This window comes from Paroedura picta, chromosome 7, assembly GCF_049243985.1.
Source record: "Paroedura picta isolate Pp20150507F chromosome 7, Ppicta_v3.0, whole genome shotgun sequence".
NCBI lineage: Eukaryota > Metazoa > Chordata > Lepidosauria > Squamata > Gekkonidae > Paroedura > Paroedura picta.
Window position 1 is genome coordinate 92777640 of NC_135375.1, and position 243410 is coordinate 93021049.

General features: G+C 43.3%; 4 protein-coding genes and 1 long non-coding RNA gene across 12 annotated transcripts; 4 read left to right on the forward strand and 1 right to left on the reverse strand.

The window, feature by feature from the left end:
* Positions 1-36695: 36695 nt before the first annotated feature.
* LOC143841291 (uncharacterized) lies at positions 36696-225261 on the reverse strand. Of its 4 annotated transcripts, none has more exons than XM_077345413.1 (8): positions 225230-225261; positions 213267-213396; positions 201303-201418; positions 189591-189696; positions 178578-178721; positions 176842-176972; positions 175864-176034; positions 172662-172923 (listed from the first exon to the last, which is right to left on the reverse strand). In XM_077345413.1, the coding sequence occupies exons 2-8, from the start codon at positions 213373-213375 to the stop codon at positions 172798-172800; spliced, it is 903 nt and encodes a 300-aa protein (XP_077201528.1). In that variant the 5' UTR covers positions 213376-213396; positions 225230-225261; the 3' UTR covers positions 172662-172797. The 4 variants fall into 4 exon arrangements, with proteins under 4 accessions (XP_077201531.1, XP_077201528.1, XP_077201529.1 ...); XM_077345414.1 differs by lacking the exon at positions 225230-225261 and adding an exon at positions 216695-216766; XM_077345416.1 differs by lacking the exons at positions 172662-172923; positions 175864-176034; positions 176842-176972; positions 178578-178721 and adding exons at positions 36696-37020; positions 38373-38602; positions 40028-40095.
* LOC143841858 (uncharacterized) lies at positions 68885-73502 on the forward strand. Its single transcript, XR_013232903.1, has 3 exons — positions 68885-68977; positions 72303-72739; positions 73345-73502. It is a non-coding gene; the product is annotated as an uncharacterized LOC143841858 (long non-coding RNA).
* AMTN (amelotin) lies at positions 80466-99201 on the forward strand. Of its 2 annotated transcripts, XM_077345411.1 has the most exons (11): positions 80466-80591; positions 80692-80761; positions 86803-86847; positions 88171-88227; positions 88795-88881; positions 90507-90590; positions 91842-91898; positions 93967-94068; positions 95164-95199; positions 97111-97137; positions 98518-99201. In XM_077345411.1, the coding sequence occupies exons 2-11, from the start codon at positions 80708-80710 to the stop codon at positions 99016-99018; spliced, it is 1050 nt and encodes a 349-aa protein (XP_077201526.1). In that variant the 5' UTR covers positions 80466-80591; positions 80692-80707; the 3' UTR covers positions 99019-99201. The 2 variants fall into 2 exon arrangements, with proteins under 2 accessions (XP_077201526.1, XP_077201527.1); XM_077345412.1 differs by lacking the exons at positions 80466-80591; positions 80692-80761; positions 86803-86847 and adding an exon at positions 87699-87865.
* AMBN (ameloblastin) lies at positions 105805-135798 on the forward strand. 4 transcript variants are annotated; one of them, XM_077345408.1, is made up of 10 exons: positions 105806-106017; positions 114856-114997; positions 118286-118400; positions 123734-123853; positions 125723-125965; positions 126809-126847; positions 128284-128343; positions 129630-129674; positions 131722-131766; positions 134820-135798. In XM_077345408.1, the coding sequence occupies exons 3-10, from the start codon at positions 118347-118349 to the stop codon at positions 135291-135293; spliced, it is 1080 nt and encodes a 359-aa protein (XP_077201523.1). In that variant the 5' UTR covers positions 105806-106017; positions 114856-114997; positions 118286-118346; the 3' UTR covers positions 135294-135798. The 4 variants fall into 4 exon arrangements, with proteins under 4 accessions (XP_077201522.1, XP_077201523.1, XP_077201524.1 ...); XM_077345409.1 differs by lacking the exon at positions 105806-106017 and adding an exon at positions 106808-106832; XM_077345407.1 differs by lacking the exon at positions 114856-114997 and having other exon boundaries at positions 105805-106017.
* Positions 152233-167635, forward strand: ENAM (enamelin). The gene is made up of 9 exons (XM_077345417.1): positions 152233-152327; positions 156008-156074; positions 156165-156209; positions 157026-157067; positions 159624-159965; positions 160795-160836; positions 162750-162800; positions 163234-163281; positions 163888-167635. The coding sequence occupies exons 2-9, from the start codon at positions 156021-156023 to the stop codon at positions 166567-166569; spliced, it is 3306 nt and encodes a 1101-aa protein (XP_077201532.1). The 5' UTR covers positions 152233-152327; positions 156008-156020; the 3' UTR covers positions 166570-167635.
* Positions 225262-243410: the final 18149 nt, after the last annotated feature.

Sequence of the window (243410 nt, forward strand, 5' to 3'; positions counted from 1 at the left end):
CCTTCTCGCTCTTACCATCATCACTGCTCGCTCTTACCATCATCACCACATATGGGGATGGACATCTATGGGAGAAATGAAACTACAAGATGGTTTACAACTCTGGGTTGGAAAATACATGGAGATTTGGGGGTTATGCCTAGAGAGGTTGGCAATGGGAAGGAGCTCAGTAGGAATGTAATATCACTCTAGAACTTCTGTTTTGGTATACCATAGAGTCCACATTCTGAAGCTACCATGTTCTCCAGAGCAGTGGTCCCCAACCCCCGGTCCGCAGATCAGTTGGTACCAGTCCGCAACTCTTCCTCATCCTCCTTCCTGGCTGCTGCCTCAGGGGCTGCCCTGCCACTCTGGTGCCAGCTCACCTCTGGTGCTTTCCAGCAGCCGCTATGGCTGAGGCTCCCCCTTGGCATGGCACTGCGCAGCTGCTGCTGGCAGTGCCCCACAGCGGGTGGTGGGAAAGCAAGTGGAGCAGGGACTCAGGTGGTGGCGACATCTTTCGGCAAAAAGACTACCCCCCATCCGGGCCTCAGTAAAATTGTCAAGCGTTGACCGGTCCCCGGTGATAAAAAGGTTGGGGACCACTGCTCCAGAGGAGCTGAACTCTGTAGTCTGAAGGTAAGTTGTTATTCCAGGAGAACTTCCCCCTCCGCTTTGAGGACTGTAACCAAACAGAGTCCGATCTAGCCACTTCAAAATATTGGTCTTCAGCAAAAAAAAAAAAAAAAGCATTCAACGCATCTGAAGATAGTATATGAATGCAACAATGAAACCTAAGAAGGTCCATCACACCGAAATATAGACAAAGTAATGGAAGGTTCATCAGGAGCTCGGACTATAAAGTTAGTGAAGGAGAATTAAATGAATAAAGTTTTTCAGTTAGGTTATCCTCCCAAACTATCTGGCACTCGGCTGTCAGTTTGCCATAGCCTGTCTCCACACCGCAACCCTGGTATTTCTTGGAGGTCTTCCATCCAAGAACTGCCAGAGCTCACCTTGCTTAGCTTCACGATCTGATGAGATCAGGCTAATCTACGCTCGCCAAAAACACACTCTGCCTGAAAACTCTCTAAAGGTAAAGGTAAAGGTATCCCCTGTGCAAGCACCGAGTCATGTCTGACCCTTGGGGTGACACCCTCCAGCGTTTTCATGGCTGACTCAATACGGGGTGGTTTGCCAGTGCCTTCCCCAGTCATTACCGTTTGCCCCCCAGCAAGCTGGGTTCTCATTTTACCGACCTCGGAAGGATGGAAGGCTGAGTCAACCTTGAGCCGGCTGCTGGGATTGAACTCCCAACCTCATGGGCAGAGCTTTCAGACTGCATGTCTGCTGCCTTACCACTCTGCACCACAAGAGGCTCTTGTGAAAACTCTCTACACAAGTATAAATTTATCAGCCTGTTCCCACGCAATGATTTACCTTTTAAAAAATGTTTGTTTATTGATCAGGCATGAAAAATTAGCCAGATATTCCTCAGCAATGTTCTACTAGTTGTTAAGAATTTGACAAGAGTGCATAAAGGAGAACAGCTGTCAATCATTTTGACTGTCGCTATCAGATAATTTATTTTAGGTTTCATACATCCCATTTCATAGACTGACAGTTGATACCATTCTGTTGCAATATATGGTACAGCCACATTTCCAGATATACTTTCTGCTTTAACTCTTCTAGTTTATTTATCTATTAAGAAGATTTAGATATGCCACTTTTCTTCCTAGAGCAGCTTACAGCATCGGTCTCCCTCCATCATGTTATTCTCAACACAACGACCTTGGGAGGGGGGATCTGAATCATGGTTTCTCAGATCTTGGTCCAATGCCCTAGTCCAGGGGTAGTCAAACTGTGGCCCCCCCAGATGTCCATGGACTACAATTCCCTTGAGCCCCTGCCAGCATTCTCTGGTCCATGGACATCTGGAGGGCCGCAGTTTGACTACCCCTGCTCTAGTCGAACCACCTTGAAAAGAGGGCTTTTCATTCTTTTCAAGGATTTTCTTGAGCATTCCACAGCCGGAACTGGCCATGTTACCGTCAGACCTGCCTTGTCTGTGTACCAGGGTTTCAAAACATGTATCGATGCTCAAGGGTGAAAGCGGTTGAATTTGTTGTGACTGCCTGATTGCTGTATCAGCGTCTGCTGTGCATTCCAGGGTGAAGTGAGTTAACAGAAGTCAAGAAAAACTAGTCTTTGGATAATAAGGTCAGCCTTGTGAAATTCTGGGTTAGTTCCTAAATAATATATGAGTCCCCCTTTCAGCATTTTGTCACAAAACCAGACACACAGACTGGCATATTTTAGTTGAAATATTAACGATGGAGGGATGCCAGCTTTCTGATAGGACCTGGAGACCCTCTGGAATTACAGCTAATTTCCCAGCTGCAGAGATTGACCTCCCCCCCATGAGCAAATGTATGCTTTGGAGGGTGGATTCTATGGGGGGACCAGGCTCCATCTCCAAATCTCCAGGAGTTTCCCAGTCCAAATTTCCAGGAGTTTTCCTACTCCCCATACCCTGCTGGTGTTTAGGGTGGACTTGGTAACCCTAGAAAGATGCCAGTAATAAACAGATCGTCTCAAAACCTACAATTCTCATGCTCTATGGGAGCGTGTGCTGTGACCCAAAAGTGAATGCTGTGGCTTCTACAGCTCTATAGCTGCCCTCACATAGTTTCAAAAGCAGTAAATTTTGCCCTGGGTCTGACCTTTCCACATGCTTTGAGCCTCTACTGGGGATACCTGTGAGGGGGAATTCAGAGAGGTATTAGGAGTATTACCACTCACATGACAAGATCCCATTGGAAAGTGTCGCTTGTATAAGGCACTGTAAGCTTGTAAGGACAATTCCTTTGAGGGGTGCTGAGAACTTGAAGTACTCGGGTGAATGGCAGTTGAAGAAAATTGACCGTTGAAGAGAGCCATGCATGTTTTTCCTCAAGGAGTCGAGGCTATCAGTGGAAGACAGAGTTCCATAGAAAATGAGAATGGCAGGCGGCAGACAAGCGGCCATGTTTTGGAATGGGCCTTTTGTTCTGTTTTTGGCTGCTGTGAGGAAAACTTGCCTCTCAGACACTATAAAGAGGGCATACTTTGCCAAGCACCTAGACCAGCCTTTCTCAATTTTTTTACCATTGAGAAACCCCTGAAAGATTCTTCAGGCTCCAAGAAACCCCAGAAGTGGCACAATCATGCAGAATATGGCTGGGAAGCAGAGCTGTTCACATACCCACCCAGGGCCCCTCCCCTTCCTACGCCCTCCAGGCCATTTTGGGAGAGGGTGGGCAGGTTGACATGACCATATATAGACATGTCACCTAATAAATTTTTAACAAATTTAAAACATATATACAATTAATTAACTCCCACCCATTTGGGAAACCCTTCCAGGGCCATCAAGAACCCCCAGGGGTTCATAAAACCCTGGTTGAGAAAGTCTGGTTTATACCTTCCTTGACAATATGCTGGGGATCCATGGCCTGCAAATTACTTATTCTCTCACTTCCTCTCACTCTGCTCTCAAGAGGAATATTGTGTATTGGGCAACTTATTAAAATTGTTCCAGATAGCATGTATAACTTCTGGGAAGGAGAGAGATAATTATGGCCAGGTCAGATAGGAGAACTGATTTGCTGCTGATTATAGTGCTTTCCATTGGCAGTTCAAATCACACAATGATAAAGGTTTACTTAATTGGCTATTATAGAATCATAGAATCATGGAGTTGGAAGGGGCCATACAGGCCATCTAGTCCAATCCCCTGCTCAACGCAGGATCAGCCCAAAGCATCCTAAAGCATCCAAGAAAAGTGTGTATCCAACCTTTGTTTGAAGACTGCCAGTGAGGGGGAGCTCACCACCTCCTTATGCAGCCTATTCCACTGCTGAACTACTCTGACTGTGAAAAATGTTTTCCTGATATCTAGCCTATATCGTTGTACTTGTAGTTTAAACCCATTACTGCGCGTCCTTTCCTCTGCAGCCAACGGAAACAGCATCCTGCCCTCCTCTAAGTGACAACCTTTCAAATACTTAAAGAGAGCTATCATGTCCTCTCTCAACCTCCTTTTCTCCAGGCCGAACATTCCCAAATCCCTCAACCTATCTTCATAGGGCTTGGTCCCTTGGCCCCAGATCATCCTTGTCGCTCTCCTCTGTACCCTTTCAATTTTATCCACGTCCTTTTTAAAGTGAGGCCTCCAGAACTGCACACAGTACTCCAGGTGTGGTCTGACCAGTGCCGTATACAATGGGACTATGACATCTTGTGATTTTGATGTGATGCCCCTGTTGATACAGCCCAAAATGGCATTCGCCTTTTTTACTGCTGCATCACACTGCCTGCTCATGTTTAGTTTACAATCCACAAGTACCCCAAGGTCTCATTCACACACAGTGTTACCTAGAAGCGTATCCCCCATCCAGTAGGCATGCTTTTCATATTCCCTCCCTTGGATTTATTGCTAAGAGTGTTGTATTCCAAACTCACATTCCTATATCTAGAGGGAGGGGAGGTGGGGGGGGGGGTCTCTGCTGGTTCTTTAAATAAAACTTGTGTTTGCAGTTCTGGTTTTGAAAAGGGCATCCACAACTGACTACTAAACCAGTCCTTTGAAGGCAGAAAGGGTGATACTTATCAACTGCTGTAGATGTATATTGAAGAGCTAAAGGAAATATTTCCCTTTGCTCTCTATGGAAGCCCTCAGGCCCAGGCCGGCATTTGTGAGACGTCTCACAGGGTTCAAGAAAGACATCTTTAAATAGCATCTGGTGAAACGGGGCAGACTTGGGCCATGGAGATAATCATGATGGAGCAATATCGGCCTACAGAGAACAAGACAACAATAAAAACTCTGAGGTCAAGAATCTTTTCCTGTATCTGGAAGCAAGACAACAAAGCCAAAGAGCGTAGAATAGATAGCAAGAAAAGGACTGCCTGGCAGAACTTTTGCAATCTGGTTTCCAAAAAGTTCGCTATTCCCATGGAACTCTGATTTCCAGGGTCGTTGCAGTTGTGCCATTTGAGATCTCATTCAGATCCTGGGTAAGGCCTGGCGATCTCCTGAAATTCCCACTGATCTATAGACTACAAAGATTAATTAGGAGGAAATGGCTGCTTTGGAGAGTAGAATGTATTGAATCACATAGCCAAGGAGCTGCCTCCTTCCCTCACCAAATCCTGCCTTTCTTTTGAAATGCCACAAATTTCCACAATAGGAGTTGGCAGCCCTAACTGGGTGACAGTAAAGAGTGGGCCTCCTTGAATTTTGGCCAGGGCTCCAGAATCATTAAGGATGCCCTGACAAATATAAACCATACTGCTGAAAATGTACAGCAGAATATATGAATGACTGTTGTGCCCACCCCCCGTGTAGCACTGCAAAGGAACATGGGTCTACCTGTTAAAATACAATAAACCTTTATTGGCATACAGGTCTACCCGTTTATGACTGAACATTGTTTCATTGACAGCCTTTTGTTATTATTATTATTTCGATTTATTTTGAATTGCTCTTCTAAAGTTGCTTTTGGAGTGGGGCTACCAGGAGCTCTCAGCTTTGCCATCAATTAAAAGCTTCCTTCCTTCCTTCCTCCTTCCTTCCTTCTTAGCTAAATACAGTATATTACAAGAAGGTCAGAGACTGCCCAAACTCTTGTGGTCTGAACAGGGAATTTAGAAGTATTGGTTATTATGTGTCGCATTTCTCTACCAGAAGGAGTCTTTTAGCTGGAAAAAAGTGAATTTGCAAGCCTGATCCATTAAAATTTTAGTAACTAAAATGTCTAGGAGGGGCTCATTTCTCTCCGGGGGGTGGTGGCTTGATCTGTTCCTCTCTAGCCTATTTATACCATGGACATTCAAATAAAACATGCTTCACAGTTTCTATGATCCCTAAGCCACAACCGCACTACCACAATATGTATCTTAAAATGGTGCCCTTAACATGCAGCTTTTAGAGACTGCAGACAGAGCACACTTAATGTTGCAAGCATAATGGTTTGCCTGTACAGCCTGACAGATGTTAGAAGAATAAGAAGAGTTGCCGCTTTTATGCTGCTTTTATCTACCTGAAGGAGTCTCAAAGCAGCTTCTATTCGCCTTCCCTTTCCTCTCCCCACAACAGACACCCTGTGAGGTAGGTGAGGCTGAGAGAACCCTGATATTGCTACTTGGTCAGAACAGCTTTATCCGTGCTGCGGGAAACCCAAGGTCATCCAGCTGGTTGCATGTGGAGGAGTGGGGAATCAAACCCAGCTCACCAGATTAGAAGCCACCACTCCTAACCACTACACCAAAGTGGCTGTAGATATCTATTTTCATGATCCACTGCAAAGCAGCTGCAAGGGATCTACATGTTTAAATTCAAGGGTGGTGGTGGTGGTGGGGAATGCTAGCAAACAGCATGGTTAAAAAAAAGTGTTAATTAACATCAGGCAGAGGCAGAGGAGGCAAAAGGGGGGGGCACGGAGGAAGTCCCCCCCTCTTGGAAGTGTTCCAATTCAGCAAATATTGGAGTGACCTCAGAATTTTTAAATTTATTTTTTGCTTTACGGTCTCATAAGTCTGCTGAGAGAAAGACATCTGAAAATGGATCAAGATAAAAGAAAATCCAATATAAAGTTATCTTCACCACACTTTAATACTTTCACATGAAGGAATGTAATCATGTTGTTGGGGCAATGCCTAGCAACACGGGGAGCATGAACTTGGCAAATCCCCACTCCCTGAAGGCCATCCATAAAACGATGGAGCAGGAACTGGATTGTACCAAGAAGGGTTCTCTCCCTTTATCTAGCTCATTCCGACGCAGTAAAAGTGTCTCTTGAGGAATCTCTGAAATATCAGAGCTACAATTCAGGCTTTCAATTCTACCTTTTATTGAGCTCCAAGGAGAAATTGATTTCACAGAGATTCCACCTGCAAATGTTCACTAATTTTATTGAAAACCTTTGGAACGTCCTTGAAAGCGAGAAGCCTCCAGCCAAAGAGCTGTGCTTAGTATTCCAAGGAGATTGCAGTGAATTCAATAACGCAGTTAGGAGGTCAACTCCTCACCGTGTTTCTAAGTTTCTAAATATTGACAGGGCCCTGTGTCTCCCAAGACTATTGCATTCAAGGACAATTGCATTCAAATGATCCTAACTGTGATCCGTACTCCCTCCATTGCAAGTCTGCATTTCATGGTAGTCTTTTGGGAACCCTAGGATAAAATTGGTACCCTTGGGGAGATCTATAATGTGCAGATGTGCAATTGAAGTTTTAATAAGCAATATCTGGCCCACTGATTCATGTAACCATAACATCAAGGGGAAACGGCAGCACTCCCTGCATCTTCGTAGACCATCTGGAAACTGAAGTTTGAACGCTGCAGCACACTTCTTATCAGAGCCACAACGGAATAAAGCTATTACACCACTATGGTAGATCGCCCTTCATTGGCTGCTTATTAGTGCCAAAGTGTTGGTATTCATGGTGTTGTTGTGAAAGGGTTACATGGTTGCAGTGTTATGTGGTGTGAGGACCCACATACCAGCATTTACACTTGGTGATGCTAATATTTGTAGACCTCTGGATACCATAGAAACATTTGAAGATTTACCATTGGATTAAGGTCATATGCTTCTGATATATGATAAGAATGCATTTAAATTATTATTATTAAAGGTTTAAAAGTGTCTTACATCACTGACGAAGATACTGAAAACAAAACAAAACAAAAACCTAGGAGTTTGTTTTGATGTTTTGGAAGTTTGAGGAATTGTTTATAGTGAAATAAACTGTTATTTGCCATCACCAGCTTGAAAATAATTTCATTTGCTTGTATTACGGCCGACAAGTCTTTTGAGATGAAAAAGAAGAACAGGTTTTACATCCTGCTTTTCTCCACCCCATGGAGTCTCCAAGTGGCTTACAAATCACACAGAACTGAAGCTCATACTCCTATTGATGGCAGCAGTTTTTCAAATAATAAAAAAACAGGTTCCATTCCTTGCCACATCAGGAAGGGACCAGAGATGTGATGGTGAGTGATGGGCACGGGTCGGGGGAGCTCAAACCTTTTCTTTCCATGGTTCACCTCCTCACTGTCTCCCCATTTCGCACGTGTTGGATAATGCATGTTGAATGCACTTTAGAAGTAGATTTGCCTGTTTCACACAGGGAAGTCAAACTGCAAAAACACATTGAGTGTGCATTATCCAAAGTGTGTGGAATGGGCAATGTCTCTTTCCACCCTTCCGAGATTCCATATCCCTGTCTGGAGGAGGCGGGTAGTGCTGGCAGCAAAGCGATTTATGTTCCCATCGCCAGAATGCTCCCTTGGTGCTTCCCACCACTTCCTGCTTATATTTGACCGGGACAGACCCAAGTCTAAACTGACACATCTGCAGCAGGGCCCTCATAAAAACAGGGTGCATGAGGCAGAAAGAAAACAGACTGAGGAATGCACTGTAGCCAACTTGGGATAGATAAGGACAAGCCTCCCTCTCCTACACTGGGAATTGAAATAATCGCTAAAGCAGGCAGGCAGGCAGGCAGGCGGGACGAACTCCCTTCTTTATGAGACAGAAAAATTTCCCTTCCAAGGCCTCAGCTTCCCTCCTCACCATCCAGAATCATCCTGAGGTGAATCCATGTCCAAGTGAATGCTGGCGAGGCTCAGCTTAACACAAATCAAGTTTACAAGCTTAAGCCACTCAAACATAGGTAAAAGACATTAAACAAATAAACCTCATTGCTACTGTTTGGCCTCTTCATAAACATTAAAAAGGCAAAAATAATGAGCCCTGGGAAAAACAGTCATGTCACAATGGCAATTGAAGGCCAAGAGATCGAATGCCTTCAAGAATCCATTCTTGGATCACAAATGCATAAGAGTGGCGATTGCAGTATGGAGATAAAATGAAAAAAATTGTTCTGGGTCTCTCAGCAAGGATAAGTTTGAACCTGGCATGAAAAACCAAGGACATAAACCAGACTACCAAATGTAGATTAGTTTGATCTGCCATATTTCCAGTGGCCACTTACGGCTCTGAAAGTTGGACGATGAAAAAATTGGACAAGAGGAGAATGGGCTAGTTTGAACTCTGGTGCTGGAGAAGGCTTCTGAGGGTTCCATGGACAGCAAAAGTCACAAGCGAGGAAATACTAGAATGCATAAAGACTGATATATCACTGGAAGGCAAAAAATCACAAAACTCCAGTTCCTTTACTTGGGCCGCATCATGGGATCCAACTCCATGGAGAGAGCAATTATACTAGGATTGGTCAGTGATAACAGGAGGCCAGGCTGGCAAAGAACATGGTGGTTAGAGATAATCAAAATGGACACTGTCCAGAGCATCAGTCAACTAAAAGAAGTGGTGCAAGATCAAAAAATGAGGAGACAGCTGAGCAATAGGATTGCCAAGAGTCAGACACGACTAAATGGCTGATATCATCATCATCATCATCATCATCATCATCATCACTGTTTTAAAAATCTGCCTATTTGAGATTTTACTATCTCCACACATCCCAGAATGGCTTCCTTTAGTTGTGTACCTTACCCAACTTGCAAAAACATGTGTGAGAGGCATAGCATGGCGCAAGCCAGGACGGAGAAATAAAATTAGCACTCTAGGGGTGTTAAAAGCCATCTTTTCTAACATACAGTACCTCATTCAGCTACTCATCAGCCTACTGAAACCAGATAATGAATTTTTGTTTCAGCTGTGAAGGAAAGGAGACAATAGGGAGGGCAGAACCATCTCCTAAGGTCAAATCTCTGGGAATGAAAACGTCCAGAATCTGAACAAGACTTACAAGACTTATAACCAGAGTTCAGCCTTCTGATCAAAAAGGACTTAGACTATCAAGTTCTCTATAGCAGTGGTCCCCAACCGTTTTATCACCGGGGACCGGTCAACACTTGACAATTTTACTGAGGCCAGTTTTGCTGAGGAACATCACCACTGCCATCTGAGCCAACCTCCTTGGACAGTCTGAGTCTCAAGCAATGTGAGGGATCTGCTGTGGGCAGGAGGGTGTTTCCACCCCCTCCAGTTGACTGTTCTCCCTGTCCCAGGATGGGCAGATCATGGTGGGTCACTGAGGCCAGTAGCTGGGACAGCTGGCTGCAGGGTGGCAGGGACTCTCAGTGGGCCTTCCACACAAAGGGCCTTGGGCAGCTGCTAAGACTAGCCCTGGAAAACAGGGAGTGTTGAATGATACACATGCAAAGTTGCTGGCTTGGCCTCCGAATCCTGGGGACCAGTTCCCCCTGCAGGGCAAAAAGCATGGTCATGTGTCTTGATTAATGTCAATGTCACCTTAATGGGTGGTGAGTGTCAGGAAGTGCTTTGCTCCAGGACCCATCAGAGTCTAGAAGAGTCAAGCTTCTTGCCTGATGGGAGGGAAGGTGTGGGAAGAAGCTCCATTTGAGATGCTGCAAAGAACAGACAGAGAAACATGGCATGTGAGCTGGCTAAAACACATGGGGAGTTTAGCATCTCTCTTTCCAGGGATCTTGTCTGGGATAGTGGGTTTGCTGCCCATAGGTGTCCTTTCATATCTCTACTTCTGTTCTGCCCGTATATTTGTAAATTAAGGAAATAGTACAAAAACACTGTAAGGCAGTCACCCAAATCCTCTCCACTCCAAAAGGAACCAATTCTTGGATACTGTAGTTCTGCATGTCCGAGGATCTGGGAGGGACAGGGTTAAGAGAAGACCACCCAATATTGAGCCTCCCATGAAAACGCTGGAGGGCGTCACCCCAAGGGTCAGACATGACTCGGTGCTTGCACAGGGGATACCTTTACCTTTACCCTTTTACATCTGGCAGATGGCCCCACCATCTCATGGGCTAGAGGTTGACTCCACCTTTCTCGCTGTGTTCTGCAATGGCAAAGCATAGAGTCCCTCTTGGTTCTTCCGTGTGCTGCCCTGTGTTTCCAGCCACAAACCACGGCAAACATGAGTGGCACAACAACCACCACAGCAGAAGGAATTTGCCCGCTGGTAACCTTTTCTGCCCGGAGAACATGAGATGGGTGAATCAAAGGAACAATCAGAACATCTGAAGGGGGAGACTGAAAGACCACAATAGGTCCTTGGAGGTTTTTGTTATTGCTTTCCAACAAAATCCTTATTGTCTTTCACAGATGATCCTCTCTGGTTGCGCAGCTTGGCTTTCCTGATGCTGCATAACTTCCAACATTTCTAAGATGAAAACACGGGTAACTTTAAGACCCCTGTTCTCACACCAGGAATCGTTCCTTCCACCCCCGTCCGCACCCCATTACACATAACTGAAGGCATTTGCTGACTCTTCCATATGTTGTATTTATTGGCTTGGCACTATGCTGTCTACTCTGCATTGGTGTGTGATGTGAACAGACCATAATTGTTTTTTGTAAAAAAAAAATTAAGAACACTTAATAGAAAATGTAATTTAACAGCAGATCTGGTTATAATTATTATACAATACAAACACATCTGGGGGGGAAAAACACATTGGGTAGTAAGTTAGGGGCGATGAAGTCCACCAGAAGAACCCCACTAGATCAGACCACTGTTCCATCGAGTCCAACAGCCTGTCTCCTATCATGGTCAACCAAATGCCATCAAAGTCCCAAAGGCTAGAGACTCCCCCTGCATGGTTTTCCACCAACTATGTGTATACACTGTCTCTCGCCATGTCCCTCATAGGACATTATGATCTAGTGAGAAAAATCTGCTCAGGGTCCCCAGCCCAAGGAAATTAAACTGGCCTCAGCCAGAGACTGGGTTATCTCAGTTCCGTCCGCAGCCTGGTGGAACACTCTGTCGAATGAGATCAGAGCCCTACGGGACTTCTGACAGTTCTGCAGGGCTTGTAAGACAGCTGTTCCGCCAGGCCTATGGCTGAGGTGAGAAGGACTATCAGACACCACTGGCCTCTCTGTCCGACTCTGCCAGGCTGAAAGCTTTACTGAAGCCTTCTATATCCCCTTGCCCATGTGAGAAAACACTACAGGCAGTTTTCATGTTTTAACATTTAAGATTTACCTTGGCATTTTAATGTTTTAAAGTTCGTATGTTGAATGTAGTTCGGTTAACTTAAAGTTTCTTGTATATTGGAATTTTTTCTGCATTTTGTAATTCTGTAATCTGCCCTGAGTTTCCAAAGACAGGGCGGAATAGAAATCTCAAAAGAATAATAATAATAATAATTTATTATTATTTATTATATTTGTTACTTGCCTCGACTCTACAGACTCAGGGCGAGTTACATCAAACAGAATAACACAATCAAATAGAAAAATACAAAAATACACTCGAAAATTAATAGTTAAAATCGTAGCAGCCAAACCATTCTGCCCTTTGACGCCTCTTTCTAATCTTTCAGTGACAGAAGGGGGAGAGGGAAGGAAGACTTTAATAGCTCCAGATGGATAAATGGGCCATTTTGACAGGAAGACCGATTTTATTCAGGCCTGATGGAACAGCTCTGTTTTACAAGCCCTGTGGAACTATCCAAGGTCCGTCAGAGCTCTGATCTCATTCGGGAGCTCGTTCCACCAGGTCGGAGCCAGGGCAGAAAAGGCCCTGGCTCTGGTTGAGGCCAGTTTAATTTCTGTTAGGCCAGGGACCTAACAGAATTCTGCTGGCTTGATCTTAATGTCCTTTGGGGTTATACGGGAAGAGTCACTCCCATAGGTATGATGGTTCCAGATTTTTTAGGGCATTAAAGGTTTTACCTGAACCCCTGAATTTGATTTGGTTTCCAATCTGGAGCCACTGCAGTTGAGAGACCTCACATCATATACGGGCCGCCCTTCACAACATCCCTGTAAAGACTCATGTAGAGTTTGAGTCAACCTGGAAGACAACCTGGCCTTCTGACTCAGATTTAGACCCTGAATCCCCTACCGTAGACCCTGCCGAGTGTTGCCTGTCAAAGTCTTGCAACCACTGAGAGACTTACTCAGCTGCCTGAACTACCTCAGCCCCGGTGGAGTACTTGCTGCCATAACATTTAAGTACTCTGTCATGAAGAAGAAGAGTTGGTTTTTAGACCCCACTTTTTACTTCCCAAAGGACTCTCAAAGAGACTTGCAATCTCTTTCCTGTCCTCCCCCCTTGACAACCTGTGAGGGAGGTGGGGTTGAGAGAGTGCTGACAGAACTGCTCTGCAAGAACACCTCTGAGAGAACTGGCGACTGACCCAAGGTCACCCAGCTGGCTGCATGTGGAGGAGTGGGGACTTGAACCTGGCTCTCCAGATTAGAGGCTGCCACTCTAAACCACTACATGAAGCTGGCTCATGTTTTTTCCTCAACTGAAGAGTCCAAAACCCCTTATCATTCCCACAAAGGGAAGGTCTTTCTAGCCCCTTGATCATATTGATTTTCCTTTTGAGAACCTTTTAATGCTCTTATTAACATGGGGTTTGAGGGGGGGGGGATGAACTGAGCTTCACTTTTAATTTGGTTACAATGCAGAGAGAAGCACCTCTACCATATTCCATTTTGGACATTGTTTGCTGCTCCCCAAAGGTTTCCACATACACTTCCTTTCTGACAATGGACCCCCCCCAATTGCTCATTAATTTTACTCCTTTCATTGCTAACCAGGAACAACCAGAGCAGAAGCACGGAAGGGAAGACGTCCATTTGCCTTTTGCCGTTTGTTATGTGCATTCGCACCGAGATGAATATCTTTCCCCTGAAGATAGGGAAGGAGACAGGAAAGCTACAGCATAACAAAATCTTTCAAGAACCCACATGTCCTCAGATGCAACCCCTCCCCCCCCCAAGGGATAGTGTTTTATCAAGGGCAGATATCAGAGAAAGAGATCGTCCCCAAAGTCCCGGGGCTGCTGTGTTGCACAGTGTCTTTTCTCTCTTTTGGAAATGCATTTTGTTACGCAACGTATTTCTTCAGCCTATACATCTCCTCCACTTCTTCCTTGGTGACATTTAGCCCCCCTATCCTTTGGCTGCAACTTCCCCGGCATGGGAGCTCTCCCATATGTCTCAGCTCCCGCCAGCGATGGAGGCTAAGGTCGTGACGGAACAATCTGCCGGGAGGGAGGAACAGTGCGGAGCAGGGCACAGAACGAAAGGCTTCTGCCGAATCACGTTTCGTCTCCCGCTGCCAATTCCGCTGGCAGTAAGGAAGCCGTTTGCTTAATAACCGCAGATCCGTGCTGGTTTTTAGTTCTGAGAACAGACTGAATCTGGACGCACACCTTAAGAGACATAATGAAATCACTGAGCGATTAGAGTGTAGGACACTCGGCTGGGTTATTTAATTTGAATTTATTTTGCTAATTAATTTATTTAGAACATTTGTACTCCACCTTTCCACCCCTTTAGAATCCTCACGTGAACAGCTGAAGTGGCCTTGTGCTGAATCAGGCCCTGGGCTGAGCAAAGGCAGTATTGTCTACTCAGAGTAGATTCATGGAGTTGGAAGTCATCTTCAGGACCATCTAGTCCAACCCCCTGCACAATGTAGGAAACTCACAAATACCTGTGCCCAACCACAATGATCCCAGTTCCATGGCCAGATGATGCCTCTCCCCCCAAAAAACAGAATCCCTGGCCTGGATGAAATTTGCCTGCTGACTCCAAAGTGGATCTCAGCATTTCCCTAGCATGCAAGAAAGGGCCACGAGAGCCAAGAACTGACACAGCCCTTCCTGCACACTCAGAATCTGATTTCCCCTTGCACTACAACAACAACAGCGACAAAATGGGAGAGAAACAAACAAAAAACCTCTGTCATGCCAGCAGAAAAAGGTGCAAGAAAACACATTGCTATTGCTATTGCTATTGCTATTGCTATTGCTATTGCTATTGCTATTGCTATTGCTATTGCTATTGCTATTGCTATTGCTATTGCTATTGCTATTGCTATTGCTATTGCTATTGCTATTGCTATTGCATGAGAGGGAAGGTGGCTTAAAACAGGCAAAAAGAAAAAAAACTGCCTTGCCAGCAGCAAAAGGTGCAAGGAAACAGGATCCCCCCTTTACAGGGATCCCATCTAGTGATCTGTACCCCTTCTAAGCCTTTGGATGCAGTTTTCCGAGATCTTAGGTGGAAGTCTATCATACCAGCTCCTACTAGATCACTTTTTACCTGGAGATGCCAGGGATTGAACCTGGGACCTTCTGCATGTCAAGCTGATATTCTGCCACTGAGCCATATCAAGGTGGTGAACAGTTAAAAACATTTAAACAAAAAAAACCAACCCCAACAAAACAATTAAAAATTTAAATAGGAAGAGGGATCAATAAGGTGAATAAACTACAGAGTGGCGAGACCCAAAGACACACGTGGGCGCCAACCTCTAGCCTATATGGTCCCTCCGGCCTCTAGTGGCATAAGTCAACTGTCAGCCCCTGCCTGGGCCTCTGGCTGTGTGGCTTCACACCTCCAAGGCCCCTTATGGGAGCCCTCACAATGGGGGGGGGGAGGCAGGCGCACAGGCATGACCTCCCCCCAAAAGATCTGTTCCAATGCCCAAACTTCATTGGTCTTAAAGGTGCCACTGGCCTCCCACTTTGTGCTGCTGCTTCAGACCAACATGGCCACCCACCTGAATCTGTTTTTAAAAGGGTCAAAAGGCAGTATTGAGCCTGGCCATCAGGTTTGCTGGGAAATGAGCCTTGGTCTCCGAGGACAATCTACACCCACTCAGATGGAATGGGAGAAGGGCAAGAAGCCAGCGCTAGATTTCCTCACAGTAACAAGAATTCTCGTCCAATTTCAAAACTGGCTGGGATGTCTCGCATGTCCATTAAGGGCCAGTTTGATCCACTGCCTACTCACTGAGTTCTTCCCTCCGTATTCTGGTAAAAAGTGTCACTTATGACCTCCCTTGCAAAACAATCTATTTGTTGATTTTGACGACAAAATGGCTGACATCGTCATTCCATGTCAGAAAGAGGCTGTGGGAAGAGAAAGGTGCCTGTAGGTGCGACAGTCATTTGGGCCTAGTCCAGGAAGATGAAATCGATAATACTTCAACTGAGCACTTTTAAATTATACCATCAGTGTCAGGACACTCTTACAGCATGTGCCCTAAACTGAATCCAGGCCATCTGGACAAAGCTTTTTCCTTTTCTTTTTTTATTACTACTTGCCAGGCACTACAAAAATAGTGGGGAGGTCTTTGGTCTTTGAACACAGGCTTGGTAGATAGAGTTGCTGACCTCCAGGTAGGGCGTAAATATTCCCTGGAATCCCCAGATGACAGAGATCAGTTCCCCTGAAGAAAATGGCTGCTTTGGGGGCAGGTTCTATCACATTACAACCCAGTGTTATCCTACTGCTTCCTCCCCAGGCTCCACCCCCCAAAACTCCAGGTATTTCCCAACCCAGAACTGGCAATCCTCCTGGTAGACCAAGGCCTTAGGCCTCCCTAGGGATTGGGGGTTGGGGAGGTGCTGGGGCCCAGTGGTAGAGCACCTGAGTTGCATACAGAAGGTCCTAGGTGTAATCCCCTCGCCGCTCCACTTAATCAAACCATGTAGAAGGTGATGGGAAAGAGGTGCTTCCAGCCTAGTTTGGTTGACTTTAAAGGAATAAACAGCTTTAAAAGGGGGTTAGATAAGTTCTAAGAGGATAGGTCTATCTGTGGCTAATAGCCATAGTGAATGTGGGGAACCTCCATGTTCAGAGGCACTAAGCCTCTGGATCCCAGAGCTAGCAGGCAACATAACAAGAAGGCCTTGGCCTCTGTGCCTTGTTGTTGGCTGTCTGGAGGAACTGGTTGACCAGTGTGTGGAACAGGATGTTGGACTAGATGGACCATTTTTCTGATCTAGCGTCCTTACCTCTGTTTGAGCCTTTGAATTGCATTTTAATTTATACTGCCTATTCCTGCAGACTGGAGCAGTAGTGCAGCAAAGGGGAGGGGGGAAGCAGAACTCAGTCGGTCTGGGTGAGAAATTCCATGCACAAAATACCAGCTGTACTGTTAGGGTGGACAATTGTGCAGTGACCTGCTAAACAGCTGTGAGCAGCGACAAACAGATGAAACATCCATTGAAAACCTGGCTCCCGGTTCACGACCGATAAACAGGGTGGGAGCCAAACCAGGAGTTGTTTGAGCATCATCAAACAGAATTTCATGTTATTATAAACAGTGTGAACTGACTAGGGAGAAAGGGTCTTGTTCTCTCGAATCTTCTGGGCCGTCCTATTGAACTGATCCACATCAGCTTCAAGACAAACAAAAGGAGATGTATCTTCATTCAGCATGTAGTTGACCCATGGGAGCTGCTATTGATAGATGGTGTGGTGGCTGGTAATGCCGACAGATTTTAAAATACAGGATGCTTCAACACATCAGTGACAAGTAGGTATGGCAAGGAATGTGAAAACAGGAGCTAATGGGAAACCTCCCACGACTGAAGTCAGTGTGCCAGTGACGACCCATTACGATAATGTTTCCTTTGCAGGCAACTCACAGCTTTATACAACATGCTAAATGCAATATAAATAACTGCCACCCAAACATCCCCAAACACAATAAAATCATATATTCACCAAATAAAGGCATACTGAGTGACTTTACAGCTGCAGGGGATCTGATTTTTATTACCAGACTCATTTTTTGCTGGGGTCAGCTGTGGCTGATTCTAGAAAATCAGTAAAAAACTGACTGATCCTAATTGACAGATCCGCCTTTGAATTTTGTTTGTGGAATTATAGTAGGCAAGAGTAATAATAAGTAATAATAAATCAGATCTGGAGAGAGGCCATCAGCATTGTGGAAGAGTGCCCCCTGGAGGAGAAAAGCAACAATCACTTTTTTTTTTAAAGCTGCTTTTCCCTGAAACTCCAGTGTGCTGGTGAACGAGAAATGATCCTCAGGTTATTTTCATATGTTACAGGGATTGGTGCAAACTCATTTGGGACCTGCTTGGAACCAGGCACATCAGAATAGAGAGTTTGCTGCTGTTGGCTGCAAATGGCCGTTCTGGATGCTGAAAGCAACATCTGAGGATAAATTACAGAGGGGCAGAACATGGCTGCAAACCCTAACATGTGTCTGCCAGCTAATCTGAATGCCTGTGCAGAGGAGGACCAGAGAAGAAAATGGGGATTTAAAAAAACCACAAACCCTCCAGTCTGCTAATTCCATCCTGAAGAAAGTTTGAGCAGTGGCACCTTTAAGATCAACAGGCACACTTTTTTTTTTTCATATACTGTGATATCTGAGGAAGTGTGCATGCATGCAAAAGCTGATCTCTTTGTTGGTCTTAAAAGGTGCCTCTGGACTGCTGTTTCAGGCCAACTTTGTCCTGCTGTTTCAGGCCAACATGGTGAGCCACCTGAATTGCATTCCATCCTGACATCCTGACTTAGCTTTACTAGGCAGACTTGGACGTTTGCCTTGGACCGTATCATCCTGCCCTGTTATTGGCAAATATCCTGGTAGACATACAGAGATTCCTCAGATTTTTAGAGTCCCACTGCACAAAATATTTATGCCCTCTAACTTGAGGGTATCCCCCATGTCTGCTGCCCTTTCCTCCCCTTCCCAGCCCACTGCACTACTGAGGATCCAGCTCCAAAAGTGCATACCTCCTCATTTCACTGGGGAATCTTTAAAGCACAACACTGTGCTCCTTGCAGGGAACCGTTTTGGAAAAGCATGCCTGGAATGAGAAGGGGAGGAATTCTAGGCACTCTGTCTCCTACAGCAGTGGCAGAGGCTGCTGTTTCTCCCTCCCTAAATCCATCCCCCTGAGGTCATCTCTTCACCTGATCCCCTCCTGTTTGTAGAATGGCTGTGCATCTCAAGTAGGCAATGAATCCACCCTGCACCAGCCCTTTCTTGATCATGTTTCCCCCCTCTTTGCTCTTCTTTGAAGAGCGGTGGGAAAAGAGATGCCAACTTTTCCTTCCCCAGTTTCTGTCCCTGTGCCTTTAAGGGTAGCTGGAGTAAAAGACTTTAGCACAGGACAGTGTGTCTCTCCATGCAGCAAAAGGCACTCCTACTGATGCCTGCAGGTCAAGCCCCGCCCGCCCTTAGCCAGCAGTCCTGCTAAGGAAACAGGACTCCCAACAAGTAGTTGGGAGAGTTTGCATGGACCATCTTCATTGACAGAGCACAGACGTGGGGCTGCTATCTCTCCCCACACACGCAGTAGCTGCAGGACTCTTGCGCACCATCTACAGTGTTCTGGCATGTGCTAATGAGATAGGAATACACGTAAATCACTTGAGTATCTGGAATGAGGGTCACAACTATTGGGAAGGAACAAACTTTGCCCTGGACACCCCGTCCTCTAATCTCTGAAATTTGCTAGCTACCTGCTTGATGCTATCGACTGATTTAATTTATACTTCATTTTTCTTCTCAGTGGGGGCCCACTGCAGCTTAGAACTCAACTCTCCCCTCCTCCGTTTATCCTAATAGTAATCCTGAGAGTGACGGCCTTGGGAGCTTCCTAGATCACCTTGAGCCACTCTGGTGATTCAAACCTGGGTCTCCCAGATGCAACACACTTAGCTGCTTCATCGTGCAGACTCTCTCTTGTTGTGCATTCATAAGAGAAAGCACCTGGTGCACCAAGAAGCATTTTCTCTCTTTTCGTCTTCTAGGGTCAAAATGGGACTAATGGGGGCCCACCGACCCTTTAATACAGTTCCTCATGTTGTGGTGACCCCCAACCATAAATTATGCAAGTGTTCTTTCACAGAAATTAAACTGAAACTGACCAATGGCATGAAGATCCATTGTTCATGATTGCATATAAATTGTTTTTTTTCTGGGGTGTCTCAGTTCAGCTCTACCTCTTGTCCCACCATGCTGATCTTGCTCTTTTCCGCTGCTCCAGACAGAGGAACACTCTATCTCAATCTACCCTGCAAGGCTGTTGTGTAGATAGTGCTCCCCTGACCAAGCTGCTTGCCCTGCTGCAACCCTTGTGAAAGGGTCATATGACCCCCAGTTTGAGAACAACTGCTGTAGACTCATGGCGTACAGAAAACTGCAGGGAGCGGGGAACACCCTAGACTGGCTCAGCCCTATGCAAATATTTTTGGGACTGAAAGAAGTGTTAAAAAATGCAGGGAGTGTTTTTGGAAACTTGACTGAATTTGAGTTGGAAATTACCCAGAAAAAAACACATTTATTGGGACGCATTTATAAGCATTTGTCAAAGTTAGACACTGAAGCTGAGCAGGTTAAAATATGTTTGATAAAATGGATGCAGAATTCTGGTGAGAATATTTTGCTTGATGTATGAGATAAGTTATGGCATAAAAATCTAAAACTAATGAAATGTCGACTATTGAGGGAAAGCTGGTACAAAATGTTTTATAGGCAGTATTTAACCCCAAAAGGTATAAGCAGAATGTCTAGTCAATCTGATGGGAACTGTTGGAGATGTCATGACATTGTTGGTTTCTTTTTTCTTATGTGGTGGTCCTGCAAATGTATTAAAGCATTTTGGATAAAAATATATGGTATAATGCAGCATTTTAGGAATTGTTTCTATTAGATCCAAAACATTTGTTGTTAAGTATTTTTCACGCTAACCTACCTATGCATGCCAGAAAATTCTTTTTGGATGCAACTGCCACATCCAGACTTCTGGTTGCATCAAGATGGAAACAACCAGAACCACCCAACTTGGACTTATGGCTGGAAAAGATCAAAGACTTTGCCATAATGTTATTTATTTATTAATTATTGAATGACGAATCTAACCAACCTAATAAATAGAAGGTCACCAGAAGAATTTCATGATCACTGGGCCTTCTTCTTAGAATTTATGGATAAATTCTTTTCTTCTCTCTCTCTTTCTCTCCCCCCCCCTGTTTCTGTTGTATAAATAAATATTTTTTTACAAAAAGAAACCTGCAGGGAGGTGCAATGCTCCAAGCCCTTCCCCCAGATTCCTTCCATTATGCAGAACACCCTCCCCCAACCTGGAGCCTGTTCTACTCTTTCAAGTCAAATCTTCTGGGAGAATGCCGCTCCCTATATCACAATACAACAGCAGAGAAGGTCACGCATGTGGTTCAACTGAATCCCGTATACATGTCAAAGAGGGTGCAGAGGTCCTTCTTCACTGCTCTTTGTTGTGGCTGTGTGTGTTTGATATGTTATCTTGGGCTTGGCAGACGCCAAAACAACCCCCAAATGGCTCTGTTTATTTGCACATGACTAGAGTCCATGTGCTTTTCTTCTCCTTGGTTATGGATTCCCCCCATCAGGAGATGCACCATGTCTGTGAGCAGAGACTTGGGATAAGGGAGATGGTCTCTGCTGATATCCACACATTACCACCACCCACCGAAGCCAGCCGCGGGAGATGGATTAATTGCTTTATCCCTGCAGACAGATACGCAGCCGTTCAGAGCTGGGAGTGACAGATTGTTTCTGTATTGAAAAATATTTATTCAAGTGCTTTTCTCCTGACTAGCTCAAGACTCAGTGCAGGTGACAACGATATTCGAAGATACAATCCAACTCTGCAGGTTGGATCCTGCATTCTGTGGGCGCAAGGATTGTGGTGTCTCCTCTGCCCTCCGCTCCCTGCCCAAGTCGTTTCCAGTCCCAGAAAAGTATATTTCTCAGGGTGAAGAGACAGCTACATGGGTCAGAGCTGTGGCAGGAAGAAGGGAGGGGTCAAATTTTCCACTCCTTCCCTAGGGTTCTTTGCCTCATGCAGACTCCCCCTCCCCAAGCCTGGAGCCAAATTTCTCCTTTTTCTCTTCTGTGACAGGAGTTGCACATAATAACACTCTTAACAATAGAGAACAGGAAAATGACATATGAAAAGGTAATGTAGGCTAGTGACAAGGGAGGCCGTGGACCTGTGAGAGGTACATTTGCTCATTTGGTCACAAGCTTACCACACAGGGGTGGATCAAACTATTAATGTTCAGCCTCCCTGCGTGGATCTGTTTTCAGAGGACAGATTTTCAATCACCTTAAACATAGACATTTCCCTTCTATCTCACCAGTTTCCTTGAGAGGGACAAGTGTGCTAAATCCCTGCCACTAAAGTCACCAAGGAGCTCGCAGTGGTAGACCTGGCACATCTCTCCTCTGCTTATCCTCACCATAATCCTCCCAAGAGATGTTAGGTTAAGAGAGGGGGACTGGCCCAATAAAAGATATTAAGCGGATCGTGTTCTTTCCCGGACACACTAAAGTGTGATGGGATTTTAGAAGACAGTGTTGCCAATTCCTGCTTGGGAAAGACTTGAGATTTTGAGTGTGGCGCCTGAGAAAGGTGGGGAGGGAAAGGATGCCAGCACAATATACTGCCATAGAAACCACCCTTCAGAATTGTTGTTTTCTCTCTGTGGTTGGGACTCTGGGACATCTCCAAGCCACTCCTGGAGGTTGGCAACCCTGTCACAGAATGCAAATATCTTCCTTACCTACAACGTTGCTATGTATGTTCTGTATGTTCATGTGTTAAAATACTCTATTGTTAAGAGCGTTCTTTTGCTCAATTAAAAAAAATCATCCTTTTAAATTTGATCTTAGTGGATTGAGATTTCTTCAAGAAAAATTACGTTTGCATTTAACTTCTAGCTGTGCTACTCCATCAGAAGACTGCTAACTTTCAGTCAGCCCCCAGAAATCTCCCCCTATTACAATTCATCTCCAGATGACCAAGATCTCCTGCAGAAAATGTCTGCTTTAGAGGGTGGACCCTAAGGCATCATAGCCTTTTGAGGCCCCTCCCCTCTCTCCCGAGGCTCCACCTTCAAAATGTCAAAATATATTCCAAACCAGAGTTGGACACCCTGCCCATCAGTAGACATGGACAGTCATTCAACAGCTGGATTGTATTCATTCAGAAGGCAGGGAAGCGACAGTTTGAATGCGTCTCCCTTAGAAGCCATCATGGTACAGTGGTTAAGGGTACTGTACTCTAATCTGGAGAACCAGGTTTGATTCTCCACTCCTCCTCCACATGCAGCCCTGCTGGGGGACCTTGGGCCAGTCATGGTTCTCTAGGAGTGGTTCTCACAGAGCTCTCTCAGCCTCTCCTACCTCACAGGGTATCTGTTGTGGGGAGAGGGAGGGAAAGGTGTTTGGAAGCTGCTTTACAACTTCAGGTAACAAAAAGTTGGGTATAAAAAACCACCTCTTCTTCTGCAAAATAGGGGGAGAAGGCTGAACTAGAACTCAGTGGGACCAAAGGACATTTCAGTAGTGTTGGGTTCACCCATGAGTCATCCCCCCATATATTATATAATGAAGTTACATTAAGAAGAGGGACTGCTGTGAATCTCTATTCATTCCATTATCTAGAAATGGCATTTGTATTCAAAAGAGCCGATATGAAGGCCTGTGCCTGTGAAACGTCATTTGGAATCCTCCTGCAATTTCCAGCTCACTCGGTTGCAGGTGGTTCAGCTAATTTGATTTTTATCTTTGGCGCCCTGCACAATTTGTACCTTTGAGTTAAGCCACCCATCTAACAAGGCATCTGGAGAATTTCATCTCCCTTTCTCCGTGAAATCCTGTGCGGAGTGTCTGTAGTCTTAAAACCATTGAAATCAGTGGGCTGAGGCTAGAGGAACCTGGGACAGGATGGCACTCTGGAAAACCTCTGGAATTTTCTACAGCTGCTGGTCTAGGCATTGCTGTACCAGGCCCAAGATCATGATTCATTAAATACTTTTTTGGAGGAAGGGGTATTACCTCACATCTTCCCATTTCCCCCCAAAATTGAAGATTCTAGGGGAAGTCTTTTGTAATGTGAATGTCCATATGAACAGGCACCAAATTGGGAAAGGCCAATCGGGAAGGGCGGGATACTAAAATAAAGATGATGATGATAAAGTATACCAGTTGTTAAAGTTGTTTTTGTAATATTTGCATCTTTGCAAATGAATAAGTTGAAACAGGTAGGAGTAGGGGGTTGGACTAGATGGCCTGTATGGCCCCTTCCAGCTCTATGATTCTATGATTCTATGCAAGCATCTAGATTTTTGCGTCTTTAGTTGGGGGTGTGCACTGGAATAAGTATTGGGGGAATGAGTTGCTGGCCAAGATGTGAGCCCTTTTGGAGCTGTCAAAGTAGAACAGCACTCTTCTACCAGGCATATGGCTGAGGCCACAGCTAACACTTCTTGGCACCTGGATGGGCTCCCCTGCTGCCCCTTCTCTTTTTCGATCTAGGCACGTGTGAAATTCTGATCATCTCTCCGTAGGTCTTAGCAAGGAAGCAAATTATTGTTTCATCTTGTTTCAATTGATTTTTTTTCAATGTACCCGGTTTTATCTTATGCATGACGTTGCCACTGTTGTGAGGAATTGCCCTGAGACCTGTTGCTAGAGAGAGGCAGCCCAGAAATAAAAATATAATAATAATAGTTTTAATTGAATGTTGCGATTTAAAAAAGGGAAGGTGCGTCATTTAAGAATTCTTAGAAACGTTCCTGAGGGTTACCATGTTAGTCGGCAGTAGAACTGCAAGATATGTGTCTTGCTACTCCTTAGAAAAATTGTACTGTGAAGAGTCCTAGAGTTCCATTTCTCGATCAGACGTCTGCCAATTGTTTTCCATAAAAGGAAAATGATTTTCCTGAGCAGATGTTTGTTCTCAAAAGGGTGTCAAAAATATCAAGGAACCTAGTCCACCTTCCCTTCTATAAATGTTCCAAGTTTCAAATGAATGGCATGAAGAGATTTGACTTTACAGCCCCTTGAATAAGGTGTCCCCAGATGTTCTCTCTACAGAGAGAACGAAGGCATGGAAATGGCTGCTGGATTATTGCACACTCTTCAGGTAACAACACTGTGAAGAGGGCACTTTTCAGGGTGCAATAAGGCGTCATATCAAGAAAGAACTTGGATCCACAGATCATATCACCAGTGATGTCTTTCTCCCTGCATTTCATTCTTTTAAAAATTGCAGAAAACATTGAGCTCATAGACAACCATCATTTTGCAATCACAGAAACTGGTTACAGAAGAAGTCTGTGTCTTCCACAAAGCAAAACCAGAGTCTATTTTTCCACAAAGGTAATTATTTAGTACTCCGTTGCTTGCAAGTTGATCAGTAGATCAGATTTATATTTTCCCTCAACCATAAAGATTACTGTGCGGCTTTGGGCTGACAGTGCTAACTCTTATCTGAATGTGTCTGGAAGGGGGGAAAAGAATTAAAACTCTCCAGGCTAAGATAAGAATTCAAATGCTCTGGACATGAGAAAGTGTTAATTAAACTACTAATAAAATTCCAATCAGATAATAAGCATAAATTTGCATGTAGCTGGGACATAAAGTTGCATGTAGGTAGGAGTCATTTAATTCACTGCTTTCTGCTTCCTGCAAAAAGATGTGGAGAGCAGAAAGAAGGAATTTAAATGGCTCTGAGCCTGGGGCTGGTTGTACAAGAAAGCCCCTATAAACAGCTGAGCCACGGGAGGAGGCTGCCCCCCTGTGGCTCAGCTGCTTTGGGCACAAACCTCACAAAACTGGCTTGTTCATATGTGAGATGACTGGGTTCGTGGGGCTCACAGTTCATCTATGAACCATAAACTGAACTGCATTTTTGTGCTAGCAGCTGTCTGCTCAATTTTATTCAGGTCACTTCCATCTCACCCAGGGATTCTACTTGGGCATTTCTGATGGGGTTCTAATGGGGGCCCAATAGCCAAATTATGGGGAACTGCAGAGGTATCAGCACAGGATTCTTGCTGTTCCAGTCTGGAGCTGAGCCGATGTTGTTTGTTCAGTGCCCAGAATGTCCAGATGTTTCTGGGAGAAAGAGAAGCTGAAACACACTGGCCCAGCTGAAGGGTACTTTCACCTTCTCCACTGCAGCAAGAGAGACAATATCACTAAAATGGAGAAGGGGGAAATCTGGGTCCCTACTGGAGAAAAAAGTCCCTTCCTCTTCCCATGCCAGGCACTATATTACAGGCATGGTAGCACTATTTAGTCAATCTGTAAGCTGATTTCAAAATATTACATCTGAATGATAACATGAGACTCCAATAGCAAAGACTACGAGAAAAACAAAACTGAGAAGCCAGTCAGCAAGCAGATTCCAAAATATAACATCTGAGATTAACAACGAACATGCCTAGTTAAACAACAAACTCTGCCTTGAGCCTCAGTGATAAGAAGAGATGATTTTTTAATACCCTGCTTTTCACTACCCGAAGGAGTCCCAAAGTGGCTCATAAACACCTTTCCTTTCCTCTTACTACAACAGGAACTCTGTGAGGCAGGTGGAGCTGAGAGAACCGTGACTAGCCCAAGGTCATCCAAGTGGCTGCATGTGGAGGAGAGGAGCATCAAACCTGGTTCTCCAGATTAGAGCCCATCGCTCTTAACCACTACAAACAACAGGCATTATTGAAAGGTGGATAATCAATGATGCAAATGAATAAAATAATGCGGTGGGGCTGGGATTGAGAAACCATGATCCTGAATAGTGATCATTTTCCAAGATGGTCCATTCCACCACTGCTCTGCTCTCTCTACAAAAATGCCCTCTGAACAATTCTGTTTCCCATCAAATGACAGAAGGGGGGGGGGCTTCCTAATAGCCTCAGCCAAAATCCTACTGAAGTCTACTCTATAGTGCTTAGAAAATGAATGTGCTGCTGGGTCAGAACAAACTCAGTCATGGGGTGATCCAGGCAAGGAATGACTATGGGTGGTTTGCCATTGCCTTTCTCAGCACAGCAATCTCGGTCTCCCATGGTGGTCTCCCACCCATGTACTGATTGTCCTCAATCCTGCTTAGCTCCTGTGTCCTGACAACTCCTGGACAAACTGTGCTGTTTAAACAAGTGTTTGAAGCACATAGTATGAAAGCCAAGATTAAGAAGTCCAGTGATTCCTGCAAATGTTGAAATTGCAAGGCAAAGACAGTTGACTACATGCTTGGTACCTGCAGTAATCAGAAGTGGGATCAACATAACACAACTGCATAATTTCTCATTATTCTGATGAAATGCAACAGGACCTGCCATCCGCGGCCCATAATTGTATTTATATATTTATTACATTTATATCCCACCTTGTACTATGGGGCACAATCAAGCATTCCATGGAGGTCTCCAATCCAGAGAGGAATGCCAGTCCTCAGGTGGGACTTGGGGATCCCCCAGTTTTGGAGCTCATCTCCAGGCAACAGAGACCGGTTCCCTTGGAGAAAATGGCTGTTTTGGAGGGTGGACTCCTTAGCATTATGCTGCACTGAGGTCCCTCCCTGTCCCAAATCCCACCCACTGACTCCACCCACAAAGTCTCCAGGTATTTCCCAACCTAGAGCTGGCAACCAGTTTTTTGGATTCCCCAAGTTTTTTGGATCCCCCAAATCACGACTTAAAGATGGTCAAATCACGACCCAGCTACTGGACAAACTTGGGATGTTGGTGACATCATGTGGAGGGGGCTCTATATGCTGCCAACATGCAAAGGCTGTCCAGGAACATTTTCCTCATGCAGAAATGAGAATAGAATTAGAGATTGTGTCACAGTAACCAAAGATTGTATCATAAGGAGTCATTGCAGAAGACTGAGGGGATTTCTAATTCTGACTTTTGAAACTTTGGGTTTGACATTCTGACTGAAAATTCTGTCTTCAGAATTGGGTGTTATTGGATAGGTCCCTTGTCTCTTTATCATGCAATGGCCAAGGTCCAAAGAACCAGGATGTTAGTTGTGTGCTGTAATATATGCCTGTTGTTTTGCTTTAAATGCTTTGCTTGTAATGCCGTGTTTGAGAATGGATTGTTTTTAATTGTAAACCACCATGAGGTGGAGTTCAGAAAGACAGCATAAAATTTTTCTAAACATTTCCTTAAGGTTTGCTTCATTTAGAACAGCCATTCTCAACCTTTTTTGGGCCACAGGCATTTTAGGAATTTTTCTCAGGTTCCAGGGCCTCTTGTCAAACAAGGATAAAACACAACATGAACGGGTAGACAGAAAATAATTTATTACTGAACACCAAGAATACTTGAACATTCCAACATACTGAAAAAATAAGTTTTTAAAAAGTCTGTATGAAATTAAAGTTTAGAATATTCAACCAAGTAAAGCATGTGCATTAATTTTGTATTCTGAATGCATTAATTTAAGCATGCACAAAGCAATGCATTGCATAATTTCCTTTTATTTTCCTTGAATTTTCTAGTAACAAATGATGTCATACAGGACAAAAAAGGATATTTCATTGGTTCAGTTAACCAGGGAGGCTTTGGGCTCCTCTTCTCATATATTTTTAATTTGTGGTCCCTTTCAAATGTATGAGGGCCCCATAGCTGCTCTAGAACAACAGCTCTTGAAATTTAGGTGTGTTTTAGAGCAGAAATATTCATTATTTTAGCTTCAAAACCCCTGTGTTGTCATGTGGATACAAGGGCAGAAAATATTTGGAGGGGAGACTCAGAAGGCAAGAAGGTGGGTGTTTAACCCTTCAGTTTCTTCCAAATCCCACTTTGAGGCCATTTTCTCCTGTTGAGCTCATTTCGGGAGAGTCCGGATGAGGAAAACTTGGTTCTCAGATTCTGAGAGGGTACTTTGCCAAGGAGAATCAGCAGGTGACCCAACAAGTTGAGCTTCCTTTCAGCCCACTAAATCCCCTCTGCAAGCTTTCTTCTGACCACAACCAAGAGCCCAGTTTTTCAATGGTAATGTATCCTCTACTAAATTGTGTAATGCATCCCAGAAGTCATCTCGTCTAAGAGGGGGAAAAAGGCAATCAAAATTCCATTGAGTTGTTCTAAGCCCTCTGCATACATGGAAGCAGTTCTTTTGATCCCAGCCTCATTGTTTAAGTATGAAGTATTTGTCTAGTTTCCCCTGACATTCGGGAACTTGCGCTCCAAAGCTCAAGATATGAACCAAAACCTACGATAGCCTCTCCACACGCGACTCCTCTAGGCAGACACAACACTTTTTTGTTACCAAGAAGGCAAGGTTGTTATGAATCAGTACATTTCCAAGGCAGGTCACAGACCAGATGTCAGATAAGATGAGGAGGACTTCTGGCTGATGGATTGGAGCTCCTTCCAGCCTTTGTTTTGAATGGTCTCCCAATATGGTGCACAAGGTGGCAAAAATCTAAGACCAGTACAAATTTCCCTTCCCCCACTGCAAGTCACAATTGACTTACAGACACCCCTTAGGCCAGTTTTCACAGCAAGAGGCTTCAGAGGTGATTGTTTGGCTCTCCGTAGCAACCCTGGACTTCCCTGGGGGTTCCCCAACCAAGTACTAGCCAGGGCTGACCTTGCCTACCGGCTGAGTTCTGACAAAACCAGGCTAGCCTGGGCCATCCAGGCCACATGGGGAAGAGGGAGCTGAATTGTTAGAGCCACCCTAATCATTTTGCAGCAGGAGCATCCAACTTTAGTGGCATTAGATGTTATTGGCTTTAGAGGCTACACCGGGCTTTCTCAGTCAGGGTTTTATGAAACCCTGGGGTTTCTGGAAGGGGTGTGAGTTAATTTTTTAATACATTTTTTAAATCTGTTAAGCACTCATCAGTTGATATGACCATATATGGTCATGTTGACCCTACTCCCAAAATGGCCAATAAAGGACCTGGAGGGGGTGGGAAGTGGAGTGACCCTGAGTGGACACAGCTATGCTTCCCAACTATGCTTCCCAGCCATATTTGGCATGATTGCGCCACTTCTGGGGTTTCTCAAAGCCTGAAGAATGTTTCAGGGGTTTCTCAATGGTAAAAAAGTTGAGAGAGACAGAGACAGAGACAGAGACAAAGACAGAGACAGAGCATCCATCATTAACCTGCTAACGCTGTTTTCCTGTAGGATTGCCATCTGCTCTTTATTTCATGAGTAGTTCCTTATTTAGTGTTAAAATGCAGTGTTCCTTTGAAAGAGGAGATGTACCATGGCAGCAACAAGGACAGTCTGTTCTAGTGAAGACCTGGTAATGTTCTGGCAAACCCAAGACATCATTTTCTCACAGTCTCGCAGTAGCGTTCGTTCTTTTGGTGCTTTTCAGGTGACGGTCCTATTTCACAGCTCCCTGAATCGCGGCACATTTCGATTCAATGAGATGAGCTATTTTAGACTTAAGTTGCTGATTTCTTCCCCACTCTGTTTTTTGCTGGGACAGAGATTACTTTGAGATTGAAGCAGTCTCCTCTGCACTCCTGTGGGGAGGAAGGGAAGGTAATTGTAAGCTGCTTTGAGACTCCTTTGGGTAGAGAAAAAGTGGGGTATAAAAGTCCACTCTCCTTCTACCATTAACAGCAGCCAGGTCAATCTCTGCTCCACAAGTAGAAGTGAGGTATGTAGGCCATGGAGCATTGACTGGCATCTACAAATGCTGGTCTGAACTCCATCTTTGGCGCTAAAACTCTTATTTTGTTCTTCCTTCAGAAAATGCAAACGGCCGCCCCCTCCCACCCCCTGGAGCAGAACACTATTGCTGTGGCAGCTGATTTCCCCATGTGTGCCTGGCCTGAGGGAATCGATTCTGGGAACTTTGTCTTACACAACATCTAGTTCTGTCTTCTCCTGCTCCTTTCCTCCCTCAGCAGCAGCAGTTTATCTTAAAGCTGGGGAATGAAAGGTCCCAATTTTGCTCTTGGCCAGCAGCAAAGAGGCCATGGCTGGCTCTCTTCTCTTTGTGGGCAGAGTTTGAATATGCAAAGAGGAGCACTGCACCAGACTGTTTTAAGAATAAAATAATTTAATGATGAAGAGAAACAACTTTGTATAGAAAAGAGGAGAGAAAGAGTCCTGACTAATTGTCCTGTGGTCTTCATTCAGTCTGTCTGTTCTGGAGGCAAGCAGGGAGGAAGTGAGCTCAAAGGAGCAGGAAGAATCCAATGAGCCAATCAGGGACACTGGAGGAGAGAATTTGAAAAATATTGCAAAGGTCCTAATCTAACTATGCTAAATATACATCTCCTCTGATGCCCCCTGCAGGACATTCTTCACATGCACACTACAGATCTTGCGTTTTCTGACATTCTGCTTTTTAAAAAAGAGCTAAGAATATCCATGAGTCATACTTCTTGGTTCATATCTTATCATAGCTACAACCACTGCTCTAGAGGCCTACATTAAAACCCCACATTAGTAATTAAATCACAGAAATAAAACACAAGCAAAATGTTTAAAAAGGAAAACCCCCACAAACGGTTTTACGCAGAAACACAAAATGTCTTGTTTGTAAACACTGAAAAATGCAAGGAGTCATTTAGCTGGCAAGGAAGCATCTTTTCTGGAGAAAGGCCTGGGGGATCATCCTGTTTCACAAACAAGTCCACAAAAGTAGTAGCTCTCAAATCTTTCAGTTAACAGGCCTGCCTAAAGTGTAGGGATGCCAGCCTTCAAGTGGGGCCTGGTGATCCCCTGGAATTATGGCTCCTCTCCGGGCAACAGAGCTCAAGTGTGATTGAGTTGTGGGCTAAGAGCCAAAATGAATAAAGCATTCCCAGGGTCATCACTGATGGATAAAGTTTTGTTCACCACAGATAATCTGGAGAAAAATTTCCTTTTAAAGATAATTTCGATTTTAGGTACTGGAGTTACAACAAATCAATTGTATATCATTAGTGGGGAGGAGATAAGATTCCATGAGTTTTACTTTTAGGAACCTTCACTGCTGGTGGGCAATGAGGTTACACAAGGAGAAAGCTGGTTACCCTCTGGTAGATAGTGTCGGAGTACACAATATCTACTGTGCATAAATGCAGAAAGATGACCAGAAACCCCTGCAGGGGCAGTCAACAGGGCAGCCAGCTAGCCTGGCCAGGTTAGGGACCTCCCCCTATTTCAAATGTCTTATTGTCTCTGATTGACATTAATGTTTTTCCTGGTTCTTCTGAGGAGAGCAGTTCGTTCTCTTCCTCTCTCCCGCTTGTATAGACAGACACGCTTCTCACTCTTCTCTTTCCTATAAACTATGCTCTTTTTCTGCAATAAGTCTATGTTGTTCTTAAGCAGCCTGTGTTCAGCTTTTCTGCATATATAGACTCTGCCAACTGATAGTGGCTGGAAGATTGGCGTGGCGAAGGAACCAGTCCGGAAACTCCTCTTCCCCTTCTCCTGTGCCCCCAACTAGGCATCCAGGGCACCTTCATGCAGACTGAATCCAGATGGCTCATCTTCCTTTAATAAGATTTCTGGATCCATGTTTTTTCTTGCCCTGCGTTTATCAGGCTATTTTTCTTTATGACAGCTCTTTGGGGGAAATGAAATTACCACATTTATCACCCACGCTAGAGATTCCTGTAACCTGAGATGGTATGTGTATTTTCTGTCCATAAACATCTGGAAATGCTCAACTTCATGTGTTCCCAGAAAAAAAAATGCCCTGAGAACATCCTGAGATATGTGGTGAGATCTCAATCCTAGTATTTTAAAAAAAGAAAAGATATAGTCATCTTCCCAGTGGACTTAAAAAGGCATCTACAATGGTGGCTGTTCAAAGGACGTTTCTCAGTTCTGTGGAACTGGGAATGGCCACCAAACCCTTGAATGCTGGCGCTAAGAGGGAACATCAGGGGAAGGCCACTGTGTGAAGCAGGATGCTGGGATGGTCTTATCCACAAGGAGCTCAGACAATGTGCATTGGCTTCCCCTCCTCCATTTAAGTCTCACAACATAGCTGTGAACGAAACAGATTAGGTTGAATGAAAACGGCTGACCCAAGATCATCCAGTGAGCTTTGCGATTAGGTTTGCCATCTTCCCAATGGAGCTTCTTTCAGCCCCAGCTTCCATTGCCCACCAACAGTCTGAGAGTAGGTCTTCAAGACGCTCCGGATTTTGGGCAATACTCTATGATCGATTTCACTTCAAACTATAGAGTTCTGGCCGAAGAAACAGAGCAGACCCCCCCCCCCCACACACACACACTGACGACTCTGGCGTGTCAATGTAACTTCTGGCTGATGTCATGTTGTGTCAAAAATCAATGTTCTTCCATGTTGGGGTGAGTTTGGAGATGAGTTTGGTGGGAGAAGGTACATCTGGAGAGTGGGGTACTTCCACCCAGACTAGTAGACCTGGCAGCACTGTCTGAGAGGCAGTGTAAGGGGGGAAAATACCATCCTGTACACATCTTCCTAGTCCTCTGCATGGAATTGTATAGTGTTAATATGGCTTATAAAATCCACAGTGTCTCTTAAGTAAGAGCCAGTTGTCTGGACAAAGGGCTTAAGGAAAAGATCCAAATACTAAGCCAAAGGTTCCAAAACAGATCCACAACCTGAAACTATGGGTCTTTTCAACCATTGGTGGAAACCAAGAATTTATTCAAAAAAACTAGACTGACTGATTATACAGAGACTAGTGATGTGGACTGCATGACCAAAGGTCTTAAACCTAAATCTACCTTTAATTTACCCCCTAAAAATCTGAGGATATGAGTTCCCACGAATTAGTGCTAGAAGAATGGAAACAGAACAAATGTAAACACCAGTCTGGCATGATTTAAAGTAATTAGAAAAACAAAAATTAAAACAGCTGTCCCAAGGAAAGGATATTATTTTCAAATAATGGATAAGGGTGAAGTGATGGTAATTTGGGGCAGAGAGGATTACATTGCAGAGACTGAACCCATTCCGCACACATAGGATAATGCACTTTCAATGTGCTTTGGCAGCTGAACAGGAAAATCTACTTCTAAAGTGCACTGAAAGTGCATATTCATATGCGTGCGGAATAGGCCCTATAGACCAGTGGTCCCCAACCTTTCATGCACCATGCGCGGCCGAAATCGAAAGTTTGTAGAATGATAAACATGTCATAGCTTGTTTTCCTCTTGTCCCAACACCAGCAACAGTGGAGGAGAAAACACTTGGTGGCAAGACCTAATTGGACCTCTCTGGGGTGGGGCATGGAGACGTTGGCTCCTGAGGGAGCAAGCAGAAATATTAATGCCCTTGAAATGTCAGCTGGCAAGTTTTGTCAAACGAAAACTCCCAAGGTGCAACTAGACACAGACACTGGCAGGAAGCTGAGGTGGTTGACAGTGGATTCACACATATAGGGCACCATCCTAAGAACTCTTTCCTGGGATTAAGACTCGTTGAACAGAACGGGGCTTGCTTCCAAGCAGGCCTGCTAAGGTCACTCCCAAAATGCAGCAGCCCGTTTGATGTTCATGGGCAGACCATCAGGGAGAGGATCCGGCCCTGGGAGCCTGTTTGGCGGCAGCCTCAGCACAGCCAAGATAATAGTCAAGGTTTGTTTTTCATTCTGCGCCCCCAAAGAAACAGCATGACACGGCATAGTCTGTTCCAGCTGTGTTTTTTGGCAGATAGCAAGTACGACGTATCCCTTCAAAACGCCAAACGTATTCTTAAGAAATTAAACCAACATCAGGAGAAATTTGCTTTTATTCTTTGCTTAGTACTGCCAGTGACAAATAGGATGGCAATGAACAATTCCTGCCTGCCCACCCAAGACCTAGGCAGATTCTGCAATTACTTTGTTTATTCTGTTGTGGATCCTGCTGAATTTAGATCAATTTGAACTCACGTCTTCCTCCCCCACTTGAAACAGAAAGTGTTCTGCACTCGATTGTGGAAAGGGGGGGGGAGCCAAGCACAGCAGGAGCCTCTTTCTTTTCTTGAAGGGGGGTGAGAGGATTGGAGACGGCCGTCAACGTGTATGTTACTCCCATATGTGTTCTCACGCCTTATTTCACACGAGAAAAGGACTTTCCTACAGGGGTCGCCATAGGTTGCTGCTATTGAAACAATAAGATTGGATACTTTAAATCAGGGGTGGCCCAATGGTGGCTTTCCGGATGTCCGTGGATGACAATTCCCATGAGCCCCTGCTGGCATGCTGCCACTCATCACAGCACCAGATTGACAGGGATCAGTAAAATCAGAGTTGCCAATATTGGAGGGTCAGGGGGCGGAAGATCTCCTGCTGTTTCAATGGACCTCTAGGAGACAGACATCAGTTCCCCTGGAGAAAATGACCACTTGGGAAGGCAGGCTCTGTGGCATTATACTCCACTCAAACCCTGCCCACTTAGGCTCCACCCCCACCCCCCAATCCCCAGGGATTTCCCAACCCAGAACAGGCAGCCCTAGGTGAAAAGGCAGATGTGAAACAGTTCAGATCTTGGCCTTGGATCCCACCCTAGAATTTCCAGGGTGTATTCCTTGGGAACCCCCCAGGAGCAGCATTCCTCATTCTCACAAGGGTCCCAGATGGGAATCAGTCCCTAGGATTGGCTCAGCACCAAAACATGCCTTTTGTTTTCCTATGAAACGGCATGGGAGTCATTATCTCCACAAGGCATCTTGCAGAAAGTTCATTCCTCGAGTGGACTGTGGTGGTGTGGCAATCGGGCGAAGAAATATTTGTGGCGGCCTAATTTCCCCATTGGACTACAATCCCACGTCAACGGGCTGGCTTGAGGCTGCTGCAGCATTACACAACTCGGGTTGCTTGGAAGGAGACTGCAGGCCCTTTTCAATGTCGCTTGTACACATGGTGCCTCTGGGCCAAAGATTTGGAAAGCTCTCCCAGAGGACTCCCCCCCCTTCCCCAGTAGTACAGCATTAAGAGAAGGCGAGCTTGTATCTCGCCTGCCATCTACTGGCCATCAGGAGAACTACAACCATATCTGCATGGCTTGTTCTTTGCAAAGTGATCACTGAAAATGGTTCTTGTAATGCTGTGCCTCTATGCTGCTAAAGACTGTGGGAGGAGGTGTGTGCATGTCTATTCACCTTAAGGTTCCCAACCCCCAGGCGGCACCCAGAGATCTCCTGCTATTACTACTGACCTCTAGAAGGACCAAGATCCATTGCTTTGGAGAGACGGCCACTTTGGAGGGTGGGCGCTACAGTATTCTGTCCTGCTGCTCCCAAGGCTCCGCCCACTAACACTCCAGGTTCTTACCAACCGAGAGTTGGCGACACTAGTTTGCCTGGGCAAAGTATAAAAACTGGGAAAAAATTGGCCTCCTATGGCTTCCTCGTTGAAACAAAGTGTTAACTGTTTTTTCACTTTTTCTCCATGGTTCCCCCCCCCCTTCCATGGCTCTTGCCCCCCTGATTGTGCCAGGCCCTAGGCAAGACCTGGGGATCCCCTGAAATTATGGCCCATTCCAGACTAAAAAAATGAATGAATGAATGAATGAATGAATGAATGAATGAATGAATGAATGATCACTTCCCCAGAAGAAAATGGCTGTGACTCCATCACATTATACTCCCCTGCGGTCCCTTCCTGCTCCAAATCCCACCCTCTCCCAGCTTCACCCACAAGGTCTCCAGACATTTCCCAGTCCAGAACTTGCAATACTAGCCAGTTTGTTGTAGTGGTTAGGAGTGCGGACTTCTAATCTGGCATGCCGGGTTCGATTCTGCACTCCCCCACATGCAGCCAGCTGGGTGACCTTGGGCTCGCCACGACACTGATAAAATTGTTCTGACCGGGCAGTAATATCAGGGCTCTCTCAGCCTCACCCACCCCACAGGGTGTCTGTTGTGGGGAGAGGAAAGGGAAGGCAAATGTAAGCTGCTTTGAGCCTCCTTAGGGTAGGGAAAAGCGGCATATAAGAACCAACTTTTCTTCTTCTTCTAGGAAGGATACTTCTTTTGCCAGCCCCGTACAAATAGATATTTCCCTGCCTAGAGCTGGCAGCTTAAGTATCTGTGCACTGTGTTCTTGTGTGAAACAGGCAGATCCCACTTGGAAATGATTGCTGTAGTACACTAGGAGTACATTATCCAGCACGCATGAAAGGAGCTGTAAAAATGTGAAATTAACTTTATTAGCATTTTTAAAGGGTGGAGAAATTAGCACACTCCTCCGCTTCAGAAATAAACTCTAGGAACAAGTCCATATGCACACCTAGGGATGCACCAACAAGACCAACAAGCAATCTGCAGAAAGATTTGTGCTGGAAACATTTATTAAAATAAACAAATGACAAAACTGAAAATGAGGCCGGGGGGGGGGGGGGGATGAAAACTTGCCAGAAAATCAGAATCCAGTCAACAGGTATCAAGCATGAAGAGAAGCACATCTTTTTCCCAAAGAGCTTGGGCAGGCAACCTGTCGTGAAAGCCTTTCACCTGGGCCTGCAACACAAAGAATAGGTCAGTTCTGTGCCTCGTCAGGCTCCTTTATCACTCAATGGATGCTGCCCTTGCCAGGCACGTTAGAAATACAGTACCCTGTTTCACACAGGAAAATCCAGCTGCAAAAGCACACTGTGAGTGTGTTATCCCATGTGCACGGGATGAGAGAAGAAACAGCATGGCAATTGCATGGGCATTCTCAGAACGCTCTCTTTCCACTCCCCATCACAGCCACCCCATGGACACTTGTATGCCTTTGCCCTGTTGGGTCAGCCCAGGCATCTGCATGGAATTTAGGCTTTGTTTGTTGATTTATTGACCAACACTCCTGGACCAAGCTGGCTCGTGGCGGTTTACAATAAAATCTCCATAAATTAACGTTAAATACAGCTATAAAAGCCCTTGGCAGTGTTATCCTTCTTCGTCCCTCCCAACCCAACATTCTTGTGTGGGTTGAAAATGCCCACCGCCTACACTCCCTGTCCAGCTGGCCTGGGGGGGGGGAGGTGTATCTCCTGCCCTAGGTGTACCCGGCATCATGAGGAGGGACCCAGATCTTCCATGGCCTGGCATCAACCAAGTGCCTGGTGGAAGAGCTCCATCTTGCAGGCCTTGTGGAACTGCGCCAGCCCTGTCAGGGTCTTCAGATCTTCTGGGAGCTCATTCCACCAGGTCGGGGCCAGGACTGAGAAGGCCCTGGCCCTGGTCAAGGCCAGGTGTACCTCCTGTGGGCCAGGGACCACCATAAGATTCAAACTCCATTAATAGGGAGGCATTGAAGATCATCCCTCCGATAGGCATTGAAGATCACCTCTACATTCCTGGCCGTAGGTACAGCCTCAAGCTGTACCCCGTCCAGGACTGGGAGACATACTTCCTGATCCTGTCCTTTTCTGCCCAGCCACAGGGCCTCCATCTTAGAGGGGTTGAGTCTCAGGCGGCTCTGCTTGAACCACCCAAAAACCACTTCCAAACATCTGGCAGATGTTTCCAGGGGAGAGCCAGAAGGCCATCCATCAGCAGATAGAGCAGGATGTCATCCGCATATTGATGACAACCCAGCTGAAATCTCCAGGCACAACTGCCAGAGGGTTCAGGTAGATGAACCCCACAAGGGAGTGCATAGGGGCTCCCTCTCTCCATTGCCTCATTTCCCAGTTCCTTGCACTTTCCCTGCAGTCTCTCCTGTGTCTGAGCTGCGAATGAATCACAAGCAAGGGGTCACAATTTGAAGCTACAATAAATCCTTATGCCTTTTGGCACCTATCTCCAGTGGCTGGCCTGTCTAGATATAGTTGCAACAAATGATACCCTCCCCCATGGTATGTGGAGGTGTTTCCAGTGATGCTTACCAGAAGGCAGATCGACCCTATTCTGCAGCAGGGTTAGCTGGTGCCGGGGGTGGTGCTCCCGGGAATGGTGCTACTGGGAATGGGGCTCCCGGGAATGGTGCTCCAGGGTATGGTTGGAAAAAAGGTGGTTGGCCAGCAGGTGGATAGTATGAATATGGTGGACATGGTGGACATGGGGGACAGTAGCGACTGGGATACCTTCTTTCTTTGCTTTCACTACTGCTGCCAGCCTGGAGGGAGAGAGGAAGAACATCATGCATTAGAGCTTATTGTCGTGTTCCACAATCAATTTCAAAAACATTTCACCCTTTCTGCCATTGTGTTCAGGTTGTCCTCCACATGCAGCCACCTGGGTGACCTTGGGCCAGTCACAGTCCTGATGGTACTGTTCTCACACAGCAGTCCTGTCAGAGCTCTCTCAGCCTCACCTACCTGACAGGGTGTCTGTTGTGGGGAGAAGAAGGGTAGGCAATTGTAAGCTGCTTTGAGGCTCCTTCGGGTAGAGGAAAGCAGGGTACAAAACCCTGCTCTTCTTCTATGGAGCTGTGACACACCCTCCCAAACTTTTAATCTTCAGAGTAGTTTACTGTTTGCTTTACAGTCCCAAAGGTGGCCCACTAGCTGGGTTTTCAGCCCTGACCTGGAAAGCCCAATCTCAAAAATTCTCAGCAGCTAAGCAAAATCTACTAGATCAGATCCTTGTAACTCTACACAGAGCTACCCTTGAAGCTGCTCCAGAAACTAAAGCTGGTCCAGAATGTGGCTGTGTGAGTCCTTACAGGGACACCACAGAGTGCTCTCCCTGCTGCACTGGCTCCAGATATGAGACTGAATCACATTCAAGGTTCTGGGCATGACCCTGAAAACCCAAAATGGTCTGGGGCCATCATACCTGCAGGACCACCTCTCCTTGTACGCTCCCCAAAGGGCATTAAGATCAAGCCAGAAAAATTTGCTTAGGGTCCGTGGCCCCAAGGACATCAGACTGGCCTCAAGTAGAACCAGGGCCTTCTTGGACCTGGCCCCAGCCTGGTGGAAAGGGAGAGTGGGGCCTAGAATGGTTCTGTGGAGCTTGTAAAACAGAACTGCTCCAGCAGGCCATTGCTGAGTTGATCTGGCCTCCTTATCAAAGCCCCAACTGCATATCATTTGGGTCCAATAAGACTTCTCTGCCCCCTCCCTCCTTCCTTTTCACTGAAATTTAGAATATGCAGTTATGGATGGCACTGTTTCTCAATTATGTTTTAGACTCATTTATTGTATGCATTTATATAGTTTATTATTCTGCATGCTTTTATTGCGATGTACCCTGCTCTGAGTACAAAGAGACAGGGTAGGTAATAAATGCAATTAATACTACTAATACTAATACTAATACTAATACTAATACTAATACTAATACTAATACTAATACTAATACTAATACTAATACTAATACTAATACTAATACTAATACTAATACTAATACTAATACTAAATAAAGAGTCAGCCCTGGCTAGTATTTGGATGGGAGACCTCCAAGGAAGACCAGGGTCATGACATGGAGGCAGGCAATGGCAAATCACCTCTGAACACCTTTTGCCTTGAAGACCCCTAACTCAGCTGTGTCTTGACCACCACCACCTTAGAAATTAAATAGGATTCTTAAGGACTACCTCAAAAGGAACTGTGATGGCCAAAATGCAGGCAAGTACAAAGAGCGTCTTCATTCTTCTGGGTAAATCTGTAAAAAATGACAAGCATGAAAACATTCATGGAGTCCCAAATAAAAATGTTCATAAATGAAAAGTTATCCCTCTCCCAACCAACCCAGTGTGGAATAATCTATGATCAGACTGTATATTCAGAGGCTATAAATCATCACAATCAATCCATTTTATTTACAGTCATAGACCAACCAATAGAACACATAAAATTACAGATATAAAATCAATTATGAATGGATAAAAACAAAGAAATAAGAACAATTGTATATGGATCCAGTATAAAACTATTAGGGTGTAGGGTTGGTCCAGCTCTGCTTTATTTTTATAGCTACCCAAGCAAATTTAGCAATAATTTTTGTTAGGTCTTTATTTGTGTCTCGACAATATTAGCTTAAATCATCACAAAAAACAACTGAAGGAACAGTAAAACACAACCCACTAAAACACAGATCAGTATTCTATTTTACCTGCTTTTCCCACGATAAGAAGAACGTTTCTCTCTGGAGCCGATGCAGAAATCGGCGTTTGCATCAGTTATATATCTCCTGGAACCACCCAGGATTAGGCGGGGTGTCCCACAAATAATCTCCCTAGGATTACGACATTTTGCCTTAATCTTTTCTAAAGATAACTACAATAGCCTTTGATATCTTCAAATATTTCAGTCAATGTGATCATTGTTGTGTTGCCAGTACAACAGTGCACACAGGTGTGCTGGAGGCGCCTACAGGGTTCCCGCTCATCCAAGATAAGGACAAAGGGATGAATCTCTTTTGTCCAGAAGATATTTCCCATCACAGCAAAGCTCCTTGCCATCTTTGATTTTATTTGGTGGGAAATCAAGTAGCCGTCGCTTTGAGGCCATCCATTGACACCCACCTCTGTACCTGGTTGGGTCTGTGTTTGCCCAGTGTGTTGTGCTTCTCTCTGCAGCCTCCCGCCATGCCTGGGTGAGAAGAGGAAGGAGAGCTGCCAATATTAGGCGGGAGAAGAACCATGGCGATATGCTATATTAGAGCATTCTTTAATATGCTCCAACTCTCTCACACACAGAAACACAGAAATGTAGTAACGAAGAAGAGGGGCTGCTAGGAGACAATCGGCAGGGAACAGAGATTACACTGTGGGAGCAGGGGCCAGAACAGACGCTGCACGTTTGAGAGTGTTGGGTTGGGGAAACTTCTTATTTTGGATTGCCATTTGCTCATCCACCCACAGCTGACAGACTCCTACCCTTGACCTCATTCTTCCATCCTCAAGAAACGGATGAGTGGGAGAGAAGGAATGGCCAGAAAACAGCCTCTCGGGTACATCCGAGGAATTTCCCTAAGTCTCTTTGGAACGTATTCTCAATCTGAATTCTAGCATCTGGAAGCAAAATTAGTGGAAGGCCCTCAGCCTCAATGCCCTGTTGTAGGCCCTCTAGAGCAGGAATTCCCAGCCAGGGGTCTGTGGACACCAGGGGGTCCATGAGAACTCTGGAGGGGATCTGCTGCCTTTCCTCTTCTACCTTAATGGACTTGGCCACAAATTAGGAAATTGGCCACTTCCACATGGAGGGCTTGGTGGGTAGTCCATGGGTGTAAAAATCGGGGGGGGGGAGGTCACTTGTGGCATGGTTTGGGTTGGGGGGGGCTCCAGGCTGTCTTCTCAGCTCCTGCCCTTCTTTCCAGCCTATATGAGGCAGAACCACCATAGGAGTAGCAAAGGCAGGGAAGGGAAGGGAAGGAAGGCAAAGGATGGGGGTGATGATGTCACTTCTGGTGGCATGGCAGGGAGGTATGGCCAGTTGATGTCACTTCCCGAGGTCCTCAAAGTCTGAACACTTATTTCAGAGGCTCTTCCACAGTCAAAAGGTTGAAAAAGGCTGCTCTAGAGGAACTGGCTGGTCACTGTGTGAGACAAGACTAGATGGGCCACTGGTGTGATCCAGAAGGGCTCTCCTTATGTTCTTATGCATCCCACCATGTACTACAGCTGCCAGTCCCTCTTTCTCAGCCCAATCTACTTGACAATATTGCCCACTGTCCTGAGCGCCTTCAGCACTGTCACTGGACTTGCTCAGAGCCTTCCTTCTTTTCTCATTCCAGCCACAAATGCAGAGAAGTCGATGAGTGAGGAGGACACAGGGGCACTGAAGACTCCCATGCCATTCCACAGGAGAGCTAGGGTCACAGGGAAAGAAGGAACCAAAGAGCCACTGGGAGTGCTGATTCCTCATTTGACCCACCTGGCTTGACCGCATTTAGTTTCTTAGTAGAAACTAAATGTCCTTACGTTAGCCTTTTGCACTTGGGGTATGCATGCCAATGCTTATAAGCGAAAGTTACACAATCCAGAGGTCATTCTCTGAGTTAACTATCCAGCCTTGATGACAACTGTGAATTTCCTTATTCCTATAAACCAAGTACTATAATTTGCTCTGCTTAAAAGCCAGTTTTGAATCAATACAGTATTGAACTCTGTGGGTTTGTTACTCTGCCCTTTGTCGTCAAGCCCTGTGTTGGCTGTATTAGGAAAAGAACACAAGGAGTAAGAAGGATTGTTTTCACCACAAAGAATGAGAGAGACAGCCGCACCTTCTTTCTCACTTGTAGAAAGCATTTTTGGGTTGACTGGGGGGACACTGCTTGCAATTGGGACACTAATTGCAATTCAAACAGAGGGGAGAACTCCTATATTCACCTCAGCTGCAACTTCCAGGGCTGGATTCTATGAAGAAGAAGAAGAAGAAGAAGAAGAAGAAGAAGAAGAAGAAGAAGAAGAAGAAGAAGAAGAAGAAGAAGAAGAAGAAGAGTTGGTTCTTACATGCTGCTTTTCCCTACCCAAAGGAGGCTCAAAGTGGCTTACAGTCGCCTTCCCTTTCCTCTCCCCACAACACCCTGTGGGGTGGGTGAGGCTGAGAGAACCCCGATATCACTGCTCGGTCAGAACAGCTTTATCAGTGCCCAAGGTCACCCAGCTGGTTGCATGTGGGGGAGCGCAGAATCAAACCTGTCATGCCAGATTAGAAGTCCGCACTCCTAACCACTACACCAAACTATGCCATGGAGAGAAGTTTCCCTGCTAAGCCTTTTGCTTCAGCAACTGGAGAACAGCTGAGAAGAGACAGCTGAATTTTTTGTACCCTGCATTTGACCTGTACTCTTCCTGCATGGCTAAGTGACAGCCTTTCAAATACTAAAAGAGAGCAATCATGTCCCCTTTCAACCTCCTCTTCTCCTGAAGGAGTCTCAAAGCAATCTCAAAGCCTTCTCTTCCTCTCCCCACATGAGACACCCTGTGAGGCAGGTGGGGTTGAGAAAGCTCTGAGGAATCCAGCTGGCTGTGTGTGGAGGAGTGGGGAATTGAACCTGTATCTCCAGATTAGAGGCCACCACTCTTAACCACATTGGATGGAGGTCCCATTCACAGCGGGAAAGTGGCAACAGGATCAGAAGCACCTGCGCATGAACTTTGCAGTGCATTGTGTAACTATGTGGCAAATTACTTTGAAAGCTGAGGATTGTCATCTTCCTTCTGTATCCAGAGATAACAGGTTGGATTGTGTTAGTTGGCTGAGATTTAAAGCTTTTGTGGGTCCATGTGCACAATAAGTCAGTGACTCATCCAAAGGACTGTGTTTAAAATATCTTCTCTGGTACATGTGCCCCAGAAGCTTTCAAGAGAAGGGTGGGTCACCAATCATCTCTAGATTAAGCCACATCATCTTTGTGACTCTGAGTTGATGGTGGAATTACCTTTTGATCATGTCCCTACCACCTTCCCAGGCAGGGGAGGACAAAAGGTCTGCAAAGATGTGGAAATAGCAAGACAACGTAGGAAGATATGGGGTTGCGGTTAAGACAGTTGGCCTAGGATCTGGGAGGACTTTGGTTTGAATCACCACTAATGCTATAGAAGGTTCCTGGGTGACTTCGGGCCATCACATTATCTCAGCCTCACCTACCCCACAGGATTGTCATGAGGACAAAATGTCGTCACTGGCTGACCCTGCACTTTCTTTGTTTATTCCGTTGTGGATCCTGCTGAATTCAAATTGATTTGAACTTGGTTCTTCCTCTATCCCCCCCCCATTGAAACAGAGAGTGGATACACACTTTTCTTGGATGCTTTAGGATGCTTTGGTCTGATCCTGTGTTGAGCAGGGGGTTGGACTAGATGGCCTGCATGGACCCTTCCAACTCTATGATTATATGGTCCTAACATGAGGAAATTAGTATCCTATGCATTTACATATCTTTTATCATATGTGTAAGTGAATACAACATGAGAATGAGAAACAATTATGAGTTTATACAGTTATAATATATAACTTATAATAGAACTGGATGAAAACAATTTTTGAAAATGTTATCGGGTTTATAACAAACTATGAAAATATAAGTAAGTCACACTAGCAATCAAGTCAGGCTGCAAAACAATTCTTTCCTACTTTTTCACCTATGCATTTTAGCCATGCTCCTGAGCCAAACATAGGTGTTCTCAGGTGCATGAAAGCATAATATGAAGAGCCTTAGAAATTCCATTCATTTGTACTTTTATATCAAATTCATTCTTTCTGTATTTTTTAAATTAACATTTAACAGGATGGAGGAGTCTAGAGCATCAACAATTTCCCGTCACCATGGATTATTTTTCTTTACCAGATATTTCCTTTTTTGTTTTTGTTTTTTGCACTAAATTGACATTACTTAAATCAGGCTTTTTCAACCAGGGTTTTGTGAAACAATTGGTGATATCCCCAATTTGCTCTTCATACTGTGGCAAGCCACGAGGTATTGGGTGCAACAGGGGAGGACCTCTATTGTTTGTATAGTTATTTGTTTGCATTGGCCTCAACAAGAAGCCTGGCAGAAGAGCTCCGCCTTGCAGGCCCTACTGAGTTAGTTCCATTAGGGTTGTGATGTTCTCAGGAACCTCATTCCACCAGGCTAGGGCCAGGACTGAAAAGGCCCTGGCCCTGGTCGAGGCCAGTCTTTTGGGCCTGGGATTACCATGCAATTTATTTTATTTATTTATTTATAATTGGATTTATATACCGCCGTTCGCCAAAAGGTCTCACGGCGGTTCACAATAAGATATAAAATCAAAGTAAAATCACATAAAATCCCACAAATACCCCATTATTACAATAAAAGATAGCATTCTATTCTATAACTTTCCCCACTTTCCCCACTTGTTTACTGGTAATGTGGCTTAAACTAGAGACAATGAGTGCCATTCCCTTCTCCAGAAAGTTCTTGGACATAAGCATCAAAGTAAATATTAGGAATGTAGTCCATTTGGTGACTCACTGATTTACTGGGCAAAAACTTTTTAATTTCTGCAAAGTAATACAATTTAATACTTGACAGGGAAAGAAGATTATGACATTCAAGTTTAGGTCTTCTTTCTTTTAGCTGGTGATTGGTGGAACAGGTTGTCCTTTCAGCCAATACACTGCTGTAGCTTCTGCTGGATTTATTGCCTTGTTTATAATGTGTTTCCATTCTTGGCGATTGGTGGCAGTAGTTTTGGCCATGTGGATTGTCAGTTGCTGGTTTCAAAGGTCTTCCTCGATTGGTTTGAGCCATGTTTTCTTTGGCACCAGTCATTGGATCTTCCATTCCGTTGGTTGTTCTTGCCAGAGGAGTTTATGAGGCATCTGGTGGTGTTCATTTTGCAGCCATGGCCAAACCACTGCAGTCTGCACTTTTGGACTCATTCTTTAATTTGTGGCTGGTTGTCACATTTTGTCCGAATTGTGTTGTTTCGATTATGATCACATAGAGAGTCAGCCAGAATCTGCTGCAGGCATCACATTTGGTGGGTCTCGAGTTTGTTTATGTCAGGTTTTAGTAAAGTCCATGTTTCTGATCGATATAGCAGGATTAGTGTCTGGAAGAGACACACTTTGGTCTTGAGAGAGATGTTTGTCTTCTTCCAGAAGCACCATTTGAGTGTGGCAAATGCTTTGGTTGCTTGGCCAATCCTATTGTGGGCTTCAGTGGTAGATGCACCAGTGAGCCTAAGTATTTAAATTCTTTGACTTGCTCAATTTGGGCTCCATTGAGTTATACATTTGTTGGTGATCCATCAGTGGTTATGATTTTGGTTTTGTCCACATTTATTTTTAAGCCGTAAGATTGGGTGATGCAGGCAATGTCACAGAGGCTGTTAACAGCCTCTGCATTTGTATCGGCAAATATGACACTATCATCTTCAAACATTAGATCTGCCACAAAGTTGTCTTGGCCACAGTTTCAGGTCACAGAAATCATTTGCCAATATTTGTACTAGGCCTTGACAAATCCCAGCTGTCAGGTTGCCATGGCACCTAGAAACTTCATTGGGGTGCCTAGCACACTCAACAGTGATTTCATTGTTGTGTCTCTCAGCAATCCGCTATGGAAGTACAAACCTTATTTATCATTTCAGATAAGCGTACGATTTATTGATAAAATAAAAACACATGCACACAAAGTCCTTACTGCTTATTTATGTGTCCACACAACACTGTTCAGTTAATTAATTCATTTATCTGCAAAGGGTCCAATATTCAATTAAACTGTACATTTTAAAGCAATAATGAGACGATGACACATTGGGGAGAGGATTCTTGTTGAGACAACAACCCCCTTATTTATCTATATGCTATAACACTTTTGTCGGAATTTGAATAAAAGTACGAAAAACCGAGAAGAGTTCAGGATACTAGGTTTGTGGAAATGATAATAAGAAAACATGGTCATTAAGTGAAAATATCCCTGAAGGCTGAAAAATTGGTCTGACAACTATATATTTTTTTTGGCTGTTTGCAATTGCTAAAGAAATTGTTCAGGGTCTGAGTCCTGCTTGGGTTGCCATGTCGGGAAACCTCTAGAGATTTGGGAGCGGAACCTGGGGAAGACAGGTACTTTGGAGATTTGGATTGAGCAGCCATTATGTGAGTGGTGTAGTTGTTAGAGTATTGGTCCAAGATTGGGGGGGGACCAGAATTCTAGTCCTCACATAAGCATGAAGTCTATTATGTGACCTGTGGCTAGTCATACACACTTAGCCTAATCGACCTCATAAGGAAGTTGTGGGGACAAGGGACAGTGGATGTTTCCATCCACACATGGACACAAATTCATGAATGGCTATTGACCACTATGATTAGGGCTGTGTGTGCTTGGGAAGCCACAGGAGAAGGGCTTCTGGAGTTCTGGCCCTGCTGGTAGACCTCCTGATGGGCCCTGGCTGCAGTGTGACACAGAGCTTCTATTGTTCTAGCTTGGGTTCCAAATAAAACAAATACTTTCTCTATCTTTGATAGAAACGTCAGAAGCACTTGAGGTACCGTAAGTGACCACTGAACTTCAGCTTTCAGGCAGTGCCACCGTATTTTGACCTTGACTACTAATCCTTTGCAGTGAAAATTAGACTCTTATTTCCTTATTTTTTTGGTTGTCATCTTTTTAATGCAGGAAACACTTGACAGCATAGTACCAATCCAGTGATTCAGCTTTAGCTTCTAAAAAAATCAGATTAAGTTCTTGGGTACTAACAACATTGTATTTGTCATCAGTGGGATTTGGAATGTGGTGGGAAAGGACCGAACCAAGTATGTCTGCTTACTCAAAGAATGTAGAATTGACTAGGAAATAGTTGACATTTTCTAATATAGCTGGCTAGACCTTCATATGGAGTTGCCAACCTCCAGGTGGGACCTGAAGATCTTCCGCTATTACGGTTTACCCCCAGATGACCAAGAGAGAATGGTTGGTTTGCAGGGTGGGTTGGATGGCATTACACCTTGCTGTGGTTGCTTCACTCCACAAAGCCTGCCCTCCCTAGGCTCTACCTCCATTTTATTTTATTATTTATTATCATTTTTCTCCCCCAAATCTCTATGTATTTCCCAATCCAGAACTAGAAGCCCTAACCTCACAGAGGTCTGGGCTCTATCTAAGTTCTGAAACAAGATTTTTTCAGTGGTTGCACTTGGTCTATGGAATGTCCTTCCCCTAAAGTAGGCTTTCATAATCAGGGATTCATGAAATCCTGGGTTTTCTTTTATGGCTCTGGAAGGTTTTCCACAATGGGTGGGGGTTAATTAATTTTAATACATTTTTAAAAAATTGTTAAACATTTATTGGGTGATAACCACATGTAGTATAATCAATACATGACCCCCCCAATAGCCAATGATGGGCCTGGAGGGGGTGGGAAGGGGAGGAACCCTAAGTGGGCGTGTCCACAGCTATATTCCCCAACCATATTCTGCACAATCGCACCACTTCTGGGATTTCTCAAAGCCTGAAAAATATTACAGAGGTAAAAAAGTTGAGAAAGGCTGCCCTAGAGACTTGTCTGTAATCTCTGTTAGGCATCAGGCTAAAGCCTAGGCCATCCATTTCAGCTGAGCCAGAAGCAGAAAAGTAGCCAATACAATTGATGATGCTCTGGGATGTTCAGAATGGCTGATCACTGGTAGGCATCTTGCCACTTCCTTTTGTACCAGCTGAAGCTTCCAAGACATTTTGATGGGTAGCACCATGCAGAACACATTACAGCAGTCCAGCCCAGATCATCCTGGCTAGATCCACACAGTCCAAATAAAGGGATGGATTGTAAGCAAAATGTAACCGAAAGAAGGCAGGTATAACAATACCAACTTAATTATCAAGAATATCCCTCCGAGCTCTTAATGATCTGCCAAAGAATGTTTAGCCTCATTTCTGTCTAGTAGATCAACACCAGTCATACCCTTTGCCTTCCCAGCCAGCATGGCCTCTACCTGGGCTGAATCTGCACAGAGCTTTTATTCCAATTCCAGGTTGATTAAATCCCTGCTGTCTACATTGAAAGTGATTTTCATTTTGATTTGGGGCAATTTAAATTTTCCATCTGCAACCAATCTGATTGAGCCACGGTGACCCTATCTTTCCCCCATGATAACCAGGAGCGGAGAAAATTCGGTATAATTGATCGAGCTGCTTTGAGGGATCCCAGAATAAAAGTGCAGATCTGTGTTTTGCTGGAATAACATCCTCCCTGCTGAGGTAGAGAAGCAATCTGTCCCTGATTGGCTGTGTACCAGTTCTAAGACTTCCTAGTTCCTGGTTGCAAGATTTTTCTCCCAAGATTTATTTTTAAAGGTTTAAGGTGACTGTGCTCCAGAATCCCAGACTTCTCTCAGCAGAGATTTGCCTCATTCTGTGAGAGGCTGCTGCTGCTGGCTCGGCTCCCCCTGCCTGCCTGCCTGTCTGCCTGCCAGCCTGCCTGCCTACAAGCTCACTCCTTTAGGAAGGGAAAGAGGTGAGCAGCCTCATGCTCAATTGCAGAAGAGTTTCTGTTTCAAGTCGGAGGGGTGGGACAAAGCACAAAGACTCGATCTGAATTCAGCAGGATTAACAGCAGAAAAAAAAGTAAGTGCAGAATCAGCCCTGGTGTGGATTAAGCTTCAGTTTGCTAACCCTCAAGGGCCTAGTCTGCACATCTTTAAACAGCCCCGTGGCGCAGAGCGCCACGGACTGAATAAAGCAGTAAGGGCTGTGTGGGAGGAGTTAGGGTGGGCCCTGTCCCGGATAAAAACTCGGAGGGGCTAATCAGGAGCCGCAAAGCGGCTCCTGATTGGCCCCTCCGAGTGTCCATCCCGCCCCAAGCAGCCAATGGGGAGCCGCGCAAAGCGCGGCTCCCCATTGGCTGCTTCACCCGCCCAGGGAATATGGTGGAACGGCCTCGCCGCGTCGGAGACGCGGCGAGGACCCACCGCCGGCCGGGAGAAGGCTCCAGAGAGCCTCGGGTGGGGGGTGGGCCGGGAAGCCTTCTCTCGGCTGCTCCGCCAGCCGGGAGAAGGCTCCAGAGAGCCTCGGGTGGGGGGTGGGCCGGGAAGCCTTCTCTCGGCCGCTCCGCCCGCACCGCACCCAGCCCTCGCCACCCGTCCACTGCGCCATGGCTGCAGATGCCTTCCTCGCCTCCTTCTGGCCGCCGCTGCTGTGCCCCAGGTTAGTTACGCCGCGTTACACTCTCCGACGCCTACTGTGCCACCAGCACCCCCGTGCCTCTCTTCCGCCTGACTCCCCGCCCACACAGACCCCTTTCTCCATCGCCGTGCCCTTGCCTGAGCCCTCCTAGCGCCCATTTTATTACTCTTTAAAATGGGCTTAGAATCTAGTAAGAGATAATGCACTTTCAATGCACTTTAGAAGTAGATTTTCCTGTTCCGCACAGGAAAATCCAGCCGCGAAAGCACATTGAAAGTGCATTATCTATTGTATGCAGACTAGGAGTGGACCGCAGACTCAAGAAAATGGCCCAGGGCCATTCAGGGCCACTCAAGAAAATGGCCCAGGGCCTTCCAAGCTGCTTCTAGAGGCCTGGATAATGATGTAATAAAGTTGGGTGTTGTTTGCATATTGGTGCCAACCCACAGATTAAAGTGCATTGGGGATACAGTGGACCCATAGAACACCCCAGGCATCAGGACCTACCTAGCTGAGCCTGCCTCTTTGCTTCCTATGGGCAATTAAAGGGGAAAAACAACAGAGGGCTGTTCCTTTTATCCGAAATGATGACTGTAATCAACCCTTCCATCAGCAGAGGCTTCTGATGGTCACAGGTGTTTCTCACCTTTCCTCTGGGAAAGTTTGTGTCTGGGGTTGTGGGATAGGTGTGTCCTAGTAAACGTACAGTTATAATAGCCATAATTTGCAATGTCTCACCCATCTGCACAGTTCTGTTGAGGAAAGAAGGGAAGGGAGTATTTTCTCCCTCTTTTCCCTACACTATAGAGAAGAGACAGGCAAACATGCCCTTCTGCTTCTAAGGAAACCAGGGGTGGGAGGAAGATTCTGCTTCTAAACAAGCAAATGAACATAAAGGCTCATGGGTCAGGGGAATGTAATCCTGATCCACTCTTTGCTTGAAGACTTTCTCCTCACAGTCCGGTTCACCTTCAGTATCTCAGCTTGGCTGGAGTAGAATTTTGAGAGCTCCAGAGACCAGCAGGGTATGGTGGAGAAGCAACACCAAGAACATCTCACTCACATAACTCATAAATTTTGTTCCACTCCAAGACTGAGGAACATGGGAAAGAAACAAAAAAGCGCCTTCTTGTGCCAGTCAGAATTTCTCAGGCCTGCTTGTTGTAGAGCTGGGAATTTTAATTGCCTCCAGCCCTTAGAAATTTGGGACAAAGTCTCCCTACAGGAGGTTTATAGTGGGAACGGAGAGTATGCCTGCCCACACATGCTTTCTTTTCACAGCTTGGAAAAGAAGCTAGCTTCATTCTCCTCCATCTGAGACTGGACCCATTCTTGGCCTCTGCCACCTCACCACCACCACTGCTCTCACCACTAATATGTCCCTGAGGACATATTATCTCCCCCCATGGGACCACAAAGGAGGCAGAAACAGGTGAGGCAGAGGCCCCCTCCTCCTTCGTTACTTCTGACACATTCTTGTCTAGGGGCTTTTTAAAACAGTGAGCTTGGTTGATGGAGCTCTTTAAGGACATTCAGAGTGACACCTCTTTTCACTTTGGGTCCACTCTTCCCCCAGTCTCACTGCGACCACCACAGTTGTGCTCTCTTAGTGCCCCACAAATCCTGAGAATTATTCTTAGAGTTAGCTCAGGATGTCGGCATTAAGAGATATTATTGTGTATAGCTAGCAATACTTTGGCCACCTCATGAGAAGGAAGGACTCCCTGGAGAAGAGCCTATTGCTGGGAATGATTGAGGGCAAAAGAAGAAGGGGACGACAGAGAATGAGGTTGCTGGAGGGAGTCACTGAAGTAGTTGGTGCAAACTTAAATGGACTCTGGGGAATGGTAGACGACAGGAAGGCCCGGAGGATCATTGTCCATGGGGTCACGATGGGTTGGACACGCCTTTGCAACTAACAAAGCAATACACAGATTTTTTTTCTCCTCCTAGACCCTAGTCCAGAGGTCCCAACCTTTCTGAGGCAGTGGGCACTTTTGGAATATGACACAAAATGGCTGCCACAAAATGGCTGCCACAAAATGGCTGACGAATGAGGTGGAACTAACCACAAAATGGCTACCACAGCTTACTTTTGGTCACACAATGAAGATCCTTGTGCTGGGGTGGCCAATGCAGCTGAAGCAACATTTCTTTAACAAGCTACACAGCCAATCAAATCTCCAAAGACCAACCAGAAGCCTTGCTAGGCAAGGCCCCACCTGGGCTAGCCATTTTTCTAAAAACACTTGGCAGGTGCTAGAAATGGTAATAAAGGGTATCGTGGTGTTCTCAGGCACTGCATTAGAGAAGACCCTTGTCAAATATTCTAACCATTACACAACACTAGGATAACAAATCCAGTTCAATATATCAATATGACCAATGAAAGACTGCCTTCCAAATCTGATCAGGACAGCCTGACAACTCTCAAGGAAGAGAGACAGACCCATAAGATTCCTCCTGACCTCAAATGTGAGCTACAATGGATGAGAGGGTATGGAGGCTTTTGGGCTGTGTTTCAGTAAACAATGTTTAATCCCTTGCGGCAGAAACTAACACAAGGCTTGATACTGCGGGCCAGAGCCCCACAGACATAGCATCTAGAGACACAATGAATCAACACTGGCTTCTAAATATGTATCTGAGTATTTAGAGAGTAGAAATGGGGGAAACCAACACTTGTCATCAAGGAGATTTTGACCAGGGTGTGTGTAATTCTCAGCTATGTTTGCCACCTGAAGGAATGTACAGTGGATTGTGTAACATTTACCTCGGTTTGCACACCTGATCACAAGAGCTATGCACAACAAGTAAATTGTGAACTGTGCATGGACATATACATTGGGACTTTGCTCTGTACTAAACATGGAAGCCAAGTTCCATTCAGGCATTGCTAGAATTAGAAAGCCCTCTTTCTAGTCCTTTCTTCACTTAAAACAATGGGAAACACTTCCTGTATAATGTATATGAGTGCCATCAGTCACAACCAAATTATGGCAACCCCAGCAAGGGATTTTCAATGCCAGTGAGAAGTAGGGATGCCAAGCTCCAGGTGGGACCTGGGGAACCCCAGGAGTTGCAGCTCATCTCCAGACTGAAGAGATCACTTCCTTTGGAGAAAATGGCTGTTTTGGAGGGTGGACTCTGCGGCATTGTTCCCCGCTGAGGTTCCCATCCTCCCGAGTCACATCTCCAGGAGGATCCCAGCCTGGATCTAGCAAGTCTGCTCTCTCACCCTCTACCAGTGGGCACAGGGGACCTGGAAACCTTAGTGAGAAGCAAAGGTGGCTTGTGATTGCCTTCCTCTACAGAATCTGCGGGACCGCTTATCAATCTATGACCCCCACAGAGCTCTTTGCTCTGTGGGTATGGATCTGCTGGTTGTCCCGGGCCCCCAGGATATCCACCTGGCCCTGGCCCCAATCTGGTGGAATGAGCTCCCGGAAGAGCTAAGGGCACTGTCAAAATTGTCAGCTTTTTGCAGGACCTGTAAGACAGAGCTCTTCTGTCAGGCATATGGTTGAGGCCAGTACGGGGTTCTGGAGTTACAATAGGTGAATCCCTAATGTGTGTGTTAGGTCAGAGCCCGAACTCCCAGGGAAAGAGCTTTGACCCATGTGCTGAACGAGGGGTGGTGGTGTTTTTGGAATTCCTATTGTCTGCCATCTTGTTAATTGCTAATTGTATTAAGGGTTTTTTATGGGTTTAACTGTTGTTTTTATCATTTTATTGTAAACTGCTGTGAGTCAACTGAGAGCGGCGGTATAGAAATCCATCAATCAAGAACCTTCCTTGGTCAGATTTCTAATTTCAGACCTTTAATGACATAGCCATATTCACTGTCATATAAGTATATCATAAACAAGAATGTCCTCTCTCCTTAAAATAAAGCAGATATTTGAGGTAATAGTGATAGTACCCTAGTCATAAACCATAAATCAAACAGATTAGATTAAGATATAAATTAAATAAACATTTAAAACAATAGTTAAATTAATTACTAGTGGTTAGTTAAAAGGGAAAACATAATAGTTAAAATGGAAAGCATCCTAAGCGGGTCTGAGAAGGACATTATGCCTTACAGATCTGAGTTTACTCTCGAAGAACTGTGGCCAGAAATGGAGTCGACCAAAATTGGGTCAATCAGTTGGTGGTGGCTGTGTTGTTTTGTGAACCTTGCCTTCCAGTTTAAAGGACTTCAGCTCGATCCAAAACCACCATATGCTCAGGCTGTTTTGTTGAATTACACTGGTTGTCAACTGGTCCCAACCAATTCCTCCCTCTTCCTCTTTGCTTGGTCTGCTTTGAATACTTATTTGCAGACTAATTACCCAGCAGCTTCCTTTATTCCCACTGGAGATTTTAATGCCAGACTTGGAGCTCATAACAACTGTCTTGCTGCTCTCATGAAGAGGGTCAATGAGCAGCAAATCCCATTTCTTTCCTATTTTCTAGAACTTGGAAAGACCAAGTCATCTATCAAGCAAGATCTTTTCTCTAATGGAATTATGCTCTAGATTCAACTTCAGAGCCTTGCTGGTCTCTCATCCAAACACTGACCCATCTTAGCTTCCGAGAGCTCACAAGATTAGACTATACCATGCAGTCTTCCCTCTCTTCCTGTTCAGGGTTGGGGGAATTTTCCCTACTCATCAACTATAGGGTCATTCTGATATAATTGCAAATCCCTACAGGGTTATGTAACTCCCTCTGGCCCAATAGAAAAATAGACCCATTAATAACTGCATGCTACATGTTTAGCTGTTGTTTCTCATAAACATTTGAATACTAGGCAACTGGTGTTTCTGGAGAGAGACTGGCTTATGAGTGTTGTTCTACTGTAGAAAAAACAGAATAGTGGGCACAGGAAGGTACCCTATAGCAAGTCAGAGCATTGCCTCATTGCCTTCTTTTGTTCTGTAGGCAGCCTGAGGAAGAGCTCTGCAGAACTGCTAAACTAACTCTCTTAATTCATATCTTTATTGGAGTCTGGAATATGTGAAATGATAATTATTTCACATATTATTAGTGCCTTCCTTCCTCACTAAAGAACTGCAGTATTCTTACAAAAGAAAAAGGGGGCTTGCATTCCACATTCTACTGCTCCCCTTTGTCCTTAACAGCTAATTCTATGTATGTATAAAAGTGCCAACAAGTTCTTACAGAGCAAGAGAGAATCAATCTGGAATCCAAGCTATACGGCCAAGAACTAACAGGCACCTTGCTTCCACACAGCCTCTCCCTTGTTTGCTGCTTTTATACATCAGGCTAAGCACCTGCAGTCACTTTAGCCCTGCTCCTGCAAACACTCATCCTGTGCTGGAGTCTGTGCTGCCAATCTGGCATTGCATCTTTTCTCTTGCAGCTCCCTCCTTTCTTCTATGCTGTTCCCAAGGCTCTGGTGATGGGGGAGGTGAACTGACCACCAGCTGGTTCTCTGTTGCCCACTCAGGGCTGAGGGACCACTGTGCTGGTCCCTGGCTGTAGATCCATGACTGCCTCCTCCTGCAGTGTCTCTGTTACTGGCTGTGGGGTTGGGCCAGGTCTGCTGGCTGCCTCTACCTCAGAGGATTCCTCTGCATCACTGGGCTCTGCTGGAGCTGGCTGGCCCATGCCAATGCCACCTGGACTCTCCTAAAACATCTCCAGTTCCATGGAAGTGGAGAAAAGCCAGGGACGGCTCTTTGTAGCCAGAAAGAGTTGCTTTGAGGGGAAAGCAAGTAGGCACTGCACCAGGGATTCACTGGTCTAAACTCTTGAACAGTAAATTTCCTGTTGATTGAAAATGTAGAGCTACACTTCATGTCCATAAACAGATGAGTTACCAAATTGTGCTTTCCTCCAGTAGCAAAAGCAGCATGGCCACTGTCCGCTCCAGCAAAAAGCACACAGCAGATTTCTCAAGTAAGTACCCGATAAGCAGTTGTTTCAGGCTGGGACAGAAAGTGGACCACAAGAAGAAGAGTTGGTTCTTATATGCCGCTTTTTCTCTACCTGAAGGAGTCTCAAAGCAGTTTACAGTCGCCTTCCCTTTCCTCTCCCCACAACAGACACCCTGTGAGGTGGGTGAGGCTGAGACAGCCCTGATATCACTGCTCGGTCAGAACAGCTTTATCAGTGCTGTGGTGAGTCCAAGGTCACCCAGCTGGCTGCATGTGGGGGAGTGGGGAATTGAACCTGGCTCGCCAGATTAGGAGTCTGTACTCCTAACCACTACACCAAACTGAAACCAGAGGCATTCAGTGACGGCCACAATTAAATGTATGGTGAACACGCAGAAAGCCTTGGTGGGATGCTTCTCTATCTTGAGAAGACCCCCACCCCAAAGTACAGCTGACTGAGCGGGATGGAGGTTGAAATAAGAACACGTAACTGACCCAGAGAGCTGTGATCAGAATAATTCCTTGTATTTCCAATATGTATAATCTAATTCGTATTTTAGCAGTTTTATGGTCTAAGCTCTTTTAAATATAATTTTATATTATTATGAGCAAAGCTATGTTTTCAGCTGTATTATGTTTTGTACCTGATCGAGTGATTGCTAATTCTGACTTTGCTGGTCTCTGACCATAATAAAGTTCTGTCTGTCTGTCTAGCTGCACCGAGGAATATCTTTTAGAGCTAAGGAATCCCTTTTGGACCTGGAATCACCCCATGCCGGTTGGGTCAATCCCTGCTGTTGTTATTGGGCTATCGGCAGCACATAATTTGCCCTCACCTAGGCCCTTAAAAAATAAGCATGCGCTTAGAAGGGATTAGGGCAAAAATATGCTAATCCCAGGCAATTTCAGCGGCATGTTTGCCTAATCCCAGGAAGTTCTAGAGCATATATAGCTGCTGTTAATTTAACTCTCAGTATCCATTCAAGAGAACTGAAAACTGCACTGTGAAAAAGAAGGTAAGGGAGAATATGTACACACATGTGTATATCATTTCTGTTCCTGTACAAAGTCATCTGCTCTCTGGTTTTAATAACAAACTGAAGAATTGTGATGCCTCAAAGACTAACAAAATTCCATTCCAGCATAAGCTTTTGTGAACTTCTTCCAATGCAATTTATATTTTTGACTAATACTCATGAACAGGGGTGGTCTTTGAAATTGTTATTTATGGGCCCTTGTTCCCCTCCCCTGAGTTTAATTATAAGGTTTTCCTTTTCTCTTGTGTCAGTTCATGGTGTGGGTCATGCTTTCTCAACCGTTTTGTGAAACCCTGAGGTTTCTTGAAGGACCTGAATGGGTGGGAATTAATTGTTTTTTATGGATTTTTAAAAGTTGTTAAACATTTATTGGGTGATATGACCATATATGGTCATGTCAAAGCCCCCCAGTGGTCAATGAAGGGCCTGGTTAGGGGTGGGAAGGGGAGGGGCCCCAGGTGGGTGTGTACACAGCTATACTTTCCAAATATATTCTGTATGATCGTGCCACTTCTGGGGTTTCTCAAACCCTGAAGAATGTTTCAAGGGTTTCTCAATGCTAAAAAAAGTTGAGAAAGGCTGGTGTGGATAAACGTTTCTGGAAAACCTAGTTTTATTATTCTCTAATTAATGTGTCTGCATTAGGCTAATTTAGTCCAAGCAATTTTCTATTGCCATGTACTGATGAGCAAAAATGTTCCATTGTCCAAGCAGCGCTCTTTCTTAGCTATCTAGGATACTTTTCGCTGAAGATTCTGTCAAATGCTAAACCCAGAAACTTCTGTTTGCAACACAGCTTTCACACACACTAAATAATGCACTTCTAATCCATTTTAATGCACTTTGGAACTGGATTTTACTGCGTGAACTAGCAAAATCCGCTTGGATTGAAACTGTATTATTTAGGTTGTGTAAAAGCGCCCATCATATTTGCAGGCTACATATAATGGCAGACCATAAAATCCAAGATTCTTCCTGACCTCAAATGTGAGGTACTATGGATAAGAGGGTATAGTGAAGTCCCATCTTCCACCAGTATAAAGAATCAATGGAATTATATTAGGAATTTGTCTATTTGCCCCTGAACAGTTAGCATGCTCATACTGTTGAGTAAATGCATGCTGGTTCTGAATTATAAATTACACCCACCCACCCTCTGAGGGTGCAGCTAAAGGTAGGGAAAGATATTTGTCAGATATCACTAAACTCCTAAATCTGATTATAAACTGTGGCCCAAATGCTTTGGCATTAGGAAAAGTGTCACATATCCAAGCTGTCCTCTATTCCTTCCTATATATCTGCCTGAATATTGTTCCCATTTTTAAGTTGCTTCAGTCCATTACCCCTTGATCAGGTAAACAAGTGTCAAGTTTAACCAGGGCAAGGGTTTCAAAACATAAGGATGGATCCCTTCAAAAATGATGCGGACAAAACGAAGGAGGTTCAGAAGAGAGTGACGAGGATGATCCGGGACCTGGGGACCAAGCCATTTGAGGGAAGGCTGAGGGACTTGGGAACGTTCAGTCTGGAGAAGATGAAGTTGGGGACAGGAGTTGACATGATTACTCTCTCTTAAGATTTGAAAGACTGTCACTTAGAAGAGGGCAGCAAGCTGTTCCTGTTGGCAGCAAAGGACAGGACTTGCAATAACATGTTTAAAGACACCAGCTGGATAGTTTTTCTTTAGGGGGGGGGATTTACGGTAAAAGTAGTACAATAGCGAAACCAGCTGCTTAGGGAAGGGGTGAGCTCCCCCTCACTGGCAAACACTGGGTGGATAAACACTTGTGAGGGATTCTGTACTGATCAGGGGGTTGGATGAGATGGCCTTTATAGCCCAACTCTGTGATTCTATGATCCAGCCAGCTTTTTGTGGAAATGTCTTATTTCAACCCCCATCCCACATGGCTCTTCTACATGATCGCCAACATATCCTTTGAGCGCCCTTCTTCTCCAGCAGAAAAAGCTGCTTGGATCTAACCCAGTGTATGAATACACTGAACAATGCAGTTCCAATTTTGTTGGCAGAGGACGTTTGTGCATGTGTGTACATTTATATGCAAATTACAATACTTTGCTCAGTTTGGATAATGATAAAAAGCCACCCCATTGTGATAAGGATTGCTTTTGTTCACTGTTTTCAGAGGTTTTGCAAGCAGAATGAAGACTCTCCTTGTGCTTGCCTGCATTTTGGCCCTTGTCATTCCTTTCCAGGTAGGCACCTGAGACTTCTATTCTATGCCTTGACATTTATTATTATTATTATTATTATTATTATTATTATTATTATTATTATTATTATTATTATTATTATTATTATTATTATTATTATTATCTTTCGATTTATTGCCCGCCACTCCCTTACGGCTCGTGGCGGGTTTCCAAATGGTACAATAGTAACATGCATTCTTAGAATCCGTATCTTACTTTGCAGTCTTCAGAACACTTTGTTCACATTATCTCATTTGTCTTACAACAGCCATGTAGGGCAGATCAATATTAATGGTTCTATATTGAGAATGGACATTTAGGCAAAAAGAAAATTTTGAGTGCAAATTTTGAGTTTGAGTCCATGTCAAACTCCATGCCATTCATGGCAGACTTAAACCAGTGACTTTATAGTCATTCCTCCCCAGATTTGAGTGAAAGTCGAAGAACAATATAATTTTTGTAAACACAAACACGTACAGTCCCAAACTTCCATCGGATGCAGTTCAGTAAAGACATAATTAGGATCTAGAACAGCCTTTTTCAACCTTTTGACTGTTGAAATCCCTGAAATAATTTTTCAGATTTCGAAGAGCCTCGGCAGTGATGTCAGCTGGCCTCGCCCCTCTGCCATGCCCTGGAAGTGACATCACTACCCACACCTTAGCCCTCCTTTTGCTCCCTCTCTCCACCTTTACAACTACTATGGTGACTCTGCCTCATATAGGCCCAAAAGAAAAGGAGGAGACTACTCTAGACCATGCTACTTCAGAGCTCCCATGGACCCTTTGGAACTCCCAAGGACACACAGACTGCTGGTTGGGAATCCCTGATCTAGAGGCATCGCCTCTACTGAACAGATGTGAAGGGCACACTATTATTCTGGGAATCCCTGGATAATTTATCTGTAGTCTTTAAGAATAATATACTAGTGGTTCATCAAACAACAGAAAGCATGAAAACATAGATGTTTGCTAACTCCACTATAAGTACATTAACTGGCCTCAACTTAACTGTACTAAGAGGGGCAAACACATCCTTGTATCTACTGCATGAAAGGTTTAATGACAGACGTTTTAGGATCTCACATTGCAGATGCACCAAGTTTTTTTTTTTTTGGGGGGGGGTTAATCCCCTTAAAAAGATTAAATAAAAGAAATAATACAAAACATTACTCATTGAAGCAATGAGAACCTATTAACAATGGCACAGGCCAGAAAAATAATAGAAAAAGAGTTTGAAAATTAAAGAAAAAGTGAGAGAGAACTAATTAGGAAGTTTCACAAAGGTTCTGGAATGTCTTATAACACACACACCCCTTTTAAAATCCTGCACACAAGCCTGGGTATCACGTAGCCACCTGTTTCTGCCATGAATTGCTTGACCAGAGTCCCAGAACTCTCTGGGAGAGAATCATCCCCCCACTCATTCCCCTACTCATTCCCATGTACATGACACTGGGGTGACCATACAGGGCTAGGGGGCTGCAGTTGGCATCTTGTAAGGACCTGCTGGAATCAACAGCACAGATGAGTGTTTTGAATTGGAATAATGCAATCTTTTGTATCTACAACCCTAAGATGATCACAGAAAGCATAAAATGTTATAATTTTTTCATAATAATAATAATAATAATAATAATAATAATAATAATAATATATTTTTATTTGTATCCCACTCTTCCAAATGCTAAGGGTGGGTATCCTGAGTGTATCTTCCAAATGCACTCTTCCAAATGCATCCAAACATATACAACTTAAAAAAAAATTAAAACATTCCAGTATACTAAAAATCAAACCCCTGACTAAAATTCCAAATGGGGGAAGTTTGGTAGGAGCCGAACTTCCACGGCGTGGCACAATGCTACCCAGTTGTCCCAGATACTACCAATACTGATGATTCAGTCAATACAATAACAATAATCCATAGACAGACCATGCGATGGAAGTGGCAGCAGCCAACGAGTGTCCTGAAGATTAACTCCTCCCTGCCACTGCATCAAGACAATTGCACGGATGATTGTGGAAATCCTTTATGGAGTTTAAAAATAATACCACTGTGCTGTTTTCTTCCCTGCTTCTTCTTTCCTCCCAGGCGAGCAGCAGTGGCAGCGACAGCAAAGAAAGAAGGTACCCGGGGCGATACCATCGACCACCTTCCCGTCCATGGCCACTGAATCCATACTATCCAAACACATATTATCCAAACACATATTATTATCCAAATGCATATTATCCTCCCCAGTATCCAGCACCATCTGCAGGGACCATTGGATATTATAGGCCCCCTGGGTCACCTTATGTATATGTGTATGTTATGCCAGCATCAGCATCAGGAACAGCGGTTAAAATTACTCCAGCAACTACAACTGCTACAAGTACTTCAGCAGCTACTTCAGCAGCTACAGCTACTACTTCAGCAGCTACAACTGCTCCAGCATCTACAGCTACAGGTCCATAGTAGGCAGCTACTGTAAGTATAAACTAGGCACCAGCTCATACTAACCGGGTAGGTGTCTGCTGGAACCTCACTGGTAGAAATGATAGGGCATCCTTTGTCACCACTACGGCTGGAGACCCCCTGCCTTTAGGCAACGCAAGGCAGACTGCCTGAGGCTGCCACTCAATGGGGCCTTCCAAGAAAGACATGCACTAGTGTGGTACAAGTAGCCTCATCTCGCCTCACAGTGCTCTGCCTCGGGCAGCGCCCACTCTGCTCCTGCTACATCCGGAGGAAAGCTGGGGCTCCCGAATTGGCAGGCAGCCGTGGAACGTGAATAGGTGGGCTAATACTGAGACAAGTATTAGTCCATCCTGGTATTGTGCAGAAGTGACAGCCAGAGGTTGGTGACACCTCTGGTTCAGAGTTTCTTTCCAGCCCTTCAGGCCTAGCTCTGCCATAGTGGGAAGAATCCCCACACAGAACATTGCCAGAGGTACACCCTCTCGTTGGGAGGGCACAAGCCTGACTTGGGATAAAGGAAGGAAATCTGTACAGGATTGATTTATCGTATGGCATGTGTGTCATGTAGCCAGGTGATCTTAACATTGATTGGCGGCCAGGCAAGAGCTGTTCAGAGGTGGTTTGCCAGGGCCTGCCCCCACATCATGACCCTGGTGTAGCTTGGAGGTTGCCCTTCTAAGTACTAGTCAGGGCTGACCCTGCTTAGCTTCCGGGAGCTGATGGGATCGAGCCATGCAGATGTCTGTGCACTAGGCTCAAGTTACAGAAAGGGAATGACTTGGGGCTGAGGTAGAACCAGGCTTTGCAGCTGGCTCAGAATACTGGCAACACTCGGCAACTCTGTCCACTGTAAAGAGCCAGCTTGGGGTAGTGTTTAAGAGCGGCAGCTTCTAATCTGGCAAGCCGGGTTTGATCCCCCACTCCTCCATGTGCAGCCAGCTGGGTGACCTTGGGCTAAGGTGAATTTTGGTGGGACATCGGGAGGGACATCGGGGGGTACCTGGCAAATTGTACTTATGTTGAAATTTAAAAAAATATATATTACAATACTATTTTTGTGTTCTATGAAACTTTTTGTTGCTCCATGTAGACCAAATTTTTAATCAAGAGCCCCCCCCCCCCCCCCCCGGTCAATGGTGTCCCGCTTTACCAATGTTAAAATCTGGTCACCTTACTTTGGGTACGTCACAGTCCTGTTAGATCTGTTACAATAGAGCAGTCTCTCTCAGCCTCACAGGGTGTCTGTTGTGGGGAGAGAAAGGGAAGGCAATTGGAAGCCACTTTGAGACTCCTTCAAGCAGTGAAAAGTGGGGTATAAAGCCCAATTTTTCTTCTTCTTCTAAAGGGCGGGGCACTGAAGTGGTTGCCATGTCAGTGTCTTTGAAATCTGCATCACTGACTTCTTGTTTTCTGTTGCATTAGGTCTTGGTGAGAGCAGCTGCCTTCCACGCGTGAACCTCTATAAGGTGAATAACAGCGGCTCAGATCTACTTGTGACTCAACATTCTTCCCACCTGTCCCCTCTCAGTTGTGCAGCATCTTCCCCTGAATAAACACTTCTCTGCATCTAATTAAAACACTTCTGCAAGATTTTTTTTTTAATCTTACTTTTCTTACACATATGAATCAATCAATCAATATTTCAATACTCTCAATACTCTCAATACTCTCCCCCAGAAGCATTAGCCAGCTGCCTGGAAGCAGTGACGAGATGGCTCAAGCAGAGTCGTCTGAAGCTCAATCCTTCAAAGACGGAGGTCCTGTGGCTGGGTAGGAAGGGGCCATGTGAGGAAGCGCGCCTGCCTACCCTGGATGGCATGCAGCTCTCTATGGCTCACTCCGCCAGGAACCTAGGCGTGATTCTGGACGCCTCCCTCACAATGGAGGCCCAGATCACAAAGGTAGCGCGGCTGGCATTTTACCATCTCCGCCAAGCCAAACTACTAGCGCCCTACCTGGCCCCGGAACATCTAGCCACAGTGATCCATGCAACGGTCACCTCTAGACTGGACTTTTGTAACTCGCTCTACGCAGGCCTGCCCTCAGCCCTGACCCGGAAACTACAACTGGTTCAAAATGCAGCAGCCAGGATCCTCACAGCAACACCGTGGAGGTCTCATATCCGGCCTATTCTCCACCAGCTGCAATGGTTACCAGTTGAATTCCGGATCAGACTAAAGGTTCTGGTTATTACCTTCAAGGCCATACGCGGTCAGGGCCCAGTGTACCTGAGGGACCGCCTCCCCGCCTATGCCCCCAAAAGAGCTCTGCGCTCTACTACCACCAACCAGCTAAGGATCCCTGGCCCTAAAGAAGTCCGTCTGGTCTCGACCAGGGCCAGAGCATTCTCTGTTCTGGCCCCTACCTGGTGGAACGAGCTCCCAGAAGAGATCAGGGCCCTGACGGAGCTTAAACAGTTCCGCAGGGCCTGCAAAAAGGAGCTCCTCCACCAGGCATTTGGCTGAGACCAGACGTAATCAACAGCGACCAAGGGCCCCTGCTCCCCCCCCCTCAGAATTCAATAAATAAACCACCCCCCCCCCCAGAATCCCATCAATAAGCCCTGGACCTGTTTGTAGTACTATATTGTTATACCGTTATATTGTGCTGTTATTTTGGTTACAATTATTAGTTATCAGTTATACATGTTACAGACTGTTTTATGTATTGTTCTCTGTTATGATGTAAACCGCCCTGAGCCTCCGGGGAGGGCGGTATATAAGTATGATAAATAAATAAATAAATAAATAAATAAATAAATTTATTTACGGTCATTCAGATCAAAGCTAAAATACAAGCAATTAAAAACTAAGACAATTTAAAAAGAGAAAAAAAAATAATAGTACTATAAAAACATTTAAAAGATCTGACAACATCAAAACTTTAAGATGTTACATTCAATATTTAAAACATAGTTTAAGTTGCCAGGGACAAATGGCTCTTTGTACTTTTGAAATTGGATCAGAGAGGAATTTTCTGGTCCACATACATAGTATGCAATTTCATGGCAGCAGTGCAAAATTTAGCTGTGCTGAAGAGTTATTTGCCTGTCTTTGTCTTGAAGGAGCACCTTGACTTTTTTCCTTTGGGGAAGATCTTGGGTAGCTGTTCAGACCTGGCTGAATAAAGTTACATCTGATGGTATCATAAATGGTATCAGAACAGAAGCACATGTTCGTCTGACTCTATCCATCCGCTGGCACAAGGACAGAGTCGCTGAGCAAAGGTTTTTTTTTGTAACGTCCCTCCAACACAGCTGTAGGTAGAGCTGAGCATCTGGCTTGGGTGAAGGCCCTTCTATGGGTGTTAGGTTCTAGGTCTGACAGATATGGGGCTGGAACAAGCTTGTATCGGATCCTATCTGGACACTTTTCATACACATGTGTATTTGTGCGAGTGCATTTATGAAGAAGGGGAGGATGTTTGCATTCCAGAGGTCTGCTTTTGGAAATGAGCTCCCCCAATTTCTTAACAAAAATGTGGGTCTCCCGGATCCTAGTCTGGCCTTCCAATCACCCCCCTGAATTTCCAAGCTGATCTCAGACACAATCTTCACTTTGATCTCAGTACAGAGTGAGGCCTATTTCTTGAAGGAGAAATTCCAGGAGCAACGTGCTTCCTTCAGTCTTGATTCAAACAGAGAAGTCATGGCACCAGGCTGCCTCATGTGGTTTGTTTCCTCTCCACTGTGACCCATTGCCAGGGATGTGTGTAATACTAAAGTCAAATAGAGCCAAAGTGCACAGATGACATAGAATTAAACAGCTCATCAGGAACTGTGACCTCCTACACCAGTGCGCTCCCCATCCTCCAGCCACAAATCTCCAAGAGATTCCGCACCTGGATTTGGAAACCCTACCCCTATCCCTTGTTAGTAGCCCGGAGGGGCCTGGCAACCCTAGATGTTGCTGTACTCTGGGGTGTATAGAGAAAAACTCTTTAGTGTGGGAGGGAACAGTATAAAAAATCCAAATGGGATGGGGCTTAGGGTGGTGACAGAGACTCAGGAGAGGGAGATGTGACCCTCCTGCAATGGATGGACTGATTCAAGCTGGGGTGGGCATGAGAACAAACACACAGACAGTCCCTTCTCTGAAGGAAAAGAGAGGAGCCGAGAGAAAGGAGAGTTCCTTGGCACAACCTTGTTGAATCCCATTTTTGGGATATATCAGTGGGGCTTCAATGTACTTCTGCCCCCAGAGATACCTAACGCTCTCCAGAGTCTATTTCTTGACAGGATTCAGCATTAGTCTCTTGGGAGGATTTGTAGATCCTCAGATGATCTGCTACTTGCTTGCTAATTCTGGCAGATAAGTTGTTCCTTCTAAGATGATAGATCTGTTCACTCATTCCAGAACAAACATTCGGTGCCTTCAATTCTAGTAGTTCATGTAATGTAGGCTGTTCTTCATATTTCATCTGAGGGAGATCCAGTGGCATTCCACAGGGCTCAGTTCTGGGTCTGGAATTTTTCAATATTTTTATAAATAGAATGCAGGTGTGGAGGGAGTACTCTTAAATCTGCTAATTGGGAGGAGTAGCGAACACCTCTGAAAGTAGAATTCTATGAGATCTGAACAAACGGGAAAAGTGGGCAGATGTGAGGGAGGTGCAATTCAACAAGGATAAGTGCAGAGTTCTACATCTGAGTAACAAAAATAAGAAGCACATATACTGGATGTGGGACATGCTTCTGGGATAAGGGTGGCCTGTGATGCAGTGCCAAAAATGGCTAATGTGGTCTAGGGTTGTGTCAATAGAGGATTAACATCAAAAGATTCATAGTTCCAGAGTATACCACATTGATCAGGCCACACCTGGAGTATCAGAGCAGTTCAGCAGTGGAATCAACTGCCTAGAAAGGTGGGCAAGATCCCCCTCACTGGCAGTCTTCAAGCAGCAGCTGGACCGATTCTTATCCTGGATGCTTGAGGCTGGTCCTGCACAGAGCATGGGGTTGGACTAGATGTCCCTTTCCAACTCCATGAGTCTATACTTATCTGCTCATGCTCCAGAGAAGGACTGGTTCTTTAGAATCTTCCTCTAGTCATTCCCTTGCTACAGGCCTTCCAAAGACTTTAAAAATCCAGAAGGCCTTTTGCAACTATAGTCCATGAGTTTTCTGTGGATTTATTTCTTCTGTTTTCTTTTTAATAAAAAAAACAAACCAGTATAACTAAGCATTCATGGGAAAAAAAATTAAATGTAAATATGGTGCCTATTCATGTTTTCTAAATCTTTTTGTTTTTACTAAGGTGGAAGTTGGGAGGAGGAAGGATTGGAAAGGCGGAAGAGGGAGGGAAGGAACAACCAGTGGCCCTCGCACTGTTTCCTCACCCCCCCACCAAGAGTGCCTCAATAGCCTAGCATATAATCCTACTCCACTGTTGTCCTCCCCTTGTGCCTCCCTGTTGTGGAATCAGGGTTGGAGTGCAGGATTGTCTAAGGAGCCCCTTCCTGGACAACAGATACATATGGACCCTCTTCGCTCATTCCGTTCCCTTCCATGTCCTTCACATTGATTCCCTTGCCAACTTATGTTAAACTACTACATATTCAGATGCTGAAAACAGTTTCGGATCCAGACTTACAGCATGATCTACAGGTTTTCCACTATGGCCACTGTAGTTACATAATCATTGAGAACTGTCTCAATCCCTGTATCATTTAGTCCAGTTTGGAACATGTTGATGTGCTGTGCTTATTTAGATGGGCAGACATAAAGGAAAAAGGTCTGGGGTCTACTCAGAACAAAGCGTCACTTTCTTCAATGGTGTTTTCTCCCAAGGACACGCCCTTAGGATTGCAGCCAGAATAAAAGAATCCTACAGTGATTCTTCTCCCACTTCATACTAGGAGTTGCCCTCTCTCCCCCATCCCATCAATAAAAATAAAGCCCCCTTGAAGTTACTTTGAACCTGGAAGTTGGAAGGGATCTAGAGGGACATCTAGTCCAACCTTCTGCACAATGCATGAACTTCACAACAACCTCCCTCTCCATCCCCCCACTGACTCTTTGTCAATGGAAGGCAACCTCTAGTATCCCTGGGCCATTCTAGATGGGAAGAAAATTCTTTCCTGACCCCAAAGTGCCAATCTGCATTACTCTGTGCGTGTAAGAAATGAGACCCAAGTGATGTCTCACCCCTTTCTGCCCTCCTTCTCATTATCCTCCTGAGTCAGCCTGTCTCCATTTTTTACCATTGAGAAACCCTTGAATCATTCTTCAGGTTTCAAGAAACCCCAGAAGTGTTGTTATGGTGCAGAATATGGTTAGGAAGTGTAGCTGTGTACATGCACATCCTGGGCCCTTCTCCTTCCCACCCCCTTCAGACCCATCATTGGCCATTTGGGGAGGGGGTGAGGTTGACATGAGCACATATGGTCATAAATACCAATAAATATTGAACAAATTGAAAAAAATATTAAAAAATTAACTTCCACCCATTCCTGAAACCCTTCTAGGGGCGTCAAGAAACTCCAGGGTTTCATGAAACCCTGGTTGAGAAAGCGTGGTCTAAGTGCACAGAGTCTGCAATGCTGTCAGATGGTCTGCTGGCCTCTGCTTAAAAACCTTCGAAAAAGGAGAGCCCTTCACCTCCCAAACTCTCGGTTGCACAGAGGAAATGCCCTAACTATCAGGAGGTTCTTGGAATCATAGAGTTGGGACTTCCAGGGTCATCTAGTCCAACCCCCTGTAGAATGAAGGACATTCACACCTGCCCACCTAAAGTGACCCCCAATTTCATGCCCAGATGATGCACCCCCCCCCCCCAACCAGAATCCCTGTCCAGTCTGACCTGGAAGAAATTATCCTCCTGAAGAAATTTTCTTCCTCTTTCTAGGGTTTAACTCAAAATTATTGATTTAATTTCAATCCATTATTTCAATCTACATATCCACATATCCATTCACAGATCCCATGGGGAGCTGAGGTGAAGGCAAGGAAACTTGCATTGCTTAATTTCTTCTTCATTGACCTACAAATGAGTTATTTTGCCTGGGCATTCATGGAGCAGAGCTGCATTTGGGGACCTTCCTTGTGAGAAAAGGGGTCCTTCCCCCTTAGTTCTGAGCACTGGCCCTGCCCCATTCAGGCAGTTTCTAGCATAGCTGTTTGTCTGCCGGCAGCACCTTCGTTTGTAGTCATCGGAGTATTTCAAAACAGATGACTTAGAGCGCTATTGTGTGTGTCTATTTAACAAAGATTACGACAGAACAGTCACAGCTCAGGAGATTTTTTGTGGCATTTCCTCCTAATCCCATGAGGTTTTTGAGCATATATAGTGCTGGCTAACACATCCATAGGCATTAACTCAAGGGAGACGAGAATGCGATGTTGTGAAAAACAAGGTAAGGAAGAATGCTAATACTGATGTGTGCTTTAAGCAGGTTGTGAGAGGAAGGGTAGAAAGAGATGGACCAGGGCGGTGCTCTCATGGCCCCTGCTGGTGCACCCCAAGTAATACCAATTGCTGCTTTGGGATCAGGAAGGGATTTCCTCCAGATTGGCCCAGGGATCCAGGAAGGTTTTTGTTTTCCTCTAGAAGAGGCATCATTGGGGAATGGTGGAAGTGGTGGGGGTAGACTGTGAATGTCTTGGACTGTCCGGGGTTGGACTAGATGGCCCTTGGGATCCCTACCAGCTCTGTGTTTCTATATTCGGTAGTTCTTTGATAAATATAATGATAAATATAATGAATAACGGTGTTGAAAAGCATCTGATTTAGAGATAGCTTCAAAGCATTTAAATATCCTATTGCATTTCTTAACTCTTTCCCTGCTGATTTTATTTTGGGGGTACCCTCTTTCCCTTTTGCCCATACAGAGGCAGGGCAAAGGAACAATTCAACTTCCACGGCACTAAAAATTATCATTTGAGAATCTACTTAGGCGTGTACTCCCAAGGGCGTGTCCTTACTCTGATCAGGACTGTTGTATTTTCTATTCAGGCAATAACTCTTTCTCAGCCCCACCTGCCTCACAGAGTATCTGTTGTTGGGAGAGAAAGGGAAAAGGTGTTTGCAAGCTACTTTGAGACACACGAGGTCTGCTGGATGACCTTGGGCCAGTCACAGTTCCCTCAGAGCTCTCTCAGCCTAAGGTGACCAGATTTTAACATTGGTAAAGCGGGACACCATTGCCGGGGGGGGGGGGGTTCTTGATTAAAAATTTGGTCTATACAGAGCAACCCAAAGTTTCATAGAACGCATAGAATGCAAAAATAGTATTGTAATATATATTTTTAAAATTTCAACATAAGTACAATTTGCCAGGTACTCCCAGATGTCCCTCCAAAAGTGGGACAATCTGGTCACCTTATCTCAGCCCCACCTACCTCACAGAGTGTCTGTTGTGGGGAGAGGAAGGGGAAAGGTGTTTGTAAGCCACTTTGAGACACCTTCAGGAAGTGAAAAGCGGAGTATTAAAAACACAGCTCTTCTCCTGCTTACATTATTGTTGGTAGGCAGTAGAGCTGCCTGTATGTCAAGATTGCGTACATATATCTATATTTTAAATAATAAGCTTGGTTTGATCAGTTATAACACTCTATTTATTTAATATTTTACATTGTTCTTTCTGTGAGGTAACTGCAGGTGTTGTACACATAATTCCTCTTCCATTTTAGCCCCACAACGACCCTGTCAAATGTATTGGGCCATTAAGCTTCCATGAGATAAAACACACAATTGGTTGTTTATCTGCTTCTATTATCTCCTGCTTCTCTCTCCAGTAAGGACACAAGGCTGCTGATCATATTCTCCTTCTCTCCATTCTATCTTCACAACAACCCTGTAAGGTAGGTTAGGTTAGGACCGAGTGACTAATCCATCCAGCTCCTATGGCAGAGTGGGGATTCGAATCTGGGTCTCCCAGGTCTTAGTCTGACATGCTAATCACCACACAAAACTGGTGTATTGCAATCTGTTAGAGTTTAAGACTGCCCTTTTCAAACTTTTGATAGAGGAGGCACCCCTGGAAAAAAAATTCAGGTTTCAAGTCACAGTGGAAGTGAGTCAGCTGGCCAGACCTCCCTGCCATTCCCCCTGGAAGTGACATGTGACATGCTGTTACTCACCAGGCCCCTGTTCTGCCTCCCAACCCCCGGAGTTCGCCAGGGACCTGGCTGCCCTAGCACTGGGCTACGCCACACCTCTTGGGAATCCCTGCTTTAAGCTGTTGCAAGAGTCTGTCATTTTGGCTCCAGGAGACTTACAAAGTCATCTGGTGCACAACTTTTACGGTTTAAGACCATAAGTTGCAATGAGAATACAGCAGAACAACTTTTTATAGTATTGGATGGTGGGACCCTTCCCCCTCCTCTCAGGAATGTGGGAAGTAAGTGATGTTGAGAAAGTCAGTGGTGTTGAGAAAGTAAGGGATGCCAGCCCAAGCTCACTCAAGAAGCCTCATGGCAACGTGGGGGTTTGAACCCAGGCCACTGCCATCCGAATCCAACACTCTTAGCACTGCACCAGACTGGCTCATTCCTTTGTGGTAAGGTGAGCCTGTTTGTGTCCTTTGTTCTTCAGGATCTATCAAATAAAATGAAGACTCTATTTGTTTTTGCCTGCCTTTTGGCCCTCGTCATTCCTTTACAGGTAAGCATAAAGTTTTTTGTGCAGCCCCCAAACATTGCTGAAATAACAGCAAAATAAGCATTAAAGAATAAAGTAATAACGTTTATCGCATTTTTAGAGGGCTTCACAGTGTTCAAAATATGGATACAACAGGCTGTCAATTTGCAGCAGACTTACGGCAAGCCCAGCAAGGGGCTTTCAAGGCAAGGTAGAAACAGAGGTGGTTTGCCATGGCCTTCCTCTGCAGAGCTTCCCTTGGTGGTCTCCCATTCAAGCACCAGCCCTGCTTGGCCTCTGAGATCTGACAAGATCAGGCCATGCCATGACACCTTCCCTGTCCCATGTTCCAGTTCCTCCAAATGTGTTGTCTCAGCTCAGCAAGCCAAAAACCTCTTGGATCCTTGACATCCTTATTGTAACAGCCCCCGCCCTCCAATTTTGCATTCCTAGGGAGATGAGAAAATAATTACTAAATACTAGAAGGGCATCTGGATTGGGGTATCACATTTGGCTTGGTGTATCACACAGTGTAAACCTGGAACCAACAGAGCGCATAGTAGTAGTAGTAGTAGTAGTAGTAGTAGTAGTAGTAGTAGTAGTAGTAGTAGTAGTAGTAGTAGAAGAAGAAGAAGAAGAAGAGTTGGTTCTTATATGCCGCTTTTCCCTACCCGAAGGAGGCTCAAAGCGGCTTACAGTCGCCTTCCCATTCCTCTCCCCACAACAGACACCCTGTGGGGTGGGTGAGGCTGAGAGAGCCCTGATATCACTGCTCAGTCAGAACAGTTTTATCAGTGCCGTGGCGAGCCCAAGGTCACCCAGCTGGTTGCATGTGGAAGAGTGCAGAATCGAACCTGGCATGCCAGATTAGAAGTCCGCACTCCTAACCACTACACCACACTGGTATACTCATAGTCGTTACCACATGGGTCAATGGTTGACAGCGAGTCAAGCGAGTACTGACCCATATCGACAACTTGGATATGATCAGCAAAAGTTTGAAATTTTGTGAAAATTTATTCTTAAACATGTTGGCAATAAAGAGCTAAAAACTGCACCAGTTCATATATCTCTTTCTCCCCTTCTTCTTTCCTCTCCAGGCCAGCAGCAGCAGCAGTCATGAAAGAAGGTATTTGGGGCCACGGTATCGACCAGCACGGAGACCATCATATCCATATTATTTGAATGCATATTATCAACCCCCTTATTATTCTAATGTATATTATCAGCTCCCATGTTCTTCAACAAACGTAGGGCTTTGTCGCTGTTTTTGGCGTTGGCCATATAATGCATTTATTTGCATCCCACCAAAACCTGCACAGACTACGAAGGCTGCACCAGCACAGCCTACTGCAGCTGCGCCAGCACAGCCTACTGTAGCACAGACTACTCCAGCGGCACCATCCAAGACTACTCCAGTTGTGCCCCTCCTGACTACTCCAGCTGCGCCATCCAAGCCTACTCCAGTTGTGCCCCTCCTGACTACTCCGGCTATGACCCCCCAGACTCCTCGTGGAGATAATGGTTAAATTGTTTGGTAAATGTGTTTTGAAATATTGTAGTCACACAACATATGGAGTGCCCCTTGCTACAGCTAAGCCGAGCCCAGAGTCATTACCCCACATGCCCCTCCAACTGTGGGTACCCCCACTTTTGGAAGCCTCCTCTGAGAGGCCCCGACTTTGTTGATCAACCTTAGAATTGTTATCAGGCTGTGGAAAAGGGTGACTCTAAGAGGAAGAGGGCTGTGTGCAGGAGTTCCATTTACACTTCTGTTCACTGGGTTTGAAGAAAGTAAAAGGGGCTGTGGGTTAGAGGAGGGTGTCCAAACGGTCCCAGGTTCAAACCCCGGCATCTCCTGTTAAAGCACTAGGTGACAGGTGATGTGAAAGACCTTAGCCTGAGACCACGGACAGCTGCTGTCCGTCTAACCAGACCATATTGAGTGGGATGGCTCACCAGCCGCCTTGAGCTTCAGTGATCGCTGAGCCGGCTGAACCGCTCACCCCTCCTGTGTGTGTAAAGACTGCCCACTGTGAGGGTGCTTTGCAAATGATTTGGGCTATTTATTAATGGGGAAACTGAAGTAAATTGACCTGCAAGTCTGACTCACCGATCTGCTATGCTCTGTTGGCATTACAGGTCTCAGGAAGATGCAGCCCCCTCAGATGCTCTGCAAACAATCTTGCTTCTGGGCCATTGTAAGGTGTAACCAGTGAACAATGCAGATTTCCTCACAGTGATATTCCTGCCCTCCTGCATTGGTTTCCAGCTTTGGGATATTTTCCCTTAAATAAATGTTTCCAGCATCAAGGCTCAAGGCACTTTTATGGGCATAACAAACAACCAAATCAGAGAAAACGTCGCTAAATCCCAAGTGATAAATTATACTATACAAAACTAAACTTGTCTCTTCCATATTGACAAACTGCAACTGTTAATTCTTAACATATTCCCAAGAACGTCAGCAGCTTCAGGAAATTTGGTAAAGTCCCTTTCGCAAAGGATCTATCTATCAATGACTCTGTGGCTTTAAATCCGCTTCCAGGGCATGTGTGCTTGTGACGGAGGAAGGTACCATTTTGCAGTTTGATCTTGAGAAATGTGGACTGAGAACAGTTTCCCTTCTTTTCCCAATAAAAGAAAAAAAGGGGGAAATGTATAATAACTTTAAACCTTAGTCGAATAAGGGACGTGGAAAAATTTAAGAAGCAAATGAACCCTCTTATTCCAAGAGACGGAGTTCATTAAAAGACGTGGACAATTAACCCAAGCATTGGTCTAGCATCTTAGTTACAAATAAAGACCCAAACAGTCAGATAGTAGATAATCCAATCCCATTAATAAAACTTTGAACAATAATTCTAAGTTATCTTACAGTGCAATCCCAATAACACTTTCTTAGGGGTAAACCTCATTGAATAGAACACTGCAGGACTCTGAATAGACCTGGTAGGATTGTTCTCCTAGGGCTTTTTCCCCAGTAGATACATGGCATGTATTTCTATTGTCCTGACCTGGATAGCCCAGGTTGGTCTGATCTTGTTAGATCACAGAAGCTAAGAAGGGTTGGTTCTGGCTAGTGTTTGGATGGGAGACCACCAAGGAGTTTCAGGGTCATGGGACAGGGCATGGCCAACCATTTCTGAACATCTCTTGCCTTGGAACCCCAATGGGATTGCCATAAGTTGCCTGTAAATTAACAACACTTTACATTTACGCACATGTAGCATAAGTGTTAAATGCATTTTGCATGACCTGATTATGACAATTACATGGCGTAAAACCGGAGTATGCAGAACTGAAATATGCATGTTCACAAAGCAGCAGTTCATTGCCAGTGGAATTACCCATTTTCCTTATAAAATATTATGTCCCCATCAACACTCCATCTTTAATCCTTTCCTGCATTTGGTAATAGCTCCCAACTCCATCCCAAGACTCTCTCGTCACTAGTCTTTCCTCCTCCTCTCACAGTTTAGCAACATCTTCATGAAAAGGTCTCTCGAAATAGAATTCTGGTTCTCAGAAAGTACAAGAATTGTACTGAGGTGTACACACCTGGTTGTTTTGTGGCGCTACCAGTATTGGAAGAGTGACCCAGCCATGGTGAAAAAGAGGCTCCCACTTGCCCAGCTGAGAAGCAAACAAAATGGTGGACTGGGGCATCTCTTCCTAATTCCCAACACATTGTGGATGGGGCAGTGAAGCGTGTGATGCTCTGAGGGCTAGAAAGCATGCCATTCTTCTAGATTTGGAACTAATACTTATTCATACGAGTGCTGTTGAGCACATAGCAAAACAGCGTGGACAGCCGAGACAGAGGGTGGACCAGATCACCGTCCCTCATCACCTGCCGCTTTAGGATTGCTTTAGGATACTTTGGGCTGGTCCTGCGTTGAGCAGGGGGTTGGACTAGATGGCCTGTATGGCCCCTTCCAACTCTATGATTCTGTGATTCATGAATTGCATCGGTAAATCATGAATTGTATCGGTAGAAGAATGGCAGGCATGAAATCTTGTGGGATACTTTACACAACCTCCATGCAGCTCCATTGTTATAACAAGGCAGCCTTTCTCAATTTTTTTTATCATTACGAAACCCCTGAAACATTCTTCAGGCTTCAAGAAATCCCAGATGTGGTGCAATCACACAGAATACGGTTGGGAAGCATAGCTGTGCACATGCCCACCGGGGGCCGCTCCCCTTCCCACCCCCTCCAGGCACATCATTGGCCATTTTGGGCTGTGTTTGTGTGCGGGTTGACATGACCATATATGGTCCTATCACCCGATAAATGCTTAATACATTTTAAAATGTATTAAAAATGAACTAACTGCCACCCACTCGGGAAACCTTCGACGGCCATCAAGAAACCCCAGGGTCTCATGAAACCCTGGTTGAGAAAACCTATAGTAAGGTCTCTCAGTCAGCCACGCTATCTAGTGGCGTGGCCTAGGTATTACCACAAAGAAGGCTACAAGGCTGTCCCTAACTGTATCTGAGCATATTTGTGTGAGGGAAATATTTTCCCAGGGAACACTCGGTGGAGCATGTCCCTCTCTAGGCTTCCCCATGAGCAAACAATGGGATCAAGGCTTGGCAGTTGTCCTGTTAAGGAGACAAGGAGGAGAATCACCTCAGCTGATGCTGCCCCCCAGGTTCAGGATAAGGCCCCACCTCAGTGTATTCACTGGCCTTTCCATTCAGAGGCACAGGAGGCAAGGAAAGGAGGTTATGTATTGTGTTATTCTTAATTATCGTACGGTGTGTGTGTCGTAATCAGGAGACCCAAGGATTTTCTGGCAGCCAGGCGAGGGACGTTCTGACTCCACTAGCCAGGGTTGGCCCTGCTTAGCTTTTGATGGGATGGGGTTTGCCTGATCTACCCAGGTCAGGCGGTTGCTGGCCTGAGCTATGGGGCAGCCCTGCAGCATTTGCTAAGTAACACAAAACAGAGTGGGTCACACAGAAAGGGAGAAGCATCTCAGGGGCAACATCCTCTGTCAGGAATTAAAAATTGTAATGTGAGGTTTATATCTCCCAAGATGTTGGATGAGCTTTTTCATGGATCCAGAGAGAGAGAGAAAAAGCTCAAAACTTTTGCAAGAAGTTGCACTTCTCAGCATTACCAGCAGAGGGAGGAAAAACACAAGACATTGGGCAGTCCGAACTCTTTTGCTGCTGAAGGATAAGAAATATGGTGAGATTTTAAAAAATGAAAATCAGGTACACCTCCTAGAAGCCGAGATTCCTGAAGAGACCTGATCTAAGGTCAATGACAGCAAATATCAACGGACTCCCAAGGAAAATATTAAAGGTATCCCCTGTGCAAGCACTGGGTTATCTCTGACCCTTGGGGTGATGCCCTCTAGGGTTTTCATGGCAGACTCAATACGGGGTGGTTTGCCAGTGCCTTCCCCAGTCAGTACCGTTTGCCCCCCAGCAAGCTGGGTACTCGTTTTACCGACCTCGGAAGGATGGAAGGCTGAGTCAACCTTGAGCCGGCTGCTGGGCTCGAACTCCCAGACTAATGGTCAGAGCTTCAGACAGTATGTTGCCTGCCTTACCACCCTGCAGACCAGTGTATCTCTTGGGTAGTGCAATTTACTAGTAATGAAGCAGACTCTTCATGTATCAAGGTCATTACTGCCTGCTCAGGCTGGCAGCAGCTCTCCAGGGTCTCAAAGGGAAGTCTCTCATATGACCCAGGGCTTGATCATTTCCTGATCATTTCCTACCACTGCAGCACAGGCCTTCCCTATTAGAAAAAGAGCTTTAAAAAGGTCCCAAAGAGTCTCAATCTGGTTTACAATCACCTTCCCTTCCAATTCCTATAACAGACACCCTGTGAGGTAGGTGGGCCTGAGAGAGCTCTAAAAGAACTGCTCTGCAAGAACAGCTCTGAGAGAACTGGGACTGGCCCAAGGTCACTCAGCGGGCTGCGTGTGGATGAGAGGGGAATCCAACCCGGCTCTCTGAATCAGAATCCACCACTCTTTTTAAACATTACACCATGCTGGCTCCTTATTAGAACATGTAATTCTTCAAATGCATTTCTTTTGGAGCCACGGTTCCCCTCTTCTTTTCCAACCCAACAAGTCACTACTGTTTTAAAATCCCAATCACAGAGAAGCCCTGTGCCATGCTGAGAAGTGGGTTAGTGAGTCAGAAGGCTGGGGGTGAGCAGGGAGCAATGGGCAGATTCCTGAGCCTGGGGGAAATAGACAGGGGGCAGCATCCCAGCTGGAAGGAAGGCAGAGGGCCAAAGCAGGATACTAGGGAGAAGCCAAAGATGAACAGGGAGCAAAATGCCTCAATGTTTCTACCCTAATCCAGCAGGAGAAGAGATCTGAACAATTTCCAGGCAGGACCTGGAGACCCTCTGGAAGTTTAGCTCATCTTCCGACCAGAGGGATCACTTCCCCAGAGAAAATGGAATTTTTGGAAGGAGGACACTGTTATTGCATGCACGCATACACACACAAACACACACACACATTCCCAGACTCCACCCTGAAATCTCCAGGAGCTGCTCAACCTGGGTCTGCCAACTCGACTCTCTCCTCCACTGGTAGAGAGGGGCAACTTGTCAAGCCTGGGCCCATTCTGCACACACAGGATAATGCAATTTCAATGTGCTTTGGCAGCTGGATTGTCCTGTGCGGAACAGGAAAATCTACTTCTACAGTGCATTGAAACTGCATTATCTGTTGCGTGCAGAATAGGCCCTGGAGTACCATAATCAGGAGCTGAAAGGGGGTGGGGAGGAGTCTGCTTTAGAAGGAAGTCCACATGGGGCTTATTGCTTTAACAGGTATTCACTGTTGGTAAAAAAATCCCATGCTGTGATAGGAAAGGCAACATCTAGCACCTATCTAAGAGAAAGGATGAGATTCAGAAAGCAGATGTTCTCTTCTAGGAAGAGAGAGAGAGAGAGAGAGAGAGAGAGAGAGAGAGAGAGAGAGAGAGAGAGAGAGAAGACACACATACACACAAAGATGAGACTGGTGATCCAAATCCAACAGCTATTTTAGGAGATCAATAGGGATTAGCTGCACCTTGTGAATCAAACGTGTGGGCTCATTCCAGCCCATTATATATATTTATACTAGGCACGGTATGAATCACATTTGTGCTTACTGCACACTTTTACAGAATAGCCCACTTATTACGTATAATTCTTTTAACCTAGATGGGCAGAATTAGTTTCTTTGCTTTCTGTAGGAAAGTTGCATAAGTTAAAATTATGCACCACCAGTCAAATCTGTCATTTCCCCCCTCCAGCAGTATTACAAAATAATTAACCCAGCCCACTGCTTTGCTGATGCTGCATCCATCTCTATTGTAATCTTTTTTTTTTTAAAGAAGAATCTTAAGGACATCCCAGCCCCGACTAGACCATTAATTACAGTACGATGGCCAATTACCGAATTCCAGAATTAGGTGTGGTTTGGATACAAGAAGGGGCTTGTTCAAGCATTCACTTTTTGCATATGATCAATAGAGGGGGAGAGAATGAGAGGGCAAGCAGTCACAGAATGGCATCTATAGAGAGCAAGAAGAAAAACTGTTTTACAGTTCTCTATATATTTTAGAAATGCTAATGAAGAACCGTAAAATCTAAAGGACACAGAATGATAGGCCAGTAAAACCCGGATGTGTTGCTGATTTATTCTGGATCAAATAGTGCCACATGAGTTCTGCAAGATTTACACACACACACACACACACACACACACACACACACACACACACACACTTCCTGTCTGGCTTTTAATATTTTGCAGTGTCACTGCACATTCTGACCATGTCCGGGTCAATGTATTATCAACAAGCTATATGCGGCATTCAAAGCAGATTACAGCAGGAAACATTTAAAAACGACAATCATATATATTTTTAAAAAATTATAATCCGCACTGTCAACGTTTCTCAATTTGTTGACATGGAAAAAGCAATAAAAGGCTGAAATATACAAATATTTGCTTTTGTAAATACACAACAATAAACCACCAACAGTTAAAAATTAAAATCCTGGATCAAAAGGAATGACTGACATTGCAGTCCTATGAAGAATTAAGTCTAACCTAAGTCCATTATAGTGTCAGTCTGGCATCAATAGCAAAGCAAGATGATAGGCAAGTCTCTGCTGAAAGGCAGCTCTACATGCAGGGTGACAACCATGGGAAGGGCCCTGTCCCATAATTAAGAGACTCAAACACAACATTTTTGGGTGCTCCCCCCAAAAATAAACCCCTTTGGAAATTAACATCCAAAAATCAACATTTTAACTCTATCTATAGGGTTCTAGATATAGTATAAAATCTGCTACATATTTGGGTTAAGCCTTCCTCTCCCTGAATGTAGAGTTGCCTTGCTAAGCACGTGACATGGGGTGGAAAACGGGCAAAATCACATGCTTCTTGCTTTACTGCAGTCTACAATGGCAGAATTCCTTTCCTCCAAAGACCCTTCCAGACCCATTGCCATATTTTATAACCTGCTTTTCTCCAAAGTGGCTTACAGCACACTTGTCTCTATGTTATCCTCACAAAAATAGGTTCGGCTGAGAGGGTAATTGACCCACGGTCACCCAGCAAGCCTCCGCAGCAGAGGGAGATGACACTCTAACCCAGCCTTTTTCAACCCTTTGACCATGGAGGAACCCCTGAAATAGCTTTTCAGACTTCAAGGAGCCCCGGAAGTGATGTCAGCTGGCTATGCCCCTGCCACGCCCCCAGAAATGACATCATCACCTGCACACTTAGCCCTCCTTTTGTTCCCTCCCCCCCGCTTTTACTACTACTATGGCGGCTCTGTCTTATGTAGGCCAGAAAGAAGAGTAGGAGCCAAGAAGACAGCCCATACCCCCCATACCACGCCACTTCAGAGCTCCCGTGGACCCCCCGAGGGGTCCACTGACCCCTGTTTGGGAATCCCTGCTCTAACTCCTGTCCAACTCTGCCTGTGTTATTTGGCTCCCCCCTCCCCCCAATGACCAAACTAGGTGAGAAGCTTGTTGATCTCAAAATAATAAGATAAGGTTTCTCTTGAGGAAAGTTGGTTCAATTGTCTTGAGCTCATTCTCAATTTTATTCTCTGTCTGATGCTGTTCCATCCGCCTGAGATTCCCCTCAGTGACCACAGACACCCTGGGACATAATGATGCTTGCTTATAATAAGATGTTGGGCACAGCGTGAAACAAAAAAAAATGAGTTCATGTGGGTTCTTCTCTGATGACTGCCTCTTTAGGGGAGAGTTTAAATGCACGCAGGAGGGCTCTGCCTCTCAAACAGCTCGCTGCCCCAAAGAGAAGCATTTCCTCCGCACAGTGGGACCCAAGCTATTTTATTATCCCCTCCAGTTTTGCTAGACAGCCGTACGGTAAGAGTTGCGTCGGGCACCGAGACAGAAATTTGCACGGTGAGTAACGGCACACTTAAAAGACACCGAACAAAACAGGATTTCTGATTCCTTCACACAGGTACCAATTTTGAAACATGAAGATTGTAATTCTGTTCCTCGCGCTTCTGGGATTGACAGTTGCCTTGCCAGTAAGTAGCTTTTAATTTTCTCAGCTTGCTTGGGGGGCAGGGGGCAGGAGAGATTAACACACACGTCTGGTAAATGCAGAAGAGTAACAAACAGGGCAAGTGGGGTTCGAATTAGGGAACTTTGGTGCGGCTACCTCGGCAGTCTCTGAAGCCTGAGGCACTGTGACACTGACCTCTTATGCACCGCCTCAGAGTTCAGTGATCGCTGAGGAGACTGCATGGTGCCAAAGTGCACATCCCTAGTTCAAATCCCACATCTGTCATAAAGCTGCACAGGGTAAACTTGGGGCAGTTACTCCCTTTCAAGCTGTGTTGCCAAACCTTCCCTATGGGGTAGCTGTGTGGATAAAATGGAGGTAGGAAGATCCATGTATCCTGCCACGCACTTTGGAGGAAGGATAGAAAAATGATAAGAGGGTCTGTATTTGTATGCACAGAGTGTCAATCCTTGTGTTCTGCAGATCTAGAGCTCTGGCAGCTGAAGGACTTGGGAAGGTTCAGCCTAAAGCAGAGGAGGTTGAGAGGAGACATGATGGCTCTAATTAAGTATCTGAAAGGTTGTCACTTGGAGGAGGGCAGGGAGCAGTTCCTGTTGGCAGAAGAGGATAGGACCCACAGTAATGGCCTTAAACTACTTGTAGAATGATACTGACTAGATACCGGGGGGGGGGGAATTCACAGTCAGAGTAGTTCAGCAGTGGAATCCCCCTCACTGGCAACCTTCAAGTGGCTGGACAGTTACGTATCATGGATGCTTGAGGCTTATCCTGCTTTGAGCAGGCGTTAGACTAGATGGCCTGTTTGGCCCCTTCCAACTCTATGATTCTAAATCTAACCCTGAATAGGCACTGGAGCCACCTCTCCCCATGTGCAATATGGCTACTTCTGCACTAAAATGTTATGAAGAAATGTCCAGTCTCTAGTTTTGAGTGTTTGATGCAAAACCAATGACATTTGCCATACATTTCTAAGTTCTGGCATTTGGGCAACACACGTACCAGATCTCAGTTCTTTCAGTGGCCTGAGATTATTTTGGACATTTGTGAGTACACCTCTTGTTCCCACTCATAGGAATACGTTCTAGACTCCCTTCCAATCAGGTCTAGTGGAGCACCATGATCTAGACATGCCAAATTTCAGCTTTGTGGATTGCCTAGAACTACCTTAATCTCAGGGAAGTGGGGGGATACAATTCTTGCCAATGTTTCACATCCAGACTTAGCAACTAAGCACGTTTGCGTCTCACAGCCTTCTGGATGCTCTGAAAGTTCCTTAATCTTTTGGAGACACAATCTGAATTTCCTGTGAAACTTTTCATATATTTGTAATAACTGGAATACCTCGGACCACAGATGCACTAAATAGGATAGCACAAATCAGGAAGGAGTTTTGCATTATTCTAAATTTTTTAAAAAAGATTTAAATCTTTAAAAAAAAGAAAAGAAATAATATCACCCAGAAAGACATGAATTGCCTGGACTATGGCTGGGTCAGAAGAAGTCCACCTAACGTATTTATATAAAGACACTATTTGTTATCTTACACTGGTTTTCCTCCCAGCAGTGTGCTCTCATTTGTGATGCAGCCCATGCACACCAAGGCATCACAGCCAGATAAGCAAAAGAAAGAGAGGCGACCTCTTTGGTATACGTCCTCCCTCCTTGAGACAGTATTCTTGCTGCAGCATAGTGAAGGTGACGGGGGGAAGTAGGAGCAAAGGAAAGCACTTGTAATCCCATGATGTCCCTATCTTGCCAGTGAAATTTCAGTGAATATCTAGAAGGCCAAAGAGCAAGGGATGGAAATTACTGTCTAGCCCTGAATCCCCGACCTTAGCAAATTGTTGCCAGCTCTCCAAACTCACCGCTTAAGGCAGAAGGCTCAGCAGGATTTCCCAGCAGACTTTTAGGATGCTTTTCACCACTCCTTTAGGGTGCTTTGAAACACAACTTGTTTTTAGGGGCAGAATAACACAAATCTCAAAACAACCAAAGCGTCATCTCTGTGGATGTCTAGACTGCCAGTTGCATTTTCTTTCTAAATGCACGAGAACAGCAGGCAGAAAGTTCTCATGAGTTCACTTCTGTTAATGATTGGCAGTAGAGGATAGGACCTGCAGTAATGGTTTTAAACTATGTGGAGTATGGTACCAGCTAGATATCAGGAAAAAAAATTTCACAGTCAGAGTAGTTCAGCAGTGGAATCGGCTGCCTAAGGAGGTGGTGGGCTCCCCCTCACTGGCAGTCTTCAAACAAGGGCTGGACTGATCCTTATCCTGGATGCTTGAGGTAGCTCCTGTGTTGAGCAGGTGTTGAACTAGATGGCCCCTTCCAACTCTTATGATTCCATGATATTATTAACAGTGAATAATACGTGGATGTTCCTTTTACAAGTGACAGAAGAGTTGCAAGTCTCTAGTATCACAAGACCCAGAAGCATCTGGAGGTGTAAACATACCTGTGGTGGAGGGGTTAGAGTGAGACTAGGATTTAAGATATCTGGATTCGAATTTAATTAGTCAGCTTATTAATACCCCACTTTCCTCCTCAATGGGGACTGAAAGCAGCTCACAGTATTCTCTTCTGCATTCTTCAAGCTGTTGGCCTAGATGACCCTGGAGATCTCTTCCAACTGTATGATTCTATTATTTTTATCCTGATAACAACCCTGGGAAAAGGGGTAGGCTGAGAGCAGCCCATGTCACCTAGCCAGCTTCCATGTCAAAGGAGGGATTTGAACATGGGTGCCCCAGATCCTAGTCTGACCTTCTAACCACTATCCCTTGCTGGCTCACTCTGGCCATGAAGTCCCCTTGGGTGACATTTGACCAGTCATTCTCTCTCAACCTAACTTACCTTACATGAAAACAAACAAGAGTCATCTGGCATCCTAAAGGCTAACACTTTTAATTCAATCATAAACTTAAATGGACTAGAGCCCTCTTGGTCAGGTGAACCTAATAGGTTAAGAACGGTGGCCTCTAATCTGGAGAATTGGGTTTGGTTCCCTGATCCTCCACATGCAGCCAACTGGGCAATCTTAGGCCAGTCACAGTCCTGCTAGAGCTGTTCTGACCGAGCTGTCAGAGTTCTCTCAGCCCCACCTACCTCACAGGGTATCTGTTGGGGGAAAGGAAGGGAAGGCAATTGTAAGCTGCTTTGAGACTCCTTTTGGGTAGTGAAAACTGGGGTATAAAAACCAACTCCTCTTCCTCTTCTTCTTCATTAGGCAGACATACAGGGGCAGATGGACCATGAAGGCCAACAAGAAAAGTCCCCATGGGCCTCCCTATGATGGGGTGCCCCAGCTCAAATATGGCAGTCTTTGACTTGTGCAGGGTAGTAGCAGCCGGGCAGGGCAGGAGGTGTGAAGACCCACTGAATCCCATGTGGGGTAGGGAAAGGATGTGTACAGGACCCTCCTGTCCAGCCCTCCACTGTGAAGGAGATGCTCTTTCTCCCTCTCTCCTTCTTCCTTTGTAGGGTGGGGCCCTTGTGGCAGGACATTTTCCCCTCCCAGTCCCCCCTGGCAGACAGAGTTGCCTCAAATAATTGTAAACAAGTCCCATGGAATGCAGGAAATGCAATGTGAACTATAATTAAGCAAAATTTCAGGGTAATCAAGAAAAATATAGTCATGAGGGGGGGAATGAGACTAGCCCATCCACTGTAGAACTCTGAGCTCCAAGAAAATATGCAATATTATTACATACATACTTTGAGCAGCAAGATGTTCTGATGTGAATGATCTCCTTTCCCCTGGGTTGGCCCTTCTGGAGGACAGAGAGAACTGGGGACTTACTGATTGCGTGTGTGTTTATCTAATAATATAAGGCAATAGCACAAGTGGACACTAAGAAGGGGGGTGCAGACACCTTAAGACATTCCTTCTCTCTCTCTTCCGGAGTTAAAACTATTCTTCAGCTGCTCACAAACCCTGACCTGCCCCTTCAGTCCACCTGGGAAGGGTTGGCCCCTCCAATGGGCATAGGATTGCCAGCTCCAGGTTGGGGAAAACCTGAGGAGTTTAGGGTTGGAGCCTGCAGAGGCCGGGCTTTGGGGTGGGGAGGGATTTCAGTGGAGTATAATGACATACAGTCCAGCTTCTAAGCAGCCATTTTCTCCAGGGGAATTGATCTCAGTTGCCTGGAGATGAGCTGTAATTCTAGGGGATCCCCAGGCTCCACCTGGAGTAGGGTTGTCACCTCTAGGTTGGGAGATACCTAGGGACTTTGGGGGTGGAGCTGGGAGAGAGCAGGATTTGGGGCAGAGAGGGACCTCAGTGGAGTAGAGAATGCTGTGAAGTCCCCCCTCCAAAGCTGCCATTTTCTCCAGGGGAACTGATCTCTTCCATCTGGAGATAAGGTATAATTCCAGGGGATTCCTGGGTCCCACGTGGGGACTGGCTTCCCGACACTAGAGGCTGGCATCTCTAGACTGGCACCACATGAGCAGAGCTCTTTCCTACCAATGAATGCCCACAGAGATCAGACCCCCTAGCATTAAGACATGCTTTGGCCTGGGATTTGCCTCCAAGCCCCTTAAGCTAAAGCATTTCACAACAATAATGAGACTTGGATCTCGCAGCCATGTGAGAGGAGTGAATGGACACTGGAAGGCAGCCTGAGGAAATGAGAATTTAAAAATGTCACCCACCCAATCCTGCCACAGACATCATGTCACCCCTTCCCTCCTCACAAACTTCAATTGCCACACCAGCTCTGCTAATTTTATCAGGCAGAAAGATTAGATCTCTAGCATTCTGACATGTTTCTGTTTTACTTATATATATCCTTTCGTTCTATTATTCTAGTGAATAAATGATTTATTTATTTAAAATTATTTAAATAAATAATTTATAAAATAAAAGGTAAAGGTATCCCCTGTGCAAGCACCGGGTCATGTCTGACCCTTGGGGTGATGCCCTCCAGCGTTTTCATGGCAGACTCAATACAGGGTGGTTTGCCATTCCCTTCCCCAGTCATTACCGTTTACCCCCCAGCAAGCTGGGTACTCATTTTACCGATCTCAGAAGGATGGAAGGCTGAGTCAACCTTGAGCCGGCTGCTGGAATTGAACTTCCAGCCTCATAGGCAGACAGCTTCATTTCTACTGCCTTACCACTCTGCGCCACAAGAGGCTCTATTTTTAAAATAGCTGCAGACAATTCAGGCATCCCAAAGTGGCATGGCAAACATTAGGCCATTTCAGACATTAAAAAGTATTAAAACAATTAAATAAAACACATGGACATTCAAACACCTAAAACACACACAGGGAGAAGAGCTAATAATGTTTAGGCAGGCCACACCAAACAAAACCCCGAACAAAACATTCTTCTTCAGCCACTGGTGGGAGACAACAATAGACTGCTCTCCCCAGGGAAAGAGTTCCAAAAGGCGCCACTCCTGAGTTGTGCCCCTTCTTGAGATGCCACCTGTCTAGACTCTCAGTTCCAACCCAAAAGGTAGTTCAGAAGGATACCATGACTGAGAGGTCCAGGAGAATTCGAAAGGTCACATTCCCCTTGTCTAGTTCCCAGTGAAGGCCATCCACCAAACCTGTAACATTCCCACAACCGGGCCTGGAACCAGACTTGGATGGGTCCAAACAAGCCACTTCATTCATGAATCCCTGAAGCTGGTCAACCTATGCTGTTTCACTGACCGGCTGCATAGTGTAGTAGTTAAAGAGCAACAGACTCTAATCTGGGGGACCGGGTTGGATTCCCCACTCCTCCTCCCCATGCAGCCAGCTAGGTGACCTTGGGCCAGTCTCAGTTCTCTCAGAGCTGTTCTCACAGAGCCCCAACTACCTCACAGGGTGTCTGTTGTGGGGAGAGGAAGGGAGAACTTTAGGACTCCTTTGGTTAGTGAAAAGTGGGGTAGAAAAAACAGCTCTTCTTCTCTTCTTTGCTTAAGAATGGTATATTACAGAGTGATATTTGACTGATTAATTTTGAGTGATTAATATTAACAACAAACAAAATGATGCTAAGATATATTTTGATGAACTACATCTGGAACTCCCTTCCTTCCTCAGATAGACCAGCTGAGTAGAGCCATTGCGACAAGCAACAGCAGAGAAGTAAGCAACGTGAGACTGTGCATTTTGTTGTTAGAAAAGATTTTGTTTTTAATGTCACTAGATCAGCCTTTTTCAACCTTTTGACCATGAAATATTTTTCACGCTTCAGTGATCCCTGGAGGTGGTGACCAATCAATCGGTCAATTGCGGAGAAAGAGACTAGGCCTGTAGAGCAACAGGGAAAGTGGGCTCCAGTCATGTCTAGTGAAGTCAACCAACATTCCAAATTTCTGGGAAAAGCCCCATAACCCCATAACCCCAGGAACTCTAGCTGAAAATCCCTGATCTTGATAAACGATCTATCAATGTGAACAGCCTTGGTTCCTCCACCTCCCTGATCAGGTGAAAAACAGTACCCAGGCTGTGGATCCTGGTGGCATTGTCTCTGCCTTGACTTTTCCCAGTGTTGACAGTCTGGTCCCCTCTTCTGCCCATCTGCTGGTGCTCGCAGGCATGAGCTAACAAAATCCTGGCATTTTGGGAAGGTCTCTGGTACTATTGTACAGAAATAAGTGAGGCTACAATGCTGCTGTGCTGTGTACTTGATCCTCACTGGTACATCAGGATTTAAACCAGCCCACGATGTGCAGCCAAAAGGGATACCTAGCAAAATGCCTTGCAAAATTGTAGCTCCTGCAAATATCTAGTTTCTTCTTTGATGTATTCATTAGTGATGAAAAGGGTGCATAATAATGATTAATGATTGTGTTTGGGGTGAGTATGTAAGAGGGATTATGATGCCATTCGTGTTCATGCCTTGCCTTTTAGTAAACCTGTTTTCTAAAAGTCCAGGGGTCCCCTTTCATTTTGAGTCTGTGGCACTTTTGGGGCATGGGGAACGAATGCCACCACAGAATGACAGGCAAGGGGGTCCCATCACAAATATGGTGACAGGTTTCAAACTAAACATCCCTCATCCAGTAGGGGATCGGAAGCAAAGGCCTCTCTGAAAGGCCTCAGCAGAAGCAAAGACCTCCCTGGAATCCTCATGAGCCACTTCCTGTCCTGATCCAGTGAGGTATAGGAGATTTAGGGTTGGGTCTTTGCTCTGAAGGAAGGGATGTTTCCTCCAAGAAGCAAATGGGCAGCTGGACACCAAATAACAGGTGCCATATCGGGGATCACTGCCTTAGTCAAAACATTTGTTGTAAAGCTGGTGAATGGACAGTTGTATGTTTTTGGGGAAAACAGCTGTATTACAAGGAAAACTTTGCCTACAAATGGTAAATCATACAGGACAAACAGTCCATGTTGCTTTTGTCACAATGAAGAATTTAAATATGTCACATACTGCATAAAGCCATCTACCATTCAATTTATCAGATATTACGACTGATGCAAAGGTTCAGAGCCATGGGAAACAATCCGCAGCAAACACAGGTACTGCAAATACCCCTTTCAAAACCATTGATGAAGTTTAATTTTGCTGAGAAAAGTCAGGTCAGGCACAGCAGACTGTGCGGTCTCGAGAATTTTTAATCGTTTGCTGCAGAAAAGACAATGATACAGTTCTGTATTTGCCTCCACCGGGTCAGAGCTAAGTTAATTTGCTACTGAATTTGAAATGTCGATTGCTTGGGAGAAAACACAGGAGGAATTACAAGGGAAACCAAAGGAGGTACTCAAAAAGGCTAGTCAGGGGATGGTGAAGGGGAACTTGTGCACTGCAAGTTTTCAAGGCAGAAAAATAGGAGCCTTTTGCCCTGTTTCATTTTGGAGGTTTGATCACTACAACCCCAATCCACTATATAGATATATGTCTTTTCCATGAGTGAGATCAGAAAGTGTTGGGAACGGGAAACAGGATTTTGAAGGAACGTTTTAATATAACCATCGTAGTGCAGTTTTCTTTCAAAGGGAAAACAGAGAGTAAAGGGAAGGGTGATCCTTCTTCTTTTCAAGATCACACAGTTTTGTTATTAATTATTGACTGTTTTCTGATGGCAGCAAAGATCCGTCCCTGCTTATGGACTGCCTCCAGCAAAGCTGGTCCCCGATCAGACTGCATTAATAAACCAGCATCTTCCGAATGAGGTAATTTGCACAAATGCCATCCCCTGTGAAGATTCTTTCTACGGAGGCTGGCATTAGGACTGAGACAGGGCAGAGAAAATATCAGACATTGGTGCTGACTTCTGGCCTTCAATGAACAGGAAGCCCATGTTGGGAAGGAGAACCCTTGTGCCCAAGTCCAGTAAACAAGGCAATGTGGCTAGGCTGAGAGCGAGGAGTTCACAATCCCTAGTCAAAAGGGCTGATGTGGAGACTGGGAGCTGAGGTTCTAGTGGCTCCAGTTCTAGAGGGATGGTGGCACCTGGAAACTTTTGTGAAAGGAGTTTCTGCTACTGTGTTGTGGTGAATTACATATCCGCGTGCTGTCACGTTCCATACTGGAAAACTGGTCTCCGTCTGCAAAGATAATTCTTTCCTTACTGATGCCTTTATACATGGTTTTGAGTGTGCAGAAGAAATAAGGGTCCTTGGATCACAATGAGCACCTTATGTAATAAGTCTGTGGGTTCGGTAGACACTGACTAGAAGTTCTTTGAAAAGCCAGCTCTTTTACTGAACCTAAACACCAGCCAAACACCAAACAAGGCACAAGGGAAAACCAAAAACGTATATACAGTTTGGCTAGCCTGCCAAAGAACCTGATTGGTCCTTAACGGGCACAGTTCATTGGTCCATAAGGTTTCTCAATTAGAGTCTCTGATTGGTTGTTTTACAATCCTTCGTTTGCATGGCAGTCTGAATTAGCACAAGTTATATGACATACATGACACTATGTATTCATCCAGAACTGCTTCCCTGTTTCTTTGCCCACCTGGTGTTAAGATATCTAATGCCATAGCATCCCCTGAGCTCTGAATAGGGTTCACTGGCGTTGATTAGGAAGCTGAAGCTACTTCAACGGTGACAATTTATGCTTGCCAGGGTTCCTCTCCGGAGTAAAATGCTGTTATTTTAACAGCCCATTCACTAACCCAGAAATAGATATTCAGAGTCCATGGTGGATCCTGTGGCAAAAGGTGTGCTTTGCTGGGGACCAAAGTAAGGATTCCAGGTATGTCCCCCTCTGTGCCGAAAACAATGGAGCTCCAGGTAGCACCTTGTACATCAACAGATGGATTGGGCCTCTATGCTTCGGAACTGGAACACTTGATCTGAAGGACACTGATACTCCTGGCTAATTATGTGGTAGGGAAGAATGGTGACATAGCAGAACCCGATTTCATTGGCTCTCGGAAGCTAAGCAGTAATTGGACAGGGGGCTGCCAAGGAAGACCCTGCAGAGGATGGCCATGGCAGGTCACTACTCCTTCTTCTTTGTCTTGAAAGCGGCTTGCTGGGGGTTGTCATAACTTGGCTGTGGTTTGACAGCATTTCTATACGAAGGACTCAGTGTGATTTCAGAGCAGAATGCTTCTATTCTAAAGTTATTTATTTGGAAATAAGTCTCATTGATTTCCACTGGATTTACTTGTGATGAAAGACTTTTCATGGCTGTTTACTCAGATATAACTTTGGGGGGGGGGCATGTTGCCTGAGAAATAGCTAGATCTTTCAGGCTCTGCAATCCATATTACTCACAACTCATTTGTCAGATTATATTTTTAAACTGCTTGTTGATCAATATGACTCTTTGTCATTTTTGACAGGTGACTCCACTTGAAAGGCCATTTGTAAATTTCCCAGTGACTCTCCCCAAATCCCCATTAGAGCTAGGAGCAACAAACTGGCAGGTAAGAAAGCGTGGGATGCCTACAGAAATTTTGTTTGGGTTACGCTATTATTTTTCATTGAACTTTTTGTTAGATTTCTTTAACATTACGGCATTACATGCTTGGAATCTTTACTGTATTTGGAAAAAGGTTGTGTTGTTTTCAGTGGCAAACACATTCCTGCCTGTAACTTCTTATCCTATAACAAACTGGAACAAAAATCCTTGGCCTATTATACGAAAAAGTGTTGCCAACAACCTGGAGAAAAAAAATAATTTCCTGCCTCTTTAATAAAGGCTTAATGCATAGAAATGATTAGCTGAAGCGAATGGAGGTCAATAGCATAGATGTGGTTTGTGGAAAGGTATAAGAAGCCAATGCTTATGTCAATCAAATGGACTTCTTATCTTTCTACTCTCAGGATCGACCTTTATGGGGTTCAGGCGAACTAGGTGAACAATCCCATTTGGGTATCATAATGCTTCCGGGATTCCCCTGAGCATATCAGCTAGTGTAGAACTTCTAGCACACCCTTCCTCCCTTCTTCTTCAGAAAAGTCTATACTGAAAGAACAAATTTAATGTTGCCTAGGCCCTCAGTGTGACTGATGCCTCCAAGTGGCTGCCTTATTTATTGAGGCCTGCTTCAGCCCTCCTGGCAAGACTAACATTCGGCAGTTGAACTTTAGGAACTGTTGTTATTAGGCCACTGCTTGTTTTCAGATAAGTACATTCTGGGAATGTCAACATTATTTGTTTATTATTTTTTTACTTCTTTTAGACCCCACCTTTCTCCCCAATGGAGACACAAGGTGGCTTTTATAATTCTCCTCTCTTCCTTTTCATCCTTACAACAGTCCCATCAGGTTGGTTAGGCTGAGAGTGGGTGACTGGCTCATGGTCACCCAGCGAGCTTCTATGGCAGAGTGGGGAGGATTTGAACGTGGTCCTCCCAGGTTTAAGTTTGACACTGTAACCGTGACACCATGCTGGTTATCAATGCACAGAGTCCACGGAATGGTCAACGGTAGTTGCCTGAAGGCATGTCATGTGTGATTCTGAGCAATAACCATAGATAGGTGGAGATTCACTAGTTTGAGGCAAGCATGGAGTCCTGAACAGGTCTAATATAACTTCCAGAACACCCTGCATGAACATGACAAATGACTCTTGCTATTGCTTTGCCTGGACAAGATTCTGATGTATTGGGACTATTCATGATTTTGTAGCATTCACTTTACAAACCAACCTTCAGCCATTCCTTGTTTTGCAGCCTATCCCTGGTTTCACCTTGCCATATACCCAGATGATTCCAATAGACATCAATACTGTAAGTTCCCCCCTGCTTTCTAAAGAGCATTCCATTTGTTCTTTACTTTTTATTTTTATTTTCTGCAAGGTTTTCTTTAAAATTGACCAGCAAAGGTTCTGTCTCAGTGTGTGAAGACTAGTGCAACACAAGGACACAAGTTACTGTGGATGAGCGATAGGGTTGTGAGTGTCCTGCACAGTGCAGGGGGTTGGAGTAGATGACCCAGGAGACCCCTTCCAACTCTGTTATTCTATGATTCTATGATTTGGTTTATAGAATGCTGTGTTGGTATCAGAAGACACCATTTTGATTTCTCCTTATGCAAATGTTCGGTTTGCTTGAAAAACATGAATATTATGCGTACTATCTGTTCTCATTCGTAAGGGATTCTCTGTATTTTCTGGTATGCCCCCATTATGTATTTGGACCAAAGGGAACAAACAAAAAGATTGTGTAATCTAGTAAAGTAATTTACTAGAGTTGCTGTTTTTCAAGTGTCTTTGTCCCCAAGACCTCTAGAAGTTAAATCTTTGAAAGGGATGGTGGTGCACAGGCAGGGAATACAGGCAAATGAGCACTGGAATGCCATTAAATTAATAACTTGTCAGGTTACAGACTCCCACTGATGAAGTTACTTTTGAAATTACTGGTAATATGTTAAAGAATGAATATTAGCTATAGCATACCTTTGACTAGAAGAACAAAAAACACATCTTTTAATCAGTGCAGAAAAAACTACTGCATAGTAGGCTGAAAAGAACCTCCTATAATTATGCATGCACTAAGGATTCTGAGAACGTATGAGAATACAGGTCTTATTAGAAGTGTACAAGGTGAAATGTTGGATGGGCATATTTCACGAAGCTATATTCAAATTTAAAATAAAAGCATGTTTTGAATAAGAAGGATTTTCTACAGTAAGAGGAATAAATCAGCAACAAATTGATATGTTTTGAACGTTTCCCCTATTGTACATACTATTTAAGTGGCTATACAAACTTAAAATTACCCATGGTGTAGCTTTAATGGTCAGGTTTTTAAAAAACAGATTTTGTCAGGTTCTCAGTGTCTTATCCTACTCGGAATTTAAGGGGCAGGGGCTGAGTTGCAGCATGTGACTTCCATGCCCCTTGGTGACCTATTTATCACAATGAAGAGCAACATTAAGGTCAAGGAGTAAGTTGAAACTGCCATCAAGTTGCCGACAACTTTGGTGACCCCATAGGGTTTTCAAAGAAAGGGATGTTCAGAGGTAGCTTGCCGTTGCCTGACACTGCATGGCTACCCTGGACTTCCTTGGTGGTCTCCCATTCAAATACTACTCTTGGTTGACCTTGCTTAGCTTCTGAGATCTGATGAGTCTGGGCTAGCCTAGGCTATTGAGGTCAGGGCATAAAGGCATAGAACACTATATAATTAGCTTCTCCCCAGCTCAGAGGCTTTTAAAGAAATGAAGAACCCCCCTTCCCCCACAACCACACCCATATCCCTTGTCAATTCCAGTCCTAAGTAAAGCGCTTCCAAATTCTGGCCCTACATTGACAAAAGCAAATCCATTCTTAAGGGACGTGAAAGAGCAATGCTGGATATAAAAGTGCAATGCTTCCTGGATGTGAAAGAACAGTGCTTCCTGCCATACCTGTGAACCATGAAAAACTGAGCAAACAGTATATATCATAACAAAGCAAGCTCACTATCAAAAGCCCCCTTTTTTTGCCTTGGATTTAAATGTACCTTCTTAAAATTATTTCAGAATTGTTAAGAGACGTTTTACATAAGGACATTTAATTGTAAGAAGTCCTTAGGGATGTCAGTCCCCAGTTGGGACCTGGGGATCCCCCAGTCTTACAGCTCATCTCCAGGAGACTGAGGTCAGTTCCCCTGGAGAAATTGGCCACTTTGAAGGGTGGATTCTATACCATTATACTCCATTGATGTCCCTCCCTGCCCCAAATCCCACCCACTCCCAGCTCCACCCCTAAAGTGTCCAGGGATTTCTCAACCTAGAACTGGCAACCTTCAAAGTCCTCCATATTTTTTTGTATTGTATCTAATGGATTCCAATTCTCCTCTGGTTGTCATACAGCTTACTGCTCTGCTGGGCCTCCCTTCAATACAAACATTGCCTATAGGAGGAGGTGGAATAAATACTCCACAGCAGATGTTGCCACCACCACCTCCACCACAAGTAAGTCTTTTATTATGGTTTGTTGGTAAAAATATTGAGGTTGATACTGGTATTTTGATTTCTAGCAATATCTTAGCTGGCAAAAAATAACATATGACTGAATCTTTTTGTGGAAACTGGTCAACTTACACTAATCTCCCAGTCAGAGCTTGTTCAGCAGAGTGAGAAAATTGTATATAAAAGCTGCCAGGTGATAACAGCAGGTTCTTATTTATTTTCTTCTTATTTCAAATGATAAGGAACATCGTCTTCCCTAGTAAAACTGAATGCGTTTACTCACATACTGGAGAGATTAAAATGGGTAGCACAATAAAATCAGAGTTCACTAGGACCTTTAAGACCAACAAAGATTTATTCACATACTGGAGAACAAACACAATCTTTAACACTAACTTTTTCCCTGAGGTAAAATCTGGTCTTCAGATACACAATTTTTTCTTTTGTTCACATCAAGTTAACAATCTGGTTATAATATTGTTACATTTGAGATTCACAACGCAGCAGGCACACCTTCCCCCCCCCCACGGCCCGGAGGTGGCGATGCTGAGGTCTTCAGCATTTGAGAAAGCTGCTCACAATCTGTAACCCACCTGCAGGTTGAACATTGTTGAGTTCACCCATTACTCAAACTAGCAAGCTGGGGTAAAGTCACCACAACCACTCCTTCCTCTCTATTGCTTTCTAGGTCCTATCATCTCACCCTTTCTCTATCTATTGTTACATGTTTTGATGGTTTGTTGTGCAGTTTGTTGCATTATGGCTGCTGCAGGTAGGGGCAAAGGGCAGCATAGTTCATGTGCCTGCAAGAGTTCTGCAGAGGAAAGAATTTTCAAAGATACCAGTTTTCTCACTCCTGTACAACAAACCACTCCTGCAAAACAAGTCTTAATGGAAGAAAGCTCTTGCTATTCCCATTTACAAAATGGCTCAAAAATGTTTTTACCCAGCATTTACTAATGTGAAGCATGATTACTATTTCTTAATAGCTGTGTTAATGCAGTGTGTAGTTCTAATTCCAGGGAAGGAAGAATCAGTCTTATCTGCAGTTTACCAAAACAGTTGAACAACCTCCATATAATTCTGTTTTTCATGCAGATGCTGCCAATTATAATTACACAAATGGGACCACAGGTAAGAATGAAGGCATAAATAAATGCATAGCCTATGTTTTTAAACTACAGGTGATTCCCCCTTCTGCCTCAAAAGTAGCTTTTTAGATACATCTGCTTTCCAACAAGCATCCTGAAGGAAATACATATGGAATGTGAGTTAATCATCCCACAGATTTAATAAGGCTTTTTCACAAGGAGCTTATGAAAGTGTAAAATTGCACTAAGTGGCCAGGAAGGGGTATAGCATTGGGGTTAAGAGACTGAGATTGTGAAGTCTCCATTTCAAATCTTACCTTTGTCATGAAGTATTTGCAATATTGGTATAATATGACAACTTCCTTTTATTTATTTGTATAAGCCCAGCATTCTCCAAGAAAACTGGGACTCCCTGGTAAATAACAATGAAACATCATAAACACAAAAATAATCATTAAAATAGTCAGCAACATAAATTACAGAGTTGATGTAAAGATAGATTATGGGTTGGACCAAGCCAGTGGTTTCACTCAACCTCACCTAATTCCCCCTCCCTACTACAATCCTTGTCTCATGTCTTATCTATACAGATCCCATCATCCCAATCATTGTCCTTTTGGTGGCAGGGGACCTCCTCCTTTTTTCTGGAAAAAGTGGAAAAGTGGATTAGATCCAACCCCATATTTGCAAAGTGCCTTGAGTGCTCAAAAAACTCTATTGAAATACTAGATATTTATTATCCTCATTTTGTCATTGGTAGCTCAAAATGATAATTTTCCACATTTAAACTGGAAGTAAATTTTCTGAGACCATATATGTGGTGGAAGAGTTTCACTTTTCTTCATAGGATGCTATACAGTTTACCTGCTCAAGACATGGATGAGGGTCATCTTCATGATACTGTCAGTTTTCCACGTTGGTTAATTGTTCAGTGTAAGGAAAAGAGGCTAAAATAGGATTTGGAAATATGATTTTACCCATCTTTTAGTCATCAGTATTTTAGACCATCACAAATGACTTGAAATGCTGGGTAGAAGTTTTTGGTAATATAGCTTATATATTGTACTGCCACTTGTTGCTAATACTAATTTTATTGTTGGGGTTTTATGGGATTGCTAAGGGTATGTATTGCCATAAGGCAATCTTATTGTGGTACAATACCTGCTAATAAAGAGCCTCTTGTGGCGTAGAGTGGTAAGGCAGCAGACATGCAGCCTGAATGCTTTGCCCATGAGGCTGGGAGTTCAATCCCAGCAGCCAGCTCAAGGTTGACTCAGCCTTCCATCCTTCCAAGGTCGGTAAAATGAGTACCCAGCTTGCTGGGGGGTAAACGGTAATGACTGGGGAAGGCACTGGTAAACCACCCCGTATTGAGTCTGCCATGAGAACGCTAGAAGGTGTCACCCCAAGGGTCAGACATGACCTGGTGCTTCACCTTCAAGGGTAGGGGATGTTTTATGGGATGTCTTTATGGGTCTTGATATTTTGTGATCCGCTGCAAACCAGCTGTGCTGGGAGCAGCAGGATAAAAGTATGATAAATAAATAGCATTCACTTTATACAAGTAATTGTTCTGCCGTTTCTAAAACACAAGCCAGTATTTCTCCCACACCCTTCCTCCTTGACACTCTAACTAAGGAACTAACTTTTCTTGGCATGGAAATAAAGCTAGCTGAAATAGCTGGTGAGTTTCAAAATTTGCCAAACATCCCGATTTTGCCTTTTGATGTCCATGTCTGAGCTCAGAATTCATTGTGGAATCCCAGAATCAAAGATATGCCTGTTTCAATTTGTTGAATGAAATAGATATAAAATAATGCTCCAGGCCTGAGTTTTGCAAGTCAGCACTTAGGAGATTTTGTAAGACTTTCCTTTTACTTAAAGAAAAAATCTTCCCAGGTTTTAATTTTTCTTGCTTCTCTCTCCCCTCCCCTCTTTTTGGTGTGAATTTTAGGGTGCAATGGCCAGTTCAGAAGAAGTGGTAAGTAGCTTGCAACTTGATTTCAACAATGATCTTATAATATGGTTTGTCAGAAGCAATCAACATACTTAGCCAATCAGCTTACTTGACCTACTAACTATTATGACCTTTTGAGGTACTGCTGCCACCAGGATGAGATGCATTTCATGCAAACAGGGAAAACTGCAGGATTTGGTGGTAGTAGGGAACTTAGCATTCCTTTTAGATAATAGAACGTTCATAGTCCTTATCGCAGTGAAGACAGAACCTTTTTGTGGGATCATGACTGGTAGATGAGACAAATCAAGCCTGAACTCTCCTTAGACACTAAAATTACTAAAGTGAGGCTGCTGTACTTGAGTGACTGGAAAAGACAATAAGGCTAAGAAGAGTTGAAGGCAGGAAGAAAAGAGGGAGCCCTGACATGAGATGGTTTCACTTAAGAAAGGAAGCTCCAGCCTTTTGTTCGCCAGACTTGAGCAAGGCCATTAATGATGGGATGTTTTGGAGGATGTTAACTCATATGGGCAACTGTAAGTCAGAAGTGTCTTGATGGCACTTATTTAATTCAATATCATATGTTGATGATATACCAACATAGAAATATTTTAAATATGCAACATACCAAAATACAATTATTTTAAAATGCTACAAAAACATTTAAAATACAGATATTAAATGTAAATGTAAAAAAAACCCCATTCCCCTAAAACTGCCAAAACAAAGCCCTACTGTGCTGGATGGTACATTCAGATTGTGAAAGAGGAGGTGGGCTACATGGGAGAATTTATTTATCCAGTGGAAATCATCCAGATGGACTTAGGCAGGGAGGCCCATTAGCATCCTGATCTTACTCTACTCAAGGCCTCAGCCTTAGACCTGGCAGGACAGCTGTGTCTTACAGGAGCTGTGGAACTGGTCAAGGATCCACAGGACCCTGATTTTGCTAGGCAGAGCATTCCACCTGGCCAGGAGCAGGGCCAGAAAAATAATCTTGCCCTGGTGGAGACCAGTCTAATCTTGGCACACACAGATAGGACAATGACAAATGAAAATGCAGGCACCGTATGTGTGTATGTGGGGGAGGGATTGCGTAGTAGGATTTCTAATGGACTTCAGCTCATCACCCGGATCTCTTTGGGATAAGGGTTGTGGCTCAATGGAGAATCCTCTGCTTTGCATGCAGAAGATCCAAGGTTCAGTCTCTGGCACCTCCAGTTAAATGACCCAGGTAGTAGGTGATGTGGCCTCTGACCCTGGAAAGCCACTGTGAGACAGAGTAGACAGGAGTGACCTTGATGGACCAAGGGCCAGATTCAGTGGCTTCATCAGAGTTCTTCTGTGATTTCTGCTTATAGTCTAAGATTCTGACATGCATTCTCTCTCTTTTTCCCTACACAGAAATCACTTTCTCAGGTTTTTACTGGGTATATTATCCCTGGTATGCCCGGAATACTGTTCCCTTCAGGCCAGTCTGAAGCTGTCCCTGATGGTTCAGATATACTTCTTCCAGCAGGCCAGGCAGGATCCAACCCAGGCAACTCAGCTCAGCTACCATTACCAGAGGGCACAGCTGATGCTACAGCCCTCGCAGGCATCCAGAAGATTTCCCCGGCAATGAACGATGACCTGAGTGGGACGGCCAATGGGCTGCATCCAACTCCCTCTGGGTTTAGACAGCCAGGTTACGGTCATGGTGTCACCGAGGATCCATTTGCAGGACCCACTGTCTTCATCAAATTAAACATGGAACCAAGTGAGCTTCGGGAGCCGCCTACAACAGCTGCAAGATCTGAGGATGACAAAATCCTAGGTGGCCATACTTTGGCCCAGTCACTCGTGAGAGGAGACAGCCATATGCCATTAACCACCCGGGAGAGCAAGCTGTTAAGAGAGCCATAAAGAAGGATTGCTGAATGCCATGTATGGAGTGCACTGATCATTACTGCAGATGTTGATGTGCCTATACTAACTTTTGTTAAATTTAGAGTAGGAATGACAGAAGGCTCCCCCCCCCATGTTATGATTATTATTTGAATGAAATTTGAGACTAACCGATACCTAACATCCTAACCATCATTCACTTACGGTCTTATCTTGTTTTCTTCTGAGATTTTACAGAAATGTCCTTCTTGCTGCCTCTTTTATGAAAAAGTAAAGGAAATCGTTCCAACCGTTTAGCAGTGTAAGGCAGGGAATCCCCCGGTAATGATTACAATTGTCATGCAGCCACATTGCAGTTTTATAGGTATTGATGTAACATTTCCTGCTCTAGGTCTGTGGAATGAAGACAGTTTATTGCCGCTGGGTCTATAAGATGGAACAGCACTCCATTCCATCATTTGATTAACTAGGTCGGCATCCACACAGTGCCGGAAACTGACTTATTTTTGCTGAAGTGATCTGGTCTTTCCTCCAGTTCTGGAAATTCCTAGGGATTTGGGGGACTGCCTGGGGAGAATGGTGTTTGGGAAGGGGAGGAATATGATGCCACAGTGTCTAAATGACTGTTATAATGCAAAGTAGCCTAATATCCAACACAGGAGTGATGCAGCCTAGTCAGTCTGAAGGCAGTCTGAGTTCAAGCGTATTTACTATATTCCATGGCTTGAAAGGATTCAGTGGCTAGTGGTGTGTGCCACATATTTCTTTTTCTTCTGGAAATCTCAGTGTGCCATATCCCAGCTGTAATTGTTGAATGAACCATATTTCAATAAAAATATTTTCAAAGGCATAGGGCTGGATTTGAATGTATTATACTGTTTCAGGTTTCAATCATGCAGGTATGGAGCAAAACTACCTTTTGTTACGCAATATTAAGACTCTTATGGTCATCATTATTTTGCCAAAAAGAGCCTGCATGAGTGCAAAGTTCATTCTATCCAACAACCCGAATTGAGTATTCAGGATGGATCCTAGTCTAGCCCAACAGAGTAAAGCAGAGAGAAATGCTGTTGCCATAGTGTCCAAAACTTTCCCTGTATGGGGTTTTGCATTGACCAGAGATAGCCAAACTCTGATTCACTGAAAAGCCACGGTTTAGCTACTCCTGGCATAGATTATGGAGCCTTCCTTCTCTTGCAGATATACCAGGAGCACTTGCTTATGGCTTCTGTCATGTTTCATTTTTGCAAAAGAAATCAAGCAAGTCACCAAACATATTAAATAACACAAACTGCCCTCATTCAGATGAGCAAAGTTCTGAGTCAGTGAACATCTCTGTAAATATATTTCAGTATGCCACTCAGGTGGCCATGGGTGTTAGATAACACTGGGTGCTTCCACACCTGCTAAATATGACACTTTTGATCCACTTCAGCACCTGTTTGTAAGTGCCATTTCACCCAGTGAAATCCACCGAAGGTGGATTGAAAGTGCATTATTTAGTGTGTGTGGGAAAAAAAACTGGAGCAAACTTTACTATAAGGTGGTTATCACACAGAGTGTCTTGAAATGCAATATTGGGTAGTGAGCCAATACTGGATTTGGCTTTGGGTTCAAATCCCACTTTGGCTATGAAGTTCACTGGACTTATCCTCACCTTTAGGGTGGAATATTCTATAGCATAAGCAATGAATCTCATTCCTGAACTTTTTGCAGAAAGAGTAGGATGGAAATGTGGAAAACAGCAAACAGAAGGATGCATTGGACATAGTGGACCACAATTGTGCAGGCGTAGAGTGCCTCTTTCCACTTCATGTTAAGTGGGCTTCTACAGCAGGGACAAGGAAATAATTCCCTGTTTGGAACCATGTGTATCATATACCATCTCTGTTGCTCCACCAAAGTCTTCTATATACCCAATCATTTCTCCCATATCTATACACCTCAATTGAGCTAGTCAATTCCTGCATAACAGTGTTGCCGACATCAATCTCATAAATGACAGAAGAATGTCAAAGCATTATTATGAACAGAGGGGGGGGGGCAGCAGTTTGAGGGGGAGACGCAGCCCAACCTTATCATCCCAGTTTTTCACCTCAGTCAGCAAGAAAAAAAGAGCATGTGGAGACAGGAAAGAAAAGCAACAAAAGAGGATGCCTTCACAAAATGGGTGCAATTGCCAATCACAAAATGGCTGCCGTGGGGCAAATCACAAAATGCTGGAAGGTTCCAGTCTAAGGATCTTTCCCATGATGGAAATACTTGTTTCTGAACAGATGCTCTGTGCAGACATACAGTTGATCCTCCTGGGCTCTGAAACGGATCTTGTACCAAGAAAGCAAAAGAAAGCTAAGATTTAGTTGAGACCAAAACAAGCGCAAGCCAAAACATGCAGATATCAGCGGGCAGGCTCCAGGACCTTTTCCGCACCAGGAATTTGGCCTGGCCCAGCGCTCACTTGGTCACAGGACTAATTCCCTTGCAATTTGCAACAATGGGACAAACATTTATCCATGTTCCCTTGTCACAGGCCGACTGAGGGCCCGAGTCACACCAGGCCCAGGAATGCCCTGGGCCAGTGCCACCATCATCCGGAAGCGGCAGGACGAGTGCTGGACTGGGCTGAATTCCTGGTGTGGAAAAGGTCCAGGTTGGGAATAACTCATATCTGCATTAATTGATCCCTTCTCTCTGAAACCATGAAAGTTCTTTGAGCTGAAGCTATGAGACTCCTGACCATTATAAGATTTATGAACTCTATGCATTTTGAAAGGTACTGGGACTCTCATTAGGTGGCAAGGTTTGCATTGCTAAATCTGTTTTTGCTAGAAGTCCCCCATCTGGTCTCTTTGAAAACTATTTGCATATTTTGGGTGCGCTGGAGACCTCTTCTAGGTATTTGCTAATACTCTAGGTTGCTAATGGCAGCTTTTTGTCTTAAGTTCTTGCATTTTATAACCAATATTTCCTCAGACCTTTCCCATGGCTAATCAACATTGCTAAGATAAAAGAACTTCCCTGTCTTGTGCAATCTTTATTTTTAAATTAAATCTCTCCTCCCCATGAGTTACTTAACACACTTTCTGAAATGCAGGCTATGAAGGGAACATGCAAATGAACTGTTATAGGGAGAAAACTTATTTCCATTTCAAAGCTGAAGGGAAATTTTTTTTCTGGGGGTTTTGCCAGAAAAGGCTCATGCGAAAGACTTCCCATGTTACAGGAATTAGCATTCAGAAGGCTTTTCTCTCAAAGAAAGGGCTTTGATTCTAGATAGAAGACTGACTTCTATTGTTTGGTAACATGGGGAAAAATGTCATAAGCATTTGAAAGAGCCTCTTGTGGTAAGCGGCAGAAATGCCGTCTGAAGCTGTCTGTCCATGAGGTTGGGAGTTCAATCCCAGCAGCCGGCTCAAGGTTGACTCAGCCTTCCACCCTTCCGAGCATTTGAAGAGCAGAGATAGTCTTAGAGCACCTTGTTACTCTCAAAACACAGATTTTTTTTTCATTGCTGGATTATCTCTGGTGATGTTTTTCAGTGCTTTTTCAAAGTTCAATGGGAAAAAGCTAGCTTTTGACAGTAGTTATATTTGGTAAGGCGTGCCTATTGACTAGTATCTGTACCTTTACTAACATGTGTGTCACTAAGTCACTTCCAGCGTATGGTGACCTTGTGAAATGACCTTCCAAGCATTGTATAGTTAAGAGCTTTGCTCACATCTTGAAAACTACAGGCCACACTTTCTTGATTGAGTCCATCTCATGTTGGGTCTTCCTCTTTTCCTGGTGCCTTCAACTTTTCCTAGCCTTATTGTCCTTTCCAGCATTTCTGGCCTTCTCATAACGTTTAATCATTTTAGCTTCTAGAGAGAGTCCAGGTTTGATTTATCTGGGTAAATATAAGGAAGGGGAAAACAGAGCATAGTGGTTGGTGTCTGCTATAGACTACCTAACTAGAGTGAAGATGAGGATGCTGTCCTCCTGAAAAAGCTTGATGGACATCCCAGCAACATGACCTTGTAATTATGGGTGACATCAATTTCCCTGATGTATGCTGGGAAACAAACTCTGTTAAGTGTCCAGAGGTGGGCAACTTTCTGATCTGCCTGGCTGACAATTTCCTTTTTCAAATGGTAGAAGAAGCTATGAGAAGCTCGACCATACTCAACTTAATCCTGCCCAACAGGCAAGAGCTGGTGGATGGGGCGAAGGAGGCGAGGACCCTGGTGATGGTGGTGCTGGGAGTTCATAGTCAAACATGTCTGTTAGACTTCCATAGGGCAGACCTTAATAAACTCAGAGAAACTATTAGTCATCCTGTGGACCAGAATGCTGGAAGAGAAATTAGCAAGTGATGGCTGGGCCCTCCTTAAACAAGAGCTACATGCTCAAGCCATGACTATTCTAGCAAGACGGAAACATGGTAAGGGAGCCAAAAAAGGCTATTTGTATGAACAGAGAACTCTAGGAGGAGTTAAGGAAGAAAAAGGTAATGTTCAAGAAATGGAGGGAAGGACAGAAGAGTCTAAAGAAGAGTATCTGCAGGTTACTAGTCACTGTAGGTCAGCCATCAGAAATCCCAAGGCTGGGAGTGAGCTGAGACTGGCCAGGAAAGCCCACTATAACAAAAGGTTTTTCAGGTATGTGGGGAGCAAACATAAGGTAAATGAGGGAATAGTTGGGGGATGATGGAGAGACTCTGATAGAGAGAAAGTAGAAAGTCTCAATATCTTTTTACCTCTGTTTTCCCAGAAGAATATGGACACCTCTACGGAGGATATTAGGCAAGATGTAGTGTCTGGGTGGCAGGTTGACATGGAAAGAGAAGCTGTCAAGAGGCATCTGGCTGTGTTGGATGAATTCAAATAATCCAGGCAGATGATGTACACCTGAGAGTGCTCAAAGAACTTTCTGGAGACCTTGCGGAATACTAGTCCATCATTTTTAGGACCTTTTGGAGGACTGGAGAGGTGCAGAAGACTGGAGAAGAGTTAATGTTATCTCAACCTTCAAAAAAGGGAGGAGAGATGACCTGGGAACCTACACGTCAGTGAGTTTGACCTCAATTGCAGGGAAGATAATAGAGCAGATTTTAAAGGGGGCAATCTGCAATCATCTGAAGAACAATTTGTTGATCCAGGAAAGTCAGCATGGAGTTGTCTCCAACAAGTCCTGCCAGACCAACCTAGTTTCCTTCTTTGACTGAGTGACAGGCTTATTAGATTGTCAAAACTCAGTGGATGTTGTTTACCTGGATTTCAATAAGGCTTTTGACATGTTTTCCCATGATGGGAATACTGGAGGACTGTAAACTGAATTTTTGGATGGTAAGTGGGTAGGCAACTGGCTAGAAAACCACACCCAAAGCGTGGCTGTCAATGGTATTTCATCAGACTGGAGGGAGGTGAGCAGTTGAGTGCCACAGAACTCAGTACTGGGCCTGGTACTTTTCAACATTTGTATCAGTGACCACAAGGGCAAATTCTGTTGGAATACGGTATATTTAGAAATCTCCACTGTAGAACCACTGAGGGTATAATATTCAATCTTGTGAATAATAAAGCTCTGTAATATCATGGGATAGTAAGATAATACATATGGGGAGGGGAAGTAAAGATTTTGGAAAAGAAAGACCAAAAGAAAGGGGTGAGCAAACCCCGCCGGCTCTGAAGAGTAAGGTGACCAGATTGTCCCACTTTTGGAGGGACATCTGGGGGGCACCTGGCAAATTGTACTTACGTTGCAAGTAAAAAAATATATATTACAGTACTATTTTTGTGTTCTATGAAAATTTTTGTTGCTCCATATAGACCAAATTTTTAATCAAGAACCCCCCCCCCTGGCCAATTGTGTCCCGCTTTACCAATGTTAAAATCTGGTCACCTTACTAAAGAACCAACTACTATAATCAGTTTCTAGGACACACTTTTTGATCAAAGAAAACTCTTGATTTGCCCATAAGAGAAATATGCTGAGCCAACATTCCAGCTAACATGACTCTGAGATTATGCTTCCCCATATTAATTTGCCAAGAACAGAATCCCCAAGTAGGAGAAGATCTTAATCTGCTCAATATTGAGCCTATTAATTGGCCATTGAAGTAGGTTCCATTTCCTGGTGTGGGTGAAACTAACATTTTAGATTTAACCAATAAACTGAAACACCAACCACTGTTACAACATCAACATAAGAAAAAACACTGTGACAGCTGGCAAAACTAGCACCAACATTCAAAGGTGCGTATAAGAGTTGTCTTGTCTTTATTCCAGTTGCATATACATATTATTTGCAATAATATGTTGCATATACATATTATTTGCCATGATATGCAACAAGTTTCCAGTACTGAACATCTTGTTTTACCTCTGTTTTGTCCTAGCACATTTCATCTGAAAATATATGAAAAATACAGAACTATGCAAACAGAGCCATTACAATATCTAGGAGAACTACTTCCCATGCATTTAATACATTCCAAATGCTTACCAGCGCAGACAAAAATGTTGCTCCCAAGTGGTGTAATATTGCATGGATCCAGTCTGTTGCATTATGTGCACCCACAAACCACCATAGTGAAATACATCTTTGCTATTGGCCCCCAACTGAATGGAGTAAGAGTTAATTGTAAACAGCTGAAGCCAATTATCTGAGCTTTGACTGCAAACCAATTGACATTAGGTAATCTTTGGCAGCTGTCAGACCACTGAATCATCAGGTTGTCTTTAACAGCTGTCAAGATACCAGGTTGTTAACAGGTCTCCAATACAAAGACATTGTAAGTAGAAAACTTTATAGCAACGGTGAATAGATTAAGACCCTGCCTATTTGGGGATTTTCTTTGAAAATTAATCTTGGACCCCCCCCAACTTAAAGCAATATTCAATAAGCAAAGCCATATGCAAATGCTATAAATAGGCTCCTCAATAATAAGGGGGGAGCATATTTTCAGAGTCCTGTTATTTGGAATGATGGCTCAGCAGAATCCAGACTGATTCCTTCCTTAAAGCCTGCAATGTGGTGAGTGCAGAGATGCCCCCAGCAGCTATTTAGATTAGAATAGGAATTTTCTCTTTAATGTTTCATGTGTAGAATTAAATTGACTAATAAATAGTTTCTATATTATATAATCTTGGATAATGTGCTTTTCTTTGTTTGTTGTTTTCTGATCAGAAACACTCAGCTGTACACTGCACTTATCAGCCAAACCAGGCACTTTCAGGATATTAACACAAGCCTACTAATCAATATCCCTCATATGGCCAAACCCATATCATATTTTGTAATGTATTTATGATTTTTTGGAAAAAGGCATGCAGGCTTGCTGCAGCTGAAGTTTTTGTGAAACCGTAGTCTTTAAAGTCACTATAACGTTGAGCGGTTACCCTTATGGATATTTGAAGATATGTTGTAATTTGTATTGGTAAAATGCTGTAGTAGTAGGTTTATTTAGATTTGATATAGATTTGTGTTCATTCTGTATTTTTGCATTGTAGGACCATATGTACATGTAGGATTGATGGGAGTTTAATCATAAGAATAGAGATTAAGTTCCGTGAGAGGAGGTCTATTGCTTTCTTTGAAATTATTGTGGCACGTGTATGACTTCTAAGTTTAGGAGCACCTCACAGATGAAAAAATATTATTTCTGAAAAGAAGAGTGAAATTCCAGACCTCGTTCTGATGAAGCCCCCTACTCTTACATTAAAGACAATTAACTTCTGGAGCTTTGAATAATACTTTATTGCTGCAGCCATTCCTTTTTTTTTCTTTGTCTGCAGCTGACGTTTTTGGCACATGGTGATCTCGCAGTTCAGTAACTAGAGGTTTGCTTGGTATGTCACTAGGTAACTCTCACCCGTTTATTAACATGATCTGGGCCAAAATGCCCCTAGAACACCCTGGAATGCATCCCACTATTTTTTGCAGTACTTTTGTTTGTTTCATGCCTGTTCTGGCCAATTTTGTGTGTTCTGGAGGCTTTTTGGCCTGGCAAGGATGAATAAAAGTGCAGGATTTCTGCCTTTTCATTGTTCCCAAGTGTCTGTGACACACCCCACTGTTTTTTGTGATTCTCTTGCTTGTTTAATGCCTGTTCCAATCCCTTCCAGGCTGTTCTGGCTTTTACTCTGTCACCTTATTGTGTAACATAACTCCCAGTTCTGAAAGGAAGGAAAACCTACCTTTTATCCCCTGCTCCTTATTTGGCTCCTCCCCTTGGCCTGCCTCTTTTCCTATTTAATTCTTCCCCTTCATTTGGCTTTTATCTTTCCTTGGCTTACTGTTAAGTCCCGTATTTTGGTTTGTCTTTTTACCTTTTTGTTCTCACCCATCTGTCTAACATTTCCAAAATTACTCTCAGTAAAATGACTGGTGGTAAGCTTGAGAAGCTGCTAAAGCACCTTCCTCTGAGACAGCCTGTGCAACTTCACTTGAAAACTTCCTATGTAGCCGGAAGAAGGGATGGGAGGTTGCTTCCATTTCCCAAAAACCTAGCAGTGGTTGATAAGCCCAGCTTTCCTAGCTCCTGAACTGATAAGAGCTCAAGCCATGCAAAGGATGGGGCATATGTAGCTATTCGTTGCAAAGGAAGGGGTAGTGAAATGTTTTACCCACAGACATCTATGCACACATTACACTTTGCAAAGTAAATGGTTAACCTGTACTTTAATAATATGGATGAAGAAGCCCAGGAATGGCCATGAAAAGCAGAGACCAAAAGCATGGCTGGGAATAGAAGTCTGGTAACTTAAAGATTATTCTTCCTGTCTCTTAACTCACCATCACAGCAGGGGAAGTTTCATACCTAGAGGGAGAGGATTACATGTATTGCTAATTTTATTTTTCCTTTGCTTAGAAATTGCTAGACTGTGATTTCTCAAACTATATGCCTTTTCTGTTTGTAAATTTAAGGAAAGCTAAACTTTGCTTCTGAAATTGGTGTTATGGTGGTATGTCTATACTTCCCCCCACAAAAAGAAAAGGAGGAAGAGGAGGAGAAGGAGAAGGAGAATTTTAAACCATTGTGCTTCATTGCCTCTTTTCACTCCATTCAATGTCCGCAGGGGCAGTCAGCATAGTATAGCCCAATCTCACCAGAGCTTAGGAGTTAAGCAGAGTTGGTTCAGGTTAGTATTTGGATGGGAGACCTCCAAGGGATGCTGGAGTTGTGGTGCACAGCCAGGCGATGGGAAACCACCTCTGAACATCTCTTGCCTTGAAAACACTACAGGGGCACTATAAGCTGTGATTTGATGGCACTTCCCACTATCAGTGGCTACAGGGAAAGCCAGCATGGTATAGCCTGATCTTGTCAGATCTCAGAAGCTAAGTAAGGTTGGTAGGTAGGTAGGTAAGAAACCAATACAGGAGACTCTGCAGAAGAAGGCAATGGCAAACCACCTTTGCTTCTCACTTGCCCTGAATGCCCTGTGCTGTGGTTACCATAAATCGAATGCAATTTGATAACACTTACATACATATAATGGTCATAGTAATAAGCTCCAGACAGGATTACATTCTGTCATAGGGACTAGGGAGTTGACTAGTGACAATAGTCTATACTGGGAATGGACGCAAACTCAAAAATAATTCTATGATTCTATAATTCTTGCAGAGCAAATGGTATGATCAAAGCACCTTGCTTCCATTGTAATGGGGGAATTACTAGGAATGGGGATGGTTGGCCATGACTAGCACAGTCCTGCTAATAATGACCCTGCCTTGGTGTCAGCTTACCTCATTGCCACAGCCACTTCCTTCCCACCTAACTTACCTGGTGGCAGCAGGGACAAAATGTGGTACTCAGAATGAGACTTCTCCATCCTGTGCTTTTCCCAGTGCATTTTGTTGTTGCAGTCAAGTCACAGCTGACTTATGACAACCATGTAGGGTTTTCAAGGCAAGAGCCTTTCAGAGACAGTGTGCCATTGCTTGTCATGACCGTGGTATTGCTTGGTGGCCTTCCATCCAATTATGATCCAGGGCTGACCCTGCTTAGTTTCTCAGATCTGATGAGATCAGACTAGCCTAGTATAACTGGGTAAGGCCAGGTAAATTTACCAGGGCCTTTTCTGCACACAAAAGATAATGCACTTTCAATGCTGTTTGGAAGTAGATTTTCCTGTTCTGCACAGGAAAATCCAGCTGCCAAAGCACATTGAAAGTGCATTATCCTATGTGTGCAGAATGGGCCCAGGTAAATTCTAGAGAATGAGGGAAACAGGAGATTTGGATTAAATAGATTTCCAAATCCCATCATGCTCCTGATAACATCACTGATGGTGTAATGGGGTCAATCACTGGAGGAGACTGGGGAGCACATTTTCTTTTAATGAACAATATTTCCTGAGTCCACTGCAATTAACTTTAACTTGACTCTAAGGCCTCTCCATCAAGTTACTTTCATCGAAAGAATATATTATGGTTTCAGACAACATTGACCACTTCCGCATATTGTGAGGAATTTTGCATAGAAGCGTGACATTGCTCACCAGGGTCACCCACCGATGATCCCACAGGGCCATTTAGACCTTGTGGTTGTCTAGCCAGACAAAGTTCCAGTCTGCAGTTAGAACTTCCTGAGTTGCGATGCTGAAAATAACCTCCCTTTTATCCTAACCACCCCAGATCAGCCTTGTTTGTATCAGCAACCTATGCACCATCTATTACCAACAATTTAAGCACCTCATCCGCTGTCTGCCCGTATCATAATTATAGTTTTCTTGACAAGGTAATGGGAAAGCTAAAAAAAAAAAGTGTTGCCTCATCATTACAACCTGAGACACTACTTAAGTTTTCATATGAAAATGCAAGCTTCTGAAAGTTGCAGAGAGATCAAAACCACACAGACATTCAAGGATCCCCCCAAAAATGTTTACGTTGCAACACTTTCCTCAACTTCATCAGCCAGAATATGAAGCCGCCCACCCACAAGGCAGACAGCCAGTGAGTCAAAGTCTGTCTTGGACTATTCCTGCCCTATCTTCAGGGGATGGTTGGCCATTAAGGCAACCAGGTAATGTCCCACTGGGCTGATCGGCTGGACAGGTTCCAGTCATGCAAGACGGGCTAACCCTGGGCCAAGGGTCCTCACTATTCAAATACGTGTTATTCAAATACGTGTTATTCAAATACGTGTTATTCAAATACGTGACAGACTGGAAAACCTTTTTTTTTGAGTTTTTATATTAGCTGCAGCAAAAAGAAAAACGTCACAGGGAACTCTTGTTCATCAAAAACCTGTGCAAAGTCTAGGGGTTACATCTACTTAATGTCAGACGCCTGGATGAATGTAATTATGCCAATACTTAAATGTCATCTCCAGGACCACCCCCAAAGTCTCCAGGCCAGCCCTGGGGCCCCTGACATGGCATGGGGTCACTGGACCAGTACTCAGCCCCTAGGCTCACACTTGGCAGAGCATTCCCAGACCTTTGGCATCAGCTCTATTAGGCTCAACCCTAACTGGAAAGCCGAGTTATGATGACCATTAATTTTTAACCTAAACATTTTAAAACTATCTGTAACTCACTTAGAACCTAATTCTTCAACTTATCTAAAATCCTTGCATGAAATACAGCCTTGCACATGCTCTTTGCTCGGCTCTGGATGCATTTCCTAATACAGAAAGATAGATTAGACTGAAGACAATTTCCAATAACTGATCAATTAGAAGGTTGTAATCATTCCTTAGACAGCACTCCATCAGGTAAGCTCCTGCTAGTTCTACTCCTCCTCCCAGGGTGGTGGTGAACCCTTTTCCATGACCATGTACCCCCACCCCAAATCAATTTCTGCTGTTTTCTGGTGGTCTGCGGATAGCCAGCTCCTTTGGCTTCTAATAGCAGAGTCAATTCTGCTGCACCCACAGACCCCCCCCCCCACTGGAACAGACTAAAGTTCCAGTCTGCGGTTAGAACTCTGAGTAACAGTGCAATCTTAAGCAGAGTTACACCCTCCTAGGTCCACTTAAGTTAATTGGCTTCCCCAAAAAAATGGTTAGGGACAGCTCTTTGCACACACCACTGCGTAGCTTCATGACCATCAGCAAACACAAACAACTTTCTCAGAATTTGTCAGGCCCAGTGTGGACATTACCAGCAAAGAAAGGGGTATAGCATTACCCGCGCCTGTGATGTGATGGTTGGGGCCAGTGATAAGATTATTTCCCAAGCCAATGACTCCCCAGTCCCTAAGATAGAGGGGCAGTGGCATGAGACGAAGCCACAGGGCTAGTCCAACCTGCATCATTAGGCTGCTTCCAGTAGGGGAGGCAGCATGAGGACCACCATGTCACAGGAGTTTCCATGCCACTGAAATAATTATGTACTGAGTTATGGACACAGCCTTCTCTGTGGGAAGTGGCTTTTGTTTGGGATATGTGTTGAGGGCCTTGAAAGTGCACCCAATAAAGACTGTGAATTACTTTTCAAGCGTGTGTGTATATGCATGTGCAGGTGGCCAGTCCATGCGATGGGAAGTACGACAGCAAATGTACGTGTACGGGGAGTTGTCCATCTTATTCATTGATGGGATTGCTTCCCAGCACCCTCCCTGCCCCTGTTCTAATTCAGCTCCCTGGTACATTGGGGATCTGAAAGGAAGGAAATGGGAGCTGAGATGGTAGAGTGAATTTGGAGGAAAATTTGTGACGAAGCAGCAAGAACATTGTATATGAGAGTCTATGAGATGACAGTGAAGGCTGCAAAGAGGGATTTCAGCCTCCACTGCATCCATGAGCTCACACCTGGGTCAACAGTTTAGGGTAATTTGATTTCTTGTTGCCCTCAAAGTAGGGTACTCAAATGCTAGTCTATTGCCTTTAAGCTGTGAGGCTTTTGTGAGCCATTTTGTGGATAAAATCTTGTCTCTTTGCTGTGACCTTCCACCAACTGCTAATACAATAAGAGAACAGGAGGCCCTTTGGTTGCCCTCAAGGGAAGGCTTTGAAAGTTTCAGGGCATTTTCACAAACTAATGTGGATAGGTTGCTAGCTTTGATGAGGCTGATCACTTGCCCCCTTGACCCCGTCCTTGATAGCTCCCTAAATTGGGTGATGAGAGGATCAGGAGACCTCTCAGAGAAATAATAAATCTGCCCCTGTCTTCAGGGATGTTCCTGGGGAGGCTGAAAGAGGCAGTAGTTCTGCCTGTATTGAAGAAACCAATGTTGGACCCACAGGACCCAGCCAGCTACCACCCCATCTCACACCTAGCATTTCTAGAGAAGGCATACTCACATGAAGCATCTCTCTCTTTTTACACAGTTCTTTCTCTCCTGAATTAAATATTTATTCTTTAAGCAGCCAGTGGATGAAACTCATGGAGGACCTTAGTGGGATACAATGTCACAGAGCCCACCCTTCAAAGCATCCATTTGCTCCAGGTGAATTGATCTCCATAGTCTGGAGATTAGCTGTAATTGCATCCTAGGCTTCACCCATCACCATCATCATCATCACTACCACATCACCACCACCACTAGTAGTACTACTTATAGGCCACCACTCCTGATCTGTTGGCTTGTGGCAGCTAACATCAGATAAAATATAATACAACTGATATAATATAGTCCAATAAAATACATTGCAATTCCCCAAACCCACAGCAAACTACAACCCTCCACTCTGTTTCCCCCAATCTGCTGGTCTCAACCAAACACCTGGAGGAAGAGCTCTGTCTTACAGGATGATATCCTTAGGATGTTCCAAGGACTGAACCAGGAAACTTCCAGATTCAAAAATATTTTCTGCCTTGGAATGTGAAAGCCCAGGAAAAAAACAACAACACAGAACATTGGGGAGGGGAACTAATTGAGGTATTGGGGTGATGGTTTCTTTGAGAACTTTAAGAAACATAATTGACCAAAAACTTGGGAACTTTGGAGCGGGGAGACACTGAAAAACAAACACCTAGAATCATAGAATCATAGAATAATAGGGTTGGAAGGGACCTCATGGGTCATCTAGTCCAACTCCCTGCATTATGCAGGACATTCACATCCCAAACACTCATCTACTATAACCTGCCACCCCTTTGCCTTCACAGAATCGGCCTCTCCATCAGATGGCTATCTAGCCTCTGTTTAAAAATTTCCAAAGATGGAGATCCCACCACCTCCCGAGAAAGCCTGTTCCACTGAGAAACCACTCTAACTGTCAGGAACTTCTTCCAGATGTTTAGATGGAATTTCTTTTGAATTAATCTCATCCCATTTGTTCTGGTCTGTCCCTCCAGGGCAAGAGAGAACAATTCTGCTCCATCCTCTATATGGCACCCTTTTAAATACTTGAAGATGGTTATCAGATCCCCTCTCAGTCATCTCCTCTCTAGGCTAAACAGACCAAGCTCTCCCAACCTTTCCTCATACGTCTTGGTCTCCAAACCCCTCACCATCTTTGTTGCCCTCCTCTGGACACGTTCTAGTTTGTCAACATCCCTCTTCAATTGGGGTAACCAAAACTGAACACAGTACTCCAAGTGAGGCCGAACCAGAGCAGAGTAAACCTGTGAACTATTTTATCTTTGGGCATGAGGGAAATGCTGCTTATTTTTCACTCAAACTATACAATATGAAACGGTCTGATGGAGTACAGAAAAAAATATGATCCCAATGAGTGAAATATTCTAGATCAAGATTCTACTTGAAATGCGTAGCATGAAAATGTTAATATAAACCAATCTACAGCATTAGATAATAAATATCCCAAAATAAGATAATGAAAATTCCTTTGTAAAAGGTAGAGATGCACATTGTACCTTAAAGAATATGCTTATTGTTTAATGGTAAGTAATTTGGACAACAAGTAATACACTGTAATGTGTTTCTTGATAATACGTTTTTTTTTTAAAGCACAGTGTTTCCAATGTTATATTCGTATTTCTTTCACCAGGGTTACTGTCCCTGCTGACAGACAAAATGAGATGGCTGAGAATTTCTACCTCAGTTGAACACATCCTGAATACTCAAATAATGCAATTTCAATTGATGCACTCTAAAATTGAATTCTGAAATTCTGTAGGCACTTTCAGAAATTTCCCCTGAGAATCTGGCTAGGTGACAAGGCAATTTTTGCCGCAAGCCTTTAATTTAAAGTATGAAAGCAAATCAAATCTTATCACGGGGAGCAATAGTGAAAGTCAAAGGCCCAATCATTCCTTCAGACTTCCCACTCAAGCCAAGAGAAAATGCGGTGAAAGGAAAATAATGTCATAGTGCGAAACAAACATAGTTTTACGGCTGTAATTTCATTTAGACATAGTCACATTTAAAGGGAATGTTAAGTCACAAAGAGTCTGTAAAGGAAGTTGAGATTTAAAATGGTTGAGACGCTTATTTTCTAATTTTATTTGCCAAGAACATACTGGTCTCCTTTCTGTTGGGGAGAAATATTACGGGAGTAATTATTTAGCCAGTGGTCATTTGCATATACTAATCCATCTAAAATATACAGAGTGTTTTAGGTCTATAATATTATTATTATTATTATTTAATTTTATACTGTCTTTCTAGTGTACATCAATATAAATAACAATCATATAAATTAATTAACATTAAACCCCATTAAAATTGCATCTTGCAATTAGAATTCCATTTGGCGGTGTCATCAGTGGAGTCATTAACGCACATCATGAATCTTCATTTTAAAAGCATAATTGGTTAATTTTAAAAATAGTTTTTATTGTGAAACAGTCAACCAGTAGTCGGGCTAATGAGTCTTCTGTATGGGTGCAATAAGTAATTGAACATAGTATGAACCGTTGCCTAAAATATACATTGGTTGGTTTTAAAACCAGGGACAACAAAAGAGGGTTGGGTGTTCTTGTGATTTCATTTATATTCTTTCTTTCACTGTAGAACTTGTGCTCAAAGTTGCAAGCACAAGATTCTCAGAACTCCATCCCAGAGACTGACAAGTTCCAAAGATGCTCCATTTCAGCAACTTTAGTATATGCAAGTAAAACCTCGGACTTGTATGTTATAACTGTACAAGACTTAGGTAAGTAAATATAACAGCACTAGTGGTAATTAAGTAAGAGATAGGGACTCAGGGTTTACATGCCTTGAGAATTTGGGCCTGCTATCCTGGTCCTCAGGCCTCTGATGGGAAAGCAGGACAATAGTCACTAGTCCTTAATGTTTACTTGTCCTTAGTAGGAGACATGGTAGGCAAAGAAGAATGGAACCATGATGCATTTATTCTGCCACTTTATAGACAAATCTGCAGAATAATTATAAATTAATTCAAGTAGCCCAAGAATAAGAGCAAAGTATGGATGCACTTAAGCTAGAAGCATTCTAATTTCAAATAGCTTTTGCCTCCCTTACACCTACCTGTCCTTTTTTGATAAAAGCTAATTGTCTAAATTCTGTCAATTGTTTCTGTTCACACCTCCTTCCTCCACTGCAGAGCCCATTCCTTGCATAACAGGCACTTTGCAGCTCGCTGAGAGACATTTATCTTGCATGAGCAGTAGGGTTGCTGGCCTCCAGGTGGAGCCTGAAATCTACAGAGGTGGTGGTGGTGGTGGGAAGCACCATCAAGTTGTAGCCAATTTATGGTAGTCCCATATGATTTTTAAGGCAAGAGACATTCAGAGGTAGTTTGCCATTGCCTGAGTTGCATCTCTAAGATTCCTTGTTTCCCACCCAAATACTAACCAAGGCTGTCCCTGCTTAGCTTCCAAGACCACATGAGATCAGGCTAGCCTGGGCTATCCGGGTCTACCATAACTACAACTCATCACCAGTTGACATTGCCCTGGGGAAAATGGCTTATTTGGAGGGTTGACTCTAGGACATTATACTACACCAAGGCCTCTTCTCTCCCCAAACCCCACCTTCCCCAGGCTCTGCCCCTAAATCTCCAGAAGTTTTACAGCCTGAGAGTGGCAAACTTAGCAGTAGCTCCTATTGCTTAAGACCAGTCTATCCACTACAGAAGTCTGCCTCTGCAATGTACAGAGGAAGCACAAGCAGAAACAGGGTCTAGGATCCAAGTCTTAAACTATTTAATTCCTATCTTTTAAATCTCTGTTTCTTACTATTGCTATGTGTCTTTATCTTCTAGGGTGGGTAAAGCAGGGGTAGTCAACCTATGGTCCTCCAGATGTTCATGGACTACAATTCCCATGAGCCCCTGCCAGCATTTGCTGACAGGGGCTCATGGGAATTGTAGTCCATGGACATCTGGAGGACCACAGGTTGACCCAGACTAACTGTTGTTTCCATAGTTTTCTCTCATATCCAAAAATAAGAAGACGGACTTCTGTTTTTAGACCAATTTCACCTAATTCTCCAGAATCATCACATTTCCCACCTGACGGAGACTTGGTGCCTGTTACAGTTGCTCTGAAGAAATATATTCACCAAGACAGCATTACCTCTACTGTAGTGAAAAGTTGACAACCAGATCTATGCCTTGGATCACAAACAGACTTTACCTCTCCCTCATTTTGTTATATATTCTGTTTTGGTGCCCATTTTCTATGGGCTAGAAGATGGTTTCTGTGTAAATACAGACCTGAAGACATAATTAAAATAATGAGATATTATAGCTCTGAGCTATGTGTGCTCCAAAAGGGTGGGTGGGAGTTAAGTAGAAGTCTATAATTCCCTGCCCGCTCTCTTAGTATTGATTGGCCAGCCAACCCTTTCAATGAGGTTTATATTCTAGAGCAAAAGAAGCAAGTTCACAAGTCATTGCCCTGAAACCTTTACGTTGTGAAGATTTCTTGAGTTGCCTCAGGAGGTTTGGGGGGATATTTTGTCACAAGAGAAGTAAAGGTAAAATTTGTTTTCATCTTCTGCTATGGATATGCTTCCACTAAGGTAACTGTATTCCAAAAGAGTTTCTATATCTTTAAGACCTGAGAGAGTATAAATAGTAATATGATTGGGTGCAGTTTTCCCCTTCTCCTTACTTCACTGATGTGAAAAATTGTACCTTCTCAGTTTTATACTGCTTCAGTTTAGAGGGTGTGTAAAGCCACCCCTGAGAAATGTGAATAAGTGGGCTCTGGTCCAAGAAAACTTTATTCCACCACAAATTTATTGATGTTAAATGCCATCTAACTCTTTCATTGACTAATATGGCTACTCAATTGGTATTCAGCCCTGAGACATGTTTCATTTCGCCCAGTGTTCCTTAGGTGTTTTGTTTTATTCACACAAGACTCTCAAATTCGCTTCGGCAAAATGCCTACAGGAGCCTTCTCTCTTTTGGAATATGGTTACCAAGTCACTAGAAATCTGTTGAAGTTTGGCAGCACTCCCCCTCCCCCCTCCCCTTGAGCTACAGAGTTAGCTAGGAATTGGTTGATTGACATCTGCATGTTCTCTTTGAATCCTCTTGCTGTTATGTTTATGAATTTGTTATGGAAATTACTGTTTAGGGAAGAAAAATGTCAGGCAACGGGATGGTTGCATCTTCTGACTGCATTCCTTATGAAATATCCTTGTTTTTGTGAAGGCAATATAGCTTGTGGCTTCTGAAGACCTTATTTTTTGGGATGATCCCTTCTGGATATAAGTCCAGAAGATGTGATGCCTGCAGAGTAAGCGACAGCTGATGAGCCAGTTCAGTAGTGTGCCTGGGAGGGAGCAGGTGGGAGGGAGGTGAACATGCTTCCTGTGGAATGGAACAAGGATGCTCTTATTGACCATCTCGCATCATTCAGATGTGTTTGTGGCTGTCTTCTTCATTGGTCCTTAGCAGCAGAAGCTGATGGCCATTAGCAAACCATCCCCAGATGCTGTTGCGAGGCAAGGGTGGACAAGAGTTTTTGTATATTCACTGTCCAGTTGTTGACGCACCCCTCTCTACTCATTTGGAGTGTAAGAGTGAAATGTGCCTCTTGCTTGGAGTTCCCTGATGTCTGATGGCTGTTATTTTTGCTAAATTAAAAAATTAAAAATGTGCAGCCAGTTGGGTGACTTTGGGCTAGTCACAGTTTCTCTCAGAGCTCTCTCAGCCTCACCTACCTCACAGGGGCCCTGTTGCGGGGAGAGGAAGAGCAGGCAAGCATAAGCCGCTTGGAGACTCCTTCGGGTAGTAAAAAGTTGGATACACAAAAACAGCTCTCCTTCTTCTCTGGTTTTATTATAATAGTTTTTTAAAAAAAATATTGCATTTCAGTATAGAATTGACTTGTCAACTTTTCCCAAATGATGTTTCCGGAATGATAACCCCTACTGTTGAGTACCTGTAAGAATCAGCCACACCATCATCTGTGTCAATATGATATTTGTATAGACGGTTTGACTGTGTTCTATATTTCAATTCCAGGGCCAGATCCTCCCCAGGAAACGTTTCCCAGGAATTTCTTGCTCCAGAAAGAATCACAGATATGAAACAATGGATACTTCTCTCATGTCTATTAGGAATATGTTCTGCTATGCCGGTAATTCCAGTACACCTTTACTTATAGAGACCAATACAGTTTTATATCAAAAATTTCAAATTAGAGGAGATACAATGTATAGGGGTGATAGGTTTCAAGAGAGGAACCTCTTGTGGTGCAGAGTGGTAAGGCAGCCGTCTGAAAGCTTTGCCCATGAGGCTGGGAGTTCGATCCCAGCAGCCGGCTCAAGGTTGACTCAGCCTTCCATCCTTCCGAAGTCGGTAAAATGAGTACCCTGCTTGCTGGGGGGTAAACGGTAATGATTGGGGAAGGCACTGGCAAACCACCCCGTATTGCCATGAAAACGCTAGAGGGCATCACCCCAAGGGTCAGACATGACTCGGTGCTTGCACAGGGGATACCTTTACCTTTACCTTTAGGTTTCAAGAACATTTTCCTAGATGGTTATTTTTGTGTGTCAACAACATGGAGTTTGAATCTGTAGCTTTTTTTCTACTAATACAATATTATTCCATAGAATAATCATCAGTGGGAAAGCTTGTTACCTAACTGCTTTTCAGATAAAAGCCACTAGCATCTTCCCATCTGCACATCTTAGGGGGGAAAAGAAGAAATTCCAGTAGATATTTTGTTCTTTCACAGATACTTCCCCGACACACTTGGATACCTTGAAGTATATATTTTGACACTGCCCTTGCAAGTATTATGCTGCAATGTATTTGGAGGTAATTTTTAAAATCCTCTTATAGAGTTACTCTAGGGATTTTCAGTGTTCTCAGTTCCCTAGTTTGTAAGATCCTGTTCCTTTTTTTGGGGGGGGGGATCTGTTTTGCATGTGTTTTGCTTTCTCTGGTAGTCAATTTGATATTATGTCTGTTTATGTCCACCATATCACCTCTCAGATTTAACCTGTGGGGGTTTATGCCAGGTGTAAACCAATGTAACATTGAATCAGACACTAGAGGGAGCAAAACACATGCAAAACAGACATCCCTTCCCCAAGGAACAGGAAGTTCCAAACAAGGAAAATGAGAATGCATAAAATACTAGATCTGTATATTTCAATGGCCTTGTAGTTACTAGTAGATCTGTGTATAAAGAGATCTTTTAGCGCTATGAACTGTGAATGCTTGCCACACAGCTAAATGTCTGGTGTCATTTATCCTGGTGACCTACAAGGCATATAACATTTTATGGCCAATTAAGAGTTTTTTCTGTGGTTTACCCAACATCTTATCATGGCAATCCAATTAAGGCTTGGCAAGAGTCTCTGGGGAAAACATGAACGATTCCACTGCAGACCTGCCCCACTGGAAAAAAGTTGCACACAGATTTTGAACTAAGAACTATCAGTATGCACCTACAACAGTACGTGTCATAGGACTATACTGTGAACATGCAGCATGGATTATTGGTTGAGCTGTCTGAATACCTGGTGATTTCCAGCACTGTTTCAAGCAGAGTTCCACATTTCTGAACCCACTGAATGGTGTAACCCGGCTTGCAGTTGCCCATATAGTTAGGATCAGAAGTGAAAACCTGATGAAGAAACATTTGCAAAGTGACTGTCACTTCAAAACAAGGGTTCATCTGGTTATATTTTGTAATGTTTTTAGGAGTCACGGCTTTGTATCTCTCAGATAGAATTTCTGTAATGACTAGAAGCAAATCAGTTCTATTGCATGTAGGATTTTGATTACCGTTTTCAGGGCTACGGCCAACGTTATCTTCTACAGAAATATGTACTGCAACTCACATTTTCAAGCATCAATGTCGCATGAGAGCATGCTTGTTTGACTGCAAAGATACACAATCTCCTTTTGAGCAGCTTGCATCATGTGCATGCTGTTAATTCTTCAATAATATTAACAGGCTCTTGGCTCATATTTAAAGCCACACTTGTTTCAGCATATATGGGGTAAAAATCATGAAGAACAGAGTAGCAGCTAGGCCTCAGGTTTGCTTAGATGCTGGTCCCCCTCCCCCTCTTTCAGAAGGATAATTGAAATGTTCAGTAGCGTAAGGCAGGGGTAGTCAACCTGTGGACCTCCAGATGTCCATGGACTACAATTCCCATGAGCCCCTGCCAGCAAACACTGGCAGGGGCTCATGGGAATTGTAGTCCATAGACATCTGGAGGACCACAGATTGACTACCCCCGGCATAAGGGATTGAGGCTAATCCTCTCATGTAACTGACCCAACAAACTTTTCACACGGTAAGTAAATGTGACTGTGCCCAGATTGCTTTCTTAAGAGTTAAATCTTGATTGTGTGTGTGTGTGTGTGGGGGGGTGATTTTTAAGCCAGTGGCTCCCCACTGAAAATATGCATCACCTCAGTGACAGAACATTTGTAAAGGCGTTGGGTATTTTCGCATCAAGGTTTTGCTTCAACCCCACATCTGAACTGCATTGGTTTCCCCACTCTCATTTGCCAGTCATTGCTCTCCTGTTTTTTTCCTCCAAGCTTTCCCCACATTTTGTCAGACCAGCTTTGCAGTGGTAAAAAAAAGAAGAAAAAAAAGAGGAAAACATGGGGGGAAAAAACCCAAATGGGATAGCAACAACAGCAAATGATATTGTATGTAGAGCCAAGTCCATGTGGGTGGAAAAGGACAGGAGAGCAGTCATATGGCAGTGGCACTAATTCCTACTTCCAGGTGATGTTGCCACCAGGGTGGGCCTCTCCCAGACCCAGCATGAGTTAAGCCCCCATTGCCCCACTTTAAGGGAACACAGATATTTCCCGCATTCCCTTAGGCGGTCCAGGGACCAACGGAGGCTAGCCCAGTGGAGGCCCACATGGACATAGAAGAGCCAGGCCTGGAAGGTCCGGCTTCCCATCCTATGTAGGCCTGGAGGGGACATAAAATGCCCCACTTATTTCCACAATGCCCCAGAGGCTGAATTGGGCATTTTTCCCCTTGGGAAGGTAGGATTGCATTCTCATGAAACCCCACCTTCCTGCCCCCCCTCCCACACAATCTCCTTCTTGCATGGTGGAACTGTTCTACCCTGACTGCATCCCTTGGGTTGTACAAATCTGCAATTCACCAGTGGTGGCCCAGAGTGGTGCCACTGGTATGGAATATAGTTAAGCTGCAGTGAAAGCCCAGTGTGAAAAAGTCTTTGACACATGACCAACAGTTGTGTAATTATCCATGGTATGGATAGAAGAAACAGAGATATTTTTCCACTTTTTTCTCATAGTGCTATAATTTATAGAATTTCTGCATAACATGTTGTGATAACCACTTGATTAGAAAGCTTTAAAAGGGAATTAAGCAGTTTTATGCAAAATAAGTCTACCATTGCTACTAAGCATAAAAGCTTAATGGAACTTCCATGTGAAGCATGAGTGTATTTCTGAATACAATTACTCGTAGGCAAACTTTGGGGGAAGTGTTTATGCCCTGTTTTTGGACTTTTTGGAAGCATCTGCAAGACTGATATTGGAACTAGGATATTAGAGTAGATGGATCATAGGTGTTGACCCAGCAGGTATCTTATAATCCTAGACATGTCACTTACATTATATAGTATGTGGGAACTCATTCCTCTATTATGCAAGTATACTTTTGAATAATTTCTAGATAATGGAACAGTTTGAATAGGCCAGTTTAGCCCAAGCTTTAGAATGGGAGATCACCAAGAAAGACGAGCTAATACACAGAGGAAGGCTTATGGCAAACCATCTCCATGTCTTTCCAGCCCAAATGTTCATGGATTGGGTTGCAATGAGTTGGTTGCAATTCTCCTCCCCATCCTCTTCCTCCTTTTTCTTCCTTCCAATGGGTTCAGTCTACCAACTTTCCCATATCATGTTGCCTAATTTCCCTCCAAACTCCAGTGCAATCCAAGGGGTTTTTCTCTACACAGTTCCTGTGATCCCCTCCTGCCTCTTTCACTGACAGAAAAGTTGGTAGGAACCAATCGCTTAGCTCTATGAAAATTAGGTTCTGTAATTTAGCTGCACTTTTGTGTCAGCAAAGTATACCATCAGAAACTCAGAGGGATATAAGAATGAAAATATTGTAAAAAAGGAATGGCTGACAGTAACATGGGAGGGTTTTTATTGTTGCTGCTGCTTTTCAGAGGAGTAGAACAAATGTATTCTCACAGGTAACCACAACAATATCCAGACAGAATATTGATAAATTAGTGTCGCTGAAATAGTAAATATACCATTTTTGTGTTCTGTGTTCTTATTTTATACCAATAAAATGGGGTGGAGGAAGAATCATGGTTATTTAAAATAAAACATTCCAGTGATCCTTAGCAACAGTAAGACTCAACAGTCACCAATAATTTCCAAGACAGAAATGAAAGAGGGAAAAGAGGGAAAATAGTCCAATTTCAGCTACAGGGAGTAATAATTTGTGACTCCCTGTAGCTGAAATTGGGCTATTTTCCCTGTGCAGTTATTTGAGGCTGTCTGTGGGATTTACTGCCAAGAAAACATTGACAAGGCAACCTCTGGGTAGAGCCTGGTGATCCCTTGGAATTATAGTAGATTTATAGAGATCAAAAAGATCAGTTCCCCTGGAGAAAATGGCTGCTTTGGAGGGTGGACTATAGGGCACTATACCCCACTGAGGCCCCTCTGCAGACTGTCCACAAGTCTGCAGGAATTTTCCAACCCAGAGTGGGCAACCCACATAAGCCATACTAGCCAAGCTAAAGGTAAAGGTATCCCCTGTGCAAGCACCGAGTCATGTCTGACCCTTGGGGTGACACCCTCTAGTGTTTACATAGCAGACTCAATACGGGGTGGCCTTGCCAGTGCCTTCCCCAGTCATTACCATTTTACCCCCCAGCAAGCTGGGTACTCGTTTTACCGACCTCGGAAGGCTGGAAGGCTGAGTCAAACTTGAGCCGGCTGCTGGGATTGAACTCCCAGCCTCATGGTCAGAGCTTCAGACAGCATGTCAGCTGCCTTACCATCCTGCGCCACAAGAGGCTCTACTAGCCAAGCTATTTCCCCCCTAATTTTTGAAGGCTTTATTGATGTGGTTTTATTTAGAATTTCCTCTTTCATTGGTACACGACCTTGAGGCCTCAATTGGTTAGGGTTAGGGTGCACAATAGGTAAAACTAGTAAGTAAACAAATAAATGCCTATCTTTTTCTTCCATCTCTTTCTCTCTAAACAAATTTAGTGGTGTATTAGCAGAAAAGAATGGACGTAAACAGAGCAGGATCTCTTTGAAAAGCTGTATAAAGATTTGTTAGTTGTGTATTAATTTTGACTCCTGTGTATTTAATTTGACTCCTTGATATTTAGCCTGAATTGTAGCCTGAACTGTTAAGGGCCTTTAAAGTCTGAATGATCATATAACAATAAATATATTCTCTTTTCTTCACTCCTGTAGTATGCGCGGCCGTATACCTATGCTGATCCATTCCACATGTGGATGCACAATTTCCTTCCACCCCATTCATCACCATCATATTGGGGGAAGCGAAGACTTCATGAGCATGATACTCAACAGGTGAGCCATTCTTGCTGTGAGCACTCTAAAAAGCATACAGAGTAAGAAATAGTTTGGTGTAGTGGTTAGGAGTGCGGACTTCTAATCTGGCATGCTGGGTTCGATTCTGCACTCCCCCACATGCAGCAAACTGGGTGACCTTGGGCTTGCCATGGCACTGATAAAACTGTTCTGACCAAGCAGTAATATCAGGGCTCTCTCAGCCTCACTTCCCTCACAGGGTGTCTATTGTGGGCAGAGGAAAGGGAAGGTGACTGTAAGTCGCTTTGAGTCTCCTTCGGGTAGAGATAAGTGGCATATAAGAACTAACTCTTCTTCCTCTTCCTCTTCCTCTTCCTCTTCCTCTTCCTCTTCCTCTTCCTCTTCCTCTTCCTCTTCCTCTTCCTCTTCCTCTTCCTCTTCCTCTTCCTCTTCTAAATTAAGGATGTATGAAGAAACTTTTTGTTAAGTTTCTCCATATTTCCCAAAATGTGTGTCAATTTTCCATCTGAGTCTTCAAAAATATCTTCCGAAATGTTCACCAAGTATTCAATTATTTACATGTGTTTGGGCATTGTCTGAGATTTACAAAAGTTCCTCACTGCAATTAAAATGGAGATCTCTTGGATGAAGGGTAGCCAAACAGAGCCCTCATAATTTTACTGTACATTGACACTCACCACTTGAAAGCTGTGAAGGTTCTGGACCAGTGACCAAGAATGAACAAATTAAAGGTGAAGGTGGAGGTGATGTTGGTTGGGGAGGCAGAATGTTTGGCTGGTGTTGGTCTATGAGATGTAGGTGGGGTTAAGTTCTCTTTAGTAGAACTTAAGTTAGGAATTTGTGGGTGCTCATGGACCCAGCCTTGTTAATGGATAAACAAGTGGGCATCAGCATTATTGCCAGGAGCTCCTTCTTTCAGTTAGCTTTTCAGCTTATTTTGGCTTTCCTGTTCTAGTTATACTGACCCATAACCTCTGGACTAGGCTACTGTTAATATGCTATACATAGGGCTGCCTTTGAAGACGTCTTAGAATGGAAGCTTCACTTGATGCAAAATGTGGCAGTGAGATTCTTGCCTGGAGCAAGCTGCTAAATTGGAACTCATAATTCCAGTGCTTAGTCAGCTGGGATGGTTACACGTTTTTTTCCAGACCAGTTTGCAGTGCTGGCTATTACATTTGAACTGTTCTCACAGAGCAGTTCTCTCAGAGCTCGCTCAGCCCCATCTATCTCCTAGGGTATCTGTTGTGAGGAGAGGGAGGGAAAGGTGTTTGTAAGCAGTTTTAGGACTCCTCTAGATAGTGAAAAGATGGGCATGAAAAAACAGCTTTTCTTCTTTCACGGGTTTGGTATTTCTGAGTTTGCTCTAACAGCTTTATATTATTGTCTTGACTGTAAGCCACACTGAACAGTCTGTAGAGGTGGTATGTACATTTTCTAATAAATGAAACATACATATCGTAAGAAGAAGAAGAAGAGTTGGTTCTTATATGTCGCTTTTCCCTACCCGAAGGAGGCTTACAGTCGCCTTCCCATTCCTCTCCCCACAACAGACACCCTGTGAGGTGGGTGAGGCTGAGAGAGCCCTGATATCACTGCTCGGTCAGAACAGTTTTATTCAGTGCTGTGGTGAGCCCAAGGTCACCCAGCTGGTTGCATGTGGGGGAGCGCAGAATCGAACCTGGCATGCCAGATTAGAAGTCCGCACTCCTAACCACTACACCAAACTGCAATAAGGGTTGCAGCTAGATGTCTTAGGAAGCTTCTTCAAAGTATTGATAGAATTAGTGTATTCTACTTTGCTCTGCTAATCCACCATCTTGGACATAGCTTTCTGATGATGTCATCCTTTTCCTCATGGCTGTTTTATCTCCCATTGCTCCACAGTACGAATATTCGATGCCGGTGCACCCTCCTCCTCTGCCATCCCAGCAAACTCCCCTTCAGCCTCCTGGAATACAAGAGCAGTTTCCCTTCCTACTGGCCAATCAAATCCCATATACTACTAGGCCAATTCAACTCCAGCAGTATGATATGCAGCCACCATTCCAGCAGAAACCATTTCCACAGCCGGGAGGACATCATCCAGTTGTTCAACAACTGCTGCCCCCAGACAGGCAAACACAACAGGTTTGTTTTTATAGGCAGCTGGAATATCAATCCCAAAACCAGGCATACTATAGAGAATTTTCAGGGACTGCTTAAACCAGAAATCTCATAGTTTATGTTGAGGGATGTAACCACACAGCCTTTACTAGAATAAGAGTGTCAAGACAAGATAACTCCTGAGTCTGGCAAGCAGGATGAATCCTCAAGTCTGGCCAGTTGGGGTTAAAATATAGGAAGCTGACCTTTTAGTTAATAAAGTGAACCTCCTGCAGGTGCATTATAAGCTCTATGAGTTAGATCCATCCAGCTTTTCCACTGGTGGTGCAGCGAGTCCCACTGGACCACTAAAAAGGCTATGCTGGAACAAAAGCAATGTGTGATAAGGACTGTCATAAAGAGGGGAATTGAGAATGAGCTGAAAAGGTTGGTTGGATCCAACCCAACTTGTTCAGCTCCAGGAGACTATTTTTAGGACGGCTGCCAACAGTCCCGACCACCTAATGGTGTAGAAGCAGAGCACTGAAAACGGGAATGACTGACGGGAACGACTCTGTTAAATAAGCTTTTTTTTAAAAAAATTGTACCAACAGAGAAGTAATAAGGCATAATTAATATGAGGGATTATAAATCTTCTCTGTGTTGCTTGGAAAATCCTTCTAACACAATTGGAGGTCATTGAGCTTTTGTTCTTCTAAGTTCTTATATGTTGCAGTCCATACATGCACTCCTGTCCAGATAGTTGAAAGACTGTTTTGAGTGCTTGTAGCTTGATGTGTACATTAAGATCAAGTCTTGATTCAGTCTTTATTTAATGTAAGCCTTGTAAAATATGTGGCTTTAATCTGTCTTCTTTTGATAATACAGTTAACATTTCAAGAATACTTCGGGACAATGGGTCAGGGGGTAAGTATGCTTTTTTATGACGTAGCTCCTCAGTGCACTAAAATGTATTGAGTTTGATTTAATGGTGATAAAAAATAAATAAGAGCTGGCACATAGCAATGGTGAAAAATGTGAGGCTGAGATCCACATTTAAGTTTCACCCCAGCTGTGAATTCATTAGCTGGACTTTGGCAAGCTGTTATTTCCTCAGCCCTAAAGCAGTCTACCTTTTCCGCAGCCTTGACTTACTCCTGATTTTCTTGGGAGTTGATCCAAATAAGTGGAATCAATTTGGGCAGCATTCTTCCACACATCTTCACCCCACCATGTATTTTTCCAGTTGTGGAATTAGTTTATTTTCTTCTGCATGGGCGTTCATTATGGAGGATTTTATTGGAAGGGTATTGTAATTGGTGTAATCAGTGGCATTACAGCACCCCCCTATTTTTGTAAAATGACCCTGAAATAGAGATATAATTCTATGGTGTTGCAATGATAGTTTAAGCAAGTTCTCTGAATCCTTGGCTTTTATTTGTTTTAAAAAGTAAGTCTCTATCCTCTTGCCTTGCAGATATATGCCTTTTTCTTTATATCTCTGTGACAGAAGGTGATAGAGACTTCCTTTAAAAAAGAAAGCTAGAGATTCAAATATCTTTTTTTAAACTACAGCATTGTATTACTATTTTAGATCCTTTAAAATTGAAATAATTCATCAAAGGGTGGGGAGAAAGGAGTAAATGATGAAAATCCAGTAATTGTAATGTGGCCTGGAGGTAGGTGGGGACAAAGAAACCCCCCAAAAAACTTTGCATTAGAGAAAAGCTGACTCAGATCAGCTTCCATAAAACATTTGGTTAAAAGTAGTCTCAAAGGAGCCAGGGGTAGGGGGATGGGGAAAAACAAACAAAAAAACCTGAAGTGAAAATTAAAGGCACAAAAATGTATGTGGATAAAGTGCAGCAGGATGGGGCCAGAGCCTACACACACACACACACAAAATCACATGCAGAAAAGGCATAAAATAATGTGTATTAAGTGACCATCGAAACAGCACATTTCTGCACAATAAGCTGTTGTGCAAGTAATAGCTTTTACTAATAGTCTGGTTATTTGTTCCTTTCATTTTCATTTCATTTTCATTATTTGACAAAATGTATATCTCACTTTTCCGCCAAGGTTACTAGGCAGCCAACAAATGAAAATATACATTTTAAAAAACCCACATTTTAAGACTATTAAAACCAACCCAAAGAAATCATATTACAACCAGAGTGAAAGGCTTAAAATTGACAATTAGAATCTTGTGCAGAAAGGAGGGATGGCTGACAGAATGCCAAACAAAACAAAAATATGTGAGGAATAACCTTTTTTGATACTTGTGCATACATTGAAGTACCTGCTCTGTGTCCATTTCATTTGAACCCTCCCTCCACTCTCTTCTACTTCTCTTTGCAAAGATCTATCCCAGTTTGCTTGGAAGCCCACAGGACCCAGTACAACAAGCACAGCAGCGATCTGTAAGTTTACTCTCCAGATATTTCACACACACTAGCCCCAATACAGTCACTGTTTCTAGGTACATTCCTTATGTATCACAGAAGGAGTAGAATCTGAGCCAGAGGCAGCACTGAGCCAGAGGCAGTACTTCCCACCAGCCCTACTGGAAGGGGTGTGTGTGTGTGATCCCTACAAGCTGTGTGGGATTGTTTCTACCTGAAGGGCAGCAGAATACCTTCTTCACAATTTGTGGGGGAGGACAGGATGGGACGCTGCCTTGCCTGAAGTTCCATCACAAGTCTGTCACTGTTATTACTGCAAGCCCAGGTGGCAAATGACCAGGATTGATGATGATGATGATGATGTTATCCGTTCAGTCGTGTCCGACCCTCAGCGATTCTATAGGAAAGTTTTCTCCATTCATCTCTGTCAATGACCACTTCTTTCAGTTGGTTCATGGTCATCTCTGTATTGGCTTTGATCGTGTCGAGCCAGCGGATTCTTTGGTGACCATGTTTCCTTTTGCCAGGATTACCAGATCCAAAATGTGATGAGAATACAGATACAGAATACAGGTAGCAAAGGGGGAGGGGGAGATAGTGTGCTTCAGCAGTGGGTACAGTTGGAGCACTACACAGCACACCTATCTGTTAACACAAGGCTTTTAATGTTAATTCAACCATTAATAAATAAGCACACCCTGTTATACCCTGCTGGGTTAATTCTAAAACCACATCTGCTTAGATAGCTAAACGACTATCTTGGCCAGAAGATGCCCCTCTCCTGCCCTCCCCAAAGGCCAGCCCCATCAATAGGCAATGTACATTCAAGGCAACTAGATTTTGATATGAATAGGATTAACTTGGTCAAGATGGACAGTATTACTCATAATCTCTAAAATCATAATCAGTGGCATGCTTGTATCTATATTACACTACCATGGTATTGATTTTGACTGTCATCATTTCTCTGAAAGAATCCTGGGAAATGTATTCTGGTTCGTTGCTGAAAATTCCTTGTTGAGGGAATGATGTTAACCAACATAAATTGCATAGATAAGGTCTCTTCAAACTTCTTTACATGGCTGTTATTGAGGACCCAAGTGGGCAGTCTGACTGGTCTAAATTGGGTATTTTCTGAATATGCTACAGTTTTAAATTAAAACGACCAGGGGTAGTCAACCTGTGCATTTGCTGGCAGGGGCTCATGGGAATTGTAGTCCATGAACATCTGGAGGACCACAAGCTGACTACCCCTGTCCTAAGCCAAACACTTTTCATTAAACCAATTTCTCTCCTTTGTCTAGATGTATCCCAGTTTGTACTATCTGCCTTATGTAGCAAACCAAGGAGTAAGTATCTGACATTTTGTTACAACTCATGGATGAAATCTCCATCATGGTGATGGTGGGGTGGTGGTGCAAGGACCAGGTGCTGGAGAAAATCTCTGTGTGCTCTGTCCACAAGACATGTGGAATCTCCCCATGGAAACTGACCCATCCAGCATCAGGACAAAGGGAAACCTTTTCCTCGGTCAAGTTTGGTCTTTCTCAGCCTTTTTCCATTGAGAAACCCCTGAAACATTCAGGCTTTGAGAGATCCCCAGAAGTGGTGCAATCATACAGATTATGGTGGGAAGTATAGCTACGTACATGCCTACCATGGCCCCTCCCCCTCCCACCCCCTCCAGACCCATCATGGGCCATTTTGGGAGGGTATGGGTTGGTCAATATGACCAGATATGGTCATATCACCCAATGTTTAACAAATTGAAAAAATATATTAAAAATTAGCGAACTCCTACCCATTCAGGAAACCCTTCCAGGGCCATCAAGAAACCCCAGGGTTTCATGAAATCCTGGGTGAGAATGTCTAGTTTAGTACAATGTTATCCCTCAGTACAGCTCCTTACTTTTATTCCAAGAGGGAAAGAATGGAAAAGGAGACAGAAAGGGAACATTCAGGGATGGTAACGAAGGCAAAACATTCCTGGCCACAGAGTTACTTTGGTTTGCAGCAGAAGAGCAAGATTCAAGTCCAGTAGCAGCTTTAACACCAGCAAAACCAACAAGGTTTCCAGGGTATAAGTTTTTGAGAGTCCCAGCTCAATTTGTTAGATGCGAATCATAAAGGTATCTGACAAAGAAAGTTGGAAAACTCGCTGGATCTTATCTAGACAGCTCACCTGCATTTTGAATGTCCCCTTCTTTTGTAAGTCATTGTAAATTATGACAAAGACACAGAATCCAGGCTGCGTGCCCTTTTGTTAATTTTTTTTTTAAATGCAGCTATTCAAATGTCAATGACTTGTTGTTTACTGAAATTATCATGTCTATGATCAATAGCTACATAGTTCATCTTTTAATTTGAATTTAAAGATGATAATCATGGTCCATATAAGAACTCAACAGAATGCATTATGAACTTGTTCACAATACAGTAAGGTGATCAGATTTTAACATTGGTAAAGCGGAACATCAATGACCAGGGGGGTTCTTGATTTAAAATTTGGTCTATATGGAGCAACAAAAAGTTTCATAGAATGCATAGAACACAAAAAATAATATTGTAATACATATTTTTAAATTTCAACATAAGTACAATTTCCCAGGTACCCCCAGATGTCCCTACAAAAGTGGGAGAATCTGGTCACCTTACTATACAGCAGTTCCTCAAAGTCAAGGAAAGAACGTAACATACAGTTCTTTGTATAGTTCAGTAACAAAGAGATTAGACCAGTGGTTCCAAACCTTCCTAATGCCACGACCTTTTAATACAGTTTCTCATGTTGTGGTGACCCCCACAGCTAGATGCTTTGTTTGGAACCTCCTAAAGTTTTATAAGTGCCCTGCCCGGACACCCATTTCCTGATTTGTCATTCCTCATAGGGCATCCATTTTGTGGTGGTGCCCATTACTCTTCAGCAACGTTCCAGAAGTGCCCAAAAGGTCAACAAAATGGAGTTCCTGTGAGAGAACAGCAGAAAGAGTAACTGGCTCTAGTACATTCCATGGCCTTTGGCCCAGGTCTCCTCAGTCCTAGCCTAACAACTACATGACATTCTTGCTTTATCTACAACTCTTGCTTTATCTATCATGAAGAAGGTTGCCAATCTCCAGCTGAAGCCTGGAGTTCCCTCAGAATTACAACTGATTTAAAACAGCCCACAAATAACAATTCTCCTGAAGGAAATGGTGCCTTCAGAGAGAGGACCTGGGGGCATCACATCTCTGCTGATCTTCCTCCCCTCCCCCAACTCCTCCATTCCCAGGCTCTCCAGAAATTTTCCAACCTCAAAGCTGGCAACCCTCATTCTAAAACAAAGGAGTTTTTCACAGTATGTACATGTGGGCTGAATCAATTATTTCTTGATATATTGTTTGTTTACATATTCCTTAGGCTGCACCTGCAAGATTAGGAATAGTAAGCTCTGAAGAAATGCAGGTAGGTAAAAAAGAAAAAAGGATTTGCACTTCAACTGTGAAAGGATCAGCAGTTTCACTCTCCAGAGATTTCATGCTACAAAACTGAGAGCCAGTTTGGTGTAGTGGTTAGGAGTGTGGACTTCTAATCTGGCGAGCCGGGTTCAATTCTGCACTTCCCCACATGGGTGACCTTGGGCTCACCATGGCATTGATAAAACTGTTCTGACCTAGCAGTGATTTCAGATATATCTCAACCTCACCCACCTCACAGGGTGTCTGTTGTGGGGAGAGGAAAGGGAAGGCTTTGAGACTCCTTCGGGTAGAGAAAAGCGGCATATAAGAACCAACTCTTCTTCTTCTTAAAAAAAAAATCCAAATATCCTGCACGTGAGCTGAATCAGACTGATTTTCCGCCAAAGTATCTATCACTTATCCAGGGAAAGTGTAAGGCTTTGAATCCATCCCAGAGTTTAATTATTGGGGTAAAGTTGCCAGTCTCCAGATGGGATCTGGGGATCCCCTGGGATTGCAGCTCATCTCCAGACCACAGAGATCCATTCCCCAGGAGAGAATGGATGCTCTGGAGGGTGGACTCCCTAGCACTGTACCCCACTGGGGTTCCTGTCCTCCCCTGGTTCCATCCCCAAATCTCCAGGAGTTTCCCAACCTAAAACTAGCAACTTCACCACCCCTACTCCCAGTGGTAGCCAAGGGAGAACTGAAATGATACAACCAAGTGTGTAGAAACAAGATATAAATGCAAAGACTAGAAGCAGCAGATCAGAATGGAAGAGCAAGCACTGGCAGTCTTTAAAAACTGTACCTGCAGAGCAGACATACCTTTCGCCTGAAAGTGTCTTAAGAGAATGCAAATAGTGAAAGAACCAAGAGGGCTTCCTTGCTGTGATGCTGAAAGAAAGCTTTTTGGTGCTTTTTGGTGGCCGGTCGCTTTCACCTCCATTACCATGATTACCATGAGGGCACCAGCCACACATCTCTGAGCAGAAGTCATCTTTAAGGAAGACGTTGTCTGAGACCCTGAACAGACTGACCTGGGCTTAGAATGACATAGGAATCCAGTGAAGTTGACTTAGTTCTGATCTGGCATGCCAATCACTGTGGGTCCCGGTTATGATCTTGCCTGCAGTGCTCTGAAGCAATTGAGTTTCCAGCATTCAGCATCAGCAGCAACCAAATAGATGGCATTACAGCACTGTAACCACAATATTGCAGAGTCATTCTTTTTACCTCTCATGCTCCTGATCAGCTCATCAAAGCTGTCCTCGGTAATCATACTGGGACTGGTTGCACAGGTCTGGCTTTTGGATATGTCTTTTTTAGCACAGGAGGTCAAGTGCATGGCCCAGGTGGATAGCTCCTATAATGACGGAGACAAGTCATTGTCTATGAATAATTGCATGATGGGCAGCGTGGAAGCCCCCCTGCTATTGAAAGGATAGGGCATCCTATGTAGCATCCCTAACTGAGGAAGAGAAATAAGGCTTAGAAGAAATGTAGTTTGTCCCCCTCCCATTTGGACTCCTCACATGCCTGCATTTGGCACACTGGCTTTTCCATTATACTCTCCCATACCAATGAGGTTTTTTGTATTGTGGAATCAATGAGATCCATGTTTTAGTTACCTCATTTCTACTGATTGAGCTATAAAGACTGAAATTCAAAATGAAGAAAGCAGAGAGAGGCTGCTAAGATGGGCATCCTATCAAAGAAAACTCAGGAATTGATTTAAAAGCTAAAAGAAACATGAATGGCATGCCAAGGAGTTCTAGGACCAGAATAGAAGAAGTAAGACCGGCCAATCCAGACACCAATAACCCCTTCTAAACTGTATTGATGTCTACAGGAGAGATTATCAGTGTTATCCTAAGCAGTGTCCTAAGTGCTGCTCTTCTAACCCGACGGAAAGTCTTAGAAGGGCATAACTCTACTTCACAGGGCACTATTAATCACAAGCTTCATTCTCCTGTTGAGAATTAGGAGATCTAAAAGTGCTCAACTTTACTAGTTTGTTTTTTTTGCAGAGGGTTTCCTCGATTGCTGCTATTGATTTTTGCCATTTATGCAGTAGAACAACGCAATAAGTATATGAATTTAGAGGGGAATGGAACTAATTTGGCCATCCCTACCTAGATGTGGCCCCTTTTTGCAGGTTTTGAATCCGTTCATTGCATTCTATTCATTGCATTCATGAATCAGTTATTCATCCCGTGAATGAAATACACATTCTCTCTGTGCTAATCTGCCAGGGAACTGTAGGTTATATCAAATATGTGCCAGACATCAAAATGACAACCACATTTCTTATTCTCCCTTTTACTCGATAAAGTCTAGGACAATGTATTCCTGTCCTGATGTCACATTGTTGTGTGTTTGCTGTCCTCTGCCAGAAAATGATACACAGCACAGGGAGGAAAGGGCATCATATGGTAACAGCAGCACAAGCTTTCTCTTTTCCTGCTGAGGGCAAGTTCCATTGCCTGCCTCCATGCCAGCTGCTGGTGGAAGAAAAATTAAATGAAAATCACCCTTAGCGTGATGGTGTTATGTCACTTCCAATGAAAACCCAGAAGTGACACTCATGTCCTTCTGGGAATCAATGGGAAATCTATGGCACAATTTTTGATGATTCCTAGAGAGGTATGATGTCACTTCCAGGCATGATGTTACTTCAGTGCAGGATCAGCCTCAGGCATCCAGTATAAGTATCTGTCCAGCCACTGCTTGAAGAGTGTCTGTGAAGGAGAGCTCACCACCTCCTTAGGTTGGTTACTAGATGTTGGATGCCAACCCTAAATGATATGGGGACGGGGGGGGGGGGAGGAGGGAATTAAGCACACAGCATTTTCAATGGCGGACACATATTTAATTGCTCGTATAGAACTCTCCTGGGAGCTCTAACTTTCTGCCCATATTGCAAAGGCTGATACAAGCAGGGGGGGGGGGAACAGGCTTCCATCTTGGATAAAATACTCATTGTTCCCTGACAAGTAATGTTAAAACAAAGAATTTGAAATACTTGTGATAATTAAAGATGTTGAAATATTTTTCCAGGGCGGTGGGCTTGGGGCACCAGCCTATCGTGCCATGAGCCCGGATCTCTTTTCTATGGGTGCTGGATTTGGAAGTCCACCGCAGAACAGACTAGGTGGGCCTGGTGACTACACTGTAGAAGACGATCAGCTTGGAATAACAGAACAGCCTGACGTTCAAGGAGGAGCTAAACAGGCCGCTAACCCCGGGAACAGCGTCATCTCCATAAACGGCAACCACCCAGGAGGCGCTCTGTCCAATAGCAACTTGATGAACCCTGCTGGGCAGAGTAAAGGACCTGCAGGCATACCCCAAGCAACTGTAAACCCACTAGCAACTCAAGGACTCCCCGACAGCTTCATCCCTTTTGAGGCTGACACTCCTATGCCTCTGGATCCCACCATGTACCCTGATGCCATAGACACCCCCCCGGCAGGCAATGAGGTTGGGAGGCCACAGATAGGTTTAGATGGATGGCATTTTCAAGAACCCTGAATAGCCCATAAGGAACATGCCAGGCCTGTGTATACCTTTCAGAAGTTATCTGTGCTTGATGCGCTGGCTTAGAAGGACCATTAATCTTCTGTTGAATGAGCACCAAAACATTAACATGTGCTAATATAAATACATGCAGCTTGCAGCAGCGATGATATAACCTTTCTTTCGTGTTGTACGTTTTGCATTTGGAAAAGCATGGGAGGTGCCAGATGATGGATGGCTAAAAATCTATTTGGAAAAAAGTTTCTCAACTAGTGTTGTATGCTGATGTTTTGTTCCTTCGTGTATGCCCCTTTAGCTTTCATATGCTTTAAGCCCTTGCATGACTGCTCTTTTGAATAACGAGTATTATTTATGAAAGCTTTTGCTTTAGAAGCCAGAAATGCTCTCAAGGTTTATAAGCTGTTTCACGAAACTGGTGTTTATGGTTGATACGTGTCTCCGACTCTGATTCGATGGCACGGTGCATTGGTTTACTTAGGCAGTGTGCAATAAAATAAACCATTATTTAACCATGTTAATGTTTCTGTTGCTCTTTTAAAAACACATAAAGAGTTTTGATTATTTAAAAAGGCCAGGACATTTACCAGTCCCTACAATTTGCAAATGGGGCTTCTTGAACGCTTCCTCCCCTGAACACTCACTATCATTAGACCAAAGTTTTTGAGTGGCACCTTGAAGACCAACAGAGTTTGATTCAAGGTAGAACCATAATGGTTGAGAAAATTCTGTTTCACTGTATCTGAAGAACTGTTCGTGCACATGAAACATTTTATCCAGAATCAAACTTTGTTGGTCATAAAGTTGCCACTGGTCTCCAACTTTGTTCTGCTGCTTCAGACCAACATGGTGCCCACCTGAAACTCTCCCTACTTTACCCTACATGCCCATTCCGATCCACTTCTACATTTTGCTAGTTGGCCTTTTTGAGAAGGAGTGGAGTGGAGGGGTGGGGAGGATGAAAGCTGAGATCCCAACTCCTCTCCTGCATATTTTTACAGGTGTCAAGCCCTTGCATACCCCTTTTCAACATAGGAATGCCACCCTCCAGATGGTACCTAGAGACCCCCTGAAGTCACTGCTGACTTCCAGACTGCATAGATCAGTTCCCATCGAGAAAATGGCTGCTTTGGAAAGTGAACTCCATGGCGCTGTACTCCACCAAGGTCCCTGTCTTCTGTCCTCCCCAGGCTCCATCCCCAAATCTCTGAGTTTCCCAACCTGGACCTGGCAACCCTTACCTCCCATGTCACCGTCAGTCACCAGGGCAGATCTGGCAACCCTAATCCACATCTAGTTTTAAACCTGGGAACACCAGGTAATATTTACCCTTTGTGGGTCCAAATTTGGCTCCAGGTTCACATGTGGATACTGTGATATGGTGGGTCAGAATAAGTTCTGTCTAGTTTTGCATTCTAATAATGCGCACACATTTTTAATTGTTTAAAACTTGATCTAGGGTTTCTTTGTTTCACTCCCCAGTATAAATATATGCCTGCACAATTTGTGTGCCAGTAGAATTGCATGAAAAATAGGCCTGTTTGTGTTGCCCTCACAGTCACTCCATCTCACAAAGAGTAACACATATTTGGAAAATATATAGAAAAGGGATACCAAAAGGTTTGGATTGGAGTGCTTAACATACAGTGCAAATCTAAAGAGTCTTGGGCTTTGAAAATGAATAATACGGAGAAAGAGAAAAGAACATTCCACTATCTCATAATGCTAAAATTTAGAGGTGCCCAATGAAATGGATATGCAGAAGATTCAGTGCAGAAGTTCTTTGCCCAACAGAGAACTGATGGAATTCCTGCCACAAGAAACAATGCTGGCAATGCATTTTAATACAGAGCTAGCCAAATTCATGAAGAACATTGTGGGCCCTTCCCCCAGCTTGGTGCTGGGACCAGTTTTCTGCTTGCTCAACTTACTCCTGATTTTCTTTGCCATTGATCTACGAACGTTGGAATCAGTCTGGGCACGCTTCTTCCACACATTTGCCCTCCCTCTGCATTTTCACAGTTGTGGAGTCAGTGTTGTTTCAATGGAGGGTGCTGTTGTTGGTGGCATCACAGCACCAGGCCTGTAGCTACAGGGGGGCTGACAGGGGTGATGCCCCACCCCAAACATGCCCTGCCCCACCAATCAACTTTCATCTTGGTATAGGAGAAACCTAGACCCAGGTCCCCTTCCACATGGGGAGGCTTCCTATTGGCTGGCTGGACCATGCCTCTTCCCTGCAGCGGAGTCTCTCTTGTGCCATGCTCTGGGCTTGAAATATTTGCTGCTTTGAAAGCCTCCTACTCAGCTTCTACAGTTCACCTCTCCTGCAGCCAGCCAGCCAGCCAGCCAGCCTCCCCCACCTACCACATGCTACAAGGATGCTCCAGGGCCTGGGGGACAAGACTTTAAGCAGCAGCTGGACAGATACTCATCATGGATGCTTTAGGTTGATCTTGCATTGTGCAGGGGGTTGGTCTGTATGGCCCCTTCCAACTCCATGATTCTCCGGTTCTATTTTATGATTCTATGAACTAAACTTTTAGCTGTGGCTTGCTACTCAGTCTTTGCTGTTAGTGGTGAGACCACTGCCTAAGGTTGCATCCACAGATGGTTGGATATAGCAGTGACTTAAAACTGGATTTTTCTATGCCCACAAGTCAATCCACTTGACAATCCACAACAGTGCACTCTCCAAGGATGTGTGGTTATACTCTAGAATTGATGCATTAGAAGCAATGCCACTGGCTCCTTAGACTCTGAAACAGTAATGGCTAAGGGAAGTTTTGTCCCTATGTTCTGGTTATTTCCATTTGTATTTGGCCCTGAATCAAATGTAATTTCACATGAACATAATACACACACACACACCAACACATATGCACTGGTTCTTTCTTGTTCAATTTTTTTGTTCTACAGAGGCCTTTTACATGCTACCTGTCCTCATCATGTTCTTAACTGCTTTGTGTCTCAGGTGCATTACCCAAGATACATAGTGGCTAAAATATACATGCAAGCTATTAAGTACTGCACTCTCCTGTTCCCATTTAGTGCTGACGTGACCCCCATATCACCTGTTCAGTTATTTGTGATATATAGCCATTTCCATAAAACAGCATTTAATTCATAAAAACAATAAAACAACATTCCCCATTACTATCACGTTAAAGCCTACTAAACAGTAGGCAATACAGGTCGACTGATGGTACATGTTATTCACTGATGTTATTATTTCCAGATCTAATTTCTGGATATTGGTTTCCATGGGGAGCGTGGTTGTGGAGGGGAGCTTGGTTCTAAATATTATTACAGGAATTCATTCATTCGCCCCAAACAAATGTCAGCTGGAAGAGCTCCGTTTTACAGGCCCTGCAGAACTGAGACAGCTCCGACAGGACCCTCAGCTCTTCCAGGAGCTCCGTCCACCTGGTAGGGGCCAGGACCAAAAAGGCCATCGCCCTGGTTGAGGCCAGACCTACCTGTCTTGGGCCAGGGATCACCAGCCTGTTGAAAATGGCAGAGTGCAATGCACTTTGGGTGGTATATTCAGTTAACCTATTTCCTCTATCAATAGTTAATTTGGTGGTTGGATAGTTCTGATTGTTCCTCTCTCTCCTCCTATATAATAATCATTGGTCTGCTAGCCAAGGCTAATTGAGCAAGGTCAATGATCCTTGTTCCGACCACTCTGGCCTTCTGGCTGGAAACCATAAGAAAAAGTGCTTTTCAGCAAATGCATGTCTCTCGCTTATAGTGGACATCAGAGGCAAATTCCCCAGTAGTCAGTCCTGCACATGCTAGAGGCGGCAATCACATTCCAACTCTGTGTGGTGCATTTTCCTTACATGATCCTTCCTTTTACCCACTGAGTAAAGAATATTGTTGCTCTTTGACAGAATGCCAGTCATTTTCAGTGGTATGATCACAAAAGTCCTGTGAGGAAGATTTCCCTCTCTCTACACTGACAAAAAGTTGGAATCAGTTTACTCCTGTCCATGTGGGTAGCTGTGTTTGTCTGAAGTAGCACAACAAACATTTATTCAAGGCATGAACCTTCAAGTGCATAAACTCTTCTTCAGACTAAATCATAAACATACAGATATAAGGCAACAGTAAAGTGTGCAAATTAGTAAATTGGGTCACAATATTGAGCCATATTATGCCATTTGATATTGCTTAGCTAAAACAGCTAATCAATCCTTTTGAGTTCAGTTGTAGTTCACAAAAACATTGGAGAAATAAAACTGTCCATGATAGTAATCAATGGCAGACACTTTCCCAGTTGTGAAAAGAAATAATTTAAAAAGACTAGTTGCTTGCCCCATATATCTCCATCCAAGCCATGAGTTTCTTTAATCCATGTGATTGGATTGAAGTAACTCTTTTCAATAGACACTTTGGGCAAATAAGGGTACAGTCTGTGGAGCCTTCTCCAAACAATCAATGTTTAATCTTGTTTTGGTGTACAATAGCGCAATAAAAAGACACTGATGCTAATTTCAACTGACTGTCAATATTTTTTATGGTAGGAGTTTGGGGATGCTGAAACTGTGGAGATATTGTTAAAACTGTGAACATGTGAGAATGTTAAGAATAGATAGGGGTCACCATAACAAAATGAGGGGAGAAATCCCAAAATGGCTGCCATGGAGCTTGGGTCCATTGGAAAGTTCAACAAAACATTTGGCCTTCACAAACCAAGCATCCCCTCATGATAAAGGCAGCTATTTCCAAAGGCTCTTTTGGAAGACCTCTTACTCCAGTGAAGTGGCTTTAAGGAAGAGATGCTTTGAGCAAGACACAGGTGAGTACCAAGATATACATTGGCAGGTGCCATGATGTCCATGGTCACTGATCACAGGCATAGTGAAATGCAATTCCAACTCTGGCAACCAAATGACATCACTTGTTGCTGTTGAGCATGTTCCATTGAGCAATAAAATACAGCAAATGATCGCTTCTGTTGTAGCTGCGGTTTCAATCAGGTATTCAGCTTAACTATCTACATCATGGGCAGCGCCAGTTCCAGATTTTCAGGGGGGAGGCATGCAAGCATTTGTCAGTACACTTTGCCCACCAGGCAATCATGTCCTCCTTCCCTCCAACCCAACTGCATGCCTCCCACCTTCATGCATCCTTTCCTTGTATGCTCACAAGCCGATGTATTCCCCATGCTCACAGTTGCCTGCAGCCCTTTCCACTGCTGAACTGGCCCTGTTTTATGCCAGGTCCTTTTAGTGTTTAGTATCAGCAATTCAGAAAGCTGTGCAGTGAGAACATTACAATACCCTATGTGAGAACACCAGAACAAAATGGCTGCTGAGGAGGCCTCAGGTGAGGGGTATTGCAAGCCAAACCCTTCTTTTGATGGAAACAGTTGTTTCCTGCTGATACAAAGGGGGTGCCTCCTAGACTTTGGAGAAAAGATGGAAAGAAGGAGATGGAAGTCAAGAAATCCATTGGCTATTCTCCTCATCTTCACGTAGAAAGGAAATATCAGCAGTGGTGGGCAAGTTGTCTGATGAACCGTTTATGCACTGAGAACTTCACTGCCCCAGCTCCCATCCAGGAGCACAAATGCTCCCCTGTGTGGGTGCAGGAAGAGGTGGGACAACCTGCTACGACTAAAACTCCAGCCTGCAGCCCAGCATGAAACCTCCAGTGCATAAACGGTCTTGATGAAGCCTGCCTGCCACCAGGGGCAGAATGGCCCTTTAGCTTCCTCAGAAAGGTTCTGAATGGCAACTGGCAGCCAGGATCAAACCGAGCTCAGAGTTGTTCAGCTCCCATTTGCTCCAGGGCTGCTTTAATGTGGTAGGCCACTCCTGCCTGCCACTGCTGACCTTCACACCAAGTATTCCTCCTCGCTCAGCTTCCAAGCAACCCAAGGCTTTCTTACAAACGACACACTCAAAGTTACTGGATTTGTCAACGCCCTATTTGTGTACCAGTTCCCGAGGCCTGTTCTGGCTTCCCAAAATGCTGCAATCGGAATTGAATGTGAATTGCAGGGGGAGGGGGCTTCCCACTTGAAATCCACCCCGTTTATCAAATGTGAGACAGCGCACAGTGGTGATTATTTAGCCAGCCCTCTTAAACCCTTGCAGACAAAACACAGTGCAGGTTCACTCTTTGAAAATGCTTTATGGTTTGTAGAAAGCGTACTTTGCAAAGGACGGAAACAAAGAGAACTGAAAGGCAGAGCTCAGACAGCGGTCAGGCAGCACCCAATCTGCAGAGCCTGAAAGGAATAATCATGACATATGATGTTTATGTGACTCCTGCTGATGCTTTCAGTCTCCTCCTTTCATCTTTCATTACTGTTCAGCGCCTTTCTGCTTCCCTTTGCTTTTGGGCGGATAATTCCATACCAAAGCGCAGCAAGCAAGAGGGGGCTTAGGCTGTGGAAATGCATTGTATGCAAAGATTTTTCGCCACCCGCTCAAGGTCGGAGTGGATGGGCTTGTTTATGTAAGGGTGTTTTTCACACAAGCCGGCAACGCAAAATGATATACTTGAATAATATCTGTCTAAGGTGCATGCTGCAATCATCCCATTGAACTCATGTCTCTTGTTCTGTAAGATTAGCGCAAGAATACCCCAGAGGTTGGGACACAACGGATTGGTCCAAATATCAGACTGGCAGGCATTAATATAATAGATTCACAGAGTTGGAAAGGACCTCCAGGCTCATCTACTCCAAACCCCTGCAGACAGCAGGAAATTCACAACTACCTGTCCACCACAGTGACCCCAATTCCATGCCCAGATGATGCCCTTTGGCCCAACCACTTACAATCTGCCTAAAATACCTTGAACCCGAACACTGGTTCTTCATAATTCTGCAAATATTGATGGTGCATTTTCTCACAATATTTGCTAGATGCTTGACGCCTAGAGCAGAAGTCTAATTTAGTCCCTCACTGGAGATCTGATCATTGATAACTGACAGCATTTAAGATCTCCTATGCAGTGGTTCTCGATAAACAACTGTGTATCATAGTGGATGGCACAGTTTCCTCTTCTAAGAAGAAAGGTTTTTCCATCTCAATTGGTCTATCTAGAACCACTACCTAATGCAGAAGACTTTGGGGTCTACTGTCGCCCATTAGGAGCTGGAACTGTGCCACAGAATACCCCCAAGCATTCATCTGTACCTGTATTGCAGAAAAACATCAGAATTGGTGAGCAATCCAGTAACCTTGGAGGAAGCCTCTCTGCCATTCCCACACTGACAACTATCATCAGCTTCTAAAGAGCTGAACTTCCAGGAAGAAGCCATGTTATCCTGACGAAATAAGTGCTGACTCGTGCAAGCTCATATAGAAATGGATTTTATTAGTGCTTAGGCTCCTGATGGATCCCCGTGTAATTAAAGACCTCAGAGTTCCTCCGCAGATGGGTTGAACACCACTGCTGTATCTTCCCCATTGTATTTGATGGCTGGCATTCAGTGACATTCAATATTTGACAATGAGGAATATGTCATATTTTGTATCTGACAGAACTCGACGAGCAATGTACTGTAGCAGTTGGCTTAATGGGACTTCATCACTGAAGCCTGCCAGCCTCAAATCAAGACACTCAAACATGCAGACAAACATTCAGGATGGTTTCCTATTCAAAACGCAAATACAGATTTGAAGTTTGTCATTCAAATCATGCAGTACATGCTGAAGGTACAATTGTTTGCGCCAGGCCATAATATTTGTTATTTTACTCAGACTTTTTAGCTAAGGACTTCTTTTAGCTGATTGGGGTGGGGTTTTAGGGTTGCCACCTCCAGGTTCTTTGGGAATTACACCTGATCTCCAGATTTCTCCAGGAAGAAATGGCAACTTTGGAGGAGGGATTCTATGGATGCACATCTTGGCTGGGCTCCTCCCCAAATTCTATCTTCCCTAAACATTGTCCAAGCACTGCCCACAAATCTCCAGAAATTTCCCCATCTACAGTTGGCCACCCTATGCGCTTGTGCTCTGAGGTCTGTTTGATGCAGTCTGGAGCTCAGCTGTAACACCAGGGGGTCTCTGCTGGGGCAATTTGACATGCTTCTTTGTGTGTCTGCACATATACCATATCCCCCCCCCCCCACCATATAACATATCACAAACTGCTGTTGGAATTTCCCTTGGTTTCAGCCAAAGCCAGCCGTGCTTTCCAGCATGAGTGGACAATGTTTAGGAGAAAAACAAGTCCAAATTCCACTGGAGTTAGCAGAATTAGTTTCACGGTTCTTTGGATTCCAACCCTCAGAGCCATCAACAGAAGAAGCTTCATCTGGTGGTTGGTTCTTCTGAACTTACTGTCTGATTTTCACACAGATGAGAGGCTGTTTTTTTTCTGGAGCTGGAAGGCATTATTAACCCCACGTAGTCTGACTTTTCTCACTGCATTGTGGGGGGAGGGGGATGGCAACGTGAAGGATTCTCTTGAATCAGAGCTGTATTTTCCTTCTTCTTTAAATAAACATGCAAACTGTAAACCCTAATATCCCTAAGCTCTCACTTGGGAAGTTCACCCACAACTATCTATTTAGATTCAGGTGGGTAGCCATGTTGGGGCAGCACTCCCAGCTGCACCTACTGCTCAGCACCATCAGGGCAAGGGTCCTTGGTTGGTGGGGTACAGGAGGAAGGAGAACTTATGCATGGGCTTAGGAAAGCCACACTTTAGGTGGGGACATGCCGTGGGTGAGTAGGAACAAGAGGGCTGATGGTGGTGAGTGGGGTTTGGCACTCCCTGCCCAGGGCCTTCAAACCTGGAACCAGAATTGGCTCCCCATTAACAGGAATGGGTGGTCTGTTCACATTTCCTGTATACCCATTTTGGAATGAATGGAGTTCCTCAGTTCCCTTGTCTTATTGCAGAAGGTCACTCCGCTTTACATTCCACAACTTTTTTTTAACCAACTAGGAGGATTTCTGAAATTAACACAAACCTTGTGCGTGCCAAGGCTCCTTCAAGGAGCCTTGTGCTAACACATTGCAAAAAAAGGACTCTGGGTTTGATGGTAGGGATGATGGCATGGAGATTATTTTCATGTGCTACTTTACCTGTACTTTTTCACATCAGTAAAACACTGGACAACCACTCATCCACTGCTTTTCTTAAAAGTGTTCTGTTTTGCCTCAGGTAGATGTGGGAGAAAGCAACAAAGGAACTCCAAGAAGCAAACACAGAATATTTTATGCAAATTTCAGAAGCTTAAAATAAAACAGCAGAGGATTCCCAATGCATCGTTGCCACTTTAGGAACGAGACTACATTTCTATCACCTTACACCAGAGCTGCAATCTGCAGTGGGCAACCAGCCAGGAGGATTTTGGTGGTGGGGATGTTGGTGCACAACCTCACTTCCAGCAAAAAACTGGATGTGATGACATGACATTGGGGGTGATTCTCTAGGATTCACCTAAAATTTTATGGTTACCATAGAGTTTTGATGAAACCTAGAATGACCACCCCAATGTCATAACATCACTTCAAGCTTTTCACCAGAAGTGACATCACACGATAGTGTCCCCCATTCCATAAATCCCCCTGTTGGTCTGCAAAATGCCAGTTAGGGCCAGGAAAAATGTCCTAGAAGTCTCCCATTTGCCCTCGTACCTTTCCCTTCCTATTGCCACTCACAATGCCCAGCCCAATGCTGTTCCTCTGATGGACAAGGGAACCACATTGGAGGAGTTGAATCTGTAAAAATCACCCTCCTTTCCATCCATGGAATTCTCTTCAGGATGATGTTCCAAATTCTTGGAAGACATGCAGATAAACAGAAAACTTAGTCCATGTCTATCTTTAGAAGGGCTGGATTTAAAAAGCCCCCACCCCCTTTCGTGTAAGATTACCTGAAGACTTTAAATAAATGTGCAAACTGTAAACACTAATCTCAACCAAACCACACTGTGTATGGGTCAGTGCTGGCTCAAGGATTTTGGCTGTCTTAGGTGAGTTAAAGTTTTGTGTTCCCTCATTGTGTCTCAGCCGCCGAAGAGCCTAAGAGGAGCTAATAGGCTGTTTTCTGAATAGACTTGCTTTCCAAATTACATTTTAGTGGTTGCCAGGTTTTTTTTTACTGCTTTCTCTTTACAAGGATGTTTATGACCTATCCAGGGGATGGGAGGTCAGAAAGGTTTTCATTGTACTACTTGAAATTTCAGCACCCTAAGTAGCTGCCTAGGTTGCCTTTCTCATCCAGCCAACACTTTGCCTAGCAGGAATGTCTTGTATTCAGAAGATGGGGTCCAACTAACATTTGTTGACTGGATTGCTGGAGAAGCCAATCCATCTGTTAAAAAATATACTCTTACATCTCTACTTATTTAGTTTTTGATTTATTGACCACCACCAAGCTGACTCATGGCAGTTTCCAATAAAACCCCAATAATATCAATTTTAAAAAATGCAATTTATAAAGTCCACTGGCAGCATAACCCCATTCTACTCCCAACTCACCAGTCCAGCACGAATCAAATAGCCCTACCCCAGCATGCATTGCTAGCTGATCTCATGGGGCCCCTACTGCCTTAGGTGTCCAGGGCATCCTGAGGAGGAATCTTACACAGCCTGGCCTCAACCAAATGCCTGGTGGAAGAGCTCTGTCTTGCAGGCCCTGCAGAACTGTGATAGCTCTGTCAGGGCCCTCAGCTCTTCTGGGAGCTCATTCCACCAGGTCAGGGCTAGGACCAAGAAAGCCCTGGCCCTGGTTGAGGGCAGGCATACCTCCCTTGGGCCAGGGACCACCAGTAGACTCAAACCCACAAAGCAAAATGCCCTGCGGAGGCATAAAGAAACAGGCAGTCCCTTAGATATGTGGGGCCCAGACTACAGATGACCTTGAATGTTTATACCAAAACCCTGAACTTAATCTGGTATGCAACTGATAACTAATGCAGCTGCCTCAACACTAGCAGAATATGGGACCTCCAAGATAACCTGGAGAGGACCCTAGCAGCTACATTTTGTATAACTGTAATTTCAGGGTCAAGGACAAGGGAAGGCCTAGAAGATGCCTCCCAACATACATCTTGACTGGGCTGATCTGGCCACATATTAAGATTACCTCATAATGAGCTCTGCATGGATCTTCCCTGAGAATCAACTTGGATACTCCAGTTGGTATAGAATGGTGTATCCTCCTGCTTACAATCAAGAGCTAGATAAACTATTATGCAGTACCACTGCTGGTTAGCGACTTACCAGGTTCAGTTCAAAGTTGGGGCTGTCATCTACAAAACCTTTAATGGCCTCAGACCCACCTCCAGCCTCTCCTTCTATGGTCTGCTGCAGTAGCTTCACTCACCTGTGCAAAGCCTTCCAAAGATGCAAATGGACAAGATTGGCAATTGCCAATTTATGTGCATTGTCTTTGGTGGCACTGATATAATGGAATAGTATTGTAGTTTAGTGCAATGATTATTGTAGTTATCATCTTGCTTTTATTGCAATGTCTTCTACCACTTTCTGTATTGTTTGTGGTACACCTTGCCTTAGGCATTCCGCTGTTTGTCACTCGCATTGTTTTCTGCAATCCTACATTCATGGGTTGTCTTATGCTCTCTATTGTGACATTGTTCTACATTTGGTAATCACCTTGAGTCTCAGCAAGAAAGTTGGACTTTAAATAAAGTGAATAAATATAAGATAGCAACAATACAAGATAAACTAATAAAAGTAGCCCAAGAAATAGTAATCCCTATATGAATAAAAATCTGGGATCCAATTATACAGAATTCTGGAATTCTGTAGATTATTATATGGAGGGTGGAGCATCCAACTCTTTGCTGTCCTGTTTCCCTTTGCGGTCCTGCCTAGCAAAATAATTACATTTGCAGGTATTGCCGCAATGAAGGTGAAAAATGGACTCTGCTTCCGTTCCCCAGTGTCCTTCCAAAGGTCTATCTACATGCCAGTGGATACAAGGAAAATCTAAGCAGCCAAGACACAATAGACAGCAAGATAACTCATGCAACCAGGAACCATGCTTATATTGATTCAGAAAGTCACCTCTGGCAGAAAGTGGAAATGGAGTGCACAGAAATGCCAATCCATTCAATGCACAATTCAGCAAAAATGATGTGCCTGTCAAGAACAAGAAGAGAGTGAACAACTCAGCAGATCTTTCCTTCCCCTCACCTCCATTGTCCTCATTGCCACCATGTAGTGCATGAACTGAAGCATGGTATAAGCAAGGACAAGTACAGAGAAAAACAACCCTGTCTGTTATTACAACTATTCTATTAGCTATTTTTTAGCTTAAAAACAATGAAAATTAATGATAATTGAGGATGGAAATAAGTTCGTCACAAATTTTGTGAAGTGAAGAACTGCCATGAACTTCCATTCCTTTTGATGCAGTTCATGGTGGTTTGTAAAAAGCAGATGGAAGGGGTTTAATCTCCTGCTTTTACAACTTCATGAAAAATAGCTGTGCTTTCTGCCACTCAGCAATTTGGTTTAAATGGATGCTCTGCTCAATCAAACAAGCCACAGGGAGCAGAAAGCAGAGTTAAATGGCTCCCAGACATTTCACCCCGTTTTCAGCTCCAAAGATACATACAGTAAGGCTTAACCAGAATTTTCTTATCTCTGAGTTAGAGTCTGGAGGGTCAATGGTTGTTTCTCTAAGAGCCAGATTTGACCCTCAGGACTTTTAGCTTAGGTCAACATTTGTTTTTTGAAATTATTTGTCCATTAATCATTAGAGATGAGTACCATTCACATTGAGATCAGCCCTGGCTGCTCCTTAGAAGGCCAGATCCTGAAGATGAAACTCAAATGCTTTGGCCACCTCATGAAAAGGAAGGACTCCCTGGAGAATAGTCTAATGCTGGGAGCGATCGAGGGCAAAAGAAGAAGGGGACGACAGAATGAGGTGGCTGGATGGAGTAACTGAAGCAGCATGTGCAAACTTAAATGGACTTTGGGGAATGGCAGAGGACAGGAAGGCCTGGAGGATCATTGTCCATGGGGTTGCGATGGGGCGGACACGACTTTGCACCTAACAACAACAACCATTCACATTTTAGTAGTTCAGTTTGTGATTTGTGGTTGAACCACACTCCAAAGCACAAACACATACAACCCCTACACATAAATAAAACCCATGCTTTCTGCTCCCCATAGCTTTCCATGGGGAGCAGAAAGCAAGGGGCCATTTAAACTGAAGAGCTGAATGGTGGCCCCACCACTCAGCTGTTGGGTTTAATTGACTGGGCCTCATTTAAACTATTGTTTTCTTCTCTCTGTGAAAAGCCTCTGCTTTCTGCTCATCACCACTTTTTGTGGGGAGAAGAAAGCAGTGGTTTAAATGCCCCTCTGATTTCTACTCCCTGTGAAAACATATGGCAAGCAGAAAGCAGGAGTTTAAACTTTACTTAGTTCACACACCAGTACCAAACTCATGGTTTTTATAGGTTCAACCATAACCATGAACCAAACCACAGAAATGTGGTTCATGCCCATCCCCAATGATAAACTGGTAAATAATTTTTAAAAATAAATGTTGACCTAAGCAACTAGAAGTCCTGAAGACCAGATCCATTGGCCTTCCAGATTCTAAGAAAGAGAACAGAACAACAACAAATTTTATTTATGGTCATTCAGGCCAAAGTTCAAGTGCACAATAGATAATAGAAAATTCTGATTAAATTTAGTGCAGATTAAGTCCTGGGAAGCACCAGTTTGGCAGAACTAAATGCATCTCTTCCTGGTCTTAACCAGCTCTGTCCACCTAAGCAAACTAGTGACCTGAAAGCCATTTTAATATCAAATCCAATTAGCAGCTGGGTAAACTCTGGATCAAATTCAAAGAGGTAAAGGTCTGTGATGATAGAGTTGAATAAACGTGGTACATATACACTTTCCAGGTTATAGTAAACATTTGATCATTGGGAGCAACATTTTCTGGTATTTTCGACATTCTGCCTATATATATAATTTTGTGTGACAATACACTGATTTTGCTACTATATATAGTTTTGTGCATCAATACACTGATTCTGCTACTATTATTCACCTTTTAAAGTTTGATTTTCCAAGGCAATCAGCAAATCTTGTTCGGATACCTATTGATATTATTTAAAGCAAGTGATGTAGTTTCTGGATGCTACTGTTCTAAGCCCTTTTCTCCTGGACTTGTTATTAAATATAATAAGAGACTGAGATCTGGCAAGTTCTGTAATAACATATTCAAAACCCTACATACTATATCAACTGCTAGGCTGAAGCCTAGAGTGACGTCAAATGTCTCAGCTTTACTGATTGGTTCCAAGTTTGTACAACAACATTTAAATGTTGCTCAGCTGATAACTTAAGAATGGAGAGCCAATTGCTTGGATATCGAGTCTTAGATTTTTTCCCCCTATCCCATCTGAGGACCCCAAGAATCCTTTCCCACATTCTAGAGGTAATTATTATTGCTATTACTATTATTTTCCAATTTATTGAACTTTTAATGTATTGTTCTCATTAGTAAAATAATTAAAGCAAAAAACCCAAAGACATATTTTTTTACAGTTTTTTAAAAGTTCTATGAAAAAGATTAGTTTACAAGTAAAAAAAAAATTGGGGATGAAGTTCAACCAATGTTAAAAACTTTTTTGTCTATGGGGCTGCAATCTTAAATCCACTTTCTTTGGAGTATGCTCCACTTAATAAATGGCACTTATTTCTTAGTAGATCTGCTTAGGACAGCTCCCTGGAAAATTCAAGTACACAAATCCATTAAAATCAATGGGGCTTAAACATGCTTAACTTGGGATGGCTTTTGTCCCAGATGTCTGGTGTTCAAAACAATTAAACAAAAAGAAATTCTACAAGTCAAAGGTGTGTGTAGTAATCCTTGCAATTTAGATGTGTACATCCAAACTTTCTACCTTAGTTGAATTTATACATGAATGTCTTAAAAAATGCCAGCATTTGTTTTGATGTTTATTTGATACTCGTTTTTTTTAAAAAGCTACCATAGAACAAAGATAGCATCATTTTGAGATGGGGGTCATTTTGAGAATTTTTAATATATACTTCATTTTTTTTTCCAGTTTTCATCTGAGGGGGTAAAAAACACTGAGTTTTGCCAGTACATTTTGTGATTTCCATTCTATTTCATATTAGAAACTCATGAAAAGTTTCTTATAATATGTTCTGACTGTAAAGGAGCATATAATGGAACACTAACTGTTCTCTTTAAGATTCTGCTGAACAGACCAAAGTGTTTTTGAGTTTACTATAACTCCTGCTTGTGGAAAACTAGACAAATCTCCCATATTGTACACAAATCCCTTCTGTGCTGTCCCTTGAAGATTCAATGGATTTAAAAAGTGTGATCTTTTTCTAAAAGCTTTTGGCTTTGCTGATGAAGTCAAATGCAGAGGGATAGACTTATTAACCTACTGTAGCAAAAGTCAGAGAGCTGTGACTCATGCAAGCCCATACTGATGCAAATACTGTCAGAGGCACAGAAATTCGTATTGCAGCTAGAACCATACCTCCTGCTTCACAAGATTACAGTCATTACATCCTCTCACACCTATTTTATGAAAACATTTATTAAAGAGTGCATAGGCTTAAATAAATTACATCTAAGCATCAATCCTAAATGCACATACATGGAAGTAAATTTTATTGAAATAAACAGAACTGCCTATCAAATTGCATTGCTTGGATGATACAGTTTTAGTCAATTTGATGTCTAGAGAACAATTCCAAGGGAACCTGCTCGGAATCCTACTAACTGTGGCTTCTCCCAGTAAAGTATTTTAGCACTGTACTACAATCTTTGTACCAGTCACTGTAAATACATTACCCGAATTGATGAATAAACCAGTATTTTTAAAAGAATCGTTGGCTATCAACTGACTGTGCAAAGTTCAGGTCCAGCCCTTGACCTTTTCATGGCCAATCCAAGAGCATCAGAAGCATTGGGGGAGAATTCTGGAATGGTAATGGGACTTTCTAAAGGACTGTGTGCTGGAATAAATGAGCAGCTTGAACTACCACCCTCCATCCTCTCTTCAAAGTGGTCCTCTTATAGAACAAACAGGTGACCATAGCAATACTATTGCATTCTGTAAAAAAACAACAAAGTTCTACAGTTTTTAATGACTGGATAGTGCTACTCCTTTTGAGCGTGAAGGATCTTGAATTTGCATAAAAAATCTCTGGAATATAGCAAACTCACACACTTTTGTTATGATTATTGGAAATGACGTGTGCTGTTAAGCCACATGAACTTGGCTCACTTTAGTTACAAGGGACACTGGTAATTTTGAGACATTATTTCAGGTTACATAGTAATTGTGCATGATTTGGGGGATTAAAGTACTACTATCTTTAAAAAAAAATACCAAATGCATTATTCTTAGAAGAAAATCTGAATTGGGTAGCATCTTTGCAGGCCAAAAAATGGCTCCAGGGTATAAGCTTTTGTCAGTCAAAGCTCAGTTAATTGTATAATAGTGAGGCCATACATACTGAATTTTATTTAAAGCAACCTATTATACTAAAAGAGCCTCTTGTGGCGCAGAGTGGTAAGGCAACAGACATGCAGTCTGAAGCTTTGCCCATGAGGCTGGGAGTTCAATCCCAGCAGCCGGCTCAAGGTTGACTCAGCCTCCCATCCTTCTGAGGTCAGTAAAATGAGTACCCAGCTTGCTGGGGGGTAAATGGTAATGACTGGGGAAGGCACTGGCAAACCACCCCACTGGCAAACCACCAGTGCTTGCACAGGGGATACCTTTACCTTTTTAAATTATTATTATACTAACAACATGAGGCATTTTTACATGACAGTTTAGCTAGTATCTGACAAAGGGAGCTTTGACCCTTGAAAACTTTGTTGGTTGTTAAGGTGCTAGGGGACCTAATTTTTGTTCTACTATGGCAAATTAACACAGTTTTCCAACTGATACTTAATTTGATTTGTTTCTTTCAGGTGTTACCCAGCTGCAGTGGGATGCATTCTTATCCAATTTAATACAGGGGGCTCCATCCCAAAGGAAGTAATATTTGCAATATAAAATTTCACTAGGTATGTTCAAATTGGTTCACTTGGACATCTCAAACTGTGTGCATCCAGATAGTTCCTCACAGAACAGCAGATCATGAAGTAAATGAATCTTGGACTATATCAGCAAATGGAGGTGGCTCATATATCTGAATGTTTCATCATTACAGAAGCTAACAAAGCTTAACATCAGGGGAAAGGGTTGTAGCCTAGACTTTTCTTCAATATTTTGTTTTGGACATAAGGATTTTTTTTTAAATGAGCAGAATTAAATGCAGTTTCAGTCTGAAGTGGTACAGTCCAGGAACAATTTTACTTCATCAGCTGCTGCCCGTGTACTCAGATTCTCATCACTGTTCTGTAAAAACAGAAGGTGCTAGGTGACCTAGCTTTTGAAAGCCAGAGAATCAAATAACACTGGATGCTGTCTTCCCAGTGAGGCCTTTAGAATCTTGGCCAGAGTGTCTCACTTTCTTACTTACCAATGATATAAGACATACAAATCCTGCAGGTTCTATGAATGTTGCTCCAAACATCCCATTATAGTAAAAGTTATGTACACATAAGCTTGGTTTGAATTGAGACTATCATTATTAGTAAAACCTATAAGTGGGTTTGAAATTTTATCCAATTCTCCCCTTGAATCTGAGAAGACACATCCATTTTTGGAAGGGAGTCCATGAGTAGAGGAGGACTGTTTCTGTGAGGATGGACAGTTTATTAAAGGTTCACACTCCATTGGCTGAAAGATTAAGATTTCGTGTCTAGAAATCTGGATCTTATCAAGGAGTAACTTGGGAGAATGATCTAGATGAAGGGGTGGAGGGACTACTCATCAAGTTTGCAGATGACACCAAATTGGGAGGACTGGCAAATACTCCGGAAGATAGAGACAGAGTTCAACGAGATCTGAACACAATGGAAAAATGGGCAAATGAGAACAAGATGCAATTTAATAAAGATAAGTGTAAAGTTCTGCATCTGGGTCTGAAAAATGAAAAGCATGCCTACTGGGTGGGGGATACGCTTCTAAGTAACACTGTGTGTGAAGGAGACCTTGGGGTACTTGTGGATTGTAAACTAAACATGAGCAGGCAGTGTGATGCAGTGTTAAAAAAGGCAAATGCCATCACATCAAAATCACAAGATGTCATAGTCCCATTGTATATGGCACTAGTCAGATCACACCTGGAGTACTGTGTGCAGTTCTGGAGGCCTCACTTCAAGAAGGACGTAGGTAAAATTGAAAGGGTACAGAGAAGAGCGACGAAGAGTAGTTCAGAGTAGTTCAGCAGTGGAATAGGCTGCCTAAGGAGGTAGTGAACTCCCCCTCACTGGCAGTCTTCAAGCAAAGGTTGGATACACACTTTTCTTGGATGCTTTAGGATGCTTAGGGCTGATCCTGCGTTGAGCAGGGGGTTGGACTAGATGGCCTGTATGGCCCCTTCCAACTCTATGATTTTTTGATTCTATGAGAAGGGAAAGCTGCTGGAGTGCTTGATGATGTGGATGTTTGGTTGCAGATTATTGGTAGGGATAGGTTTTCTACTGCTGAGGCTTCATGAATTTTCGGAAGATCCAACCTAAGACATTCTAGTCTGTTTGTGATGGCTAGAAGTTCTGATAAGGCCCTCTTCAAAGGAGAGAAGGTTTAAACGATGCTCTTCGAGAGGCATTGATTCAGGCACCTGTATGTTTTCTCCAACAGGCCAAACAGTAACTCTCCAGGGCCATTTTAAGTCAAGAAAACAACATACCCCTTATATTATGGTTCTGATCCAACCTGATTATTAGATGGAGGGGAGGGGAACCACTGGGAACTCCAGTTTCAGACTCCAAGAATTTCATCTATTTGAGCTTTTTACAGAGTAGTTCTCCTATGTCCTTTGCAAAGCAAGCAATGTCCTAAAGGAAACTGATTAAAACAAACACAGTTGTTGGGCTATGACAAATTCCAATCTTTTCTACCTAAACAAGCATGGTGCATTATATACTGCAAAGTTCCTCTAATTTACATTACCCTTTGATCTGCAGCATTCCTTATTAATAGCTTATATAAGAGTCAATTCAAGCATCATTCATTACACATTGACTGCAACGTCAACTGATGTTCCCCACATGCACATACAAACATATTACAAATGAAGAATCACAAACAGACCTTGTCTATTAGTTCACAATACACTTGCCTATGAGTCCTATGCAATGTTGAAATCATTGGTTAAATAATGAAGCATCATTTGCAAGGCTAAATATATTTTTGATGTGTCAGTTACAACCACAGAAGCATACAATATTTCTTAAAGTATATGCAGTCAATGCACCCTCCCCACATACATTGGCAGCACACTTTGATGATGCATATCAATTGAAATGTTTAATCCTTTGTTTATCCTTTTCTAAGGAAACAGGCCAGCTAGAATTAGAGAGACTTAATTTTAAAGAGATGGAGGGATTTCACTTAATATATTGTAATATATTGTAATGCTTTTTGCAACCCCCCCCCCCACAAAAGTTGAAATTCCAGGTAGGAAAAAAATGGAAAAGCATATTATGCCCAGGGATTTCTCCACTGACCTCCATTCTGTATCACCAATAATTAGTTTCAGTTAAGAATTATGGTTAATGATTTGGTGACTCCTCTCAATCAAATAACTTTAATGAATGCTAATATGACACTATTGACACTATGACACTATTGAATAGTGCTTTAGGATGGTTAGGGCTGATCCAGTGTTGAGCAGGGGGTTGGACTAGATGGCCTGTATGGCCCCTTCCAACTCGATGATTTTATGATTCTATGATTCTATGAATAACAGTAATCAATTCTGGACTGAAGGAAGGACAAATAGTTGTTGAAATATAAAATGTTGAGTTTTCTACAAAAGAAGGAAATTAAGAATCAAGTAAACAGACCATTAACTGAATTTGAAGAACTGATTTGAAATATAGAGAAGGAAGAGAGGAAATTAATTACAAATAAGATTAGATTAACTCAAGGAAGAAAGGAGAAATATGATTTTAAGATAATTTGAAATAGTTTTAAAATTTATTTAATGCAATTTCAAGGGAAAACAATAGTTTAGAAATGTTCTTTGATTGGCTGGATGCCCTTACCTGAAAATTTAGACTAAGGTATTGAACAGACATATTGCTGGATGTTGTCCTTTAAAACCAATTCTTCATGTTTTTTATGTGTGTTCTTATTACTTCTTGGACTGCAATATCATGATATAGTGACATTGCCTCTATATTGGATGTGAATTATTGGATGGTTTGGTTTTGCTGTGCTTTTTGTTTTGATATATGTCTGTGTGGGCTGATCCTGCGTTGAGCAGGGGGTTGGACTAGATGGCCTGTATGGCCCCTTCCAACTCTATGATACTATGATTCTAAAATAAATAAAATAATTTTAAAAATTGCACACTTTGTGAAGTTGTCAAGTCACAGGTGTCTTAGGGTGATCCTGTGGGGGTTTCAGGGCAAGAGATGTTCAGAGGTAGGTATGTCATTCCCATCCTCTTCATAGTGATGTTGCTATTCCCTGATGGACTCCTATCCAAATAGTACCTGGGGGCTGACCTTACTTCACTTCCAAGATCTGATGAGATCAGGCTAATCAATTCTACGTGCTAAACTACATGGCCCAAAGTATGTGATGGAATTTTCTCCTGATGTGTGTATGTGATTTCATTTCATTTTAGACTGGGAAGAAAAATGAAGATCACCATCCTGTATCTATGCCTTGTGAGCACATCATGTGCAATACTGGTGAGCATATCAGCACTAGCCAGCCCACGAAAACAAATTGGTTTCTGTATGAGTTCTCAGCACTCCTGTTGTTCTTTTTTTTCACTTTAGCTGCGCAAGCCCCGCAGAGCAGGATTTGGGAGCAAGAGTGAAGAAGTAAGCACACATCTCGCTGTTTTGTTTTCTAAGATTAAAAGAAAGACAGATCAGAGATTTTGGACTTCTGAGGTCAATCAGAGAGTGCCAATTTAAGATTGCCAACTGGCAACTATTGGGAAACCTCTAGTCATCCAGTCATGTAATGTCCCCCACCTTGGTGTAGAAAGCCAATTCTTTATATTAGCCTTTCTCAACTTTTTTACTATTGACAAACCCCAGAAACATTCTTCAGGCTTTGAGAAATCCCAGAAGTGATGTGATTGTGCATATGTGTGTGTGTGTTTGTTTGTTTGTGTGTATAACCAGGGTCTGCTAGCCATAAAGGCTTTCTACTAGCACTCAGACAACTCAAACAGCAATGGGATTACATGTTCAACCTCCAAAGAGAGGTGCCATATGTCCTCTCAACTTGTTTGAAAAGATGTTTTCCCCTTTAGGAGGGAAAACGAGAGCAAAATTTCTATTATAACCAGATTAAATTCCTACCTCTAAGACTGGGGTCCAAAATGTATTATCTAGACACCTTGGCTAATTTGAAGTAAATCATTTTCAGATTTCCATGCTTAAAGAAAGTGTTGCGTTTCTGGTGTTTTAAATAATCAGAGTAGTTACCCATTCACTGATGGGGTGAACTATGCTACTCAACGGAATCTGATTTCAGTAAAGTCAGACGATAGCGTGTGTGTGTGGGGTGGGTGGGGTTACTTTATCATGCATATAAACAGCAGCAGGAAGATATCCATCTATTGTGTTATGGTTGTAGTCATCTGGATTTAAATGGAAAACAGCTTAATAAGATTTGCTTGCTCACAGATGATGCAGTTTGGTCCATATGCATATATGAACTCACCCCAAGTAAGTTGGCATTTTCCCTGCTTCTTGAAATAGACTGTCTGTACGGCTGAATATAAATTACTCATCCTCTTCATTTCCATGCTGCATAGATTTTAGATGGGGGTGGGAAGAAGCTGCCACAAATTACACAACAGGCAGAGTGGTCAGAAGGGCCACCTTTTCCTGCCATCATGCCCTCTTACCCACAGATTAAACCCATGAATAGAGGAGAGATATTTTTTTCTAGAAACTTAAATTGTGGAACAATAGGAGGGAATTTTAAAAGTTTTAAAATGTCAGGGTCTCTCAGGTTCTCCTCACAACATCTTGGCAACCATTCTGGATTGTCCAAGGGTAGTCAACCTGTGGTCCTCCAGATGTTCATGGACTACAATTCCCATGAGCCCCTGCCAGCATTTGCATCTGGAGGACCACAGGTTGACTACCCCTGGAATTTTAAGCAATTCTGGTCATCTCAAATTAGAGTTTCCAGCACTGGGTTGAGAAATACCTGGAGACTTTGGAGGTGGGAGTCAGGAGTAGGCAGGGTTTGGGACATGGAGAAACTTCCATGGAGTATAATACTATGGAGTTAACCCTCCAGAGCAGCCATTTTCTCCTGGGGAACTGATACCTGTCACCTGGAGATGAGCTATAATTCCAGGGGATCCCCATGTCCCAACTGGGGACTGGGTTCCCTAATGGCCACTAGTGCTTCACTTAAATACTTTAGATGGGCTGGGAAAGAAAAGCATGGGCAGGCAAGGCACAAAAGAAGACAGGGATGGATGGGCAAAAAGGAAAGGAAATTGGAGGGTCTTTTGCCTCTGGAGAATTGCTCACCACTAGAGGGCCCTTGGCCATCTTGACTGCGAATCTGTCTGAGAGTTCCCTTTACTACAAACACATGGCCTGCCTTCCTTTTATTAAACACAAGAAAGTTGCCCTCTGCCTCTAGGGGAATTTTTCTGTTGCAGCCCTCACTAAAAATGATGCAGGAATTCTTTTTCATTATTACAGTCTCACCGCCATTTACAATTCTCTTACATGAAATCCAGTTATCCTGGATCTCAGGAACAAGGGGGGGGGGGTAACTTTTAAATACATCCCAACTTTTTCTCCATTTATATCCTTCAGCCTGAAGCAAACTGAGCCTCTCCCTTGCACACTCATAACATCTCCACTGGATTGTCACAGTAACTTATTCTCATTATATGGATACAGTTCCTTGAACCACTTTGTTCTATTGAAGAGATGTCCTTCAGACCCTGAATCCAGGATTAGCCTATCAGACTTTTTGGCACTCTTCTTAACAAAAGCCTCACAAGTCCTAAACTCTTCTTATCCTGTCTAGATGTGGGATTGTCTCTGTTCTCAGGAGCTCTTTGTTTGAAATTGCCTCTTGGGAACTTCATGGAATTATTAGCTTTGCAGTCCCCCAAAACATTGTCTGTTCCACCACAAGAAAAACAACTCTCTCTCTCTGCACCTGTGAAAATCACTCCTCTACTTTCACCTAGATGCAGGCACAACTCTGATTTCCTGGGAACAATTTCTTTTTAGCCCCTTGTCATGCAGGAAAGTCAGCACAAATTCCACACCACAGTCTTCTACAATTTCCAAAGCTATGACCTGAGCTACTTTATAACTATTTGGCAAAGATAGCTGTACAGCTCTTCAAAGCTGAGACTATGTCCACAAGCTCTCAAATGCTCCCTCATGCTTCCATCCTCAGAAAACTTCACAGTAAACAGCTTCTTAAAAACCAAAATTATTTTTCTGTGGAATTGGGTCCCCAAACATCTTTCCATCCTGGACCATATGTATCATGAGTTGGAGCAATCCTTATACATTATAAATTCACTCTTAGGCAATGTATTTAAAAGTATTCATCTGCCGTGCACATCTCTCTTTAAAAGTTGATGCTTGCTTCTAACATGATCCTCTGGAGCCTCATCTGTTAACACCGCCTTTAAATCCAACCTATCAAACATTAACAAAGCCAGATGCCCCCACTGCAAATAGTCTGAGACTTCTAATTTAACCAGAAAGACTATAGAATCCTGAAAGTCCCCCATAATTCCATTTGTACCTTGAGCTTCCGGTTCAGGGGTTCCATTAGTGTTTTTGGCAGCCATCTTCCAGTTCTTGCTTCTTGGCTCAGTCTCAGAAGGAAATAGCAGCTAATTTCCATGTCAGCTTCTAGCAAACCTCTGGGGACTTTCCACTGCTCACAGCTGCAGTTCCCAGGACTGATCACCTGGCACCATTAGTGAGCACACAGGTACAGCTTAGCTGCTTAAACAACTTCACAACAGCTCTTCAAGGCTGACTTCACCAAATACTTGCTGATTGCAGTTCCAACACTTGCCATCCTCCAGGTGGGGCCTCCAGGTAAAACAACTGATCATACAGTTCAGTTTCCCGGAGGAAATAGCTGCTGTGGGGGGTGGACTCTATGGAATTGCTCAAAGAGTCAGAAAGTGTGTAAGAAGGAAATATCCATAACTAGAGGCTATGACAATAACAGTATCTCACTATATGTGTGTCTTTTCCCCCCTCAAAATTACATTTCAGCTGTCTCCCTTGGCACCTTTCTTATATGGCTATCGGCCAAGTTACCCACAGTTGTTCTCGCAGCCTCTGCAAAGATTTTACTTATGGCCACAGCAAACACCGGCACACCAAGCTGCTAGGGTGCCCCAACGCAGACCGCATCAAACTCCAGCAGCCAGGCAGCCAGTTCGCAGGCCACAGCTGAGGCCGCAGCTGCCGCAGCAGCCACACAAGCCTATACAGCAACAGCCCCGTGCCAAAATACAGCTGCCGCCAAGGAAGCCTCCAAATACCAGTCCTCCTCAGACGCATCATCAAGTGCCAGTGCATCAACCCAAGGGGGTCAGACCACAACAACCTCAGGTATGCAGCGGCTCTGGTGCCCTAGGTTTTTTTCCCTAAAGTTACTTGTTGCCAAATTGCATTCAGATTGATTCAGGTGGGTGGCCATGTTGGTCTGACAAAGTTGGAGCCCAGCAACACTACCTCCTTATCTTCATTTCCAAGTTTTTTCCTCCTTCTTTTTATCAGTTTCCTTCTATACTGGAGGACCAGTGAGTGGCTCCACTAACCAGGCGGACATGGCACATACAAATTACCTGTATATATACATGCGGCAAGAATGTCATATCAGACTAGGCCCTGAGTGGAAGTTGACCTGGATCTGGGCTTCACTTGACCGTTAAAATATCACCTTAACCTTGCAATATCACCTTGAGCTGCCACTTTGTCCTAGGGATATCCCTTTACATATGTTGCTAAAGTAGGAATCATGCCAACTGCAATTCTTACCACCCACTCCTTGGGCATTTCTGTCATCAATTTCTACCCTCACCCAGTGGCAGTACATGTGGAGGTCTCAGAACTGGGGCAGATCAGTGATGGCTGAAAATGGACATTGAGACAGTCATTTCTATATTCATCGTATGTTGACCCTTCAGTAATTTTAGTAATTTTAGTAATTCAGTAATCCAACCGTTTCAGTGTATTTTAAAGGTACCATTGGGCTCAAACTTTGTTCTAATGATTCTCAACGTTTTGGTTAAACTTGGGAGGCAGAAATAGTAACATGTCTTATACTTTCTTCATAGGTATTGTGATTAGAGAATTATAGAAGCTTAAAATGCAACAGTCATATGAAAAATGTTTTTGTTCTAAATGTGACATCTTTTCTTTCCCCCCCCCCCCATAGGTATTGTTCCCAAATCAGCAACATCTCTGGCACTTTCCACAGGTGAGCTGATGTTTCTAATTCCTGTGGAGAAATCCGGCAACAGTTTTCAAAGCTGCTGTGTTTATTGAATAAACTTGGATTGATTAAATGGTACATCCCAATTAATTGGGGAGTATATTACTTTACAACTCTGCACACAGCAGGTGTTCTCCTTGAAGAAGCATTCCTATTTCTTTCATGCACAGGAAGGATGGTCTTTTCTGAAATAGAGTGTGCTGTGACACATCGAATTCATGCTCTAAAAACCAAAGGGAATACTTCCCTCTCCTGACCTGTTATTTTTATCCATGCAAGTTTAATTGATTTAAGATCAAAAGATTTATCAAAGAGGATTCTGTTAATTGAAGCTACTACTTTTACATTAATGACAGCTGCAACCTTAATATGGGTACACTGATATTTTCCCAGTAGCTGACATATATTTAAGAAGAGATCTCCATTTGAAGAGAGCTCCTAATCTGGGTTGCATGTTGGGTTACCAGGTCAAATCTGGCTGCTGGCGGGGAATGGCAGGGCCTTTTCTGGAAGCTCCCTGATGTACTGACATCAACCGGAAATTATATTGGCATGTCGGAGACATCAGGGGGTGGACACTCTGGCTTTTTGGCAAAACAGTATGGTAGAATTTGCTTCAAACCATAAACTCCCCCCCCCCCAAAAAAAACAGAGTGTCAACCCTCCCCCAACAACCTGGCATACCAATGTCACTTCCAGGTGATGTCAGCACATTCTTTCAGGTTTGAGTGAGTTGGGGGTAGAGTGTGTGGGAGGGTGGAGAGGTGAGACCAGTAAGTGGGAGTCCCCCACCTGAACCAGTAGACCTGTCAACCCTAGTTGCATTTCAGTGGCCAAAATGAAGAAACCTGTCACTATCATCTACTTGAGTACTAATTAAAAGAGACTAACTCACACAGGTCACAACACGTGACACACCTGTGAGTGCCCACCTCCACCTCTCTTGGCCCTTGCCAAGTGTTTTTTTTTAGAAAGAAGAGGGGGCTTTTGCCCAGCAGGGTTTCTAAACACCCATTGGAGGTCTGATTGGCTGTGCAGATTTTTTTTTTTGAGGGGCTACCACAGCACATGGATCTTCACTGTGTTACTGAATGTAAGCTGTATATATATCCAAGAAAACATTGATATATTACATTTTCATTTTAGAATGCATCCTCTTCAACAGCTTCTGCCTGAAATGTTGAAGAGTTACTGCTAGAGTTATTTTACAGCCTGACATTTTGTGGGTGGGGCCACTGCCTGCAGCGGCCATTCTGTTAGCTGGCTTTGCCTTCTGCAGCAGCCACTTTGTAGTTGTGCCTGCCCACCACCATGTGTCAGAATTCCAATGATGCCCACAGGCTCACAAGGGTTGGAGATCCCAGATGTAGCATACACCTGTGACATTTCACTTCATTTACGCAACATTTAGTAAGAATGCGGCCTATGCACCTGAATTGCTACATAGTTATCAGGGATCAAGGTTGTTGTTGATAAGGCTTGGCAGTCTGAAGATACCTAAAAGCATGGGAAGAAGCCATGGAAATATTATGATGGCATGGTCAAGTATCCTCATGGCGTCCCAGGATGAAAAGTTGCTCAAAGTGAGGAACCATTGTAGATGTTGCTACATAAGAACCAGTAGCCTAGGTTGAACTATATCATCTGGAACTATATCATCTGAGGATTCTCTCTCCCCCTCCAAAGTTGTTTCTCTTCTAAATAAAAAGTATTTTAAGCTTTGTACTCTCTGCATACTGAACCTCAAAACATGATTTTAGCTTCACATTTGAGTTTCCCATGTCCAAAGCACACCCTCCAGCCACTGCTTCATGAATGCTGACACCATTTGTTATCGATAACAATTCCAGCATTGTGCTAATATGTAACTATTTTTTTTCTTTTGTATTGTATTGTAGATGTTCGGCCATGGAGGCTTCCACCCGCAACCATTTGGCCCATTCCCTGGAGTAAGGCATTCTATTTAAAGACTTCATGCTTCTTGGGACTGGGAGAGGAAAGCAAACTAAGGGAGCTACAATTTGTCTCAGTTCCAAAGCTAAAGTGGTCAGGGTAATCAAGACAGGCACCAAGTTGTTGTCGTGATGATAATGCCATTATCACAATACTGGCATGTATCCTACCACTCTGTTGAGCAGGAAGCTTCTTCCAGTCTAAACAGCCTTCCTCCAACTTGGGTTTCCCACTTACGTTGGAGGATGGTTTCAGACTTAACTGAGCAGAGCCATAGTGTCATTCACTGTGCAGTCCTAAGGAAAGTTATACACTTCTAAGTCTGTCAAAGTCAGTGGGCTTAAGAGAGTTCCACAATCATAAAAGTAATCTTATTTTTATATTTTGTTGCCCAGCCTTTCCTAAAGCTTGATTTTTCTATTTCCACAGCGTATGCCTGCTGGATTTGGACGGCCACCAATCAGCAATGAAGAAGGGGTAAATACAACAAGTATAAGAGGGATAGTGTTTGTCAATCCATGTAAAAGTTCACAAGAGAAAGGGTCAGTCTGCCATGGGGATCTGCAAGAATTGTCCTCAATAAGTCAATGGTTATTTGGGAGCTATCATGATCTTTGGCAATCTTTGATTGCAATCAGATTGTACTCATAAGAGCTATACCATTTACCCATTCCAGTTCTTTGAGTGGAAGGCTAAGGCTAGCTCAATCTTACCAGATCTCAGAAGCTAAGCAGGGTCAGCCCTCATTTGGTATGTGGATAGGAGACAACTAAGAAGTCCAGGGTTGCTATACAGATGCAGACAATGGCAAGCCATCTCTCTCAATCTCTTGACTTGGAAACCCTATTGGGTCACCTCAAGTCAGCTGTGACTTGATGCCACTTTCCTCCACCAGTTCGCAGACTGCTGTTTAAGGAAGGAAAGCCTTGAATAGACCTTTGTACCATAAGTCTGAGTAAACCAGCAGCCACCAACATGCCTTACCTGCATCTGATTGAAACAGCAATTGAAAGAACTGTACCACTAGAATGAATTAGCGTATGATAGTTATACATGTCCAAATTCTCTTAATCATGTTTGCAGACTCCGTACTATGGATATGGCTATCCAGGACTGGGAGTCAGACCCTATAATTCTGAAGAGTTTGAACAAGACTATGAGAAGCCCAAAGAAAAAGACGCCCCCAATACAGAAAGCCCAGCAGCTGATCCTGCGATCAATGCAACAGACACAAATTCAACTCTTTCCAATCCATCCAGTCAAGCAGGGAATGCTACCAATTCTGGACTCAGTGTAACAGACCATGTGGCCAATTCTCCAAACCTTGAAAGCAGACTGCTTATTGGAAACGGCGTCCCAACACTATCACCTACTGTTCATGTCTCAAAAGGCAATGTGGTAGCACAGAATGTCATGGATCAATCCATTCACAGGGGGAGCTCTCCAAATATGAATCATGTAATCCAAAGCTTGCCTTTGGATAAGCAACAATCCACAGGAAATGGTCTACATGTCTACAAACCTTATCCAGGTATGGAAGAGTCAAGGCACAGCACTTTCATCTCTAGGGGGAATCCCTCAGGACACCCTGACAACCCAACATATCCATCAAGTTATGGGGAGAACTTCAATCAGAGAGGCAACCTCCAAAACATCAACAACAACAACCCATCAATAAACACTAGACCTAACTCGTATGGACAACAGGAGCATGCCCATTACCCAGAGAGGAACCCACCAGACCAAAGACAAACTTTACCATTTCCTAGCTCTGATCCTCAAAGACAATGGAATAATGATCCAGTCTACAGGGAGAACAGCATCAATACTTTCCCACCTGAAGGCACTTCCGTGGATGTGCCAGTCAATACAATAGGACAACCTGAGAATGCCTACAACGTCAGGAAAGACACGGATCAGTTTCAGCCATCTGGAATGCACCAGCTGAGCTCACTTTCCCCTCAAGGAGTATTTTTGCCCACCAAAAGAACTTTATCTGAGGCAGAAACTCACCAGTATCACTGGAAGGAACGAGGCTTTAAACCTCCATTTCATGAAAGAGAACAATTCCCGAATCCACGAAACCATGTGTGGAACAAACAGGAGGACTTGCAGGTCTTCCAAGATGATCCTCCAAGGTACAACTCAAGGCATTCATCAGGTTATCATGGCCAGAGGGAACATGTTTCCCACCCTGAAAAGAGTTCTTATGACCAACCTCCCCGTTTCTTTTATCCTGATACATGGGAAGGGAGAGAAAGCTCTCCCACACTTGGTCCTGCTGGCCAAAGGGAACACCTTTTATACCCTTCAGCTGTGCCTTCAAACCAGGTGCAAAGGAACTCGTACCACAGAAGTGATTCTTTTGTTCAGCAGGAGCGTGAAATATATCCCAAGCAAACTCCGTGGGCCCATGAAAAACATTTGCTTGACCAGGACAGAGAATATAGAAACCCACCCTTTAATCCAGCTCATCAGCGTGCATATCCAAAATATCCTCCAGAAAATCCATCTAACCAAAGAAGAGGTAATGTGCCATATCAGGAAATTAACCCATGGAACCCTGAAGAACGTTCTCCACCATATGCTACAGAGCACTTGAGGCAAACAGAAAATATCCCTTACCGCAGGAACAATGAATTTGGACACAGAGAGAGGAATTTTCTGAATGAAGGAGCAGACTCTCCACCTCAAAGCACCACGCTGCTCCAAGGAGGATCACAATACTCAGAAAGAGAAACTTGGGGCCCTCACAAGATGGGGCCTTCTATTCAGAAAGAAGGTTCGCCTTATTTTAATAGCTATTCCCCAGATTTCAGAAGAAACCCAACACATATGGAAGACAAAGGGGGTGCTCACATTTCCAGTATTAATGTTGCAGAAAGAAGAAATTATCCTGACAGACTGGGATATCCAGAGGACTACCCAGGAGAGCACAGAACAATCATCTCATACCCAAGCGCCAACCGTTGGTGCTGTGCTGGAGATTCCTCAGTACCAAGAGAAAACTCACTGGCTCCACTGAGAAGTGCTCCTCAGTTCAGACTTGCGTCCTGGGAGCAAAGAGGAAGTTCGCTATATCCAGAGGCCAAAGGTGACCATGTGAAACAAGCTAGCCGTACGCTGTACCCATCTGGTATGCAATCTGAACAAAGCCCGCTGAATCAAAGAAGAAATCTGGGTGTGTTTGGAGAGGATGGAGCAGGTCTGGAGAAGGTTCCACCATGCTCCAAATTACAAGTAGGCCCAGAGAATGGGCATGAAGTCAACCATGAAACGGGATTAACGCCAGCTAGGGATACACCTTGTTATGGAAGAAGTATCCGAGGAGACGGGCACAGTATGCTTGAACAGATCATTCAGCCCAAAAGAGAGCATGAAGGGGCAGCTGCAGCCAAGTTTGCTCCTCAAAAAGGCCCACCGTCACTAGGGATCAAAAGTGTAGCGCTCGATAGTGAAGGCAGTAGGAAAGAAGAGCAGGCAGTGCTTGGGTTCAAGAGGATCCCATGTTTGGTAAACCGGTTAAAACAGTTTTTATCCAGCACTGGAGCTCCACCTGGTGACAGACAGCAAGATCTATTTTATGCAGAGAATCCTACGCTCAGCGGACAATCGTACATCGTATTGCCCGAACCGCATCCCCTGTCTAGCACTGATCCTGCCTATGACACCGCAGAGAAAGCCTTTACACCCAGTTCTCTGGGAGAAGATTTGGCTGATGAGCCAAACGAAAGGACGTCAGACTGTTTACTTCTCCAAAAATAAATGAAACAAAGAACCTCCTCTTTGAACTCGGGCAGGGTGTTTCTGAGGAAATGATAACAGCAAGTTATTTTCAGAGTGAGGTACTCTATAAAGGGGAGTCAACACGGCTGTGTAATGCTGAGAAAAGCAGAAATGTATAGATAGGATTGTGTTATGTGTATAGATTTGCAGCTTTTTGAGGCCTCCTGTCTGCCCGGGGGACCCACTTTTATGTGCTTTTTGCGACTGTTTTTGTTTTTTCTCCATCTCTCTTTCCTTTTCATAAAGCCTAGCCAGGATTTTATCACTGGTTGCAGTTGTGCAAATGTCAGCCAGAAGACACTTTAGATCCTCCTCCTTGCCACCATTAGATATGACTGTGTTTGTCACATTCCTGCTTTTGAAAAAATCAGCTGCAACAGTACACACACACACACAAACATCTCAAAATGGCTTTCATCCATTACTGGTGCAACCACCTTAGGTCACATCATGCCCTATCAGGGGTAGTCAAACTGCGGCCCTCCAGATGTCCATGGACTACAATTCCCATAAGCCCCTGCCAGTGAATGCATTCGCTGGCAGGGGTTCATGGGAATTGTAGTCCATGGACATCTGGAGGGCTGCAGTTTGACTACCCCGCCCTAGATGTTGAAGTCTAATGGCCTAGGTCGTTTGTGCTTGCTGCACGGGGAATCCGTGGGCGAGCTTGCCTGATACTGTTGCATAGAAGGAAATGAAGGGAGTCCGCATAAGGTGTCTCTTCCCTTCCGAACTCAATTTGCACAGCAAGACGGATGCTTTTGCAAACAGCAGTAACAACAACATCGTGGACGGTGTTGCACAGCCTTTCCTTGTTGGGGCAGGCATTGCTTGTTTGAAAGAAATGTGCTTTTCATCTCTCCCCCCCACCCCCCACTCCAAGTTCTTTGGCATTAAAATGCATTCATGCTGGAGTCAGTTTCCTCCTTTCACCTCTCTGTGATGGGTGTTGCTTTATCCTCCACTTTTGTCCCCCCCCCTCTCTGTCTCAGTAGCATTTAGTTGGCAGTGTTAAAAAAAAATAAAAAGTTCACAATTCACAACACGCAGACTTTTCAAAGATGTTCTCAGAAGGCTGTAATTAGCCAACTCCCCCCCCCCCCATGGTATTTTCCATCCATGATATGATCCGATAGCCTCTGAGTTAGCAAAGTGGTTAAATGCTCCCTTCAAGCCAATTAAGTACAGCAGGTGTGGAACAAATGCAACACAGCAAGTGCCAATAGGAGACCGGATGTCAGATGATATGGGGACAACAATCTTTCTGCCCTTCACAAGGTCACTGCAAGGTGATTCACTAAGTGGACAAGAAATGGCCTTGGCAGATGAGCAAAGATTAGGATGACAGTCCTTCACACACACACACACACACAAAGAGGCCATAACCCAATCAGAGTGCCATGGATTTAAATGTAAGGGGGAATGGATTACCCCCTTCTGCAGGTGACCTGCTCTGACTGTCATCTAATCATCCAGAGATCATTGTTCTAATTCACACTGTTTCTGCTGCTTTCTGTTTCTTTCCTCATTCACTGGCAGGGCTTAAGGGAGGGTCTGTATTTAGCCTCTAGCTAGGCTGTGCATGCTCTGATCTGGAAGTTAAGCAGGGTCAGCCCTGAATGCCCAGGATGTCCATGGTTGCTACAGAAAGGCAGGCAGGTGATGGGAATTGCTGTCTGTCTCTTACCTTAAAAACCCTAAAGGTTTGCCATAAATTCACTGTGACTTGGCTGCACTTTCCTCCCAAGCTGTGCATACAAGTGATTGTGAAACTCCATGTGCTTGTTTTTGGTGAACATGCATTCATGCACATGATCACAACCGTGGTTGCTTTTGTGAGTGTAAAATGTTACATATGCATGAGCATGGAGTTAAATGCAATCCCGGATGCCAACCTTGGAATCTCAGGCAGGATTCCTTGAGAGACTTTTTGCATGTGCAGTGGAGCAGCTTGGCAGGGACCTGCCGGAAGTGGGTTTATTCCTTGACAATGGGGGAAACGTACAGTCTTGTTCCACATTATACACTCCAATTCTATAGCCCAGAGACACACAGTCGCAGTGCCTATCATCTCCTGGGTGAGGCAAGGAAGTGCTTGATCCCTCTTTGGATGCCTCATCTGTAATGCACACTAAGCCCTACTCAACCTGGGTGACACGAGGTCTCAATCCCTTTGTATAGCCTTGTTATCGGGAAAGAAATATCTTTTTCTTTTTTCGACAGCAATTGAAGAAGAGAAGGAGAGGTGACTTTTTAAATAACACCTGCCAATACCTAAAAGAGTCCCAAAATGACTTGCAAACATATTTCCTTTCCTTTCCCCACAAAAGACACCCTGGGAGACAGATGGGGTGAGAGTTTTCTGAGAGAACAGTGACTGGCCCAAGGTCACCCGACTGACTGCATGTGGAGGAACGGGGAATCAAACCCGGTTTTCCAGATTAGAGGCTGGCACTCTTAACCGCTACCCTATGCTGGCTCTAACTTGAACCCTCTTATTCTTTTTCCTCTTTTGAAAGAGGTATTTCCCTTTGAAGAGAGACCAGTACACCTTTTTGTCATTTGCTCTTGCAGTTGTTTTAAGTTACACACCACAAGATGGTGCTCTAGCAGAAAGACAGGAGAGTTTGGGAAGACATTGCCTGCCTCTGAGCATGTACAGGCTGAAATCCTGAAACTCGACAGATCTTTTCATCCTTTCCCTCTGCTCTTTAAATGGAAATTTTAACAAAATGGAATTGATTAGAAACACGCTCCAAATTCCTAAAAAGAAAGAAAGTATACATCCATTTTCAGGGAGACATAAAGAATTTTTCCTAACAATGCTGATCTCACAATTGTTAAGATTTTGGGGCAAAATTGAGAATTTCTCCTAACAACGCTATTCTAACGACTGATTGACTGGTTTGAATGGATCTGCAAAAAGGGGGGAAACCTTCAATGCACAATACACAACAGAAGTAATGCACAGGAGCCTATGCCAAATTATAATAGTAAACACATTTTTTTCCTACTATATCTTAATTATATGTTTGGGAACTATACCATTACAGCACTGCATTCAGCACAAGAACACCATATGCACAATAATGAAGAGCAGGGTGGAGTGTTGCTGTCATGTCCAAATGGATCCGTTTACACCACGTCTAATATTCAACGGGAGGTCAGTTAGCAATCTCATTTCATAGGAATTTTGTCACAGGCACGATAATCACTCAGATCCTGCTACATACAGCCAACAACAAAAGGAATGCTCTGTGGCGCTCATGCTATGTGGTTCTAATACTTTCCATCCTCATTCAGGAATTTTGATTAGTTAGGGACCATCTAATCAGGATCTGAAGCCACCGTTTCAAGATGATTCAAGGTAAGGTGGCAGAGTATTACTGAGCAGAGTGACACCATTCTAAATCTTCAGCAGGTTTAGAAGGCTGCACACCTCTACACTGTTAGCCTCAAGAGTTTTAGGCTCTCCTAGCTAGATTATACACACGGCATGCAATTAATGAATCAATCAATAAATAAGAGATATCATCAGCTGATGTCTTTTATCTGGAAATGTCAGAGGCTGGATTTACAGTCCAATGGGCTTCAGTGAGCTCTGCATAAGATTGCACTATCAGACTGAGTATGATCTGGATTCAGATTCTCACTCTTCCATGAAGCCATATAATTCGGGTCTATTAGTATCAAAGGTCCATAAAGGTAACTATCTTATAAATGATAGTAACTTTTATGGACCTTTGATACTAATAGACCCAAATTATATGGCATAAAATATAAAGTATGAGGTATATAAAATATAAGAATTAGGTAGTGGGTTGAAGACTTTGTTTGTATCCCTGAAAAAACACCAATTAAAAAATAAGTTTACTGAGGAAGTAAAATACGAAAACAAGGTTTTATACCTAGGAACCCGTTCTGAATAAAGCTTTTTGCCATCGCCAGCTTGAAAATTTCTTTCTGTTTATTCATCTTCAGCTGATGGGTCATCTCTGCTTGCAACCTCCAGGTGGGGCCAGGAAATCTCCTGGAATTACTATTGTTCCTCTGACTACATAGATCTATTCCCCTGTAAGAAAGGGCAGCTTTGGAAGGAGGGCTCTATGGTATTCGATAGAGACAAGGAGAAACACTAGTCCTAGAGTGACATCACATTCCCCACTGAGCTGCTTCCCAAACTCTGCCTTTCCCAGGTACTGTCCCCAAATCTTCAGGAATTTTCCATGCTGGAGTTGGCAACCTTATAACTTTCAATCAGGGCCTGGATGAAAGGAGGAGGCATAAAACAATGAATGTGTTATCTCAGGATGAGAAAGCCTGGGCCATTAAAGTTCAGTCCCAGCACAGGTGGAGAAAGTGCTTTATAAATACACCCTTGCACTCTGAAGGAAACCAGCTGCCTCTGCTATAGCTTCTGACTACCTTTCAAGGAGAGTCTTCCATTGTGTGCATTACTGATCCTTACAAAGGCATAGAGGAGAGTAGCTAAATCCCCCTCTCCTGACAAGGCACCAGAGAGCGTCTGAGTTGATCATGATAAAGCCCTCTCTTCAGCATTTAAGCTTTCTGCAAACACCACATTCATACATTAACATTTGTATTCATTGTCACAATAACTGGAATCACCTTGAGTGTTTCCACAGCTGCAAATAATGCGGCAGTGGCCTTTCTAAAGAACCTTTTATACAACCTTTTATACAAAAACCGGGCTCTTAAGGAGCAGATCTGAATCAATTCTTGTTTGCCATGAGGTTTGCGAATCCTCATAATTTCTCCCCCTCCCTTGGGAGGAAATTCATGGTAATCCAGTGAGGAAGGTCAGGATTTGAGTCTGCTTCCTCCTCCATTCCCACCTCAAGTGATGACATATCAACTCCATCAACTATCTGCCTCTACTCTAGCCCTCCCCCCTTCCCTCTCCAGTTGAACATGATCACATAACATACGAATTTGCAATAACAGTAGCACCCACTTTCTGGGGACACTCCAGGTCAGGGGTAGTCAAACTGCGGCTCCCCAGATGTCCATGGACTACAATTCTCATGAGCCCCTGCCAGCAAATGCTGGCAGGGGCTCATGGGAATTGTAGTCTATGGACATCTGGAGGGCTGCAGTTTGACTACCCCTGCTCCAGGTAGTTAAAAAGTCAAAAACAAGGACTCCCACATCACCCCAACCCGCCTCCCCCATCTTCCCCTCACACATCTAAAAACACTTTCCTCTTGTGATTTAAATCTTTGCCACCATATTGAGAAGCAACTCATTAATTACAACAGGAAATATGAAAAGGGAAATTGCCATTAAAACAAAGGTAAATTCAGGACCTGTTCAAGGTATTTTTTTTCTTGCATCTTAAGTAGCTTCAGACTACCTACTAGGGATCCCAGCTTCCAGGTGGGACCTGGGGATCCCCTGGAATTAAAGCTCTTCTCCTGACCACAGAGATCAGTTCTCCTGCAGAAAATGGCTGCTTTGGAGGGTGGACTCCATAGCATTAGACTCCACTGAGGTCCTTCCCTGCCCCAGATCTCACCCACTTGTGGCTCCGCCCTCAAAGCCTCCAGAGATTTCCCAACTCACAGCTGGCAACCCTACCACCTATACTGTTTTCCCTATCTGAAATAGCCTGGGGCAGAGGGGTGGGGCAAAAGTTGTTCATCAGTGCACATACACCCTCTCTCCCCCCCACACACACACAACAGGGCAAATAACACTGCCCTAGGGCTGTTTCAAAACATGAAAATAGTACATGGGGAGCATTGGTCCACCACGACACACGCACACACACGATGGTCTCAGTCCAAACAGGGATCTCATGTGCTTGGTAAATGAGTTGTATCACATCTGATATGTGACAGTCAAAATTGGGTTGGAACAGCCCAGATGCCACACATTAAAAAGGGTTATGGGTTGTTTGGCCTGTAGTGACCACTGCTAATAGCCATGTCTGGAACTTTCCCCCACAAACGCATCTAATGCCTCTTCAAAACCAGAGACCAAGCCCTTATGCTGTGACAGTAGATTTTGTAACTTAATGATGCACTGTGTATAAAGATAAGGATGCGAAATAATTCAATATTTTTAATGGAGTTGGATTTCTCTCAAAAGAGACACCTACACATGTCTTCAAGTATGTCTACATGACTAGAATCCCAATTCCTGTAGACACTTTCCAAAACAATTCCCCATCTGGTAGCAAAGCCCCTAAAAGCTCAAGTGGAACACTTTGTTACAAACATCTGCGTTGCCGCTATCTCTCAAGGCGGCTTGGAGAAGGGGAAGAGGAGCTTCTTGGCAGGTTTGGTGCCAAATCTGCAGCATCTTCAGGATCTGCATGTTAAAACGGAAACAACACAAACATGAGTGGGGCAAGTTAAAGGACCCTCACGCGTCCCCTGCCGTCAACAGAAAAGTCTTTTGTAAGTTGGTTCCATTGAAATTTCACATATTGTTGCTGCACTGATTCTTTTCCATCGAACAGACTCAAGCACCATTCGAGCAATCTCCCTGGAATCAGGAAACTGATGAGCTCGTGGGAGAAGGAACCTGCTTCCTTGACCAGAACACGGGCTAGAACCCTCTACGCAAAGTGACACTGGCTGATCTGGCTGATAACAAAAAATGTTGCAGAAGCAACAGCCGACAGGAGCACAAGGCCAGGTCACTGTGTTTGCAATTGGCATGGCATCTCTAATACAGGAGAGTGCCCCAAAGGATTTTAGCAACTTTTCTGTATCACACATGTACCAATTTTAAGCCTAGTATAGGCAAGAGGCTACAACTGTTTGCCGCATGTGACGATTGCACATGAGCTACATTTTAGCTCAGTTGCACATGATATTCATTTTTCATCCAATGGCAGATATTATGCAGACTTTCATAAAGACTGTATATGCACCAACCAAAGATGTGACAGAAGAGCTCTGTTTTACAGGCCCCACAGGACGCTGACAGTCCCATCAGGGCCCTCAGTTCTCCTGGGAGCCCATTCCACCAGGTCAGGGCCAGGACACAAAGAGCCCTGGCCCAGGTCAAAGCCAGGTGTATTTCTCTGGGGTCAGGGACTTCTAACAGATGGGCACCTGCAGAGCCAAGAGCCCTGTGCAGGGCATAAGGACACAAGCAGTCCCTCAGATAGGCAGGGCCCAAACTGCAAATGGCCTTAAAGGTTAAAACCAAAACCTTGAACCTGATCCAGGTCACAACTGGTAACCAATGTAGCTGTCTCAGCACTGGCTGGATATGGGTCCTCCAAGATGTACCAGTGACGACCCTAGCCGCTGCATTCTTCACCAACTGGACTTTGGGGTCAACAACAAGGGTAGGCTAGCATACAGCGAGTTCCAGAAGTCCAGTCTGGAGGGGGCCATTGCATCGATCACTGTGGCTAGGCATTCCCAGGGCAGGTGGGCTCTAGTAGCCATGCTTAGAAAAGGCGGAAAAATGCTATGTACACTACTTCTGTGACCTGAGCCTCCACTGAAAGGCAGGCATGCAAAATCACACCCAGATTCCTACTTGTGGGCGATATGTTAAGCTGAGCCCCCACAAACGTGGGTAGGCGCGCTTCCTCTCCCTTTCCTGCTCAGTACAGGACCTCCATCTTAAAGGGGTTAAGTTTCAGGCGGCTCTGCTCTAACCACCCAGCAACAGCTTCCAAACATCTGGTGAATGTATCTGGGGAGAGTCCAGGTGGACATCCATGAGGAGACAGAGCTGGGTGTCATGTGCATATTGATGACACCCCAGCCCATAACTCTGTACCAGCTGGCCTAAATGTTAAATAATGTTCATTTACAATTATTTAAAATTTATATTTATTTATTCATTATATTTGTTCACCACTTTCCATGGACTCAAGGCAGTTTACAAACCAAATGAACCCATTAAAACCCCTGTCCCATAAAACTTCACATAAAACATAATATTTTTCGGCGGCATGCACCAAATCTGCGGCCGGTTGCAGCCAGCTCTGTGCATTATCGGTGATTTTAGTCGCTGCCATTCCACCCCGAATGTGCGCTATTCCCCCTGTGCATAATGGGCCACATGGATTACCATGACTAGGTGCTCTGAAGACAGGTAGTCTCGCCTAATGTAGGTGGCAATATGCCTGGCGGGATCACACCACAACAATAAAATGTTTCCTTAGATCCCTTTTCGGGATATGTTGTATGATGGTCTGTCTTTATGTTCGGGTAGATTTGTGATAGGCTGGCCATGGTAACTGGAACCCAATGATTATATGTTCACAATAAAGATTTAATACACAGAGTGCAGACACCAAGCTAATAGGGAGATGGCTGCTACATCACACACCCCTACTTTCCCTGTTCATACCCCACCACCAGAAAACACAAAGAGGAATGTGTTTTAGCGGCCCCATCCCAATATTACCATGGACAATGAAGAGAACATTTTATTTGTACTGAGGGAACGTTGCTTTGCGGTTCTGTAGCAATGCAGACCGCACCATTAAAAAAAAAATTGAGCAGGAAATGGAGAGGGCAGGTGTGAGGGTGAGCAAAATGCTACCGAGACTGTTGTGCGTTTCTTCCTTCAGATGGGCTTGCCCCTGTTTGCCACCTGATTTGCAGCACAACAAGAAAGTAAAATCGGTTTTTTGCAATTTCCCTCATTGCAGAGCAAACCAGATGAAAACTCTTGCCAACTCCTGCACAGCAGTGGGTTGCTGCTGACGTCATGTGGAAGCAGCACTAAAACCCGTGAGGAATGAGAGGCTGTACAAGAGCAAATTCTTTGTGCAGAAATGGTACATGTGAGCTGTGACCTGCCAGCCCTCTCTACTACAACAGTCTTTTTTCCCTGCTGGGGCTAATAGCCAATGGGGCTTTCTATTGGGAAAACAGGGCAGGGGAGTTAACCTCTCCCTGTTCTCCAAAGCCATGGACCTAATCCATACTGAATACCTTTAAGGGCCAAAAGCCATCAGGATAGCCAGTCACTGAATTCTAGCATCACCACCCCTGAATTATTGGCCAGTGCCCAGCTCCTTGCTACTATCAACCTTCTTGGTTGATGTTTTGTTGCTAGTTAGGCCCTCAGGATCATGCTTTTAACCATCTACTGAACCAAGACATTTCCTCACCATCTAAAGACATGGTATCCATTGGTTTCATATCTCAGCCTCTTTGTGTGTGCTAGGCTTTTACTACAGGACATGAATTTACCATGTTTACCTGTTCCTTTTATTTCTGAGTCAACATGACTCCAAAGGTGTCAAAAGACTGTACCCTGAGGATTTCTTACTTGGTCCTTTGACTCCAGATGTTCATGTTCTAAGTGGAAGCACTCCTGTTCAGAAATGCCAAGCTTGCTAGCAAGAAGCTTCCAGTTTCTCTTTTTTGATGATACTTCTGTGGCCACCTGGGAAAGCTGCCTGTTGTCTAACACCTGCTTGCCTTCAGCTTCTGCAGTAATCTGTAGGAATCATAGGGGCATTTACAGATTATTAAGAAATGTAGTAAGGGCCTAGAATTGATCTCAACTTCCTGACTAGTGACACAGCAATATTTGAGTCCAGTAGCAACCCCAGCAAGAGCTTGGAGGTTTAAGTTTACTATATCTTCCCCATCCCAGACAAAAATACGATAGTCTCATGTCTTAGCAGTGGGGTGTTTAATATGTTTGATGTTCGTTTACAAATGGTATTCATTCCATCATTTTTAAAAAATGAAGAAATAGATGAAACTGTAGCACACAAGATGGATAGAATAAACATTATAATGGAAATTAGAACTATGGTTTGGTTAAAAAAAACTGACAACAAGTCACATAACGCATGGCTGCATCAAAAATGGTATTACACAACGTTTTATCTGGCATTGCTACATGCTCAAATGCATTGTGCCTTTTCCCCATTGCTAGGCAACTCTGTTTCAAGGCCAGGCTAAATGAAACAAAACAAAACAAACAACCGAATAAAGTAGACATTTAAGGGATGCAAAAATCTCAGTGCTGTTTTTCAAAAGCCAAATGACTACAAACAGGATCTGGAAAGTGCCAAGTCTTCAGCTTTGACAGATCTCTGCTAAATTACCCACTGTTGACAGATACAAACTATACATATATTCACAACAAACTCAACAGTAATGTTGACTATACTCATATAGATGTTCAGATTCAAATACAGAAAAATCCCTTTGCTCCCCCCCCAAAAAAGAAATTCCTGAATGCTCAAAGATGACAAATCATGGAAAAACAGGAAAAACAAAATTTTCTACTTACACTAGGATAAGATATCCAAGACTTGCTTAAAGTCAGATTTGGAGGTATAATTGGGAAGTTTAGAATAGACTGCACTGTTTCTTGTGGAAGAGTTTGTACCCAGGCAACAAACATATCTTCAGAGATATATCCTAGTGCAAAAGAATAATATAAAACCAGAATAATCAATATATATTCTGCCACATAGCACAAATGGCTTAATATTCTTAAAATTCACAAAAGTACTAAAATCCACGGACAATAACAAATGATAAAAATGTAAACAGAAGAATGACTAGAATTGCCAAACTCTAGGTGGTAATTGGAGATCTGCTATTAGCAGAGATCAGTTCACTTGGAGAAAATGCACATTTTGGAAGTTGGACTCCACAGAATTATGTCCCAAACTCCACCCATTCTGAGGCCCCACCCCCAAAGTCACCAGGTATTTCCCAACCTGGAGCTGACAACCCTAAGAATGGATAGAGAGCCAGTTTGGTGTAGTGGTTAGGAGTGCAGACTTCTAATCTGGCATTCCAGGTTCGATTCTGTGCTCCCCCACATGCAGCCAACTGGGTGACCTTGGGCTTGCCACAGCCCTGATAAAACTGTTCTGACCGAGCAGTGATATCAGGGCTCTCTCAGCCTCACCCACCCCACAGGGTGTCTGTTGTGGGGAGAGGAATGGGAAGGCGATTGTAATCTGCTTTGAGTCTCCTTTGGGTAGAGAAAAGCAGCATATAAGAACCAACTTCTTCTTCTTCTTCGTGCCAATGAGGAACATGGACATGGAACAATAAAAATGGAGAGATTAGGCTGTACTGTTTTAAATTTAATATCAACTGTTATACTGTATTTTCAGATTTTTGAGTTCTCTTTATCAGCCGAGTCTGCTGGAACTGTGGAAGTTCCAGTTCCACTGGCTTCTCCATTCAATGGACAATCAGGGGCAATATTTCGACATGTGTTCATCATGTGCATAATTTTTTCCGAGACTGCCCCAAATGGGAAAATTTTTGCATGTGCAGATGATACACAAACATACCAAAGTTGCTGTATGTCAAAACAGACTCAAGCTCAGAAAACTCCAATGTATAGAAACAGAATAAATTTGAAAGTTGTTACCTTCAAGAGGAAGTAATAGCCATCTACAATAAATCTGTTAGAAATTTTAAAAAATTATTTGGATGAGTTTGGGATTTATCAAAAGATTTCCATATGCAGTAGTTCTTGCAGAAGTGTATATATGTGTGTCTGCATGGGGGATGCATTCTAGTCCCTGGACTAGACTGCTTTTTCACTTGTGTTAAGGCCTCGTGCAATCAGTTTTGGGGCACTATAAGATACAGGGAGGAAAATGGTATAGTACAAGATCTTGCCGAAATGGAATTATGTTAGTTTTGTTTATATTTGCATTAAGTCTAATTGATTTCATTGTGGAACATTTAAATACACTGCTAGCTCTCACAGTGGAACTAACTGAATTTCAACTGGACTGTATATCAAAACAATGAATTAATCCAGAGATCGCCTTCAGCCCCCCCCCCCCTCCAGGGGTTATTTTGGTCAACTTCCCACGAGATACTTGCAAAACCCACTAGATGGTGCTGTATCACATAATTTGCAGAATGTACACTGTGGCCCATCTTTCTAGTCCATTTCGTTCTCTCTCAATATGGCATCTCTCAGACCTTAGCAGCGCTCTCTGGGACCTAGAGTTCCTTCAGTGGATATTTTAAAGGAAATCAACTTGTTACCTTGATTGCTTTTATCCACTTCCTGGAGAAAAAGGCTGGAAAGCTCCTGAACTGCCCGACATGTTTCTTTAGGGTATAAGTCACGCAACAAGTCCTGGAGCTGTTTCTTGCTGATATTTCCAGGGCCTAAAATTTGGTATAGACCTAAGCAAAGGAGAGAACTGACAGTGACTAAAGCTCTACCACACATTCTTATGTTTCAGCATTTTTTTTTTGTCGGGGGTGGGGCAGGAAGAGGTAGGTGCTAGAGATTGGGTAGAAGAGAAATTAATTGTGAAAAAAATACTTGGAATGAGAGTGTATTCACCATTTATTGCTAATCAATTTTAAGCTGCCTGTTGGCTCATTTTTCCAGACCAATATCTGCATCAGCAAACCTGCAGTGACAAAAACGCAGGAAGGAAGTGATTGCATCTTCTTGCCTCTCACTGCAGCTCACCAGCCTCCATGGGCTGTTGCTCCATATAGATTTGCAGCCCCAGGTAGGAATGCCAGCATCCAGGTGAGGCCTAGAGATCCCCCAGCATCACTGCTCATCTCCATACTACAGAGATCAATCCCCCTGGAGAAAATGGATGCTTTGGTGGGTTGACTCTAAGCATTGTACCCAACTGAGGTCCCTGTCACCCCCAGACTCCACCTTCAATATCCAAGAGTTTCTCAGCCTGGATCTGTCAGTTCTACCCACCATCACCCACTGGTAGCTGGGGGGACCTGGAAAAGCTGGCTGCAGGCATGGAAGGTGGTTGTGGAAGCCCTTCCTGTAAATTATGATCTAAGCTGAAACATGCCCTGACACATATGGAAACATCAGTTGCCTAACATCATGTCTGACTGCAAATATCAGGACAGGAGAACCTCCAACACCTGACATAATGTCTTGTTTACATCTCAGAGCCTAGATACTACACCTCCAAGTGGGTGCAAGCAGACATCATGTTTCTAGGACTGCACATGTATAAATACTAAGGCTGCAATTTTATGAACCCTTTCCTGAGAGTAAGTCCCACTGAATAAAGTGATACTTATTTCTGAGTAGAGCTGCTTAGACGTGCTCCTAAGGGCACCTTGTAGTACACAGCCTGAAGTTTTCATATCTTGCAGTTGGTGAGGCTTGGAAGATAATTATTTTTTTATGGTTATATCTTTACCCAACAGAAAAACCTCCCTCTTGTTTTTAAATGAGTGCAGGACAAAGTTATTATAGAAAAAAAGGGATAAAGCAGATGAGGTGGACTCATCATCAACAATGTATAATAGTAGTGGGGTCAGGCCTTGGGCAATGATCCTTGATATGAAAGGTAAGAGCGGCCAACTAACCACTTTTCCAGTGGCATAACTCCCTCACCCCCCACCGGCTGCTTCAAAAAGGAGTTATGTTCATATAATGAAGAGAAGAAAAAAGAGATCGTTTTTTTAGCTATTGGGCAAAGGAATTTGCTGTGGTGCATTTTGAGCAATTTTATCTTTCTTTTCAGCTTAAATGTTGTTTAAGATCACTGAAATTGTGTTATTTAGAACCATTGTTAGATTACTGTTGTTATTGTTGTATTTGTTTATGTTATATATTAATTCGTTCCATGTATCCCCCCATGATGTTGTATGTAAACCACCCTGAGCCATATGGAAAGGTGGTATAGAAATCAAATAAATAAATCAATCAGGCTTTTCTATGTCTGTAAAGCAGCTCCTCTTAAAACAGCAGCTGTCTGCAGCTGCCTTTTTTGCTTCCCTTTCTTTCCTGATATCTCTTCAGCCAAAGGTGTGCATTTTACATGAATTGATGTTTCTGTTCTCTCTGTCCCTTGACACCACCCTCTGATCACTCGGTTTCCTACTTTGGCACATGAGCTCCACCCCATATTCCACTGGCCCCATCCCTGGGTAGCTGGGCCCTGGGTCAGACTCCATCCCTGTCGGAGGTTTGTGACTTTTCATATTTGTACATACTAAACCTTGGCAAGCCTAGATACAGTGGTGGTACAAGTATTTCCTTGTTTTCATCCATTACCCATTGAAAGGAACTATGAGTTTCTTAGAAATAACTAGATTCAAGCCCAGTAGGGGTCTAACTATTCAAGGGTCAAAGTTTCCTTCCTCAGATACCCTGAAAATCTCACTTATCTCTAAGGTGCAACTGGAGTCAAATCTACTTCTGCTGCTGCTGGGAATCAAGACAGCTACCTTCTGAAACTATCTTAAGGATAACTAAACTTATGGCCGGCATCACTCTGAAGGGCAAGAAAATTTCCCAGGGTATAAGGTTCTGTGAGTCAAAACACAGTTCATCAGATATCAGGATAACTCTCTGGCCTCCGTTAGAGACAAAAATGGATCTTCAGTGTGAACCAAGAAGACAGTTTTGATTCCAAGAAGATCAAAGATATGTGATTTGGGCTGTACGCTAGAGCTCTGCCCAGCTAATAGCAACACCTTCCCCCAGCATAAGAAGCCTTCCAACAGGAGTCTCTTAGGTCAGTATTGACCAAAGTATTGTATTGGCAGAAAGGTCCTTGTATACTGAGTCAGATTATTGGTATCTCAACTTTATCACCATCTATTCTGGTAGTGGCTCTCCAGTGTCCCTAAGAGAGGTCTTTCACATCATCTCCTACGCGATCCTTTTACGTGGAGTTGCTGGGGAATGAATCAGGGAGCTTCAGGCAGAGCAGATGCTCTGTCACTGAGCCAGGTCCCCCCATGTTCTCTGGCAACAACACCAGTGGAATTCAGCACTTAAACCAGAGATCTCTGGTGGCAATATTCAGAACATTGCTTTGAGAATACATCTATTCTACCATCACCCCAGTACCAACCATATTGAAAGTCTTCAGCCCCCCTCTGCTTTTGCGGTTTTGATTTTAAAATCCTGCATTTCGAAAATCCATAAATCATTAGATGTGCATCATTATCATTTTTATGAGGAGTTCAGTGAAATCGCAGATGCTGTATCCTGTTCACTCAGGATAATTGCATTGTTTGCATGCATCCAGGAAATTAGAGTGGAATGAGGATAATTTATCGATCTAAACAAAAAGGCTTGCTTCTTGCGTGTCAAAACAAACAAGAAAAGGCATTGGCCGGTTTAAAAGCCAGATGAGTCCAATTGTCTTATCAATAATTGACGTGCCTAATGACCATTGATTTCTTCTAAACCAAAATCCATGTACAAAATTGTTTTCCTCAAACTATTTATTCTTAGAGCATGTTCGTCTAACTAAGGGACTGCTTAAGTATCTCTTAATTACCAGCCGAATGCATATGGAGCTGCCTTATATTCAAATCAGACCCTTGGCCCATTAAGTGCAGAATCACTTAGACTCTCCGGGGTCTTAGGCTGAGATCTTTCATATCATCTACTACCCGCTGCTTTTTAACTGGACATCCAAGAGATTGAAACAGCCACTTTCTGCTTCTCAAGCAGATGTTCTACCACTATAGGGACTTTCAGGGAAGAGAACAAGGAAACTGCAGCCTCAAGTAGACAGAGTTGTTCGTCTGGCTCTGCTAACATCAACCAAGCCATAAACAGAGCATATGCTAGAAACAGCCATGAAGCACAGTCTGCAAGGGACAGACCTCGACAGGGATATTACAGGATCCTTCCCGGCAGGTTAATTTGCATTTTGTAAAGGTCCAGACTCACAACTCAGTCACTTTACCATTGTTAGATACTGGCTTCACACAAAGATAACAAGAGGTCTCAGTGAACTAAATTGGAGACCAAAATAAGAGGATACAAGTATAAAGAGAGAATAAGGGAGACTTCCTGGCAATTCTCCCTGCTCCCCCAGCACTAATTGGAAGGAAGGGGGATGAGGGAAGTACAAAACAAATTTAGCAGTGACATCTTGACATTGGGGGCCATATAGTTCAGGTCAGTCTTTCTCAACTTTTTGACCATTGAGAAACCCCCTGAAATGTTCTTCAGACTTCAAGAAACCCCAGAATGGTGCAGAATATGGTTAGGAAGAATAGCTGTGTACACACCTACCCAGGCCCTGTCTTATAGTCCTGTTAACATTGCATAATTACCCATTGTGTAAGCTACAAAAGGTTCTCCAAGCCAAGCAATCATTGACTCTACTTGACGTGAATCAAATGTATAAATTATTGCAAAGTAAAATAGTTATCATTATCTCCATGGAAATAGAGACTTCCTTCACTGTGATTTTCATTATATAAATGAGTGTATGGATTTTTGTTTTGTTAGCTGATTTAATTAATTGGCTGGATCTTTCAATATTCTTGTGTCATGTGCAACCTTCATACAAGCCGGCTTGATTTTCCTCCTCTTTCAAAAACAGCTTTCATTTTTTTTTACAAGTCTAGATTAGTGAAGTGTGGATCTCCTTTCAAGTATGGCAACAACCCACAATTCCAGTTAATTTGGAATGTAAGAACCAATTTCATGGTTTAAATCTCATTATGTGAGTTCACATTTAAATGCTTTTTAGCTAGAGATATTAGATTGCATTCCATATACAATGAAGTAATGCTCAGTACTTATTTTCCAATATTCGAACTTTCCAGTGAATCTTACTTGGAATTTGAAATAGTCACAGTCTGGAATTGAGCAAATTACTAACAGTGGCTGATGAGACAATTTTGTAACTGGCGTTAGTGGTGTCAGTCTGATGAATTCTTATTGAGGCTTGGGCAGCTACATATTTGAATAACTCTCCAGCCCAGGGAGGAGATATATTAGTACCTGTCATCGCCCCCTGAAGCTCTGTAGCTATCTATTTCTGTTGCCATTAGGAATAATATCAGAGATTAGCATGAAGGCAAGCAAACTGCATCCTATTCTAAGAAAAGAAAATTCAAGAAATACCAAAGCATCACCAGACTACATAATACAACCCTTCTTGCAGGGGGTGGGTTTTTACTGGGTCCTGATGTTCCCCATTAGTTGGCTTGCCCATCTCCAGGTGAATCCTAGAGATCCGCTGGGATTATAACTGGTCTCCCCAGGGGAAATTTCAGAGGATGGACTATATGCCAAAGAGGGGCTGTGGCTCAGTGGAAGAGCATCTACTGGGCAGGCAGAAGGCCCCGGCATTTCCAGTTAAATGATCTGGCAGCTGGTGATATGAAAGACCTCTGCCTTGAGGGTAGCCTGAGTAGATAATACTGACCTTGTTGATCAAGGGTGTGATTCAGTATAAGGGAGTTTCATGTGTTCATGATATTCTGCTGAGGTTTCACTCTAACCCAAATTTTCATCCCTCTAGGCTCCACTCCCTCCCTATATCTCCAGAAACCTCTCAACCCAGAATTGGTAACATCAGATGTCAGGTGTGACACGGACCAGTTTGGTATAGTGGCTAGGTGTGCGGACTTCTAATCTGGCAAGCTGGGTTCGATTCTACACTTCCCCACATGGAGCCAGCTGGGTGACCTTGGGCTCGCCACGGCACTGATTTTGACCGAGCAATGATAGCAGAGCTCTCTCAGCCTCACCCATCTCACAAGGTGCCTGTTGTGGGGAGAGGAGAGGAAAGGGAACTCCTTCGGGTAGAGAAAAGCGGCATATAAGAACCAACTCTTCCTCTTCCTCTTCCTCCTCCTCTTCCTCTTCCTCCTCCTCTTCCTCTTCCTCTTCCTCTTCCTCTTCCTCTTCCTCTTCCTCTTCCTCTTCCTCTTCTTCATTTGAGCCAGCCACAACCCAGAGTTACTGGTCTCAGTTTGCTAGTCCAGTTTTGCAAACATAGGGCTACAGCAGTGCTTTGGACTTAATTTTATAAGACCCAGCAGCCCCCTTGCTTTAAAAAAGGCAACCTGCTTTCTAGTTCCAATAACTTTGTGCATAAATACCAATACACTTCTTAGTTATTAGTACAGGAAGTCCTTTACAAATAATTTACTGTTTTAAGATTAGATGGGCAAGCACAGGAATTATTTGGAAGAAGAAGAGTTGGCTTTTATCTCCTGCTTTTATGTACCTTTAGGATTCTCAAAGCGACTTACAATCACCTTCCCTTCTTCTACCCATCACAGGCACCTTATGAGGTAGGTGGTGCAGAGAGACTTTTGAGGGAATTGTGACTAGCCCAAGGTCATCCAGCCGGCTTTATGTAGAGGAACAGAGAACCAAATCCAGCTTTCTGTATTTGAGCTCTCTGCTTTTAACCACTACACTACGCTGGCTGTCAGTTTTCAACTTCTGTTATATTAGCCTTGGGCTTGTTGCACTCTCTCAGACTAACCCAGACTTTCTCAACTTTTTTCCCATTGAGAAATCCCTAAAATATTCTTTAGGCCTTGAGAAACCCCAGAAATGGCACAACGGTGCAGAATATGTCTGGGAAGCATAGCTTTGTACATGCCCACCCATGGCTCCTCCACTTCCCACTCCACCAAGCCCATCATTGGCCATTTTGGGAGGGGAAGCAGGTCGATAAATATTTAACAAATCTAAAAAATGTATTAGAATTAATTAACTCCCATCTATTTGGCAAACTCTTCCAGGATCATCAAGAAACCTCAAGGTTTCACAAAAAACTTAGTTAAGAAAGCCTAGTCTAACCTATCACATAGCATTGTTGTGAGGACAGAATGGAAGATAGGAGAGTGATGTAAGCCATTTCAGATCCCCATAAGGGAGAAACATGGAGTATAAACTCAACATTGTTAACAGGTAGGTACTTAAAGTCTTCTGATCCAGCAAGGAAGAGTCATATGCAGTCTTGGGCTTCACTTATGCAAGTGATACAGATACAAATGCCTATTATTATTACTATTACTATTACTATTACTACTACTACTACTACTACTACTACTAATAATAATAATAATAATAATAATAATAATAATAATAATAATTGCTGTATTGACTTCCCTCTCCAATCATGCTCAGATGTGCCAGTTTCATAATGCTTATCCAGGCTCCTTTACCTTGACAAAACATTTATTTTCATGAAGATCCTTTCCAGGATTGTTATTTCTTGCCCATGTCTACTTATGACTAGAGGTGGATTGAGACCCTTGATGGCAGTGGGAACTTACTCTCTCCAACTGAGATCAATGGGATTTACACTGCAATTCTAAGCAGAGTTATTCCAATCTGTAGCCCCAGAAATCAATGAGCTTAATGGAGTAGGTCCCCATTGGATTGTGCCGTAAATCACTGTCAATTGTGGCTTGGACTCAATGCACAGTTTCATGCCCATGATGCCTGATTCATGCCCATGGTGCCTGGTTCTTGTTGATGCCATGTGATCCTGTAGGTAGACAGCTTCATGCCCACAGTGCTGGAGGGATTCAAACCTCTGTCTCCCAGATCCTAGTCTGGCTCTCTAACCACTAAGACACATGCTGGCTCTCAGCTTCTATGTAAACCCAGCCATTTGAGAAAAAAAACATATATCTTGAGCAGGGCTATATTACCAAACCAGGCATCCACCAAAAAGTCCAGGCACACATAATAAAATAGGGAAGCCAAACCTAATAATAAATAAATGGAAATGCTGTTTAAAGGTGATTCAGCTTGGTCTACAAGTCATGGTGTGACAGAAACAAGGGCCTTAAGGAATCTCCTCAGACAATGTAATTCCACGGAACAAGAGCTGCCACAAAAAGGCCTGTTACTTGCTGATGTCATGTGATTCTGGAGGGTAGGTTGTGAACAAGGACAGCATGAGTCCTTTCTAACAAGGAAGAGAAGTGAATGTCTTGGGTGTATTTCTCAGGGGTGGGGAGAAATGGAGACATGAGATGATTCTAGGTGGTCATGAGGGCCCAAGATAGAAATAAAATCAATGAAACCAAAGTAACATACCACCGAACTTCATTCTACGTGCCACATTGCCATTTTCCATCCAAAGCCTTCCTTTTCCTACAACGGCCAACAAGTCAATTTTAGGGATAGTTGGGGAACAGAACAGAACTGGAGTCTCTGTTCCACTTAGAAGGCCAAACCCCTGCAGCTACATCATTTTTGTGAGGACCAAGATAGGGGGAAAGGAATTGTTCAATGTGTTCCATTGTTTTAAACCAAAATGATTTAACAGCAATAATAACAGTTTCGGCAAAGGGTTGTCCAACAGCCAGCTGGAGGTAATAGCCCAAAACAAAGAAAGATTCCAGCTATCATTTTCCCCATCTGGTCATTAATCTGCAGGAAATGCACTGTATGCTATAATTGCTTAATTAATCAAATGAACTCAGCACTTCAAAAACTGGTATTCCTGAGTTTTTCAATAGAGACAGCTAAATTCCACATGGTATTTCAGAAACAAACAAAAAAACCCTACTTTCAATGGCTCTTCCACTCCTTCTGAGCCTTGCTAATTAATCAATACTTTTGTTTTGAATGCAGAATGCCTAAAGATAGGCTGCTGATTTATACCTGCAGTAACACGATGCCTGGATAAAATGTTATTCAGCATGTTCCTCGTACTACTCAGGAAGGCTAATCCAATAGAATTTATCATTAACCAATTATGGGAATTGACCTGCATTCACAGATGTGTGATTTGATTTGAGAAGCCGGCAAATTAGGAATAACATGGGTGCTCCCACACAAACACACAACAATCTTGTTAAAGGCAGAGTGGATGCCGAGTCCTTTAGGGGCTGCTTATCCTTCCAGGGAGGAAAAGGGGAAATAGCATTGTAATGGAGCAGAAAAACAGTTATCACTCAACAAGGCTTTTTAAAATGATGGGCTGTTTCCTATCCGCTCAAGACAGCCAGAAGCTTTCTTCTAAGTCAAATGAGTTGTTGAGGTAGGAGACACCAATGACTCTTTATGCACTTTCTTAAGTCATCTAATGTGTGTATAAAAAGTGCAGTCAGTTGACATATGGTGACCAAGGCAAGCGACTAACTGAGGTGATTTGCCAGTTTTCCTCTATATCAGCCTTTCTCAACTTTCTTACTGTTGAGAAACCCCTGAAACATTCTTCAGCCTTTGAGAAATCACAGAAGTGACATGATTGTGTAGAATATGGCTGGGAAGCATAGCTGTCTACACACCCACTCTTTCCCATCCCCTCCAGGCCCATCATTGGCCATCTTGGGAGGGAGGGGCAGTTGACATGACCATATATGGTTATTTCACCCAATAAATGTTTAACAAATTTAATATATATATGCAAACGTTAACTCTCACCCATTCGGGAATCCCCTCTAGATCCATCAAGAAGCCCCCAGGTTTCATGAAGCCCTGCTTGAGAAAGCTTGCTCTATGTCATGACCCTGGACTTCCTTGGTGATCTCCCACCCAAATACTAACCAGGGCTGACCCTGCTTAGTTTCTGAGATCTGATAAGATCAGGCTAGCCTGGACCATCCTGGTCAGGAAAAGTCAGTCCAGAGCCAAAACTCTTTAACTTTTCCCCTTCCTACATAGAATAAGCACATAGAGCAAGGTGGCCAAACTGGCAAGGGCTCGTGGTAATTGTTGTCCATGGACATGTAGAGAGCCACCCATGATATAGGATATTGACCTGATTCAGATCAAAAGAAGAAAGAACATGGAGTAGGACTGAAAAATACTGTCAGCATGCAGATGATGCCCAGTTTCTGACCCATTCGCCAATTTATGCACACAGTGAACAGAAAGGAAGGAAATACAATAGAAATGTGTCCAAGGTGAGTGTGCCTCTACCTTTTAGTACCTTCCCTAGTCAAATGTGGCCCCCTAAAGTCATGCCATGTGTTGCAGCCCAGCAAAGCTGCCAAGGCCTCCTGATCAGCAGCTCCAAAATCAATTGAAGGTCTAATAAGTTCAGTATGGTTGACTGATTCCTATCTATCAATTTGTCAGTGAAGACCATCAACCAAGCCTACAAAAAGTGTCATATTCAGGCTACAACATATAATGAGGGGTGTTGAACAAACTAAATGCATCCAGTAGGCCTGAAACAGCATGGTTAGTCTCATTCATTAATGCTCGAAAGAAAGATTGTAGAAGTGGGAAACAGATGTCAAAATTAGGCTATTTTGAGCAGGAGCTTTAAATACAAACTTGTCCAATATTTTTACTGTTCTATCAAGTAAGCTGCATTAAACACTGAACAATGCATTCTAAGTACACTTCTAAGGAACTAAGACCGATTATGCACGGGGCAGGAAATACAGGGTGGCGGCAGAAGGGCAGCCCCGATTGTGCACAATGCTGCTGCCATCCTACCCCCTAAGGGTCTAAGAGTTGCAATCCTAATCTGTTACTTTGGTTTGAGTGGATTTAGAAGGGCGTAACTTTGTTTAGGATTGCACTATACAATGCAGATTTCTTTTTCCTTTTGTCCAGAATTTACTCTTGATCAAGTTGTCATTTTCCACCTTTAGTTGTTGCTGCTCTCAGCTTCAGCAGCCAGTACCATCAATCTGGCTAGCTTGGCTACAGCCTCTAGTCTAGCATAACCCACCCTGTCCCATCAGTTAGAAATCGCTAGGACTCAGTGCTTTTAAATTACAGAGCACTGGCACTGAATTGTAAGATGAGATACAGTACTAATATTGCCCTGCTTAAAATCCAGTACTGGCCTTTGTTTGGGATAGAGAGCAGACCAGTGCCCTAACCCCATAAAGCAGTTCTTGTATTCTACTAGTGATAACTTTTATAACCATCTTGGTTGGATGGGGGAAGGTTCAAACACCCCTGCTTTGCTATTATTGGAGCACCATTTATTCCTCTGGAACACCATCTATACCCATGAGATACATGTAGAATCCCCAATAGGGTATGTAAGAACCCCTCACGCCCTATCAGGTTGCAAAAACCCTTTCTTCCTGTATGCTGCAGTCCTGATCCTAACTCCCTAATACCTAGATTTTCCAGTGAGGAACTTACAACTCACACTTCACTAGAAATCCTTGTGGCAGATCTGGATACAATCCATGGACTCTGTAATGTACAGTTAGGCTCAATGATTGGAGGGGAGCTTTGTCAATTTTGTAGACAGAAAATATGTATAAACTGATTCATAGGAGATAGTGCCAGAGAATTTTACTTGATAACAGTAGCATAAATCCGGGCAAAGGTAAATTCTGCACATGTGGTACCTCTTAATTTGGATTCCAGGCTGCTTTTAGAGAGCCACGACACAGCATTACAACAGGTCTGGAATGTTATCCGGTCATCATCTGTGATAGGAATTTGATTCAATAACTGAAACAAATAAAGAGAAACTTATTGCAATCCAAGAAGACATAATACCTCCCTTTTACTCTGGCTCTTTTATCTGCACCCTTGTAAATGATATCCACATAGCAGTTTTGGGCTTCAGTGTATTACCTGAATGCCTAGTGACAGAAACAGCCATGTAAAAATGTCATAACTGTACTTCCTCTTCATGTTTCACAAGAGTATCACCTTGAGTCACACACATATCCTGTTAAAACCACTGGCATCCAGGTGAACTGTAGCTAACCTGTCCTACTGATTTCAATGGGATTGAAGGACGTGAAACTTTCTGTGGCCTAGGGCCAGAGAACTGGATTCTTCGTTACTAAAACATTGCATATCTTTCCAACAGTGATCCTCAACATAGTGTCCATGGGTGCCTGAGCACCTGTCGATAGAGGTACTGGGGGTTACTTCCTTCTTTCCTGAAGCATCTATTCCCTAAAGCAAAGTGCAAAACCTAACTTTCCTCCACCACACTGGAGCAGGAGGTGCTTCCAAAAACCCAGGGGCATCATGTTTTTGAGTCCCCAGGGAACATCCATTTGGAAACAGCTGCCTCCATCATTGGAGCATATTTGGCTTGGAGTAGCCTGTCATTCTGTGCAACCTTTCAGCATATAAGGAGGTAGACACCATTAAAGCCATCTTGTGACTGCTCCCACCTACCACTGGAAGCCATTTTGTTGTGGCACTCACTGCCTTTTCTAGCTGAAACCTTCCATTTGGCAGGCGAAGGTACATGATCAGGAGCACTTTTCCTCCAGAGTTCATAAAATAATGTCTTTCCCTATCACATTGAAGCATTGCTCAGACTTCAGCTTGGAGAAGGAGTTGGGATCAGAAGAAGAAGAAGAAGAAGAGTTGGTTCTTATATGCCGCTTTTCCCTACCCGAAGGAGGCTCAAAGCGGCTTACAGTCGCCTTCCCATTCCTCTCCCCACAACAGACACCCTGTGGGGTGGGTGAGGCTGAGAGAGCCCTAATATCACTGCCCGGTCAGAACAGTTTTATCAGTGCCGTGGCGAGCCCAAGGTCACCGAGCTGGTTGCATGTGGGGGAGCGCAGAATCGAACCCGGCATGCCAGATTAGAAGTCTGCACTCCTAACCACTACACCAAACTGGCTTTCATTGACTGAAAAAGAGTACTGAAAGATTTATTATTTAGCTTTGTCTCATCAGACCCTAGGAATGGACTAAATGCTCCTCAATACAATAGAAGTGGAGCAACCAAAGACAAACCTCTCTGTGAGAATTACTGGCTATTGTTTTATATATATGGGGCATTATCTAGGCACAGGTTAAGAAGTTTTTACCAGAGTTTCTCTTTAAACAGGTATGACTTTTAAATTACTTAGCTTTACCTAGACAGTGCCCATTTTGTATTATTTTCCTTTAAATGATACTTATACTAACTTTTGTGAATAGGGTTAAAAGCAGAAGGATCGTGAGGGAGCGATGGCCTGTCATCCATTTACTCAACAGTACTGCCAAATATACCCACCCACTTTTAAGGAAATCAAAATACACCTAAAAACTCATTAACAGATATAACTAAAGAACAGCAGCTCTTGGTGAGATTACATATTGCGGGTAACTAACAGTTCCAGATGGGTCAGGGATTCAAATCCCTTATTATTATGCTATGAAAGTCTCTTGAAACCATGTGAATTACTAATAATAAATGGGAACAAGTGGATCATTTATTATTTGGATTTAGTGTTTATCAAGCCTCATAATAAAATGAGAAAAATAAATTTCTCTATCAATCACATTTTTATCCCATCCTTCCTCTGAAGAGCTTGGGGTGCATTATTTAACTGATTAATGGTTTTTTTCTCTATGGTCTTTTAATACTTATTCATGCATACTCTGTTTTTCTCGTGGTATCATTTAGCTTTATGCACTGTGGCAAATATAACAGTAAGATTCATATTTGGTTGTTTTATTGCTTCGGTTAGCTAAAGTTGGCACTAATTTTTAAAAATTATGCTGTGTTACATTTGAAATATTTGAAAAGTAGCTTATATATCATGCAAGCAAACAAGTGTATTCAAATTAGAATCCTGTTAAATCATTTTGGTGATCAAAGTTGTCCATAAGAGGAGATTACACTATGGGCAACCTTCTTGACTGTTGTGAACAGGGCAGTCCTATCTATTTTTCAATATTAGTACATATACTTGAAAATTCAGATTTCTTTTAGGGTACACATGCTCTCCCACTACACGAGTTTGAAGCACCAAAACTATAATGCCTGAACAAAGCTTATCACTGATTCCATTTAAACATAAACAGCACCCACAAATAAGCTGTAACCATGGAGAGCTGCCAGTCCTGTTGAGAACTGTGTAAACTATTGAAAGGCAAATACCAATACTTTTGAGAGGCAAATATAAATAGTATTGAGAGGCAAAAACACATCCAACCAATGTGGTTGGGTGTAGATGAGCAATTTTTACCATCTGGGTATGGGCAAATAATGTTATGGGGCATATACAACTAAAGACCTTCCACTTTGAATTCTGATATTGTCATCAATGTATGAGGCAAGTTGTATGGTTGTACACATGATGTGTTATCTGTCATCTTTCTTCATTCATAGAGATAATCCTGGAAAGTTACAATCACTTCGCCCTAATAGTCTGCAATGGTAATAACCTTTGCCAACCTCTCCTGACTAAAATCCTTTAAAAAGCCATTGTTATCCATTATTCTTTGGTTATTAATAAACTACATGCATTTCCCCTTGCCACAGGAGGGAGCACTAGAATCAAATTTCAAGCAAGATAACTTTTCTGCCTCTTGGCTTCCCCTGACTAAACAGGTTAAGCAAAGAGATGATTGCACCAGTCAGTCAATCTTAGCTTGAGTGCAATGCATAATTATTTTTATGGTTTGCCAATTAATATATCTTCCTCCTCCAAAGACTAAACAAGTTTGAGAATATAAAAATGGTTATCAGATCCCCTCTCAGTCGTCTCCTCTGTAGACTAAACAGAACAAGCTCCCCCAACCTTTCTTCCTACATCTTGGTCTCCAAACCCCTCACCATCTTTGTTGCCCTCCTCTGGACATGCTCCATCTTAGATCCTCCTTTCCAACCAAAACATCTAATAATTCTATACTTGACAAATTTTCCTATTTTAACAAGCTTTCCTTCCACTCAGGAGGCAGAATGTGGTTTGCACCTGGGAAACTCAAAGTATGAATTAAGACATCATCTTTCATATGGTGTGGGTTTGTGTGTGTGTGCATAAAAATTTTCAAGAAAGTAAATAGCCCTATAAGCGTACAGAAAAAAGGAGCTTATACATGATTTAGAAGCCCTTATTCATTATATAATACAACATTAAAGATATACATTTTTCTCTCTTCCTCCTCTTCAAATCACTCTATCTTCTCCTCATTTAAACCTAAACAGCCCTTAATCTTTAACATAATATTTAACAGTATTACTATATTATAACTTGTATTGTTTGATGTAATTACAAAGAAAAAGAATTATCTTGATACTCCTATAAATGTTCAATTTTCCACTTTTAAATATATTTCTCGCTGTAAATTCCACTATGATTCTCAATCAGACAAAAATCTTTTTAGTATAATTCAGAATACCCATTCATCATCCCATATCAATAATAATCCTTTACTATGAGGATGAAGCTCTACTCCATTGTGGACAAATCTGAGACATGTAAACATCCCAGCAGAGTTTTGTTAAAAGTCAAAACAGAAAGGCAAAAGGCGTGGTAGGTATAATTCAATTGTATAAAAGAAAAGCAGTTCAAACCTGGTCAAGAGCTTGCATCTAATAAATCACCACAAAAGCTTGTTCAAAAGTTCTGTGCTGAAGCAGAGAGGCTGTCTGGCCTGCACAGAAAGTGCAGCAGCTGCTGGGCTGGAATTGAAAGAGCTCAGCCAAAGACCAACAGGGGGAATGCCTGAGCCAATGCAGGTGAAAGAACCCTCAGGGTGAAATAAACAGAACTCCTGAATGCAATTTACTGGTTTCCTTGGCAGAAACTCCATGTTCCTTCCCTGGATCCTGCTGCCATGTCTGATGCTTTCCTTTATCATGCAGGAGCATAGAATAGAATCATAAGAGTTGGAAGGGGCCATACAGGCCATCTGGTCCATCTAGCCCCCTGTTCAATGCAGGATCAGCTTAAAGCATCCAGGATAAGGATCTGTCCAGTCACTGTTTGAAGACAGCCAATGGGGGGGGGGGAGCTCACCCCCTCCTAAGGCAGCCAATTCAACTGCTGAACAACTCCTTTTTTTTAAATCCTTAATATCCAGCGGGTATCTTTCTGCCTGTAATTTAAACCCATTTTTGTGAGTTCTGTCCTCTGCTGCCAACAAGCACTGCTCTGCCCTCCTTTAAGGGACAGCCCTCCTCTAAGAAAGCAATCGTGTCCTCCCCCCCTCACCTTATCTTCTTCAGACTGAACATTCCCAAGTTCCTCGGCTTTTCTGTGTTGTTCTCCAGGCCCCTGATCCTGTTCATCACCCTCCTCTATACCAGCTCCATTCTGTCCATATCTTCTTTGAAGTGAGGCCTCCAGAACTGCATACAGTACTCCAGGTGTGGACTGACCAACACAGTGTAGAGCTCCCTTATCGCATCCATCAAGGTCAGTATTGTCTATTCAGACTGGCAGCAAGTCTCAAGTGTCTCAACCAGAAGTCTTTCATGTCACCCACTGGTTGGTTCTTCTAACTTTGGATGTCAGGGATTGAACCTGAATGCTTCTGCCTACAAGGCAGAGGCTCTTTCACTAAGCTAAAGCCACCGCCTGAGTCCACTGTCTGAAGAGCTTTATAGGCTAACATAGATTGGGTTCCCTCTTTCTGCCAAAATCAGATAGGGGTGAGTCCTCATATGGTAAATCAGCCTGGGACAGGAGTCACAAAGAGATGGATTACCATTGCTTCTATTAACTGCATGGGGTGAGAGACTTCAATTCTAAATAAGTAAACTCTTAGAATAAAGTTTCTTTATTAGAAAATATAAGCATCTACTTTGAACGCATAGTCAGAACTGGCTTACAAAGCACAGGGTAGGTAATATGGGGGCTCTCTCTCCCCTGGGAAGTTCAAAAGGAGTCATAATATGGAGATAACAGTCCACACTTCAAGGGACAGGAAGACATGGGAAACAAGGGAAACAAAATGGGGAGGGGAACAGAGGGAAATAAGGGCGAGGAGGTGAGGAATGTTTGGGGAGGTTGGCATGCATGAAATACAACAGCAGGAAATCCATCTTGGGGTGTCAAACAAGGGCATCTGGGTTACATCAGGGCATATAGGTCAGGCTAGATAGATACACTGAATTACAGCAAAATATAATCATGGCAGAAATACATAGGGGTTTCTGACACATAGCTTCTTGCTATGAGCGAGAAACCAAAGGAGTATCTGGGGAGCTTCTTCCTGATGAGAAAGGTGTAGGAAGAAGCTCACACTTCTAACCTGGAAATAAATAGGCTCCTAAATAAGAAATCATATAAGTAATCTGTGGAATCCTTCAGACCACAATATTTATTACATATTCACTCTAATATATTTTTTTAAATGTTACAGTTCTCAAAGGGTCACCAAGGCAGCTAAGAAATCAAAACATGTATAATAAAAATCTCATCACAGAACCAACAAACACATCATAAAAATAATTAAATCTGGAACTAAATTAATTTAAATTAACATGTAAACAACAATTAAAACATTGGGTGAATGTAAGAAGTATCAATAAGAGAATGCCAAATGAAGCAATAAAGTTTTTACATGCTGGGAGAAGATGGAAGGGGCCAGGCAAATTTCCCTGGGAAGAGAATTCCAGAGTTTTGGTGCCACCATCAAAAAGGCCTTCTCTCAGGTTGCCACCCACCTAATTTCAAAAGGCAGGGACACCTGAAGCAGGGCCCCACAGTGGTTTGACAGGTTTAAAAGCATTGTCGTTCAGGTACCGTAGTCCCAAACAATACAGGGCTTTGAAGACCAAGACCAGCACCTTGAATTGTCCCTGGAAACAAACTGGAAGCTAATGTGGGTACGCCAAAATTGGAGGGAATCGGCCCCTGTGATCTACCCCAGTCAACATCCTGGCTGCAGCATTCAGTACCAAAGAGGCCAGTAGAAGACTGGCATGTACAACAAATGAAATTAAACTGTGCAGCCTTTACGAAATGGTTGCTACTGAGTCCAGCTGCTGAGACTCCACAGATTATGGAATCTGAGTTAATAAGCACAGGAGTGAATGGGAGTGAGGATGGCCTGTCCTTACCTTAATTTGAGCTGCAGACTTATTTGGCTGCTTTCAGCTTCTAGTTCCCAATCCCCAGCCACCACCTGCTGACTCATTAAAGCTTCACATCTGAAGAATTCCTTCTCTCCTGGTACATTTTTCTTCCTTTTGGATGCTTTCCATTTAATTTCTTGTTGCTTATGGAACATGAAGATGGTTCTCATTTCAGCTGCACTTTGTCTTGCCACAATTATCACAGGGTCCTGGATTTCAGATCCTTTTCCCTCTCTGAGATAACTTAATACGGAGGATGGACAGGAATTTACAGCGCTCCCTTTCATAGTTTCTGTGTGACCCAGACACACAAAGTTCATCTGTCAGAGACAAATGCTGTTCCTTTTCCAAACTGATTGAAAGAAGCTAACTTATTTCATTAATAATTTTAATTAAATGAATGTTTTCTGACATGGGCTGAATTTAATGAATCCATCTTATTCCAATTAAAATCTGGTGGTAAGGGGGATTTATTTTTTCAGGGTGGAGCTTTTACAAAGGACATGAGACTTCTGCTGCAAAGGCATTACCCATGTCAGATGTCCCCACTGTAGGACATTCTATCAATCATTTCATACCTTGGAGCTTTTATTAACTTCCTACCCTTCTATCCTTAACCTGTTCTCAGGAAAAAAATCACTAAAATCACAAAATAATTATTGCCTTCATCCCAACTTATAGGCATGTGGGGGATGTCCCAGTTTCTTCAGTGGCATTCCATCTGATTGGGAGATGGAATCCAGGGATTGGAGGGAGGCATCCAGTGAGGTACCACAGGTCTCAGTTTTGGGCCCCATAGTTTCCAATGGGGCAACTATGGCCACCTCATGAGAAGGACTCCCTGGAGAAGAGCCTAATGCTGGGAGCGATTGAGGGCAAAAGAAGAAGAGGGCAAAAGAAGAAGGGGACGACAGAGAATGAGGTGGCTGGATGGAGTCACTGAAGCAGTCGGTGCAAACTTAAATGGATTCTGGGGAATGGTAGAGGACAGGAAGGCCTGGAGGATCATTGTCCATGGGGTTGTGATGGGTCAGACACGACTTCGCACCTAACAACAAATTTCCAATATTTTAAAATAAATTATCCAAATGAAGGGGTGGAGGGACTACTCAACATTTTGGATCCTGCAGGCACATTTGGAATTGTGACACAGTAGGATGGGCACAGCAACAAAACGGCTGCCACAAAATGGCTGCCACAGGAGGCAGAGCCAGCCACAAGACGACTTTCACAGTTTAATTTCAGTAACGCTGAAATTGGTCTCTGTGGGCACCACATTGGGGACTCTGGTAATGTTGGTTCAAGAGAGAAGTTTGCTTTAGGATGCTTAGGGCTGATGCTGCGTTGAGCAGGGGGTTGGACTAGATGGCCTGTATGGCCCCTTCCAACTCTATGATTCTATGATTCTATGATAATCCGACATTCTATTACCGGATTTGCTATGCTGCTAGAGTGTGAGAAGCTGATAGGAATTGTGAAATAAATGTCATAGCTACCAGAGCTGCATGACCAAAATAAAAATGCCCCTTTGTTTAGTAATAAAAGTACCTTGGAATTATGTGTGCGTGTGTGCCAAATTTCAGCTTTCTATCTTTTCACAGAAGTGCCTTAATCAGTGTTGACAAGCCTTGAGGCTTGAATATGTAGACATATCACAGCTTTGAAATTCTCTTGCTCTTCTGAATGACCTTGATTTGTAGAAGGATCATGGGATTGTGAACCTGTGGAAATCAGATTCAGCTGTAATTCTTTCTCTTTTTTGGGTCCATTGTTAGGGCAGACTGTAGGCTGCTCAGCTCTGGAGCTTTTCTTCCTCTCTAGAAAGAGACAACCTCTTGCTTTTACAGACAGCAAAGCAATTATAAATTCCTCAGACTCTAATTAAAAACCAGATAGGTTTCCAAAACACTATTAAAGACACACTAGGGGAATAAGGATTTCAATTTATTGTCATGAATATCAAGCTTGTTTCCTTATTAGCTGCAGAGCAATGAAGAGTAAATGTTCCATAGGCAAAGCTGCCTGTTTAACAATCTTAAAAAATGTACCTCAACAAGAAAATGGTGTTTGCAATTTGTGCTTCCCTTCCCTTGAAATATATCTACAGTAAATGAATCAGCACTAATGAGAAATGCTTCCCATTAGGCGGCACCATAATCCGTAGCAACTGGCAGATGTGTCACATCTTCAAGTTCACATTCTTTTTTTCCCACTGCATATCTTCAGAATGCATTTTGTATTTACCGTACTTTTATTTATGTACTGAGGCACTGAGCTCCTCTATTGGACATTTAAATGAAGCTGTTGGTTCAATCAACCAATTAAGGTTCTGTTTCATGAATGCTGAAGGCTAGATTGATGCCACAGACCCAATCCAGCGCCTTGGGAAGTTTGAGCCCTACTGCACCCAAACTGCCCCCCTTCCAAGAAATCAGGGAAAGAGTGGCTACAGCAATCATAGAATCATAGAATCATAGAGTTGGAAGGTACCTCCTGGGTCATCTAGTCCAACCCCCTGCACTATGCAGGACACTCCCAACACTATTGCTCATCCACTGTAACCTGCCACCCCCTTAAGCCTTCACAGAATCAGCCTCTCCGTCAGATGGCTCTCCAGCCTCTGTTTAAAAATTTCCAGAGATGGAGAACCCACCACCTCCCAAGGAAGCCTGTTCCACTGAGAAACTGCTCTAACTGTCAGGAACTTCTTCCGGATGTTTAGACGGAATTTCTTTTGAATTAATTTCATCCCATTTGATCTGGTCGGTCCCTCCGGGGCAAGAGAGAACAACTCTGCTCCATCCTCCATATGGCACCCTTTTAAATACTTGAAAATGGTTATCAGATCCCCTCTCAGTAGTCTCCTCTCTGGGCTAAACAGAACAAGCTCCCCCAACCTTTCCTCATATGTCTTGGTCTCCAAACCCCTCACCTTCTTTGTTGCCCTCCTCTGGACATGCTCCAGTTTGTCTACATCCCTCTTCAATTGGGGTGCCCAAAACTGAACACAGTACTCCAAGTGAGGCCGAACCAGAGCAGAGTAAAGCAGTACCATCACCTCCCGTGATCTGGACATGATACTCCGTTTGATACAGCTCAAAATCCCATTTGCCTTATTAGCCATCGAGTCACACTGCTGACTCATGTTCATTGTATAGTCTACTAAGACTCCTAGATCCTTTTTGCACATGCTACTGCCAAGACAAGTCTCCCCCATCCTATATTTGTGTCTATGGTTTTTCCTGCCTAGGAAGTTCCTGCAGAACTTGACATTTTTCCCTATTGAATTTCATTTTATTTAGTTTAGCCTATTTAGTCGAGCCTGTCAAGATCATCCTGTATTCTGATTCGGCAAGAGACCTTCAGAGGTGGTTTGCCATTGCCTGCCTCCTCTTTGTGACTTGGGTATTCCTCAGAGGTCTCCCATCCAAATACTGGCCAAGGCAGACCCGGACTAGCTTTTGAGATCTGACGAGATCAGACTAGCCTGCACTATCCAAATCAGGGCATATTGCTGTGTATTCTACAGGTATACAAATTGTACATATATAATCTCCGCATGGGCAAACATATACAAAAAGCAAGTTTCCTGATGGCACACAAAATAGACGCATATAGAACCAGTACACTACTCAGGCGTGTTCACACTGTAGAGTCGCCTTTTTCAACCTTTTGACCATGGAGGAACCCCTGAAATAGTCTTTGTGTTTCGAATAACCCTGGAAGTGATGCCAACTGACATCACATGTGACTTATGGAAGACCCTGGACCTAACCTACGTACTCCATAGTGAACATTAGAACAAAACTGTGGTTTATTTTAACTATAGCTATGTAAAGTAATCCTACTGTCCATCAGTCCCAGGATTGGAGCTTCTCCCTCCATTTCAGGGCTCTCAAGAAGCAGGACAAATTCCCCCACTAATAGGAAAAAAGCTGGAAACTAACATGACTTGCTTACATCACCTGGAAGTGACATAAGCACATCAGAGACTTCATGAGGGGACACTCTGGTCAAAACCTCTATAGTAGAGGTGCTTACATCACTTATTTCTGGCTTCTTCCCTCCCCACTCCTGGTAAGCTCATCTCCATCCCTTGTTGGCTGGTCCAACAGACCTGACAACCCTATTGGGAAGCCAAATTTCAGCTGATAGATGATCACTTCTAACCTGGTTTGCCTTGACAATGGTTTGCCGTAATTTCTTAGTCTGTCAATTGTGGTATTGGGGAATGAACAAGCATTAAGACAGGATGTGTACGTTCAAACATCAAGCAATACCACATTTTAACAACCATGGCTAATAAACCAAGTTCAAAACATGGTTAGGGAAGAGGCCCTATATTTAAACAATTCTGTTTATAGTCAGTTTAATTAAATTATGATTTCTTGTGATATCTGAATGAAGCCATTGATTGACTATCTACAAAGGATATCTGAGAAACAGTAGAAAGAACAACTGCTGCAGATGAAAGAAGTTGTGCTTCAGTTTTTAAGTTAATAACATTAGAGGAATTTTCTCCAATCTATTGGTCTTTAAAAAAAAATCAATGTGATCTAAATACCTGGTTTTATAACAAGACAAACAATTTTGATGGAATAACTAAATGATCTTTTAGAAGTAATTAAATCGCTAGTCCTCAAATACTGCAGATACTTTTCTGAATTTTTTTGCCATATTACTACAAAACTTATATATATATATAAATCTTAAAAGAATGATGGACTCAGCTAGGCTCATTTCTTGAGAACATTTAGAAGTAGTTGCACTACAATATATTAATCTAGAGTTGTCTTATTTTAATAAGGGAAATGTCACAGTTTAGAGCGAGTTATTAATATCAGTGGAAGTATTCCAAGGAAGGTCAATTGATGATTTCCCCCTTGATTATTCTTTCATCAGGCTATAAACAATTGTGCTTGTTATTATCTGACTTAATAAAAAGAATCTCTTCTCCAAATTTGCGTCAGAGATCTTACTCAGTGAGAATGACCAAGGCATTGATTTGATTTTCCCCAGGATAGAAAAATAGTCTTTTGCAACTCACTGTCCCATTCGACTGTCGCTTTGCAGCTCAATCAGTTTGACTGGGGACCAGTGACTGGTATAGGCACCTCATATTGTCCAAATGATTCAGCTCAGCACCTTTGGATGCAACTAGGGTGGGGCTTCTGATGGTCAGGGCTCCTCTGTATTGCTGCCAACTCCCCTGGGAATTCAGCCTTTTCCATGCAGGCCTAAACCAGAAAGGCAGAATAAGAACTAGTTAACCTGACAGATGTCATTTTACCTTCTGGCCAAAACGAGTGTTGGTTTGGAGGAAACATGTTCGCGGCAAGTTTCCCTTCTCATCAGGCTGCAGCATAAGGAACCGACTCCAGATTCTTTGTACCTCTGGTACTGTCACTATTCAGGGGAAAAAGAGATGCTTTAGAACTCCAGTTTAGACAAGAAATTCAGGGATGGTATGCTAGTGTTTGCTTTATGCCTATTTGGTTCTTTTTTCACGTTTTGCCTTCTGGCCAGTCAGCCTCCCTTTCCAGACAATTTGACAACATTAAGGAGAGTGTGCTAAAGTGAAAGACGAGTCTAATTGCAAATTACAGTCGAGTGAATATCTGACCACTTAGATTCTTCGGAAACAGAAGCAAGAATACCACTGTGTCAGAGAAGATTCCAGTTGCTGCTGATTTAGTTCTATTAGGGAGAGGGAGCATCTATGTTACAGTAGAAGCTACTTCAAGGGAAAATTCAAGTGTTGAAGCCGCATTGGTTTGGTTCAGTGCCATATGATTTGGTAGCATGTGTCCAGAAAGGCTGCACAGGGTGAGGGGTTAAGGAAGGTATGGCGAATTCTTATGCAGCCACCACTGGCCTCTTAACAGTTTTGGGATGTGATGGTGTCATCCCATGTGCCCCCAGAGCAGCACATGAAAGGAAGTATCTCCTATGAAGGTGTCTTTTTGAACCCAGTCACCAAGAAGAGGGGACTGATTTTGCCTGAACTGCAACAGTGTCCCCAAACTCTTTCTGCTAGTAATTCTGTCCGCCTCCACGAGTACATTTTATTTCAACTTTCCTCCAAGATGCCTAGAGTGGCTTACATGATTCTTCTCTCAATTTTATCCTCACAACAACCTGGTGAGGGAGGTTACTCTGAGAGAGGAATAGGTCATAGGAATAGGAATAAGTCATGAAGCCCAATCTCCCAGCTTCTAGCCCAACACTCCTAATATTCCAAACCATGCAACAGATATGTTGATCTCCTGTACAGACTAGTTCCATTTGGAATTGCTGCATGATGAGGATTTGATATCACTACAAAAACAGTGTTCTATTGCCTCTTAGTGATTAAGGGAAGCAGCTTCTAATCTGGCAAGCTGGGTTTGATTCCCCACTTCTCCACATGCAGCCAGCTGGGTGATCTTGGGCAATCACAGTCCAGATTGTGCTGTTCTCACAGAGCAGTCCTGTCACAGGTCTCTTATCCCCACCTATCTTGCAGGGTTTCTATTGAGGAGAGAGAAAGGGAAGGTGATCGTAAGCCACTTTGAGACTCCTTTGAGTAGTGAAAACCAACTCTTCTTCTTCTGTAAAGGACTATGGTCCAAATTCTAGTCTTGTTGTGAGCAGGCCATTTGATAGTAGTCAGCTAGAGATTGCAGAGCTATCATGGTCCATCCATTAGAATACGAGATTTGGACCTGGCAGGCCTATGTTCAAATCCCCACTCTGCCCTGCTCTTGGGCTAGTCTCTTTCTCTCCGTTTCACCTAATTAATTGAAGTAGTCTTCTGGATGTAACCATACAGTGCAATCCCTCTATGGGATTGAAGTCAGTACCCTCTATGGAGAGGCCATGCTTTGTGCAGAGAACCTTCCAGGTTCAATTATAAGGATCAGATTTTAGGTGATGTGAAATATCTGAGATCCAGAGAAGCTAATGTCAGCTAGATAGGAAAACACTGACCTTCACAAAGTCACTCAGCCTAAGGCAGGTTCATGAATTTATATCTGCACAGGGCTGCATTGTCAGTGTATTAAGTGCCTTGCATTCAAAGCTAGAGACAGAGAAATGCGTGCTGGCTGAACTTTTTTGGAAGCCTTAGCTCCAATGGAAGTGAAGCAGCAGCACACAAGACTTCAGCTCCAACGAAAATAGAGCTCCACTGAAAACAGACCTTGTTACCTTTCATCAACGCCACAAGGAGGACACAGATGATGACTCTGGATAGCCAAAATCTTTTCCTCCTTATCTGAATGCATGTGCATTCACCTATTAGTATATGTGCCATCAAGGAGGGGCCGTGGCTCAGTGGTAGAGATTTTGCTTTGCACGCAGAAGGTCCCAGGTTCAATCCCCAGCAAAAAGGATGAGGTAGGAGGTGACGGGAAGGACTTCCATCCAGAGAGCCACGGCCAGTCTTCATAGACAATACTGATTCAGCATAAGACAGCTCTATATGTGTGTGTTATGTGCACTTATGTCCAGCAAGGAACTTTCAAAGCCATTGAGCAGCAGAGGTGCTTGGTTATGAACTTTGTCTGCAGAGACTTCCTTGGCAGTCTCCCATCCAAGTTCTGACCCTGATGTAATTGGGCTATGCCATCCCCCCCTGCTAATACAGCCCTTTGTAAACATTCTAATTGACCTGCACTAGATGCCTCTAACATCACTCAGAGAGGAATGGTTTTATTGCTAATTGCGTTCTGAGCAACTCTGTTGTGAGGAAGAATCAGCAGGGCAGGGATCAAATTTATAATTGAGAGGTATTGCCTATTATTGTTAGCAGTGTTAAGACATTGGTAGTTTGAGGATTTATCCAAATGGTCCTCATTAGACACTGTTGTAAAAGTTGTTTCATTTCCTTTAGTCTCTGTCTGTGGGCTCAGAAGCATTACAAGGAGGAAAGGAAAGTGTTCAAAGGTAACCAGAGAGCTTCTACAGCAGCTGCTGCCAATGTCTTCAAAGTTTTTAAAACCACACTTGCAGGCATTTCAGTCAAGACTAGGAAAGTTCCAACTCAGCTGCAAAAAAGAAAAAGACTTTCTCTCCAATACTAAGTTAAAGGGAAGGTTCTGAGTCACTGAAGCTTTACTTGTCATTTGCTTGAGAGATTTCTTGTCCAGCAGACTAAAAACCCTATAACAAGACCATGCGTGTGAAAAAATAAGATTTTTGGTTTCCTTTTCTACAGGACTCTTAGGACAGTTTTATTGCTACATTCTGTTCATCTAGAAACATGATATACATAAAAGTTAGACGGCAGATTTTTCATAGGGCTATTGGGGGAGAAGAATCTAAACATATAGTTACACCTGACTTTAACAATTGTAACAATGTTTGGAAAAAAAAGTGAATTAAAGGTTTGTTTGCATTTTATTTTGTAAGATATAGAATCACAGAATTGTAGAGTTGGAAGTTGCCATAGTCCAACTTCCTGCTCAGTGCAGGATCAGCCTAAAGCATCCAGGATAAGTATCTGTACAGCTGCAGCTTGAAGACTGCCAGAGCATTTCTTTTACGGTTTCATCCAAATGATGCCTTTTAAATTAATTATCTGCATTTGAGTGATCAATTCATTTATATCTGACTTGATTAAAACGTCAGTATAGATACTTTTTTCAAGATATTTAAAGCAACATGATCTTATTTGCCCCAGATGTTGTTTACATAGATTACATGCGGGGATTTTGTGTCTAAGCTTCCATGATGTCATAATGTGCTTTCGGATGGAGCACTGTGATGTCATGGACTAAATTTCAAATTCATCCTAGCTCAAAGGACTTTGTAGCAGTGAGGGCAGGTGAACCAGAAGGCTGTGATCACAAAAATAAATAAGGGAAGTGATGGGGGGAAAAATCTCTACAGAGACAATGTCTCAGGCACTTTGATCGATTTTTTTTGCCACATAGCCTGACCTTATCGCTGTAATAAATTCAATGCCTGCCTGGCACGAAGGACTGTTTTTGGAGCGTAGATTACAACAAGATCTCTAGATGACCAAGATCAGCTCCCCTGGATAAAATGGCTGCACTGGAGGGTGGAGTCAATGGCATTATGCCCTGCTGATGCCCCTCCCCTCCCCACCCCAAACCCCACCCTCCTCAGGCTCCATCCCCAACATCTCCAGGTAGTTCTCAACACCGGGCTGGCCACCCTAGTGCATATTTGGGTACAAAGTCCAAAGAATTATCTAACATTAAAATATGAAAAGTCTGTATCCCAAAGACTGAGTGAAAATTTACTTGACTTTGATAAGAACCTGGCAGAGCATTCAGGGACCAAAGTCAGGGGGCCCCACACACAAGCCTCCCCTACGATAGACTATTACACTTCTGAACATCTGACTACCCAGCAGTTTGTGTTACTTTTATGCACTGTTCCTCTTTTAAAATCGAAAGAAATGTCTCAGAGAGCTAACCTTCCCGTGGTGTGACTTTGGTGTTTCAGCACACCAGGGGAGTACACAAAGCTTTTTATAACCTTCATTGCTTAGTGATTCAGATCCTTCTAATTTGATACCAGTGAAGTGCATCATTGGCGAGCGCTGCTCAAAGGAGATAAGAGCGCTGATTTACATCATGCATGTAGGCCAAATGAATCGAAAGGACTTGCTCGCTTCTTGTCCAAAGCCCAGGGAGAAGCATTGCGCAGTGCAAATATTTACTGGCCAGACGGTTACTACCATCCCAGCACGAAGACAACACTTAGCAGAATGCTTGGCGTTTTGGATTTGGAGGTGAGTGGTAGTAGGGCAAGATTTTTTTAGCCAGGATTACAGCTTTGCTATGAGCCTCTTGTGGCGCAGAGTGGTAAAGCAGCCGTCTGAAAGCTTTGCCCATGAGGCTGGGAGTTCAATCCCAGCAGCCGGCTCAAGGTTGACTCAGCCTTCCATCCTTCCGAGGTCGGTAAAATGAGTACTCAGCTTGCTGGGGGGTAAACGGTAATGACTGGGGAAGGCACTGGCAAACCACCCCGTATTGAGTCTGCCATGAAAACGCTAAAGGGCGTCACCCCAAGGGTCAGACATGACTCGGTGCTTGCACAGGGGATACCTTTGCCTTTACCTTTACCTTACAGCTTTGCACTTGTATTAGTCAAGACTGGATTGCAAAGCAAAGCGGCCTAATTTCTACAGGTATTGCAAAGTTACCAAAATAGGCTAAATGAAAGCAAACTATTCTTTTTGGAATCATATCTGTACTGTTGCTCCTTAACAACTGCTCCAGCACCTTCCATTTCTGCACGCATCGTCATAACTTTATTGAATGAGTAGTACGATCATCTTACTTCCAAACCCTTGTTCCTCTTTTTGTTAATCTCCCTGTTTGGGAGTTTCCTCCCCTCAAAGCAAAAGACACACTTAGAATATTAACATGGGTAACACTTTCCTGGGAGTAGGCCCCATATAAAAATCAATCAGCTTATAAAGATGTAACTGCTTAGGATGGCATTTTTAGAGAAGCATCCAGATAATGAACACTTGGGATAGACCTCTAGATTCCTCATTTTAATAACTGATATTTCCTTGTGGAATATTCAAGAAGAACAGGGCATAAATCTAGGGTAACTGCAAAGCTAACAGATTCTTAACAGTAATGACGCCATCTCATACTTGCAATGTGAGATAACTTGGGTTTTTTTTTCGCAATTACTTTTCTCAATAAGATTTATAATTTTGATTGGTTTGCTGAAGGGGCACATTCAGTGCCTGGAAAGCAGGACATTTTGTGACTTGCTGTTTCAGCAGAGCTACCTGACAGCAACTGGATGGAAACACTGCAGAAGAATAACTGCTGAGTCTCCAGAGAAACCCCTCACACAGCCATCCTCAGGTCCCGAGTGAGGAAAATTAGGACCATTTCCACGCAGAGGGGTAAAACGCGAGTGGCTTCCTGCTTACAAACATGGGATGATAAATCTTGCATTTGTAGCCCTCCGCATGGGAAGATCCTTCTGGCATATTCCTTCTGCTCCATTGTGGCTTTTTGCCTCCTGACAGGGCTGCGACAGAAGGCAACACAAACTTCTCCCTCCACTCCTTGGTTTGTCAATCACAGCAAGCTACCAATCACAGCACAGCAGTTATCTCCTGGACTGAAACTTTCTCCCCTCCACCCAGCCCTGAAATTAATTTTTTTTTACAACAGGCACTTCCACGTTGCTCTGCAGTAATGCCACAACAGAGATGCATTTTAAATAGAAATCAACACCAGAATGATACAGCATTCCCCCACCTCCCATTTTGGAATTCATGTTCTTTTGCAGTTTATTTCTATTTGGGTGGATTTCTGAGATACTGAACATGAAAACTGGGGCCCCCAAAGACATTTTGTGCTAATGGTTGGCTTTAAAATGAGCTGCTCGGATCCCTGTGTGATCAGGAGAAGGCTGCCCAATCACCTGCCCCCCCCTTTCCCGGCTCATTTCCCACCTACAGAAAAAGCAGACAGGGCTGTTTTTGCCTGCCCCGGTTGTTAGAAGGCTGGACAAGTAACTGAAGCCCAAAAAGAAAAGAAAGAATCCCACAAGTACAACAATATAGGCTAGATATCAGGAAAAAAATTTTCACAGTCAGAGTAGTTCAGCAGTGGAATAGGCTGCCTAAGGAGGTGGTGAGCTCCCCCTCACTGGCAGTCTTCAAGCAAAGGTTGGATACACACTTTTCTTGGATGCTTTAGGATGCTCTGGGCTGATCCTGCGTAGAGCAGGGGGTTGGACTAGATGGCCTGTATGGCCCCTTCCAACTCTATGATTCTATGATTCTATATTTTGTGCTAATGGCTGGCTTTAAAACAAGGTCCTGTATGATCAGGAGAAGGCAGCCTGATCACCCTTCCTGCTTCTTTCCCAGTTCATTCCCCAGCTTCAGAAAACAGAAAAGGGGCTGTTTTGCCTGCGTGATCCCAAAAAGACCGTGGACACTTTAAAGAATATTTTATTTTACCTTTGACAATGTAGGTTTTCAGTCATGCTGCAACACGAACTGCGCCAGTTTAAAATAAATTAATTGGAGCAGGAAATGTAGAGGAGAGGATGGGTGCAAGGGCAGGACAAAGCTGGCCAGACTATCGTGCATTTCCCCCTCCATACGGTCTTATCCCTGGTTGCTCACCAATAGTTTGCACAATTTAGGGTGGTAAATCCAGTTTTCTCGATTCCTGGCCAAATCATGACTCGGCTACTGGACAGCCTTGGGATGCAGGCAACATCATGTGGAGGGGGCTCTGTATGCTGACAACATGTGAAAGCTGTCCAGGAACATTTTCCTTGTGCAGAAATGGCATAGTTGCTTGCAAGACACTGTGGCATTAAAAAGTCTGTTAGGAGCTAAAGCAAGTCTTAAGGGTATCTGACAAGTGAAGAAACAAACTTGTGATGACAAAAGCATACAAATAAAGACCAAAAAGAAAGATGATGATTCACTTCATTTCTCCCCACCTTTTCCCTCAATGGGGACCCAAAATGGTGTGTGTCATCCTCTCCTCCCTTTTATCCTCACAACAACTTTGTGAGGTAGGCTAGGCTGAGACTGGCCCAAGCTTCCATGTCAGACTGGGGGATTCTTCTAACCCAGGCCTCCCACATCCTAGACTAAAACTCTAACCCAGCCTTTCCTAACAAAGAAGTTGAAAAAGCCCCGAAACATTCTTTAGGGTTCAAGAAACCCCAGAAGTGATGTGATCATGCAGAATATATTTGGAAAGCATAGCTGTATTCATGCCCACCTTTTACCATTTTGGAGGGGGGAGGAGGTCGATGTGACTATACATGGTCATATTATCCGATCAATGTTTAACAAATTTTAAAAATATATTAAAAATCAATTAATTCCCAAGCATTTGGGAAACGCTTCCAGGGCCATCAAGAAACCTCAGGGTTTCACAAAACCCTGGTTGAGAAGGCCTGCTCTAACATCTACCTCACTCTGGCTCAGTTTCATGATCACCCATGCTATTTTGTCATTTCGGCCCATTATGCACGGCCGCCGAAACGGCGATTTCGGGTCACATGGAAAACGCGGAGGGGGAAGACGCGACACATACCGGTTATACACGGGGCGGGGCGCGACGGCGGCAAAACCCAGAGTAACCGATTATGCACGCGCCGATCCGGGCGCCGCTTCTGGTTGCGCCCCGCTCACCCGGAAGCTGCGCTTTCTTCCGCGTTTCACTGACGCGGCTTTTTCGGCGGCATGCACCGAAGCTGCAGCCGGTTGCAGCCGGCTCCGTGCGTTATCCGTGATTTTAGTCGCCGCCATTCCACCCCGAATGTGCGCTAAAACCCCCGTGCATAATGGGTCTTCCTGCTCCAGCCCAGCTTCCCATCAAAGCTGCACCTTTGGCAAGCAGTAAATATTTCAGAGCTTTAAAAGTCAGCTGCCAAGCAAAGGAGGGACCAGCCACGCATGGTCTATAGATTTGTGATGTGGCTGCCCAGTCTCTCTAAGACGATATTTTGCTTTCTGAATCCCCCTGGCTATCCCACCGGTGCAGAAAGCAAGAACAAAAGAGATCCTGAGGAATTAGTACATACTGTGACCTCATTGGAACTGGATGCACAGGAAATGGATATTACGGTGCATTAAAAGGGCTTGTGCCTTAATACGTTTCCAGTGAGCATCCAGGATTTAAATCTGTCTGTAGCCAGAATCCTTTGATCTCTTACCTTAATCCCAGATAGAAGGGGAATGCTCTTTAAAACTCTTCTGGAATACCTTAATATCTATCTACTCCTTCAGGGGTTAAATCCTGGCATTGTAAAGAAGTGAAGCATGGTTGAACCCTGGTAAACTCCAGCATAAATGAAGCCCTGATCAGTTTTGCTAAGGAAGCAATAAAGCTGTGCCTCTAGAGATCTAGACTCTTGTATTCTTCAGGATGTGTGGCCAAGAAAAACTATGCTCAGAATGGATCTCCTAGAATGAAGGGGATTAAACATACTGCTTTAACTGTTCTCTTTAACATAATACTCTTTCAGCAATTGCTATAATCTAGCTATGGACTTCTTCAGCACTCATTCATTTTGGAATCACATTCAGGTCATGTTGAAGACCCTAAGCAACGGAGATTGTGCACCTAGCCAGATGCTTAAGGCCAGTGGTTCTGCCTCTTTCCAGGATTGAGACTCATTGTGCTGCACAATCACCAGAGTCACATGACAGGAAGAGTGGCAGCCAGGTTATGGTCTTACTCTCATCAGGGGTATGACTGTAGGTGGCCAACCAAGAGACTAGAGATGAAAGCCAAACATCAGGAGGTTCACTCCCAAGGATCTCCATCTTCTCCAACACCAAGTGACACTTGCCTTGCCATCCTGTGCAAAGAGAGGCAGGAGGTATAACACGTTGCTTTCTACACACACATATTAGCACCAGGTCTGTCCAAACGTTAGCAAAAACTTTGGCTCCTCTATAAGGATACATGATCCTCATGGTTGTTCTCTGTGACCAATCTGAATATTATGTCCACTGCTCAGCTCTATGTGCAAGCAAGAGAAGCTTGCAGCAGGGAAAGACCTGCCTGCCACAAGCAGATCCTAGGGCCAGCTGCTCCTGCAGTGTGGTTTAAAGCCAGCCCCAGAGTTAGGGGTTTTTTTTCAAATTAGTATTTTTCTTCTCGGGTCCATTCCTCTGCACCCCCCCCCCCCAAATTCAGGATTTCAAAAAATCCTTGATCCAAATATCATTAGTATTATGATCTGGGATTTTTTTCTTTGAAATAACAATTTTTGGGAAAGGTCTAATAGGCCCAAACCAAAAACATATCGATTTTATTTGCACACCTCTATTCTAGAAAGAGAAGGAAATTTCCTAACTAACCAGGAGTTAGCTCTGAACTGTAAACAGATTCCTGGTCTGTAGAAACCTTAAAAGTCATTCCAAAACTCAAGGGGAGTATTGGTGTTTCAAGAGAGAGTGGTTGAGAACAGGAAAGAGTGTATTAGCCTTCTGAAAACCAGAAGACTCAGAGAATACTAAAGAAATCATGCTGGAGCATTCGGAAAACACTGGAACAAAAGCCTCTCAGTATACAGATTTTAGGTACCGTGAATAGCTCATCAGTCTGAATATAAGAACTAAATTCTCATCAGCTTGAAATATGGCAGATGGTTTTACATGTGCTGATTTTACCTCAGAGTTAGCTACATTGAGTTACCTCAAGAATTTTACCCCAATTTCACCTGATCTTTTCCCTCTTTGTTGAATAAAATATTTTGTTAATTTTGAAATTGTAAACTTTTAATGTGCCATTTAAGTCATATGAGCCCCCTACATACTGCCTCACACTAAGGTAAATTTTTCCCTCCAAAAATAAAATTCTATTCCCTCACTGACTGAGCGGCCCAAGTAGCATGGATTCATTGGTATAAAATAATAAAACTTGCTGTCCCACCCTGTCACTGACGGATAATTTGACTGTTAGCTCAGCCCTGGAATGACAAGGGATGATATAGGAGCCCTGTTTACTAAAACCCTTTCAGAATGGCATTTGAGTCAATGTTAAAGTCTAACAAAATAAAAGGTTTTATTTAACATACAGGGGAAGGAATAAGAAGATAAAAATAAGTTGTAAAAATCAGTTAAATACAGGCTTCTTAGAGTTATAAAAGCTTTTTCTTAATTTCTGAGTTATTCGCACACTGAGGTGATCCCCCCCATTTTTACCTAAATACTTCAATATTTTTCTTTGAGTTCCTTTGAACTCATCTGGTTTTCCCTCTAACTCCTGAGGTATCTGGAGCAAGTTCCACTCACAGTAGTTCAGGAAATCATCACATCTAATTTCCCCTTTTAACTGGACAGGAATTCTTTTTCTTTTCCTAAAAAAATTATTCCCATTCCTTTTACCTGACTGGGAGTCTAAAACCACTACTCAAATCACTATGTCAAATATAATTCCCAGTTCTCTTGACTGTGTAGAACTGCTTTCAGCTTATGATGAATCCAGAGACTTAGTTAAGATAGTGTTGTATGACTAAAATCTCAGCACAGGTTTCTGTCAGAATCCTAACTTACCTCAGCATACAGTTTTTATACCACTTCTTTTACAGCTGTTGCTGACCAGTCCAAGTGCTTGGAGCAGCCTGTCATTCAAGCTCTTTGACAGTGACAAATTAACCCTTCACGTTTTGGTTTTCTGAATACAGCATTTTGAGGTCTGCTTTTGAAGTATTGCCCATCACACATGGAAGCAAGGATAAACTAGAAGCTAATTCTTTGTGATAAAAGGTGTTGTATTAGTTAGAGCTTGATGGCTCAGGTTAGTCAGCTCTCACCTGGTCTTGTAAGCTAAGCAAGGATTACCATGGTTAGCACTTGAATGGAAGCCCACCAAGAAAGGCTAGGACTGTTGCGCAGAGGCAGGCAATGGCAAACTACCTCTGAATGCCTCTTAACTTAAAAACTTTCTTACCTATAAAACCCACAAATTGGCTGTGTCTTATGTTACTTGCTACCACCACCACCAAGAGATATTACTCTGCTTAGGATGGCACTAGGAGAAACTTTCGCCAGCCCACTCAAAGTCCATCACATTTATATTAGTTTTAATACTGCTTCTATGACAATAATTTATGCTAGCCAAGAGTAGCAGAATCCTGTAGCCCTTTAGAGACCAACAACATTTTGCAGGGTATATTCTTTCATGTGTCAATAAGCCCACATTGTCAGGTATCTGAAAAAGTGAGCCTTGATTCATAAAGCTTTATACCCAAGGAAAAAAATGGTTCCTCTCTATGGAGCAACTGGACTAAAATTCTGTATTACCACTTCTGTTACTGTCATGACATTCCCCCAAAGCACTCTAAAGATTTTGCCTGGCTAATAGTGCTAAGAATTTTCTGGTACAGATCCCTAGCCATTTTCCTCCCTTAGAACCATCGTTCGCAGATTTCCTTGGAAGAAAAGACAACTTACATCTCTTCTGCCAGTAGTGTAGTTTGGCCGCCTGCTGCCATCTCCTTACAACTACAGTATTGCTAATACCACACCCATGACCACTTTAAAGAATGCTAGCATTTCAGTGTACAAAAGATAAAAGGGGACCCTTCTCCCCACTGTTCTCAGCATGACAAGATAAGTCTTATTTCTAAGCATGCAAATATTATACCATAAAAGGGATTAATATAAGAAAATGTGTTCCGTTGTTAGAAATGTGGATAAAAATAATATTTTATCCCATTGAGGAAAGGGCTTAAAGAAAGTGAGTGACTCAGTGGCAGCAGATACTTATTAAGGGGCAGCTCTTACTTTTGCAGATCTCTGAATGGAGTACAATCCAGTTGGCTTGAGAAGGATCTGTCACTTCAGTAAGGATTTGATCCCCATTCCTGTAGAAATTGCTGGCATAGGTTCCCATGATTTAAAGATATCTCATAACCTGAAACATTAAAGTAACCTCTGTTATCATCACTGAGCTATGTTTACAAAAACAGAGGGGACAGACAGCAGAGGGGAGGACTATGCATCCTCCTGTGGCATAATTCTAACGAGCAGCTGCAGTGACAGATTAAATTTAATCTTGTATGAAGTAGATGGGCAGTGCGTTTTCAGGCATTAAAACGTCCCCGCTTTCAGTGCTTTAGGAAAGACTGGCCAAGAATTTAATTCCTCAGATTTCTCAGTTCAATTTCAAATGTTCCAAGGGGGCTTATTACTAGTAAACTGTCTAACCAGCTGTTGACGGTCTTTGAAGTAGAATCACAGAGACCCATTTTTGCACAAGGAATATGTTCCTGGACAGCCTTTGAATGTTGGCAGGATTTAGAGCCCCCTCCATGGCCCATTATGCATGGGGGGAATAGCGCACATTTGGGGTGGAATGGCAGTGACTAAAATCACCGTTAACGCACGGTGCCGGCTGCAACTGGCCACAGATTCGGTGCATGCCACCGAAAAAGCCACGTTAGCGAAACGCAGAAGAAAGTGCAGCTTCTGGGTGACCGGGATGCAAGCAGAAGCAGTGCCGGGGTCGCCGCGTGCATAATCGGTTACTCTGGGTTTTGCCGCCATTGTGTCCCATCCCGTGCATAAGCGGTTTGCTTCACTTCTTCCCCCTCTGCGTTTTCCATGTGACCCGAAATTGCCATTTTGGCGGCCGTGCATAATGGTCCCACATGACGTCGCCTGCATCCTGAGGCTGCCCAGGGTTGGGTCAAGTTTTGGCCATTTTTAACTCACAATTTCAGGAATGTCAAAACTGAATTTACATCCTTAAATTGTGTGTCCCATTGGTGAGCAACCAGGGATAAGTCCATATGGAGGTGGAAAAAATGTGATAGTTAGGCAGCTTTGTCCCACCCTCGCACCCGCCATCCGCTTTCCATTTCCTGCTCTGAGTAATTTTTTAAATGCCGTGGTCCATGTTGCAGTGTGACTGCAAACCTACATTGTCAGAGGTAAAATAAAATCTTCTTTAAAGTGTCCACGGACTTTTGTGGATCAGGCAGGCAAAACACAGCCCCTTTTCTGTTTTCTGGAGGTGGGGAATATTGTTCACATTGAAGTATTTAGGTCCAATTTGCCATTTATAAAACACGTTTCATGGTAATTTCCTTTTGTATTATTACCAACTTTCATAATATGCACATGTAAAAAGCTTATCCCTCATTATATACATGCATATGTGAAATGCTTGTCCTTCATTATGTACAAGCATATGTGAAATGCTTGACCCACATGAACCTGGATCTGGCAATCTTATTCCCCAACCCCTACAAGTAGCCAGGAGAGAATTGGCAATCCTTCTGAGAGTATATAGCACATACTTCCTTCATGTTGCTTCACATTGAGATGCTTTGTATGAGGCTGTGAAGTCATCTGTTCCAACAGAATGTATCCTACAGTTGTCACTGGGGCACCTCTAGTTTCACTGATGGTGTCCATAGCATCAATATATTTATTTGTTAGGTTCCTAGTAGACTGGTGATAACTGTACCTCTTCCACCAAGTGAAAGGAAATATATCCATAATAATTTTAGTTTTGATTTTGATACAACCTGCACAGCTAATTAGTTAAAATTATAACTTGATGGAGAGGGGAGGATTATTATGCATAATTGTGGTTCTGTCACCCCATCCTCGTTTATACGTGTATTTTCTCACCCAATTCCTATGGATAATCACCAAAAAAAACATCAATTACAACCAAGATGGGCAGGTTTGCCTAATATTGTATTGGCAAGGGTATCGATTCATTGTTCTTTATGCCATGAAACAATGAATCTTTAGAAACGGGAAATGTTTCAATAAAACATAAATCAGTTGAAAAAATTTCCACTCCACAACTCTGGCTCTAGTGCTACATATTTTTGACTGTACAGATCATTTGAAAGACCTCCTGTACGTTGTCTGAGTGATCTCTCCAATAACCTTGTAAGATAGATCTGCATTATCATCTTGAAGAGCTACCTAGAGACACCAAGGCCCCACAGATAGAATTCCCTTTGGGTCTTTACCTTATACGATCTGACCCAACTCAAAAATCACAGGAAAGTCAGTGTCATGACTGGCCCAGGAACTCTGACCAGGAACTCTGGACTTTATCCTCCCCACCCCTCTGACATCCTTGGCTGAAGATCTGAAAGTCTGCAGATGCCAGTGTTGGTATAACAAATTTGTGTCTGAGGTGAGTTTTGAACCATTTCATTCACTGGGCCATTATTTTATACCACCCCTTACCCTTTTTGAAGAAATAGTTATAACAAAGAATGTTCACCATCCATGCCTATTTTATTACCCAGACCATGTGTATTTAGTTTGATATTTATACCCCACTTTTACCACCAATAGAGACATAAACAGGTTCAGAACAGCATTTTGCCTTGCCTCAGTTTTTGTCCTCATAATAACAATCCTGGGAAGTAGGCCAGTGAGCACGTGACTGACTCAAACAGGTCACCCAGCAAGCTGCCATGGAAAAGTAGGTATTCAAACGTGGGCCTTTCAGATCCTAGTGTAGGAGTCCCCAACCTTTCTAAGCCTGTGAGCCCCTTTTGAAATCTGAGACAGGGTGGGGAACACAACTACACACACAGAGAGACAGACAGACAAAGGCAAGCCAAGTGTAGAGATTTTTAAAAATACAGTTGGAAAAAAGAGTGAAAGTGTAAAACCAATACTGTGGTGGCAGCTGCCACGGAAACAATATGTTTAAAAATCTGCACAGCTGGGAGCTTCGGAAAGATGGCGCTGTAGCAGACCATATCTTATGGTCTCCCAGACCTAACTGAGGGGCAGGGGCAGCAACTCCTGTCAGACTTGAGCGAGGTGCGCAAACCTTGCTCGTGGTCGCCCCGGGAGCCGGGAACGGCACCCAGAGGGTCCTACAGATCCGTGGAGAATAATTTCTCCGGATCTCCGCAGTTTGTGTCAGGGGCCCAGGCAGCAGCCAAAACTGAAAGTAAATCTCTAAGCTTGAGACGACCAGCTGTACGAAATCCTGCCGACTCTCTCCACTTCTCAACTAGCTTTTTCAGCTCGAGCGACTGACAAAAGGAACGGAACGGAATCATCAGCATAAAGACTGTGAGTTCTCTGTCGGCTTTCTATCGCTTCAAAGCTAGGCATCAGCCTCCCCCAATCTAATCAATTTGCATGGAAATGCTCTTCACAGACGGGAGGGAAATTAGCGAAATTCACTGGGCAGAACAGAGAGAAGGAAAAGCTTAAATCCTTACCGACAGAGAAAGCGGCAGGAATTGTTTACAATTCACGGAGATCGCTTGGTTGATAACTACCAGGCTTCTCAACTCTCGCGAGACGCCTGTTTGGGATTTGCGGTGGATGTACGCAGTGGAGTTAACGAAGATTGCAATGGAGGAAGGACCCATTTTAGACGTCTAACTTGCGCCTGTCTGAGTGGATTATAATTTGCCGATTCTGCTTTTTTCTTTTTTTTTTTCTCCCTCTCTTCTGGTGGCTTTTTATTTTTTATTTTTTTTGGGGGGGGGACATTTTCTATATACACTTCCATTGATATTTTTATAGCCCTGGCCCCCCCTCACCTTTTGTAACACTTTTTGGCTTTTGTTCTGAGACAAAGTTCCTGTTTATTTGTGGTTATTATTTCTACAACGGCTCTTCTTTTTAAAAAAAAATTTCAACACCCCTCTACAAGTTATTTTTGGAGCTATAGCTGATTCTGGAAGGACATATCTTTCTATCCCCCCTTATCCCCCCCCTCTTTCCTCCTATGCTTTTTTGTTGTTTTGTTCTTTTATCTGCAGGATCTAAAGAGAGAGCCAGCCCCACCAACCAGGTTGGAAGAAATCAACGATCTAGGCCCATTATATTGACATAAAAAATTAGTATTGCACAGATAATAGATTAACAGAGAGTGGGAATGTTCAGGTTGTCATTCTGTTAGAGTATTGGTTCAATGATTATTGTAAGGTGATAAAGCAAGCACCTAAAGTTGAAGAAGTAATAGCAACATATATTAATCTATAACTCTGTATTTAAAACTCTAATTACTGTACTGGCATTGTGAAAGCGGTCATAAAGTTAAACTATAGTGTTGGTTTTGAGCAAAACAAAACAAAAAAATTTTTTTTTTGATGACAGACAGATTAAGACCTCGCCCAAAGCAAATCAGATCCCCTAAATCAGAAGTCACTATAACCAATTTTTGGAAGAGGAAAAAGGAGATGGCTGAAGCAAGAAAGGAGGCAGAAGCAGAAAAAAAAAAGAAACAGATTGGGGGAACAGAAGCAGAAGAGAAGGAAAGTGATATTGAAAACCTAACCAATGCACAGATGTACCGCCTATTATGTAAGGCTAATTCAGAAATACTAGAAGCAGTTAAAAAGGTTGATAAGGAGGTGCAAGACATTAAGAAAGAACTTTCAGACAGAATTGATGGTCTGGAGAAAGTAGTAGGCAAAAACATAAACCAGCTGGCAACACACCAAACGAGAATCCAACGTGTGGAAGATAACCAGCAGGAGCGGGAAAAAGTAGCAGATGACAAGTTTGAAGTCCTGGAAGTAGAATCTAAAGCCAGGAACGTGAAATTTAAAGGCGTATCGGAAGAATTTGGGAAAACAGACCTGAGGAAAGAAATTACCGAAAGCCTTGAAGAGTACCTGGAGGAGGAAGAAATCCGGATTGACAAAGTATATAGAGTATACTCAAAGGCTGCCGTACACAAGAAACAACCAAGAGATATTCTTGTAAGTTTTGATAGCAAAGTAGTAAGAAATAACTTGTTCCAAAAGCATCGGGAGACGCCACTGAAATTGGCAGGCCAAGAAATACAAATCTTTCAAGATCTGCCAGCAGACACACTACGGAAAAGAGCACAATTTCATTTTTTGAGACAGATCCTAATTGCCAAAGAGATAAGATACTTTTGGAGAATCCTATTTGCCCTGGAAGTGATATTACCATCGGGAAGAAAAACTATCCGAACGCTCCAACAGGCTCAAGAGCTTGCTGACAACTTATCTCAAGGCACTTCAGGGGCAGGATCACCTAGGACCTCCCCAACAAGAGCGGAAACTACGCGTCGATTAGTTCAACTCTGTGACGTTAGATCATCCTACCTAACACAAGCAACGGGAACACAAGCCACCCCTTCTCAAGCAGAACAAGGAGCAACCGCCCCAACACGGAAAAATGGAGAAGCTAAAGGTGCTATCCGTAAACGCTAATGGCTTAAATTCACCGGCCAAACGCACCAAATTTTTCAATCAACTGAAAAAATTGAGAGCAGATATCTACTGTATACAGGAAACACATGTGAGAAAAAAAAATCTAAATATATTGTCAACAAGAAAACTAGGAAGAGAATTTGCAGCCTCTGCCACAGTGAAAAAAAGAGGGGTGATTACTTACATTGCGAACCCCAACATTAAGGTTGAGCAGAAAATCCAAGATAATGACGGCCGATTTTTGACACTTGAAATACAACTACCAGATGGTCAGAAATATACACTGACAAACATATATGCTCCCAACAATGCGAAGGACAAGTTTTTTGAAGAATTCTTTCAGAAGCACACAGAAACTATTACTGAACAGTGGATCATAATCGGAGACTTTAATGCAGTAATGAACCCATCGCTGGACAAATCACATAACCGACAGGGAGCACATTTTCCGAAATCGGCCAAACGCAATATCCATCTCAATTCATTAATAGATCTCTGGAGAGAACTCCACCCCAAAAGCAAACAGTATACCTTCTATTCTTCTCGACACTCCTCATACTCCAGAATAGACCAATGCTGGTGCTCAAAATCGTTATTACCAAAAGTGACAAATATGGAAATTCTCCCCAACACCTTTGCAGACCACAACCCAATATGGGCAGAATTTTCCTTCTGCAGAGCTGGTATGCGAAGATGGAGAATGAATGAATACATCCTAGAAGACAAAGAGAATTTGAATCTGTGCGAAGCTGACTTAAAAGAATTCTTCAAACTTAACTGCACAAAAGAGATTCCATTATCTACGGTCTGGGATACGAGTAAAGCGTATATAAGAGGAAGATTGATAAGCCTGAACACCGCCAAAAGGAAAAAGAAAGAAAAAGAGCTGAACGAAATTGTCTGGTCAATCAGACAATTAGAAATCCAGCACCAAGCCCATCTATCTAAGAAGACAGCCAAACAAATAACGCTCTTAAGACTAAAAAGAGATGCATTGGAAACCGAAGATATGAGGAAAAAACTGGATTGGATAAAACAAAAGAATTTTGAACATGCTGACAAACCTGGAAGATGGCTGGCATATAAACTAAAAAGAAATCATAACAAAAGTGTTATATCCAGCCTTAAATATGGAGACAACCACTTTCGTACAGATCAGGAAATACAACAATGTCTCTCAAACTTTTTCCAAAATCTATACCAAACAGACGAAGAAACTATACCTGACAGCATGGAATATCTTGGAGGTACCCCATCTTTAACCTTCACAGATGAGCAACGAAAGATATTAAATCAGAGATTCTCAGCTCAGGAACTGGCCGAAGCGGTAACAGCTATGAAATTAAATAAGGCCCCAGGCCCAGATGGCCTCTCCGCAACTTATTATAAGAAATTAAATCATATATTACTACCAGTCCTGACACAGATGGTGAATGAGGTAGTGGACAACTCTGGAAAATCACTCCCCAAATCGTGGCAGCAAGCGTCGATAACACTCATACATAAAGAAGGTATGGACTCACTATCGCCAAATGCTTATAGACCAATATCACTACTTAATGTGGACTACAAAATTTTTGCAAAGGCTTTAGCAGAAAGACTGAAGAAATGCCTTAATGAAATCATCCATCCAGATCAAACAGGATTCATGCCCAAAAGGTACATGAAAAACAACGTCAGATTTGTCCTTAATGCAATGGAGGTGGTCCGCACTAAAGGAATTCAAGCGGCTTTTGTGTTTTTGGACGCTGAAAAAGCTTTTGACAAGGTGCAATGGAAGTTCCTACTGGCCACGCTTACCCAACTAAAATGTGGGGACAATTTTTGGAACCTAATCAAGCATGTATACTCAAAGCAAGAGGCAAGAATCTTGGTTAATGGAATGTTAACTAAAGACCCTATTCAAATTGGGAAGGGAACTAGACAAGGATGTCCGCTATCCCCCCTATTATTTAACCTGGTATTGGAGTCACTAGCTCGTAAAATTCGAGCAAACGCAAAGCTCTCGGGACTTATGATTGCGGGAGAAGAATTTAAACTTAAAAGCTATGCTGATGATGTTGTTTGTGTATTAACTAATCCAAGCACCACTTTAGAATTGTTGTTTGAAGAGATAAACACTTTTGGGAAACACTCTGGATACAAGATAAATCTCTCTAAAACCAAGATTATGCTATTTGGCATATCAGACTTGAACATAGAGATACTCAAAAGGGCACTAAGGTGTGAGATCAACCCTAAAAAGGTCAAATATCTAGGAGTCCAAATTGGAAATCGCTCTGATACCTTGTTTGCTAACAACTACGGGGAGCTCTGGTCACAAATCCAACAGGACATTAAGAAGTGGAACAGCTTGAACCTTTCGTGGTCAGCAAGAATGGCCACAGTAAAAATGTCAATATTACCAAAATTTAACTTCCTTTTTCAAACTCTGCCAATAGATATTAATGACTCTGTGGTAAATAAATGGCAGTCTGAAATAAATAAGTTCATTTGGAACTATAAGAGGCCAAGAATTGCCTTTAGAATTCTACAAGATGACAAGAAGAGAGGGGGACAGGGCGTCCCAAATCTAAAATTATACCTACATGCGGCAACACTGACAGCAGTGGCAGACTGGATAATTGATCCAATGACAAGAGATTTGGTGTTGGAAAAGGCAGATAGTAAGCAAAGCTTCCATGAAATGCTCTGGCCCTCTTTGAAAACAAAAGGAAAGGAAAAACCTAAGGTCAGCTTTTGGACAAGATCCCTACTAAAGATCTGGAATAAATACAAAACAAGACTTTGCTCCTCATCATATTTACTGAAATCGCCAATAGAGGCGTATTTCTCCAGACAACAGCAAAGAAGAATAACATGCCCAATGTACAAGGACTTGTTAACGAGAACAGGTGAGCTCAAGAGTCTGCAAGAATTAAACAAAGAAGGATATGAGCTACAATGGATGGAGTATAACCAACTGAAAGCCAGACTAAAAACAGACTTTGAGACTCGAGTGGACAAAAATTCACCTCTTAGTGATTTTGAAAACATGTTATTGTTCAAAAGACCACACCTACAGGGCCAGATCTATAAACTTCTTTTGAAATACGAGACTGAGTCAGAACAAGTAAAGAATTGTATGATTAAATGGATGCAAAACCTGGGCTCCATAATTGGTATGGAGGAATGGGAGCGAGTTTGGATCAAAATTCCTAAACAAACCAACAGCCAAATTTTAAGGGAAAATTGGTATAAGATGTTTTATAGATGGTATATTACTCCAAAGGTCATTGCAAAAATCTCAGATAGGTTTGATAATAAATGTTGGAAATGTCATAAAGCAGTAGGTTCTTTCTATCACATGTGGTGGAATTGTGAAAAAGCAAAAAAGTACTGGGTTAAAATACATATGGTGTTACAGGAAATATTTAAAATGCGATACCCAATGAAGCCTGAATCTATGCTGCTAAGCTTCCACCCAAGTGCTTTACCTACTTCTTCTAGAATCTTCTTCTTCCATGCAACTACGGCGGCACGGTTGGTGTGGGCGAAGCACTGGAAGGCGACTGAGACTCCAACTATTTTTACATGGCTTGATAAATTAGCGGACTTAGCAAAAATGGCAAGACTCACCAACATGGTTAAGAAGAGATCTCCGGAAGAATATGATGAACAGTGGAGTGATTATTTGGACTTTCTTAAGAAAGACAGCAGTAACTGTTAGAGTAAGACCAATATGTAATGGGAACTGACTATATATCTCTTGAGATAATATCAGACTACATCAAGTATGATATACGTGTATTGATGACACTTATCAGCTGGTCGCTTTTTTTTTTTTTTTTGTCTTTTGCTTTTCTGTTTTTGTTATTTGCTTTTCTGTAAAAGCTTTTTATAAGAACAAATAACAATAAAAACTGACTTATAAAAAAAAAAAAATCTGCACAGTTAATAGGCTCTCCAATGGTACTTAGAGTTCAAAACTCATGGTGGGCATCAGGAATGGTGCTGGGAGGTGCCATGACTCCCACAGGCATCATGCTGAGAACTCCTGTCCTTCTCTAACACTTTAACCACTACATCAGGGGTTGTGCTGGCAGGAGCTCATGGGAACTGTAGTTCATAGACATCTGGAGATTTCACTGAGGCTTATTTACCAGATAGTGTGTGTGTGTATATATATATACACACACACACACACACACACACACACACACACACACACTATCTGGTAAATAAGCCTCAGTGAAATCAGTCCATGTGCTTTTGAGTAAGCATGGATGGGACTGGAAAATAAATCTTCAATCTGATGCTGAGATCAGGGTAATAAATCCAACTGAATCCATCCAACTGTAGATCCAGCTGTGTATCATTTTGTCTTATATGGAGCTCACTTATATTAAAAGCCTAATGCGAGTATGTGGCTAGAAGCTACAGCTTGCTAGTAAGAAAGCATTGTTTAGTAATGGACTATATGGACATTATCCAAAGTAAAGAAAACAAAATTTATCCACCAGAGTTTGTTTCTTTTCTTCCACACTCAGCCAGGAGTTGTGAAAAAGCTAAGATTTGATTAAATTGATTCCTTAATTCTCTAAAAGGACAGTAGCAAAGTGTTTGTGTTAGGAAACAGGCTATTCTCCTTTTAGAAGAGATACATTAGATAATAATTGTATTTTCTTCAGAGGAACTTGGTGCTGTTTTTGAAACAGGTTTAATCTGGATCCAGACTTAGGGCCAAACAGGGGCAGCATCCACACATCATAACTGGATATTGCTGTATGAATGCAAATCTTTCCTAATTGGATTGCCTTAATCACAAAGTAAAACACACTCATGAATTGTTACCATGGCTCAATGACTGCACAATATCTAGAGATATGCTTGTGACAACCTCCAGCTGGAAATCTCCAGGAATTATGACTGATCTGCAGATGACAGAGGTCAGGTCCCATGGAGAAAATGGCAGCTTTGGAGGGTGGAGTCTATGGCATTATACCCTACTGAGGTCCCTCTCCTCCCCAAATCTTGTGCTCCACACCTAAACTTCCAGACATTTCCAAACCTGGAGATGGCAACCCTATTGGCACGTAGGCCATCAAACTTCTTCTGTCCTCTATAGAAAGGCAGCTTGGTAAGGGCTGGTGTACACTGAAGATTCTAGGAATGGAGCCTGTGGAAGATAGGGTGGCCACTCTAGAGATCTGACCTGTATAGCCTGGAGATTAGTTGTAATTTCAGGAGATCTCCAGCCACCACCTGGGAGTTTGGTGTAGTGGTTAAAACAGGTATTCTCAACCAGGGTTTCATGAAACCCAGGGGTTTCTTGAAGGCTCTGGAAGTGTTTCCTGAATGGGTGGGAGTGAATTAGTTTTTTATATATTTTTAAAATTGGTTAAGCATTTATCAGGTGATATGACCGCATATGGTCATGTTTACATGCCCCCTCCTTCCAAAATGGCTGGTGATGGGCCTGGAGGGGGTGAAAAGGGGAGAAGCCCAGCTGGGCATGTATACAGCGATTTCTCTCAACCATATTCTGCACAATTGTGCCATTTCTGGGGTTTCTTAAAGCCTGGAGAATGTTGCTGCGGGTTTTCAATGGTAAAAACTTGAGAAAGGCTGGGTTAAAGTGTTGTGTCAGGATACTGAAGACCAGGGAGGGGCAGTTTAATAATGTAATAAATAATAATTTAAAAAATCTGTACACTACCACAGAAGTTCACTTAGTGACCTTGGCCCAATCACCCACCATCAGCCTATTTTATACGTCTTCAGAGCTCCCCCAAGTATCCAATTTTTCTGTCAGAAATATTAGGGGGGGGAATGCTCATCCCCCCCTGGCCTTCCCTCCATCCTTCATCTTTCTAGCCAAAGTACAAAATGTCCTCCAGCCATGGCTTCAGTCCAGTTGCTAGAAGCAACTCTTATTATGGCAGCAGTGAGTGGGAGAGCTTGGCCTTTTCCCTGTTCTTTTTCTTCTCACTGGATGGCAGGCTCCCTTTGTCTCATAAAGCTGCTAGAGAAAAGTCCGCATGGTTTTTTTCCCCCTTCCCTGTATCAGAAGAAAACAGATTAATGGGAAAGCTGAAACTGTGCGGGCAGGGAGAGAAGTTTAAACTAGCTTTCCCATGCAGATGTAAATTGGCAGGCTGGCCGAGGAGAAAATGGAACATCTCTATGGAACATGGCAGCCATGTTGAGCTGAAGTATTTTCTCTAGGTGATGCTGCTGTATGACAGGGGGACAGGAATCAGCTCTGGTTGAAGCCCCCCCCCCCACTCCCCACTCCCATGGGTGTGACGAATTCTGACAGAAATCGGAGAGATTGGAGGCTGTGAGATTAGGATTCCCTACTGATGCTGTGACAAGGGCGTCTGACCTTCGCCTTGAAAGGCATAATTTAGGCATCATTTGGAAAATTGTGGTATAATTTCCTGTGCCTAGATGCAATTATGGCAAATAGTGGTATAATAAATTATGGACTAATCAGGGATAATTTAGGGGGAAAGCTGCCGAGTCTCAAGATAAACATAGCAGGGCAGTAGAGAAGCGACAGAGCAAGAGTGTACTCACCTGTTTTCCCCTCACACACACTTTCCCCTTGAAACTGTTTGCAAGGAGCTGCAGCTAGGACACAAAGCTGTATCCAGGAAAAACATCTCTCAGCCTTGTCATTGGATAGAAGCCGGAAAGGCTTGGCTTCACCTGCAACGGAGTCTTAAATGGTAAACACATGCTGCCAGTTCAGCGTTATGCCTCTGATGAAATGGTCTTAAGCCATAATATTTGCTTGTCTTTAAGAGGCCTCAAGAGTCTTCCTTGTTTTTTGGCTAATCTTCTAGAATGGTCATTACAACAGCTTCAAATGCACCTGCTTCTCTCAGGTGAGAGAAAAAGGCACAAACAGAGGGGGTGGGGGGGAGCATGCCAGGAGGAGGAGAATTGCTTGCTGAATAAAGAGACAATATAAATGGTTCTTCCCAGAGGTCAAAACCTCTCTGCCTTCTCAGGGACCCCCGTCTATCCTTAATTTAATGTAATTAAATCCATGATTAATTAATGGGCCACAAAGAGTATTTCCTACACAGTATCTCATCTGACTTGAAAGCCTTTCTCCGTAATTCTCAATGTGGCTGAATCTGCACTCAGAGCCTGCTAAGGGATACACCCTTTTGAGGGTCTCTTGATGTGTCTTAGGGCTGAGCTGCAGAATGTTCTGTGTTCAGAACAGATGTGAATGGATGAATGGACTCTGTAGGGTTGATGTAGGGTCACCAACCTCCAGGCGAGTGCTGGACATCTCCTGCTGTTACAGATGACAGATATTAGTTCCCCTGGAGAAAATGGCTGACATAGAGGACAGACTCTACGACATTATACCCTGCTGTGGACTCTCTGGTTTCCAAATCCTCTTCAATCGCCAGATACTTCCCCATCCTGAGCTGGCAATCCTAGGTTTACCATTTAACGGCAAATTATAAATAATAGTCCCATTCTTCACCATGTCAATATGGGATATCTAGACATTCACTGAAAGCATCATTTATTTGAATGATTAAATGCAGAACTTGAGATCTGCTCACTAAATCTCCATATTTATCCTACAAAGCAATTTCAGGTTTTCAGAATGGAGCTGGCAGATAAAGCAGCATCACTAATAGCATTTCACAAAACAATTTCTTGTCGCTATTTCTTTAAAAAAATGTTTTGCTCCTCACTAACGATGCTTCAGAAGTCATTTTGCCACTCAAAAACAGATTTTGGAAATGTGAGGCAGCCACCGAATGAATGGAATGTGTTTAATCTGGATTCACAGTTCTGCCTTCACAGAACATTGAACAAACAGTGTCCATAAAATGCTTTCCAGTTACTGACTGCAGACAGAGTTTCCAAAATTTACAGAGTCCAAATAGTTATAAACAGACGGTGGCACTGCCCAGCATAAATTAAGACACTCTCTGTGTGCTACTTGTCAATGGACCTTCCATAGTTGTATCAGACTAAAATTACCTGCCTGAAATGAACACTGAGAATTTTTTTTCTCCATGTGCGTAATAGAATCCTTGAGGGGCTACATGTTCCAACAGCCATGATGCTGACCTAAGAAACAGTCCTGAAAGTAGGTCTACAGGCCACAAAGATTTGTGTAGGGAAGCCAGTTTATTGATAGTATTTGTTGGCTTCGATCATAGGCCCAATGGAACAGCTAGGCCCTGCAGGCCCTGCAGAACTGTTTTAAACCCTACAGGGCCCTGATCTCACTCAGGAGAGCATTCCACCAAGCCAGGGCTGAAAAACCCTGTCCTTGGTTGAAGCCCGACTTCTCTGGGCCCTGGGATTTTGTGTGCTCAATCATAAACTTTTTTCATTGTTCTTATTACTAAACATTCTCTGAAACATTAAAAATTGCCTTTTCATTCTTTTAGTCCAGGGGTAGTCAAACTGTGGCCCTCCAGATGTCCATGGACTACAATTCCCAGGAGCCCCCTGCCAGCAAATGCTGGCAGGGGGCTCCTGGGAATTGTAGTCCATGGACATCTGGAGGGCCGCAGTTTGACTACCCCTGTTAGTCTCTCCGTGGACCAAAAAACGTTACACAAGTCTTTTAGGCAAACCCATTCCAAATCATGCCTAGTGAAGCAGTCCCATATCTAAAGCCAGAGTTAACTAGTTCCCAAAGGCAAAATCCTTGAAATGTGTTAACAAAAAGACATTTAATTTTTTTTTTAAAGGCTGCAAATGCAGTCAGCGTAATAGCACTGAAGACGCAGAGAAAGGTGACTTTGGCACAATTTGGCCTATCATCCTTTTTCTCAAACAAAGGGTTATCGTCAGAGATGGCCTTTCTTGCCTGGGATATATCATCTTTTGTAATGGTCATCTTAAAAGTTTAAAGACCACCATATGGTATTAGCCATATGGTATTTTCTCACAGCTCAGTCGAGGCACTATTATATCCACCACTACTCATTTTGGAGCATGCCTTTTTGAGAAAAAATTACTTCTCTAACACTCACACCCCTCCCCATGACCAAAAACACCTCCCCATAATGGTGATACCACAGCCATCAGTGGTGATACCACAGCAGGAAGATAGTCAACTCTCCCTCCAAGATAATGGCGGAATTGTTTTTGTCTGCTGGGAAGGACAAAATCAGCCTCACATCTTCCAGATGAACTTCATGAATTACACCAACCCTCAAGTATCCTCTCTGAAACAAAGCATTTTAAAAGAATTGTGCATAGTAGAATCTAAGAGTGGAAGCCAAACATTTTTTCTGTGGACTAAAAAGGAAGCATCCCCACAGAGTAACCCCAAAGTCTGTGTTGAGAGTCATGAGACAAAACCAATACATGATGGAAGCTACCGTATGAAGTGGAACTGGGTTGGATCAAGTGTTGATTAAGCTGCTGAGAGTCAACCATGACTGCTATTTCTGCTACTGGTTTTTATTCTGTTAGCATGGTGAGGCTTTGTAATTGATTTAAGCCAGATCTTGGAACAAATCTTTAAAAACCCTCCAAAACAACCCTTGTCTTTATGCTGGCACTCTTTTCAGTTAATGAAGTTAATTAGCAGACACCACAAATGGCTCCAAACCGCACACTGTGTGCTCTCGACCATATGAAGTCTTCTTTTTATTAACCTGCTGACGAATGACGTTCTATGAGCAACCAGACATCACAGGCTACTCTGGGTCTTAAACAATAGCCCTTCAGCCTCCCTTTTTTGTGTTTGCAATTAGGCTACGTTTCATTTAGACAAAAGAAACTTGTTACAGTCCGGTGGAGTGTCCATACTTACATTGAACATCAGGACGCTTTTGGAGGGAATATCTGCATATGAGGTCTCATTGGATAGAGACAGGGTCAACGCATACCAAGAATTATGTGTTCTCCTCCCCTAAATAAACCATTCTATTTTATTTTTCCCCATAAGAGGGAGCATCAGAAAGATGGGGAAAAAACTCCACACAAGGACTCTCCTGGCATTACTTATAGTCTAATCACTCCTTTGCTGCAGTGATCTCATTATACGGAATGAGATAAGCTTCTACACCCTCTTTATTACATCTCAGATGGCAGCCCATTTAGTTTGTCCCACAAAGTTCCAAGTCAAAGCACTGATTCAAAAGTCCCATTCTTTGATCTGCATCCCCCATCCCATAGTGACTGTATCATGCTACTTGATTCTGAACTGGGTCACTGGTCCACTTATCCTGGTGTTTATTGGTTGTTTGCATCCCACTTTCCCCATTTTTATACCATAGAACAGCCAACAAAATTTTACAATGGAGCACCAAAGGGCAAGGGGAAGATTCACGCTCTTTGTAGAGAAAAGCCTTTCCACTGTGATGTTGGAGATGGGAGTCATTCATAGAATCTTCTTAATGCTCAGTCCAAATGGCCTTTCCCTGGCAGCTGGATGTGTGTAACATCAACCAGTAGACTGAGTAGAGTAGATAAAGTCGGGTTACCACGATGGGTGATATAAAAACCCAATAAATAAATTATAAAATAAATAAATAACGAATAGAGTCATCTATGGCTATTTGTCTCTATCCACTGGTTGATAGCCTTATCCATAAGAAGGCTGTAGAAGCCAAAAATGTGTCTGGTTTTATGTGATTCATAGGACATGTTCATCCACCATACCCCTAATGTTTTTAATTTTATATGTGCACACTATATAGTAAATATTTTATTTTTTATTTGGTGTCGCTTGACCCTTTTGACACAGGCTGGAAGATCTGGGGTTGAGTTTGTTTTCCCTCTTTTGTGGTTTGCTGAAAATGCCATCCAGCCTTCTTTTTCCAATATCCAGTGACCAGTCTGGGGAAAGAAAGTGTCGGTGGTTTTTCACTATTATTATTATTATTATTATTATTATTATTATTATTATTATTATTATTATTATTATTATTATTATTATTATTATTATTATTCCTTTAGATGCCATTCTCTGGCTGTTCATCTCTGGAGGCAGAGAGACTGGCATAATGAATTGAGCATGCCTAGAGAGCTGAAGGGGAAAGCTTAGGAAAAATACACACAAAAAAAGGTAAATTTACAGAAACAAGCACCTTCATCACTGTCATCGCACCTACACAAACACATATCCCCACAAGAAAAAGGCTGGAGGAGAAATGAGTCTTGGGTGATTCCTCACCAGCAAACAGCTCATTATGGGAAGGTTTGCTCACAGAGGCTGTGTTTGCATTCTAAACCCATGGTTATATGGGAACAAACACACACAAAAATAGAAGTGTACACATTCAGGGCGACTGCCATACAGCAAAGAGTTCCATGGGTGAACAGTCACACTAATTGTCATACATTTCACAAGCCTTTCCATCTACCCCAACAAAGATATTTTGGAATCACAAGGAATATAAGACTGCTGTTTAATTGATGAAGGCCTCTCTTTTTGACTTGTCAGAGAGTTTTGTTCACTTAGGGATATCTTGTTATAGAATTGAATATGTGTACTTCTGATTATGTGTTGATCATTCCAAAGCCTCCAGGCAGAGCCCACCCACACCTGGACACTTCGGAGCATTCAAGACATGGCTGTCAGAGTCAGCTGTAGCGCAAGGGGAGGGGGGGTCCAGCGGCCTTTAAACACTCCTGGCCAAGGCTGGGAGAGTTTAAAGGGACCACACACACCCCAATGTTACAGCTGATTATGCTAGCCCTCCGGCTCTCATGATCACCTGTTAGGAAGTCTACAGTTCCTTTCAATACTCCCCCACTAGCTTGGCAGGCCGGGGGGAGCACTGAAAGAGACCATGGCAAACTTAGAGCCCATTGTATTTTTTTTTTGTACAACAGTCTTTACTGCTAGTAGTTACATAACTCACATAAGCCAGTGGCAGGTGATATTTTTCTATTAGCCCAAGCTGACTTTCAGTTATATTGCTTCAGACTGATCTGTTTATAGAAGACCTACCAATACCTGCAAAATTCAGCTAGTTTGGATTCAGTGGACAACTACTGGGAAAAAAAACTACAGTTAAGGGCTTGCCAACAGGACAGGAGAAAAATGGCCTGTCCTTTTAATACAGGTTTAACTTGTGTAAGTAAAGCTTTCCAGGGTGTGGAGGTAAACAGCATTACCTGCTAAATAAGCCATTAAGCTTCTATTAAAGGGATAGGATATTTTCCTCCAAGTCAGTTGGCAACCCTCATTCCTGGGGTGCATTTTTAAGGATGACATCATTGCAACTAATGGTAATGATCAGTGATCCAGCCAAAATCTGGAACAGCAGTTGCAAAAAGAAAGACTGATTAATCCTGGCACGATCCCTTCGCACTGCTTACATTGTACAAATAAGTCTGGGAATAATTCATCACACCAATATATTAAAATCGTTCCCCCTTCCTTCCTTCCTGCTGTCTTTTCCCAAAATGCAGAGGGGAATCTGCATGCATGAGAGAGGGCCTTCTTCCCCCAGTCTCTTCCTTCTTCTCACTCTCCTTCTTCACCACCTCCCAAGTTCTGCCTTTCTTTATTCTATCCATTGCTTGAGGGAAGGATAGGGTCTCTCTGTGTGTATCCTTCCTCTCATGCACCCTTCTCTCTGGCTGCTCTCTGTAGCCCAATTTGGGCTCTCCTGTGGATGAACAGTTGGACACCCTGGGTGAGATCTTTGTTCACAGTCTCAGATCTTTGAAAGGAAAAAAACATTTTTTTTCATTACCATAATATAATCTCCATTCACTAGAGTATGACAGTATTGGAAAAATAAAACAAAACATTACAGAGCATTACAGAATTTAGGAAAGAATTAAAACATATGAGGCGAGGTTGAGGTTAAGTTGTATAGTCACTAATGTCACATTGGCATTCCCTTCCCCAGAATGGAAACTGGCCTGCAAGAACATTAAAAAATAGAGGGTGCTCAAGGCAGACATCCCTCCATGGCTCCATATTCTCCAGGCCATGTCTTGTGTGATTTTGCCAGGACATCCAGACCTTTCAAGTCTTGTTTTGAGAGGAGATAAGTTTCACTTTAATCTATCATAAAATCTGGAGGGGGTTCCAGCTGTACTACTCTGTATCCTTTCTCCAATCCAATTAAGAGGCATGTCTCAAAACCTTTATGGCCCAAAACAAAATCATAGTTGGGACCATATAGGCCATCTCATCCAACCTCCTGGTCAATGCAGGATCAGCATCCTTGAAAATAATCTGTCCAGCTGCTGCTTAAAAATTGCCAGTGAGAGAGAGCTCCCCACCTCATTAGGCAGCCAATTCCATTGCTGAACTACTCTGATTTTTTTTCCTGATATTTATCCGGCACCCTTCTGCACATAGTTTAAAGCAATTACTGCAGGTACTATCTTCTGCTGCCAATAGGAATCTCTCCCTGCCTTCCTCTAAGTGACAACTTTCAAATCCTGTCCCCTCTTAACCTTCTCTTCTCCAGGCTGAACATTCCCAAGTCCCTCAGCCTTTCCTCATAGAGCTTGGTCCTCAGGCCCCAGATCATCCTCATCACTCTCCTCTGCCCCCTCTCAGTTTTGTCCACATCCTTTTTGTAGTGAGGCCTCCAGAACTGCACACAGTATTCCAAGTGCAGTCTGATCAATGCAGCAAGATTATGACATCTTGAAATTTTGATGTGATGCCTCTCTTTTTTTATTAATATATTTTTTTAGTTTTATATAGATATAGAAAAGAACAAGGAAAGAATATATTTGATTACAATATCACCCCTCCCAAAGTCTCCATTGTGATGCCTCTTTTGATATAGCCCATGAATGTATTTACCTTCTTTACTGCGACATCACACTGTCTGCTCATATTTAACTTACAACTCACAAGTAACCCCAAGATATCATTCATGCACACTGCTACCCAGAAGTTTATCTCCCATCCAGTATACATGTGTCTCATTTTTGTGACCCAGACGTAGAACCCTGCACTTATAGAATTGCATCTTTTTATTTGCCCACTTTTCCACCATGCTCAGATCTCATTGAACCCTATATCTATCTTCTGGCATGTTCACTACTTCTCCCAATTTGTTGTCATCTGCAAATTTAATGAGTACCCCATCCACCCCCCTCATCCAGATATTCCCCTCATCCAGAATATTCAAATGACCATCCATCTTTTCTCATTCTGGTAGGTGGACAAATAATCTGTCCTGCCTGTAGGTTTCCATAAAGAAAATCCATCTCTTCTTAGCCTGCAATTTGAGATATTTATGGTTTCATTCCCAGAGAATGAATGTTTTCACTGAGATGAGGGCCTCCTTAAGTGTTGATCAAGGTATCCTACATCTCTTTACTATAGCAGGTAGAACCTCAGAAAAGGATCAGCTATTGCTAAGGAAACTTATTTCTTCTGATTTATTTATTTATATTTAGATTTTTATATCACCTCTCACAACAAATCATCTCGAGGTGCTTCACAATATAAAATCAATAAAATACAAATTAAAATCCCATAAAACCCCTTAATTATACAAATAAAATGGAAAGTAAAGCTCCCCCCCCAAAAAAAAAAGAAGAGATGGTGGCATAATCTCTTAGAACCAATCACTGTTTCAGCCAGGTCATATATTTTATTGATTATGGTGATCAAATGGAATTAATAGTGTGGGTACTTATTTCTTATTAGGATGACCAAGATATATAGTTAGATGGAATGGCTGTGCTATTGTTGTTGCTGTTATTGTTGTTATTGTTATTGTTATTATTACTGAATTGCCTTTCTCCCATAGGACTCAAGGCAGTTTACAGCATAAGATGGTTTATAATATAGAAGCTAGATACAAGAAGAAGGAATCTGAGCAACTTTAATTTGTGATATCAGGTAAGAGAACTTTGCACTTTTTGAAGCATTAGAAGAACCCTGTCATTATTGCAACTTGTCTTTCTGACAACTCAAATTGTCACATTTTTAACAAATGGTTTCGGTGATGGAGAAAGTTTCAAATTTGGCAGCAAGTTCCGAATTATCTGGCTTTTATTTCTAAGATCATTGAATTCAAATCCTGCAAAAATTTACAGCGAAAAAGCAGCTACCTGTACTCATTCATATACAGACTGTAAACTATATCAGTTTTTCTGATTGTGCTTGAATGTCCATTTGCTGTTAAACTATTAGCTGCTAAAGCTTAAATGTGTTTACTCTGAGATAATTACCACTTTGTTCAGTAACACTTGCTCCCACTCTGAGATAATTACTACTTCTACTTCGTTCAGTAGCACTTGCTCTCCCGTAAGCATCCATAGGATTTCTGCCTTAAGCTATTGCTTTTGCTCCTTCTATCAACCTTTAAAAGATCAATTGATAAGCTGCCTTTTAACTCCAGGAACATAAAGTGACCTTTAATGTTAGGCTTATCTGCCTTTAACTGGATCCTGCATCTCCAGAATGCAAGGGCTTTTATAGGCTGCTTGCATCCTTTGGTTCACGCATATTTTGTAAAGCTTCCATGCTTTCCACCATTTGTGCTGGAACTATTCAAGGGGGGTGGGTGGGACTGAATTATGGACCAATAAAATTTTCTCCCCTCCTCCAGCCACAAACTCTGCCCCTCTCTTGTACTGCTTTGTATCTTCTGTCAGGAGAGAAAAACAGCGTGCAAAATTGTTCCCCAGATTTATGTGTTCATATATTTAGCAGACATTCCACAAGGACAGCAATAGAAGCCAGACAGAAAATAGCTGCTGTAACTTTTAATGTGGTTTGCTGGGAAGAATGTGTCACATTTTTGTGAAGATGTTATTTTTCTTATCAATTAAAAAAAAAAGATTGTTTTTATAAGCTTGACAGCAACAAGGAAGCAGGGTGTATTAAGAGCCAGTTACTCCTTTCCAGGATTTTTAAGGAGATTTGGGGAAAGCAGCCATCCTCCATGGGTCCTCTGTGGGAGCATGTAGAAAAAGGTGTGGAAGAAGATAGAGCTGTCCTTCCTCAATCCAGTCCTGCCTCTCAAAGGCAGGCAGGTACATGAGACATTGATGGAGGAAAAGGGTGGGAAGAGCTACCATAACATTATTTCCTATAGGTGAGTAGCCATGTCAGTTTGAAGCAGCAGAACAAAGTTTGAATCCAGTGGCACTTTTAAGACCAACAAAGTTTCATTCTGGGTATAAGCTTATACCCATAATAAAATTTTGTTGGTCTTACAGGTGCCCCCGGACTCCAACTATGACCTATTTTTACTTGCAGCCACCTAAGGCAGCCTCTCTCTGGGATCTGGCAACCCTCCTCCCCCAAAGTGTTTTTAACAGCTGATGTAGAACAAGGGCCACCCAAAACAGTGTTGGGATACCAGGGAAGAAATGTTTGGTGCAGCTTCTTAACCTGGACAAGGTGGCCTTGGCAAACCCGTGTCTGGAGAAACTGTGGAGAAAGAGTTTCAGTGGAGAATTCTCTCTCTGACTTGATCAACCTCCATGTGCAAAAAGAAAATGACAGAACAGTCAGAGCAGTAGCTACTTCTTGGCCTTGAAGGCCACGCCAAATATGCCCTCCCCGCCTCCAGGCAGCAACCAGGACTGCTTCTCCCATCTTTCCACTGTGGTGGGAAAGGATAGCTTTGCACAGAGCAAGAAGGAAGGAAGGCTATTAGTAGGGGCCAGTATGCCGACCACTCCAGCCTCAGGAGTCCAGCCAATGGGACATTCATATCGGATGAAATGAAAAGGGCAGCCCATCAATCACTGAGCTCCATGTTACCTGCCAGATGCATGATTAAGAATCACTTTGACACCTTCTGCCCCACATTAACACAGTGGCCTTGGGGGTAATGTTGCCAATCTCCAGGTGGGACCTGAAGGGTATCGTCTGTAGCTTTTCCAGAATTACATCTGGTTTCAAGATAACAGATAAGTAGGGGTGCGATGGAACTGGGAAATTGCAAGTCATTTCGGTTTATGGTGTGCCCAGTTTGTAAGCATTAACAGGCATAAACTTTTAGGTGACAAAAGAACTGATTTGATTCACAGGGTTCATGAAGTGGCAGAATGCCCCCCCCCTTCTAGGATCACCAAACTCACAGAGGATCTCCAGTTGACTGTCCTCTACTGGCTCCCCAGATTTGGTGGGGACTGGATTTGCAGGGTCCAAGTTATGCTCCCCTGCCCCTAAGAAAGTGATCCCAGGAAATTGCTTTCTGGAGAAGTGACAGGCATAGGTTCAGGAGGCTCAGGAGTGTATAGAATAGACCCTGTGTCAATCAGAGGTATTAAATAGAGCTGTCCAAGTCCCACAGGGCCTGTAAAACGGCACTCTTCCACCAGGCTTATGGTGGAGACCAGGGCAGCTTAGAAGTATTAAGCGCCTCCCCCTCCTTTCCTCTCTCTATCCGTCCCTCTATTTTGGACACCCCTCTTTGGACTTCCCCTAGGGAAAATCTGACCACTGAAAACGACAGAAAAGCACCAGTTAGACAATGGTGGTAGTGGAATGGCAAAATATTAAACAATTTTACAATGTTTTTATTATGCTTTTATTGCTAGTCGTTTTAAATTTCAAACTGCTATTGTAAACCATCCCAAGCCTGCTTGTAAGGAGAGGTGGTCTGGAAGTTAATTTATAAAGAAAAATAAAGAAATAAATTAATAGGGGACCTCCCCCCTCTACATATATATATGATAACTCTGTGGACCAGTTTGATGTGGTGGTTAAGGGTGGTGGCTTCTAATATGGAGAGTCGGGTTTGATTCCCCATTCCCTCATATGCAGCCAGCTGGGTGACCTTGGGCTAGTCACTATCCTGTTAGATCTGTTCTTGCAGAATAAAACTGTTAGAGCTCTTTCAGCCCTACCTACCTCATAGGGTGTTTGTTGTGGAGAGAGGAAGGGAAGGTGATTCTAAGCCGCTTTGAGACTCCTTCGGGTGGTGAAAAGTGGGGTATTAAAACCAACTCCTCTTCTCCTTGACATTTGTGTGTGTGCATGTTTATGGTGTTATCAATTTATCAATTTATCAATTTATGGTGTTATCAATTTATGGTGACTGTCAGGACTCATGATCTCCAAAAGGTTGTTTACAGATTTGCTTAGGTCTTGCAAACTGAGGCTCGTGGCTTCCTTGACCAAATCAATATATCTTAAATTGGCTCTTCCTCTTTTCCAGCAGCCTTCAACTTTTCTGGGTGTTATTGTCCTTTCCAGTAAGTCTTGTCTTCTCAATGAGAGGACTACTGTCATTGAATGATGGTGTGCCAGGGTTGGCCCAGGTTCAAATCCTTGCTTACCTACAGGGATCAATCACTTTCTCTTTGCTTTACTCATCTCAAAGGATTGAGTTGAGGATTGAAAAAAATGGTACAACCTCCTAAGCTCCTTGGAGGACAGGTAGGACACTGGCACAATAAGAGATGGATGCTTTTTTAAATAAGAAATCTTTTAGGATGTTTTTCTTTTTCGCAAGCAAGAGGAACATCATTATACAGGTTCTCTCTCCAGCACATGCTGCTGTGACAATGAAAAGTGTTCTGTGCTGAGAATATTAACTTAGTTCTCTCAGCAATGACAAATTACAGTTAAATTGTAATAATGTGCCTGCTTTTTTTAAAAAAAGGAAACACCTGTGTTTTGCTACACTTGACTGCACTCCTGTTGTACTGTGTTTTCCCCTTTGAGGGAAAGGTGTTCTGTTGTGGCTTGCAGCTGGTGCTTATGTGTGGAACTAGAAGTCCAATTCTGAAAACATTTGGAGGCTAATGGTCACCTTCTAGATCTGGCACAAATTGTTTTGCCCATGTGTTGCTGTTTCTTTTTTTCATTCTTCTGTGAAAAGTATGCATGTATAGAGGGAGAGAGAATATATTTTTTGTCTAAGAAAGGTTGAGAAGTGATCATTTAGAGCAGTGGTTCTCAACCTGTGGGTCAGGACCCCATTTGGGGTTGCCTGGCCCCTTCTGGGGGGTCCCCAGGTTGGTTGCCACTGCGGTGGTGGCCGGCAGTGGCTCCAACCAGCAGCTGGCGGCAGCCACAAATGATGACGGCGGGCAGCAACAGTGACCTCAAGTGGCAGCAGGTGGTGGCAGGCAGAGAAGGAGCCATGGCAATGGCCGCCTCCATGCTGCCCAACTGTTCTGTACCAGCGTGTGCATTCACATGTGTGCATGCTCACATGCGCATGCTGCCAATGCTCATGTGCATGCCGCACCCGCCGCTGCAGTTGGGGTTGCCAACTCAGAGCGGTTGAGAACCACTGATTTAGAGAGCCTGTGAACATACCAGGATGCAATATATAATGGTATTGCTCAGTCTCATCAAATCTCAAAAGTTAACCAGGCCTAGCATATGAATGGGAGATTACCAAGGAAAGTTCTGTTGAGGAAAGCAAGGGCAAACTATCTCTGATATTTACTTGCTTTGAAAGCCTCATGCTGGGGTTGCCATTAGTTGACCATACTCAGGAACAGACTATTATCTACCTACCCATCTGTATGCACAGGCTACTCCAGGCTTCTTTTTTGGAGAAAATGGGTTATCCAGATGCATTTTAACCCAATTCTTGCCCTGGATTCAGAATGAGCTCTGTAAGAGAGATGGGATAGTGTGGCCCTGGTGATATTCTTGACGGGTTTTGTTACCACCAGATATGGTATTCTTGTGGACCAGCTAGTGGAGATGGATAATTGAAACTAAATTCTAATGTGAAAACGAAACCCTTGTCAGATGTCACATCCACACATACCAGATGTGTCTCTACCTCATGTAGATTCTTTCAATATGCACAGTTGCCAGGGAGTCAGAATAGGGGCAATATGTGTATTTTACATGCTTGTATAAGTACAAATGGACCACTGGATTTTTCAGTGTTCTGGTTTAGCATTTACCAAGGGCGACGGCACATTCAGAATACATGCATCACCCCAGTGCTGACAACAGAGTTACCACATGTCTAAGGAATATCACAGGTAGTGTGTACTTCCAATGTGCATGGTTTCCAGGGTCCTGGTAAGCATTGATGTAATCAGGGGCAGAGTCAGATGTCCACCAAGGCTAGATAGTGCCTGAAATTCAGTTTCTTGTGAGCTCTGATACAGTTCTACTAGGCACAACAATCAGAACATATGAAAATGATGAAAACTGAAAACTGATGCTGCAGCTAAGTATGATGTTCTATATTCTCATGATATTAGTCAAAATTAGACTTCAAGAAGCCATAACAGAGCCATAAACACTGTCTTGTGCATATACAGCTGGGAGTTTCCTTAATATTTCCACAATTTATTTTACAAAACATACATCTCCTCCCCCATTTTTTCCAAGATCCACCAAGGTGGCTAACAAATTAAGCATACATAATTAAATCACATTTTCAAACCATTAAAACCTATAATAAAACAAGGATCGTTTTTTTTAAATCAGGAAGTTTGGGAGCTAAAAGTAAAGGTATCCCCTGTGCAAGCACTGAGTCATGTCTGACCCTTGGGGTGACGCCCTCTAGCGTTTTCATGGCAGACTCAATATGGGGTGGTTTGCCAGTGCCTTCCCCAGTCATTACCGTTTACCCCCAAGCAAGCAAGCTGGCTATTCATTTTACCGACCTCGGAAGGATGGAAGGCTGAGTCAACCTTGAGCCAGCCGCTGGGATTGAACTCCCAGCCTCATGGGCAGAGCTTTCAGACTGTGTGTCTGCTGCCTTACCACTCTGCACCACAAGAGGCTCACTGTTTGGGAGCTACTCAAACCTGTTTTGCAGTTCATCAAAGATTGAACAGTAAACTCTAGTATCATACAATAAGCATTATTTTATGCACACGTGTTCTTATGCAGCACTGTGAAAATCTCACACATGCACCCACACTTGTCATCATTGTGTGCTGCTTCACAGCCAATTTTACGAATAAAAAGTGAGCAAACCAGTCCATAAGTCAGCCATTTATAGCATGGGGTTTTAATTAGTTTATTAATTCTTATTTATTTATTAGATTTTTAGCCCGCCAGAAACTTTTGGCAGGTTACAATATAACATCTTGCTGTTTTGTGTTTGTCTTAAGTTCCTGTTAACAACATGATTCCTTGCATATGCCGACCTGCACATCTTTAGGGCAACTGTAGTCCACCCACCATGTCATTGAATTACCTCACCCAACCTCCATGAGCCGGGATGTTTAAAAGGAGCTGCAAGGCAGAAGGAAGTGAAACTCCATCCTTGCAGCTATTATGCAGCTGCTGAGCTGTTAGGCATGCGGCTCCAGCAGGGCAGTGGTAAAGCAAAGAGATCCAAGGCTCAGCTCATAAGTCACTGTTGAAAACAATATGTTCACCTGCCAAACATATTTCTCACAAAGTTCTTAGCATCCCCACCTGGTGACACAGGGATCAGACAGCCAATTTGCAAGTCCCATGCCATATTGGAAGCTACAAAAGGTCAGGGGTTCCAGTAGCTTCCTATTTTATGTTAGGTCTTGGAGGGTTCCACAGGAATGCATACAAAGGAATTACATATTAATCATTTAGGAATTACTCTGGCTTAAGAACTACACTTGCAGCATATACACCCCAAGTAAAATGTGCAACTACTTTAAAAGCTTTTTGACTGCATTGCACTTTCTTATTTTGTGACAGCAAAATGAAGGGAAATTCAAGGATTGCTCTTGACCATTGTATTTATTTTGCCCTTTTTTCAAATGTCTTGCCGTGATACTTCTACAAAATATAACATAGCCTGGCCTTTTGGGTTTGCTCAGACACCTAAGCTGACAAGCTAAAAAAAAAAAAGTTCCAAAAGGTTAAAAGAGCAATTCCAGCTAGGCATAGAACTTTCATTTAACCCTTTGTATAACTGAGTTGGTTTAGAAATCTTATTGTTATGTCCAAGGGAAGCAAAATGATAACTTTTTCCACTGTGATAAAAATCTCTGTAGGTAAAGATGTTCAAAAGGTTTTTTTTTTTAAATCACCAAACTGTTCTACATAGAAGGGGGAGACCATTAAGGGGGAATAATTGGGTAGGGACAAGACTGTCAGAAAGGTCAGCCTTTCAAGGCAAAGGGATTTTTGCCTAGTACTTCATCTCTTTGCTTACATTACAATGGTGGCTCGCAATGAAGAAACAGAATCATTTGGGGAATGGGCTGAAACACACTGAATAAGGCACACTGTGGCAATAGTCCCTTTGTGCCCTTAAAAAAAATGGGGGAGCATCTTTCTTAGGCATCAACATGGGAGGGTATATCACCACTCACAGAATTAGGATGCTTTATTGTTAAAGTCATTCAGATCCTTTTCTTTCTATGGCCAGTGAGTCTGGAGTAATTTCTGCAGAATGTGGAATAATTTCAGTTCTGACCCATTAACTTTCATGGAGGGATCTGCTCTTGATGACCTGTTCAATCCACAAATTTAATCACTTATCTGTATATAAGTCCCACAATCCCAGACATGCTATTACTTCATGATAACTCAATTTGAGGGAGGGGGAATGGAACCATCAGTCCAGCCAACAGCTGCAAGGAATATTTATTTATCAGTTGGATTTATATGACTGCCCCTCCCGGCCGGCTCAAGGTGGTTAATAACATAGTAATTAAATAACAATTAGTTAAAATAACATTAAGAAGACAATTAATAACATTAATTAAACCAGCTAAAAATACTTTAAAGCATCTAACAATAATTCCCTTACTGCACCAATGTCTCAAGCGATTGTCTATAGATATTTCCTGTTTTTCCCAGGGGAAGCTTATCTCAGGAGGGGGCCAACACATTGGCTTCTCTAGTTTTTGCCTCCAACCAAATGCCTGGTGGAAGAGCTCCGTCTTGCAAGCCCTTCAAACTGATCTATCTCTTGAAGGGTTCACAGCTGTTCCAGGAACTCATTCCACCAGGTGGGGTCCAGAACCTTCTCAGCCAAATATACAACTTGGGAGCCAGGGATCACCAACCTGTTTATATTGGCTGAGCACAATGCCCTTCAGGGGGTATAGTCAGTCAGGCCATCCTTAAGGTATGTGGGGCCCAGGATCAACTGAAGTTCATGATGGGAACTTTGTTTTTACAGAAATGAACTAACGTCAGGTCCAAAAACCACCCACCAGCTTGGAAGAGCTGACTAGTAGAAGGAATGCTGTTGAACCCAACAGTATGTCTGTTTGTATGCCCACCAAATTTTCTCAGCATTCCATAAAAAAAAAAAACATCCATCCAGCCTGAAGGATCAGTATCCTTTAATAGGTCTTCATGGTCAGACAATAAGCAAGGTTTGGAAACGTTCGATAGGTACTCTAAGATGTCAATTGTCTGGTGGCAAGGGCAGGCTCAAGATTAGCTGGCCTTGGGGGACTGGAACCCTCTTTGGGGCAGCCACAATTCTCTGACCCAGAGCTACATGGGTAGGGTTTAATGGCCTAGCTTTCCTCCTTGGAGTATCTCTAAATGCCAACTACAAATCCTTTGTTGCATTAGACAAAGCTGTAACCCTTTATCAAGTGCAGTGACATTTGGTGGTGGTGGAAGGTCCTGTCAAGTCACAGCCGACTTCTTGGGTCCCATGGTGGGATTTTCAAGACAAGAGATGTTCAGAAGTGGTTTGCCATTGTCTGCCTCTAGTAGCACTTGGAGTCTTCTGATTCCATGTGTAAATATTACTTTGCTTTGTTCATTTCTATCTCATAAATTTATACTCTGCTTTCTGCACCATGGGGACTCAAAGTGGCTTATAACTGCATCCTCTGTATTTTGGAGTCAGCTTGGTGTAGAGGTTAAAAGTGGTGGCGTCTAATCTGGCGAGCGGGGTTTGATTCTCCGCTCCCCCACATGCAGCCAGCTGGGTGACCTTGGGCTCACCACAACACTGATAAAGCTATTCTGACCGAAAGGGAAGGCAATTGTAAGCCACTTTGGGTAGAGAAAAGCAGGGTATAAAAACCAACTCTTCTTCTTTTCCTCATAACAACCTTGTGAGGTAAGTTAGGCTGACAGCGAATGATTGGAACCAAGATCATCCAGAGTATTTCCATAGCAGAATGAGAATTTGAACCCAGGTCCCTCGTATCATTTTCTGCAACACCAGACACCACAACATGTTGGCTTTGTTCACTGTACACTTTGTATATGCAAATATTGCATACCTCAGGTATGTAGATGTCTTTTTCAAGTGTGTTGTTGAACAGCTTTGTTTGTAAGAGGATTTCTTTTGCTTTCCATACCATGAGCGATACACCTGCTCTGAAAGTGGAAGACTATAACTGCAAGCTATTACCGAGTCATCTTGCCCTTCCCTGTGCACTTTGTATATGCAAATATTGCATACCTCAGGTATGTAGATGTCTTTTTCAAGTGTGTTGTTGAACAGCTTTGTTTGTAAGAGGATTTCTTTTGCTTTCCATACCATGAGCGATACACCTGCTCTGAAAGTGGAAGACTATAACTGCAAGCTATTACCGAGTCATCTTGCCCTTCCCTGTGCCTTTGAAGGTCTACTTTAACAAAACAGTAAAAGTCTATTTAAAGCCAGTTATTTACCCTGTACTGACACCCTGGGAAAGGTTGTAAGGGTCTTTGGAAAGATTTCTGCACAAATCAATGTACAGCCAAATTGATCCGGCCCTGACTTAATGTTTTGTCAATAACTGTGAGGGTATTTCATATGCCATCTGCTCGTAGCTTCCCTGACAGCTTCAAATGATGCTACTTACTCACTGAATGGTTTGCAGCAGTGAAAGGCTGCAAACCAGACAGATTGTTGAGGTGTAGAAAACTGAGGAAGGAGGCAGCAGATTACTCCAGGTGCCAAGAGAAAATTGGCTGAGGAATACCAAGCAGATG

What these genes read in the sequence shown, in the direction of transcription:
- AMTN (XM_077345411.1), top strand. Translation starts at nt 80,708, where the DNA reads ATGAAGATTGTAATTCTGTTCCTCGCGCTTCTGGGATTGACAGTTGCC. An exon ending in CGACAAGCAACAGCAGAGAA is followed by an intron (nt 86,848 to 88,170) that starts GTAAGCAACGTG and finishes TCAATTTATCAG; the next exon opens with ATATTACGACTGATGCAAAG. An exon ending in TAGGAGCAACAAACTGGCAG is followed by an intron (nt 90,591 to 91,841) that starts GTAAGAAAGCGT and finishes CTTGTTTTGCAG; the next exon opens with CCTATCCCTGGTTTCACCTT.
- AMBN (XM_077345407.1), top strand. An exon ending in ATGAGCATGATACTCAACAG is followed by an intron (nt 123,854 to 125,722) that starts GTGAGCCATTCT and finishes ATTGCTCCACAG; the next exon opens with TACGAATATTCGATGCCGGT. An exon ending in AACAAGCACAGCAGCGATCT is followed by an intron (nt 128,344 to 129,629) that starts GTAAGTTTACTC and finishes TCCTTTGTCTAG; the next exon opens with ATGTATCCCAGTTTGTACTA.
- ENAM (XM_077345417.1), top strand. Translation starts at nt 156,021, where the DNA reads ATGAAGATCACCATCCTGTATCTATGCCTTGTGAGCACATCATGTGCA. An exon ending in GCACATCATGTGCAATACTG is followed by an intron (nt 156,075 to 156,164) that starts GTGAGCATATCA and finishes TTTTCACTTTAG; the next exon opens with CTGCGCAAGCCCCGCAGAGC. An exon ending in CATATATGAACTCACCCCAA is followed by an intron (nt 157,068 to 159,623) that starts GTAAGTTGGCAT and finishes ATTACATTTCAG; the next exon opens with CTGTCTCCCTTGGCACCTTT.
- LOC143841291 (XM_077345413.1), bottom strand. Translation starts at nt 213,375, where the DNA reads ATGGGAACCTATGCCAGCAATTTCTACAGGAATGGGGATCAAATCCTT. An exon ending in CCATTCAGAGATCTGCAAAA is followed by an intron (nt 201,419 to 213,266) that starts GTAAGAGCTGCC and finishes TCCCCTGAATAG; the next exon opens with TGACAGTACCAGAGGTACAA. An exon ending in ATCTGGAGTCAAAGGACCAA is followed by an intron (nt 172,924 to 175,863) that starts GTAAGAAATCCT and finishes TTTAACATGCAG; the next exon opens with ATCCTGAAGATGCTGCAGAT.